Here is a 288,358-nt window from a genome sequence, read left to right as displayed (position 1 = left end):
TATAGGAGCGCCGTAAGGTTTGAATTCAAAATCAAGAATGACTGTGTATTTTAGTAAAGATAATAAAATATGAATTGTTGACAAAATGTGCACGTTTAAAGAGTGTTTAAAAATTGTTTTCCGGGAAGGCAAGGGTTTTACTTCCCCCTTGTAGGACCATTGTTTAATTACTTAATTACTTAAACGAAATTTAGCCAGTCAATAGAATAATGCATAAATGCATAAAACACAACAATAATCCAAGATATAAAACATATAAGATGTTGAATCTAAAAAAACATCAACAACCCCACCAGCATGCTTGGTGCATCCTACCCCAAAGGTGTAGCATAGCTGCCATGGGCCCAAATATAAGTAAGAAAAATGACTCTTTTAACTCTCTCAGCAGAAGAAAGATAATCGTGATCCTTTGTTAGTGATGGCTGAAGCACTAGATAGTGGACCCCTCAACATAAGGGCCATGGTCCATTAGCGCCTGTTTCACCAGTGATTTCCACTCCACTGTTTAGTTAGGTTAGCAGAACACCTCCATGCACATCCCTGCAAGCAAAATCCCATTTGGTTCTAATTGAGATCTATGCTCAATGTCCCAGTAGAGCAGCAACATAGAGCAAAATGCAGCTCAGAAAAAATGATATACTTGATATGTTTCCTAACACATCCAAGGTGGACTCTTGATAGCTGTGTGCCTGAGTTGCCACTGATAGTGCTACATTTGCTTCAGCAGTAAAAGAAGAACTTCAGTTGTAGGTTCCATTGGAGCCTTTTCTACACTTTTCCAGACCACAATATTCACATTAAGTAATAATGGTCAATTGAGGCTTCGCAAATATATTATTAATTAGGTTTACTAACTGTCAGATTCTGTTGAAAAGGCAACGGCCATGCATAGTAACTGTATAGATTAGGAAATTAGGTTTAACAGGCAGAATCACCATTCTAAGCACTGAATTTGGCACATTTGACCTTTACCAGGCCTCCCTCAACCAATAACTTTCTGCAGATTTGAGCTGCCGATATAGTCAAGGGGGAAACAGTTGGTATGATTATCATAACACAGCCCAGAATTCCAATACCTGTGCCAATTCATGTTTGCGCAGTGATTGGAATGTAACACCTGAAAAGTAATGAGGACCTAAGACTAATGCAGATACCTTTGTATTTCTAATAGAGGAAATAGGTTGATTATGAGTTGTACTGAGTAAAGGGAGGTATTTAACACACCCATTATTACCCCATGGTGAGGTATTCTCCAGGTTTGGTAATTACCTCTTATTCTGAGTTTTCAACTTCAGATTCACTATTTACAACACCGATTTTCAAACATTTTCTCCGTTTTCTAGGCCTTTTCTCCTCATACTTTTCAGCAAGTCTGACCTAAAGAAATCTGTCAATGCAAAACAGTGGGTGTGATAATATCAGTCAACTCATACTTCCAATTATTACACATCCTTCTGTTTGCACAGGGATTGTAATTTAGAACTGAATTTGTAATCTGTAAATAATATCTAGTCCTGATTACAAAGGAGTGATGGCAAATGCACTAATGATTACAACTAAAACTCTGACACAGAGGATTTCGAAACTTATTGGATGTGAAAATAATCATTTACTCAGAGTTTTGCTCTAAAGATTGGATATACCGTGGATGTTGATGCTGACCGTTCAAAATCCACATGGCCCACTATTTGTTGGTTACTTTTAATTTTAGTAAACTCCACCAGGATTGAGTCACCAAGAGTTAAATTTGGGGGGTGGGTGTTGGGCAGGGGGGGGGGGGCAGGGTGTTAGTCTAATCACACCAGGCAATTACTGGGTGCAGTAAACATTTCATCAATTCTAATTTCAGTCCTTGCACAAACAGATCTTTTTGTAATCCTTTCACCAAACTGGATCTTCCCTACCTTACCCCTCCCAGCTTCGAGTCGGAAATTCCACTCATCTGATGGAAGGATTCCTCCTACTTTCCACAAGCTATGGTAAACCTCAGTTTTCTTCTGTCTCATGCACAAACTTGTAGAGCGCTGTTTCCGTAGGAAACAGGAGCTGCCGCCCCGTTGGTCTTAAGAAAGGTTTTGAAAAAGGCACAGGACAGAAGACTCTGGCTAGAAATTAACGTACCTAACAAGTGGAATGAGGAAAGTTACCTCAAGGAGGGTCGGAAGACATACAAAGTAATTGAGACCACTGGCAAGTGTAACAGAAAAAAGTTCTAAAGCGAGACCAGAAGGAAAACGGGCCACCAGAGGAGAGCAGTCATGCAGTGGAGTGGGGCTGTATTAATCTGAAAGCATGAGAGTTCAGGAGTGGAGTGCGCAGTACCTCTGGGCACACAGCCTACCTCGCCACAAGTACCTCTCGTTTCAGATTTCAAACAATTCCATCTCACACCATAGTTATTTTGTACTTCCAATTACGTCATCTAAGAAGTCATTTTAGAAGTCCCTTATTGTTTAATTTGTTTAAGTTCTGTATAAGCTCTGTATTTTCCTTAATTATGGTAGGCTTGACCACTGAGAAAATAATTTGAGCTGTTTCTTTTTCTGTGGCTGGAGTGTCCTTGTGTTTTCGTTCATGGTAAACAGTTGCTCCCTCATGTCATCACCTTTTCTGATGAGTGGATCTGATTGTTTGCACACATTTGCCTTGCTCCCCCTCTCCCATTCTTACTAGTGAGAGTATGTTGTTCAATTTGAACGTTTCCTATAAAAGCAAAAATGACTTGCATGGGCAGCCATCAATGATGCATAGTCCCATTGCCTTCTCACGATTAAACTGACTGATTTTGCAGTTCTTTGATCAGCTTTTCTGAGTGGGTGGCATATTCATCCATCAATTCGATCCTTCCTTTGGACTGCTTTGTTAAATAAGTATTCTTCATGGTCTACATTGGTGCTTTAATGAGATTTCTCTGGCAGAGCTTTTTTCAGAATTTGGTGTTTCCATTTTCCCTTTTGAGAGCTTCATATTGACTTCTGTAGCTCTATCCCTGATAGATTTTTTTAGAAATATTATTTCTTCATCTTGTATTCTATTAGCGCAACAATAAGGTCACCACATTTCCTTATCACTCAGCTGTCTGAGTCCCACATTGTGCATTTGTGAAATAGCAAAATATTACTGTGGTTTTAGAAATACTGCCACATTATGAAGGAATTTGTTTTCCTGTAAAATCGCATTTGATTTTATTTTCCTGTATTTACCTTTGCTTTCTTTTCTTTTGTTTTCACATCTGGGTATACACTTGGCCACTTAGGGTGTTGCATCAAACACACAAAAGATGATGGGATGAATGCTTGGATTAAGCCTAACCACTGACAATCACTCAGGGAATCATTACAAGCCATCATTCTTTTGCCTACCATGCCACCTCAGATTAGACCCATCCTTTTGCAATTCGGTCTTGGTCCAGCTCCAAAAGGAACAGTCCATCCTGAACTGATATCTCATTTTGTGTTGGCGGATGCAATGACAATTTCATCATTAGATAGACTGAGGTATTTCCATTAAAATAATTGAACACCAGATAAGCCAGTTTCATCTCGATGTGCCGAGCTGGTGGCAGCCAATGGAGAGAACGACAACTAGACCTAATGCTTTCAAACCTTGTTCATCTTTAGGATAATTGGGTTGCCATGTTTGAATCAGCTGTACTCTGTCAATTTGTCCTTTGGGTAATCCTGTACATAGTACTGTCGTTAATTCATGAGCAAGTCAATTGATTTATGATGTTCATTGCCCAAATCAGACAATGTTTGCTTTAACTGTGGCAGACAAAAAAGACTGAGCTGCGCACTTTTCCCAGTTGCCATCCAATACTACACCCAAATTCCTTGCTGGTTTTGAAAAGGTAATGAGGTGACCAAAACGTGTAGGAGATTGAGCAGTAATACTTGTAACCTGCATCTTTTGGTTTAACCCCATGATGTAAACATCTGATTTTACCCCAATGTGTTTCAGTCCACTGCTTTTGATCCAGGAAGCTATGACCTCCAACGCTTGTTTAAGTGTGACAGAGTTCACCAGGGCCAATAATACACAACTAAATCAGTGAGTCATCTGTATAGAAGTGATATTCTAGTACTTTACCTCTGATGGCTGAAAACAGTCATTAATATGTTGAAGAGGACTGAGGTAAAAAGGAGCCTTGAAGCACCCAACAGTCCACCATTGCTTTTGATGTTAGAAAGAGTCAAGTTTGACTCTTCCTGTATGACCAAACACGAATGACTGAACGCAACTCATTTGTGTGACAGACACAGCAACCTCCCACCTCAGCAGTTTTCCCAACAGGCCAAAGTCCAGCAAGTCAAATGCCATCGAGAGATCCAGCAAAATGATCAGTGACATATTGGCCTCATCTGCTGTAGCCAGTACAACATCGAGCAGCACATCCAGAGGAATTTTTGAATTCGTAGGGAAACTGAACCCTGACTGATCAGCATAAGGATGTTGATAAGAATCTAAAAAAATCGAAGCTGAGTTGTCAATATAGTTTCTATAAGGTTTGATAACTAATGTAGGGCTACAGTAGGAAGATAGTTTTGAAGGACTTTTCGATACAATAATGCTTCTGTAATCAGTGGCGCAATATTGGCTTCTTTAGACTATGAGGGAATTCACCTATATGTGAGGACTGATTCTCTGTTCAAAATATGTAGCACTTCAAAACATCACAAAATATCTTATGACTTGCAGATACGTGATGTGGTTGTGTCTAATGTGTGACATGTTGCAAGTTGTGGAATGTGTCCATACGTGACATATCAAAGTTTTATAATGCATTGTTGTTTTGAATACCCAGGCACTCTTGCCAACAGGCCATTCCCTTATTGTTTTGTGGATGCTGCTGGTGTTCGATATATGTTAAAATTTGTGCTAATCCTCAGAAGCGTGTAAATAACTGTGTAAACAAAAGATCTTCCCAGGCTTCCTGGTCATCTGTACATTTGTGAAATTGATCATTTTCTTTTTAAAGAACATGTGCTCTCTTCCTTTGGTGGTACCAAAAAGGCGTGGTACATTCTAAAGGATAAATACAATTTGGAAAGTGTGCAGTGGCGTGGAAAAGCCTGTTTGTTGTTGCAATAAAGTGAAAGTGTACTGGAAAATATATTTGATACATCAGAAGAGCATTTACTCACCTCTGTAAGGATTCTTCAGAAACTTCATGTGAAATGACAGCTTCCCAATGAGTGTTATTGCTAGGATGCTGTAATTCAGACTGTCACTTCTTCCCCACTGAATCAGAAGATATACCTTATGGTCTCCATGTCAAACCTTTATGCTTGAACAATGTGGTCTGCTCTCATGAGATTGGTAGTAGTAAGTGTCTACGCACCGTTTCTTCCTCCTTCACAAAACATTGTTATTCTGTCCTTGAACTTCCTCTTGTGTCTTGTAATGAGAAGTAATCAGATGTTTTACATTTGGCCCTAATTTATCACTTTTTTGGTGTTGGTTCTATTTCTTCATACAGTATTGTTCAACTGCCTCTTAGTGCTGTGTTTTTAATTTTGAGTACAATTCTTGCTACAATAACATCACTGTGGCAGTATTAAATGTGATACTATCCAAAACACTAAGTTACTTGTCCATATTTTTACCTGTGATAAATACCTAAATGTAAGTATTTGGACATTTTGCTGGATTGCACTGTTCTCAAAGGTTTGGTACTGTCTTCAAGTTGGTGGTAAGTGTTGAGCATGAAGTGAGGAGAGAATTTGGTGAGATACCTTCGTGCCTTTGAAGGTTGGTATTCCAAGAAATAGAGTCTTAGACCTATTTTGTCAATAGCTGTAGTTTAAACTTTAGTGGTTCTTTTGATTTGTTGTTGTTTGTTTCATCTTTGATGTCTACAACCCACCTCCATTAATATGAAATACAAAAACATAAGCATGGATCAAATGCCATTGATAAGTATGGGTGGCTAAATACTGTACTTGATTCCACTCGTTTAGCCACCAGGATCGTCCCAATCAAGTTCCAATTTAGTGAAGGGTTGGAGGCTCACCTCTCTAAAGTACACTAAATCACAATGCATTAACCTTCTACAACCCAGCTTCCTCTTCTATTACTTGTTGACTTCATGCTTGTTTTTGACCATGTAGAGCTCTCTGCTGCCCCTTTTTGCCAGCTTCGCACTATGGAAACATTTTATATATACATACATAATTAGCACATGATTCACAAAGGGGCTTATGTGTAGTAAAGTTGCGAGTGTGGAGTCTCCTCACTAGGCAGAATGTCACACAGTGCACTCTGCAGTGCACCATGTGGAGAGTCTGCCTGAGTGCGGGTTTCTGCTGTGAGTGCAGAAACTCAGCACTTGTATCTTTATTACACTTAAGTCCCTTTGTGAATTGGTATCCTTAGTCTAGGTGTACCTACTTTCTGTGACTATGCAAAAGAATCATTGCCTAGCTTTCCTGGGTAATTGTATCAGATTTCTGCATTATCATAGTTTGTCTGGCGTACAGAAATCTACAACACACATATTCCATCTTCTCAGTGATTATAAACAAATCATTGCTGGATGACAGCATGAATTACTATTATTAGTCTTCATAGTTGTATCATCTGTTTATGTGCATGTGCAGATAAGATGAAGGATTTTCGGAAACATGATCAAAATTACATTTTTCAACTCCGGACCTCCCTTTCCTTGAAGCCAGTTGTTGCAATCTGGCACCATAGTCTAAGTGAGCATACAACACTACACTAAGGGTGAACCTCCTAGGAGAACAGCTGCTTGTAGCGGTTTAGGAACACTGAAGTAGGGGTGTAGCTATCAATATTGCAAGAGGAGTGGCACATGGGGCCTTGAAGGCACTCTACACCTCAGTTATGGATGTATTTCAGTTCCTAATGAGGGTACATGTAGTGCTTAATCTGAGCAGTGGTTACCGATAGGGCCCACCGGCTCACACTTTTGGGGATGACACTCATTTTTCCTTGTCAAACATTGGCCGAACACAAGAGAGTTAAAAACAAACACAGAGGAAAGAAGGAGGACGAGAAAGGTGGAACAAGCATTGCAGAGGAACCTGCAAGAGAGAGATAAAAGGATAGGGTGTTTCGGATAGTGTAGGCCCCAGGTGAATTCAAGACTGCACATTCAGCGCGCTGACATTTAATAGTACCGGCCGCGGGCTTCTGTCCACCAGCACTCATTCTTTTCTAAGTTAAGCACTGGATATGCAGGGTCTATTTTCCTTACTTCCTTACTTGCTTACATTAGGCCCTCTGGCATCCATTCTAGGAAACACGCCTGGAGTCAAAGAAAAAAGAAAGTTTTAAAAAATAAAGGCAGAAAGGGTTCATAATTTGAAAAGTTTGATCAAAGTCCAGACATGGGACAGGGTAGAATATGACAGTTTAGATTCTGGTCTGTGGAAGAATGAGATCGCTGTGGGAGGGTCACAACAGTTAAGAAATTGGACTGTTGAAGAAAGGAAGCGGTGCACTATTTTAATGGAGAAGTGGAATTTGTTGCTTGAATGTGATGAGTGAGTTCCAACAGGCGCCACTGGAGGGTGACTGGAGCCGGCCGTGGTGAGGGAACTGTGGGAGTTCTGTTTCTTTCATAGCTCTTGAGCACAGGCGCTGAAATACATCAGCCTGCTAATGACAGGGTCCTCGCGCCAAAAGTCACCAAACAAACCCACTGCGAGGCCAGTCTGCCGGAAACCCATCCATCTTAATGATTCTGATGAGGTTCAGAAACAGATTTTCCGTCGAAGGCTTTTGACAACATTTATTTTTCATTTTCAGTTTGACGTTATGTATAGATTACAAAGAACTTGGCAAGAGATCAATCGAAATGTACTGTGCTATGTCAGCAACACATTCAGGTGGCTGTTTCAGGCTGTGGATTCTTCATAGTTGGGACAGAAGTATGTAAGCAGAACTTTAGATATCAATTAACATTTGAAAGAATTCTCTCCCTCGTTCTTTGTTTGCCCGTGAAGGATTGGGTGTCAAAATATCAATGAAAAATATTGCGGTGGCCAAAACATTGAGGCATAAATACCTCAACATCTAGGACCAAAATATTGTGCATATAGGTGAGTATAGATTTATTGAGTTTAACTCTACACCTATGTACCTTGAAGATATATTTACTTACATATATTAAAGTTAATTGTTGTAAACTGGTACTTACCTATATATACTTATCTACGCAATATGTGTTCCGCACATTTATACCTCAGATATTATCCCCCCACAATATTTTTTAATGTCTATAATTATCCAAGGACTCTAATATTGATTTTTGGGCAATGTATTTTTAGATTTCACATAGACTCGAGTCATTTTGTTTACATAGAGAGGCCGTACAGCCCACCCATAGCTTACCATTGGTTAGCTACAGCGTCTCTCTCATTTGCTTCACATCCGTTGTCATGGCATATGTAGGACATGCCCTCTTCCTTGTCCCTTCCCTGGACCATGGACCACGTACTCGTGTCCTTCCAATTCCTCCTTTGTGGAGATATTTTTTTGGGTGGTCCTAGAACTCCACATAAGTGCTTGTATTTTCTGTCCACCCCCATATCCTTATTTCTTTTCCCTCCCACCTCCATGTTAAACAAAGTAAGCAATCAGATCATCTATGACAGCAAATAGGTCCATCATTGTAGCACAAAATACAAATATCCTTGTACTGTAAAGTGTGACTGTGATTTTTTGTGCCTTCCAAATAAAAGCACTGAAACATTATTTCTTGTCCCACAAATATCATTTACCTAGTAAAATATTTTTTGTGCTAAGTTCTACTTTCTCCAAAATACAGTGCTCACCAGTGCAGTTCCTCTGTGAAACACTGACAAAAGCTTTTACTCTATTCCTCCAGGTCATTGCACTCTCTGCCACTGCACTCTACACCACTCTATTCTGCACCTGCCACTACACTCTGTGTCAATCTACTCTATGCAACTGCACTTTATGCCACTGCAATCTACACCACTACCTCTCTGCACTCTACTCTCTAAGCCACTTTACTCTGTTCTGCTCTACACTACTGGACTCTGCTCCAGGCTATGTCACTGCACTATACACCACTCTATTCTGCATCACTTTACTCTACGCTACTGCACTCTATGCTACTCCACTTAATAACACTGCACTCTATGCCTATGCAGTCTACACCACTCTACTCTGCACCACTCTTATCTATGCCCCTTTACTATGCCACTTCACTCTGCACTCTTCTTTAATCTGAATCAGTCTGCTCTATGCTACTGCACGCTAGGCACTGCACTCTACACCGCACTCTACACCACTCTACTTTACTCTGTACCACTGCACCTTATGCCACTGTGCTCTACACCACTCTACTCGACTCAGCACCACTCCGCTCTATGCAACTGCTCTCTATGCCACTCTACTCTGCAGCAGTCTTATTTATGCCACTTCTCTCTAAATCACTCTATGCCACTGTCCCCCATGCCACTTCACTCTGGCATTCTTCTCTGGACCACTCTATGCTACTGCACTCTACACCACTGCACTCTACACCACTCAACTCTATGAAACTGCACTCTGTGCCACTGCAGTCTATGCCACTCTACTCTGCACCTCTCTACTCTAAGCCAGTACCCTCTAGACCATTGCAGTCCGTGCCATTCTACACTCAACCACTCAACTTCATGCCACTTCACTCTACTCCACTGTACTCTATGCCACTACACTATGCCACTACACTCTACTCTGCACCACTCTATACCGTGCACTCTACTCTGCGCCACTCCATTCTATGCCATTCCACTCTATACCACTCCACTCTATGCCACTGCACTCTACACCATTCTATTCCACACTGTGCCACTCCACTCTATGCCACTGCACTCTATACCAGTGCACTCCATGCCACTCTTCTCTACTGTGCACCACTCTACTGTTATGTCAATACACTGTGCAACTCTACTCTACACCACTCTATTCTACACTACTGCACTCAATGCCACTCTACACCATTTCACTGTACGCCAATCTACTCTGCACTACTCTACACTACTGATCTCCATTCTAAACCACTTCACTGCATGCCACTGCATTGTATGTCTGTCTACTCTACACAGCAGAACTCTACTCTATGCCACTATGCTATGACACTTCAGTCTACATTATGCTACTCTACTCTACACCCCTGTACTCTGTGCCACTCAATTTACGTACTGCACTGTATGTCACTCTACTGTACTCTGTACCAACACACTCTATGCCACAGCCCTATTCCTCTCTATTCTAGTCTGCACCATTCCTCTATAGGGCACTACACTCTACACCACTGTACTCTAGGCCACTCTACTCTGCAAAACTCTACTCTACACCACTGAACTCTACACTGCTGTTTGCCACTGCATTCTATGCTCCTGCATTCCGGGCCACTCTACTCTGACCCACTCTATGTCACTGCACTCGGCATCACTGCACTATACATCACTCTACTCTACACCACTCCACTCTATGCCACTGCACTCTACACCACTCTATTCTATTCTGCACCACTCTGCTTTATTCCACTGCACTCTATGGGCCAGATGTATGAAATTCTTATTTTGTGTTTCCTAAATAGTGACTCCTTAGAAATCGCTATTTAGGAAATGCAAAATGGAATGTACAAAAATAGAAATTCTCTAAAAGTGATTCCTACAGAGAAGGAATTACTATTAGGACCATATGTTTGAATGGTTTTGATTTGCCTAATTTGTGATCTCCTAACAGGAAATTTCAAATTTGAAAGTGCAATGTGAAGGGTGACTATGGTCCTAAGCAACCCCCCATTAATGCACCCCTAAAACAGGTGGTGCACATTCTATGCACACAGATGGCTTTGGGGCATGTGTGGACTACATGTAACTTTAAAAAATGAATTTTGGATGTTTTTGTAAAATTGCACCTGGTTACCATTGACATGGACTTAATGATAATGGCATTTCCTAATTGCCCATTTCACATTTAGGAAATTATTTGTACATATGCTTAGGAAATCGTAAACAGGAAATCCCTATTTGTGATTTCCTACTTGAGAATCTCAAAATACGATTTGTTCTGGGTAGAAATCGTATTTTGCAAATTCCTAAAGGCCTTTGTACATATGGAAAGGCCATTTAGCATTTCTTGACACACCAAAATTGTGATTCGGTCCGTTAAGAAATGCGAAATCCTTTCGTACATCTGGCCCAATGACACTTCACTTTACGCGACTCTACTCTGCCCCACTCTACTCTACAACACTGCACTCTATGCCACTCCACTCTATTGCATTGCTCCACTATATGCCACTGCACTCTCTGCATCTCTACTCTACTTTGCACCAGTCTGGTCCATTCCACTGCACTCTATGCCAGTCCACTCTACTCTATGCCACTCCACTACACTGCAAAACACTCTATGCCACTCCACTCTGTGCCACTCCAATCTTTGCCACTCTATCCTACTCCACCCCACACAATGCTACTCTTCTCTATACCACTTCACTCTACGCCACTTCACCTTATGCCACTCTACTCCATGCAACTCCACGCCACTCTACTCTACACTATTGTATACCACTCTACTCCACTCTACTCCATACCACTCTACTGCATGCCACTCTTTTCTTCTCTGCTCCACTCCCCTCTATGCCACTTCATGCCACTCAATCTACCCCACTTCACTCTAAATCACTCTGTTCTACTCAAGGCCAGTCTGCTCTACAGCACTGCACTCTACACCAGTCTACTCTATGCCACTAGATTCTATGTCAGTCCACTCCTCTCTACGTCAACGCCAATTTACTCTATGCAACACCACTCTACACCGCTCTGTTCCACTGCTGTATGCTACTGTATGCCACTCCACAACACTGCACTGTATGCCACTTCACTATGTGCCTCTTCACTCTATGCCACTTCACTGTATGTCACTACAAGCCACTCTACTCCACTTCACTCTGTACCACTGCACTCTACACCACTCTATTCCACGCCACTCTAACTTACTTCACACCACATTATGCCATGCCAATCAATTCCACTCTATTCCATTGCAATTCACTTCCCTCTGCTGTACAACATGGCTAAAAGACATTGACAAAGCTAATAGCTCTTGCACAGGTGAAACCTATTCGAATTGCCGATGCTTGTTTTTTTTTTGTACGCAAGGAGAACTTAAATTGAGGTGGCTTTTGTTAAGCTGTTGGTAATAAAACCCAACACTAACACATCCTTTCAATGCCTCTGATCCAAACTGACTAGAATTTTGCATTGGTTCTAGCTCTATTTATCCACTCTCTGTCCCAGTATTAGTTGATACTGGAAAATACTGGAAGTACTACCACTGTAGAGGAAACATTTATCATATTGCATGTATCTTTGACCCTATATGAAGAATCTCCATGGCATTTTACAACAGCTAAATATGTCCACATATGTTATGGCATATGATGTTGTGTGGTGATTGGTCAAGAAGGAAAGGAACTATATATGTCCAAATGGCACATTTTCCACTGAAATTCTAATAGGAAATGATTGATAAATGAGAATGCAAAAACTACTGCCTGAATTTAATAAGGTCATATAAGTGCCCCTGAACATGACCATTCCCTGCATATACTGTGAGCATGTACCAGGTGCACAGAGTACCAAAGCCTTACACTGTGGCTCTATGCATTGAGCATGGGATAAGATACTGAGGGCACAATACATGGTGGAAACATGGTTGTAGACTATATCCTGCACCCAGTGTCAATGGCTATGATCAGAGCATGCTCTGGGCCAAATTACGCAATGCAGGACTTAAATAAAATTTGGATGCCTCATGTGCCCAGTGTGCAATGGGCGTGGCCAAAATCCCTAATTAGAAGGTATGCAGTGGGGCAGTAGCTGCAGGATGTGCCTGACAGCAACTCCCTGTCCCCAATAGCCACTGGCAATGCCCCAAAGGTGTTTTTTAGTGTGCACTGGGAATGAAATACGTTGAGCAGGATTTGGCTGAAGATCACAATCCAAAACCTTTTGACCATAACTGATGGACCGGGCACAGGACAGGCATCCAGTACCCACTCTGTATTGCCAAAGATGGGTAAACATATTAAAGACTGCTGTACTATTGTCACAATGTAGATGTTGTTGCATATTATATAAAGGAAGAAGAACGACTGCTTACTTATTCTCGCTATTCATTAACATCTTCACAAGAGTAGAAGCAGTAGTAAAGCAACACATTGACTTAAATATTCATACCAATTATCCAAGCACTTACGCTGTACACACATGGAACATTTGCACATTGTACCATGGTACTACTTTTACTCCTAATAACAGGCTGCTCTATTGAGAAGTTATATCTTGCTTTATCACATTTTTTGGAACTGATTTTCTCAAGAAGGCACTTGCATTTAAGAAATGGTTCTTCATCTTAGAGGTGTTTCCTTTCCACAGTTCATCCATGGCAATTTATTCATTTCAAGGACAGATTAGCCTGGATACCTTTCTCCTCTGCACCCTTATATCAATAGTTTCATATACTAAGCATGTATGACCAGCTATTCAGTTATAGATTATTGTGTAGCAACTGATCAAAATGTTCATCTGGGCCTCTAGGTTCTGCATTCTACATTCTTTCAAGTTCCAGTTCTTGTTTGTCACTTTTCCAGAAAACTGTGGTACAAGCATTTTATTTCTTCAGGTCCTCAAGTTTCATTCTGGGGGAATTCTGTCCTGCTTCTCCAAAAGAGCATTACCAAGCTTTGAGACTTTGCCTATGTCCTGCAACTTCAGACCAACACTTGCAATCTGAATGATTCCACTTGAAACAAAGGTCCAACGTTTAGGAGTTGCGCCGAGTAGAACTTTTATTCATTTTGATTTCTGGAGCCTTTAGCAAATATCATACACAAATAAGCATGAGTGGGATCCGGACAATAGCACTATGCTATTACCCCAGTAAGTACACCACAAGAAATTGTATCCGGATTCCTTCTATCAGGGGATCAGGGAGTAAGAAAGTTAGAAACACATCTGCAGGTCTTGTAGTCCTCTTTTCTGGACTGGAACCTGGTATGGAAAAATGCAAGGTTACAAAGAAGTAAGCACAATACTCTAGTATGTATCTAGTCTCAATAATATTCACTCACCAGCAAAGAACATAGGAGCAGTTGCATATCCTTTTTTGTGTAGGATTGGGTTATTTGGTCCTGAAGAACTGCCTCGGATCTGGCTGGTCCATGGAGTGTGGCACCTTGAGCCCTTTAGATGGCACTCTGTTTTTAACCCTGCTAAAGGGACCACAACTTTAAATGGTCATTTTGGTACCCCTTAGACAGTTTTAATAGACCACTTTCCTTTTCACTTCCACATTCTCACCATCCTACACAGGAACACAATCTCACACACCGGATCACACCATCACTGCAGCACTACTAAAGATATCCCCACCAAAGTGCCCTCTTGCAGGGTCTATAAGGCATTGCATTGCTAACCGGATGAGGAGCTTTCCCGATGGTGAAGCATGTCACCCTCTTGGGTGTGTGAGGGCACAACCTTTCAAGTATAAGGACTCCCTCACAGGGCATATATAGCCTCATTTTCCTCTCACTTTCCTCTTTCATTTGAGGAACAGCACCTCCAATTGGTTTTTCAGAACACACAAAAGGCCAATTGCCAATTACACCTAGTCATGTGACCCAGGAACAGGCTGCAGGTAGCATGTGGTTAGGTACAAGGAAATGCCAATTTTCTAGAATTGGCATTTCCTGAATTGTGACTTACAATCTGACTCTACTGTTAAAGAGGGATTCAAATCACAATTGCCCAGACACAAACGTAACATTCCTACCTGCTCCTACACAAAAGTTAACACATATTAAATGTAGTAAGGGAACTGTAATTACAGATTTGAAACCCTCATTAATGGTAAAGTCAGATTTTATTTATAGAAACATTTTATAACGATCTTACAAGCATAACATTTGCTCTGTTCACCGGTGATTGGCTTACAAAATGATCCACTACAAAGATATATTCCCAATTTCAAGCAATTGCACCATCCACCCACCCACCCATACCAGAGCCACTCTGGCCCCTTTCTAACCTTCTAATCCATGATAGTCCCACCATTTTTTCCAAACTTTAGTATATTTGTGAGGGCAGCTCCTCACTTCATAGATTGTCTGTTCCAGATTGCCACACCAGTCCATGCCACTCAGGGGGCTGTGAAGGAGTTCCACTGCTGGGCTATGCTCTCTTGGCTATTACTGTTCCTAGGGTCACTAGTGTCTGTCCCCCCTTGGCCCACCCACATCTCCATATAACATGAAAGCAATCCCCAATGGGATCCCAGCACCAGTAACAGGCTGGGGAGTTGTGGTTGCCGGCCTCCCATAAGTGAAGGGGTGTCAAATATGCTTGGTGTCGGTATTTAAATTGTACCAGGCGAAGTCTAACGGATGTCGCCAGGACTCAGGCAGCCATATATGCGTTCCTCCAAACCACTTTATCCAAAGCCCCAATCAAGGCTTTCTATATTTCCCTCAAGGGGTTCAATGATATAGGTGAGTGCATTACCAATGACTAATAAATCTGGGACACCCCTCCCTTGCCCAGGGTGCCCATGAGTATCCTTCATGCTAGGGGGCTATATTCAGGAATATCTTCCATCTCTTCATGAAAAGTGGAGAGGGTGTGGCAAAGTTGTAAGTAGCAGAAAAATTGGGGGGTCGACATGTGGAATTCTGATTTAAGGTCTTGAAAGGACTTCATATGGCCTCTTCCCCAAATATCTTCTATTTTTGATATTCATATAGAATCCCAGCTTCTGAAATCCTCTAAGGTTGAAATCTGGACCAACCATCTGCCCTTCCACAGTGGAATCTCCAGTGTGAGTTTATGGCTGCACCCCCTCCAGTGGAGTGCAGCCCTCCATGCTCTAAACACCACCTGGGTCACTTCTAGAATATGGGATGGGAGAGGACCGCCGTAAAGAATACTCATCACTTTATCCAGCCCAAGCAGGCTCAGTTCTTTCCCAACAGGTGGTATCATCCCACCTCCCATTCAGCCAGTTATTAATGGGGAGAAGTTGTGTCACTCAGTAGTACAAGCGCATGTCCAACATTGCCAGCTTGCCATTGTATGCAGCTTGAGTGCATTTCCCGAAGGCCACCCTGGGAGCTCCGCCAGCCCAAATAGACTTATATCCCATGACTAACATTGTGGCAAATCCTGTTGACCCATAGCCCCAAATCCACCCCACAGATCTAAGGGATGTGAAGAAGTCTGGGTACTGTCTCAGCCGGGTGGGACATAAACAATAGGACATCATCCGTAGATAGTGCTATGCGGTCATCCAATGCCAGAACCCAGTAAAAACCCCACACCTGAGTGTCACACCTAATCCACGCCACCAAGGGTTCTATAACCAGTACAGATAAAAACGAGGAGAGGGGACATCCCTGTCTGGTACCCCTCCTTATGGGCAACTCGTGGGATAGCACATCATTAACACGTATCCGGACCCGTGGACCAGCATAAAGGACTTTGACCTGGTCTCAAAACCGGAGCCAAAATCCCACCTTAATAAGGGTTTCTTCAAGGAAGTACCAGTAATACTTTATTAAATGCATTTTTAAAATCAACAAAAGAAAAACTGCTAGGACACCCAGGGCTGTTACACAAGTTAGAGCCACATATACTCTATTAAGGCAGGTCTTGTACTGCGGTGGGGGATGAACTCACACTAGTCCTGGTTAACAAGACCGGGGATAACAATCAGCAGCCGCCTGGTCAGGAGCTTTGCATATAATTTTACTTTGGTGTTGATAAGGGAGATGGGTCAAAAGGATGCACATGCATGCTTTGGATGCCCGGACTTAGGCAAAACCACAATTGTGGCTTGGTCAATGTCAGGGGGAGAACGGCCTTTATCAATGGCCTCATTATATAATGTAAGTGAGAGTGGGATGATATCTGGGCGGAGCCTGCAATTGAAATTTACTGGGTACCCATTGGGTCCCAGTGTCTTTCCAGGGTTAAGGTCCGCCAGGGTGTCCCATATTTAAAGTGGTTCTATCTGAGGCAGAGAGACAGGACAAAGGAAGCTCCACCACTAGAGGGGACAGTGACTCACAATCATGCTGTGCCTTTATAGCGTATAGATACTCATAATAATGGGCAAAGAATGTATGATGGAACAACGAATGCTGGAACCACGCATGCCTTAACAACGTGGTCAGAAAGACGACTGCGTTGTTACGACAAATGCCTTTATCACACATGCCTTTACAACGATTTTTCATTGTAAAAGCTTGCCTAGTAAAGGCATGTGTGGGAACGGCATGCGTGGTTCTAGCATGCAGCCTCTCACCTGTCCAAAGGCCCAGAAGTACCCCACCCCTAAAACTAAAACTACTCTAACCCCCATCTCTAAAACAAAACTACCCCAGATACACCCACCCACCCTGAGGCCTAAACTCTTCCCCGACCTCACCCACCCACCCTAAAAACAACCAACCCCCCACCCTGCCCCTAAAAACAAAACTACCCTGATCCCCCGCCACCAAAAACCAAACTACCATGATCCCCCACCCCATCCCCCAAAACACTAACTGCCCGATTTCCCACCCCCAAAAACACTAACTACCCCGATCCTCTACTCTAAAAAACCAAACTACTACGATCCCACACCCCCAAAATTCAAACTATACCATTCCCCACCTCCAAAAACCAAACTACCCCAACCCCCACCCCGAAAAGCACTAACTACCCCATCCCCCCAAAAACACTAACTTCACCGACCCCCCACCCCAAAACCAAACTACCCAACACCCCACACCTAAAAACCTAACTACCCACATCCCCCACTCCCAAAAACAAAAGTACACAACCCCGCAAAACAAAACTTTATCAAGACCTTGATCGGGCGCATGCGAGTGGTGGGTTGGGGGCAAGTGAGCAATGTTCAGTGAGCCATGTCCAGGCCTCGTTTGGAGAGTCAAAGATGACTGTCTTGGAGTGGCAGATTACCCTCAGTATAGCAGGGAAGAGAAACATGTAGGGGACTTGTATAGCCCGTAGTTTAGCTTTAAACTGATCAAAGAACTTGCATTGTGCCTGGACCATGCAAGTGTAGTCTAGGAAATTAAGTATGACCCCTGTTTGGAATGACTAGTCTTTTGTAGATTGGGCACTCTTGATAATTGCATCACAGTCCTTATAATTTAAGAAATGTGCTATCAGCGGACTGATGGAGGCTCAAGAGGGTGTTTCTGGGTGAGGGAGCAGTGTGCCCATTTAATGACAAAACAGTTGGAGAGATTTGCTGATTCAACCAGGACCGGATTCATTGTTCAGCAAACCTTTTTTTGAGCTTGGCCCTCAGACCCCTCGGGAAGCCAACGATGCAGAGTTAATTATGGCATGCCCTATTTTCAGCATCCTCTGCGCGATTGTGAAAGATCTTTACATTTCAAGCTAGTCGAGTCACCTCTGAGGAGAGGTGCTTGACAGTGTCCTCCAGGGTGCAAATTCTCCCCTCTGCTTCTGAGACCCTTTCAACCATTTGCAGTAGTCCTTACGAAGCAGGGTCACATCCGCTCCGACCTCTCCTGTCATGGATTGCTTGTGCGATGATGTGTGATCTCCACTCACCAGGGACTCGGCCTGAGGGTCTCCCTCTGGGGTCCTTTTGGCTCCTCCCAGTGGTGCCTTGTACTTGTCCATTTGGGCCTGGCCTGGTGGGCCTTTTTCATGGCCCATGATGCTTCAGCCAGCAGAGAGTTATAAGCCTATGGTATTTAGGAATGCTTGATTTCAAAGCGGTGTCTTGGATGGGAGATGACTGCTGTTGGGGGTGCTTCAGGGTTCACACCTGGATAAGGGGGAGCAGACCCACTTGCACTAAAAATTTATTTCGGGCAGCACGAGCAGTCATTCCCAGCTCTGTCGTCCGGGGTTGCAGATTAATGGCTGGTGTGGCCCCCTGGTGTTTATTCAGTCTTCCACAATCTCAGTCCTCGTGTCAAATGTTCATCCCCTTCACCCATCCGTCCCTTATGTAGCTGTTAACGAAAGGGAGTGGGGCCAAGACTGGAAGTGTCACAAGAGGTAGATCCTCCCAGGCCAGGACTTGTCCCCTGCTTCCTGGTCAGCCCCCCCCCCACATCCTGGTAGGTGTGGATTTATCCCAGTCCCATCACCTTGGTCTTCTGCAGAGTACCACCATTGCTAGGCTTTGGATGGGATGACTCATCAACCTCAGTCCAGGCTTTAGGCCCTTAGAGTCTGGTCCCCCTTAAGAGTCTGTGTCATACTTGCAGGTGGATACTTTTATGAGAGGGTGCACTGGGGGGGGGGGGGGCAAATGTTTTGGTCTCTTTTCCCACCAGGACCCTCTAAACAGGGACTTTCATGTATAAGCTTTAGTGCCCCAGGGTAAATTAAGGTGAAGTCGCAGCCCAGCCGTAAGGGGTCGTGTGGAATCTATGCCACTGAAGATGTAGAGTTCTGAGGAGCGGGTATTTGGTACAGCAAAGTATGCCTGTGGTCCTCTGAGGAAGTCTGACGAGGCACAGCAAAGTTAGACGTTAAATACAGCTGTGCTCGGCGGCCCAGCCCCACTGTGGCATGCCTCGAGCTTTGTGTGGACCACAGAGTGATCTCAGCCCCAGCTCACAGCTTGGTAGTGAGGCATAGCCGATTTATGCAAGAATCACACAGCCACATCCTGTGGCTCAGCATGCCCATTGGGAGTGTCAGCAGTAGAGCCACCTTCACGCCCTCATTGTCCGCTCCTGCAACGTGGGCTGGGAAATACAGATCAGCCCCAGTCTGCCATGTTAAGGGTGTCGTGTCTCGGCTACTGCTGCCACATCAGTGTTCTGGACTTTTCAGAGTGCCTAGAGGGAGAGTGCCACCACCTCTACTGCTCATCGGGGGCAGCTGTGGCCTCCCCTTAAACCGCTTGAGCACACCAGCACCCCCAGAAAGTGGTTTAGGAGTGGGAGCTAAGAAAATTGTGCCCGTCATTGTGCCTGTCCAGGCCACGCCCCTGGTAAAGTTGGAATTTAAGTCTCAATTCTGAAAATGTCAAGTTTAGAAAGTTGGTGTTTTCTTGTCCCTAACCATTTGTTGCCTCCAGTCTGTACATGCTGCTTAAGTGAGTGGCAGCATAAGTGCTGCAGGTCCACTTGTAACATTTAATTTATAGGCCCTTAAGTACATGTAGTACCACTTTACTAAGGATGTATAAGTAAATTAAATGTGCCAATTGAGTATAAACCAATTTGACCATGTTGAAAGGAGATAGCAAAGCACTTTATCAATGGTTAGTAGTGGTAAGGTGCACAGACCCCTAAAAGCCCACAAAATGGGTTCAGAAAACAGGAGGGGGATGCAAGAAATGGGACGTGACCCTGCAGATATGGCCAGGTTCAACAGTTGTATTGTACCTGTCAAGAGACAACACACCTGAACTTGATCAGAATCTGCATGAAGGAATATAGTCCACCATCTCACCTGAAGACTATTTCCCACCACCCCGAAAAACAAAGAGAGTGGATAAATAGCCTTCACAAGAAAAGGGGGAATAGGCGGGAGAACGAAAGTATAGGTAGACAGCTCCGCTGGAGGAGTGACCAGCTTCTTCAGGGTTACGATATATTGTAATTATAATTGTAATTGTAATAGTATTTATATAGCGCTTACTACCCCCGACAAGGTGTCGAAGTGCTTTTCGGCAAGTGGCACGCTACTCCAGAACCCAGAAGAAATTAGTGGTGGATTAGCATAGGGAAATATGAGTACAGTTTTAGTATTATTATGAGTTAATTTGAGCCAAGGATATGTGAGTTTGTTAGTTGGATTGACTGGAGTAATGGAGGGGTAGAGGAGGGAAGAATCCAGAAGAGTTAATTGGGAGTTTATAGGAATAAGATTTAGGCTTGGGAAGAGTAATGGGGGGATGGAGGAGGTGAGAGACTGTGGAAAGGGTTAAGAAGATCATAGTAGCAGGCGGGGGGCATTTGGATGAGTTAAAGGTGAGATAAATGAAGGAGAATTTAGTAGGGTTGTTTGGGAGATCATTGAGGTAAACTGAGGTTTGGGTGAGTTAGATGTGGAGGAGGAGGGAAGAGCTTAGGCAGGGTTATTTAGGAGATGAAAGTAGTAAAATGGATTTGGGATGAGTCAAAGTGGGAATGGAGGATTGTTGATAGAGACATGACATATGGTGATGGGTAGACAAAGTAAAGCTTACAAGAGAGTACAAATATAATATTACATATATATATATATGTATATACACACACATATTTTAATCATCATTTTTATTTAATGTATTTATTCTTTATTATTATTATTATATTTTGTTAGATTTATTTATAAATTGAATTTTATTTATACATTTTATTTTATTTTAATGTATTTTTTCTCTATATTCCATTACACTCTGCCCTTGAGTCCAATGTCTTCAAACATCCCCTTGTAAGAAAAACACAAATAGTAGGTAAGACACTATTAATGTACACATCAGAACCCACGTGATCCCTTACTTCCCAATGTCTACAGTGTTTTACTCACCATTGCCCAAGGTGGGGAGGCAATAATCCACTAATACAATTTTAAATGTATAGGAATATCTTAATCCCCAATACCTCCTATTAACCACAATGAAAATGAGGATATCCTGAATCAGCACAATATGGTGATTTTCTCTGTATAAATATCAAGGCTAATTGTAGAAGTGGAGTGCACTCACCTGATGAGAGGTAGGAGATGGTATGACCAATAAATTAGGAAAAGGAAAGCTAATCCAGAGCTTTACCCTTAAATAGAGAAGTCAGAAGCGGCACCAGGAGCAGACTGAGGAGGCTGCAATTCTTCGTCAGGCTGTCAGGGGCCAGAGCTGCTGGAAACCAGAGTTGCAGTGAACGGGATCTGGTGTGGTGAGATCCTTGTCCCAGTCATTTTTCAGTAAGCCAAGCACAGAAAACATGTCGGCTGCGGGTTATAAAGGACGCGTCTCCAAAAGTTAATCATACTTTTGAGACTTCAAGATCTCATTCTTGGGAGATCTCAAGCCTCGCTGTAATAGGCATGTGGAAGGAGGTCTTTCATTTTGCTGTGCGATTCAGCCATCCCCCTGGAAGATGTGAAGACGCAGCCCTAACCATAATGTCCACAAAAGTCAAATGAGCCACCAAGAACATAAGAAGAGCATAGATACTATATGTGACTAATGGAAGTGGTGGGTGTGCCTAGAGAGACAAGTAAATATATGTGCATAAAGTTTAGAATGAGTGGGAAATGGATGCATGAGTGACTGGTTGGTTGCAAACAGGGATACTAACGGGTTGCAGAGACGCATGCAGCGCGAGCCACAACTGTACCAAAAGGAGGTCATCCTCTGAAAGCACCTCCCTTTGCCTTGTCTCAGGGTCCAGGGCCTAACAGGTCAAAGCTGTTCTCAGTCTAGGCCACGTAGACTTATTACCTATATCCACTGTTTGCTTTCACAGTGGTTTTGTAATACTGGGTTGTTAGTAAAGGAACATTTGATTATTCTACTTCTTTCACAAAGGTACTCCATCTGTGTTCCGCAACTCCTTGCCTGACCAAGGTTACCCAAAGCACTAGCCATATGTATATGTTTTACAAGAGCTTAATTTGCTTAGAGGGAGTCACTCGCAAAAACCAAATTAATCTTGATTGCCACATGCCTACAAGCTACATGAGCTCCCTCACACTGAGAACGACCACCGTTGGGAAGAAGTCACCCAGATCAAGGGCTAACTTCAAAACATTATTTGAATTTTTTTTTTTAACTGTGCCCCTGTAGGGTTATTCATATGATTGAAATTAATTACCAAGTTTTTAGGGATTCAGGAGTATGTCAGAAAATATTTAGCAGTCGGCTGTTACCTTGCAAACCCCAACACATAATATCAACACATGCACAATTTCCACCAGAAGAAACATTTTGCACATATAACGTTTCCTCTACCGGGAAAATATGTGTTTCTGATGGAGAAACACATTCCCTACACCTGCATTAAAGATGGGGATGTTCCTCTCCTTTCCTCTGCCTGCAAACACTCTTGCCTTTTTCATGACTAAAGAGCTTGGAATTGCCTTTAAAATAATTGTGACTGTGTTCACCAAGTTTTTTAAGTATACAAATTCATTTTCATAGTTTTTATACAGTGAACATCATGTGTTAAAATAATTTCAAATATCCATTTTCTTATAAATGAAGATATTTACATATTTCTTGTTTGAGCTAATACATAGAGTATCCATCACTTTTCTAGTATCTCAAAAACATAAAAATTAAACAAATCTGCCGAACTCTAAAATCATTAAAGGCATGGATCATTGTATCATTTGTGATCACAAAGTGAACACGCTACAGTACATACACGGGGGCAACTTGCTGGATTCTTGTGTGCTTCTGGTTGGGGTAAGACTACCATCCCCTGTGTTCTCCTTGGCCCGACATTGGAGGTGGGGCCACCTGCACACTGCATGCTGAATTAGGACATGAAAGCACTTTGAAACTCCCTTAGCACAGAATGCGCATGGGACACGCCCAAGCGCATGCCCGGGCAAGAGCGGGCCTGTCTGTGCCCGTCAGAGCCAAGAGGAGGCGGGACTGGGTCCATTCTCTTGGCTCTTCTTTATCAGAGTCTCTCGTCCACCACCCTCTACATCATGGGGAAAAGAAAACATCCATCAACCACAGTCAAGGCTAAGTCTCCTGGTAAGCCCCACACCTCGATAATGAATTTTATAAGTGGCGCAATTAGAGCAATTGACAAATAGATTACCAGTGTAGAAGAGAAAATAATACCTGCCAGCCTGATATGACTGTTACACACAACAGCCAGTCGCATGATATCCTTTCTAGATGTGATAATGCACCTTTTCTTGCTCCTGCAGTTACTGAATCCTGGGAATCTTTGTGAAATACATCTCTAAATTGGGGGAGTAACAAACAGTCTTAAACATGGCCCTTTACGAAGATATCAGAATGCTCAGAAGGGTAAATTGAATTAGCAGGGACACTAAAACATTATATGGAGATTGTGTAGTTTTGAGCTTTAAGTCACCTAGTTTTTTCAACATCATTTTACGTAGAACATCGGTTTCTCCACACCAAATTTCTGTTTTATCACTTGTTTATTTTTATCATCCCCTGCCTACTGTTAATCACTCAAGTTTGCCATCTATATTACCCCCTGCTCAAACACAGGAAATACATTTCTCCATTTAAGTTCACAATCATTTTGCTTCTTTAGCAACTTTAGATGGGGTAGATTGACTCAGTGGTGGGCCCATGGGGCCTCCCTTTCTGGCAATGGCCTGGCCCCTCTGATTGAGGGATATCAACATAGCCCAAAAGCCAGCTCCTGCATAACAGCACCTTCAACAAGTCTGGTCAACTGTCTCATCCCAGACCCAGGGGCTGTGGCCTCTTATGATCAATCTAGATACAGAGTTTTTTCTGGAATGGGGCAGGCCTACATGCTAAGGCTCAGGGGCGGCTGGGGAAATATGGAAGTGGTGGGGCATAAAAGTTGGTCCTGAGATTCAGTCCTTCAATGTTTGTTACACTTTATATTTTACTCGTTATTGATATTTCAATAGAAAACATACAAACGTCTGTATTCTCCATGTGTACACGTATTTTAACTTTGACGACTTTTCAGTTATTTATTTCCCTACACATATCTCACTAGATAGTTTAGTGTCATTGGTGACCCCTGATAACCCTCCTATTCTGGATGAGTTCCTCCTTCTAACTCACGTCTCCTTCCTTCCCTGTCTACTTAATGGAACAGCTTTATGTACAAGTGCATCAGCAGTGGAAGCTACAAACTTAGATTGTGGTCGCTGGTAAATCCGACATAGCAGTGCTTCATTTTTTCTACTTCGTTGCCGATCTGATTGCTCCTTTTAAATGCTGATGTGTCTGTGGGAGCCTCCAGCACTGTGCCTCTGTTCCAACCTCTGAAGGGTTCAAGAGTGTGAAAGGTGGAAGTGCTGCGCTTCCGTTGCAGCCTCTGAAGGTTTGAAGACTGTGAGGCGGCAGTGCCGTGCTTCTGTTGCAGCCTCTGTGAGAGCCAGCAGTGCCATGCCTTTGTTATGACCTCTGAAGGCTCTGAGTGCCAGCATTGTCCTGCCTCTGTTTCAACCACTGAAGGTTCTGTGTTAGCTAGCACTGCTGTGCCTGAGTCACCTGGATGTGCTGCAGCTTTGAGCTACCTGAAATATGAGGCCTTAAGAGAGGGAGTGGAATGCTGTCATATGGATGTGATATATTCAAAGTATGTTGGTGGAGGAGGAGATCCTGCTTCGTTGCTGCAGCAGAAATAACCCTTAGGCATACACACTTGCTTAGTCTGTAACCAAGTGGGTAACAACTATAACTCTTCCTGTCTTTGAGCCCTCATGCACAGCGTAGTAAAACTTCTCTCTCCTACTGACCATGGAAAAATAATCCCAAACTCCCCAGCCAATCCAAGCACTGCTCTTATACTGCATATAGTACAAAGCAACATAAGAGCAGTGCTAGGATTGGCTGGGTGTGCAAACACAACGATCCATTAAAGACCTTTGGGGCTGTGTCCTTTGCTCATACAGCACCATGGTAGCCGTCAATGTTGAAGCCTGAACTGCGCAGCTTGAACTGCACTGGCTGGCCAGAGTCAAAGGCGGCCAGTCTGACGTGAGCTGCTCTGTTCTAGCCTCAGCTTCTCTTCTCACCCTGTGAGAGCTCCATAGCCCCGCTCCACAAGGAAATAAAATGAATGGAGGTTGAATGGCGGTACGGCGCTAATTCAAATTATCGAAATGAGCCTGGAAAGTAGTGGCTCGCAGCAGTAGGGTGACCCCCTGTGAAACCCCCTGTGCACCCCTATGAAAGACCTGCCTCTGCTAAGGCTCCCACTCCAGAATTGGCAAATTTTGCAACCAATTTTCACATCCTATGTTTTCAGGAGACTTGGGCAGGTGAGACTGTCCATATCAACGGCTATAGAACTATCACCTGTAGGATGTGACTTCTAATGCTGGTAGAGCAAAGGGTGGTCTGTGTATTTATGTTTCTAATTACCTGTCATTTCCCAACATAACAACTCAGTCCACTATTACGTACTAGCACATTATTGTTATTGGAATCTCACCCAAATATAATATTGTATTGGTCAATTTTATAACAATGCATCTTTGGGTGATATACTGACTATTCCTGGTCAGTCGGGTAATGATCTTGAATCTACAAGTTGTTGTGATACGAAGGAGGCCACTTTACTTTGGGGACACAATTTTAATATCCACCTTTGCACTCTACCATCAAAAAAGGTGTATGCATATGACAGACATTCATTATACTGACCAATCCCATTTCACGCGTAACAGCTATGGTGACAAATTGAATGACTTGTGAGTCAAGTATGATATCTCCTTTTCCAACGAACTCATACCCCCCCAGTTCCCTTCAACTGTGCATTCAATGGAAGGGGTGATACTATTGTCATCAATTATATTTTATTATCTCACAAGCTTAATCCTTTGTTAGCAAGGTTCACCACAAATACCATCTCCTTGAGATCACTATCAACAGAGTATCAATGTTAATTTTAGCTGTTTGTTGAGCCATGCGAATATGGATAATGTGTGCATTGTTGAGAATGTTGAAATAGCATCATGTAATGGTATTTCATTTCGCTGGTCTCAGATGAATCTCACTAATTCACTGGAAAAGCTGGCCATCGGGCATAGGGAGGCCTTTGAGATTTGTTTGGATGATGCAACCAATGCCAACGCTGTTTTGAACACCTGTCTTTACTTCTAAGGGGATTAAAGAAAATCTGACTGGCTGCCGGCGCCCAGTTCTTTTTCTTTTTTTTCCAAGTAGTTTGTTTTGGGCACAGTCCATTGACCACATAAAATAATCACATGAGTTAAAAAGTCAGTTAAAAAAACAAGTAATATACAATAAAAATGCCACCTAATGTAAGGCAATTTATAAGACGACCACAGGAGCATGAAAACATCAGTTCATTGTAAATTTAATCATCAGATCTTCCAAAGCAAGATTTTGAAACATCATCATGTTAAAACAGTTCAAGGAGACACAAATAGCAATTTGATTTAGTAAATCATTACTGCTTTTTTCCTGATTAACCATACAGCATAGAGACATCGACTAACACCAAAGACAATAACCTACCCCAATCTGTGCACAATATCCTATTGGCCTCCTAAACATATCTCACCCCAATATTATTGCACAAGAGTTTGAGCCAAATTTGTCGCATCTTTTTGTATCTGGGCCAAAAAAATAAGATATGTTTAATATCCTTGTTAGCATAACTACAGAATTGGCATAATGCTGGTATGGGTGAATGGGATTTCCATTTGCAAACAAATGTGTTGACTAAGAGGGTTCCCAGCCTGATTTTGATAAAAAGTGTTCGTGCTATGGGTGGTTGGATGTCATCTAGATAAGGTTCTTTCACTGGGAATCACTTACTAGCTAAAAATGCTCCACCATAGTCCCTGACTTAGTATTGCGGTGATGTTCAAAGACACTCCTCTGCCAAAAAGCTGTAGTAACTCTATACTTGGCTTAGAATCTAATTGAGGTAGGATTTGTCCAGTAATCTCCCAGACCCAGGTCGGTGAGATGGTACTTTACAAACCTAAACCGTGGAAATAAGTGGGCTTTTCTCAAACTCAAGACTTGTTCCACAGCCAATCTATAATGATGTAACTCGTTTATTGACCACAACCTGACCCAGCATAAAAGAGGTCTTATCATTACCAGATCACCCTCCCTCTTGAGCCCTAAGTTAAAGAATAAGGGAATGATGAGGTACTCTGGGGCAAGGATAAAAGAGATCTTATAAAATTATTTTCTTTAATGGTCAAGCCACTAACATTTGAGGCCCCCTATACTTCTGCGCCATAAAGAGCTGCGGCCTGGACCTTTGGTCTTTATATCTCCACTGCTGGAGAGATGGATTTCGGAGTGGTTGCCTTGACTTTCTTAACAATTGCAGAGGCAGAGTGCACCAACACCTATTCTATTTTTTTGAATGGGAATTCCAAGTTATACATTTGTCGATTCTAATCCCTACGTAATGGTTTACCTTTCATAGTAAAGTTCCCTCTACTGGCTCTGCGCCATTTGAAGATGATGATTTTAGCTTTAGTGGTGTTAACCTCCAGTCCACAAGTTTCACAGAACTCAGTAAATTTATTTAGAAGGTTCTGAAATCCAGTTGGCGTTCGTGACAACAAAAGGGTGTCGTCGGAAAAGAGCAATACAAGAATGAGGGAGCCACCTAGTTTGGGGAGTCATTGACACACACACAGTGTTTTAACAATGTCATTTGTAGATAAGGAGATAAGTGTTGATGCCAGGATGCACCCTTGTCGCACTCCTTGCTGCACTAGGATGCGTTCTGTCAGATTTTCACTCATTCCCCTATCTAACTTGGGTGGTGGAATTATTATGGAATCTTAAGAGGACATCCAACAGATTTTGGTTGATGCCCATCTTGGCTAAAGTGGACCACAAGCGCCACCTACGGACTGAATCAAAGGCCGTACTTAGGGCCACAAAGGCCAAGTAAAGATGATCCCCAGCCTGTTGACCGTAACTTTGCCTGCAAGGGTGAAAGAATTGAGGCTTCATCTATCCAGTCATGTAGCCTTTCTAGTATCTGACGTTGAAAGATCTTTTGGAGGTGGTCAATTAAACTAATCAGATGATAGTTGTATGGGATGTTTCTGTCTCCATTGTGATGGACTGCTATGATTGCTGCATTTGTCCATGCTCCTGTTATCGCCCCTCCTTCTACTATTTCATTTGTAAGCTCATTTATATAGGAGCACTAGACAAGTGGTTCTGATTTGTAAGAATCCCAAGAAATACAGTCACACCCTGGGGCTTTACCTGTATGGCTCAAAGAGTTTCCTGGAGGGAAAAAGTGAGTGAGTTAGCCCCAGTAACAGTACTTAAATCTTGCACTGGAGTTCCTGGTCTAACCTCTCCCAACCCTGAAGCTGGTAGGGTGTGTAAATCATTGAAAAGTGTTCTACCAATTGATGAGGTGGAAATGTTAGCTTTAGGGGACTATGAGATCCGGGACAACCAAGAGCAAAAATATGCCAGAAGGTCTTAGAGTCTTTACAGTGAGAAGTCTCAGCAAGCGCTATCCAGTTATGATCCACCCATCGTTGTTTATAGGTAGAAATGAACTGTTAGCATTTGATTCAGGCAGCACGGGCCACCTCCTGGACCTCACTCTTAATGGCCTTAATAAATTGTACCTTGGCCTCTCGGCATTCCTTACTGTACCACTTCGGTGAGTGCAAGAATGAGATCTTCCTGTTGCAGTCCTTTGTACAGTACTGTTTTATTGAAGCAAATAGTGCAGCATGACGATCTATTAATGGTGGATTATCATCGGTGTTGTCAATAGACGGGTTCAAGAAGTTATTAAAGGCATTGTAAATACCAGTTAAAGTTTCCCTATTCAAACTTAAGTTTGTCCATTTAATCGACTTCCTATTGTTACCTAAGAATAAAGAGGTTTCTGACTTGTTTCCCCCAGCCACTAAGTTACCCAAAAAATACCCCTCATCGTGAGTTTCAGCCTGTTATGATGGCTGTCTGTCTGTCTAATGATCACAAAATCCTCAGCAAAATACCAAAGATCAAGATCTAAGAGAACATAATCGACGCTACTAATCTTGGATCCACAGGCAAAAGTGAGGGCATACTTTGAATGTGAAGGAAACGTCCAATTGCACACATGAATCCCATAATTCAATGTGAGGGACAGTAGCTGGATAGCTACAGTGGCCAGGACCGTAGGGGTTCTCTCTCTGACACTGGAATTCCTCTAGCTTCGTCCTCAATACCCTATACAGTCGCTAGGCTCTCTAGTGGTTTGAAAGTGATGTTAAAATTATCTGCTACTATAAAAAGATGATTTTCTGTTCTGTTACACAAATGATGGGCAAGCACCACTAATGTCGGAGATTCTCTATTACGCTGTACAGTGCGATTGTAGATGTTATAAATGTGCACCAAAGGGCCTTTTTTGCCTCTCAAAGATAATCCCAAAATGTCTTTACTGTTTACATCCTGTATTTTAATCTCTAAATCTGGTGTTTTCTTACCCCAGATTACTACTCTTCCAGACGGCGCCCTCCTTTAGAGGGAATTTCCTCAATATTAAAATTTGAATATCCCAGTGTAAATTACAGAGTCAAGGCCCAAGTTTCTTGTAGAACAATGATATCATGCTTATCAATAAATGTTCTCCAATCTGGGTCTGTGATTTTCCCCTTTAGACCCGCTATATTCCATGGCAATAGCAGGGTAGCAGCCTCAGGTTCATTAGAAACTGCTTCCAGCACATTGTCTTGTAATAAAGGCTGTGACTGTTCAGTGGTATTGATATCAGGATGGGCCCAAACATGATCAATAAGGGGACTGGGAGAGTAATCAAAGGGTTTCAAACTCAGGGAGGGATGTATTGGTTTACATCCAGCTAGTCCATAATATGCCTCACCTTTTCTACTGATCCCACTAATCCCATCATTCATCTCAGTATGGATCTTTCACAGACACCTACCAGGAGCTGACGCAAATCTGATGCAATGGCTCCCATAGCTTCAGTCTTGATTCTCAAGATCAGAGAGTCACTGAAACCGATTGAAGACTACAACAGTAAAGTGACTCATGTCTGCTCCCTAACATGGATCACACCCTCTTCTTACATTTGTTGGCAGATATGGAGGTATTAAGTGAGTGTAAAAAACCCTAATGGGACAATTACCACAATAAATAAGCCTCTTGGCAAGCCATGGGTCCCTACAGTTAATTACAACACAGTCCCCACTTTTGGTTTTAAATGAGGACCCAATCCACCCAACCTTTCTCACAAAAAGAATGCCCTTATATACATGCAGCCTAAAGTCTGTAAATTGAGACAACCAATAGCAGACTTTGTTCTTCAGCTCGTATGTTGTTTCGTCTTTGTTGGTATTCAGATGAGGAACATAGCTCAATATGGCCACATATGGACAAGAATCAGGTGTAAGCCTAATTTGTGTCTTGAAGGGCAGGTGATACTGATACGTGCTGCTGATACTTCTGTTTCACTAGGTTGGGTTGCGGCTTTCCACAGAGTGACCAGCTGTTGGTTTACCTTAGGCTGATCATTGTACCTTTCTCTGGTGGTCTCTTGGACTGGTGGGCTACAGGCAAGGATGGTTTGACTATAAATGCTCCAAGGCCCATCAGAGACTTACAGCCGCTCTCCACAAATCTCCAAGGTGCAATAGGAAGGTGCAGATATGTAGGTGTGATTATAATCTGGCTTTGAAAAGCAGGAAAAAAGTTCTAAAGGTTGAAACCTGGGAGGCTCTAATAGAGCTAGTGCAGTGAAAGATAGCCCAGCCTCTTTGCGTGTTATAAATAGCCCCTTTTTAAGAGACAACAGGGCTCTGAGATTGGAGGCCGCTCACCAAATCTGAGTGGGTGGCCCACTTTGGAAAAATGTATTCTATGCCCAGATCGATGTTGGTAGAGCCAGCAACCACTGAGTTAACTGCCTCCACAGAACTTCCTCACACCGCAGTCAGCCTTATGTTTTCTTTAGATGAGATCAATAGAGCCCTTACTGCCAGTAAAGGCAGAAAAGTTCCAGTCCCTGACACTATCCCTGTTGATCTTTTTAAGGCCACCATACCTTTCTGGAGCCGTGTTTTTACCTTGGTGTTAAGGGTGTGTTGCAGTTCTAAGTTCTTGAATACCTGGTCAGACTCACTAATTGTTCCCATTAACAAGAAAGGCAGTCACTCTAATCCAACTTTTTGTCACCCTATTTCTTTACATGACTTGCTGGTGAAAGTGGTAGGGTGAATCATACTGAATAGATTAGAGAAGTGGACAGAAAATAATGAGGTTCTCTCTGATCTCCAGTATGGTTTTCCTTCAGGTTTGGGGATGATTGAGCAATGGCTAAACCATAATCTGATAATTATGAAGTATACACTGGTTAAGAATGGTGATATATTTCTAGCTTTCGTGGACTTATCTAGTGCATTTGACTGCTTTATGCATGAGAAATGGTGGTCCATTATGGCAAACTTGGAGTAGATTCACCGATATTTTTATCAGGGTATTGTATGCAGGAACCAGGGCTAGAGTACAATATGGTCTTAGGGGCGAATGTACCCGCTTGTTTGGTATAGAGCCGGGGGTTAGACAGGGCTGTGTCCTTGCCCCATTTCTGTTTATTCTGTATATTAAAAGCTTGGGAAAAATGTTGTTGCAAAGCTACAGGGACCTTCCTCACACAGCTAAAGCCCGCCCTTCTTTACACAGATGATGTTGTTTTCATGGGTCGTACCACCCTGGGCCTACAATGGTTACTCACTTGTTTTGCTAATTACATGCAGGACCTCGGTCTAACAATCAAATTGGGTAAGACACTTATAATGAAATGTGGGTGGAGGACTGCGAGATGCCATGATCTTCTGGTTGATGACACAATGTTGAATTTTACCACCTCGTTCTCTTATCTGCGAATTTTATTTGAGGAAAGTGGTTCATGGAAACAGGATTTCAATTCTAAGAAGTTAAATTTCACAAAAGCCACCTCTGCATTGTCAGATTTTGCATCTAAACTTGGCAACAAACCTGTGAGTGAAATATTAACTATATATAAGGCCAAGTGCATATCGACTGCCCTGTACAAAGCAGGAATTTGGGGTTATAGTAATATCAATCCCCTCCAAAGTGGTAGAAATCACCTTTTTAAAAGCCTACTCTCAACACACCAATGTTGCTCATCCTTTGTTTGTCATTCTGAATTTGGGGTTCCCTTCATTGCTGACATAGCTCAAGCCCAGCCAATTCTATTGTGGCATAAGGTTTGGTTTTGCAACAACACTCTTCTAAATTGCAAGGCCATTAGTGATTACCTTGAAACGTGTGTACCCTCTCATATTTCATGGTTGAAGTGCATGAAACATATCTGCTTGGACTGGGGCATACTGAACATTTTGAACACCCCGATACATTACAGTGTATTAGCAGGACGGAATTAACAAGCATTGACAATGCCAATAGGTATCTTCAATCCGGCAATCCGAGAGTTATAGGCGTGGCAATGTGAACATATTTGTGTACAGCTCTGGGGCTGTTTTTATTGGTATACATAAATGCCATCATTGCCAACGCCTATAGTTCTCAGAATGCTGAGACTTATTGACTTTGCCAATGTTTTTTTTTATTTTATTTTTTATCTGCACTGCAGATCTGTGGATAAAAAAAAAATCATGTATCACTCAGAGTAAAAATACACATTTCCATAGAATCCATTATGCTACCAATGTGAATTCAGCATTGTAGGGAGTATGTACTCTTTTGTCGGCAACAAGAGGACATACACTGGTGCTTGTAGACAATTGACAATTTACTTACTATACTATTATTTTTATATAATGTTCTTGCTAAACAGTGGAAACACCATATTCCATTGCATGAAAGGACCCAAATCATACAGGAATTACTGTATTTATTTCAAATAACACATAGTATGAGTTCAATCGTCCCTGTGGACTGTGTAGGCAGGTCTTCGTAGATACTCTCAGAGTTTAGCCCTGCTGGGGATTCTGCATGAGAATGTTGGCATGGGGTCAATTGGAAGCCATTCAGGAGTTTTATGGCAGGTTAAATGTGTTCACTCTCTCCTGTGACAGACTCTGAGTTTGGCAGAACAAACAAGGGTGCAGTCGAATTCAGCGGGTTTCCATAAACAATGCTGCTGCATTACACAAAAGGCTGCACAACTGCACAGCTGCACAAAGCAGGAGCACTAAGTTGAGACAAGGTGTTCCACCCATACGGCTGTAGCATGAAACAACAACAACACTTTTGGCTCTGACGATCAGTGCTTTAAATGGAAAAAAATAAGTGCAGGTACTCACCAAAAAGAGTGGTGGACTGGGGTGGAGTTTGGGGTGGGCATAAGGGTGGTGCTAAGGGCGGGACAAGGGGCGGGCTAGGTTTTTGGACATTCTAAGCTTTGTATGCCAGAAACCTGCATGCACTGTAAGAATGAACAATGTATCTGTCCATGAGTTATTACACTAATGGCCATTTATATAATAATATTAATCTTTATTGTTTAGTTAATAAAAACCATAACAATCATCTCATAATACAACATGTTTAAAGATAAAACATCTCTAAAATTCCGTAAATTCCTTGGCCATGAAACCATGCGAGGATCTAAAATCAGTTTCCTAATTCTAAGATGCAAAAAAGTGCGTGATTAGTTATGCATCTCGGGTGGCAGGTTTACGTCTTTGGTGTGTGCAGTCAAGAATTTGATGAATTTGCATATTGATTGTGCATCTTTAGGATCAAACATTGACATCACCGCTGACCGACAGGAACGAGTCCCATTTCTCATAAAAAGCGGTTTTAATAGTTGTCTGCAGGCTTCTTTTAAGGCTGGACAAATACAAATCAGGTGAACCATATCTTCTTTTGGGCCTTTGTATAGCCTGCAGGAAGTCTCTCCTCTATTCTTCCACGATGGTTGATCCGCTCTAGCAGGAGATGCTCCCAAACGCAGAGTCAAGAAGTGGTGCTTGATGTGAAGTGCGAAGGTTTCGGCCAGGTATTATGATGGGGCCATGGTGGTATAAGTGTGCATTACTAGCCAGGTGTGTGAGCGTAGCACAAGTTTAGCTTTATCATCTAGAAAAGATTGGGTACTTATTTCCTTTTTTATCGCTCGACACAAAAGGGAATACAATATGTTGGAATCCCATAGGTACTTTGTTTTCGTCTCTTGCAAGGAGTTGTTCAGGTATCTGTTGTATTCTGAATTAGGATTGCCATTTACTGAACTCCATAGTGCTGCTACTAGCAGGCTGACAGTGTTTTTACTTATTTTGTACCAGATCTTTATTGTGTGGGCCTTCCTGTCGAGCTGCTGTTGTGTTAGACCAAATTCTAGCCTTATCTGTGCAGGGGAAGCAGAGCAAGGAAGATTGAAGACTTGCTTGTAGATTTTTATTTGCTGCCTTTCCAGAAGGCTTGCATCTTTCCCATATTGGGCTGCGCTTCCGTATGTAATTGCTGGAAGGAATTTAGCCGACATAACCGACATTAGTGGTTTATATGATGGGCCCTTTAATCTTTTAGCAAGAGTGCAGAAAGCGAATGCCAAGGCTTTGGACTTCTGTAGAATATACTGATTTTGCGGCACAAAATTGATCTTATTGTCTACTGTAAGACCAAGATATTTGTAGCTGCAGATCGTATCGAGAGTGAAACCGTTAAATTTTATTTTGTTTGCAGGATTCAAAGAGCAGCCTATTGACATTGTTTTTGTCTTTGAAGTGTTAACCTTTAGTTTGTTTGTCTTTGCAAATTCGCCCAAGGCAGTAACCAGTCGTTGCAACCCTATTTTTGTGTGGTTTAACAGAACAATGTCATCAGCATACGATAGATGTGTTATAGCCAGACTTCCCATTCTTGGAGAATGTGAGTTGGTTGCATCTAGTTTTGCAGAGAGATCTGCCATGAAGAGGTTAAAGAGGTGCGGGGCCAACACGCAGCCTTGTTTTAATCCTATATTTGTTGGTATTCTCCTGGAAACTTTTGAGCCGTCTGCTACCTTGATTCGTACCCAAGTTTTGTCATACAGCGATTCTATACACCTCAAAATGCGTTCTTGCAAACCCCAACTCCGTAGTTTGTTCCAGAGAATTGCTCTGTCCACACAATCAAAAGCACTTTTGAAATCCACAAAACATATGTGTACATTTTTCTTTAAGCACTTTGCTCGATTGGCTATATCTCCTAGCGCAAGAATGTTAGTCACTGTGCCGTAGCCCTTCCGGAAACCAGTTTGATTCATAGGGACCAAGTTATTTAAATTAGACCAGGTGAGCAGGTCTGCTAGGATTAACGAGGCAAAGTATTTGGCCTCACTGTCAATTAGAGCTATCAGCCTATAGCTAACTGGGTTTGCCCTGCTGCCTCCTTTGTATATAGGATTAATGATGGATCCTTTCCAACTATCAGGAATGGTACTGTTACGTTCAACTTCAGCATATAATATTGACAGAGTGGCTGACCAGTAATCGAGATCCGCCTTAAATATGGCTTGGGGAAGACCATTAGGGCCGGGAGCCCCATCCCTACGGCTCCTTCTGATCACCTGGGCTACTTTATTGGCACTGAATCTCATATCACTCTGAGGAAGGTCTGTAGGTTTTAGCGAAGCTTTCAGTTGCTGATTTTCTACAGGAGGAGTTGGCTTAAAAAAGATGTCTAACAGGTAATCCACCCATTTATCTTCTGAAATTGAAGTACAGTTTATTACTCTTGCTTTTCGGTCTATTTCATTCGCTGACATCCAGAATTCTCTAGTATTAGCCTTTCTTAAGTTGAAAAGTAATTTGATCCAGAAATCATCCTCCTTTTGGGTTCGTATTTGCCATAGCTGTTTCTTGTAATTTTTCCTAAGGGTTTTTATTTGGGCACATAAAGATTCTGTAGGAGGTTTATCTTTTGTGGATCTGAGTTTACGTCTCAGATCCTTTCTTAATTCTAAGATATTTGGTGGCATAGTTAGTGGCCTCCGGTTATGATTTGGTGCTTGACGCCTGGCCGAGCCAAGTGATGGTACTAACTGTAGAAAGCTGGCCCACACTTCCCCAGCTGAGAGATCTTGGCATGCTGTTGATTGAAGCAGGGTTTTTATATTTTTGCACAGCTGTGGTAAAGAGGACTCTGTCCAGAACAAGTGGTTTAGGTTGACAGAGGTTACTGTACCTAATTCATTTATGGCTGGAAGAAAACACAGAGCGTTCCATGCCAATTCTATGTGCTGAAGCGAATGGTCACTGTGAAGAGTAGGTATGATTTTGAATTTTTTAACATGTGCCAGAATGTCCATTTATATAGTACTTATATAAGAAGTGGTGATTATTAACCAAAGTAATCCTTCTTTAGCAATCTTAGAATAACAATGTATTGAGGAAAAAACAGCAACATTCCCAATGCATGCCTTGCTGTTTTCATGAATTTCCTTGATGCAGGTTCATGAATCATTAAGCTATATCCCAAGGATTTTAACGACATGTAACACAAGGATCTCTGCAGCAAAAACAATAACCAACTGAGCTACCTACGTAAAAAAAATCTGTGATCTGCATGTTTCATTCTGCGCATTATGGCAGACAGCATTATGGCAGACACGTTGATCCAGCCTTCCAGGGGGAGTTCTGATAGAGCCAGATCTGTTCTGGAGAGAGTCTCGCCCTGATGACCTTGACTAATTCTTAAACAGATTGTTTTAAATAGTGTTTTCCTTTAATATATTTTTAATGTAGGTGATGTTTGCATTTTACAGGCAAGTGTTTATGTTTAAGGTAACCTCCATAAAAAAGTTTATTGTATCTCAAAACAGTACCTCACACATGAGAAAAGGGAGAGTGTCACAGAGATTATTTATAGTAATAGTGAGCTGATGCTGTATTACAAACATAAATTCACGTCACTTTCCCAGAATACTAGATGTAAAGACATTTCGAATTTCGCTGAGTGTGTCTGTGCACTGACAGTGTCCTGGCCAAAGAGGGCACAAAAGAGCTGACAATGGATCATAAATTCAAAGCTGTTCCAAACAGGGGCCCCTAAATACGTTTGGCCAAGGGCCACGAAAACCTTAAGATGTCCCTGACTTAAACATCCATTTCATACTCTGAATCACCTTCAGTTTCACACAAGTTCCACATTTCATTCTCACAGGCATAACTGTGCTTGCAAACTCGCACACTTTTGACTTTTGATTTCCATCTCTCACATGCTTTCTGGTTTCTCCCATTGTGAAGCATTTTTGTTTTTCTCTTCTTCTGTCTTTCGCTTGCAGTAAATTCTTAAGGCAGAAAAATAAGTGGCGGCCCTCAAAAATAAGTGCTGGTGCCCCGCAACGGAGAAGAAACCACTGGCTTAAATTAAGCACTGCTCACATGTTGTCTTTTTAACATACACTGCCAAACAGTGGCAGCTCTCAAAAATGTTGTATATCCTGCACCAGAAGCAGTGCCCTGAAGGATTCAGTATTCACCATAAACAAATACCAAAACATGGTCATTGTTGATCTTTGTTCTATGCATAATGTGTGTGGACTCCCACAAAATATTTGACCAGGGGCTGGTAGTCCCAAGTGGCCTCCAATGTAACATTTTAAATCCATCCCTGATTTTTACAAAACATCTTTATTGCTGAGATTGTTTTAATATCTTGCGTAGAATGTAAAAAAGAACTACAAATCCCAGAATGCACAGGTTTGGCCTCTAAAATTCAAAAATGTATGAAAATGTCACATCTTCCATGTAACAATTGGTTTGGATCTGGTTTTCCATCTAAAGCAAGAGGTTGCCACTTGTAGAACGCTACAAAAAATCATTTATTTTGCCTCTAGTGTAGTTTTTCTTTGAGGTTAATCGGGAAAGATGGGGGAGGGGGCAGGGATTTTCTTTCACGCAAACGCCTTCACTTTAAAACGCTGATGGGTGAAAATGTGCAGGCATTTTAAACAACGGGCTTACTAAACAAGCTGTACTGCCCTGAACAATGCTTCCCACACCCCTGCCCATTAGGTTTCACAATCACCTTTTACCCTTACCTTTTAAGCTGAAGATAGCGCTCTGCAGCCACACCTCTCCCCTCCCTGGTAGCTTCCAATGCACCTCAGGTAGCTCACCGAGTCCTACAAGCAAGAGCCGCTGCTCCGGCGCTCTTACAGCAGCTCAGCCCTGGCCTCCACCCTTTGAGAGGCATTTGAAACTGAAACTGCTGACGAGGCAGGAATTCATGAGCAGCACCACTTGTGTCAATGCCAGGACCCCCGTGAGTACTGGTACTCTCCTTCTCAGAGGAAAAGTTCTGGTACTCAAGGGGAGAAAATAAAAAAGTGCTGGCACTGCGTACCGGTGAGTCCCGGCCCATTTAAAGCACTGCTGACGATGAATATTAAAAGTATTGGCAAAGCAGATAAGTCTCTGTAATGCGGATGGGGGGCAAATACAGCATTAGTGAAGGGGAGCTTGACACTTTTTACCCTGGACGGCCCCTCTGGGAGGCTGGGAGAAACCACAAGGAATGTAATGATCTTCGTCTTCCACGGTACACATAAGTCAGTGCCCGCATGGGCAGCCCTTGTTTGTCGTGTTCTTATCGCGTGCACTTGTACATGCTGTTTCGGAAGCATTTCTTTGTTTTAATTAATACATATTTTTAAAGTGATCCGGGCCTGTTCCGTAGGGAAACCAATAAATATGCTATTTATAAATGGAATCAAGAAATAGCTAAGACATGCCTTAGCTGATCCATCGCCTCTGCGCTGTGTGACATACTCCCACGGTGAAGCCACAAGACTGCTGTAACCCATTGCACCCACCCTTTCCGTTGCACCACCAAAAATGGATAGAGTGCCTGGAAAACCGGACGAGGTAATTAATTAAAAGAAAATAAACAATAAATGGAGCGGATTAAAACCCCAGTGCTCCTCACGAGGGCCGTTAAACAAAGAAAAAAGAAGTCCCTAACTTGGTGATAAAATGAGAGATAGTGGAGGGGAGGAGGGAACAGAGGAAGAAGCATGCCAAATGTATGCCATGCACAAAAGGTGATGAACAATTGGAAAGTGACGATGGAGCCAGCCAGTGGCAAGTCTATGCGTGGGTGGAAGCCCACAATGTAGATACAGCATGGCTCGGTTCAAGACAGCAAATGCGTCATCTAGAGCCGAGCATAAAAATGAGGTGCTTTTTGCTGTTGAGAAATCCAGACTGACTATGGAATCGGGAAAACCCAGCGTTATTAACAACTATTTGATTCTGGTCACTTATGATTTGCAACCTTATCTCAAATTTGTCAACAACAGCCATCACAAGTTTGTTCTGACTCGTTTCAGACTTGGCATTTTTCACTGCCTGGTAACATTTCCTACTATAAACGACTGGTCTGAAATTTTAACTAAATTCTCATGTGATAATTTATCAGATTATAGCACTTTGCACATGTAGTTCTTTTTGTACTTTTCCTAAAGACTTGAGGAAACATTTTATATTGCATACTTTACATGATTTAAAGTTTAAGCAATGTTGCCCGCATATTTGTTCTTGGACTCTTTACCCTCCCTATTGATTTGCTGTGCCGTATCTAGTTACTTGAGTTCTGTGATACGGCATAGGAAAAATCTGGCCATCTAGAACGGCTCTGTTGTGATGACTTTTTCTCATTGTAGTATTCACACTTTGATGACTTTTTACTGTATGCTTTGTTGGCAACCTCCAATCTTTTTAACCCATATGTTTATTTATTTTCTTAACTGTACTGTGCAATAATGTTCTATCCTTATATGCTTTTATGATTTTTAATTTTAAAATTGAACAAAGCTGATTCGGAGTCTGATTCAGTATATTTCCAAATGTTCCTCAATTCTTTATTAATAGTTTCCAGACGTTTTTACAGCAATACATGATGCACTACTTTCAAGCAGCAGCCACGTCAGAGAGAAATTACAATTAGTTCACTAGTTGTGAGTCCTTCTCTTCAGTCAGGTCTTATCTAAGTTAAACTACTGTGGTAAATAGTACAGGGATTGGAAGGTGATAGAAGACTCTTCCACCTTCTCACCAATGCCATACTTTCGTCAGTAGTCAGCAGCTGCATGTTTTTGAAATTTCCATAGACCTCTTGTAAAGGATATAAAAAAATATTCTGACAATATTAAGTTATTAAATAAATTTAGCTTACTGGGTCGGTTTATATAAAGTACCCGGTATTGTGTTTTATTTTTGTTCTGTGCTAATTTTAGGCTAAGGTCCTGATTAGTATCAAGAATGTCAGGATAACCAGTAGAGAAACAGCAAGACAATTTTAGCATTTGTGTGCTAGACAAACTCCCAAAAGGTGAGAAGTATCCCATATGATTAAAATAGATAATAAGGGGCATATTTATGAAAAGGGGCACTGTACCTAGTGCAGCGCCACTTTTCTTGCGAACCTTAGCACCCCCCCTAACGCCACCATGTGTGTCATATTTAATATACGGCAAACCATGGTAGTAATTAGGGTACTAGCATCAGAATCTTTGACGCCAGTTCTGTGCTTTGCAGGATTAGCGTAAAAAATGTTGACGCTAATCCTGCAAAGCACCCTGAGGCCCATTGTAACCAATGGGAGTCTCCTTTTAACACCTGCTCAGAGCAGGCATTAAATGTCCCCAAAAAAATAATGCAAAGAAATCTCTTTGATTTCTTTGCTCCATTTTTTCACCCCCCCCCACCTCCCTCTACAAACGGGGGAATGTCCCCCTTGCATACATTTTGCCTGGCGCAAGCATAATGTGGCGCACAGGGTTACAAGCATTGCACCACTTTGTAAATATAGCGTGTCGTTTTTGGCCATCTAACACCACATTACCTTAAAAAAATGACGCTAATGTTGTGTTTCACTGTCTCCTTTTCCACTGCTCCCTTAGCGCCTCTCATGTGCCTTACTTGCTGTATTCGTCGAAATCTGAAGCTCCCCCCACGCCCATCTTACTCGCCAAGCTGTGCCCCTGAGGAGAAGTGATTGAGGGAGAGTGCAACAAGAAAGTCGGAACAGGGAAGTTAAGGGAAGAAGAACGGGGAAGACAGCGAGCCGGACACGAAGGAGGGAGCAATGCAGAGTGAGTTAGGTATTTGGTGTTGAAGAAGCACACGATGAAAAGGGCTGGACAACACATGCACTCTCAAATAGTGCTTACCCAAAAAGAAAATAAATACTTCCCTTAAAGTGAGCAGTGGAAGGATACTAGTTTGCCAAGCAAAAGGATGGCAAATAGACTGTGCTGAAGGGGTAGGGACAAACACGAGAAAAGGAAAGGAATCCAAGTGAATAAGAGGCAAGCGAATAAGAGCGTTAATAAAGTCAGCCAATGGTACGCAATGTGCTAGTTGTTAGGCAGACCGAAAAATGACACAATCCGCTCATTTATGCCTCAAAAAGAGGGAGAGACAAATGTTAAGCCCAAGGAAACAGTTGTACGCAAGTTACCCCGTGACAGACAATGAGCATGATATATTCCACAAAATGATTTATGACTCTTTTATGAGCCTCGCTTTCGCAGCGAGCAGCGTCATTGTCTAAGCATCTGGTGGAGAGGCGCTCGAGTCGAGGTACGCTCTGTTAAGTGAGGTTCACTTCCCTTTTGGCAAGGGCACGAGATGGGCGGATGCCTTTCTGACGGCGTATATCAGCAGCAGCCTTTTCTCCTACCCCAGCCTCTGACAGGTGTTTCCTCCGAAGGCCTGTTTGCTTCCCCAAAACATTTCGGACACAGAGAAATGGAGTGCGGCGTCGACAGATCACGCTTTATTATGACAGCAAAGTGCAGGCTGATTGATGGGCTATTTTCTGCCTTGCAAGGACTGCTCGAGGACGGCCTCCACATGCCAAGGCAGCATTTTATCAAGGCGTCCATTTATCACCAGATAGCCCTCAAAGAACGTTTCCACCACTGCATCGGCTCCGTCATTCCAGAAGGGGTCGGCTTCACTCACATGACAGGAGGTAATTACTCATTAAGCAGGGGACATACAGATGAGACCGGAGCCATTTTACAATTTATTACAGAATGCTGTTACACAGACAGGGGTGTAGTTGTCAATGGTGCAGCGGGTGCAGTGGCACCGGGGCACACGTGTATAAGGGACCCGCCTCGCCTTGATAATTACTGTATTGTACACCCAATCAACAGTAAGAAGACAGATTTCCCTTGTGTGTACTAGGGCCCGTGGTACCATTCCTATACCACTGGACACAGACAATGACACCTCACTCGCTGGAAGGACCCTGGGATGCATTTAGTCACTTCATTTATTTTACTTGTTTTACGTAGTGATGCTTGAGGGTGAAAAGCTTTTCCAAATATTTGTGAGCATGATAAAACAGCGCCAGGAAAAGGGTACTAACAGTGAGTAAGGTACACATTGACATGGAATAAACCCGCCAGACATATATTTATTTTTTTCAAATCATAATCAGTAGTAAGCAATGGTAAACCCAGCAAATAACTATTACACAATTCAATATATTTATTTTATTGTATTTTTAACTTCTACATACTGGAAATTGAATACATAAACTTGGCAAACATTAATATATAAAAGTGATACAAACTCATTTATCATTAATACACCAATTAGTGGGAATACATTCAATGTATTGTGAATGATAACCTGTTCTATTCATAATCGAGTTCATTCATACACAAGACTCTATTAGCATCTAAATTGCTTTAAAAAAAACCTACTACGATACCCTCATTGGGGCAGTGTCATTGATTTGTTTACTGCCCTGATGTGCAAGGTATTAAATGTAGTTTTTCTTGTAGCTAGGAAATTGTCTTTGGAGATTAAGTGAATGTTATAGTCGCAAGTCGTGGGTTAACCCATTTTTTGTGTGAAATGCTAACTATGCCACAACTCGCTTTTTACCACTTTCACTGAGGAGAGAGAAAGTTCTGCAATACTGTAAAATTCGCAACATTTTTTGTTACTGATATTACTGATTTCACGTTTTGGTCAAATTTTTCGCACAATGGTCACCTTATGCTTCCACAGATGATGCTGCCTATAAAGATTTTCCCTTACATGCCTCAACGCCTAATGCTCATGCAATGGACTGATTATGCCAACATCTGTTACATTGTATTTTCTCCACGGACAGTTTAGGATGCACCGCACCTACTCAACATTGCATTAATCTTGTCTTAAAATCTCTGAAAGTTCAATGTCATGAGTCAGATGCCTGTCAAACTGACCTATTGTGGCTTCTCTCTGAAAGACATACGCACATTCATTTTAGATTCATTCAGCACAATTTCCTCGGTTCACTGTCTATAGGTTCTCTCCTTTTATTTACTAAGCCTTGCTTTAAGGAATCAATTTTTGGCCAGACTTTCACGGTTTATGCCCCCCAAAGCACCCGCCCCCAAATGGTCTTCTCCTGGCTTTGTCAGGTGGGCTGTCATGGAAGTTTTTTTACGGTTCAAAAAACTGTTACTTGATTAATGATCCTCTCGTGGCTTCCCTGATTCCTCTGATGCTCTGTTTGTTTTATGTCATTTAGTTCCCATTTCCTTATGGCAGTCTACAGGGCTTCAGCATTTGTCACGCTCAGAAAATCCTTTCATCACTCAATATCATGAAAGCTCCTGTGCGAGTGCTTTTCTTTGTTTTTAATTAACCTTTTCCGGTATTGTCATAATCACAGAACTGGGTTGCAAAAATTACAAATAAACGTCATAAAACACTGTAAAACATTTTGTGAATAAATAAGGCAAATCATTTGTTCATAGACCGCTGACGCCCAGGCCTAGGAGACGACACTGTCCCTTACAGCTCAGTTCTGGCCGGCAGTTTAGCTTCATTGACGTCATTCTCTGTCGTAACTCATGAACTAGGAACAGTGTCGCCATCATTGAGGATTTGATGGGAGTCTCTGGTTTGATTTGATGTCGTCTGAAAGTTTAAGTAGACAGCAGTCAGCCGCACAGCTGCTGTCCCCCTTTAGGGAGTACCTTTAAAGTCAGGGAGTTGCTGGCAGAGAGGCATTCCCAGCGAAGTTGCCTGTTTTCGTGCTGTGGTCCCATCATTTGGAAACTGCACAGGGCTTCTGGCCTATCAGAGCAACACACAGCAGAAACAAAAGGAGTGGACCGAAAAGCCAGCATGCAGTGCAGTTTGGCTGGAGGATGTATTTTACTCTTATTTAAAAAACGCCTGTGTAATCTAAACGGATTTTTTTTTACAGACCTTTAGAAGATAATATTTTTGCAAGTCTCTGTACGGTCACCTAAACCGTCCATCCTCCAAAGGTTGACAAATTGGGAAATAGTAATATAATAACATTTATAGTGCTGTATAAAACACAAGTTAATATTTAGGCACATTCTTAAGGACAGCATCTAAGTTAATATTTAGACACATTCTTAAGGACAGCATCTGTTGCATGTCTGGCACTGCAGCCAGAGGCCTGTTGCACTCAACAGCAAGACGGTGAAGAAGGGAGGCAGGCAGGTGTAGGACACCCAAGGCAGGTATCATTTGCCAAAGGTGAATGAACCGAGAGGTATGCCATCGAATAGGATGTGCTCGAATCAATGGGTAATCCAAGGTTATGACCACTAAACAGCACTTCCTATTAATGTCTCCCAGTACATTAGTTCATACAGGGCTTGATTATCCGTAAGGCTCCATTGCATCAGCACCAGCTGATGGAAAATGTAGGTGGGCAAAAACAAAAAAGTGATGTAAGGAATGATTCAATTAGCTTAATTCACGCTTGAAGTAGAGTAACTCCAGTGATCCAGCAATCACTTATTTTTCTTTCTCACACCACCACCTTAAGTACCATGAGTGTGCCCAGATATTGGTTCAGTGGGCACTGTGCTAGTGGAACCAAGCTGCACCCTACTGAAGAGGTTCAAATAAGCTGAAACTTCAGAATTTACTTGAGTTCCAGGTTCATATTAACCAGGCATAGTAGGCCAGGTTGGAATGTTCACATTTGTGCCGGGCCAAGGCTGATTTGCATATGGCTGGCTCCTGTCCTGGTGGCATTGGGGGCAAAAATAATAATGGCCTGGGATATGACCCTGTGTAATTACCAGTGACAGATTAATTCGTGCATTCATTGTATCACCTTTTTGTAATCCTCAGTATGACGACTTAAACATGACATGACATGTCCCACTGGAGCCAAGCTGCATCCTACTGACAAGGTCCAAATAGGTCAAAGCCAGCTGTGGGTTGCTTTTATTCCACTACAGAGAGGAACTGACCTCCCAAATTGATCTGGTTGGGCTGGACTCTTCTTATTGGAGCAGCAACCAAGCTTATTTGCAAATATTTCTTCTTGTCTGAGGTATGATGGTGGGAAAAAATTATAGCCTGGGACACAGCCCTGAGTAATTACCAGTGCCTGTGATTAATTTAAGCATTTCACCAATCTCTTTTTTGTATTCCTCATGGTGCAGGTGGGAGATGTAGTTACTATTATTTTGGGCGGTGCAAGCAATGGGTATCAGCATTCAACATGCATTTTCAAAGGGAGTTGCGTGCAAGCATATGCAGTAGACAAAAATGCCAGAAATATAAGGTATATCAAAAATGAAGGAGTGGCCCAGAAGTTATGGCACTGAGGTATACGATTTTGCAAAACGGCTGCGCACAGGAAGAATGCTGACACTAACAATTCAAGACTGTCAATGGTTCAAGCGGGGTGACCCTTTGGCGCATGTTCTATGCTGTGTTAGGCCTAGGCAGAATGCTTTTGGCACAAACATTCCAATGGACTAAGTGGGCTGGTGCCCTAATGTGCTTGTTTATGTGTGTGCTTTTTAAATATTAGGAATGTTTTGGGAGCATGAGGCTGCTGAGATAGCTACATCTATTTCCAGGCAAGACGTAAAAATAAATGTTTGCCTATGGCCGTGAAAATCCTTTCACCGTTATAGATTCTATAGTAACTTCAAAGTTCAGTCCAAGGGAAAAAACGAAACTGCTAAACTTGTCACATTTTACAGAATGCATCGTCTTAGCCAAGGTGTGAATTCGCGTTATATAGGACGACATAGTCACCAAATTAATTCGGGCTTCCCAGAAATCACAATTAAAATAGGGTGCTGTGACTATCAAAGAAACTCACGCTCAAAGGCAGATGCGTAAATTGAGTAACTTTTCCACACAGTGTCAAATCGGGCTATTGGAACAGCAACATGATGGCACCGAGCACCTGAAAAGCTGCAGCTATTTTTTTCAGCTCAGGCTCCATATTCAGTTTCACTACATCTTGCAACAGTTTGTTCCCTATGTTGTGTTAGATTGCCATTATTCTTTACATTTTATTACGTTTAAGACTGGTAAATCTGAGTTTCTGCTGCTATGATATTCAAAGTGTATGCGTACATACTTATGACTATGGCTTCCTGTCCAGAATGTAGCTATTATCTATGTCCCTACCTTGTGCCCACCAAGGCCAACAAACCCTATATGCAAAACGTGTACCCCTCTGGTTCTCTCACGTCTCGTCCCACCCTCCTACATCTTATAACTGTAGTTTTAAACTAAAGTGAACTAAGGTTTCTAGCAGACACTTCAGTCACTATCCTTAAGGACTATAAGAGACTGTTCTTAAGGAAGAAGCTTCTAACAGAGGTCAAATCAGTAACGTTAAGAACGAGATCTAAGGAGACAATCTAGAGGTGAAAAGTTTTCTTAACAGATTTTGTGCTAAATTGTTTTACTAGCTACTGCTCATAGAATATTTTCTTAAATTATTCCTGGGAGGCTTAGGACATTTTAGGTAAGGTGCTTGATAAACAAGCCTGTTACCAACTTTTTGCAGCCTTGCTATAGACAGCTCCAGCTGTCTTCTGAAGACAGCATTGTGTGCAATATTACAGAGAGAGACAGCCCTGGCTCATGATTAGATGGCTTCCTTGTCAATCTCAGTTCCTTGCTCTTTATTGATGATTTTCCCCCCTATTCTTTGTTTTCTTTTCCCGGAGCAAAGCTTGATTATACTGCTTTTGATTGGATATGACATATCCTTCCACTGATAAAGTCATGGAGCTACTTTTTATTTTTAGTAGTTTAGCATGAGCGTGTCTTATTCTTCAGAGGGTGCTGATGCTCTTTCCCTTGCTCTCCCCCAACATGTCCTTACTCCTGATATGCCGGATGATGGCCTTGGTGATACCTTGGATCTTGTCCTTAAACTTTGTCTCTCCATCCACCCTACCACCCAATGTTTCTCTGTGGGGTTAGGCACAGTAGGGCGGCATTGTTAATGCCATTGATGTAGTCCCTGTGCAATATATTGTGCCACTATCTCCATGACGGTAGCTGCTATTGACTCTGTCAATGCCACATGCTTTTAAACCTTCAAACTCTCCTGGAATTGACAAAGCCAATACTCACAATGAGCCCTGTTAAACATATAGAAAACAATGAAAATATTATTTTCTATATTTTCAAGATGACCGCCACATTGTCTGATTATACTCAAACAATTGTCCAATGGGACTCATTAAAACAAATGTGTCGTCTGCACTATAGTTTCACTGTATATTATGCACCCATGATTTATGATATTGGTAACTAGGATAAGAGCCTAATGATTTATTCAACTTTAGCATGAAACCTTGTATGATATGTTCATTTAAACCAGTTGAAGGAATAATGAGTGATTAGATAACCTAGGAGTAAAACATGAGGTGATCATTAGAATTAGTCCAATAGGACAATTGTTTAAGTATTCTAAGCCCCGTGGCATACAGGATTGTCCTTGTTTTGTTACATGCCACATAGTGTGAGGCAATGTGTGCTATGTGCTTTGCCATTACATCTGGTCACTCAATGAGGCTGTCATATTAAAAGTATATAAACATAATATTGTTTCTATTTTAACATGGCTTGCGGGCATTGGCAAATTCAGTCATGTTACATTGGCAAGGCAATACTGATTTGCCATGCCATGCCAATGCTTTTTCAATATGGCAGCTAATTTTATTTGACTGCTTTTCTTCTTTACTCTACGATCACCACTCCGAATAAGTGTATACCTAGGAGAGGTTTGCAGTCATGCAAACTGGGTAAAGGCCATGCAAACATTGAAATTTGCTACGTGTACTAGAATCCTCTTGCTTGCTACAAATGCTTTAGCCATTTCACAGATTGAGTAACATAGTTCAGAGTTTCCAAAAGCTCAACATTTGTGCATTAGTGTTACCAATGTATAAAAAGTGTTTACAGAAAAACCCAAAAATAATGCACCAGCTAAGATCTGGAAACTTACTCACCAAAGGCCTATCTGTAGACATCTTTTGTAATCTTATTTGTTGGAAAGAGATTAGCCAGATAATACCCTTCACTTTTAACCGTATCCCAAATAGTAATGAATGAGAATCTGAGGTGAAGGACCCTGGCAGTCACTTAGGGTTTTGCTGTGCTCAAAGAAACTCTGAAATGTATTTCCTTTCCTTCATCTTTCTTTCAGTGCTTTTCCTTCTTCCTTCCTTTCTTTCCTTTTTCTAGGCATTAGTTATTTCTTTCCATCCTTCTTTCCATCCTTCATCTGTTCATCAACTATCCATCTTTCTCTCATCCATCCTTCGGTCCCTTTTTCCTTTTCCCCTTTCCATCCATCCATCATGTTCTCCATCCATATATCCTCCTTTCTTGAAATCGATCCTTCTTTCTCTTTATCCAACCTTCCTTTCATGTAGTCATCATACATCCATCGATTCCTTATCCATCCATCGATTCCTGAACCGCTTCCTTACTTCCATGTTTGCTTGTTCAATCTCCCCCTATCCACAACTTTGTTACGCTGACCTCTTGCAGCGGTATTAGTTGGCTTTTCTTTAGTGACCAACATTCTCTGATCAAAGTCAAGATAAGTAAAAACAAAAATGTAGCTGTTTTATTATGTAAATGAGAGCTGCCAAGAAGCCAGCACTGCTGCTCAGACTGCTAAAGGAAGTGGGGCTATGATGCCCCTGCTTCCGGGTTATAATTCTTTGCACCTTAAAATGTATCTTTCTACTCTGAACTAATTACAAATGTGTCTTGAAACTCTATTGATAAATAGAAAGCTCTGCTTTCTCAATTCCAGTCGACACCTGTTACTATTAAAACATGGCATTGGAGTTGCGCCTGCAACTCTAAGTGGGTGCATGGTAAGGCGCAGGCAGCACATGTCAAAATAATTAAAGTATTTTAGCATGTTTAAATATAGTACTTCTTTCATTAGGTATGTCACCTGGAAGTTGTAGTGAAATACTTAGAAACAATTGAGTATATTTATAAGCAACTCGGTGGGGAGTACAGTCCAGTTCTGTAACTGAAACCACACTCAACTCAGCTCTTACAAATAGTATCTTTTATAGTCTTGGTCTTCATAGTACTTACAATTAAAAAAGGCAATCATTTTTCAATAAACATCGGACTGCTTGTTACAAAAATGCAGCTGTAACATATATAATATACGTATAAATCTTCTAACGTGCAGTGTCCTTCGATCTTACCCTCTGAACTCTATCAATATGTCCTCCCTACACGTCTACCAGGTTTTGAAGTTTTACGGTCTGTCTCCCACTCCCTGTCAACCTTGAAACACAAACATCTAGTGCCGGGTCTCCCTATCATGCCTGTCATGATTTACCCCTTCTCCTACCGTGGTATCAGAAAGTAGCTCAGACTCTCCCCTGTGTCTTTCTAAATTATCTGTTGTATGCGGAGTCCGACTTTAACTGCTTTACCCGGCACCTGGCCTCTTCCTTCATTCTCCTTCCTGTCCTTGCACTCCAGTCTGACATCGTATCCAGATTGAGGCCTGTATTTCTCTCGTACATTGTACACTTCTTCACGTTTCCCTTCTAAGTTGTGGGTTGACCAGAGTCAGCCTTATTTCATTTTCTTGAGGCCTACTACAAAGTACTGTCTTGATACCCACAATACCGAGGTCTACAGTGGGTGGAAGTGAGACTTGAAAACCCTGGGACTGGCATACCTCTGCAGTAACAAGATTAAAAAATGTCATATAGTTACATCCGATAAGGATTGCCATATAGTTTTGTTAATGGCAGCTTTACGTACTCATATTCTTAGGGAGGGCAACTTGTACTTGGCCTTTATAGATCTATCTTCAGCATTTGACTGCGTAATACACAGGAAGTTATGGGACATCTTAAGTAGCATTGCGGTAGAACCAATAATAATTCAGTTTATTCAGGACCTGTACACAGGGTGTAGAGCAAGAGTGAGGTATGGGATAAGAGGGGAATGTACTAGGCCTTTTGGCATACATAGAGGAGTATGCCAAGGCTGTGTACTAGCTCCACTCTTGTTCTCATTATATATAAACAACTTAGAACATGAACTGATAACTAAATGTAACAATCTCCCCCAAATAGGCAACCGCGCTGTCCCGGCGCTACTCTATGCAGACGATGCTGTACTTATGGCCAGGACTCCATTAGCCCTCCAAAAACTTCTAACCACTTGTATAATTTTCATGACAGATTTGGGACTTACCGTCAACCGCTCTAAAACCTTTATTATGCATTGCGGGAGGAAGCAGAGTAAGACCTATAATATCACTATACAAGAGGAGAAAGTTGATACAGCTCGAACATTCTCATATTTGGGTATAATGTTTGACAAACAGGGTTCCTGGGTACACTGCGTGAAAACGAAAAAAGTCCAGATTATCAAAACAACGGCGGCCCTGAATTGTTTTTCAAAAAGGCTAGGGGGGATTACCCCGCAGAATATGATAAAAATCTACAGAGCCAAGTGCATCCCGGCTGCCATGTTTGGATCAGGTATCTGGGGACATACTAACTGTAACCTGATCCAGACGGTGGAAAATGACTTTCTGAGATACTTGTTAATGGTACCAAATTGCACATCGTTGTATATTAGTCATGCGGAACTGGGGGTTTCCTTCCTAGTTGACTTAATAAAGATACAGCCATTATTATTGTGGCAGAAAGTTTGGACCTCTGAGCATACTGGATTAAATAAGGCAATTTTATCTGATTGTATGGCGTCAACATATTCCCTAAGAGTCCCCTGGCTGAGGTATATCATGACCTTTTTTGAAAACATGGGCAGTAAAGAATATTACACAAATCCAGAACTATTGGAAAAAAATTACCAGGAAGGAACTGAGGACCTTGACATTGAAACATCTAGAAGAACAGCGATGGGAAGTACTGTTATGTCTAACCAACTAATCTTGTCTACAGAGGGCATGCAGCCCTATTTGGTAAACGTGGTAAATCATGTGCATCGTTTTGTCCTTACAAGATTAAGGTTAGACACTTTCCATCGCCTAGTAACCTTTCCAAACATGAACGATTGGAGTACAACCTTAGGGGCATGTCCTTTTGACGCAAAGGCACCCCAAACCACGATACATGTGGTCCTCTTTTGTAAATAGGAAGCACCTTTTAATGGCTCTTTTAAGATCGATTAAATTGTGTCAGTGTCGTATTGCGTACATCAGCTTACAGTTTTTATCTTCTATTGAAATGTGTGGAATTTTGGAATTTTTTTTATGTTCTGTAATAATTGCACGAAAGTCTATGGGGGTACTGGTATCAATTTGACTAGGCCATGTAAACACGTGCGAAGGGATAAATTAACAACATATATTTTTGCTATTTATTCTTTTATTATTTTATTGTATTTATTGTGCTTTTATACATGGATGTGTTTTATTTGTTACTTTTATGACTTGTTTGAAAGTCGAATAAAGTTTTTTTTGTACTTGTACTTTGTACTCATATTCTCATAACTTGGTTCAGGGAATGCTATTGTAATTACAATGTGCCATATATTAAAAGTCTAAATCATAGTTGAACCTAAATTTTGGTAAATAAGTGCCAAAGATGGTTTCTATAAAATCTGTGCAGCTCTGCCTCGGTGAGACATCTATGTTTATGACTGTGCATGGGCCAGCCCCTACAACAGTTTATCTGTGGCTATGAGAAGGAACACGTTTCATGCTCTCAGGCAGCATGTTGCCGGATGCCACGCTGAGTATGTGATTAAGCGGCTGCCTTGCCCAGAACATACTGACATTTCCCACTTGTTGGGAACCAGAAGACTGTTCCATGCGCCACGTGGAGTTCCCAGTATTGAGGGAGGCAGAACTTACCAATGAACAAAAGATGTTATATTTTATCCTGTGCCAAACAAATGCCATGATTTACAGGAAAGTGTAGTACCAAGTCTTATGATGCATTTTCCAAGATGGTGGTCTTTCCATAGAATGTTATCTGAGGTTCCAAGAAGAAGCAATGTATTTTCCTGTGTTGCCAGTTCATTTTTGGGTTATATATGAAAAAAACACTTCCCAGTAGTTGATGCATTGCAACACATTTGTTCCATTATTATTTATCACCTTCATTGCCCCCTTGCTACTATTTTGTACCTGATTCTTTTTTTTTTCTAGCAGCTGGAATGTTTATCTGAACTAGTCTGCAAACTTTTGTGTGGCGTTTTCCTCTTCCCTGATCTCAGAAGGAACTGTGTGTCTTCCTAAAACATCACCATTAATCTTTATCTTCAGATAAGAGCTATATGACGGACTGGACATTTTTTTTTTACCCCTTCTGCTTGTATCCTTTTAAGGAGACATAGACACCGTTCAGATGTACTAGTCAGTGCAGGATGACACCCAGGCTACTGGGAAAAGTCAACCTTACCTTTGACAATATAAAAGAAAACTCATGAGACCTTCTCAGAGTTAGAATGAGCTTGGGTAGCATCTGAACTAGACCTGGTAGACTCCAATCCCCCACAGCGATACCAATTAGATATTCCCAGAGCAGGTAGGAAGTCAAAACGGCACATATCAGGATCTATTTGGAACGTTTAGGCAGTTGTTTGCTGGAGGATTCCTGGAAGGATGAAAAGAGGTGATTAATTACAGAAACTTCCAGTTCTGCTTTTATAAGAATGTGTGGGGGAGGAGAGAAATATGGTGCTCCTTGAAAGCATGAGGGACTGGCACAAAATATGATAGTACCAAGTTTACTCAACAAAACGGCTCTAGTTTGAGTTTCCATTTGATTCTGGTTTTCTCATAGTCATGGTGATCCCAGACACCCCTGGATTAAGTCCTAATCTGGATAGATTTTCCAATGCAGGGTACTGGAATGGATCAGCCCCAAAGACAACTGACAGAATATTCCAGCAGTAGCATCTTTAAAATTTCACAGAACAGTGCTTTCTGAAATTTTTATGTAGTGATGTTAAAAAGTGCTCCAAGCTAGTGAGGATCTGAGTGTGAACATTTTTAGGATACGTTTACATACTATCACCGTATCACCAATAACACTCCAATTACTACAACAAAAAAACTCCCACTCCATAGACTTCAGATCACAACTAAACAAGGCCTCAGCCCTTTCCTAGGAAAGAAATGGGATCTACTTTCCTTTATACTCAAGCAATGGAAGTGCTTCTCAATGCTCAGAGCAGCGTATTCCCTGTTGTTCTATAGAGATAACAGTCAAAGAAAGACATTTCTATGGAAGAACCATCTGGCTATTTGGGGCTGGACTATGGCTAGTCCTTTGCTGATTTGGTGGCTGAGCTTGTCTCCCACTGCTTATTGTGTTCTGATTTGTTAGTAGTTGTTCCTAGCCTTCTTGTAGCTTTCAATATAATAAAGAAAAGAATATCCAACAACTTTGAAGTCGGACATAAAACATTTTTTCCCTTTGCAGGACGGAGGTAAGGTGCTGAGAGCCCCCGAGAAAGGGACAATAGGGGGCAATATTTTCTGGTTTGTCCACCCTGAGAGTTTTGACACTACAAACAAACTTTCAGCATGACCTTGCAGAATGGGTATCTGGCCTCTATGAGGCAAGTCTGGCCTTGGCTCTCACTCTTGCCTGCATCAAGATTTTGAAGCACCAAAATTGTGACTAAGTCCAAATGTAGAGAAGGAGAGTGAGTGATGACAGTAAAGCGATCACAGAGATTAAACAATTTCAGCAGTTTTTTTTTTTTTCAGTTTGTCTTATTCTGAGTTATTGGCTCCAAAACCTATAGCTTCAGCGGGACCCTGAATTTGATGTATCTGGCCTTGTGAAGCCCTCCTCCACCACTGTATACCACCTTTGCCCTGCTGGACGACTTTCGGTCCCAGGAAAAAAGACTAAAGAGCTTATTTAGTTTTGGGCGGGTTGTACATCATACCAAAAGGAAAGTGGAGGCATGTACTCCACAGCTTATTAGACTACACCCTGCCAAATATAGAAATCTGCACTTGTCTGGCAAGGGATACAGCCTTAACAATGCGGGCTGAGCCATGTGTGCTGTTTCCCCACAAGCTAAACCAAGCTTGCCTCAACCACGCATTGGTGTGTTTTCTGCCTTAACCATGCATGTGTCTTAACAACACATGTGCTTGGTTAAGGCAGACAGTGTGGTCTTGCTGCTCCAGGAGCAGGAAAAGGAAGTAATGGGAGAGGTAAGTTGCGGGGGTGAGCGGAGGGAGAGTCGTGTTACTTTTTTAGGCAGATAGCAAGTTTTCAGGGCAGGGATTGGGTTTGGGGAGGTACTTTTGAGGGGTGGGGGCAGGTTTAGGGCTCAGGGCGGGGGAGGGAGGTTGCGTTTTTATTATTTTTTTTTTTTACAGGGGGAGTCTCATTACTTTTTTTAGGCAGGAAGCAGGGTTTTAGGGTCTGGGACTGAGTTTGGGGGGTACTTTTGAGGGGTAAGGGGCAGTATTAGGGCTCAGGGTGGGGAGGTTCGGGTCATCTTTTTTTACGGGGTGGCCTGCTTAGTTTTCTGGGTAAGGGGTAGGGTTTTGGGGTTCAGGGCAGGGGGATTAGGATTGTTGTCAGGGCTGGGGTAAGGTTTTATGGCTCAGGGCTTGGGAGGGTAAGGTTTTAGGGTTCAAGACTGGGGGAAGGGGCAGTTTGCTGAGCTGTGGGCAGTTTAGGGCTCATGGCGGGGGGCTGGAGTCACAGTAGTTTTAAGTAGGGGCAAGGTTTTAGGCATTAGGAGGGGGGTCGGGGTAGTTTCAGGGGTAGAGTGGGATCAATTTTTCGGCTGGGGGTTTGGGGCTCAGGGCAAAGGGGGAAGGGTTAGTTTTAACAGCTGGGTTGGGGTGTTAGGGCCAAGAGCTCAGGGGAAATTTACCTCACATCTTCCTTTGCAATACATCCTTTTACAACAGGATTAGTTGTAAAGGCATGCATCATAAAGACGTGGTCGTTCTTGTCTGGAATTGGTTCACTTAATTGTGTGAAACATCAACTCTTGATTTTCCTCTACTTAGAAATCAAGATTGTCACAAGTCCTAATTCTCGTATTTTTAATCTCTTTGTAAGTAGGGACTGATTTTGAAAATGTCACAGACTGATATACAAATAGAACCTTCTATTTATTTATTTATTTTTAAACGAGGACGCATTACTTCATTTTCTATTAAATGACGGGAACATTCTAAAGCTGTCTTATCTCAAGTTTTGTAAAATCGTTTTCTTTTTATAAAACCTTAACCAGGTCATATTGTAAACTGACTAATAATCATATTTTGATTTATTCTATCAGGCTGATTCACTGATGGAAATTTAGTATCAGGCAATTTAGGAACCGGAGTCAATCCGATTTATAGTAGTCTATGATAATGGTTAAATTCTGATTTTCAAACTTTGTTTTCGAATTTAATGTGTTTAATAAAACTAATTGGGTTTAAAAGTAAATGTTTACAGCTATGTGCCTAATGCTAATAAAAATTATTGGATTTACTTAATTGATTACTTTTAGTGATGACTGATTTTGACAAGGTATAATCGTGCTAAGAGTTACATTTTCTTCAACTAACCCAGGCCTGAAAGCACAGTCATGGAGGAAAGTGAGGAGACGATGTTGGATTCTTCTGGACTGTTCCATTTGTGTAAACCTCTTCCTTGGGAGAGAGCCCTGATGGTAGGTGTGAATACCCAGTATAACCTCAATTAAGGCAGGGAAGTAATTTTCATTCGAGTGCTTTGCCTCAAAATATATATAATTACAGTTTGCTTTACAGAAGCAAAACAGTCACTGGTAATTGTGGGATAGAGACCGATTATCAATAGCAAGGCATTTTATATGATTCACCTACTTGAATGTGTTTACCTTCCTTCATAAAATTATTAACCCCTTTGCTGCCAGACCTTTTTCCCTCCTGTGCAGAGCCTTTTTTCGGCTATTTGGGGCAGTTTGCGCTTAGGCCCTCATAACATTTTGTCCACATAAGCTACCCACACCAAATTTGCGTCCTTTTTTTCCAACATCCTAGGGATTCCAGAGGTATCCAGAGTTCTGGGTTCCCCTGAAGGGGATCAAGAAATTAGCCAAAATACAGCGACATTTTTGCTTTTTTAAAAACCAAAATGGGAAAAAAGGCTGCGGAAACTGGCATCAACAAAGGGTTTGCAGTGCTAAAATCACCATCTTCCCAGCTTTCAGGAACAGGCAGATTTGAATCAGAAAACCAAATATTTCAACACAATGTTGGCATTTTACTGGGACATAACCCATTTTTACTATTTTTTGTGCTTTTAGCCTCCTTCCGGTTAGTGACAGAAATGGGTGTGAAACCAATGCTGGATCCCGGAAAGCTAAGCTTTTCTGAAAAGTAGACAAAATTTGGAATTCAGTAAGGGGTCATTTGTATAGATCCTACAAGGTTTTCCTACAGAAAAAACAGCTAAAATAAAAAAATATTGAAATAGGCCAATCTGCCCCCAAGGGGGGCAGAAATAGGCTAAAATAAATTTGCTCCCTCCTCCCAGGGGAGCGACCCTTGCCTAAAGGTTGTTCCCCATGTGTAAAAAAATAAAATTAATAAATCCCTGGTACCTAGTGGTTTCTGCCAACCTTGGGGGCATATCGGCCTAATTAAAATAGGCCGATCTGCCCCCAAAGGGGGCAGAAATGACCTAAAATAAATTTGCCCCTCCCCCCAGGAGAGCAACCCTTGCCTAAGGGGTCACTCCCCTTGCGTGAAATTGGCAAAAAAAAATCCCTGGTGTCTGGTGGTTTCTGCCCCCCTTGGGGGCAGATTGGCCAAATTAAAATAGGCCGATCTGCCCCCAAGGGGGGCAGAAATGGCCTAAAATAAATTTGCTCCCGCCCCACAGAGGAGCGACCCTTGCCTAGAGGGTTGCTTCCCTTGCACGAAATTTCAGCAAACAAAAAAATCCCTGGTGTCTGGTGGTTTCTGCCCTCCTTGGGAGTAGATTGGCCTAAAAGAAAATTGCCCCCCAGGAGAGCGACCCTTGCCTAAGGGGTTGCTCCCATCTGTAAAAAATAAAAAGAAATCCCTGGTGCCTAGCGGTATCTGCCCCCCTTGGGAGCAGAGCAGCCAAATTAAAATAGGCCGATCTGCCCCCAAGGGGGCCGAAATGGCCTAAAATAAATCCCCTCCCCCCCAGGGGACCGACCCTTGCCTAAGGGGCCGCTCACCATATATATATATGTGTATATATATATATATATATATATATATATATATTTTTTATGTATAAACAATTTGCACCCAGGGGAGTGACCCTTGCCTAAGGGGTCGCTCCCCACATGAAAAAAAAACAAAAAAATGATCCCTGGTGTCTAGTGGGTTCTGCCACCCTGAGGGCAGATTGGTCTAAGTAAAATAGACTGATCTGCCCTATTAGGAGTGAGCCTTGCCCAAGGGGTCACTTCCCTTCATGTATAAGTAAAAAAAAAAACTCTCTGGTGTCTAGTGGGCATTTCTGCAGCCCGATCGCTTTACAATTTGGCTGCAGAAATGCTCAGAATTACATTAAATGGAAGGAAAAGTCTTTCCTTTCTTTTGATGTCTCTGGCTGCCCCCTTCTCCCGAGCGGAAGAGAAATGCTTTGCGTTTCTCTTCCGGATGGGAGGTGACCTCTGATGAAGTCAGCATGCGATTGCATGCTGACATCCTCAGACGTCACTGGGGGAGGTCGGGGGGCCGGGGGTGGAAGGGAACGCGATTCCCCTGCCATCCCTGCCCTAGAAGGGGACGTAATGGTTATGTCCTCGGCACAGGAGCACTGAAGCAAGTGAAGATATGGGCTTTGTAGATTTGAAAATACACAACAATTTCTGTTTTGAAACATGAGGCTTTTGTTGGTTTCATTTGTCTATAGTGGGAAAGTAGACAATACTGTTGAGCTCTCACTATCAGCACAGGTGGCAGGAGGTAGTGGAACTTTAAAGAAAAATTTGAAGTTGTCATAATATGCTCTTTTGCAATAACTATGTAACCAAGCCTCACCAAGAAAGATTTTTAATATATGGAGAAAGGTTCAAGCGATATGAAATGAGAGTTGTGACAGTAATTTGCAGATGGAAGACAAGTAGTGGGTTTGCATCCATTTTGGTCTCCACAATAAACCTCTTTATAATTGGGTTCTCCCAGTTTCTTCTACCCATTTCATTTAATGTAATCCTTATCTCGTTCCTTTACCTTTTTAAGCGCTATCATTATTTTTTCTATTTCATTCAGTGTCAAAGTTCATAAAATCCAATATGTCTCAAAAGAATCAGGATATGTTTAAAATCCTCAAAGAATACTTCAGTCATGGCTGACCAAATATTCAGTGCTTGATTTGTAGAAAAACGAGTGCCAGGCCCAAAGTATTTCTCAAGAGACCCCTACAGCTTGCACCACCCCAGCTTCTGCCACTTCTGCCAAATGCCAGTGACAGCAGCACCTACCTGCTAATTTTTAAAAAAGTTTATCAAATCTCCACTCAGGAATTCTGCTGAAACAAATGTGCACACAGCACCATCATGTGGTTGATAAATACTTGCCAGTGTTTAAAAAAAGGAAGTGCTGGTGCTGAACACCGCCAAATACAGGCACTGATTAAGCACTGCTATTACTGTTAGTTCCACCTATAGGACCTTTGTAGAGTGCTAGAGACTCACATGACACTCTCAAGTTGACTCTAGAGAACCTGGGAGATACAAAGGTAATGGGCAATCCTCATTACAAATATATGACTGTTAAGTTTCCGCTCCAGGGGCCGGATTCTAATTCACAGCTTGCGGGAATGCAGGAACTTCCTTTCCAGACTTTGATGCGCAGAAATTAGAAATGTCAAGGATACAGGCTTACTTTCTGAGAGTAATGGAGGTGTATGAACACAGAATCAGTTAAAGCTTAAATAACATACATTAATGAGATTCTCCATTGAGTCTTAGGGCCTCAATTAAATCTTGGCAGCGACGATCCCACTGTTGCTTTTCCATTTGAAAACCCACCTGCTGCCATGATGGTCTGCCCGCCCTATTTAGAGGTTATCTGGAGCATAGGCGAAAAACTGCCAGTGGTCCACCGTCACTGCCAAGAATCTGTACCCGCATCAACAGCACCATATGCTAAAGAGCTGGCAGCGGGATGCCAGTCCCTTTTACCGCTGAGCCAATCACGATGTGCTAAGCCTCCACACCTGAGTTGGCAGATTGGGAAGGATAAAATGACAAAATCCACCTTTTTTACACTTTTCATCTGTCCTGCCGCCATGAACCCGGTCATACTAATCCTGCCGTTGCTGCAGCTCCTGGGCCAAGATGAAAATCAACTCCATTAGCGCCTAAACAGAAGGAAAGCCCCTGGTATACCTGTCATTCCTGGAATTGTTGCTTCATAGTAACACTGGACTTGTGGAGGTGTAAATATCTCTGGCAAACAACATCATAATAATGTGCAATGCTTATGTGTGTAATGTTGTATCGAGAACATGTATCATAACACACCTCAAGATATAAGTATTACCCACAAATCTGGTACAAACTTCCTTCAAGGGAATGGACGCCTACAGAAAAAGTCACAGCAATCAGAAACAGGAATGTGTCCACACCGATGTGTGAAATAATTCCCCAATAAATGTGAATTCATTAACTGAAACAGTATACCCAATAGGAGCTAAACAATCCCATGATACTGTAGCAATTCCACTACAGCATGCTACAATTGGGTGTACACAGAATGCACTACCAATCTCAACTCTACACTGCAAATATGGCAGTGATGTATGGAGGTCAAATATGGCAGTGATGTATGAAGTGATGTCCCCTTGGTGTGTGCACTGTATCACAAACATTAAATGTCACTTAACTGTAAAGTGCCAGGTTCCCTGTGTAATGCATATGTGCACATCATTGACACATCATGTCAAAATAAACACACATGCATTTTCCAGTCACAATAACAGAAATACATTTAATTTTGATGAAAGCATCAAGTAAGAATATGAATGCTTACACCTAAATAAACATGTTCATCACAAATATACACAATTATTTTATCCAATAAAAAAAAAAAATCCACAAACTGTGCTGGCCACTGTCACAAATGAGAGTAATTGCATGCCACATAAGTTAGCAGAAATAACATTATAAGCAAACAATTAGTAGCATTCATTGGATAAGGCCAGAACAAAGGTATTCTCCAAATAACATTGTTTTGTATAAATGAGATAATTCTCTCATCAGTAAAATAAATAAACTTAATATAACACAAAAAGGAAGTAGGCATATAGTCCACAGTGTAGGTGCATGCCCACAACTTGTCTCCTAATGTCCCTGCCAAAATGAACCTTCTCTCTAAGGGGCATCCATGGGGCAGGGTCTGTCACCTCAATCATGTCACTTGGAGGTGGGGGTGGTCTTGGGTTTGGGAGGGGTTGGTTTGGTAAGGGTATGTTTGGGTTTTGTAGGGGTGGGTTTGGGCATGGGAGGGGTGGATTGGGTTGGGATTTAGAAGGGATGGGTTGGGATTTGGAAGGGGTGGATTGGGATGTGAAAGGGGTAGAAAGAGATTTGGGTGGGGTGGATTTACATTTTTGAGGTGGGTTAGGATGTGGAAGGGGTGGTTTGGGATGTGGAAGGGCTGTAGAAATGTTTGGGAGGGGTAGTTTGGGATGTGGAAGGGGTCAAGGCCAGGGCAAAAAGAAGGTCCTTCCTTGGAAAATGGGTAGGGTGGTGTACAGGGAGTTCGGTTTGGGAGGTAGAGGGAGTGTCTGTGTCTATTGTGCATGTCTGATGAAGGTGTGAGTGCCTGGCACATGTGTTGTATGTTTTGATGTGTGTTTCTTACTGGGTGTTTTTTGTGTGTGTGTTGGCATTTGGGCTCAGTAAGTGTTTGTGTGGAATTGTCTGTTGTGGAGGTGCTGTGTGTTGATGTGGTGATTGTGTGTGTTCTGCTGGTGTGTGTGGGTGTTGTTGTAGTGGTGGATGTGCTGACTATGGGTGTGCTGCTGGTGTGTGTAGGTGTAGGTGTAGTGGTGGGTATGCTGACAATGGGTGTACTGGTGGTGTGTGTTGGTGTAGTGGTGGGTGTGGTGAGTGCAGGTGTGCTGGTGGTGAGTGTGGATGTCTGTGCCATAGTGGGTTTGGTGTCTGCAGGTTTGCTGGTGGGGAGTGTGTGTGTTTGGATCGTGGTGGGTTTGCTGAGTGTGGGTATGCCTGTGGTGGCAGTGGTGGTGATGTGGTGTGTGGTATCTGCATGCGTGTGTCTGTGTCTTTGTTGTTTTACCATGTCAGTGTGAGTATGTGCTGCTTGTGGTTGTTGTAGTGGGGGCATGCAAATGTATGAGTGTACCAGGGCTAGGGCTGGGTGAGAGATTTTGGATTGGGGGTGGGGGTCACGGCACAAGGTTGGGGTGGGTGAGAGTCTGCACTTAAAGAGGAGGCCAAACCCTGGAAATACCACAGTAGTCCAGACAGGGTGCCCTGAATGCCATCCAGGTAACCCAGCATCTTGGTATTCTGGCCGACCAGCCTCTGGATGCCATTCAGTAATGCAGTCTGGCATTATCGTCCTTAAGAGATCAACAGCCTCCTGACTGAGTGCAGCCTGGGACACGTGGGCACAGGGGGGTGCCAGCAGAAAAGGTGATTCCAACTTCTTTTAGGGGGGTGGCTATTGCCAACTTGGGGGAGCAAGAGGGAGGGTGGTAAGAGAAATGTGGGTGCCGGATGACCATGCAAGTGTAACAGATATTCCAGGGTTTGCCACCACTAGGAACTGGTCTTCATTTGAGGCCTCTGAAGAAGATGTTGAGTCACTTGTGGCCTCATTTCCAGTCCTTTTACCCTCGTGCCACTGCTTCCCTCAGTGTCCATGGTGTCCACACCAGAGCAAAAGTGGCCAGCTTCTTCCCCACCAATGTTGCCGCTGCCACCTTTGCCTTGCCCAGATGATGCTGAAAAGACAGATACAACAGTTTGAGGGTATCTGTGGAAACACAATTGGACATGAACTTAGATCGCACAACTTTTGCTCAAAGCCTAGAAATTCCCCATGCTGACTCCTATATCATGTATGACATTGTCTCTTATCCACTACTAGTCCCCTCCACGCCAAAGGGCTTCAACAGCATAAGTGAATACATACACCTTGAGACAATTCTAACCCACTACATTACGGAGCTAAAATATATTCACATACCCAAAAGAGCAATGTGCTGGCCTTGAAATTGACTTCTCAGGATGGGATCCCACAATATCTATGTGATGTAACCTTCCATCTGCAAATGTTCCTTTAAGTATCACATTTCTCACCATCATTGGTTTCTCAAATGGACAGAGCTAATGACACCAAAATGTTTGTTTGGGGGACGTGTAACTCTCTCACCAATTTGGACACATTCCTGTCTGTTGCAACCAATACAGTTTGGTATTCAATTTCGCTTTGTTTCACACACACTGCCTTATGTGCACGTTTGTGAAGGACTAAGGCATCATGTCAACCTGCTACTGTCCACATGAAATGAATCAAAACTGTCTGTATAAACTGGTTTCACGCATGTCCCAGCTAAGGAATAATGCCACTGTACACATTTCCAGCCCTTTTGGAGCAGATGTTCATTATCATTGTGTCATAGCACCACCTTACCAATGTCAAGTCTTGTACATCAACTGCATATTAAGCGTGCAGTTTGCCATGCCACCACTAACAGGGCCTACATGACCTACTCAGTTTGGTGATGGAGCAGCCCCCCTTACCCAGACATTAAGTGGGGCATGTTTGGTCCAATTGTCCCTCATGACTTTTCAAAATTCAGATACCCCTTTGTTTGCATGTAGCCATATGTCTGCTCAAAACAGTACTTGGCTTGTGATGAGAAATCTAGTAGCAACCTTCAACACAAAGCAAGACACCAGACACAGCATCAGCCACTGTTTGATTAACTTACACCTCCAGAAATGCTCAAGAGCGTTGGATGTGTGACATCCGTCATGATGATGCCATACAAAAAATCTACAGAAAACAACTTACCTCCTTGATGCTGCTATTGGGCCCTCAACTGCCTATCAAACTCCGAGTAGGCCACCACAAGGATGCAGGCCATTGGGGGGTCGGAGTGTGACACACCTGTTTGGAACATTGGGAGGACTGTCTGAGCTGGCCTTCTGCAGACTTTTACATTAAGCATTGCATGTCTTCCCACCTCTTCCGACAATGCATGCTTTGCTGCTTATGGATTCCCAGAGTTCACACTTTCTTGGTTATGGCCTTCCATGTTTTGTGCTTTTGATAGGTGTGAACCTTTATGGATGATAGAAAAGAGCAAGAAGAGAAGTTTTGAATTATTTGCTTTGTCTGTAGTGCAGTGACACAATTTTGTAGCAATGCTCACATGCATTCACCAATCAGTAACTCCATCTTTTCCTAGAGCATTTAGGGATTCCTAGGAATTACTGATTTTCAATGTTCATTTAAGCACCCTCAACACTGTTTATCTCATGTTACCAATTCGGGCCCAAAACATCATCTAGGCCAGGGCTATGAAACAGTTCCAGTTGGGAGATCCACTCCTGATTACTCACAATCATTGTGAGCTACTACTGGCCAAACAACCTGTACAGTCCTTGCACTTAACACCATGCCACGCTACATTGTCTTCCTGCCTAAACTCCTTGAATTCAGAATCCATTGTTTGCATCTCATACAGCGACTAAGGGCATATAGAAGGGTAGCTATGTATCAGCGAGTGCAGGGATTTGGTGGATGTATGAACAAGTGTGTGTAGCCACAGGACATACTTGTGCGGATGATTGAGAGCCTGTGGCATTTGAAAATTAAGCACAGGAAATAAGGTTCCCTATAAGCAGCACCATGACATGTTTGAAACTACAAGGAACATCTTATTCCACAATTTGGGCTGTAATCCCACTTGACACGACAGCATCAGACAACTCCACTACTTTAAAACATTTTCTGCAACTTAACATCACTATCATTTTGATATCAGCTGAATGTTGTCACTAATACTACTGGTACACTGTCTACTGGTCACTGGTAGTAAGGGGTCTGCAGTTTGTCTGATGAAACTGGAATTGTAAGTTACATGGACAGATATTACAGCTTCTCCTTTCCAGTGACTTTGCATTTCCATGCACCGACATTACTAAACCTGGCAAACAACATTCTGTCCCCAGCAAAATCATTCAGTTCACTACACTTCAACCACAACACTTAACCTGTAAAGAAAAAAGGACAAGGTAGACTTTTGCCAAAAAAGTAACAAGTAAGTTAGTCAAACATTTCCCAATTAGGCATGCACATGATCCTCTGGGGTCCAGTAGAGCTGGCTGTGTAGGCACAGGACCTCCCTGGCAAGGAGCTTCAGCTCTTTCATGCTGAAGGCTTTGCCCAGCAGCCTAGCTCACATAGGTCAGTAACAGCAGCAAAAAATGAAGATGTCTTGTTGGCTGCAGTTTTAGAAGGCAAGTGAGCTTTTTTTCACTTGCGATTCGTGACAGAGATGGACACAGCCATTGGATTTTGTGCATAACCATCACACATGTTAGCCTATGGGAGGGACCGTCATGGAGGGTACCGCCTACTATATGGTCAACTTCTGCCGACAGCTGTCATGTAGCCAATGTCCTTATATAGATTATGATGGTGCACCACTTTCAATAAATTTAAGAAAGTCCAATTATTCAATATCATTTCATTGTTGTTTTCTCTTTATTCTTCTTTTCTCTCAAAGTTAAAACACGTTCATAACAACATCAGCCAACGCGTTTCATCCACAGAACAGGACTTCTTCAGGGCTGTAATACAATAAATATAATACCCTTACATTATGAGCCAACATAGGCATATAGATTCAAAAACAAACATACAACCGTTAATATTAACCTATCACATTTAACTAATAACTTAACATACAGACAAGAGATACCAACAATATACACAATCAAATTCAGAAATCAAATAAATATAAATAAAAGACATACTTTGATACAAATTTCACATACTTCTATCAAAAGAACATATATTCGCACTGTTACAACAACACAACTTACAAACTTAACGATGAGATAAACAAAAAAATGACTAATCAAACTTATAAGCACACACATGTATATACATTTTTTTTTTTATAATTTGAGAACCTCCGCAATATTTTCAACCAACTGTTTCCACAAATAAAGATATTCATTTTTAATAGTTTTCGACATATTTATATTCAATGTCATGTTATCCTTCCCATAGTCGGCCCGTGTCATTTCATTCACTCATAGTCACCAAAAAGACTATTTTATATAAATATATTAATGGTTGCACAAAAGATTTCTGCCGTTTTTGTATACTATAATCATAATTTATATTATCAAACCAAATTAAGAGACACCCATACCTTATCCTTTTTATTTTTTAATCCATTTCCATCCTTCATGTTTAAAACAGTGAGTATACAATGGGAAACATGTTGCGTACATTGAAAGTAGTACCTAATATAAAATAAAAATAACTGTATCACACCAACAATATCACCATCATAAATCACACATATTGTCAAGATCAAGCAAGTCAACATCACAAAACAAAACAAAATGATGGACGGAGTGTTGAAACTTTTCAAACACTCACCCCCAGTCACAGATCTGGGTTTAATCCATCGTTATTTTGCTCAGCACATCACCCCAGTTTGGACCCAGCCATATGCAAATCAGTCTTGACCCTGTTCCTCATGGGAACAGTCCAGCCCGAACTGCTAGGCCAGGTCCTCATTGGACAGGAAACAAGCATCCTGGGACTGGTTTCAGGGTATCACCCTTCATCAGCCAGGCTAGCTTGATTCCAGTGGTGCGGCGAGCAAGGGACCCACGTCTGGGCATACCCCTGCCACTTAGGGCGCACAAAGCAACATCACAAAACATAATAAAATGATGGACGGAGTGTTGAAACTTTTCAAACACTCACCCCCAGTCACAGATCTGGGTTTAATCCATCGTTATTTTGCTCGCCACTTCACCCCAGTTTTGACCCAGCCATATGCAAATCAGTCTTGACCCTGTCCCCCATGGGAACAGTCCAGCCCGAACTGCTAGGCCAGGTCCTCCCTGGACAGGAAACAAGCATCCTGGGACCGGTTTCAGGGTATCACCCTTCATCAGCCAGGCTAGCTTGATTCCAGTGGTGCAGCAAGCAAGGGACCCACGTCTGGGCATACCCCTGCCACTGGCGCACAAAGCAACATCACAAAACAAAATAAAATGATGGACGGAGTGTTGAAACTTTTCAAACACTCACCCCCAGTCACAGATATGGGTTTAATCCATCGTTAGTTTGCTTGCCACGTCACCCCAGTTTGGACCCAGCCATATGCAAATCAGTCTTGACCCTGTTCCCCATGGGAACAGTCCAGCCCGAACTGCTAGGCCAGGTCCTCCCTCGACAGGAAACAAGCATCCTGGGACCGGTTTCAGGGTATCACCCTTCATCAGCCAGTCTAGCTTGATTCCAGTGGCACAGCGAGCAAGGGACCCACGTCTGGGCATGCCCCTGCCACTTCGGGCACACAAAGCAACATCACAAAACAAAATAAAATGATGGACGGAGTGTTGAAACTTTTTCAAACACTCACCCCCAGTCACAGATCTGGGTTTAATCCATCGTTATTTTGCTCACCATGCCACCCCAGTTTGGACCCAGCCATATGCAAATCAGTCTTGACGCTGTTCCTCATGGGAATAGTCCAGCCCGAACTGCCAAGCCAGGTCCTCCCTGAACCAGAAACAAGCATCCTCGGACCAGTTTCAGGGTTTCACCATTCATCAGCCAGTCTAGCTTGAATCAAGTTTCACAGTGAGCAAGGGACCCACATCTGGGCATACCCTTCCCACTTATGGCAACTTTAGCAACACAAAAGGATGATGGACGGAGTGCTGAACAATGCAAACACTCACCCCCAGTCACAGATCTGGGTTTGATCCATTGTTCTTTTGCTCACCATGCCACCTCAGTTTGGACCCAGCCATATGCAAATCAGTCTTGACCCTGTTCCTCATGGGAACAGTCCAGCCCGAACTGCCAAACCAGGTCCTCCCTGGACCGGAAACAAGCATCCTGAGACCGGTTTCAGGGTTTCACCCTTCATCAGCCAGGCTAGCTTGAATCCAGTGGCACAGTGAGCAAGGGACCCACGTCTGGGCATACCCCTGCCACTTAGGGCAACTTTAGCAACACAAAAGGATGATTTGGCCACCATAAAGGGAGAATTTTATGCTTTGGGCGGACTACCACGTGTGGTTGGAGGAATAGATAGCATGCATATTTCCTTGGTGCCACCTCACACAAGTGAAAAAGTCTACTGCAATTGGAAGAACTTCCATTCCATCAATGTGCAAGTCGTCCGCTTATCGGATATATACATCTCAGTGTGTGTGTGCCCGCTTTTCCTGGGTAAACACCTGTCGTACTACAGAGCAGCAGTATATCCGTGCAGATGCCACAACTTGGACATGAGAGGGTCTAGCTTGTTGGTAAGTGCAATATGTCTTCAGGATCTTTCCCCTGAATCCTAGTTTAGGAAGGGACAATGACTTGATATGTTATTAATCTGTTGAAGTGTTGCTTCCATGTAGGAGACTCAGCATTACCTAACTGACCTTGGTTATAGGCTCCACTGAGGAATCCAATGCCAGTAGAAGGCCACTTCAATGAGGCCCATGGAAGAACACGGAGGCCAGTGGAGCAGGCTTTTGGGCTACTGAAGACCAGGTTTAGGTAGCTTGGATAAAACCAGTAGAGCCTTCCTCTACTCACCCGATAAGGTGTGCCAAATCACGGTTGCCTGCTGAATGCTCCACAACATTGCCTTGTGAGAGAACATCCCATTAATTTCAGAGGAGGGAGACAATGAAGATCCACCCTATGAGGATATTGAAATGCCCAATGAAGATGACAGTGGTGAAGAAAAAGGAGTTGACCTACGTCAGGATGTCATTGACCATTTCTTCACCTGAGTGTAAGTTTACCTTTAGAAGCCGTAACCTACAATGTCAGAACAACTTGTGACATAGGGAAGATATCAGTCTGCAATTCTAATTTTGTAGGAATTGTCAGTTCAGAAATGTCCAAGGCAAAGATGTTAGTGGATCAGTTTTACTACAATGACTACTCTGTTTGTTGCCATAGATTAACTTTGATTGTGTGTCCTCTTAACTTGTCATTTGAGACAAATTTATTATGTGAAAATATGATTTATCCTTTATTATCCTGTTTTAGGGGCCTTCTCCATGTCATCCTCATTTGGACATTTCAAAGTTGTGACATTTGCAGTGATATATTGCTGTTGGAAAGTACAAAGTGAACATGTGTTGATCCTGGGACAGACACTTGGGATGGACAGATTTTGTACAGAGACAACTTGCACTCTGATAGAATGGAATTTCAGGCGATTGTATCAGACCTATTTTCTGTCTGACTGTGCCATCAAGGCAATATGTGCCACTTAACTTGCTAAAACCTCATGTGTCTCTCAAAACCTAGCATGCTATTGTTCCTTCACATTAGCTAAATCTGCAATTTATGTTCAGTGTAGGTAGCTGTTGATGTGCCTCAGCATAGTTTAAACCATTTTTAATAGCACACCTCTGAATGGTGGGTCCGTAATTACACCAGATACTGCTACAGTGTCCTGTAATGGTCATGTGGCCTCAAATTTTGTTACCGCCATTATGTAGACTATTGGTTTTATTGATGTAGGGTCCCTATTGTGAGAGCAGGATGTATCGCTCCAACTGAGGTCATGCGTCATTGATAGTTTGCCTATTTAATTTGATCCCATGCAATATTCCCTTTCTTCTGTGGTGTCAAGGTGGTGGAGTGTTCACCCCTGAATGGCACAGACTATTGGGGCTATGCATGGTTTGTGAAACTCAGCTCTGATTTCTTAAAGGACCTGTTAGCTACATATGTAAGATCCCAATACACCATGAATTGTTTTTGTTTTGTTTGAATGAAATGGGTAACACATTACCTCTTTGTCAGTTCTAAGTTTCCTTAGCAAATACATTTTCAAAAGACTTGACAACATGATAGTGGAAGACAGAGATGACAAATGAAATGCCACAATAAATTCAACAAGAGTCTTGTAGTTTGTGTCCATGTCATTTATTTCCATGACACAAAGATGAATCAAAAATGAGCAAATGAACCAAAAAGTCTATCATGGTGGATGAAAGTATGGTAGCAGAGCCAAAAATCAGTTTGGAGTCCAATGTCCAAATACAACTGTCACCAGAAAAGGTAAATGTGCCCCTGAAATAGTCCACAGAGTGAATGGTAGAAACAAACTGGAGAAAATTACGATCTGCATCTCTTGGAGGTGGTGGTGGTGGTCTTGCCGTCCTCTCCTGGCGGTCCAGATGACCATCCCCTCGGGGAAGGGAGTAGGGGGCACAGGTGCAGGGACTGGTGTGGGTGCACCAGGCTCTTCTTGTGGCTGGGCCTCCCTGTCTGTGGAGAGGCTGGCAGTGGTGTACTTGTTAATAATGTCAAATCATAGAATGCACACCACGTTGCTGGTAAGTTTTAAGTTTCATAATTATCAACCCAATAGATAGTATGCAAACCTGGAATGCGCTCTGTCCGTGCACGTTTGACAACATGTATGATGGTTGGAGCCACATCTGGTCCCGAAACCAGGATACACTGCCCATGTATGAAGTCAATATGTACAATCAAAATCTTAATCCAGTTTCAGCTTTTATTCATCTGCTCCATGGTTCAACACACTTTTTCAACAAACAGTTCAACAGGTGCCAATCCAGTCTTACCTTTCCAGCGACTGGCAATCCACCATTCCCATGAATCAGCTTCTGTGTCCAAAGCAAATGCATTTCAGGCAAACTGCCCTTCCTCGGGGGTAACTACAATACAAAAGGTGGCATCAGAACCAACAGTACCCATGGCTTGATACAACCTACCATGATAATATTTATCATATCTGTATGCAATGTTTATGAAACAGAAAAACTCTTCATCCTGCTAAATAATGGCAAAAATATGATGACAGAATTATAAAAAATAAATAATAAAAACCTAAATGTGACTATGTGCCTACAATGCAAAACAGACACGAATGCATTAAATACCACCATTAAACACAGTAAATACCACAAATAGTGAAGCCAAAACATATAAAAAAACATAAACATTAAGGGGCATGTTTAAGAGCCCCTCGCGCCATTCCAATGCACGCATTGCACCACTTTGTAACCCTTTGCGCTATATTATGCCTGCACCAGGCATAATGTATGCAAAGGGGGCTTTCCCCCTTTTGGGGGGCCAAAAACAATGGCGCAAGGAAATCTCTTAGATTCCCTTGCCCCATTTTTTGCACTTTTAATGCCTGCTTAAAGCAGGTGTTAAAATGAGGCTTCCATTGGTTACAATGGGCCTCTGTGTGCTTTGCAGGATTAGCATCCGGATTTTTTACGGTAATCCTGCAAAACACCGGACTAGCGTCAACAATTCTATTTTAAATATGGCGCACACATGGTGGTGTTAGGGGGGTGCTGAAGGGTGCAAGAAAAGTGTTGCTCCACTGTGTGCAGTTCCATTTTTCTTAAATATGCCTCTTAGTGCTCTCCGTAGGAGCCAAACAATAGTGAACAACTTACTCACAAAGTCCACAAACTAAAAACGCAGAATTCATGCAAAGGCCTATGATACCACGTATTGTCCCTCTGTTAGACAACCTTCATTCATGTGAGCAGGTGTAACAACTGTTCTTAAATTGTGCCTAATTTTTAATGCATACCATGAGCTAGTGAAACTCACCTAGTACAATCAAATAAACAAACATAAAACAATGCTAATCCCTCTAAAAAAGTGCTAAACTATCCCATGAACATAAGGTAAAATTGTAATAATATAAATAATGCTTATAAATGTGGTAGCGGCATGCTTAACAATTCAAATTTTCATTGTGAGTGTGTATTTCCAAGATGAGCTCCCTCTGCAACTCCTTGATCTCCCGAGTCAGTTACAACCTGTCCCATCGAGTCTTGGGACTGTTGTACTGCTTCCAAGTCTTGGTCATTGGTGGTCTAGCTGACAAAAATACCAGTGGCCTCACTTTTCCGGCCCACTGATTCCCTCCCATGACCCCTACCCCACTACCCTGTGCCCTTGAGGGAGTGTGCTACATACCACTGGGTCCTGGCATAATTGGAGGCAGTGTTGGTGTTGCCTCAACAGAAGCCAGGACTGGGGTCACAGGATAGGTGTGTACCTCCTCGGTACACAGGAAGTGCAGATGTCCTCATGCTGAGATGGTATTGCAGCTAGGGTGGGAGGTGTAGGTGTTGGCCCAGTGCGACTCACTGGAGCTGTCTGGCCAGCTGTCTCCCGATCATCTGGGCTTGCAACAGTGGAGTCCTAACTGAAGGTTTGCTCCTGGTCTGGAGTGGCGGTGTCTTGGCTGGCATACAGTGGTACACTAGTCCCAGGGATTGGACCTGTGAAGGATGCAGAGATTGTGGCCCTCATTCTGAACCTGGCGGTTTGAAACCGCCAGGGTGGAGGGCAGAGGAAGCACCACCAACAGGCTGGCGGTGCTTCCCGGGCCATTCTGACCGCGGCGGTAAAGCTGCGGTCAGAAAAGGGGAACCGGCGGTTTCCCGCCGGTTTACCCCTGGCCCAGGGAATCCTCCATGGCGGCACTGCTTGCAGCACCGCCATGGGGATTCCGACCCCCTTCTCACCAGCCTGTTTCTGGCGGTTTACACTGCCAGAACCAGTCTGGCGGAAACGGGTGTCGTGGGGCCCCTGGGGGCCCCTGCACTGCCCATGCCACTGGCATGAGCAGTGCAGGGGCCCCTAACAGGGCCCCACAAAGATTTTCCGTGTCTGCTTTGCAGACACTGAAAATCGCGACGGGTGCCACTGCACCCGTCGCACCCCTGCAAATCCGCCGGCTCCATTCGGCTTTGCAGGCTTTCAGATCTTTTGGAGATCGCCCGCCGGCCCAGCGGGAAAGTTAGAATGACCGCCGCGGTCATTTGACCGCGGTGCGGTCTTTTGGCGATTTCCGCCCGGTGGCCGGCGCCCGCCGCCCGCCGGGGTCGGAATGACCCCCTATGTTATTAATATAGAGTTTGTGCATTTTATGTGTCTTTGTCTACAAATGGGTCAACTTAAAAGAGTATTAACAGAGTGAAAGACTAATTAGGCCTTTGCGTGATTTTCCTTATTTTACACATGCTGCCTGATTTACACAGATAACAACTCCACTGCTGATGTTGTAGAGATGTCCTGAAATGCAATAGTGTTCTTTCAGAAATGTATGCTAGATGTAGCAGACATTCAACCAAACACAGTGGTGAGCAGATTGGAGTACTGGACCATTTCAAGGCCTAGCAGGCTATACAACAAATATTGGAATCAATGTGGTTCAACTTTAAATTAAAACTGTCATTGCTCATCATATGGACAGTGAAAAGTAAATTGTGTGTAGTTACTACTTCTATTCAGCATGCCACAACACATTGTTGTAAATCTTGGATTCAAAAGACTATGAATTATGTGAGTATTTCCATCACTTCAATGTAGCTATGAGAAGGTGGCAACATGCTTGAGATACACACGAATTGACATTTTATAACATAGCATGACATGGTGACTGTCAATGCACAAGGTTCTGAGATGTGTTCACATATGGAAGTAAAAGAAGGTGGAACAGCTTTACATTACTCAGTTGTTTTGCAGATACAAAAGCAGGGCATCATGGTAGTTATAGTCATCTGTTGACACCATAGGCAATACTTGTTTATCTATTTCAATTACTACATTGGAGATGAACACACTTGTGCAACATGTGCACTCATATGGGTATGAGGTGAATAGATGAAACACCACTTACAAACAATATACCTTTCTGTGCAAATGGATAGAGTTTTGGACCTGTTTTTGGGAGAACTACAATATACATTGTTAGAAAGCAAGGGACTGAGCAAATGCAAGGGATGATCAATGGGGAACAACACATATTGCACTTAGTGAAAAAGAGAGATACAACCATGATGCTAGTGATTGATATGGAACAATATATTTTGTAGAGTCAAGTTTAGATATATCTGTTTTGCTAAGGGCGTTGAAGCATTCTAAATATCTTACTTAAGGGCAAGACTCCATTTGTGATTGTTGAGACATTGCTAAGTGAAACCTACCAGACTCCACTCCACCAGGAATTCCAGTCAAGTCTTCAGGATATAGGATCTGCAAGACCTTCTCCTCCCAGGGAAAGAGTTGTAACAGGGAGAACCACCAACAGTCCTCTGGTCCTTAAGGTGATGCTTGGAGGTCAGGGAATGCACCCTCCCCCACAGGTCATTCCACATCTTCTTAATCTCCTCCTGTCTAGGCAGATTGTTAGATACAGCATATACTCTGTCAACTATTCTGGACCACATTTTCCACTTCTGGGATATGGCTGTATTTTGTACTTGTGCTCCACACAAATGTGGCAGACAGCTCTCCTTTTGTGAAACTTGGATTTCTCCTCCCTGCCATAGTGAACAATTATGAAAAAACGAGTGCCCAGAAAGATAGGGATAATCCATAAAAATAATATTAACAAAAGACACAGAGGGTGAAAAACAGAGAAAAAACCTGGCTCCTGTGTGGCAATTCCTGCATCCAAATGGTCTACTGCAGTGTATTGGTTAAAGATCATGGTCTGGAATGGAGTGTGTTTTATAGTGTGTTTTGCAGGTGCTTACAAATGTCCAATTTTCAATTTGTGTGGGCTGCTGGCATCCAACCAATGACCACAGCCATAGCACTATACTGAACAGGTCCAGCGACAGACTCCCACCGTCATGGGCCCACTGCTAAAACACTATCAGCATGATTTTGTGATCTAAATATGCACTGCGGGATCCCACCATCAAGACGGTGACTAACGGCCTGCTTGTCAGCTTTGGAGTCAACCTCTTTGACTGCGGGATGCAGCTTGCGCAACAGAGTGGATTCCATCATGGCGGTCTTTGGCTCAGCAGCACTACATCTAAATACGGCGGGCATAAGACCATGACTTGCCGGTCTTTTCGGGTCCACAGCCAACATGGCTTGGAAGTGCAACCACCAAGATCTGCATCAGGCCCTTAGTTCACTAACAAAAAGCCATGACTTTTCTTCAAAATTATGTTGAATATTCAAGAAAAAAGTGCTAATTTACAGATGACTTGAACTCTGGCAAATGCAGATGTTGGGGCTCCTTAAATTCTCAGTCAGAGAGCTTTTGTTTAGATTTGGTGCACCTAGGTAGCCACCAAATCCAATGCCAGGCATTTATCTTTCCACTTGTTAAGAATCAGTGTTTGAACGTGTGCCAGTGAGGAATTAGTGTGAAAGACAGGATTGGTTATGTTCTTGAGGCTGGTGCAGACCATCCAGGGGACATACAGCAGAAAAAGCACACCCTGGTACCTGCCCTTTTATAATACCTGATTTATCTGGCTTTGTGGTAAATGTGGGTGCATCACATCCTCATTGAAACATTTAACTCATACTTAAATCCACATTTTCCAGATCAAAGTTGTTAAGTCATAGCTTTTTATATAATAAATGTTTTGGGGAATGTAGCTTGGGGGTATGTGTTTTTGTCTAACAGGGAAATGTTTTTAAGGATAGTTTGTGAAATACTAGACTATGGGGCATATTTATAATGCCCTAGCACCACCTTGTGACAGATTAATGTCATTATTTTTTATGTTAATGTGGCTGAGTGAGGCTGAAATCCCTGAGCCGTATTTACAGAGTGGCGCAATGCATGCACTGCACCACTCTGTAACACTTTGCACTACATTATGCCTGCGCCAGATGTTCTCCTGTTATGGGGGAGAATACATGATGCTAGGAAATCTATCAGATTTCCTTGTGCCATTTTTTACAACACTTTTAACGCCTGCTCAGAGCAGGCATTAAAAGGGGGCTTCCATTCTTTAGAATGGGCTTGTATGTACTCTGCAGGAGTAGTGCCAACAGTTTGGCACTACTCCTGCAGAGTATATCAATAGCGTGAAAAATAATGGCGCTAATGCCCCCTACCCTGCGCCATGGTGTGCTGTACTTTAAATACGGCTCACACATGGTGGCAGTAGGGGGGCACTAAGGGGCACAGGGAAAGTGGTGCTGCAGTCGGTGCAGTGCCACTTTCCATAAATCTGCGCCTATGTTTCTTGGCACGCTTCAGTAAAAAGAAGAGAACAATACTTCGGTATGGAGATAAGAATGTGAGATTTTAGAAAAAAACATCCAGTATTTTGCTAAAAATACATTCTGTATGTACAAGGGAGAGATTGCTGAAGCTGTTCTCTCTGAGGTGGTGCTGACAATGGGCAATGATTAGATGAGAATATTTAGATTTTGTTTACCTTATACGGATAGACTGTCCATATAAAAATAGAAATAGCCAGGGCTGGTGGAATTAGGAGATTCTATAGCTGCAGCATTTGCTTCATAATTATTAATTTACTGGACTTGTTCTATAACTTATCACACATTATGCATATTTCTACAAAAATGTTGTTCCTAGGTCAAATGGATGAAAAGAATACTGCCAATGAATGTGCTTAGTAATGCTGCACAATTTGCCATTTGTTGTTGAGAGAGATCAAATTTCACTAATATATCAGTGGCATAGAAGTTAGCATACGGTCACTAGTTAACCTTCATTCGAAACGCCTAATAGTAAAAAATTACTTGAAAATGTAAAATGTGCACATTTGAAATATGGTGGACAATGTGACCTACATTTGTATTTGGCAGCATATGTTAACATGAAAGATATTTTGCATTTATATTCTAGTAAGCTACTGACATGAATTAACATTAAAGGTATTTATTTAGATGAATATTAGAATTTGGAGTATTAAATGGACATGAATTAATCGTACTTATATTGATTTAAATTGAGTGTCTTAATGTGAAGTTACATGTGTGCAGAAAAATAAATGCATGTTTAAATTGTTTCTAATATTTTGTAAAAAATGTTTGCAATAAAATAATTTGCTTTACATAATTGATTCAAATTGTAAGGTGCACAATAGGTTTTGTGTGTTAAATTGCATTAGATTGTATGTAGGCTTTCCTAGCTTGGCTAGGGCTGAAGATTCTTTTTTCTGTAGCAGTAGAGGAAGAATATGTGTTTATTTTGTTTCCATCTGACCTGAAATGTTTCCTAGGTTGCTGATGCGATGTTGAATGTCCTATTGTGTTAAAGACTGAGAACATGTTTCAAAGTTTAGAATGTAACAATATATCTGTTCTAGCTGTCGAACAAGACAGGAAATCTTTCTAACTTCGTGTGAGAATTGTTCAGCTCATCCTGAGGGAAGATCCTGGTGTAAAAAATCAACTAGAGAATGTAATATTGTGGCAGAACTGTATGAATTCATTGAGATGCTCATGTAATTTCTCTGAGAAAATCCGGAATAGTTGCTAACTTGATGGTGTCAGCGGCTACCACTGGATGGTGATCCTTGAGCGTATGATGAGCCCATCTGGAGGACCAATCGGAATCCCCCGGACATTTCTAGCTAGGGAGAGACTTTTGGAAGTTTTACTCAGTCTGTGAGTCTGCTAAAGACTGATAAAGGCTGCTGCTGTCATCTCCACTTCCTGTCCCTCTGTAAGTCTTCTGTTGTATTTGATCTTCATATTATAAATTTCTTTTAATTCCAATTGCCCCACTTGCTTAAGCTGTTCAGTACTAATATGTCAAATCAATTCTGAACTGCTGAACTGTTCAATGCACAGCCTGTGTGCTGCACTGTCCTGATGCTGCTGTCTACTGATGCTGCACAGAGGTTGAACATTCTTCTTGATGATCCTTTCCTATCTTCTGTCCAATGAGGGGAGGTGTAAAGTAAGGCCCATATTTATACTTTTTTTGTTGTGCCACATTTGTGTCATTGTTTGATGCAAAAGCAGAGCAAATTTACAAAATATAATTAGATTTTGTAAGTTTGCGCCGCTTTTGCGTCAAAAAGTGATGCAAATGTGGTGCAAAAAAAGTATAAATATGGGCCTAAATGTGGTATCTTGTTTCCTTTTTAGCTTAGATAATTACACCAGAGTATGTTTATAGTGACCTACGTTAGTTAGATGAAATTTCCAAATTATTTTTGTCTGTCTTTGGTTTTTCTGCATATGTTAGCCCATTCCCACACATTTAAGTCCAAATTTGTATTAGAGTTGAGAACGGCCCAGCTCTGAAAATTAAATGTTATTAACTTAATTTGATGATTTTCTGATGTCACCATCATCTGCTTTGAAAATCTGACTTTAATGTGCATATTATAGTTTTGTTAATCAGTGTCATTCTTTTGTAGTGCTTCCCAGTATTAATGTTTGGTAAATTTAGGCCCTCTTTACAACTCTGGTGGTCGGTGATAAATCAGCAGTAACACCGCCAACAGGCCGGTGGTAAACAAAATGGAATCATGACCACCAGCCACTTTAACACACCGACAGCCATGGCGGTAGCAACAAACACTGCATCGGTAACTACCAACAGCCAGGCGGAAGACAATGTACCGCCCACAGCATTACAACATGCCTATCAGCCACCTTTTCCGGGCCGGTACCAACGCCATCAAAAGCACGGCGGAAACAGTACACCGAAGGGAAACGACTCACCTCTCGACACTCAAGGAAGAACCGCAATGCCATGGAGCCCGACCTCCACTTTTTTCCAATGCTGGTGTACCTTCTCATACACCAGGAACACAAACGCCGGTGAAGATGACCACGGTGAGTACTGCACCTAGCACACAAGGGAGGGGGGAGGAAAAAGAGAGTGACACACACATGCAACATGCAACACCCCCACCCACACCCCCACCCCCAACACCATACACACAAGCAGATGCAACAACATTACATATACACCCCGTAACCCTCAGGAATAACGCAAGGACAAAAGGAATGGATTAAAATGAGTGTAATAGTACAGTTTTAGAGAAATACATACTTAAATCAATAAACATTATGTACTATATATATAATATATACAAAAGGAGGGACAGTACCCACTCCAAAATGTCCGTGGCCCACAGGGCCATAACACATAGGCCAAGGCCACACCTGACTCCTGCCTCAATACGGAGAGAACACTGCAAGGGCATCAGGTCGAAAAAACACAGGCAACTCAGGGGGACGGGGAATGGGGGGGCACCTCAGCTGGAAGATGGTACAACGCAACTGGCCTGGAGGGGGCTACATGACCACTGCCTGGTCCTGGGGAGTGCAAAGCCACAGTCTCTCAAGTGGGTGGTTTGCCCACTGCCTGGTCCTGGGGAGTGCAAAGCCACAGTCTCCCAAGTGGGTGGTTTGCCCACTGCTTGGTCATGGGGAGTGCAAAGCCACAGTCCCACAAGTGGGTGGTTTGCCCATTGCTTGGTCCTGGGGAGTGCAAAGCCACAGTCTCTCTAGTGGGTGGTTTGCCCACTGCCTGGTCCTGGGGAGTGCAAAGCCACAGTCTCTCAATTGGGTGGTTTGCCCACTGCCTGGTCCTGGGGAGTGCAAAGCCACAGTCTCTCAAGTGGATGGCTTCTCCACTGGTTCTGGAGGTGGCTTTGTGCAAAGTGTGCTTCATCCTGCCAAGGAGGGGGTGAGTGGATGCCATCTTCCACTGGTTCTGGAGGGTGCTTTGTGCCCAGTGTGCTTCATCCTGGATGGGGCAAGGTCACAGTCTCTCACCTAGGTGCGCACTGCAGCCCATGTAGTCACTACTACACACTGTTCGCCGGCAGTGACTGTCAGTGGTGGTGGTAGACTCCAGGCCTTCACCTTCAGCCTCAGACGGCTGCCCACTGGGGCTGCTGCTGCTGGCAGTGGTGATGCTGGCGGTGGGGGAGGAGGCGTGCTGGCTGCGGTGCAGGTAGCGGTGGTGGTAGCCTCCAGGCCTTCACCAGCAGCCTCGGATGTCTGAAGTGCCAGGGCTGGTGTTGTGTGCCTCTTCCTGCCCTTGGCAGATGGTGCTTCTGCCAGCTGGTGTTTTTTTCTTGCCCTTGCTGGCTGGTGGTGCCTCCTTCCCCTTGCTGGCTGGTGGTGCCTCCTTCCCCCTGCCGGCTAGTGGTGCCTCCTTCCGCTTGCTGGCTGGTGTCCCCTTCCTGGCCTTACTAGGTGGTGGACCCTTCTTGGCCTTGGCAGGTGGTGCTGGCACACTGGCTGTGCTGATGGGTGCCTCCTTGGAGCCTCTCACACCTGCAGTAGCTACAGAAACCACAGTGGGGGTAGGGAAGAGGTCAATGGTGGTGAGGAAAAGCTTCTTAGGGACACTGGGGTGGGAAGAGGGTGAAGATTTGGGAGTGGAGGAAGAGGGAGTGATTGTAGGAGCTGTCAGTCTGCTGTGTTATGGTGCAGGTGCATGAGCTGGATGCTATTGTGATGTGGATGGCTATTGGGTGTCTGTGTGCTTGCGTTTGTGTACTTTGGGAGGAGGGGTCACAGACACAGTGGGAGATGACACAGGGGACGTGTGCATGGATGTGGGGGTTGTGACTGCCAGTGAAGACATGTACTGATAGGCGTGCTGGTGATAGAGGTAGTGGATGAGGATGTAGTGCATGCAGGTGTGAGTGGAGACGCTACTGGGAGGGAGGTGGATGACGAGGAGGAGGGGGACACAGTGGAGGCAGTGGATGTTGGTCTGTCTGCATGTGAATGGTGCTTGTGTGAGTGCCTGTGATATGAAGTGTGGTGCTTGTGTTTGCCTGAGCCACTTCTGTGTGTTGATTTGGGTGATTGCTGGTCTGAAGGTGTGCTTGGGATAGGATGGGGTTGAGGGAATTGGGACTGGGTAGAGAAAGTTGGAGGGGGGAGGCTGGAGACAGGGGCATTGGCTGCCATCAGGGAGTTGGCCAGAGCCTGGAATGCTCTCTGTTGGGCCGCCACGCCAGAGTGAATGCCCTAAAGGTATGCATTTGTTTGTTGCAAATGCCCTGCTACACCCTGGATGGCATTCAGTATGGATGACTGCCCAACAGAGAAGGATCTCAGGAGGTCAATAGCCTCCTTACTGAGGGCAGCAGGGCTGACTGGGGCAGGGCCTGAGGTGCCTAGGGCAAAGGAGATGCCCACCCTCCTGGGTGAGCAGGCACGGGAAACACGGTGAGGGGCTGCTGGGAGGGCGGTGCTGGTATGGGGGGTGGTGTCTGTACCTGTAGTTGGGGTGGGCACAGAGGTGTCCACCACCGCCAGGGAGCTTCCATTGGAGGAGGGGTCACTGTCGGTAATGTCCCCTCCTGTCTCTGTCGTGGTGCTCCCTTCACCCTCCGTCCCATTGGTGCCCTCACCGTCAGTGGATTCGGCCTCCAGGCCCATGTGGGATGCAGCTCCCTCTGTCACCGGCGCCTCTGCTCCTCTGCCAGATGATGCTAATGCACACAAGAACAGGGTGACAAAACAAAAAGAGGGGGAGGAGACAGAGGATACACTTGGTCAGTGCCAGCAACAACACTACCATTGGCGTACACAACTCACAGGGAACAGCCCTATGCACTAGGCCATGCACTCCCTGCTACAATGCTAGTCACTAGCCCATGGGATACAATACCTCACGCCATTAGCTGCACACCTGAAACCCACAGGACCCTGCCCAGTAGTAGGTGCCCACCAACATTATTGTGGTTGGAGTGCATCTGAGCTTGCCCATCATGGAACCTACCCTGCCATGTTCGCCCTGCCTAGGGGCACGCACAGCCCACATCCCCCACCCAGGTAACACCTTCACTCGTGCAAAGTCAAGAATCTGAATCTGTACTCACCCCCTGGTGGCTGCTGTGATGCCTTCAGGCGCCCATCCAACTCCGGATAGGCCACCCCCAGGATGCGGAACATCAGGGGGGTCAGGGTACAATGGGTACCCCTTCCTTGTTGGGAGGCCAGCCCCAGCTGGCCCTCCGCTGTCTTCTTTACACAGCTGCGCAGGTCCTCCCACCGTTTGCAGCAGTGGGTGCTCCGCCTGTCAAAGACCCCCAGGGTCCGCACTTCCTTGGCGATGGCACACCAAATACCCTTTTTCTGAAGGACGCTGACCTGCAGGGCAAATACATCAGAAAAGGTATTAGTCATACTATCCGGACTGTCATACTCATACCCTACCATATCCCTCCCATCCCCTTACGCACATACATTGTCCACCATACATGCAGCACTCTGCCCAGGACCCCTCAGCCCCCCCTACATGAGGCTTACACAGACAGCACTCCATACATTCATACCCCACGCATCATGCTCACAGTGTTCTCACCTGTTGGTCTAGAGGACCATATAGTAAAGGTTACTGGGGTAGGACCCTAACCACCAGTCTCTCCAACTCCTCCGAAGTGAAGGCAGGGGCCCTTTCCCCAGACACACAAGCCATGGTCACTTTCAGACACAGGTCACAGGAGCACTTGCAGTGTAGATCCTCTCCTGTTGAATGTCGGGTAGCAAGTCAGTGAACAGATAGAAAATGGCGGTCACGTCCACGGCAGTGCGTACCGTCACCGCCGGCGTACATCGCCATTGGCTCCTGGAACCTGTAGGCCCCAATCTTAACCAATGCGATGTTGCACGGTGGTCATCGACCGCCGACCGCAATAGCGCACAACTCCAGCGGAATTACCTCATTTCCACTTGTCCCTCCTCACAGGTCGGACAACCGCCATTCTAGGGGGGCACAGGCCATGGCACCTAACTGCGTCACAGCAGACATAGGCACATCAACTGACTTATCAGTGCACATACTGTTTCTGTAAAACAAAAACCCACAGGGTATCACCCCCTCTAGTGCAGGTCCTGTCAGTGCTCCATTTCCTGGTAAGTGGTTCCTTTTAAGCGACAGTGGGCATGGCATCAGGGATGTCACAGCCTATGTTCTCAAACGTGCTGACCAGAGTGTTGTCTGCCCTGATGAAACACATGTGCAGCTACATTGTACTCCCCCAGGTGGAGGATTTGGCCACAGTGAATGTGCAGATGGTGTGTTTGGCGGACCAGTACATCTCCCATGTCAATGCAAAGTATCCTGGCTCTGTGCATGATGCCTTTATCTTGAGGAATAGCAGCTTCCCATTTGTGATGTCTCAACTCCAGACGCACCTGGTGTGGCTAATAGGTGAGCCCATGGTCACCACCCAGTTGATGTAAATATATGGGTGTGGGTCTGGCCCTAAGGGTGAGTATGTGGCTAACAGGTGTCCCTCGATATTTGCAGGTGACTCTGGTTACCCCAAACTCTCATGGCTACTGACCCCAGTGAGGAATGCCAAGATAAGGGCAGAGGAACATTACAATGAGTCACATGGGCGAACAAGGAGTATCAGTGAGCGAACCTTTGGCCTCCTGAAGGCCAGATTCCAGTGCCTTCATCTGACAAGTGGATCCCCGTACTACTCACGCAAGAAGGTGTGCCAGATCATCATTGCATGTTGCATGTTGCACAACCTGGCCTTGAGAGGCCAGCTGCCTTTTCTGCAGGAGGATAAGCCTGGGGATGGTCGTGTGGCAGCGGTGGAGCCTGTGGACAGTGACGAAGAGGAGGCAGAGGAAAAAGATGTGGATTACAGAACTACACTAATTCAACAGTACTTCCAGTGACACACAGGTAAGGCACTGTAACTTCACCTTCCATTGCAGTTTTGTGTTTGACATTGAACATGGCAGCCTGAATTCCCTATTTTCATGGCCACTTACTGTACCCTTCGGCATCTCTATTTTCAGATCTCTGTGCCCTACTCTGGCTCCTGGTGTGTTTACTACTGCCCACTACAGGTCATACCTATGTAAATATAACTGTACATTTGAATTGAAATGTTTACAGCTTGGTAAACTAATATATTTTTCAATCAGTTGACAGACTCCATACTTGTATTAGTTCCAAGTGTGTTTATTTCTGTGATAATAAGTGTAGGGGGTATTGCAATGGGCTGGGTTGATGCTGGAGAAATGTTCAGGATAGAGTCCAGTCTATTGGTATCACAGGTACATTGTCCAAGGGGGCATAGGAAGTGGAGCAATGTCAGTTCAAGGTGGACAGGGTGACAGAGTGGGACAGAAAGGTGACAATCAGGTGAGTCCTATTTCCTGGCGGGGGTCTTGGCAATGTTCTCTGACTTCTGCCTGGATCGCAGAGACCTTTTGCGTGGTGGTTCTCCTTCTGCAGGGGGTGGGGTGTTGGTGGCCTGTTGTTCCTGTGGCGGGGCCTCCTGTCCACTAGCGTCAGCAGAGGTGGAGGGCTGTTCTTTGGTGTGGCTAGTGTTAGGGGCCCGTTGGTGTGCCACTGCCTCCCTCATGGTGTTGGCCATGTCTGCCAACACCCCTGCAATGGTGACCAGGGTGGTTTGGATGTCTCTCAAGTCCTCCCCGATACCCAGGTATTCTCCCTCCTGCAGCAGCTGGGTCTCTTGCAACTTGGCCAGAATCTGGCTCATGGTCTCCTCGGAATGGTTGTATGCTCCCAGGATGTTGGTGAGTGCATCGTGATGAGTCGGTTCCTTTGGCCTGTCCTCCTCCGTCACACAGCAGTCCTCCCAGCTTCCCAGTTGTCCTGTGCCTCTGTCCCCTTAACCGTGTGCCCACTATCACTGACCCCAGGTCCCTGTTCGTCCTGTGTTTGTGGGGTTGCCTGGGGTCCCTGTAGTGGTAGATACACTGCTGATTGATGTGTCCTAGGGACAGAGGGATGGGCCCGCTGGGTGGGTGCTGTGCTGGTGTTTCCTGAGGGGGGAGGCTCTGTGGTGGTTTGGGACTGTGTCTGGGTCACTGACTGTCCAGAGGTCCCTATTGGGCCAGGTTGGTCATCCTGATCCAGGCGTGCAGAGCTGCTGTCATCACAGCCTCTTCTGGGGTGGGACTGGATGTTGCTGGCACCTCCTCTCCAGTGACGTTGTGTGGGGGTCCTGTGGGTATGTAAATGTAGTGTTATTGTTTCTGTGTGTGCCATCTTGTGCATGGATTGGGTATATAAATGTAGTGTTGTTGTTTCTGTGTGTGCCATCTTGTGCATGGATATGTTTCCCTCTATGGTTGGTATTAGCAAGGCAGCTTTGGCTTGTGTGAGTTGTGATTTGGTTGGCTAAGTGATTGTCACTAGTGTGCATGCTGTGGTGATGGGTGTCCATGCAGGTCTGTGATGGGAGTCCATGCATTGGTGTAGCATGCAGGGCTTGGTACTGGGCTGGGTGGGTTGTGATGGTGGGGTATATGTGAGGTGATGGAGTGATGAGGGTGAGGGTAGGGGTAGGAGTTTGTGATGGCATGCAGGTAGGGGGGTGAAAGTAGTAAAGATTTGACTTACCAGTCCTGCTGCTATTTCTGCCAGTCCCTCAGAATGCATGATCGCCAAGACTTGCTCCTTCCATGTTGGTAGTTGTGCGGGAGGGGGTGGGGGTCCACCGCCAGTCCTCTGTACAGCTACCTGGTGTCTTGGAACCACGGAACACACCTTCCCCTGTAGGTCGTTCCACCTCTTCCTGATGTCATCCCTTGTTCTTGGGTGCTGTCCCATGGTGTTGACCCTGTCCACGACTCTCCACCATAGCTCCATCTTCCTTGCAATGGACGTCTGCTGCACCTGTGATCCGAATAGCTGTGGCTCTACCCGGATGATTTCCTCCACCATGACCCTTAGCTCCTCCTCAGAGAATCTGGGGTGTCATTGTGGTGCCCTAGGTGTAGTGTGAGTGGTGTTTGTGAGGGTGTGTGTGGTGATGTGTTGGGGTGTGTGCTGTGAGGTGCGTGGATGGTGTATGGGTGATGGTGTTTTGTGGCTCATATTCAGTGGGTGCTCCTGGCTTGTCTCTCTCTCTCAGTTGGCAATATTTTTTTCGTTGTAAGGGGTTGTGGGTATTGTGGATGGGTGTTTTATAGTGTTGTGGGTGTGTGGGTGTGGTGTGTGTATGTGTGTCAGGTGTGTGTAGTTTGAATTGTCCAATGTGGTGTAGTTTTGTTAGTGTATATGTATTTTGAGTGCGGCGGTCTGTACCGCCAATGGTTTCCCGCGGTTGATTGTCCGCCACGGTGATTCGTGGGTCATGATGCTGTGGGTGTAACGGTGTTGGTTTTGGTACCGTCAGTTTATCACTGACCTTTGGGCTGGCGGAGTTCTGTGTGTGTCTGTATAGTTGCGGATTTCTATGTGTGGGTCATAATACCCGTAGTGGTATACCGGCGCGATATGTTGGCGGCAGTCAGCATGGTGGTAAGCGGCACCTACCGCCATTGTCATAATGAGGGCCTTAATCTCTTTAGACGTTTTGGTCAACCTGTGGTTTTCATATATGTTTGTAACTTAGTTTTGCGCACCATTTATGTTACATTAACTTTGAGGTTGTAATGAGGCTTTGAAAGTTTATTCAGTTTGAAGTTTTGTTTTGGGTTAAATTGGTCATGATGTTGAAGTGTTATGTTTACTATGTTATTGATTTGTGATAAATCAACTTCTAGTAGGGAGATAATGTATTGTGTCTCACAAAAGCACTTGCGGTTTCTGAACCCGAGGTGGAAAGAAGACCTCCGCTTGTGTGTCAGCATTGTCATATTAATTTAGAAACCCTTCTACATAATTTAGTCCTCTATTGATGCATGATACCTTAAGCCCTCACAATAGTAATGCTCTGCAGAGTGTTTTGGGCTGTCGTAATGATGAATCTCATGCTTCACAGGGATCTGTGACGTATTTTCAGTTTTTCAATATTTCTATCCTGTGAAATCCTTTGAAATATGCGTTTTTATACCATTATAATTTGGGCAATAAAATCATCCATACATGTAATATACATTGTATGTGTAGATGCGAGGAGTGTGATGTGCTATTTTTTTTTTTTTTTTTTACCACAGTATTTATTGTTTTATAGATCATGAATAAAACCAAATTCCAGGATCCCAGCATTATACACATGAATGTATAAAAGAAAGGAACTAAATAAAGCAGTGTTGTCAAATGTCTCATGCTCTTGCTGTCTAAAATCCAGCGGTGGGTTTATTCCAGGCACATGCCTCATATTTTCATATGTATTTGGGGGCAGCCTCTGGATATGCAGATGTGCTCCTTCGCTCTAGGGCACCAGTTCATCCAATGTTTCTATTTCTGCAGCAGGGAGGCAAAAGGGGAACACCAATGTCGTGCTCTGTTGCAGCTGGCAAGCAAAAGTCTGAGTGCCACTAATGTTCTGACCTGTGGGCCCCTCATTTGGACCCATGAGTCCCATTCTGGGTGCCACCACAACGGTTCTACCCACCACCTCCAAAAGAATGTGTAAATAAGTATCTTTGTATAATGAGACATGGCCATACTGTGTGGTAGAAGGTACCTAGTTCAGTTGTGCACCTGACGCAATTGGGGTCTAGTCATGGATGCAAAATTCAAGTCCTATGCTAGCTGTTTATCCAGGGTTATCTGCATGCCTAAGTATTTGATGTGATCGAGGGCCCATCTTACGGTGTGGACCTAAGAGTGTTGGAGTGGTCTCCGGATACTGAGAATTAGGTAATCTTTGTCCATTGTATGGTTAGGCCAGAGGCCTCATCATAAATATGTACTATTTGCACGGGTTGGCCAGTGATTAAAAGGGGTTGCTGATATATACTAAAGGGTCATATGTATATAAGGATACCCTGTCATCCTGCCTGGAGGGCCACAGGAATTCGCAGAGTTGCGCATCATGGTGGATCCACTCTGGTAGGGGTTTGATTATTAAAGAAACTGGAGCAGTGACAGAGGGCGTCTTTGTCTGGTGCCTCACTTGATTTGGGCAGTGCTCAGATATCGTGCCTTTCGTCCTACCTTGTGCCCATGGCTCTGTGTATAGTAGAGTATGTATCAGCGGAAGACAGGGCCTAACTTCATCTTCTCTAGGAGGCAAAACATGAAAGGGCAATCTACAGAATCTAAGGCCTTTTCCAATTCTATGATACTAGAGCATGTGCCTCCTGGTTGTCCAGAGATGTGGTGAGGAGTATGTTCACTCACCTGAGACTGTGGTAGTATAACAGAAATGTTTGCTCAACAAAGGTCTCAGAGCAACACAGCTGCTCTATGCACTTCCTTAAAAAGTCCATGAGATGGATAGTCAGTTGAGTGAAATAACTTAAGAGCATCTCTTTGGGGAACCCTTTAGGCTGGGGGTCTCCCCCTGTGGTAGGCCTTCAAGGCCCCTCATATTTCTTCCTCTATGAGTGGTTCATCCAATTGTCAGACGTCCTTGAGGGGAATGGTTTTTATAAATTGGTCATCTACAATAGAGTTGTTGCGTTCCACAGTGGCGGAGACCCTTGCCACATAGAGAGTTTCAGAACAGCTTGCAAATTCCTGATGATGCTCAGGTGGTTCATGATGCTTGCCCCATCAACTGTTATCAGACAAAGAATAAATGATAAACCCTGGTCTCTTTTAGCTAGAACGTGTAAAACTTTGACAGACTTATTTCCTATCTCATATATTCAAAATTGGGAAGTGACTATGGTATGGGCCGTGGAGTCTAATAGTTTTTGTTTCAATGTGAGGCGTGTTATGTCCATGGAGTTTTTTAGGTGTACATCACAAGTGTTTCTCAGTCAAGCCTTCATGTATCTGATTTGCTCTTCGAAGTTCATCAACTCATGCATTTTATGCTGTTTGGTGCCAGTTTGATTGATATCACACACCTTCAGAGAGTGAAAGGTGAGGAGAGCGTACCCATGTTAAGTATAAAGTATTCTTCTAAGTGGCGTCTGATTTATGCTGCAAAATCTCTGACCTGGAGCCCGCAGGCAATCCGCCTCCAAGTCCCCCTTCTTTTGGGATCGGGGGTGCTACAGTTTGATCATCATGGGGGCACGATCAGTCAGCTCCCAGGGAAGTATTTGGACTTCTGCCAGGCAACTCACATTGGCTGAAAGAATGAACATTTTAGAGATCCTAAAAGTCATATGCTCCATCCCCAACCGAAGCCCTTTCTGCCAAGGCCTTCCACCCCTACCCCACCCACAGCCAGACAGTTTATGTGTAGTGTCTTGGTGTGTCTAGGGAGAGGTGAGAAGGTGTGACACCCTAGGATATGCTGGCTTCCATGCAAGGTGTCCACTGGGCTGCAGTGGGTTTACTGCATCCTTACCTTGTAGGGGCGTTGGGGCCTCACTCATGCCACACTACATCATGCATGGCCAGCCCTCTCCCCGCAGGCCACAAGCAGTCAATACCATCTGCTGGGGCTCAGTAAGCCCCCGGTGATGAGCCCTATGTTCGTATGGCGCACAAGGTAGATCTACAGATGCCCTAGGTCCTTCTGGCTCCCTTAGATCCTGTATTTCACTTGCTGCAGTATCAAAGCCAAACCAGATTACATCCAGCAGCTGTGGCAATCTCTCTAGTCAAGCAAAAAGCCACCATCTCAATCAGGGAGGCGAAGGAAGTGGGGGCAAGCAGCATAGCCCTATTGGTCTTGCATGGTGTCCCGAGGGCCATCAGGGGTTTGCTTGGGTCTAACTGCCTCATAGATCTCGAAGAACTGCCTCAAGCTGCCTTACTCCACCTGCAACCAGCCTTTTCTTCTGCAGGCTGAGGTCTGTCAATGTTGACACCATGGGGTGCTGCCAGCTCTGGTGGAGAACCTGCCATCTGCGTGCCTCACGAAGCAAGTCTGCGGATGCTTTTGAGTCCTCCCAGCCCTAGCAGAGCCTGCCTCTCAACCACTGCAGGGCTGGCACCAGACCGAGCTCTCAGCAGTCATCTTCACTGGGCGCTCTATTCACCCCACAAGGGCTCCTCTAGAGTGCTGAGTCCTCCTCAGCTTGCCAGCTCAGTTGGGGGAAGCCAGTGAAGTGAGGGGTCAGCAGCAGAGCCCCAAAGCATTGTACAGTCCTCTTATGCCCAACATGTCTGCCAGATTAGGTCAGGTTTTCACAGGCTGTGGTGGAGCTCCTCTAGATTGCAGTCACCACCCAAATGTGCTATTTATTACTCATGTTATCCAGTGTGGTATGAGCCATGTCCCACGCCACATGAAGACTCATATAAGTCATCATGACTTTTCCATCCTTAAACAATTGTAAAATTAATTATTTTACACTCTGAATATAAAGTTTATAACATGGCTTTTTTTTTAATTTGTTTAAAAAAAAAAAAAAAAAAAAACTGAATCCAGGATGTAAGGGGTTACATTTGTAAAGTGTGGTAAAATCACAATGAAGGGGTTCCTTGACTATTAGAAAAGCTGTTTCTCTGTGTAAAGCCATTACAATGTGTAAAATGTGAGGCAGGAAACTTTTTCTCATGTCATTTTACTGTACTGTGGTAAACGTTTACAAGTGTAAATTTGTGTTTTTTTGAAACATAGCCATTGTTGAAAGGTGGTTGTAAATGATCCTCGAAGTGGGGTTGTGACACACATAAAGACATTTAGACCCAGATGTACAAAGATCTTGCACTGGGTTTGTGGTGTTTTTTTTTTATGCAACCCGATGCAAGATCTTCTGCTGGGATTTACAAACCAACACAAATCACCACTTGCACTGCCTTGTGTTACTTTGCATTACTTTACATCAAGGGAGCAGAGGATGGTTGGTACATGGGTGTGACCATGCAACCACCCATGGGTTTTGATGCAGAACCCTGTCTACAAAACATTGTAGACAGGGATTTGTAACATAATCCTGTGCCTTTTTTAGGCGTGCTTAATTTAAATGTTTTCATTTCTCCTTGTTTTTATCTTTTTGCATGTGTGCTGTATTGTGCAGCACACTTAAAAAGAGGAAAATGCCTTAAAGCATAGGGCCCCTTCCAGCACAAAAACTATGCTTAGTATATTGCAGACATTATGGCTCAGGGTTGCCTGTGTTGGTGTATGGAAGCCACAAGTCTACCAGGGAAGGGAGAAAGCACATCTGTGCTACTTCTAAGTAGATATGGCGCAGTTGTGCTCTCTCTCATTCTCGAAAGGCAGCCCAGAAACTTTACTTGCACACTATTAAAAATACGTATATTAACACATTGTTGATTTGCTCTTCGTGAGCTCTGCTGCAGGGTGTTGCAGCCATTTATTGGCATGTAACAAATATTTTGACATGAATGCTGATAAAAATGTACGTTTAGCACACACTAATTTACCTTCGATCATGGTTGTTGGCACAAATGACCGGAGCTGAAAATGTTGTGCAAATAATTTAATTTTCGTTAAAATCCGGTTGCCCCCATCTCTCTGTTTCTGGGCACCATGAAAGGGTCAGTGTGGACTGTATTTCTAAATAAGATACGATCTTTTAAACATATGGGCCTGATTTACTAATGCATTTAACCGGTTCTAGACTATGTAAACTGGAGTAAGTGTGTCTTATTTAAGAAGACATTTTCCCTGACATAAAACAACATCAAGACAGTTTATCCTGGCTAAAATAACCTCATGACTATTGGGCCTGATTTCCATGTTTTTGGTAATTTAAGACTACCTTGAGCCAGGGTATTTTTTTTCCTTTAAATTTTGACCTCTTACCACACTTAAAACGGTCTTAAATCTGCTAAGGTCAAGCCCATTCCTTTAGTTTTGACACTACACTACTAGAGAAAATCCTCCAGCGCTCCTCTCGAGGCCTTTGTATATCAATTCTAGATTATGGAAATACCTTATGTCTCAGACTAATCGGGAGACATGTTTTACCTAGTTAGTGGTGCTTGTGAAGGCATTTCCAGATTACCTAGATTATGGAAATACATTATGGGCCTCACTATGACAATGGCGGTCCCCAGACCACCAGGCTCACAGTTGGACCACCCACAAAGCAGCAGTCTGACCGCAACATTACGACCGTGGCGAAAGCGCTATGGTCGGACTGCTGGCACTGCCACTGGCGGTGCCAGCGGTTCCAATCCACCAGAGCAGTGCAAATCACTGCTTTGCAGAAAGTGATTTGCGCTACTGGTGCTGGTGCACCCAACGCACAACAGCATTGCTGCCAGCCGTATTACGAGCCAGCATCAATGTTGTGAATTTCCCGCTGGGCCAGTGGGCTGGCTTAGCGGGAAACTCATAATAAGCCCAGTGCGAAGGAGACCTCACTGGTGGTCTGGGTGGCAGCTTTTTCCCCCCACCAAACACCTAATGAGGGCCTATGCCTCAGACTAATTGGGAAGTGTGTTTTACTTAGTGGCGTTGATGGAGGCACAAAAGGGACCACATTTTTGAATGAGTCACCTTAACCAAGATGAGCTGAGCTACACATGACCCACCTAACATAGTTTTTCCTGCCTTTTAGAGCCGCAAGGATCTCTCTTTGTTGAATCTTAAGAATCATATAATCGTTGGGGTGTTTGGAAATGGAACCTCCTCGCTAACTGGCCTGAGGAACTTTGTGATGCCCTTACGGGCCAGCAATTTCACCTATGAAGAGCTGAAATACATTGTGTTTGTTGGATCTGTTGACTACATGCAGCGGGAATGGCCATTCATCCACAACTTTCCCAAACTGGCAGTGCTTGACGTAAGTAACGAAAGGCCTACTGTCACAGAGCTCATTGAGTTCCATCTTTTGATCGAAACATGGTTTTCATTAATTTACATTCCACTTGGGGGCATCATGTAGCCAGCTAGCATATTTTTATGCATCTTAACACTGTTAGAGTATGATTGATATTTAATCTTGCTTTTTTGTGCAGGGTACTGTGCTGAGCCGTGCAGATTTGAGGGCAGCGAATATCCACCTTTGCTCCATGTGTGCTATCCTTTCCATGGACACTCGTATTGAGGACAATCATTGCCTGGAGGATGCAGAGTGTATCCTGGCTACACTGAACATTCAGTCCATGCAGGTCAAAGGTCAAATTTCACACAGAGGTGAGACTTACTCTTATGCCACCTTTATAATGCCTATACTTATAACTTACCTAGGCCATAACAACACATTCAGTAATCTAAAATGTGATTGCAATATTTCATAGGCCAATGTGATTGGAAAAGAGAGGATTGGAACTTTGGAAAGAGGTGGGTAAAAAATACCTAAAAGTACATGTATTGAATCATTAAATATGTGCACTTCAGTTCCACAGCTGGTATACATTAGGGATATAGTACTGAATGTATACATTTCTTTATTCTTTTTATTAATATATGTCATTTGTTGTTATATTATTTACTTTATCAATGTTTGAACCAGTGATTATGGTGCATAGGGGCAGATTTCTGGAAAGTGAGCGCCACTTTCACTGCGCCCCTTTCACCCCCCTACCGCCACCGTGTGTGTGCCATATTCAAAATAAGGCACACCATGGCACAGGGTAGGGGGCAATAGCATAATTTTTCATGACGCTATTGATGTATGCTGCAGGAGTAACACCAAAATATTGGTGCTACTCCTGCAGAATAAATAGGGCCCCATTCTAAAGAATGGAACCCCCCTTTTAACTCCTGCTCTTGAGCAGGCGTTAAAAGTGACATAAAAAATGGTGCAAGGAAATCTCATAGATTTCCTTACGCCATTTTTTGGGCTCCCCTAATGGGGGGAATGCCCCCTTTGCATACATTATGCGTGTCACAAGCCTAATGTAGCACAAAGGGTTACAGAGTGGTGCTATGCATGCATTGCGCCACCGTGTAAATAAGTCACAGGGATTTCGGCCTCATTGGGCAACATTAATGTAAAAAATAATGACGTTAACATGGCGCAAGGTGGCGCTAGGGCATTATAAATATGCCACAAAATCTTCATTGTTTTACTATCTGACATTAGTTTTTTCCTTATTCCCATCTCCTTCCAGTTTTTTTTTGATTGAATATTTTGTTCATGAACATAAAACACTCTTTTAGACTGATTTGTACGTTATTCAATATTTTTTTACTTTTGAAAAAATTTCAAGAAAGAATCGCGACCAAACAAAAAGTGGAAAGGGTTTCTATACCTGTTCTAAGTGCACAAGTCTTCTAGTAAGCATCCTTACTTTCATTTGAATTACATGAAATGGTTAACTATTAAAAAAAATAAAAAAATAACTGCAAGTGTATTACCCCACGTTCAGGCTGCTCTATGTTTTTTTTTCCTTTATTCTTGCTTTTCTGTCATATGCCTGAAAAAAATATAAAGTTATCATCACTTCAGTTTGCCAAACCAGACCAATTGTATTTTCCATTGCTTGTTTTAGAGCATATGTTCACTAATTACTTAAGGGATAATTTAGAGTTTTGCGGCGATGAAGTACCCTCAAAGCCAAACTCTCAGTCACCCACCCACTCAACATACGGATATACCCTGTCCAATGGCCTGTTAGAGTACAGGCCACCGGAGGTAAGCCATACAACCATCGGTCTCATTTAGAGTAGACAGCCAGATGGCTTTTTTTGCTATTGTCACGTACAGGTAAAACCAGAAAGTGAAGATTAAAAAGTTAAAAAAATGACTCCACACCATGAGAGATCACTCTTTGGTGTGAGGGCCATTTGTTTTACATTTTTCAAAAACGAACTCCCGCTTCCAGAATCTGTTTTTGAAAAATGTAAATCTGTGGAAACGTTTTATGGCTGGCCACCATGTTTGAAGGAGACATCTGTCAAACTTTTCCAACAATGACAGAAACTGCCATGACTGCAGTTCCTGTAGATGTGTAGAGATTTCAGAGGGGGGTGACAGACCTCTAAATGTGGCCAAAGAGGTGTCCTTCAGGGCAACAGAGTAAAAAGTACTTTGTGATCCTGACAGACAAACTGTCTGCCAAACTGTAGCTCAGACCCTTGTTCTTTTAACACTTTAATAGAGAAAGCACCTCTAAGGTATGTGAACCACTCAGGTTTTTTTACCTGATTTGAAAAAGACCTTTCTGTGCAATGAATTATATGACTTTCAAAAGATAAAAATACAAACAAAAAATACATGTGAAAGATGAATAACCAATGTAGATTCGCCTGACTACCTACAAGTTTTTCAGGTATAAAATAAATAAAAATGTGTGTCTCAGACCACTTTTGATGAGACAACTGTATATAAAAAAAAGTCCCATAATAAAAATTGCTTACTAAAATGTAGAATCTATAAATTTGTGTCACAAGCGTTGTAGCTTACATGTTATGTATGGAAAAAGAAGTACCTCTTTTTTAGTCATTTTATTAAATTCAAGTTGCCATTTAGTAAAAAAATCCCTTTTCCGCACCTTAAGGAGAGAATTTCTGCACCATTCTCTTTCCTGTTTGTGTCCTACTTACTTCCTGCCCCTGTCTTGTTCTTTTATCTCATGGGGATTCCACTGTCCCATTTTTTGCCCTTGCTCTAGACCCCTTAGTAATTCCCAAATAAAGACTGTTGCCACTCCCTCTTTTACCACTTATTTGTTTTCTTTATCGTAAGTGCGGTGGGAGGTGTGGGAAACTAAGATGTCCTGATTACTAAATTCTTGCCCCTTTTGCCTCTTACCCTTGTTTTTTTTTCTTTTTTTTAGTCTGGCGGGACAGCAAAACTGTCACCAGCTAGTTATGTGAGAGGGCCTTTGATTCCATCCACTTGTTGGGAGCCAGGAACATACGTGGCAGATGTTATGTGCTTTCCCCAAAACATGTGTGCACTCAACACAGCTGCAATTGTTTTATTTATCCAGCCGCCTGAGCTTGAACATTCATGGGTACACACATGACTGTGTAATGCTGTAAAAGTGTCTTAGCGAACTAAACTAGTTATTGTGTCTCACCTTCTCTGGCAGCAGCACAAGTGGGAGGTGGGCAGCCACAAAGAACATATACCATTCCATGTGATGTTGAATTTGTGTCTGTTTTATTCCAATTGGGTCGAAGTATGAATGCAAGAATGAGTCAGTGGATATATAAATGAAATGATGAGTGACAGAGTACGTGTCATGACCTATTTAGTGCCTAAACTCTTAAGTGACACAAGAGGAACTTTTGTTCATAAGCCTGACCTATTGGCATTGCCAGTGCTTGATTTTCTTAAAGTATATATGTCTGATCTCCGCCAGGAGGTGGAACAGTAGCACGTTGGAATAGATTTGAGATGAGCTTAGTTATAATCACTCTCTACATGAAAAATAAGAAAAATACCCCCCTTCCATACACTGAGAGAAAAAAGTGAGTGGGGAACCAGATGTTGTTTTTTTTTGTTTGCCCTCCTACCATGGCATTGCGAACAGGGCAATCTTTGTTGGCCAAAGGTGTTCCAAAGCACTTTAGCTGAAAAAAGCCTTATGATGCCCTGGGAAATTCACAGTTTCCCAAGTGAGACAGGACAGAACCACCGGTGCATCTTAAGTCTTAGCCTGCCTGTCAAACCACTAAATTAGGCCATTAGTCTTGAGAGGCAGTGAGCACCGTACATAAAAGTGGTATGAAGTATAATAGAATATTGGTGGTATAGTTTATGGTACGCTTCACTCTATAAATCCTAATATACAAGTCTTTAAATAATATATTTTTTTTAATTATCTTTATTGGCATTTTTAATAACACAACAATGTCTTGAAATCATATTTAATGGATTTTAGCACTTAGTAACAAAGGTGGATGGTAATAGAAGTGTTCTGCTTACTGCTTTTACTTGGGGCTTGAAGTAAGATGGTAGTGATGAAGGCCTATGCACTAGTTGTTGGCAATGATATGTGAATCTGGGCACTACCCTTGAGAGAGGTGGGAGGTTGGGGTTAAGAAGCCAGTTATGGGGAATTGTTCAGACTGACAAGCACTGGGTGGATGTATGATACTACAAGCTGAGTCCTGCCATGGGCTGAGCTCTTGAAAGGAAAGAAAGAGTGAAGCAACACAATGTCAAATGCAGTGGCCACTCCAAATAAGTTTCACAGTAATCAAACCATTTCAGTAGTTGCTGTAATCACTGGCTCTCTCTTGGGACTAACGGTGTGTCTCGCTTGGATGGGGGTTCCTTTCTGGGCCGTTCCTGTCTTGTAAAAGAAACTTGGAAAAGTCTTCAAGAGTATGAATATTCTCCTGTGGGATTTCAGCTGGATTTGAAGAAGAGTATGTACAGCAGCACACAATGTGTGGGTGAATCTGGGGGGTATATCTGGCCCATGCATGCTTTACATTTCTATCTGGTAGAATGAGGTAGGTTTCATGGCAGACAGAGGATTAAAACAGGAATGTTGCGTTTTCCCTGAATACATTCATCAAATTGTGCACATTCCTGTCTGGAGAGCTCCAGATGTTCCCTTCGTATCAGAGTGATTGCCACGCACTGGTTGGATGTATGATACTACAAGCTGAGTCCTGCCACGGGCTGAACTCTTGAAAGGAAAGAAAGAACGAAGCAACACAATGTGGAATGCAGTGGCCACTCCAAATAAGACTCACAGTAATCAAACCATTTCAGTAGTTGCTGTAATCACTGGCTCTCTCTTGGGACTAATGGTGTGTCTCGCTTAGATGGGGTTCCTGTCTCGTAAAAGAAACTTGAAAAAGTCCTCAAGGGTATGAATATTCTCCTGTGGGATTTCAGCTGGATTTGAAGAAGAGTATGTACAGCAGCACACAATCTGTGGGTGAATCTGGAGGGCATGTCTGCTCCATGCATACTTTACATTTCAGTCTTGTAGAATGAGGTAGGTTTCATGGCAGAGGAGGAATGTTGCGTTTTCCTGAATACATTCATCAAATTGTGCACATGCCTGTCTGGAGAGCTACAGATGTCCCCCCACTATCAGGGGGATTGGCATACTAGAGAGCCAGTACCCAAGGGAAACTGGCTTATCAGATCCAGGTGTACTGAGCATGTCATAGAAAGAATCCCTCTGGGTGTAGTGATAGCAATTATTTTAGTGATTTTATGAGGGCCAAGTGACATAAGAAAAAAATCAGGACTTAATGTCCAGTTCCATTGTGTTCTTACTCTATTTTTCTGATCTGTTTTGCTGGTTTTAGAACTCTGGGAACTTTACCACATCTGACCACTGCTAAAGTGCAAGTGCTCTCTGTCTAAATTGGATTGGTGATTGGTTTATCCAAGATTAGCATATCTGAAGCATATCTGATTTACTGGTAAGTCCCTAGTAAAGTGCTCTATATGTGCCCAGGGCCTGTAAATCAAACACTACTTGTGGGCCTGCAGCACTAATTGTGACACCCACATGAGTAGCCCTGTAAACCTGTTTCAGACCTGCCACTGCAGTGTCTGTGTGTGCAGGTTTGTACTGCCAGTTCGACTTGGCAAGTGTACCCTCTTGCCAGGCCCAAACCTTCCTTTTTACTACATGTAAGTCACGCCTAAGGTAAGCCCAAGACAGCCCCATGGGCAGGATGCAGTGTATTTAAAAGGTAGGACTTGTACTGGTATGTTTTGCATGTTCTGATAGTGAAATACTGCAAAATTTGGTTTTCACTTTTGTAAGGCCTATCTTTCCCATAAGGTAACATGAGGATTGCCTATTCACAGGCTGTCAAAACCAGTTGCAAGTGTGGGTTTTCACTGGGAGCAGATACAGATATGGAGTTTGGAAACTCTGACCTCACAATTTAAAAATATATCTTTTGGTAACGTTTGTTTTTAGATTGTAAGTTTGAAAATGCCACTTTTAGAAAGTAGGCATATTTTTTGTGCAACTATTTTGTGCCTCTGCCTGACTTCTGAATACACGTCTGGGTCAGACTGACCATTGGGCTGTTTGGGAATTCACTCTAGACAGTCACACAAAGGGAGCTAAAGTGTGTCCTGCATATCCTGATGGGTCTTCCTGGGCTAGGCTGGAGGGAGGAGCTGACACTTGCAACTGAATAGGGCTGTGCCTGCTCTGACACAAAGCAGTATCCAACCCCCTAGAGTGTGTCTGGGGACAGGACAGGGAGAAGCAGGGTCTTGTACACTACAAAGACTTTCCTTTGAAGTTTTTCCTACTTCAAAGGCAGAAAAGAGTATAAGTACTGGACTGCTGACCCCACAACTTCAGAACACTTGTGGATTGAGGATACTCAGCCAGGAAGAAGAGTTGGATGCTGTAGGAGGAACTGCCACTTTGCAGGTTGCTTTGCTGTGCTGGCCTGCTGCTTGCTGCTTCTGTCTTAGGAGTGAAAGGAGAGGACTTGACTTTCTACATCTTGTTTTCCAAGGTTCTCCAAGGGCTTGAACTGAACTTGTCTTGTGTTGTGAAGTCTCGGGGACATCATAGACTTCACCTGCCAGTGCCTGGGCTCCTCTGTTGAGAACCCTAACTTGTCAAGTGGTGCCAAATCTGGTCTCTGGGCCCTTGGAAGTGGAAGCTGGTAACTTGAGTGAAAATCCATGCACCGAGGCAGCTGCAGCAGAAAACGTATCGCAGAGCCTGCATCATGGCTGAACAATTGATGCAGTGCCTGGCTTACAGCTGCAAAGTTGACGCATTGCCTGCTTCAGCGCAAATCCATAATTGCCGTGCATCTGGATTTTCCATGCAGCATCCTTGGGTGTCATTTCTCTTCATTGGCGCTACTCCGCAGCCAGGAATGAACACATCACTAGTCCAGCGGGAAAATAATCAATGTATTCCCTGTCCAGCGTGAAAATAATTGACGCATCGCTTGCTTTTCCAATGCATCATCTCCTTTGCAGCCCATGTCATCTTTGTTTTTGATGCATCCAAGGTTCTGTGTGTTATAAGGATACAACCACTGATTTGTCAGGAATAGGACTCTTTTAACCTTTAAAACGTGTTAACTTTTTGACATTTTCGTCTTGGTTTACTAAGATAAATATTAGCTATTTTACTAAAGTGGTGTTGACTAGTTTTGTGATGTTTTCACTGTGTTACTGTGTGTACAAATACTTTACACATTGCCTCTGAGATAAGCCTGACTGCTTGTGCCAAGCTAACAAGGGGGTGAGCAGGGGTTATATGAGCTGTCTATCTCCCTTACCCTGACTAGAGTGTCTTAAAATATAACTGCAAATATTGGACTGTTTACAGAGGAGGGCTATCTCTTTAACCTTTTATTCCCATGTAAACATACCGTGCCCCATCCCATCTTTTGAGCACAAATGAAGACGCGTTTCCACTTAACCTCTATATTAGAAAAAAGTGGGTCACCCGTCTGTTTTTGTTGATTTCGGAAAGAATAGACATGGCTCTGAAACATGATTTTAAGATCTCTACCCACCCTTGCAAAAATTCTGAGACATTGTCAGTGTTTAAAAGCACCAAATGCCGAGAGCTGCATTTTGAGATTTAAAGTTTCAATCCTTACAGCTTCCTCCAAGACACATCATTCGGTTTCGGACCTGTTTCTATTTGACTAGTCCCTCAACTTAGAGTTATTCTTTAATTTGTGGTTCTAGCATAACCCATAGTACAGAACACGCTTTAGATCATCCCACCTTATACCTCTTGATCTATTTCCTTTTCCCTTTTTCGTTTAGATGTAATAATTCAGTTATGCCTGTGACGCTGTCGGCTAGTTTGTTATGACATGCATTTTACACCTGATCAATAGTCTTTTTGGCCAAAAATGTCAGCAGTGACATATGCGTGACTTGTACTATCTCGAGCCTTTTAATGCCATGAGCAGTAATGGGTGGGCTCTTCTATCCCACAGTCTTTGTCCTTAAACCGGAATAAAGTGACACAATAATCTAGATTGATAGAATAAGTGGGGCTTTTTTTTAAATTACTCTGAGCCAGAGAGAGCTTAGCATCATCTTGTGCCTTCTTATTGACAAACATTTCACTGGGCTTTGTAGCGTAGAAGCAGCATTTGTAACCCATTTTATTATTTCCATGAATGAATGCAAGCTGTGGTACAGGTCGTTCGCTGCTGTTCAAGACCCTTTCAGGGAGATGACACAGTCATCTACTTTCTCCTTTTCCTGGTCATAGACCAGCAGCAGCGGCTCCTCTGCAATGGCGGACGAGATTTGCCCCAATGGCTCAGAGCTAACGACTGAAAAATAAAGCGATTTTCACTACTGATTTAGTTTTCAGCTGCTGGCTCAGAGCTAGCGTGTGCAGGGAGGGGCGGGCCGTGGGAGGGTGGAGGAAGGGTGAAGTGAGGTTCTTAAGTACACATGCCAAACAAACATGCACACTTAGGTTTCTCCAACCCAGCTGTATTTGACAGCTGGGCTGGTGAAACAGAACAGACTCCCTGTGCGTGAGCAAGCAGTAAACCAGCCCACTCAGGCAGTTCCCCATGGTGCTCTCATGCCTAGTAATAGCATCAGAGCAGCACGGGGATTGCACAGGGAGTCACTGAAGCTTCTGGGACTAGGAAGAGGCGTGCAATGCGGCCGGCAGCACCAGGTAGGTTTGAATTTCTTTAATTATTAAACTCTTCTGGGACCTCCCCGCCTACATTCTCCCCCCGCACACTTCCCCCACACCTCTTCACCCACTCCACTATTCTTCAAGTGCGTTGGCCTCCACTATAGACCAGACAACCATAGTCCCCCATAGTTTGCTGATGAATTCCATGTACAGTGGTCTTTCATCTATCAGCACTTTGATTGGAATGTAAACAGTGAGACAGCCAATCAAATTCTGAAAATTGCTCTCCATGACTACCGATACAAGCTCTCAACTGCAAACTGTTATATCAACAGTTACATCAACAGTTATATCATCTGGTCCTCAAACTGTGAGCTCTACCTGGCCTGTTGTCCTTAGAATGGATCTTGTGATCTTGTGAAAGTTGTGAACAGTCTCCTCCCCATGTTACTGGTTATTAAGGCCTTTACTAATGCAACAGCCCTTCCAATGACTAACTCGCTGAGAATTGTAAAATGTTTTTACCATTTTTAGGGTTGAGCGCACAAATGTTCTAGCCTGCTGTAATCCCTCTGTGGGCTTCTAACCACGCCCACCACTTGTCCATCAGTTTCGTTGGTTTGTGCGCTTGCTTATTAAAAATTGCTTGATTTTATTTGTGAAAGGCATTCATACGTCATGCCTTTTCTGGTGTTTAGTCCTCCTCGAGCACACCAGTAAACTACTGAAAACTAATGAGGGTCCATGTTTTCAGCATGGTTTCTGGACTACTTTTTATTTTTATTTCCTATGCAGCGCGATCTCAGTGGGCAAGTTGAGCGCTTTGCGTGGCATCAACACTGTTACATGGATAATTGCACTTTTGCTTATAGGTTTGACTGCAAGCAAACTTCTGTGTCCTTTTGTGCGCTCCATCATGCTCACAGCGTGGCGCTTTAAATTGACTCGCTTATGTAAAACTATTACTTTTCATTTTATGTGGCCATAAAGTCTGGTTAGGACTTTACAATGCTAATAGGCTGTAAGTCAAGCAACTTGGGGACCCATTGCATTGCAAATGCCTGTTTAATTAAGTCACTATCCACTGGGCCTGATCCTCCGTCATTACTCAGTCCTATAGTTCTCCTGGTAGAATTCTGTGCTCAAATAAATAATTGTGAAAGCTCTTTGTTTTCTGTTTCCCTTTTGAAATAAAGCTGCTAATGACTGTTAGGTGTTGATCATGAGGGAATGTAGTGTTTTTTATACAAAAGAACAGATCATCACAAAAGCCAAGCTCCCTTAGATGGACTTTTCTCTGCTTTCCTGGCTTTGCAATGACTACTGTGACATGCCTCATAATGGCATGACATAAACATTCCGAGACCTGTTCACGTTCTCTTGGTAGATCTACCCTTAATACAAAATGTCACCCCTGAATATCTAACACCTTCTAAAGCTTGTTAAATTCACTTTACACATAAAGGGGAACAAATATTTGTTAGGCCACAAACTTAGGTCTGCCGTGAGAGAGTCACAGGAATTCCAGAAATAAGTTCAATAATGTATAAGTACAAATATATCAATGTAAATACAAATGCAAACAAAGGCAAGAAAACAGTTCATGTGTGTAAGAAACTGGGTTATTTGTTGAGGGGGTGGAAGCCCCATTAAGGCAGCAACTACAATCCTTGTCAGGATCAACCACAAATGTCACAAAATTAGCCTGTGTTTAACCCTCTGATAACTTGGCACAAAAGCTGGCAGGTTTAACTTAGAGGCAAAGTGTAAAGTATTTATAGAACAAACAAACAGTAATTAAGTGAAAACACATAAAAGAAATATGCCAAACCAAATTTGAAAAATATAATTAATTTTTCAAAATAAATTCATACCAAAACAAAATTCCAATCAGTAGAATTTTAGAAATTCCATTTTGAAGTTTTTAGTGAAAATAGCACCTCGAAGCACAAATTGCCACTTGTGGTCATCTGGCCATTTTAGAACATGGGAAAGTCACAAGTTCAGGCTGACCAAAATGAAATATGGGCCAGATAAAGGGACCAGATAAGTCCAGCTGAAAATTTACCTTTAAGTCTGGCTCAAGAGTTCTGTTCATGTTAGGGGAGGCAGCGAGGAGAAGGCTGGGCATCGGGATGATCACCAATGTAGTGCAAGAGCAGGTCAAGCATTGTGAATGGTTGTCACTATCGAGTGAAGAGTCAGTCAGGCACCACAGACGGTCATTGCTGTAGCCACACACTGGCTACTTCATGGGCTTTCGTTTCTATAGCAGAAAATGCAGGTCTCACATTGTCAGTCATGACTGTTGATGGGAATAGTGGGTCTTACTGGAGCTCAGTGTTGGTGGCCGTAATGGGCAGCAGAGTCTTGGCATGAATGGGCCTGTTTACGAGGAGACCAAACTTCAGGATTTCCACCTTTATACACCCTAATGCCAGCCAAGATCTAGGACATGTGAGCACCTCTTGGGAATCAGGGATTCGCTCCAGCGTAGACCAGCAGGGCTTTGGCAGGTCCATATGCTGGTCGAGGCAGAACCAGTTGTAGCAGGTCAGCTAAGCATTTGAATGGAAGCCTATGAAACATATGTATCCCTATATCGTCCACAGGCGGTAGACCAACTCTACATTAACTCAGAGTAACTCTGGATGGTCCAGGGTGAAGGCAAGCAGGTCCAATCTTCCTTCTCAGATAGCAAGGCAGTCTTCAGGCAGTAGGGCAGTCCTCTGGCAGTGGGACAGACCTTCTTCTGTAACTTCGTCAGGTCCAGGAGTGTTCTGGTGATTGGCTCTGGAGGTTCAATATTTATAGCAAGCTTTCTGTTCCGGGAATCCCTGTCCTACCCCCACATCTGGTTCTGAAAAGTTCTTTCTGAATCCTATGTCAAGGCTCTAAACTGTCGGGGGTGACAACTGACAGGGCAAGCCTTTTGTCAGGTTCATTTTGTGTGTGAAGGAGGCTATATCCAGATGATGGGCCCTAACCAGGGTGAAGCCATGCCTGGGTTCCTTGTGTACCTGCCTGCCTTCTGGGGCTGAAGCATTTCCTACAGGTGGAACAGGTGGCTTTCCCAAGTGGAGCTGAAGAGAGCAATGTGGCTAGATTGGCAGCACTGAAAGCCTCCATTCCAGCTAGGACCCAACTGACCCAAATCTGGAAGGTAGCAGGCGTATTGAGCAACACTCAGAACTGGAAGTGGTCCTCTGGGGTGGATAATGCAGACCTCTCCTTAGCCCCTCAGTTAAGGCAATCTGCCTGTACCCTCATCTCAGTCAAACGCGCTCAGGAACTTGGTACTTCTTAACCGGTTGATGAGTTCATCAGCTTGAGGGATGGGGCCATAGTAACTGATTGGAGCACTCTGTTGTCCGCACAGAACTGGAGTTCTGGTGTGGTTACCGGTGGGGTACCCTTGGGTACCAGAACCACTGGAAAGGACCAAAGGGCTGTTATACTTCATCCTTAATAATGGCTCTCGCTTCGTCAGACAGCCTGTGAATTTAGTTTTGTCAGGCATTCTGTCCCTGTTGTCAGTATTGTGGGTAAACATAGTGGTGAGTCTTGAGGTTAGTGACAATGATGAAGCAAACTGCTCCCAACAATTGCCAACAGTCCCTGTGTTGATCAGGGGTCAGGATAGAGGAGAGGACACCTCCTTCCACTGACCCACCCTGATCCTTGTGAGATAGCAGGTCAGAGAGAGGGTCACTGTTCCACCCCTTCATCTGTTACCAGGGGCATAATCACTTCTGAACTCTCAAAGTAAGCTTGAGGCAGTTCACATTCAGGACCCTTAAGTGGTTCCTGGGTGTGTTGAGGTCCACCCAGTAGGGGACCTCACCCTTCCTATCCTTGAACTAATAGGGCCCATCCCATTGGACCTTTATGTCCCAGGGCTCCATAACCCACACCTTTGGGGCTAGTTGGTTCCCCAGAGTGGCCTCCTGTTCACAGGGGTGCTTCATCACTTCTTGGCTGGCCTCCAGGTTATCACTACACACAGAAACAGTTCATCTGGGGCCTGAATGCCAACAGGTAGCTCACTACATCCTAAGAGTGTTTCTTTGGAGCATCTTCCTACCCCTCGTTGACAATACAGAGAGGTCAATGCTTAGGGTGACCAAATAGAAGTTCAAAAAGACTGAACCACACTCCCATACGAGGACCTGCCCTATAAGCAAAAAGAAGGCATGGCAAAAGGATGTCCCACTTATGCCTCATGGTTTCTGGTAGACACTTAATCATACCTTTCAGGGTCTTGTTGATTCTCTCAATACACCCATTTGTCTGTGAGTGATATGGTATGGAGTACTTGTAGGTGAACCCACACTTATCCCACATGGGCTTCATGTAGGCAGACATAAAGTTAGTACCTCGGTTTGACACAAACTCCTTCAGTAAGTCCACTTGAGTAAATATGCCCATCAGTGACCTGGCCACTGCAGGTGCAGTCAACACCCTTAGAGGAGTGGCCTCTGGGTACCATATGGCATGGTGCACCAATACCAAGATAATCCTGTTGCCTAGGGCAATTGTGGTGTCAAGAGGCCCAACAATGTCAGTACTCACCCTTTTAATTTGTGTTTCCACAATAGGGAGTGAAGGCAAGGGGAGGGGGAGGCTCTGCCTGGGATGCACCCCTGCCTCAGTTTCCAAACCAGTCAACTTGGGTAGGACTCCAGGGCAGCAATGTCCTCCCATGCAAGTTCGGGGTATCACCCTCAGGCTCTGCTTCCTTCCGTACCGTTGAGTCCTGGGTGGGCTTCCCACTGATCCTACCCTTTTTCTTTTTGGCAGGTACCTGGGTCATTTTGCCAGGGTCCAGGTCGTTTTGACTTCCCTCTCTCTCTTCCCTTTTCTCTGGAGTGGAACAGCAGGATGTCTTTACCTCATTACAATCTGAACACTGAGATAATTTTAGGTTCACTGAAACTGTTAGTGTTCAGGAAGGAGGGATTATAAGCAATTTAAGTGACATTCAGGACATGCAGAAGCATGCAAGAGCATGCAAGCCATACCTCTAGAGGGGAATCGAATGAGGCTGAACTGCCTCTTCCATGGCCCGCCAGCACCCATCACAACTGTCAACTCCGAATCTGCATATTACCATTGGAATGTACTCCTTTCACACTTGTGGTAGAGGGAATTCTCACCATTGAAGGAAGGAGTATATGAGGACTGTCAAAGTCTTATCAACAAAGCTGCCTACCTTTTGTATGAAACATGCAGATGGTCATCCAGAAATTCATAATAAAATCAGTATGGCCCGTTGGGTAAACTGGGTGTGTACATCTGTGAAAACTGTAAAGGGGACTGTGTTGTCCTAAATTTCAAGGGCCGAGTTTGTGCCTGTTTTCTTCTATTGTGCATAAGTATCTTGCCCTCAAAATATTCTACCATATGGACCAGCTCCTTGAGTTCCTTCTATTAACCCCCGAAGTTGGGTGTATGGAGTTGTTCAAGCCAAAAGCCCCGGCTTAAAACATTATCTATGGCCCGTTATTTATTTCAAATTGATTTGAAGCTCTGTCAAGCCTTTCAGAAAATGATTGACGCCGGAAGCCAATTATCCTGGACAGAGAATCTGGCGGGATGGAACTCAAAGATAAATCTCTTGCTTTCTCCCAGTCACCAGTTTTCCTGAATACTGCTTTAATCCAAGATATGCAAGACCAGGACCTGTGTTTTTTTGTCCTGGAATATTGTGGGGGTCCGGCAGAAGCTTCACAATGAAGACTGGTTGACTTTTATTCGAAATTTTAGTGTAATATGTTGCCAGAAGACATAGGCGTTTGATTCAGTCTTTATTGATGGCTTAAATCATATTTTCCCTTTGCAACCTTGTCTTCTGCAAGCAGAGGAAAGGGGGGGGTTTGCTATTTTTGTTTCATGCTCCATTCGAAATTTGGAGGTTGAAACACTAGCTTCTGACCCTTATTACCAAATTTTAAGTCTTAACTTGTCAAACTGTTTTAATGTGATTTTAATCCATTTTTATTTTAATTGTTTCTCTGCACAGTCTGTAGGGCTAATTCAGGATTTGGGGAAGTTATTATCAGAATTTGTGTTTTATAGGAACCAACATAGGTCAATCATATGGGCTGGTGACTCAAACATTGCCAAATGAATTCACAGTGGGAACCACATTTGCGGGTTCTCAATTGATATAGGGGTAGAAATAAGTCATTTTCTGCACTCTGCGTATGGTGAAGCTTTGAATACGATTGTTCTCTCTTGTGACCTGTTTTTCTCCTCAGATGTTCACATTAAGGCAATTGATAATCCATGACCTTTGTGGGTAGAGGCAAAGGCACTACGATTGATTTTGTGATTTTGTCATTAGATTTGGCTCAGAAGTTCGATGGCTGGGAAATTTGTACTCTCCCTGTTAGCAATCACAACCCTATTGCTTTAGATGTTTTCGTTTGCTTACACTCTGGTACACCAGTTATGTCAAAGCCCATAGTTTTTTATAGTGCAAACAAAGGGGTTTGCATCAAATGGGCTAACATTTACCCAAATAGGTTTCCGAACGGCCTGTACACTGAGGCCACTAAAGAAATTGCTTATTTTTTATTACCTAATGGTGAACCAAATAAGATCAGGGAAACCTTTGTTGCCATTTTTGAAATTGTATCAAGCTTGTTAGTTAAGAATAAGCCACCAAGGACCACTATACTCATGCTTCACCCTGATTGTACTGCAACATTAAAATTCCCTAAAAATGCTACTAATAAGATCCACCGTGACACTGAAGAAATCAGGAAAGCTAGGAAAAATAACAAAAAAGCTAGTGAACACAGGAAGCAGGAAATTAGAGCAAAGGTGTGGGAGGACCTGGAAAATGCTGCCCAAATGAAAGATAATAAATTATTTTGGGAAATAGTGAATCGGCCATTTTTTATGGAAAGTTAGGCTACTGGAGTAGAATTCCATATTCTCGAGTGGGACTGGGTTGAGCATTTTTTCCAAATCTTAAATCCAGCTGATCAAGGTAGAGCTTATGAAACAGGTAACTGGGCAGAATTTCCCAATATAAATGCACAGAGGGTAATAGAATGTATAGACCTAGAATCCATAACAAAGATCAGCTAGCAGGAACGAGCCCGGTCCCGATGGTGTGCTGACAGGTTTAATTAAGCATAATGTTGCCTTTAGGGACACACTAATCAGAAATGTTCTAAGATCAGCTGTTAGGGTAATTTTAATTGATTCCCGGTGGGAATCCATAATTGTGCCTATTTTTAAAAAAGGAGTTCGAAACCCCCTTGCTTGTTACCAGCCGATATCACTAGTAGATTCATCTGCCAAAAAATTGGAGCAAGTTATCCTGGGTAAATTAGAGGGTTGTGCGGAGGCTAATTCCTTTTTTTTACCAGCCCAAAAGAATTTCAGACCAGGTCTTGGGACCGTGGAGCTAGCTCTCAACCTAACTTTAGTTCTTGGAGAGTATGTCAAAGCCAGGGGAAGTGCCATACATATGGGTTTTATAGACCTCACCTGTGCTTTTGACTTGGTAGACAGGGACAGACTGTGGGAACTTATGGTACAGGCAGGAGCAGATCCCCCAGTGGTGGATTTAGTATGGCTGCCACATTGTGATACAAGCACAAAGGTGCGTTACACCCAGTCTTGGGATTGTACAAAGTCAATAAATTCACAAGCATGGTCAAACAGGGATGAATATTGGCCCCTTTTTTGTTCTTTTTTATAATAAGTCCCCGGACGACTTCTTAGTTTCTTGTAATAATGATGTTACGAAAATTGGCTCTCACGCAGCCCCTGTACTTCTTCATGTGGGCAATGTGGTCCTTTTAGCTTTAACAGCAAATTGTTTACAGAGCCATTTAAATGGTTTCAATGTTTTTATGTCTAAATCAAATCTTAAGGTGACCCATAATAAATAATTTATTAGGACATGTGGACCGAGGAACACCAGATCCAAACAGTTTTACATGGACAACACTCCAATAGGCAACGTATCTTACTGTAAATATTTTGCCATCTTATTGGATGCAAATGGTTCGTGGGACAGGCTAGTTATACAAAGACTGAAGAAGATGAAAGTAGCATGCAATGCAATTTTTAAGTTTGCTAAAAGGTTAGGCCATTAGCCTGTCAAGGAAATGATTAAGCTTTACAACAGCAAGTGTTTGTTAGTTGGTGGATGTAGAGCTGGAGTGTGGGGTTCTGCTGGCCTATGGAATTTACAGACAGATGAAAATAAGTTTTTGAACAGGCTTTTAGCCATTCCCAAAACTTTCCCAAGTCTTATTGCACATTCAGAATTGGGTTTAGGCTTTGTGGAAGATCAAGTTGACACAAGGCACATATCGCACACATACATAAATTTCAGTTTGGTGTCTGTATTCTTTGCCAAATTAATGCTGACACCACAATTATGTTACATTCACAATTGTCAAACGTCCATGTGCGCATGGCAAAGGCACCTGTACCTATGATGTTTTGCTTCCAGTTTTGTATATAAGCCAGTATATGTATGTGTGAGTGCAATTGGATTGGCAGATTAAGGTGGAGGGAGCTAGAGTGGGTGATGTGATTGTCAGATTGTGTGTCACTTGTGTATGGGTCTGATGTTGTGTATGTTTGGTTGCGTCCTGTGTGCAACATTCAGTTGAGTGTTATTGTTGTGTGATGGTCAGTGTCATGAATTGTGTAGTTGTGATTTTGTATGAGTGTGTTTGTGTAGATGAGTGTATAGTTGTGTTGGTTGTCATGGTTGTGTTGTGTGTGGGTGCAGTGCCAATAGTGTGTGTATGTATGGCAGTGTGTGTTTTCGACATGTACGTATTGTGCTGAAAAGCCAATGGATAATAGTGTGTATGTAGTGTGTTGTGTAGTATGTTGTGCAGGTGAGCACATATGGCCAAGGTACAGTGTGTGTGATGTGTGTGTGTGTGTGAGACTTACCTCTATTCCATAGCCACTGCCATTGTTAGATGTCCATTGGGTTCCGCAGCAGCGTCCCTCCGTCAGTAATGCGCCGCCAGAACACCTCCTGCTGAACTGTTACATCTAAATATATAATCGGTGGGAACCCTCCAGCCTGTCGGCTAGGAAGAGCTCTCCGTAATGGCGGTCTGTGTCTCAGCCGCAACACATCTAAATACTGTGGTTGGAACACCATCTACTTGATGGAGTACTTGGGTCCACTGCTGCTGTGGCTTGGCGGTAAAACAGTCACAATCTAAATCAGGCCGTAAGCGATTAGCCTAGAATCACAAGGTTTTGGGCTGAGGTTAGGATAAAACCTGATTCCACAGCTCCAAAGTCAGTAGTTATAAGTGCTAGGTCAAATCCTCTCCCTTGACTCCCTTGGTCATTATGGCTGATGGATAGAGGCCCGACACAGTAACAGGTCTAGGCACCTTGCAGATAATAGACGTGCCACAATTCAGCACCTTGACCTAATCACATATGCTTGTTAGCTTCACTTGCACTTCATGTGCACCCTCATCTTGAACTCGGACAGGTAAATCTTGCGAGGGCCAGTAACTAGCATTATTGTCTTTCTACGTGGTCAGTATTTGAACTATATCATCCACAAACTGTGGTTTATCCAAAATTCGATTGGACACTTGTCAGTGGATCTCAGACCTGTCTACCTCACACATTTGACCACATGGCCTCTTCTGGTTTGCCTATAGGTCAGACTGCGTTTTCTGCTTTCAGCATTCTCCTAAACCGAGGCCGACATGGAAGGCAGGCCTGGAAGCCAGTGCAATCCGGGCAGCATGATCTTAAAACAGCACTCTCCTTATTGATTAACTTCTAGATGTGAATTAATCCAACTGAGGATAATCGCTGGCTGAAGTAAATGTTTTTCAGTTTTTGAGCGCAAGGGCCGGATGGGGAAGACAGTAAGTTTTATAAGTCCCGCGGATAGATAAACAATTTTTATCACAGGCTAAGTAAAGATGAGATGCCGCTGTCCTGTGCTTGTTTCGCTAATGCGTTTTGTATTTATTGATGATAATGTTCTTTAATTTAAGGGCTCTTTTCTGTCTCTGGAAAACAGCGTAAATCTGGCAAATGGTGTTAATTGAATAGGCTTGAATTTATGAGGCAATGACGACAGTCGCCTCGTTCTCAGCAGAGGTGTCGCGCGCGCCAAGATGCAAGGTCATTTTTCAAGTGCTGCACAGCCCTTGCAAGATTTAAGGGTGGTGGAAGACCGTAGATAGGCCAGCAGTGTTTAAAGGAATATGAAGGGTCATGGATCCAGTCACAAGCACTGGTGCTGCGGTAGCTTAAACAAATACTTGAACCGCATGGCAGCTGTAGAAACCGTGCTTGAAGTGACTGCCCCAGATACAAGTCAAAATAACAACATGGTGGAGAGTGCAAGGTACGGCATCTGTTCTGTGCGCTGATAACGATAACTATGTTTTTTCAGTGAATATATATACCAAAATAATATACGTTTAGGCTTAAAGTCGCACATAAATTATACAGAAAAGCAAGAAAGGATCTGGGTAGTTCCTGAGTTTAGGGTGGAGAGCTGCTCCTGTATAGACCACCTTACAACATTCAAGATTCAGAGGCCCGTATTTATACTCCGTTTGCGCCGAATTAGCGTCGTTTTTTTCGACGCATATTCGGCGCAAAACTAACGCCATATTTATACTTTGGCGTTAGACGCGTCTAGCGCCAAAGTATGGGCAAATAGCGTCATTTTTTTGCGTGAACGCCTTCCTTGCGTTAATGAGATGCAAGGAAGGCGTTCCCGTCTAAAAAAATGACGTCGACGCAAATGCGTCGTATTTATACTCCCGGGCAAAAATCACGCCCGGGAGTTGGCGGGTCAAAAAACCACGCATTTGCGCCACTATTTAACGCCTGGGTCAGGGTAGGCGTTAAGGGGCCTGGGGGCTCAAAATGAGCCCACAGGTGCCCTCCCCTGCCCCCAGGGACCCCCATGCCACCCCTGCCCACCCCAGGAGGACACCCAAGGATGGAGGGACCCACCCCAGGGACATTCAGGTAAGTTTAGGTAAGTATAATTTTTTATATTTTTTAATTTTTTTTGGTGGCATAGGGGGGCCTTATTTGTGCCCCCCTACATGCCACTATGCCCAATGACCATGCCCAGGGGACATAAGTCCCCTGGGCATGGCCATTGGGCAAGGGGGCATGACTCCTGTCTTTACTAAGACAGGAGTCATTTAAATGGTGTCTGGGCGTCGAAAAAAATGGCGCAAATCGGGTTGAGGCGCTTTTTTTTGCCTCAACCTGACTTGCCCCATTTTAAGACGCCCTAACGCCATTTTCCCCCTACACCGGCGCTGCCTGGTGTACGTGGTTTTTTTCCACGCACACCAGGCAGCGCCGGTCTGCTTGCGCCGGCTAACGCCATTCAATAAATATGGCGCCCGCATGGCGCTTCAGAATGGCGTTAGACGGCGCTAAATTTTTTGACGCTAAACTGCGTTAGCGCAGTTTAGCGTCAAAAAGTATAAATACGGGCCAGAGTGTGGCTGGCATTGCAGGGTCTTATATGTAAGAGCTGCTGTCCACCTAAACTTGGGAAGACTCACTGAAAAAAATAACAAAGGTTTTCAGGGAAATTATAGTTAGATTCTGAATTTATTCATACAAAACCATATAAATTTACAGTTAAAGTATGAGTTCTTTCAAGTAACTTTAACTTGTGCCCTACGGTAACTATAACTAGCGCCCTCGCCATTCAGTTTTCTTCTAAATAGTTTTATTGTAACTGTTGCAGTGATAATATCAAGGATGCCGTACAAGATCTCATCAATGATATAAAACATGGAGCTGTGCATGGCAAACGAATGAATACATCAGTTTATGAATGGGTCTGTAGTTTCTCTTTCAAATTTTTTCCTAATTGTAAATATTTTGGGAATAATTTGCAAAAATTCTCGAAAATGTGTGAATTTTCGCAAACACCAAGCATGGTGCTGCAAAATTATTTTAAAACCAGAATTTGTCCCTCACACACCTGGCACCAGGGTACCTTCACCCTGACCCCTTATGCCACTTTCAAAGTAGGATTTCCACCCCTATGAGACTATGTCCCATGAAATAAAATGGCAGCTGCAACTTTGTAGTCAGGTTGCGGTCAGCCAATCACAGTGCTTCTTTTTGCATGCGGATTCACGAAAATGTGCTAATTTTTGTAAAATCTTTGCAAAGTCGCCGAGGCTAGAGATATCCAAATTTGGATTTCCCTAAATTTCTCAAAAAATACTATATGGATTTACACCAAATATGTGAAAGCAGAATCTGCGTGCCTTAAGCTACCTTTCTGCCAAATTTGGTGTAATTCTGTTCAGCACTTTGGGCTCTAGTTGTGTATAAATGTCCTATCGGAATTAACTTGGAAAATCAACTTTTTTGACACCCTTTTTCTCAGCCTCCGCTTGACAGATCACCCTAAAACTTTCCATGTGCAACAAGAATCACTGGGGCCCTTTTTTGTGGAAAATTTCATGAAGATACATCAAACAGTGCCAAATATACCAAAGATGTAAAGTCAAAAGGCACTTTTTTTCTATGGAAACGTGGTCCTAACTATAAGTATCTACCTAGTGGCAACTGTCACTAGGTATATATATATATATATATATATATATACAGATTCACAGGTTATAATATGGTGTTTATTACTAGTGTTATGTGTAGGGAGGGGCCATAACTCATGAGAAGCAAAGCCTCAAGTCATTAAGAATGGCAATACATAGCACATTATACTCTGCACATAAATGGTTTATTCTGTGGCACATTATTCGTGTGTATTTGTTATAGGAAATGTATTCAACCTAAAGCAGGGTGGAAGGGGTTAATTTGTGCAGCACTGTAAATGCACTCTCAAGAGATATTTTGACTATTAGGGGAGTTGCTGGTTATCTTATTAAGTCACATTTTCACTGCCATGCAACTGAAAATAAATGTCGCCAAATAAAACATGTTGGGCCTGATTCACAAAGGTAAACGTAGACTTTTGGTTTACACCTTTTTGGTATTCACAAAGGTAAGTCATCATTAGTATGTTTACATCTGCACTTGAGGCAGAATCTCGGCACCCGGAGTGTACTCTCCACACCTGGAGTGGAATCTAAGCACTCGGGCGGATCTCCACCCTAAGTTCGGAGATTCTGCCCGAGTGGGAATTTAAAGATACAAGATATTATGATTCATTTTCAATGAACTGATTTAATCGCTTTTGCTCTAGATATGGTCGGACATCTGTAGAAATAACTGCTGCACATGAACAAACCATCATGGCACAATCCATACACGCAGATGTGCAGAGAGTTACTTGATATTTAATACCATTGAAGAGGGTCTGGATGGGGCATCAAAACCCATGGCCACTCGCCCCTTTCAGCTCTGAAAGTGGAGATGAATCAGACTTTGTGCTGTTCCCATTGGATCTCTCCTTTCTAGTCTAAAATTTAACTCCACTTGCGTTACACCGCCTCCTTTTTTCACACCTTCTTTTAAATTATCACCTGTGTACCCTTGCTCTTTAAACCCCCTGATAATTGTGGAATTTATTTCCCCCATAAAGGCTTCTTTGGTGCTGTAGTTTCCATGGGCACAGAGTAATTCTCCTTAGGCAGGGGCATTAGAAATATGAAATTTTGCAGCTGTGGCATTTTCACACAAAATTATTAATTTTCCACATATTCCGTCATCTGCTGCAAAATCTGAAAATGCTGCAAAAAATTGTTTCTAGCCTGAACGGATCAAAAGTTACTAAAATGCAGCAGCACATGCTGTTATGCAGTGGAAGCCCTTATCAAAGGTTGGCTGTCATGTTTCTGTTGTGTATCTCTGTATTTGGGTGTCAAAATGTTATCAATGAGATAAAACCGTTGCACACACAGTGGTAACAAATGTGAAAAATGCCAAAATAATGAGGTAATGCTAACACAAATTGTGTTACATTGGGCCACATAAATTACCTTTTCTTGCCACTTAATTTGGTCAATTCTGACTCATAATTTAGTCTTCCTCTGCTGCATAATTCCAGTGCCTCTTCCATGATGGTATTGTGCACTTCAGAGGGCTTGGGTGTTAGCTCTGTGCATGTAGAAAGCTGTATACTGCTGTGGGATTTTCAAATAAACATGTCTCTAAATGCACATTTATTTATATATCATGCGTAACCAATATCACAGATCACAGAATCTATCACCTCCAGGTCCCTCCAGTCCTCGTCGGATTCATTACTAATGGAGATAATTACTGTCTCCACAACAGAAAAAAAGACCACAAGGAATGCTGGAAACTCCCGCCCCACCTCCTTCCACTAGGAAGAATTAAACACGTACTTACCCAGCATTCGTTCTGTTCTTTTTTCTATCCACAATAAAATGGAATGAGGAGTGGATGGGGCTGCTCTTGTGGGGCTGGAGGGGCATCCGTGCTGGTTTTCAGACACCCTCCGGCTTGGAAGAGATTGGCGGCTGACAGGGAGTCGCATGTTGGTGAAGGCCTGTGTGGCCAATGGTCGAGCCTGTTGTTCTGGGTTGAGGGTGCACTTCTGGCATGTCGGCATGTCTCTTAGGCTGCTGGTCAGTCTGGGGCAGTGCATCTGGATGATGTCTGCTGAGAGTTCGGGAGTGGTGGTTGGGCCCTGCTTCTGGGCCTGCCTGACTTCAATTGTGACGTCCTGTTCCTGTTCAGCACTAGGTGGACTGGGCCTGCGCTGGTGCTGCAGTGACTGCGTTCCTTCATCTTGGTAGTAAGAACACCTTTTTTAGTGCAACCCAGGGGTATGTACTGCATAGCAGCTGTTTCGTGCATTTCTGGCCATTTCTGACGCTGTGATTGCTTTTTGGGCAGTATTGTGAGGGGCTTTCTGTGCTGTGCCACGGGGAAGCATTCTCATAAGACAAAGCATTTGGTGGAGTCTTCTTCCTCCACTTCATCCTCAGCTTCCTCTCCTTCATCCCCCAGGACTAAAAGGCATAGTGAGTCTAAGGATGCATGTTTGTGCACACTCATTTGGGAGTCCTTGATGGAGATGGGGGGTTACTGACAGCCTAGGAGTGTTATTCCTGCTATGGCCTTGCAGTCTTCACTATCAGATGAGAAGGGGCCTGGTCCTGATGAGCAGAAGGTGAAGTATGTCTCCAGGGAAGTGTTGCCTGACCTCATAAGGCATGTTAAGGCCAACATAGGGATCCCTGAGAAGGAGGTGCCTGAGACATCATCTGGGTCCTTGATAGTCACTTTCAAAGCGCAGCCCAAGTGGATGTGCCCGTTTGCCCGTACATTCAGGAGGTTCTCGAGCAGGAGTGGAGGGATCCTGACAAATTTAGATACTGGTTAGAGAGAGAACCTGCAAAAATTGAGAAATCGCTGAGAAAGGCAATTTTGCTCAAGTTGAGATTTTCTCTACTCAAGGCGCCAACTCTCTCATTCATAAACAGTATTTGATGCTTGTAGGAAAGTACCATCTTGCCTGGCATGTTACCCCCATTTTTCACTGTATATATGTTGTTTTAGTTGTATGTGTCACTGGGACCCTGGTAACCCAGGGCCCCAGTGCTCATAAGTGTGCCTGAATGTGTTACCTGTGTAGTGACTAACTGTCTCACTGAGGCTCTGCTAACCAGAACCTCAGTGGTTATGCTCTCTCATTTCTTTCCAAATTGTCACTGACAGGCTAGTGACCATTTTTACCAATTCACATTGGCTTACTGGAACACCCTTATAATTCCCTAGTATATGGTACTGAGGTACCCAGGGTATTGGGGTTCCAGGAGATCCCTATGGGCTGCAGCATTTCTTTTGCCACCCATAGGGAGCTCTGACAATTCTTACACAGGCCTGCCACTGCAGCCTGAGTGAAATAACGTCCACGTTATTTCACAGCCATTTTACACTGCACTTAAGTAACTTATAAGTCACCTATATGTCTAACCTTTACCTGGTAAAGGTTAGGTGCAAAGTTACTTAGTGTGAGGGCACCCTGGCACTAGCCAAGGTGCCCCCACATTGTTCAGAGCCAATTCCCTGAACTTTGTGAGTGCGGGGACACCATTACACGCGTGCACTACATATAGGTCACTACCTATATGTAGCTTCACAATGGTAACTCTGAATATGGCCACGTAACATGTCTATGATCATGGAATTGCCCCCTCTATGCCATCCTGGCATAGTTGGCACAATCCCATGATCCCAGTGGTCTGTAGCACAGACCCTGGTACTGCCTAACTGCCCTTCCTGGGGTTTCACTGCAGCTGCTGCCAACCCCTCAGACAGGCAGCTGCCCTCCTGGGGTCCAGCCAGGCCTGGCACAGGATGGCAGGACAAAGAACTTCCTCTGAGAGAGGGTGTGACACCCTCTCCCTTTGGAAAATGGTGTGAAGGCAGGGGAGGAGTAGCCTCCCCCAGCCTCTGGAAATGCTTTGTTGGGCACAGATGTGCCCAATTCTGCATAAGCCAGTCTACACCGGTTCAGGGACCCCTTAGCCCCTGCTGTGGCGCGAAACTGGACAAAGGAAAGGGGAGTGACCACTCCCCTGACCTGCACCTCCCCTGGGAGGTGTCCAGAGCTCCTCCAGTGTGCTCCAGACCTCTGCCATCTTGGAAACAGAGGTGCTGCTGGCACACTGGACTGCTCTGAGTGGCCAGTGCCACCAGGTGACGTCAGAGACTCCTTGTGATAGGCTCCTTCAGGTGTTGCTAGCCTATCCTCTCTCCTAGGTAGCCGAACCCTCTTTTCTCGCTATTTAGGGTCTCTGCCTCTGGGGAAACTTTAGATAACGAATGCAAGAGCTCATCCGAGTTCCTCTGCATCTCTCTCTTCACCTTCTGATAAGGAATCGACTGCTGACCGCGCTGGAAGCCTGCAAACCTGCAACATAGTAGCAAAGACGACTACTGCAACTCTGTAACGCTGATCCTGCCGCCTTCTCAACTGTTTTCCTGCTTGTGCATGCTGTGGGGGTAGCCTGCCTCCTCTCTGCACCAGAAGCTCCGAAGAAATCTCCCGTGGGTCGACGGAATCTTCCCCCTGCAACCGCAGGCACCAAAAAGCTGCATTACCGGTCCCTTGGGTCTCCTCTCAGCACGACGAGCGAGGTCCCTCGAATCCAGCAACTCTGTCCAAGTGACCCCCACAGTCCAGTGACTCTTCAGTCCAAGTTTGGTGGAGGTAAGTCCTTGCCTCACCTCGCTGGGCTGCATTGCTGGGAACCACGACTTTTGCAGCTACTCCGGCCCCTGTGACCTTCCGGCGGAAATCCTTTGTGCACAGCCAAGCCTGGGTCCACGGCACTCTAACCTGCATTGCACGACTTTCTAAGTTGGTCTCCGGCGACGTGGGACTCCTTTGTGCAACTTCGGCAAGCACCGTTTCACGCATCCTTGTAGTGCCTGTTTCTGGCACTTCTCCGGGTGCTACCTGCTTCAGTGAGGGCTCTTTGTCTTGCTCGACGTCCCCTCTCTCTTCAGGTCCAATTTGCGACCTCCTGGTCCCTCCTGGGCCCCAGCAGTGTCCAAAAACGCCAAACGCACAATTTGCAACTAGCAAGGCTTGTTGGCGTCCTTTCGGCGGGAAAACACTTCTGCACGACTCTCCAAGGCGAGAGGGATCCGTCCACCAAAGGGGAAGTCTCTAGCCCTTTTCGTTCCTGCAGAAACCTCAGCTTCTTCTGTCCAGTAGAAGCTTCTTTGCACCCGCAGCTGGCATTTCCTGGGCATCTGCCCATCTCCGACTTGCTTGTGACTTTTGGACTTGGTCCCCTTTTTCCACAGGTACCCTAGATTGGAAATCCACAGTTGTTGCATTGCTGGTTTGTGTCTTTCCTGCATTATTCCTCTAACACGACTTCTTTGTACTTAGGGGAACTTTAGTGCACTTTGCACTCACTTTTCAGGGTCTTGGGGAGGGTTATTTTTCTAACTCTCACTATTTTCTAATAGTCCCAGCGACCCTCTACAAGGTCACATAGGTTTGGGGTCCATTCGTGGTTCACATTCCACTTTTGGAGTATATGGTTTGTGTTGCCCCTATCCCTATGTTTCCCCATTGCATCCTATTGTAACTATACATTGTTTGCACTGTTTTCTAAGACTATACTGCATATTTTTGCTATTGTGTATATATATCTTGTGTATATTTCCTATCCTCTCACTGAGGGTGCACTCTAAGATACTTTGGCATATTGTCATAAAAATAAAGTACCTTTATTTTTAGTATAACTGTGTATTGTGTTTTCTTATGATATTGTGCATATGACACTAAGTGGTACTGTAGTAGCTTCACACGTCTCCTAGTTCAGCCTAAGCTGCTCTGCTAAGCTACCATTATCTATCAGCCTAAGCTGCTAGACACCCTATACACTAATAAGGGATAACTGGGCCTGAGGGGACTCTCGAGTGTTTTACTTGTAGTCTCTGCTAATTCTGCTCCCTGGAAGTACAGATGTTCCAGGTGTTGGTAGGTCAGGGGATTGCATGACTGACAGAGATAACTGGACCTCCTAGTGATGCCCTCTCTGTGGGCTCTCCAGAACAGGGTACTCCTCTTATTCACAGGGCCCGTACAACGCATACTTCGCCTTTCTCTCCACAGTGGTATTCAGCTATACAGATTCCTAAGAATGCGAAGCGGGAAGTACAGTGGCAGTGCGGCTCGGCTCGTGAAATAACAGACATGTGAGCTCATATAATTAATATAATGCTAATGCTGAGCACCAAAAGACCTGTTATTTACTTTAAAAACAAAATTAACTCGGTCGCCAATTATGTGCCAGGCTCCCATTCTTCTCCATGGAAAAGTTTAGAATGTGCTGTAATGTTCCAATTACCATCTTGTCATGTCACCGAGAAGCAAGTTGGCAAACCTACATACTGAACTAAATAAACTCTGACATAATCTAAACATATAATGGTAATTAACTGTGACAACTTAATAAGCTATTGAGGTTTAAATATACAGTAGTAATCCACAATTAAGTCATCTTTTTGTAAGACCAGCCTGCCATGCTGTGGAGTTTCCGACAGCTGGAGTCCTTTGCGCTGTTCGCTTGAAGAAATATTGACATAAAATGGGGTTATCCTGGCTCTCATCTGACAGGTATTAACATTAACAGGCGCACCGCACTGAGAGGTATTTTTTAAAATAATTTAGCAGATTCGTTCCCCTCCCTCTACGGTTCCCGAAAAATCGAGGACACAGGTTATTACCGCGCCTCCTATTGTGAAGACATGTTGTTGCTGTGATCCAAAGGCACAATGCCGCCCTCTCTTACTCTGTTTCTTGTCTTTAATAGGGGCACTGTCTTCTCTCTCTCCCTCTCTATCTCTCTCGAACTTCCAGCGTTACTTTTCACTGTAAAAATTAACTTATTCTCGCGGCTTTAATAGTGTGGGGTCCCGCTGGATCTCGGGTCTGACATTAATTATAAACCGGCTTTGAAACGGATTCCTAGCAGGATCAAGTTCTTTACTGGCAAAACACGAATTGATTTCCAACAACTGTAAAAACCTTTAAGTTCTTGCATGCCAGGATGCAGTCCCTGTTGAAATTTCAAATGTTTTGCTTCATCTTGCTCTTCCTTAGAGTATTCGCTTTTTTCAACATATAGCATTTCTGTAGTTTTTCATGCAACGTGTGACTTGTACAGTGACCGCTGTGAACTCAGTCGCCCCAGGTTTCAGGGTAGGTTCAAGTTCTGGTGAGGTTTATGATGACTCATGACAGAAAGTTCAGACATGGAGAAAGCAGCCAGTTCTCATAGTGCCTGACCGTAGGTTATGGATGTGCAACGACTACATGCATGCACATCTAATCCTCAGCATTCCTGTTGAGTGCAGTAGTTACATATGTGTCATTTGTAATTATTCACAACAAAGCCATTATTGTAATTGAGCTATCTGATACTGATAACAGACGTTGGCAAACCCAACACATTGGGCTTGCTTTAGGTTTATGTCTTTATTCTAATGTGACATGTCGTGATGCACTAACAGGCATCTCTCAGAGACATCCAAATACTAGTCCGATGGAATGCTGGATTTTAGTTTACGTGTTTTAAGCCACGTCCATAATTGCATAGGTTATCGCTCTTGGAAGGGATATGGAGCCAGATGTACAAAGCCATTTTGCATTTCTTAACAGTCCGAATCAGTATTTCGGGCCATTAAGAAATGCAAAATTGCCTTTTCTGGTGACAGAGGTTTTAGGAAATCACAAATTGGGATTTCTGCTGAGGTAGAAATTGCAATTTGCTATCCCCAGAAAAGAAAATCGCAAATGGGGATTAACTGTTTGCGATTCCTATTCTGATGTACAAAGCATTTCCTAAATGTGATTTGGGCATTTAGGAAATGCAATTACTATCAACTTGAAGTCGATGGTAACAATGTGCAGTTTGAAAAAAGCAGAGCAAGATGCTTGAAAAAAAATTGCAAAAGAACACACACATGCCCCTCCGACATAGGTGTGCTCTACATGTGCACCAATATTTTGAGGGTGCACTAAGGGGGGCCTTTTACCCATTGCCAACCTTGGTTTTGCATTTCCAAAATAGTGATTTATGCAGAACCGTCCCTTTGTGTCAGGGGGACCAGATCCTCGGGGTTTGCACACGTTCCCAACATGTCCACCACAAGACAGCTCCAAAACTCCGATAGGAATATCACAGAGTCTAAGAGAGTCCAAGTGGGGAAAAGGGGATTAGGTAGGGAACAGCTAGGAAGGAGACCTGTAGGAAGCAAAAGGGTTAAACAACACAATATCAGAATATAATGACATAGACTTTCACTAGAATATGGTTCTAAGCATTGTCTTACTGTAAACATGGATAATCTAAGAAGTGACTTAAACTAGACCTCAAGAACTCTGGGTACCTGGAACAAATCAAGAATTTTTAATGCAATGTTTCAAATGAGCTTTCATAAAATGTCACATAATGTTTAGAAATACATGAGCCTTCTAAAATACTTTTTTCAGAATAAACACTGCTTTTTTAACATGAGGACCAAAAGTCAATCTGAAATAGTTCCTGGAAAACAATCGGAATTGTGCTAGGAACTTAATATGCACAAAGAACTTCACATTTTGAATTTAGCATCTTCACAGGAAAACCATAGACTCAGGATAAATGTGCGCACTTCAACAAACATTACATATCAAAGTTTTAGTTGCCATGAAATGATCGCGCACACCTTTGCCGATCTGAACACCAAGTTTTACATGCGGGAAATGAATCGCGCACACAGCCGATTCTAACAAGAAAGTGTAAATGCCATGAAATGATCGTGCAAGCCTTTGCTGATTCGAACATCAAGTTTCACATGCGGGAAATTAATCGCACACTCAGCCGATTCGAACAAGAATATGCAAATGCCTTGAAATGATTGCGCAAGTCTTTGCTGATCTGAACACCAAGACTTATATGCGGTAAATGAATCCCACACACTGCCGATTCTAACATGAATATGCAAATGCCATGAAATGATCGCGTAAGCCTTTGCCAATCTGAACACCAAGATTTACATGCAGTAAATGAATCGCGCACACTGCAGATTCTAACAAGAATATGCAAATGCCATGAAATGATCGTGCAAGCCTTTGCCGATCTGAAAATCAAGATTTACATCAGAGCAATGATTTGCGTACTCTGAAAGTTTCAAGAGTAGGCCCAAAAACTCAATAGTCTTTTTAGAACGGGATCGGGGGCCCAGCCCGACCTCCACCTTACCACCCTGCTCAAGGATCACCAAGATAATGCAGGGCAGGCCTGGAACGTCAAGGTAGGCCTCCGGAACAGGAGCTCAGAAAATTGCTACTGCTCTGCACCGGGACCTCTGAATAGTGAGCACATGGAGCTGGGCTGGCTCTATTATATAGAGTCTGGCCCAGCCCACAAACCAACGCAGTCATGCTGCAGAGAAAGCTTCTAGAAGGTCCAAGAAGGGACCACACCCTAACACACTTAGTCAGTCTGCAGCAATGCCTTACAAATGAACTGTTATTAGAAATATCATTAATAGTGCTTTTCAAGGTTAAAGTCTGCAATGCAAAAGCTTAACATACTGCATATAAACACAATGCATGAATTATGCTCTTGCATAAGGGCTAGGTTTTTTGCATTTTTGTCACCCATAGAGCGTGCACTGTCCTGATGTTGACAGTACCCCCCTCTCCCAAACGCGCTCTAGAGCCTGGTTTGCCTGGGTTAAGATGATGGAAATATCTCACTAGTCGTGGAGCTTGGGCATCAGATGTGGAGACCCATGAGTTACTTTCAGGACCGTAACCTTTCTAAGAAATCAGATACCACAGGTTACGACCTCTAAGTTTGGAATCCAACACCTGTTTAACTTCGTATTCCACTTCGCCCTGTACTAGAACTGGAGCTGGTTGGGAGTGTACCTTCTGGACTGCCTTTTTCAGGAGGGAAGTATGGAACACCGGATGAATACGCAGTGACCGGGGCAACTGCAGTTTATAGGTCACTGGATTAGTTTGCTGGAGGACAGTGTAAGGACCTATGAATTTGGGATTAAACATGTGCTTTTTCTTCAAATCTATATGTCTTGTAGAAAGCCAAACCTTTAACACCTGGTTGATACTGAGGTTCTTCACAGTGTTTCTTGTCGTAGTGCTTTTTGTATTTTTGTTTGGCTTTTTCTAAATGCTGTTGAATCAGTTTCTGGGTTTGGTGGAGGTGTTGAATCGTTTCTGACACAGCTGGTGTGAAAGACCTTTCCTGAGGAATCGTGATGGGCAATGTGTCAGGATGATAGCCAAACAAGCCAAAAAAGAGTGTAACACCAGTGGAGGTGTGAAACGAACTATTGTGGGAAACATCCTGAACAACTAGATCTAAACCACTACTTGCTTGAACCACTACTGCTAAACAACTAAAAAGTCTCTACAACTAAGTACTGAACAACTACTGTCTAAACAACAATTGTGGCAGAATAACAATTGCCTGAACAACTAATTTTAAGGTAAGGTTTTCTTTTTGGTTTTTATGGTTTATTAGTTGTTTAGAATATATATATTAGTTGTTCAGGCAATTGTTATTCAGTCACAATTGTTGTTTAGACAGTAGTTGTTCAGTGCTTAGTTGTAGAGACTTTTTAGTTGTTTAGCAGTAGTGGTTTAGGCTATAGTTGTTTAGGACCTAGTTGTTCTGTCACATATTCACTATTGTAGGCTAGCTCAGCTAACCAGAGCATTGATGTCCAGGAATGAAGTGCTTTCTCAGTGTAAGCACGCAGATATTGCTTCAATGTCTGATTCAGTCTCTCAGCTTGGCCATCTGTTTGAGGATGATGGCTGGTAGATAGTGTGGATGTGACTTGAAGCGTGTTACACCACGTTTTCCAGAAGTTGGAGGCAAATTGCGATCCTCGATCGGAGAGAATCATTTTCGCCAGCCCGTGATAAGGGACCACTCAATTCAGTAGGATGGTTGCCAGTTCACTGGAGGTGGGCAATTTCTTACAGGCAATGAAATGTCTATATTTCGTGAGACTATCTACCACCACAAGGATTACTGAGTGCTGTTGGACCACTGGTTGTCCTGTAATGAAGACTAAAGAGATGTGATCCCAAGTTAGACGTGGAGTTGGGAGCAGATGCAACAAACCTTTCGGTTTTGAATGACTTGTCTTGATGCAAGCACAGACTTCGCAGTTATTTACCATTGTTTTGATGTCTTTTGTCACAGTAGGCCACCAAAAGTAGCGTTGGATTAATTCAAGAGTTTTAGGAGTACCTGGGTGTCCTGCCGTAGGTATAACATGCAACCAATGAAATGCTAACTTGCGAAGCTTGGTAGTGGGCTCGAACAAACAAGCGTCATGGAAAGGTAGTCCTTGCTTGATTGATCTTTTGGGATCTGCTTGAGCCCATGCCTGCCATTTCTCAATGGTGAAGGAATTACGATGTCTTCAAAGAAGTCTTCAGTTTTTATGATGCATAGACTTTGTCTGGAGCAGTGATAGCTGTGGAAGGTTGGATTGTAGGCAACGTGGTAGACTCTTGGCGTCTGCTTTGCGATTGTCTTTTCCAGGACAAAAAGTTACAACAAAATCAAATTGGGCAAAAAACAGCATCCAGCGTAATTTCTGAGGAGTCAAAAGTCTAGCTAAACTCATGAACTGGAGATTGCTATGATCAGTACATACTGTGATAGTGTACTTGGCACCCAACAAATTATGTCTCCACTCTTTAAAGGCGTCACGGATCGCCAGAAGCTCTTGTTCAGAAATGACATAGTTCAGTTCGGCTTCGTTCAGCTTTTGAGACATGTAGGCTACAGGATGAAGTTGGCCAGTGTCTTTGTTTCGTTGTGACAAGACTGCACCAATTCCCACATCTGAGGCATCTACTTCAACTATGAATGGACGATCCACATCAGGGTGAGTCAAGACTGGGGCAGTTGAAAAAGCTTCTTTCAAAGTTGAAAAGGCTTGGTCAGCTTCTGGAGACCATACACATTTTTCTTTCTTTCTCAATAACTTGGTGATTGGCGCCATTGTTTGAGAGGAATGGTTTATAAACCTGCGATAAAAATTTGCAAACCCCAGGAAACATTGTACATCTCGAACAGTCTTTGGAGTGAGCCAATCAGATACAGCTTGTACTTTCTTTTCAGCCATGACCATAACTTGAGGAGTAAGGATAACCCCTAAAAACTCAACCGTGGTAACATGAAACTCACACTTGGTTAGTTTGCAATATAAAGATGCTTTCGGAGAGCTGTGAGAATTTTCTTGACATGTTGTACATGTTCGGTTTCATTGTCAGAGTAGATCAAAATGTCATAGATATAAACTATTGCAAATATGTCGAGATACTCTCTAAGAACGTCATTCAGGAAAAATTGAAATGCTGCTGGAGCATTGCACAGGCCAAAAGGCATGACGGTGTATTCAAAGAGACCATATCTTGTCTTGAATGCAGTTTTCCATTCGTCACCTTCTCTCATTCTGACTAAATGGTATGCACCTCATAGATCGAGCTTAGTGTAAATTTTGGCTTTTTTCACTTGTTCCAACAAGACAGGAATCAGGGGCAAGGGGTATTTGTTCTTGATTGTGACCTTGTTCAAACCCCTATAGTCAATACTGGCTCGAAGGTCCCCATTTGCCTTAGGTACAAAAAACAAAGGAGAGGCTGCAGGATACTTGGAAGGGCGGATAAATCCATTCTCTAAGAATTGATCTAGGTACTTTCGTAAGTGTTGATTTTCATGTTCTGACAAGGCGTATGCATGACAGCTAGGGAGTATCGCACCTGGAGTTAGATCAATTTGGCAGTCATAAGGTCTATGAGGAGGCAAGCTTTCTGCTTCTTTTTCATCGAATACATCTTCATAGGACAAATACTGATTGGGCAACTTTAATTCTTTCTCCGCTGCAGTGGCTATGTAAGAGTTGCAATTTTTGGCGACTTGAGACGTCTGGAGACATTTCTTATTACATAGGGCGGAAGAGAACACGACTTTCCGTTCTGCCCAGTTAATCTCAGGGTTGTGATGAGTTAACTATGGTAAGCCAAGGATAATTCTATACTAAGGAGCATGGATCACGTCAAAGATGAGCTTCTCTTCATGTTTGGGTCTTTGATTTCCCCATCACAGATCACCGACAAGGGGACAGTCTGAAGAGTTACTGGGCCTCCAGTCAAGAGTTTTCCATCTACTGCTTGTATTATCTCTGGAGTCTTCTTCTCGGTGCATGGGATCCCCCATGTGTGAACCAATTGGGCATCAACAAAGTTCCCGGTAGCCACAGAGTCTACGAGGGCCTTCTTGAAATAGATCTTTTTCTTTACTTGAACTTTTATGCCCAACTTGAGATGTCTCGACTGTGAAGGGTCCACGGTGACACCCAAGAGCAACCCTTCTTTACATCTTGGGTGATTTCGTTTTCCGGCTCGACCTGTGCATTGGCTGCAAGTTTCTGGATAGGACCTCTTTTGCTCTTTGGTTTGATTGCACAATCTTTGGCAAAATGACTCTTGCGCCTGCAATAAGGACATTGTCCATTCTTTCTACGTAGGTCCTTTTCATCTTTGGTCAAAGGTCTCCTGATTGTTCCGATTTTCATAGGTTCTGGAGTTCTCTCTTTCTGGGTTCTTGATTCTCTATGATCGTGAACATGCCAGGAATATTTCTCAGTCTTTTTGCATGTTCCCTTTCGTTCTGCTAGACGATGATCCAGTCTCAAAACTAGGTTTATTAGATCTCGACAATCTGTAGGCTGCGGGTCTATCTGGGCAAGAATGTCTTTTAGCTCGTCCTTGAGTCCTTTGTAAAAAAAGCCCACTTGCTTTTCTTCAGGCCAGGATGTCTCGGCTACCGGCCGATTAAAGTTAGCTAAGTAAGACACTAGATCCTGGTTACCTTGTCGCAAGTCTAATAGTTCACGATCTGCTGACAATGTCACAGTTCTTCGATCAAACACTCGTTCAAACTCACAAACAAAATTTCTCCAATTGTAAAGCAGGGGACTGTCTTTACGCACAAAAGGGATTGCCCAGGTGGCTGCGTCCCCAGTCAAGTAAGATAACAAGAAAGCCACCCTGGATTGGGCAGCAGGAAAAGTGTTTGGTTGGCAGGTAAAATGTAATTCCACTTGAACCAGGAAAGATTGCGCTTTCAGGGGATCGCCTGAAAAACGTTCTGGAGGAGCTAGAGGAATGGCTGAAGGAACGTTGAGGGAAATGTTCATAGGAGGATTACCTCCAGAAGCTTGAGAAGAAGGACAAGGGCAAGACACACCCAAAGGACTTTGTTCCTTCTTTTTTTACCCTTTCCTGCAACTGACTCACTCTCTCAGCTAAGCTGGCTGCTATATCCTTTGATGACACTACCTCTGCATGGAGCTGTGTGATAATCTTGAGTAGCTCGTCCAATGTGGCCATGCCACATTGGACAAAGGATAATAAATTCTTGGGCTCACTATTCTGTCAGGGAGACCAGATCCTTGGGGTCTGCGCACGTTCCCAACATGTCCACCACAAGACAGCTCCAAAACTCCAATAGGAATATCACAGAGTCTAAGAGAGTCCAAGTGGGGAAAAGGGGATTAGGTAGGGTATAGCTGGGAAGGAGACCTGTAGGAAGCAAAAGTTTAAACAACACAATATCAGAATTTAATCACATTGACTTTCACTAGAATATGGTTCTAAGCACTGTAACCATGGATAATCTAAGAAGTGACTTAAATTAGACCTCAAGAACTATGGGTACCTGGATCAAATCAAGAATGATTAATGCAATGTTTCATATGAGCTTTCATAAAATGTCACATAATGTTTAGAAATTCATGAACCTTCTAAAATACTGTTTTCATAATAAACACTGCTTTTTAACATGAGGACCAAAAGTCAATCTGAAATAGTTCCTGGGAAACAATTGGAATTGTACCAGGGACTTAATATGCACAAAGAACATCACATTTTGAATTTAGCATCTTCACAGGAAAACCATAGACTCAGGATAAATGTGTGCACTTCAACAAAGATTACATATTAAAGTTTTAGTTGCTGTGAAATGATCGCGCACACATTTGCAGATCTGAACACCAAGTTTACATGCTGGAAATGAATCACGCACACTATTGATTTTAACAAGAACATGTAAATGCCATGAAATGATCCCACAAGCCTTTGCCAATCTGAACACCAAGTTTTACATGCGGGAAATGAATCGCGCACACTGCCGATTCTAACAAGATTATGTAAATGCCATGAAGTGATCCCGCAAGCCTTTGCCGATCTGAACATCAAGTTTTACATGCGGGAAATGAATCGTGCACACTGCCGATTATAGCAAGAATGTGTAAATGCCATGAAATGATCGCGCAAGGCTTTGCCAATCTGAACATCAAGTTTTACATGCGGGAAATGAATCGCGCACACTGCCGATTCTAACAAGAATGTGTAAATGCCATGAAATGATCGCGCAAGCCTTTGCCAATCTGAAAGTCAAGTTTTACATGCGGGAAATGAATTGCGCACACTGACGATTCTAACAAGAATATGTAAATGCCATGAAATGATCGTGCAAGCCTTTGCCAATCCGAACATCAAGTTTCACTTGCAGGAAATGAATTGCACAAGAATATGCAAATGCCTTGAAATGATTGTGCAAGCCTTTTCCGATCTGAACACCAAGACTTATATGCGGTAAATGAATTGCGCACACTGCCGATTCTAACAAGAATATCCAAATGGCAGGAAATGATCGCGCAAGCCTTTTACATTCGGTAAATGAATCGCGCACACTGCCGATTCTAACAAGAATATGCAAATGCCATGAAATGATCGCGCAAGCCTTTGCCGATCTGAACACCAAGATTTACATGGAGTAAATGAATTGCACACACTGCTGATTCTAACGAGAATATGCAAATGCCATGAAATGATCGCGCAAGCCTTTGCCGATCTGAACATCAAGATTTACATCAGAGCAATGATTTGCGTACTCTGAAAGTTTCACGAGTAGGCCCAAAAACTCAGAAGTCTTTTTAGAACGGGCTCGGGGGCCCAGCCCGACCTCCGCCTTACCACCCTGCTCAAGGATCACCAAGGTAATGCGGGGCAGGCCTGGAACGTCAAGGTAGGCCTCCGGACCAGGAGCTCAGGAAATTGCTGCTGCTCTGCACCGGGACCTCTGAATAGTGAGCAAGTGGAGCTGGGCTGGCTCCCTCATATAGAGTCTGGCCCAGCCCACAAACCACACCCAGTCATGCTGCAGAGAAAGCTTCTAGAAGGTCCTAGAAGGGACCACACCCCAACACACTTAGTCAGTCTGCAGCAATGCCTTACAAATGAACAGTTATTAGAAACATCATTAATAGTGCTTTTCAAGGTTAAAGTCTGCAATGCAAAAGCTTAACATACTGCATATAAACACAATGCATGAATTATGCTCTTGCATAACGACTAGGTTTTTTGCATTTTTGTCGACCGTAGAGCGCACACTGTCCTGATGTTGACACATTGACACAAATGCAATGGGATTCCTTATTTGCAATTTCTTAATAACGATTCCTACTTTGTAGGAGAATCGCTATTAGAAAATCGGTATCTCTGTACATAGCATTTTTCATTTCCTTAATAGTGATTTCTATGAAGTCGCTATTTAGGAAATTCAAAATTGCATTTTAGTACATCTGGCCCCTAGTTACCCTTCTTTGGCCACACCCCTTTTAGAGTTCACCCAACACCTTTTTCACCCCACTTATAGCACTAGTTATTTTATCGTTCTAACTGTGAATGCTAGCCATATGTCTGCACTTCCTGGAAGTAGAGATATTTCTATGCTTCTCCATTGTGAATGAAATGAGAGGCATACAAGTGTGTCCAAATGTTTAGTATTTACCTTAAATTCTATAATATGTAGATAAAGTGTATTTTAGGTGCCTTTCCATATTTTAACTGTCAGGAAGAATGAAAATCTAGTTGTGCCCATGGAATGTGTGAAATGCATTTGCATGTTCAATAAGCAAATTAAGGCATTGATAGGGTGCGAAGTTTAGCAGAAGGAATACTAGGTCGAATCCGGTCTGAGATTTCTTATATTCCCATATAGAAGAGACTTGGCTTCACAGTCCAGGCAGGAATGTTCTTAACAGAGAAAAACCAAGGCTTCATATAGCTAGTGTTTGTCGGACGTTGTACAGTGGGTGAAAAATGATGGACTTGAATGTGGCCCCAGCAATCACCAGTGGTAGACTCTATTGAACATATAACCTAACATCTTGACATAGTTTGCAAAGTCTATAGGACATATTTGTATTGTTTAGCTAAACACTGATGTCATAACTAAGTTAGTGTGTCTTAGAAAACCAAGAAGAAGATAAACAAGGCAATAATTAAATAAACAATGAGATAAAAATAACTTGTCCAAGTCTAGCTGTTTGATTGCCATATTCACCATTACCTGTCTATGCTTGAAGGTTGCAAGGGTTCTGTTTCAAAACTGCCTTGTTTCCAATTATTTTCTTGAGATTTTCATTTTCTGCTAGTCCAATTTTAAGGATGACAGAAAAAATACTTTAATTAATATGAACATCTAGTAATTACTTTGTTTGCACTCCTTTCTTTTTTTAGGGAGTCTCTGCCATTTTGGAAGGCAACAAACCAAAATTCAAATCTGCTTTAATCCTTCCCTTAAAGGCTTAGTGCAGCCTGAACTGCAAAACATTGGTTACCAGCAGTGGCTGCCACGAATGTCAAGAGTGGGGGACGACAACTGGGAACGACAACGGGGGAAACAATTAAAAAAAGCACTTATATTTCACCGTTCTTGCCGTCGCCACCCCCTGCCGACGCGCCCCCTTGCTCCTGATGGTGTCCCACCATGCACTGCTCGCAAATGGACATACCTCAGCCAATTCTGGTGCCTCTCTCATGCTAAATCTAGCATGAAAATAGCCTCAGGATTGGTGTTGGACTCCTGCTCAGACATTGTCCTCGGGTCTGTGCATTTTCTCCAGCACTGCTTTTCAACACAGCCCGGTTGGAGAAACCTAAGTGTGCATTTGTGTTTGGACGGCCTAAGACGGCCAGCCAAACCCACATCCGCACTTAGGTGCACTCTACCCCCCTCCCCTCATCCTCCTCCTGTAGCCTAGCATGCCCCTCCCTGCACTGCTAGTTAGTAAACTATTGTTTATTTTTCATCTGCTGGCTCTTAGCCAGGAGGGCGAGGCTCCGTTGGCTACTCCTTTTGGTTGTTTTTTACTCACGTTCTCACTGCTTGGACCATTGTTATGATCTGGCAAGTGATCCGGTCGGAAGTCCCACAAGGAGAATTACAGAAACCATGGGTATTAGTAATTTCCAGGTGCAAGATTATTTCCAGATTGCGAGTCTTTTATTTGGAAACAATGCAAAACCACTGGAATTGAACGTTCCATACCTATTGCTGCAGTTGTTTCCAAAATAAGTGGCATATTTCCCAGTTCACCATTCACCAAGTTTTACCTTTTGAAATGTGATTTAGGAAATAGTAGAACTGTGTAAAAGCAAGTGTTGTTTGCACAACATTATGTTGTTTTGTGTAAGGTCTGGATGACTTCAGCCCTATGGCTTCGAAGCTCTGACATATGATCCTAGTCTTTTGCATAAAGCCATATATGTTAAATGCTGTTGCAATGCTATGCTTATTCTTTATTGTTGTGAAAAATGTCCATAGGAGCATACCAAAGACCAAGGTTGAGCAGGGCATAATGTATATGGTTAGTAGGATCTAATCAGGTGTCATTTAAATTAAAATAGAATTTCAAGATAATATGAAACAATGTGTCTGTTTATTAGCAAAGTTAAAAGAGGAGGGCCAGATGTATCATTCTTAACAATAGTGATTACCTAATTGTGATGTTTTGCGAATCGCACTTAAGTAATCGCTATTGGAATGGATGAAACTCCAGGAGTTTCATACTGTGATTCAGAAGGGCTCGCAAATGGACAAATCTCATTAATATTCATGAGGTAGGTCGCAATTTGCGAGCCATTGCGAATGGCTACAATCACAGGGATGGTGGCCCGCTGGGCTCAGCAGACCACCATGTCGGTGACTGCTTTTCAATAAAGCAATCCTTTTTTTTTTAATGCAACCTGTTTCCCTTAAAGGTAAATGGGATACGTTTCAAAATGTATAATGAAAAGTTTTCTTTTCATTTTTTAAAAGTAGGCAGTGGTCCATGGAACCACTGCTGCTCATAAAAAAGTTTTTGCATGCATTCACCAAGGGGAAGGGATCCATTGGGGACCCCTTCCCCTTTGCGAATGGGTTACCACCAATTTGAAATTGATGATAACTGCAATTGTTTTGTGACCGCATTCAGGGTCACAAAACAATCATACATACCTCATGCCGTTGACATCCCCCTTCCTAATACCGAATCGGTATGTAGTCGCGAATCCAATTTGCGATTCAGTAACAAGTTACTGAATTGCAAAGTGGAGTTTTTACATACCAAAATGCATTTTTGCGATCACGATCGCAAAAATGTTTGACACATCTGGCCTAAAGTGAGGGTGATAACACTGTGCTAGTGATAGCATATGGCTATTACTTGTAAAAAATAATTTCAGGATGCTCTGTTATCTTGTTAAATGTACTGATTCCTCTCTACAGCTGTTATTTTCCATTATATGGTCTCCCCCCAGCACCACTTTTGGAGAATTTACTTAAAATAATGTTTTTTTTTACCAGTGTCTCAAGCTGTATTTTGTTCTATTCATAAAATATTTTTGCTCCAAATATAGTCTACCTCTTGTGCACCTTCAGGCCCCAACACTGCTGACACTGGAGGGGGACACCCAACCCATAGTTCTGCCTCAGTCGAATTTGTCACACACTGAACGATGCCAAGTACCCAGCTCCCATTGAATCTGACTCCAACAAGACACTATGGCCCTCATTACGACCTCGGCGGTCTTGCTGTGCTGAAGACCGCCAGTATTATGACTGCAGGCAGCCCTCCGTCCTTTTTCGGACGGAGAGCCGCCAGCAGCCATACTGGTGGTCGGCGGGAAAGTGGAGGCATCTCCACCTCCCCCGCCCCATCTTCAGAACACCGTGCACCAAATCACGTCCCATGATTCGGTGTGGCGGTGTTCTGGTGATGGGGAGCTGGTGGTGGAGCAGCCCCCATGGATCCCGTCCCCTCCCAGAGGATCAACGGACAAGGTAATTTTATCGTCCGTTAGGGAAAGGGGGTGTTGTGTGTTGTGTGCGTGCATGGGGGTGTGCGTGTGAGTATGTAGAGGAGGTGTGTTGTGTGTATGGCAAATGTGTGTGGGTCGGTCTGTGTGCATGTCTGTTTGTATGTGTGCGGGTATGGGTTGTTGTAGTGTATGTGTGTAGGGGTGTGTGTCTGTGCATGTTGGGGGTAGGGGTGGGAGGGTGTGTGTCTGTGCATGTTGGGGTAGGGGTGGGAAGGGGGTGTGTGTCTGTGCATGTTTGGGGTAGGGGTGGGGAGGGGGGTCCTGACACATTTGAGGGGTGGCGGGGGTGGGGGGATGTGGGGGGAGGACTTCGGGTGGGGGAGGAGGGTAGGGGAGACCCCTATCGGTGCCAGGGAAGGAATTCCCTGGCACTGATAGTGCCTACCGCCATGGATTTCGTGGCGGTTCCAAACCACCCAAAATCCATGACGGTATGCAGGGTCCTGATACCGCTGGCGGTCTGGTGACGGCCGCTGGGCTGGAGACCTAAGTCTCCAGCCCAGCGGTCATCACAGCCCTGGCGGTCAGAGTGGAGAAGTGGCGGATGACCATGTCGGTAACCGCCATGGTCATAATTCAATTTCCTTTTCTGCCGGCCTGTTTACGGTTTTACCGCCACTTCTCCTCCGTCTGCCAGGGTCACAATGAGGGCCTATGTTTACCTTGTAGGCCGTCCTCTAGCACTTCAACAACTTTTATGTCTATGAGGTATTGTCTGATCTATGTCTGATCTATGTCTAAGTGGTATTGTCACTCATTTGCTGCCCTGGTCCTGCATTGATAGCATCTGGGGAGCTCTATATTGGTTGGTGAAGTAACTCTGGGAGAGCACTGTATTTTTCCTCGACTATCCTTGAGCAGAGTTTAGCGCATGATGAGCGCTTCGTGATGTTACTGCATTGGACTAACGACCTAGCGCCCGGTATGTGCTTTACAAACGCCGCAGGGGGGTCGCTTCACTTTCTCCACCCCCAGACCAAGCCCAGCAGCGCACGGTGGGTGAGGATTCATTCTGCTGGTGGTGTGAGACTCACCTGTGTTGGGCAAGCACTGCCTCAGGCCTTTCAGTTAGTGCAATGGGTGCTTTTAAATCCTAGGAGTGTTCCCCTCCTCCAGGCGCCCGAGGAGAAACGCAACGGACAGATTTCAGGGGAGGAAGGTGCTGTACCCATACACCACTCTCCCGCCGAGCACCTAACCTGCTGTGGGCGGTTTGAATTCCCCTTTATGGGGGTCCCTTCTGTCGGGAGAAGCATTGCTGGACCTAGAGCTGCCTGAGAGGAAGAGCTGACAACCAGGTGGAGCCACACTCAGAAGGCGCGAGGCTCATCCATTCCCCAAAAGGATTTCATCTGCCGTGGCTGCTGCCCTGAGCAAGTGGACAGGATTAGCATCATTAGCAGGCCTCTTGAGTGTGGATAATAGTTGTGGTTGCCTAGTGATTTTTATGCATTTTGATCTGGTCTACCTGTTGCATACTATACCTGAGGTCGTAATGTCTGACCTATGACACATAGGAATGTTTTTTTTTACGTGCACTCCTGATGATGTCTTGGCCTCTCTAATGATATATTTATCCCGACCAGGCCATTTTGGGTGTCTGACCTAGGCCATATAGGAATGTTTAATTTTATGTGCATTCATGAGTTTGTCCTGGCATCTCTGATATTATGTTTATTCTGACACATGCATTCTTGGTGATAATGACAACCTGTCAACTGTTTGTGTTGCATAATACCAGAAACCTATATGTTTACCTGACTATTGCTTATTTTTGCCGAGTTCTATTTACCTGTATGATGTTTTGACAACTGCTTATGTAGCAGGGTATTACTGATACATGTCATATTTGGTTTAACAATGTTTTAATCAATATAGTTTATTTTTATATAACTTGTTGTTGTTGTGTTTCCTTTGTGATGTGTTTATTGTGTCACGTGTGTTGTGTGTTGTGCAAACACTTTACACATGACCTCTGGGATAAGCCTAACTGCTCGTGCCAAACTACCAAGGGGGTAAGCAGGGGTTATCTGGGGTGTGTACCTTGCTAGCCCTGACTAGAATTATGGGTTTTGCTTGGCTGAGGTGCATACCCTAGCCAACCAAAACCCTATTTCTAACACCAGGAGAATGTGGTACCTGGAATTTCTGGGCCTGGGAATCTGTCCTCTGATCATGCTGCTGCTTCAGGAGGTTCTTATGTCACAGCAGCAGGGCAGACTCTTGCCGCGGTGCCTGTGCAGTCTACGCCACCATGCATGAAGATTGAGTGATGGCAGTTAACTATGTTCATGTCTGCCTCCCAATGTTATGAATGTCATCCTGGTGACCAGGCATCCTTCTACAAAATCTATCTATGCTGGATGCTGAGACAAGTTTGTAGCTTGATGTGTCACCCATAGCACAGTTCCATTGCAAGCCAAACTGTTGGTTGTATTACTGTTTGTTCTGTCTTTGTCCCAGTAAGTACTTGAAGTCAGCACTGTTAAAGGTTACTTGCTAGCCTGTTGAGCATTTTTGCATTTGCTGGACGAAGATTTCTTGTTTAAATCACCTGTTGTGATGCATTTTCAGAAATGGTTGTCTACATGTCTATATCTAAATCTTTTGTGATGCCACAGTGGGACCTTAACGTGGTCCTTACATATCCAATTGGTCTCCCTTTGAGTTGTTCCACAAGTGTCCCTTTTGTCTGCTGACCTTGAAGACGGCTTGTCTCATCACAACAAAATCAGCACATTCTTTGAGAGACTTCAAACTCTGTCTTTCCAGCTGCCACATACCACCATTTTTGGACAAGCTGATGCTGATAACCAGCAAAGCTTTTTTTGGCAAGAATTGTGTATTCTTTTCATGTTGGGAAATCCATCACTCTTATGACGTTCATTGTCCCTGCTTGCCTCCTGACAGAGGAAGAGGGATCCATTGTTGGACCTCAAAAGAGGACTAAATTTTTATATTAACCATATCAATGTTATTGGGAGGACATTCAGCTCTTTGTGGGATTTTCTGGAGCAAAGCAAAGGCAGTGAAGAAGATGTTCTTATCCAGGTGGATGGTCCTCTGCACCATTATCTGCTATGCAATAGCAAAGAAACAGGCTCCAGAAGGTTTGAGGGGCCATTCCACCAGGACCAATGCTGCTAACACCATGTTGGCATGTGGGTAACCTTTCCTGGATATCTATCTGGTGACAATGAGGACATTAGTGCACACGTTGACAAAGCACTACAGTCATGACAGAAAGACAGGAAGGGAAGGGTATTCTGGCAGATTTATTTTTATCTGAGTCATTCCTCAGGCCCACCACCATGGGAGGTGATGCTTTAGTATCTATTTTAAAGGTAAGGGATTTGCAGTTAGAAGTATCCTTCAGAAGAACAAGATACTTTCCTTTGGTAATGCTCTTTCCATTGGATATTCGATTAAACCACTGGTTCCTCGCCACATTCCAACCTCCCCTTTCTCTGGAATGGACTCTTTTTCAATTTAAAATGTCCCAAGTTGGAGATCTGAACGCTGGCAAAATTGTTTACCTTTTTGCTCCGTGTGTGAGGGAGTGGACAATGTCCAGAAAAAAACTGACATTAGTATGCTTGCATAGCACCAATATACAGCTCAGGTTGTCAATTCCGGCCAAAGCGGAAATAATACAGCCTCATTGACACCACTTCTCGTTGCACATGGATTATGCTGAAAATCTTCTGTATCCACTCTGGCACATGGGTATATTCTATAGGTGGGTAATCTGCAGTTAGAGTATCCAGCTGTAAGAACATTACCAAAAGTAGGTAACCTGATCACTTCTACCAAATAAATTCAAAAGACAACTTTATTGGTGATCAGTGGAAACGTACTAACCTTACATATGTCTTTGCCTCCCTTTTAATCTCTCTTCTCACAGTCCTTACAGTATTAAGGTAAGTTGATTTCTGATAGAATGACTGCCATCCATATTATTTATCATATAAAAAATGAGGTGCTGGACCCATGAATTTTTATAACTTTCAACTGCCTAACTGAAGCATGATTTGACATTGCAAGGCATAACCTTTCAAAGCCTGTCATATTTCATATTGCTCAGTCAGGAGGCACAGAATCGGTACCTGGTTAGTACTTCTGTCTCAACATAAATAAATAACCTCAAAGTTTTCAACATTGGCAATATTTCATGTTAAAAAGCCTCTGCCAGAATTTCTGTCCTTGTACACAGCCTATTTCAGCATTCTCAGCCCAGCACAGCAGAGTACTTCCTCACCAGCACTCTGCCTTTCAGGGCTGCTGAAAGACCAATCTCCAAGCTCTTCTTCAGTAATCAATTGCTTAGAACGCAAGGCAATAGCTTAAGTCTTTCTGAGCCTCGTCATCACCTGGAACCTTTCATAGACATTTAGCCAGTGCTCTCGCTGGTTGCAAACAGGCACTGTAAATATAAACAAAATACCTCTTGGCAAACCTCCTGCTTCCTATAGAAAACATTCTACTGGTTGGTAGTTGCCTAGTTGTTCTATTCTGGCATATACCAGCAGTATTGCTAGATGCCTTTGGTCCTCCAGTTTGGTCTGACTGGACTACAATCTATCTGCATTTGCTTATTGTTCGATTTAGCAAGGCAACCATGCTGGTATGATGATGGCCTCAGGAAAGCCATATGCGGTTCCTGGTGGATCATAACATTACAGCAAAAAGATTTACAGGAATAAGATTCACTGCTAGTTTCTTTAGGTAAATGGCAGTCGTGGCTCACGGGGTGCGGAAGGGGTGGTGCGTGGAGGGGGGAGAGAGGGGAATAAATATTTTTATTTAGTTTTTTTAAAATCACTTACCTGAACGCCATGCGCCACTCCTCTGTCTCCTCTGCCTCGTCGCTGCAGGAACAGGCTCCCAGCCTGCCCTGCGGCCAATCCTGACGCTGCTCAGATCAGCATCTGGATTGACTGGGAGTGCCCACCCAGGGCACTTGCAGGCAGACCAGGAGCCTGTGAATGCTCTCTCCAGCCCGGCAACTGTGTTGCTGGGCGGGAGAGAACCTACTGTGCATGTGTGTTTGGCTGTCCTGAGACAGCCGGCCAAATATACATGTGCAGTGAGAGGGAGGGCACAGCACTCCCCATCACTGCTCCTCACCCGTTGGCCCCGCACCCTTTACCCGAAAATGATAATAAACTCAGTTTATTATCATTTTCTGGTAAAGGTTTTGCAGCTGCTGCTGCTGGCAGAGGGGCAACAGTCCTATGTCATAATGGAGGAGCCACCCCTGGTAAATGGTGCTTCAGACAGTATTGCCATATGTATGACTTTGTGCTTGATCACTTAACTCGAGAAATATGACACATCTTTAGATGTATCAAGTAGTCTGATTCTAAAGGACTTTGGAGGTGGTTGACTGTCATAAAGCTGTAAGAGCACCAGATACCACCAGCTCCTCGCCCCCACGTCCTCTTCGACTGGAGCTTCCTGCTTATGTAGTAGGTAAAAGCATATCCTGGGGAGGGACTAAAATTCATTATTTCATTATTCGTAAACAGCAGCTGACCTGGTGATGGACTGTCCTTCATCAATTAAGGGCTGTTACAACGATAAGTAATTACGATTACTTGCAGTAGATGTACACATTTCACTTAGTAATTGTTGCAATGGAGAACAATCAACCGCTACTGACTAGATAATAGATTGCATTTAGCACCCAGCATGAGGTAATAATCACTCGGTTTTATGTCCCTTTTCTTCACGATTAATCTTTTGTGCTTTAACAGCCACTACGCCTTAAATATAGATCATTTTTCTAAGTTTACAGACGGTGACCTGGTAGCTGAGGTCACATTTTGAGAGTCATTTGTTTTGAACTTGCTGGGTGTTTTATTGGTACATGGGGTTTAATTTTTACTCCTTAAATTGATAATGTACATCTTCCAAAGTGCACTTCAAAATAATCCTTAGCTATACTAACTTACATGATTTTGTTTTTACATTTCAGTAAATTTATTTGTGACAAATCATGGTACTGAATTTATTATCGCTGGCATTAAATAAATAATGGCCCAGAATTGCAAACTCTTTGGGTCGGGTTTGCATTACTTCTTAGAAGCAAACCGGACACAAAATGTTCCCGTGGGATTTACAATCCAACGCAAATCGTGATTAGCATTGGATAGTCACCCAAAGTTGCACAAAGTTGTGCAATACGCAGCCTTGCGTTAGTTTGCTGCAAGAGGGCTTTTCGTTGGTGGTGTATGGATATTTTTGACGCAAATAGCGATCTAGAAGGAATTTTAGATAGGGGTTTACATCAGAATCCTATGCCTCCTCTAGGCAGGTGTAACAAGGAGAAATGTTTTCTTTTCTAGTTTTTCCCACCTTGCACGTGTGCCCCATTGTACAGCACACATACAAAGTGGAAAAAGTCTTAAAACAGTTTTGTACTGGAAAGGACCCCTTCAGACCTATGCTTCAGAAAAATCAGACACCCTTGCAAAATAGAGCACGTTTCTATTTTGGTGCATGGCTGGCATAAATGCGCTGGCGCGGGAAGCGTTAATATATTTGGCACTGTTCTGCTCTTTCCCTTTGAGGCAACGCAGCACGGCAACTTGATTTGCATTTTGCCTGACATTTTGATAAATCCGGACCAATGTTTGTAGAAGGGGGCATGGTGGGCGATCTTGGCAGAACATGCTGTCCGCCATATTGAGCCTATTGTGTACTGCTTGCAACAACGTTGTTAATGTTAACCCCTTTCTGTCTCTTGCTCTGATATTCTCGCATTCTCTTTTTTTATTTATCTCTCCCTTTTACTTTTGCAATTTAGTGGCTTCACATGCACACTGAAATATAAACTACAATGAAATTAAAGGGAGTCCTTGTAACAAGTACATTATGAATTGTCTTTATTGTGGAATACAAGGTCCATACATAAGGGATGACAAAATCATTTCAGCAGGTGTCCAGTAGATGTCTCTTTAGCCAAACTTTGATGATTGATTTAGGAGGTGTATATTGGGTCTTAACAAGGACATTGAGTAGAGATGTGACATATATAGCTGAATAGTATGTTATTGCAACACTTATGCAGCACTTACTACTTACTTAACTACTGCTCTAAAGTGCTTGTCTGCAAGACTATGCCTTTGGAGGGTGCATGGTTGGAAGAGTGTTGTCTGCAGCCTATTATTGTTCATACATGTTGCATAATTAATCCCTTATATTGTTCAATCCCCTTACCCTCACATGATACTTAATGTACGGCTCTTCTCAATCACCAGTACTATACCAACCCATAAACCAGCCATCACCCATTGAAAGGGCATAGAATAACTGAAGAAGATCTGCCATACTGGTGTTTAATGAAAGGCCTCTAATCTAGTCAACTACTGCAGGTACCAACTAGCAATATAATTTGCTTCTTTACATTTCACAATGAAAATCAGATGTGGGATTATAGTAACAACCTCCATGCCATCAGATCTCCCTACGATTTATTTTTCCAACCATGCCTGCTTAGAACCAAAAACATTTAATTGAAATATATCAGGTTGCACAGCCAGTGGAATAACCAGCTGAGTAGAATATGATCATAAGAAATACCATAAAGGCATGTTTTTGATTTTATGTGGGAAGTGTTTCCATGTCATGTGTGATGACAACCAAGGTACTGTTATCATGTTATGAGAAGCAGCTCTTAGCAGTGTAGTGGATGCCAGATGCAAGAGATAGCCGAAGAGTTTATGACTTTCTGTATGATGACAATTTTGAACAACTCTGCATGTCCCTTAATGGTATTTCTTATCAATCAATCAAGCAGAGGATTTATAAAGCGCACTACGTACACATGAGGGTTTCAAGGCGCTGGGGGGGGGGGGGGCTGTTGTTACTGGTCGAAGAGCCAGGTCTTGAGGAGTCTTCTGAAGGAGAGTAGGTCTTGAGTCTGTCGCAGGGTGATGGGGAGGGTGTTCCAGGTTTTGGCGGCGAGGTATGAGAAGGATCTGCCGCCAGAGGTCTTTCTTCAGATGCGGGGGACGACGGCGAGGGCGAGGTTAGTGGAGCGGAGCTGACGGATGGGGGGTGTAGAAGCCGAGTCTGTTGTTTAGGTAGGTTGGTCCGGTGTCGTGGAGCGATTTGTGAGAGTGGGTAAGAAGCTTAAAAGTGGTCCTTTTGTCCACCGGGAGACAGTAAAGGTTTCTCAGGTGGTGGGAGATGTGGCTGTGGCGGGGTACTTCGAGGATCAGCCGGGCGGAGGCGTTTTGGATGCGTTGGAGGCGTAGTAGGTCTTTTGCTGGGATGCCTGTGTAGAGTGCGTTGCCGTAGTCCAGCCTGCTGCTGACGAGGGCCTGTGTCACTGTTCTTCTTGTTTCTGTCGGGATCCACTTGTAGATTCTGCGGAGCACGCAGAGTGTGTTGTAGCAGGAGGAGGAGACTGCGTTGACCTGTTTAGACAAGGTGAGGGAGGAGTCGAGGATGAAGCCCAGGTTGCGAGCGTGGTCGGACGGTGTCGGTGGGGTTCCTAGTGCGGTGGGCCACCAGGAGTCGTCCCAGGCGGAAGGGGTGGATCCGAGGATGAGGACCTCCGACTTGTCTGAGTTCAGTTTCAGACGGCTGTTTCTCATCCATTTGGCGATGGATTTCATTCCCTCATGGAGGTTGGTTTTGGTGGTGCACGGGTCTTTGGTGAGTGAGAGGATGAGCTGGGTGTTGTCGGTGTAGGTGAGAATGTTAAGGTTGTGTTGTCGGGCCACTTGTGCGAGGGGGGCCATGTAGATGTTGAACAGCGTCGGGCTGAGGGATGAGCCTTGGGGACGCCGCAGATGATGTCGGTGGCTTCGGAGCGTAAGGGGGGGGAGGCGGACTCTCTGGGTTCTGCCGGAGAGGAATAAGACGATCCAGTCGAGGGCTTTTCCTTGAATTCCGGTTTCGTAGAGGCGTGATTTCAGGGTGCGGTGGCAGACTGTGTCGAAGGCGGCATATAGGTCCAGGAGGAGGAGGGCTGATGTTTCGCCGTTGTCCATTTGGGGCCAGATGTATCAAAAAACGAAATTGCATTTCTTAAATAGCAAATTTTAAGAAATCGCTATTTAAGAAATGCAAAATGGTAGGTATGAATTTTGCAATTCGGTAATAGCGATTTCTTAAAATTCGCAAATGCTATTACCGAATCGCAAATAGAGAATCCGACCCCATTTGCACCTATGGGCCTGTTGCGAATGTTTTTGCATTTCCTAAATTGCGAATTCCAGTTAGGAATTCGCAATTTAGGAAATGCAAATCCCAGGGTGCTGGGGGCTTAAGGCCCCCTCTGCTGCACCCCAAATATATTTTTACGGACATGTGGAGCACACACATGCCTTAGGGGCATGTGTGCGCTACATGTCAATTTAAAAAATGCATTTAAAATGCAGTTTTAAAATTTGCACATGGTTACCACCAAACTTTTGTTGGTGGTAATTGCATTTCCTAAATGCCTAATTCGCATTTAGGAAATGCTTGATACATGTGCTTAAGAAATCGCAAATAAGGATTCCTTATTTGCGATTTCCTATTTAGAGAATCGCAATTTGCGATTCTCTAAATGGGGTCGCAATTTTAAGGAATTGCTATTTTAGCGATTCCTTAAAATTGCAGTGCGAATGCCTTTCATACATTCTGAAAGGCATTTTTGCATTCGCAAACGGTCGAATTTTGCGATTCGCAGCGTTTGCGAATGCAAAATCGCTTGATACATCTGGCCCTTGGTGTCTGATGTCGTCTGTGGCGGCGAGAAGGGCGGTTTCGGTGCTGTGGTTTCATCTGAAGCCGGACTGGGAGGGGTCTAGGATGCGTTGTCTTCGAGTTGGCTGGTTAGTTGTGTGTTGACTATTTGTTCAATCACCTTTGCTGGGAAAGGGAGCAGGGAGATGGGTAGGAAGTTCTTCAGGTCGTTTGGGTCTGCTTTGGGCTTCTTGAGGAGGGCGCGGATTTCGGCGTGTTTCCATTTTTCAGGGAATGTCGCTGTTTCGAAGGAGATGTTGATGACCTTCCGTAGTTGGGGGGCGATGGTGGAGTTGGCTTTGTTGTATACGTGGTGGGAGCAGGGATCTGACGGAGATCCTGAGTGGATGGAGTTTATGATCTTGCATGTTTCTGTGTCGTTCACGTTCGTCCAGGAGGTCAGGTGGATTGCACATGTGGAGTGTTCGGGGTGGGGGCTGGCATGGGAGTGGCGTTGAAGCTGTCGTGGATGTCGGTGATCTTCCGGTGGAAGAAGGTGGACAGTGCGTTGCAGAGTTCTTGGAATGGAGGGATGTCGTTGACGTTGTTGCTGGGGTTGGAGAATTCTTTCATGATGCTGAAGAGCTCTTTGCTGTTGTGTACGTTGTTGTCCAGGCGGTCTTTGAAGTGGGATCGTTTGGCTTGTCTGATGAGTTGGTGGTGCATGCGGGTGGCGTCCTTGTGGGCTGTGAGGCTGTCAGGTGTGTCTTTGAGGATCCATTCCTTTTTTAGCTTCCAGCAGTCGCGTTTGGAGTTTAGGAGCTCGTCGGTGAACCAGGTGGCTTTTTTTCTGGCTTGGTTGTGAGAGGTTTTTTTTGAGTGGCGCAAGGGTGTTGGCGCATTCATTGATCCACAGGGTGAGGTTGTGGGCGGCGGTGTCTGGGTCGGTGGTGTCGGGGGTGGGTTCTCGGCGAGGGCATTGGTAAGCGGGTCTTCCCTAACTTTGCTCCAGCATCAGCGGGGTGGTTGTTGGGTGCGATGGTGCTCGGTATGTTTCTTGTAGGTGAAGTGGATGCAGTGGTGGTCAGTCCAGTGGAGTACGGTGATATGGTTGAAGGTGACGTGGGCGCTTGAGGAGAAGATAGGATCAAGTGTGTGGCCGGCGATGTGGGTTGATGTGTTGACGAGTTGTCTGAGGCCGTGGTTGGTGAGGTTGTCGATCGGAGTAGTGGAGTTGGTGTTGTTGTTGTTCTCCAGGTGGAAATTTAGGTCCCCGAGGAGGATGTAATCCGTTGAGGTGAGTGCGTGGGTGCTGGTGAGGTCGGCGAGGGATTCACTGAATGGTGCTCGTGGTCCAGGGGGTCTGTAGATGAGCGTTCCTCTGAGAGTGGTGTTGGGGTCGGTGTGGATGCGGAAGTGTAGGTGTTCGGCGGTCTTGAGGGAGTCGTCAGTGTCGGTGTCGACCTTGAGGGAGGATTTGTGGGCGATGGCTAAGCCTCCTCCGATTCCGTTGTTGCGGTCCCTACGGATGATCTTGTAACCCTCCGGGATGGCTATTGCGATGTCAGGCGCCGAGGAGTCATTCCACCAAGTTTCGGTCAGGAAGGCTACGTCTGGGGCGGTGGAGTCGAGCAGGTCCCAGAGATCGATGGCGTGCTTGCGTGCGGAGCGGGTGTTAAGGAGTATGCAGTGGAGGTGGTTAGTTTCGGTCTTTGTTGGTTTCATTGTTCTGTCCCAGGTGAATCTGCAGGTGCGGCAAGCAAAGGGTCCGTGGGTGTTCCTTGGTGAGGGCTGGGAGCATGCTGTGATGCAGCCAGGATTGAGGGCGTTGAGTTGGTCAGCCGTGTAGCGGTGTCTGGAGGTGCAGGGTTCTCGTGGACCGGGGGTGTGGCGCTGGGCGCGGTCCAGGTGCGGACAGGCACAGACGGGCTTGCCTTTGGCGCAGCCGCACCGCGGCTGCCATAAGTGGAGGGGAGGGTGGGAGTGGCAGCTGGGAGGTGGGAGGGCTTGTCCCATGGGAGGGCTGGGGGTGGGGCTGCAAGGGACGCAGTGGCGGGAAAGGGAAACAAGCCAAACGGTGAGAGAAGGAGGGGGAGGCGGAAGGGGCCGCAAGGGACTCAGCGGCGGGAAAGGGAAACAAGCAAAACGGTAAGAGAAGGAGGGGGGAGGTGGGAGGGGCCGCAAGGGACGCAGCGGCGGGAAAGGGAAACAAGCAAAACAGTGAGAGAAGGAGGGGGGAGGCGGCAGGGGCCGCAAGGGATTCAGCGGCGGGATAGTGAAACAAACAAAACGGTGGGAGAAGGAGGAGGGAGGCGGGAGGGGCTGCAAGGGATGCAGCGGCGGGGAAAAGCAAGGGGGGACGGGCAAGGAGGTGGCGCAGAAGGCGGAGCGGGGAGCGACCTACCTGCAAGCAGGGTCAAAGGTTGCGCCCAGCTAGCGCGCCGCGGCTGCCATTAGAGGAGGGGAGGGCGGGAGTGGCAGCTGGGAGGGCTTGTCCTATGGGAGGGCAGAGGGGTGGGGCCGCAAGGTATGCAGTGGCGGGAAAGGAAAACAAGCAAAATGGTGAGAGAAGGAGGCGGGAGGCGGGAGGCGGGAGGGGCCGCAAGGGACGCAGCGGCGGGAAAGGGAAACAAGCAAAACGGTGGGAGAAGGAAGGGGGAAGCGGGAGGGGCCGCAAGGGATGCAGCGGCAGGGAAAAGCAAGGGGGGACGGGCAAGGAGGTGGCGCGGAAGGCGGAGCGGGGAGCGACCTACCTGCAAGCAGGGTCAAAGGTATGATCATGTTGTAAAGATTTTGGACACACCCATGTTTTCAGCTGTCTTCGGGAGTGTATAGGTTCCTGAATTCTTCAAATCTTGGTTCATAACACATTCCAGAGCTTGGCAGCTTGTACTGTAAAAGCAGTGCCTCCTATGAGTCTCTTATGGTCAGGTGGTATGATGATTTGAGATTTATATATGGAGTGCAGTTTTCTGTTTTGTTTGTATTTCTTGAATTACACTGTATGTAGATGATCATTTTCCTTAGTAGGCCCTGTGGACAATGCAGAGTGTGTTGAATATTGCTATTTCAGTTACAGGAAGCAAGTGGAGTGATTGCAGGACTAGAGTCATGCATATTCTTGGGTGAAGGCAGAGAATGAGTTTTACAGCAGAATTTGGGATTAGTTGTAGTTTGCGTATGATGAAACTGGGTGCACCTGGGTATAGACTGTCTCCATAGTCAAGCTTTTAGAATACTAGTGTTAGGAAAACCTTTAGCTTTTGTTGGTACAGAAAGATGTTACATACTGTTTTCGTTCTGTAGAAGGCGCTCTTTGATACCTTGTTGACATGTGGTATCCAGATTGGGTCTGGGTCCATGTTTACCCATAGGTTTCTTAATGGTCTTAATGTTGTTGGCGAGGACTTGAGCTACTTAGACCATAAGGCTGTAGGATCTGCATGTCATGCCCTCTGCCTTCCACTGTTGAGCTTTAGGCCATTACTCATCATCCTTCTACTTCTGGCAGAAGGAAGCTGTCAAGTTTTGAGTTAGATATGCCTTTGGGCAATCGATTTTAAAATGATTTGTGTGTCACTTGTATAGTTGTAACAGGTTGGATTGAATCATATAATCCAGTCTGGTAAGAGAGTTGGTTTGATTTAAAATAATAAAGAAGATATGATGGATTTCTGTGGGATGTCTCACAGGGTTGGGTATGAGGAGTTGATGTGAAAGCTTGGAATAATTGGATACTTTTTCTGTCTTTGAGGTAAGAAGCAAACCAATTTAGAGCATGTTCACATATTCTGAAATGATGGAGTTTTTTTAGTAGAATGAGGTGGTGGATAAGTTAAAAATGCAGAAGATAGGTTCAGGAGCAATAGGGTAACCTCTCTGTTCTTGTCCAGTGTGAGTGTTACGTCATCCCGAAGGGATATGATGGCTGACCCTGTGTCTCTGCTTGACCTGAAACTGGATTATAGGTTTGACATCAAGTTATTTTCTTCCACAAATTTTGAAAGTTGAGTAAACACTGCTCTTTTAAATATGTTTCCTAGGAATGTCCTATTTGATATCAGTGTGTACTTTGCTGGACGGGCGGGTTGAAGTTTTTCTTTTTGAGGAGTGGTCTAATAAAGAAAGTTTTCATCTTCGTAGGAATAAAAACCAAGAGACATATTATGCATGTGTTGTACCACGTTTGCACCACACAAAGTGATACATGCATGCCGCAAGGCTCTAAGTCAAATTTATGAAGCCACGCAAAGCCACTGTGCATGGCTTTGAGTATCCTCATAAATCTGGGGTAGCGCAACGCAGTACAGGTCACTGCGTTGCACTACTCTGCCCTGGGTAAGCGATCCATGGGTGATGCAGTGGGTGTTTCCACGCAACACACATGGATTTTGACTCATCCCCAGATTTACAAGACCATGTATGCCTGGGGATGCGCCAAAGCCTTATGCCTCCACAGGCGAGGCTCAACAAGGAAAAGTATGTTTATTTCTTCTTGTTGTTTCTTCTTTCTTTGTGTGCTGCATTCTCTAGCACACATAGCGAAACAAAGCCTCCCAGGATTGTTTTTGTGGAGGAAGGTCCCCCCTTTTGCACAAAAACAATCCTGCATGCAACACAGACACCCCTACACCATGGTGCAAGGGTGCCTGCATTGGTGCTAGGCAGCCAAAAGAGCACCAGCGCAGGGGGATAGGACATGAATGTGCTGTATAGCTTAAATGCAGCACATTCCTGTCCTTTCCCTTTGATGCAAGGCAGTGCAGAAATGTGATTTGCTGTGCTCCCCTGTACCAAAAATCATAAATATGCCCCCTGGTTTCAGGGAATACAAGGGGTATTTTTAATATTATTAGAAGTTCATGATGGTCTCTTGTGATGTTATTGTTAAGGATATTTTTGTCTGTGAGTGTATTTTGAAAGTATTTAGTGGTGGAAAATTGCTTTGAGTTTTTATTTGGGGGTTGTCTCATGTGTTGGGGTATTGTTCTCCTTAAAGTAATTTAATATCATTTTGATTTAATTCTTGATATTTCCATTGAAGATTTTGTCACACAAGCCTTGTATTTGTGGTGTTTCTGTGTTTATTGTTTACCACTACTGATTGCGGAATTCCGCTAGAATCTTCTGGAGTTCCTTAGAAGGGCAGTCGGCTTCAATTCTACATGCGGAATAGCGTTGTCTTTTTGTGTTTACAATGGCTCTTAAATAGGCTGTTCTTGAAATTATTACTTTAAAAAACTTTTCTGATCAAATCTGGAAAGAAAATGTTTAAGGTTTTATATGACTCTTAGAAGTTTGTTGTCATTTTTTTGGGGTATCAAGTTTTAGATTAGAATCTAGAATGGTTGCCAAGCAATGTGCAGATGAGATCATCTTGTGTGCAATTCCCTTTCTGCTTACATTTGACTTTGGACAAAGAATGAGGTAATAGTCTTATGGATGTTTAGTTTTAGTGTTAGACAGATGTATTTCAATTTGCGGAGTGCAATGTTGTGTGGAAATCTGTGTTATTACACGAACACATAATTATTGCACAGATTCATATTTTCAATGGATTGCACAGTAATGATGGCAAATCAAATAATCCCATGCTCACATGAAGCTAACTGTGATAATGTGTTGCACCACAGAATACAGGCCATAAACAGTATTTTGTGTGACTTTTGTGCTCAAGGCACACAAGTGCAGGTGCTCTCACAGATAACCAACCAAGGGTCCATTGCTTGCTAGGTGTGTTTTTAGCAAATTGTTGCATAGATTAGGCATTGAAAAATCATGCCACAGTACCCATCTCATCCCCTTCCCATAGTCAGCAGTTGAACAGTATGCAGTGCAAGGATGGGGCCATGTGGCACACCTAATAGTTAAAGTGTAAGTTTAAAGAATGCTTTGCTCATTTTCACTTGTTGAAATCAGTTTGTCAGACAGCTTAAGGACCTGTTTACTGCAGTGCTTAATTTTTGCCTAATTTGTAAAAAAATAAAAAAAATAAAAGTTCCAGGGCCCTCGTCAGAAGGCCACTGCATCTTGCACCACCCCTGGCCCCTGCCAGCACTGCCAATGACAGTACCAACACAATTACTTACCATCACACTGCTACGAGTGTCACAATTCAGATTAGTCTAGGTCCCCAACAGCTAAAAGAATGTCTTATGAAGCAGGAACTAATTATTTGTAATGTACATGGGATTAATAAACAACTGTTGTTGTACTTATCTCTAAATTGAACACACAGCACCACCACGTGACAGAGCTGGTGTTGCTCTGATAAGTGCTGGTGTTGACAAGTAAGTGAAGGTGCCGAGATCGAGAAACCACTGGCTCAGATTAAGCTGTGTATAGGAGCAGTGAGCTCATCATGATCCATTGTGTCAAGCAATGATAAATCATGCAGCACTAGAAGGCATGAGTTTCCATTGTCAAGTGCAGAAGGGAGCCAGCAGCTATTATGGGGAGGCTTCTTCCTTTGGTACTAAGGGCCAGATGTAGCAAAGGTTTTTGCCCATTCTATGTCTATGGGAAAAAGTGTTCGTACATATGGCCCTAAGCCTGGTACTAAACCCAGGTCAAAAATTAGCTAAACGTTGGTGTTCATTTAGTTGGTTAGCTAATCATGTCTCAAGCAGTTTTGCCATGTATGGGGTACTGGTGATATGGCTGATTAGGTCTGTTTAGTAAGGGGAAGTTCAGCTTGCTCAATGATGGGCCACATGTGGGCATTTTTTCTGCAGGTCAGGCACACTACCACTCTTAAGAGATGCATTGAGCAAGTTTAGCCGGAGTGGTATAAAGCATCCTTGTGCTTTTTGATGATGGAAGGAGAGTTGGGGCAGCAGAATTTTGCAAAGGTCTGGCCTGATGTATGTATGAATACTTTGTAGAGCGATGTTGAGAAGGTGCTTCGTTTGACTGAGATGTTTCCTGCAGGGCAATGCTGGAAGATTGTCTGTGGCAGATGAAAGATGGTCCGTTTCCTTCATGAGCGCCAAAGTTTTATTGGAAAACTTATTGTTCAATGCCCCTCAATGGGACTGACTTTCCTGATCTGTGAGCTGGAGGGCTTTAGTTTTAGGAGGTAAAGTACTCTGTAAAGTGTTTACAGATCTATTTAGCCTGCTTTTACAAAAATGTATACGTGGCTGTGCACAGGAGCTTTTGGTATGTGTGTCACGAGGATTTATATTATTTAAGGGTGGGTGCTTTCTGGTGGATACTTTCTCCACTTTCGGTCAGTTGATCTTAGTGTTTGTCTACATTTTGGTGAGAAAACCAGTAGGAGGATTTTTCTTGCTCTTTATAATTTAGTAAGTGGATAGTCAGTTGTGTCCACTATGTGAGCTAGGTTGAAGTTATATTCTTGAAGATTTAAAGCAGGCTCTTAGTTAGAAATCTTGGAGACACCAATGGAAAAAACATGTCATTGAATACTTGAGGGTCAGTATTTGGGTGAATTTCAGGGTCTTTTTTAGGGGGATCAGTCAGTGAAGCAAAGGAAAGGAAAAAGGGGCTGTATAAGTTATCAGATTAATCCACCGGAAGAGGGATCAAGGTTTATACCATTTTTTCTTGCCAATTGTAAAATCATTAATGGAAGTTTTCACACATGATTGAGAATTTAAGTGTTGGATTAGATTATTTTTTACGAGAAGTGACAGGAGATCTTGACCTTGCTTTTCTGCCAACAAAAAACGAAGGGCCAGATGTAGGAAACGTTTTGCATGGCACAAACTGCGAAATTCGCAGTTTGCGCCATGCAAAACGCGCATTGCGCTACACATTCCCATTTTGCGAGTCAGTACCGACTCGCTAAATGGGAATGCGACTTGCAAATAGGAAGGGGTTTTCCCCTTCCTATTTGCGATTCGCATCGCTTTGCAGAATTGCTTTGTGACCGCGAATGCGGTCGCAAAGCAATTCGCAGTTAGCACCCATGTGAAATGGGTGCTAACCCATTCGCAAAAGGGCTCTAAAAATATGGACCACTGCCTACTCTGAAAAAATGAAACCAAATGGTTTCATTTTCACTAGTGTATTGCAACTCGTTTTCCTTTAAGGAAAACGGGCTGCCATACCAAAAAAAGAAAACTGCTTTATTGAAAAAGCAGTCACAGACATGGTGGTCTGCTGTCTCCAGCAGGCCACCATCCCTGTGAGTGCAGGGAATCGCAAGGGGGTCGCAAATTGCGACCCACCTCATTAATACTAATGAGGTGGGTCTTTGTGACCCCCTTGCGATTCGTAGATGGTGTCAGGGACACCATCCTGCATATGGGATTGTGACTCGCAATCACAATTTGCGAGTCGCAATCCAATTTCTACCTACATCTGGCCCGAAATCACTGATAAAACGGCTGTCATTAGAGGAAAGGCCTTAGCCAATAGTACATTTGAGTTTATTATCAATGAAGGTGTTAGTTTTACGTGGAGTACAATAGATGATGCTTTGCCTGCTCTTCGAGCCCTTACTTTGGGGATGTCAACGAGCAGGCATTCAAATGAGGAGATTGTTTCAGTTTCAATGATATTGCTCTTGAGGGGCTCCATATAAATAACTGCTGCTTCTCTTGTCGTCTATGATCGGTATTACATGCAATGATGTCCCCAATTAGTAGTAGTGTTTCAACTGTTGCTTATCACGCAAAATTGAGCTAGTTCTTAAGAGATGTGTTTGCTCGCTGCTATTTGCCAGGGTGAAAGGTGTTTGCAAATTCATGAACAATTGGGTTCACTTTGAAAATGTACACCTTCATATATATTTTGCAAAAAGGTTTCTCTTTCAATATTAAATTGGTTTCTCTATGCAGAAGAAAGGTGTATGGAATGTGCTTGGAAGTTAGTGACCAGGAGAAATCTCTTGTGGCTCAAACATTGCTTTGCAACGTTTTTATTAATTAACCATTTCTTTCTATCTTTTTTGTCCTCAATGATAGATAAGAGGGAGACAAATGAGGCCAGATCCTCTCAGCAACAGTCACGGAGGATTCCAGTCATTACCGAGCTGAGTAAGATGTGCTTATAAAAGCAAATTTATATTGCTAACTGTTTGCTGTATTAATTGTGTCATGAGTAATTTACTCAGAGGGTTTAATGATATGAAATGCATTCATCCGCATGGATTGAGAGGGTATTGCCCACTATAGTCCATGACAATGAGCTTGTGTGTTTGTGTTTTCATTGACTAGCACATATGGGTGAAGTCGCTTTTCCTGCTAATAGCTTTGTTCACAATATAGAACATAAGGAACAAAGGGCCAGATGTACGAAGTCTGTTTGCATTTCTTAATGGTCTGAATCACTATTTCAGTCCATTAAGAAATGCAAACTGGGCTTTTCTCATGTACAAAGGGCCACATGTAGCAAGCTTTTTGCACATCGCAAAATTGTTCCCTTCCTAATTGCGAGTCGCAGTGCAATGTAGGATTGGTTTGTGACCGCGAACGCGGTCGCAAACCAATCGTATTTTGCACCCTTTTCAAATGGGTGGTAACCCATTTGCAAAAAGGAAGGGGTACCCATGGGACCCCTTCGCCATTGGGAATGGCACTGATAACATTTTTTCAGAGCAGGCAGTGGTCATACGGACCACTGCCTGCTCTGAAAAAATGAAATGAAAACGTTTCATTATTCGTTTTTGTAATGCATCTCGTTTTCCTTTAAGGAAAACGGGCTGCATTACAAACAAAAAAAAAAAACTGCTTTATTAAAAAGCAGTCACAGACATGGTGGTCTGCTGTCCGCAGCAGGCCACCATCCCTGTGCGGGCCGCCATTCGCAAGGGGGTCGCAAATTGCAGCCCAGCTCATGATTATTCATGAGGTGGGCATTTGCGAACCCCTGCGAATTGCAGATGGTGTCAGGGACACCATCCTACATTCGGATTTGCGACTCGCAAATGGTGAGTCACTCTGACTCGCAATTTGCGGGTCCCAAATCCAAAATTTCATACATGTTGCCCAAAGCCCTTTAAGGAATCGTAAATTGCGATTTCTACCCTGTGGAAATCACAATTTTCAATTCCCAGAATAGGAAATAGCACATAGGGATTTCTTAATTGCGATTCTTATTCTGATGTACCATACATTTCCTAAATGCGACTTGGGCATTTAGGAGATGAAATTACCATCGACTTCAAGTCGATGGTAAACAGGTGCAATTCAAAAAAGCACCCCAAAGTGTTTTTATTTTAATTGCAATAGAGCAGACACATGCCGCTTAGGCATGTGTGTGCTCTACAGGTGCACCCCTATTTTTGGGGTGCACCAAGGGGGGGGACTTTTGCCCATTCCATCCTTGGTTTTGCATTTCCTAAATAGCAATTTCCTAATTAGAAATCACTATTTAGGAAATGCAAAACCAGCCCATTGACTCAAATGCAATGGGGTTTCTTGATAACAATTTCCTAATAGTAATTCCTACTTTTTAGGAATCACTATTAGTTAATCAGTATCTTAGTGCATTGCATTTTGCAATTCTTAAATAGCGATTTCTATGAAGTCGCTATTTAAGAAATGCGAAATTGAATTTTCGTACATCTGGCTCAAAAATGTTGGGTATCAACATACATTAACAGGATGGCCTCTAGCAGCACCATTCCTTACCCATTTGGACTGTAAAGTCTCCCTGAGAATCCCTATTCTGTGCTTCAATCCTCTGCCCTCAGCAGGTCAACATATTACTGAAATGTTGTTTTCTATGTCATTCAATTAAAATTTGAGTGATAAACAATGCACATTATACCATAAATCATAGAACTAAAGAATTAAGTAAAGGGTGCACCAAATAAAAAGTCACAAGTGAGGTAAGTATGGTATAAAGCACAAGCCAATTCACAGGAGATTGATCGGTCCTTCTGATGAGAGGAACCTTTAATCTTGTGAGTCAGAAATGGATTTCATTACTTTTTCGGAGAGTATATTCAATATCGTTATGAACCTTAAATCCGGCCTTTTTTAATATATAAATTTCAGTACATAATTAAGTAACGTGCTCTTTATAGGTGGTCATCACAGTTAGCACAACCCCAGCAGAAGGAGTTAAATTTGTGTAATGAAAGTAGCATCACAAAAACATTGTAGTGGGCAGTCTAGGGATCTACCACACAATTGGGTGTTTACTTTGGTGTTAGCCTGGGATGGGATCAAATCAGAAGTGGGCAAATGACAGTAGGACTGTTGCATAAGGGGCTACACACTCAGGCCCATATTTATGGTCTTTGTGGCACAGGACAGCACAGCAAGTGACCTTGCTGCACTGCCCTACATCACAGGGGAAGGGCGGGAACGTGCAGTATTTATCCAATATGGCGCATCCCTGTTGTTTCCCCCTGCGCTGGAGCCCTTTAGGCTGTATAAAACTGATGCAGGCACCCTTGCACCACAGTGTAATAGGGCCTGTGTTGCATGCAGTATTCTGGTGCCCCTTACTGCACAAAAGCAATGCTGATAGGCTTGTTCCTCTTTCTATGTGTGCTGTAGAATTCAGGAAATATGGAAAGAGGAAAAAAATGGGGAGAAATAAACATGATTCCTAGTTAAAACTGTCCTGGGGTGGCATATCTTTTTGGAGCATTCCCAAGTTTACAAGTCCTTGTAAATCTGGGAATGCATCAAAATCATTGGATGTTTGATGGGAACACCCCCGCAACATCCATGGAAATGCCTCTCTAGCGCAGAGTATAGTAACACAGTGATTTGTGCTGCGTTACATTACTTGAGATTTATTCAAGCCACGCAAGGCCATGCAAGGTGGCCTTGTGTGGCTTCATAAATCCCACATAACGTTTGTGTCTCTCTTGCAACAAGTTGCGCTGTGCAGGAGTGACACAAACAAGGCCATAAATATGGCCTTCATTCTATAAGTTCCAGCTGCAGTTTCTTTTCAACAGGCTTTTGGATGTGGCTGGATAGGTACTCTATCCGGTCCTAGGTTGCGTGTGTTCCAGTTCAGGAAACTCTTGGCCTGGCATTTTGGGCTGGACTGCACCCACGAGGAGCAGGGTCAAGACTAATTTGCATGTGGTTGGGTCCAAATTGAGGTGGCTTGGTGGGCAAACAAAAACCTATAGATTGGAATGTGGCCAGTGGCTGAGACCAATTCAAGCATTCCATCCATTACCTTCTTGTTTTTGGATAGGTAGTCTGGCATATAGGGAAGAGGGAATAATGCAACCATTCTCAGGGAAGAAATGCTGTAAGAAAAAAATCAAGTTGGTAAATAAAAGGGTCATTTATTGATGGGCTTCATCTTTAAATGCAGAAAAAGATATCGAAGTCCAATTTTGTGTTAGAACGCATAGGAAAAGGAAATAGGATGTATACAACCAAGTGTCATCAGACCTTGAGGAATGATGGTATGTATTAAGAAAAGTTGCTATATTATTTCTTTTTTGCGAGTGGTTTAATACCATCCCTAAGTGGGCAGAGGTACCAAGTTCAAAGTAATGCAATGCTTTAGTGAGTGTTGATGTTAAAAAAATGAAATGTATTTTTCTCGTAGAACATGGCCCAAATGTGCACTTCTTGAATATGTGCGGTGATGATCATCAGTGCCCCAAGAGGAAACTTTACCGAACACGGCTGTTTGCTTCAGGATCAGTCTTTTCTGATACTCTCATTGATTCCCTACTGTCGACCGTAAGTACAATCATGTCAACAACTGACTGATTTATTCTTTGAATGGCTCATTATAAAAATGAATTTTCCTCATCTCATCATTTACTGTAATTCTGTCAGTATAAAGAAGACGTGAAAAGTGTTAATAAGAAACTGAGTAACTGATGAGATAAACATACCGCCTGTTCCAGATTCAGTTGTAGTGGTTTGCAAAATTTATATTTTGACTGTACAAAATCTATTTACAATTATTTGGACCATGTGACAGTTGGAATGAGGCTTCCGGTGCCTGTGTCTTACTGTCACTGTGTTTTCATGTTCCCATGTCCCTCTCTTCCTGAATGCTCTGTTGGCACTTTATCGTGGTCTTAGGCCCCCATCTCCCTGTATTTGTGTGCCCCAGTTGCCTTGTCCCCTCGTCTCCATGTCCTCCATCGCCTTTACCCGTTGTATTCTAGTCTTTTTGTTTTCTTGTTCTGGTGTTTCCTTGTATCCGGCGTGTCCATGTCCCTGTTTGTGTCATTTGTTTTTTGTTCTGTTACTGTGCATTTATGTAGCACATCTGAACTCATAGTGTGATGAATTTCCTAGTAAGTGTGCTGGGTTTCTGCAGACTGTTGTTAGTATGTGCCCCCCGAAGCTCTACTAGTGCCCTTGTTTCTACTTCAAAGTTTTTATATTAGAAAATTATGTTTTATTCAAAATTTGTGATGAAAAAATCATAAAATGTGCATGCAGTTAGTTAATACATAAATGAAACAATGGAATTTGGTTGTATGTTGTGCAATTATTGTTTCCAAAGCCACATATCACAAAAACACTTTTGAGAATGATGAATCCTGTGTTATAAGACCTTCATATTCACTTGGATCCTATCCCTCTTGTATCTTTCATGAAAAAAATCATACTACATCGGACTATAAATAATAAATCAAACGTTCAAGTGTAAATATCAGTGATTCTGGTTCCTTCGTCAGGGCAAGGTTAATCTTTACTACCTGTGTACTCTACACTGTAAGATGGTATACATATATATATATATCTATATATATCTATATCTATATATATATATATATATATATATAGATATAGATATATATATATATAGTCGAAACATGTTGTCAGTGCATAAAACTACCTTTGTGGAGTTCTTATCTGGATATTCACCACTTCTCTCATTGTATAGGGGATCCACACTCATGGCTTCCACTGACTATATATGTAACCGGGTGCTTGTGGAACTCAAGTATGTCATAATTATTTAAAAAAAGGGCAAACACAAGTTTGAGAAACCACGCTCTCTCAGGAGAATTGGTACTACTTGAGCTTATTTATCAATCCCCATGATGTGTTTCAGCCACAAGGGCCCTTGTTCACATGTGAAGGGCCTTATGAGGCCCTGGTGACCCCATACCTATGGGTATTATGAAAATTAAAAGGGGGGATGCACACCCCACCTCACTGATCCTTGTTCGGTCCTGGGGACCCTATCCCTTTGGGCCATTTCTGAAAATTAAGGAGATGGAGGCTGTGCAGCTTTCCTCCCCAACCTGCTATCAACCCCAAGACCCCATCCCCTCTGACTCACATCTTTTAAAGGTGGGTGCTCTAGTGCCCACCCAGAGCACCAACCAAATACTTGTTGGGGGCATGCAGTGGGAACCGGCATTGCTCCCTCCCTGAAGGAGCAGTTACTGATGCTGCTCCCTCATGGCAGGAGCAATATTTTGATCTGTTTCCCTGCCTGCATCAGTGTTGGGGACAGCGGAGGAAGCCACAGAGCCCCACAACTCCACCCAGTTCCCTTCATAGTCGGAAGCTGGCTATTTATGCTGTTCCCTACAGGTGGGAGCAATTTGTGTTATGTTTCCCTGCCATCAACATTGCAGACAGGGAAACAGAGCAAAAGTCTGCTCCCAGCCAGAGGGAGCATTTTTAAAGCTTCCACCAGCTGGGAGCAGTCTTTCTATTTGTTCCCATTTGGCGGAGATTTAAAAATGCTCCCGCCGAAGGGAGCAAACACATATTTCCATGCCTGTGGTAGTGCAGGCAGTGAAACTACTGTGTCTCGATGGTAGAATCCCTAGGACACAGTAATTGAGCTGCCCCTGGGGGTGGGACTCTGTGGCCAATAAATGCTCACAGATGTTGGCCACATGGTACCCCCTTTTTACTTAAGTGATGGCCCTTGGGGATGGGGTGTCTAGAGCCTTTTTTAGCATTAGGGAAGGGAGCCTCCTCTTTAAAAATACATTGGGCCCCAGTGGATGAGGTCCCTGGGGCCACAAACGTCTCAGGAAGGGTGGCTGCACACCCCCTTCCTCTTAAATATAACTAGCCTTAAGGGATGGAGTCCCAGGGACCATAAATGGGCTCGGAGGGCAACTTATGCCCCCTGGTGGTTGCCATTTTGGATTGGTTTTTCTGAGGCCCAAAGGATTCCCATGGAATCGCAGCAAGATCTGCTGATTTTTATTTTTTATTTTGGCACCAGGGGAGTCCCTTTATGTCCACCCCAGGTGCCTAGGGGAGGCAGGGTATCTCTTCCTTGCCCTCTTATATAATTTTTTTAAAAACTTTAGGACAGGTGACTTATTCCCTGAGTCCTATGATGGCTGCCAAACGCATTTTTCCCATTTTGCTGGTAGCCAGCCAGAGCAATCACCCCAGTGAGAGTTTTACTCCTGCGGCAGCCAGATGGTCCAAGGGAAAAAAGGTTCCTAAGCCAATCAAACTGCTCTATTTTTCAATTGGCACTCCCACAAGACTCTCGAGAGACTCTCGCCAGCCCAACCGTCCAGATTCACAAATATTTTTGAACCTTAATTTCTCAACTACTGAACATATTTAGACCCAATCACAAAAAGCACACAAACCAATATCTAGCTTCCTGCCAAATTTAGTGTAACTCCGTTCAGCAATTTTTGCGATAGAGCTTCTTAAAGAAGTCAATGGAAAATTCATGGGGATTTTGTCTTTTGGGACTTCTTTTTTCTCTCCCCTGTCTTGACAGATAACTCTATAACTTTCCATGCATAAACCAGGCAAAAAAGAGCACTTTTCTGGATGTCTGTGAAGGTTAGTCAAACAGTGCCAAAGTTCTAACAATTCAAAAATGCATTTCCTATGGAAATGCTGACTTAACTAAAGGTTTAAGTAGCATTATAGTTAGGTGAATTTTTCAGTGACAACATTAACATTTTGAACCAAAAAAGTAAAGTAATTAAGCAGTTATTGTTAGTAGCATGAAATTAAAACTTTAGGTTATAGCTAGAACTTTAGAATTTCAAATGTTTGTGTAGTTTAAGTTTTTTTTGAATAATTACATTTTCCTAACTATACATTTTATTTTTTTCATTGAATTTGTATGTTTTTTTTAAATATTGTCTTTTTAAAGTATATGATGTTGTCTATTTGACTTTGAATTGAAGTGAAGGGAGGCACAGTACAGTGCAGTGACGTGGAGTGCAGTAGCATAGAGTAGAGTGGTGCAGAGTAGAGGATGGTGGCATAGAGTGCAGTAGTGTAGAGTGAAGTGGCGTACAGTTCTGCACAATAGACTAGAATGGTGTACAGTGCGCTATGATAGAGTGCAGCACAGTAAAGTGTCAGAGAGTGGAGTGGAGTAGAGTGGTTTGTAGAGCAGAGTGGCATAGAATAGAGTAGTGTAGAGTTAAGTGGGGTAGAGTGAAATGGGGTAGAATAGACTGGCATACAGTGCAGCAGCATAGAGTACTGTGGTGTACAGTGCAGTTGCATAGAGTGAATTGGCATAGTATAGAGTGGTGTACAGTGCTGTGGTGTAGAGTGCAGACTGTCATTACATAGAGTGGTATAAAATAGAATGGTATAGAGTGCAGTGGATTAGAGCGCAATGGTATATAGTGCAGTAGCGTGGAGTGCAGTGGCATACACAAGAGTGGTAGAGAGGCACATAGTTCAGTCATTTACAATGCAGTGGCATATAGTGCAGTGGCATAGACTGCAATGATGCATTGTGGAGTAGAGTGGCATGGAATGCAATGGTGCAAAGTACAGTGCATTGGTGTACAGTGCAGTGACATACCTTAGAATGGTGCAGAGCAGTGTACAGTGGCACGGAGTGCAGTGGCATAGAGTGGTAGAGAGGAGAGCACAGTGGCGTAGAGTGTAGTTGAGTTGTGTGGCATATACTGCAGTGGTGTGAACTACAGTGTTACATAGTATACTAGAGTGGCATACAGTGCAGTAGTGCATAGTAGGGTAGAGTGACAGAGTGCAATAACATACAGTAGAGTGATGTAGAGAGGAGCAGAGTGGCGTAGATTGCAGTGGCATAGACTTGAGTGGTGCAAAATAGATTGGCAGTAAAGGCAGTGCCATACAGTAGCGAGAATAAAGTGTGGTAGAGTGGAGTAGTTTAGAGTAGGGAGGGGTGCAGTTCTGTGGGGTAGAATACAGTGGCATACAATATTGTGTGAAGTAGAGTGGGGTAGAGTGGCACTGTGTGGAGTGGCGTGGTATATAGTAGAGTGCAGTAGAGTAGAATGGCATAGAGTAGTGCAGAGTGGCATAGAGAAGGGTGCACTGGCATACAGTAGAGTGGACTGCGTAGAGAGCAGTGGCATAGAGTGCAGTGGCATACAGCAGAGTGGTGCAGAATAGTGATAGAGTGCAGTTGTGTGCAGAACAGTGGCGTAGAGTGGTGTACAATAGAGTAGAGTGGCACAGAGTCCAGTGGTGTAAAGTTAATTTGCACAGAGTACAGTAGATTGGGGAAAAAAACACTGGAGTACAGTGTAGTGGAATAGAGTGGTGCAGATTAGAGTGGCATAGAGTGCAGCGACATAGAGTAGAGTAGTGTACAATAAGTTGGTATATAGTGCAGTGTCATTGAGCAGAGTGGTGTAAGTAGAGCAGTGTGTTGTGGATTGCAGTGGTGTACAGTATAATGCAGAGACGTAGAGTACAGTGACATACATTTCAGTGGCACAGAGTAGACTGGTAGAGAGAAAAGTGGGGCGGAGTACAATGGCATAGAATGCAGTGGCTTAGAGTGCAGTGGCATAGACCATGTGATGCTGAGTACAGTAAAGTGGCATAGACTGTAGTGACACAGAGAGTAGGGATTGTAGTAGAGTGGTGCAAAGTAGAGTGACAAAGAGGAAAGTAGCGCAGAGTAGATTAGAGTGGTGTGAGGTGCCGTGTGGAAGAGTACAGTGAAGCAGAAAAGAGCAGAGTCGTATGATGCAGTGGTGTACAGTGGAGTGGCTCAGGGCCAGATATATGAAGCCTGTTTGCATTTCTTAATGGTCCGATTCGGTATTTCAGACCGTTAAGAAATGCAGACTGGGCTTTTCTAATGTACAAAGCCCTTTAAGGAATCGCAAATTGCGATTTCTACCCTATAGAAATCACAATTTGTGATTCCCAGAATAGGAAATGCAATTAGGGATTTCCAATTTGCATTTCCTATTTTGATGTACCATGTAGTTCCAAAATTCAGTTTGGACATTTTGAAGATGCAATTAGCACCGACTTGAAGTCAGTGGTGACCAGGTGCAATTTTAAAAAACACCTCAAGGTGTTTTTTTTATTTTTATTTGCAATAGAGCACACACATCTCTTAGGAATATGTGTGCTCTACAAGTGCACCCATATTTTTGTGGTGCACCAAGAGTGGCCTTTTTCCATTGCAATCCCTGGTTTTGCCTTTCCTAAATAGATATTTCTAAATAGAAAATCGCTATTTAGGAAATGCAAAACTGGCCCGTTGACTCAAATGCAAAGGGATTTCTTAATACCAATTTCTCCATAGCGATTCCTACTTTGTACAAAGCATTTCTTAAATAGTGATTTCAAAAAAGTCGCTAGTTAAGAAATGCTAAATTGCATTTTCGGGCTTCTGGCCCTTAAAGTGCAATGACATAGAGTGGAGTCATGTAAAGTGCAGTTGTGTGGACTGCAGTGTCATAGAGGTCAATGTTGAAGAGTAGAGTGGCGTAGAGTGCAATTACAATATAGAGACGAGTGGCATAGAGTTCAGTGGCATACAGCACAGGGGTGCACAGGAGAGTAGAGTGGTTAAGAGTGCCATGGAGTAGAGTGATGCAGAGTTGAGTGCAGTGGTGTAGAGTGCAGTGGCATAGAATGCAGAGGCGTAGAGAGCAGTTGCATAGATATATTGGGGGTCATTTTGACCTCAGCGGTCTTTTTCCAAGACTGCCGAGGGACCGCCGTGCGGAAGACCGCCAGTGTTGGCGGTTTGCCGCTCAGCCTATTATGACTGTTGGCAGCTCTCTGTCCTTTTTTCGGATGGAGAGCCGCCAACAGCCGTACTGGCGGGAGGCGGGGAAGTGGAGGTTGCTCCACCTCCACCGCCACGCCAACAGAACACCGCCCAGCGAATCACATCCTGTGATTCGCCGTGGCGGTGTTCTGTTGGCGGTGTGGTGTCGGTGGAGCTGCCCCCATGGATCCCGTCCCCCCCCAGATGATCGACGGAACAGGTAAGTTGATCGTCCGTTAGGGGAGGGGGGTGGGGGGGTGTTGTGTGGGTGCATGGGGGTGTGAATCTGTGTATGTAGAGGGGGTGTGTGAGTGCGTGTATGCTTGCGGGGGTGTCGCGTGTTTTGGGAATGAGTGCGTGTATGTCTGTGGGTATGTCTGTATGGATGTGTGCGTGTATGTTTGTATGTGGGTGTGCGTGTCTGACTGTGTGTGTGGATGTAGGCATGTATGTCGGTGTGTGTGCGTGTAAGTGTGTATGTGGTGCCTGCGTGCGTGTGGGTATGGGTGATGTGATGTTGGGGGTAGGGGTGGGGAGGGGGCCCTGCCACCTTTGGGGGGTGGCAGGGGTGGTGGGGGGTGTAGGGGAGGGAGTCGGTGTGGGTTGGGGGAGACCCCTTTCAGTGCCAGGGAAGGAATTCCCTGGCACTGATAGTGCTTACCGCCATGGATTTTATGGCAATTCACATCGCAGGAAATCCACAGCGGTAAGCCGGGTCAAAATACCGCCGGCGGTATAGTGACGGCGGCCTGGCTGGAGACCCAGGTCTCCAGCCCGGCGGTCGTCTCCGCCGTGGCGGGCGGAACGGAGAAGCGGTGGATGACCATGGCGGGAACCGCCATGGTCATAATACTACAAAGAAAGACCGCCAGCCTGTTGGCGGTCTAACCGCCGCTTCTCCGCCCTCCGCCAGGGTCATAATGACCCCCTTAGTGTGTTATATGATGCACCCTTCTACTTACGTCCCTTTATTTCTTTAACATTTCAAAAGTGACATAATAATTTCAGGAGAGTACTGCGGTACTTTAAAAACGTTTTTCAAAAGTACATAAGGTAATATAAATAATTATACCCACCTGTACAGACTATGGTAAAGTGCCTCACGTCTTAGTGTAAAACTTTTTATTAAGTTGTATCTCACTTTTGTCACTCTGTGGTCTAAGCAATATGACTGCCTTGTTGTTTTTAAGGGCTTTCATTAGCCAATAATATAGGGGGTCATTCCGACCCTGGCAGTCCATGACCGCCAGGGCCGGGGACCGCGGAAGCACCGCCAACAGGCTGGCGGTGCTTCCTGGGCCATTCTGACCGCGGCGGTAAAGCCGCGGTCAGAAAAGGGCAACCGGCGGTTTCCCGCCGGTTTACCCCTGGCCCAAGGAATCCTCCATGGCGGCGCTGCTTGCAGTACCGCCATGGGGATTCCGACCCCCTTCCCGCCATCCTGGTCCTGGCGGTAAAATCCGCCAGGAACAGGATGGCGGGAACGGGTGTTGTGGGGCCCCTGGGGGCCCCTGCACTGCCCATGCCACTGGCATGGGCAGAGCAGGGGGCCCCTCACAGGGCCCCATAACGATTTTCAGTGTCTACAAAGCAGACACTGAAAATCGCAACGGGTGCCACTGCACCCGTCGCACCCCCACAACTCCGCCGGCTCCATTCGGAGCCGGCTTCATTGTTGAACGGGGTTTCCCGCTGTGCTGGCGGGCGGCCTTCTGGCAGTCGCCTGTAGGCCCAGCGGGAAAGCCAGAATGGCCCGCCGCGGTCAGAATGACCGCCATAGTGTCTTGTCATGTTTGTCATCACTATTTACCGCAGCATGATGCAAAATATTGCTAAGTTTAAAATTCTTATTACTAAAAACTACTGAACTGATTTTAATTAAATACCAAAAACGATCCTTTCCAGAACATACTCCAGAACATAATCTATATTCCTGGCAAATTTCATGAACATTTCTCAGCTGTTTGCCGCTATGTCTGTATACCACCAATGTAGTTATACACGTCAGAGTTTACATAGGAGGAGCAATTTCTTTCTTCAAAAATGTTGACACCATTTGATGAATTTGCAAGAGAAATTTAAAAAAGAAATCATTTACCTTGGTTCCTCCATGGACAGTTTCATGCTAGTCTGTCAAGCAGAGACACAGAAAAAAGGGAGTCTTAAAACATTGATTTCTCATGGAAATTTTGCTCGCTTATACAGAAAGATTAGCTGGACAGAATTACACCAAATTTGATAGAACTATAGAACTTTACTGAGAAATGGTGCTTTTGTAACTTGCTGTAAATGTGTTCTGACATTTTCGAGAAATTAGTGTTTAAAGAAATGCATGGGTTGACATGAAGGGGTTCAAAAGTTAGATATATTTGAATGGTTGGACCTGCATTTGTCCCACAATACCAACAATTAAAAAAAAAAGAGTGTACCAATGGGCTGAAGGCATTGTTTCTCCTGACGGCCATCGCAATACCAAGGGACCAGTCATAGGACCAGTCTTCTCACACCCCCTAATGTAAATGACTGGTGGCAACACTGAAGGAAATTTTGCAGCCACCATTACAGCACTTGTGAACTAAGGATAACTCACCCTGACTACCAGGCAGTTGCGGGGGTTCCCAAAGGGAGCCCATAGGTAGTGAATATAAAAACAAAATTGAAGCTGATACTGCAGTGCTCCAGCAGAATCCTGTGAAGTACAGCAATTCTCCAGAGGAAACCAATGTGTAAGCTTTCCAGAAAAGGTATTATGGTGGGTGGATGCCAATTGGTTGTCCAGAGGGGTTGGGCATACTGTTGTAAATCTCCTACTGCACAAAGTCAACGGACAGCAGAGAGGTAAGCACCTGCAGGGGTTGATGTTCGGCACAGGGTCTGGCAAAAAGCAGACACTCTAGCCAGCCATCCGCTGTGCACAGCCTTTGGTCATGCACAGCAGCAGTTTAGGAGCCCACAAGGGTACTTTTTGTTTTTAACAATTTGGGTGTTCAACTAAAAACAACAGGGCATCTAAATTTGGATTAAAAATTGCTGCACTTTGGTCTCTCACTCCTGCATTTTGTTTGCCAACAGAAATCATTTTCCAGGACTTCAAGCAATATAAATTAATATGTGGTTGAGGAGGGTTAATATCTCTTGTTTAGCTGGCAGCATCTACAGGAGGACGTCTCATGACAGGCTGGAAAGTCTAGATGGGAATGGAAGATGTAGAAGTTCCCTCATCTTCCATACATCTTCTCTTTACTGCATTAAAATGAGAAGTGTGACAGGTATTAAGATGTTTTATCATGGAGACATTTCAAAAGAATACTTCTTCCCAGAAACTAGAGAAAACTCTCTGTGGCAAAGGTTGCAGGTCACCACCTATGCTGAGACTTTCTTTTCGCCTGGAGTGATGTGAAGACAGACCCATAAAGTGGATAGAAAGAAGGTCCTTGGCCCCTCTTTTTCTTTCTGGACATCTACAGCTCATATCTGCTCTTCTTTGAGTGCCATTTTAGATACTGTACATAATGAACCCCCCCAGAAATTAGAAAAATACTAAAAAAGTGTCAGGAGAGTTGAAGGATGTGTATAGACAAAAGTCCAACTCCCTAATGATGGTCATAGGATGAGAACTTCCTCAAAATGCATCAGTACAATCATTGTAACCAATCAGATGAGTTTTTACTGTAAGTCACGGATACTGTGGGACGATTATTAGTTACAGCTATACCGCAACAGAAGATAAACACAGAACATTTACTAAAAAAAGAAATCTTGATTACTTGTGCCTGTGAAGAAAACCCTAGGTTCAAGCTTAAAATAAAATTCATGCGTCATTGTAAAAAAAACTTTTTTCACACCTTCCACGTCCCTTGGGAATTCTGTAGGGCCCAGAAAAGGAAGTAAAGGTCTTACAGGTATGACACACACTCCTTCAAGGCTCTGTGGATATTGTGCGAGTATGAATGAGACATCAGAAAAATAAATAAACACAACTTTCTGATTGGCCACTCAGGGACCAATGCCAAAAAAACTAAGCACACATGCTACAGAAATAAATAGGAAGAAACTTCCTGAATAGAATTTGCCATTTTTGTTTGACAGAGGGACCTGGAAAAAATTGAAACCCCGAAGCATCATGGTGTCTAGCAAAAATGAGGAGCAAGAGCCCTCAACCAATGCACGCAGTAGACCTAAATTAGCATGACCATCCTAGGATGAGAATGTAAATGTAATGCCGGCAACGTCCACAATTCCACTGTACACTAGGCCTGGGATAAGGTCAATTATGTGGAAGTTTTTTACCTTTCCACCCGGGCAAAAACTAAATCAACATCTAGAACATTAAAGACACATTGTCCAATCAAGAGCTTCGTCAGGGTCATCCTAGGCCCTACTCCACAGGTACGTCTGGTATGGGAAGCACCTAATATTAATGCACCTCAACAACATTGCCATAAACAGAGTTAGCGAAATAATATTCATAAGGTAAAGAAGAAGTTGAAAGAGCACCTGCTGATATCTGCAAATGCCAACAGGAGGAAGGAAAAAAGCAATATGCAGCATTTCACCGCATTCTGCAACAAATGTCAGCTGGTGGTCTTTTCAAGTGAGACCAACAGAAGAGTTTTCACAAAAGTGATGGAGATGCACTTGAAAGACCATCATGTATTAAAAAACATGAGTAAAGAAAGTTCCCAAAAAATCAATCAGAAAATTAAAAGAAATATTGGTTAAAATATCCCCAAAAATCATACACAAATTTGCAACAAAATTTGTTTTACAAATGATAGCACAAAAACAAATACCCAAATGCAAAGATCTGCATAAATCTACCTCTTCACACAGATAATAGCTGTGTACATAAGGGGTAGGGTTGATCGCTTCTAAAATATTAGACACAGTTAGAGACTGGAGGCCTGGCCCTGATCGCTCACTGCACACAGATATAGGTTGTGCCTCATTGTAGCTTCCCGTCCCACAACTCTTGTACATGTACCAAAATTAAAATGTGATTAAACAAATAACAATTCACTACTGTGCTCAGGTAAGGAAATAAGACCTAGGCTTACTTTTAAATAAAAAAAAACAGAAAGTGAGTTTATAGCTAGGTGGCAAAGTCACGCAAGAACTACCTTTTAAATACCAAAAGACACTGCAATTTTCCAGTAATAACTTGTGCCACAGCCATGCACTGCTGATGATCTCACATATTGCATCACAAATGGCATGTTGAGTCAAATGACATAATTAATGATATCACTGTCGACATCACTCATTAATTGTGACAGCATGCAATAGCCTTTGGGGTATGGTAGTAATTCAACAACCTACATATGTGCCCAGAATTGGAAAAGCAAATAATTGATAATGAGCATAACCTAAATAAATCTATAGGACAGGTTGCATATCTGTCACATCACTCACATTAGAGAGATTTCATCATCTTTTTACTAGTATTGCCTCAGCAAAGAGACAAAGTGAATCAATAGAGTTTAAAGAAAGCAATCTCTTTTTAAACCTTAAACTCCTCCGAAAAAAGTGTTAACTATATTTACTGCTTAATTTACTGTGAGGTCATAAATTTGCTACTTTTATCTCATGCGTGGGAGAGAAAAGCACATTCCCTCATCAAGTTACTGTTTGAGAAACATAAATTACATGAGCAACACCTGCTCTCATCCCACAACAGCCTTGAAATCATTGAATGACTTACAGAAGTTTCACAATTGCTTCTGCTGAGAAAAGCCTCGTTGTCGTTGTTCAAGCATTTGAAATCAAAGGGCAACTCCCACACCTCATGGAGGTAGCTATCCCCTAACTGCTCAAACCTGCCAATAGGAAAGTGTTTCAAACACAAATTGAAGTGAAATGTCAATATTGGCAGGGAGATCACTCCACGTCTTAACTACACTGATGATGGTGTTTCGGCTATAGTAAAATGCAATTTTTCTAATTTCTCAATATTAAGCATGATGTAACTAATTTCCTTCTTAGCCATTATCTGTTGTTTATGTATGAGGTTAAATGCGACAAGTAACTCCTTAGAGTTAACGTGCTACCAGCGCACGCAACCACTTTTCAGAACTTGTAAAGTCCAACTCAGCTGCATAATGGACCTATGCTAACTTTGTCCATGTTGTAAAATTGACATTTTGTTTTGAATAAAGTCAATAGCAGAAGACACAATGGAGTTCATTATGACCCTGGCAGTCCTCCCACCCCCATGCCGGCGGTGGGGTCAGTCCGCTGACAGCATGATGGTGTAGGACCGCCAAATTATGACCACTGCAGTGAACTGGCTGCATCGCAGCCAGTTTACCAGCTGTACCGCCTGGGGTGTGGGACTGCCTGGACAAAGGTTGACCACCTTCGGCCTGGTGGTCCACCTAACACCACCTGCAGTATAATGAGTATCCTTACCGGCAGGAATTCCTTGGCGGCAGCCCCGCCACAAAATCCCTGGCAGTAAGGATACTGGGAACAGGAATACTAATTCCTGTCACCACTTCAGGACTCCCCAACCCCACTCCATGTAGGAGCCCCCCAACCCAATTAGGAGCCCTCTATCCCCCAAGCAGCGACGCCCCCTCCCCGATCCCCATACTGACCGCCTGCCCCAATTCACAAACGCACAGACCACACTTACATAAATACAAGCACACATCCACACTCACTCATTCACACACACATGCACAGATGGCCACAACACTCCCACCCCCGCATACATGCATTCACACAAGCACACAGACACTTGCACACACACACACACAAACACACACAAACCCCCCCACCCACCTCCACTCACACACACACCACCCCCCTCTCCTGTCGGATGATCACCTTATCTGGTGGTCACGGTGGTAATCCGGGAGGGAATGAGGTCTGTGGCGCATGCTCTGCCACCAGCTGCCCACCAACACACCACCGCTGCGCTGTTTACAATGTTGCAATATGGCAGCGGTAATGTGGCGGTGGCGACGGAGCAAGCTCCACTAGACCGCCGACCGCCAGTATGGCTGCTGGTGGCTTACCCGCCAAATAGTGACAGAGAGCAGCCAGCAGCCACAATATGGAAGTTTGAAGACCGCCAACAATGGCAGTCACATGGTGGGTGTGACTTTGGCACTCTACTAAAAAGACAGCCGAAGTCATAATGAGGACGAATGTTGTTTAATGTGCGAATTCAAGTAGACATTGTGATCACACAATTATCAACAACGGCTAATGCTTTCTCTAAACTTAAAGCTTTCTCTAAACTTTTCTTATCTATTTGCCTTAAATGTGCAGCAGCTTCCATTTGTGAAAGCTTCATAATTTCATTATATAATGCTTATAAGAATCTTTTAGAGCATGGTTTTCTGGGACCTCACAAGACATCTTGTAAGTCATTGTCTTTAGAAAGAAGAGAAAGGTGTTCTTTTAGCTGTTAGTGTGGACTGTAGCCCTTGTTGACATAATTTACCCACACTGTATGTGGTGACAATACCTGAGTGCTCAGTGATGACGTAACAAGGGTCTAAAACCCTCTGTAGAGTTGATAAAATGTGCGTGACAACCATTTGTGTCCACTGGCCACAATAACCACCCGTTGGGCCCTGGAAGTGATGAATTAAAGGTACAGTCCTCTACCCAACCATAGAGCTGTAGTTTTATGACGTTCATAATAGTTTGCCAATTTTCAAGCTGAGCCATAGAGGAAATACTGGGGACGTTTATTTCTTTCACTTTTGCGAACCCAAAGCAAGTTTTTTGCTGGGCAATGCCATTTAGAAAAATCATTTGCAATTGAATTAAGTAAGCTCTGAACACAGACTCCATGCCTTGGATTTGCCAATCTTTCGTTCCCCAAAATCAACTTTTTTCAGTAATCACAGCCTTGTATGGCCAATTGGAGACAAAGGAATCCGGATATATTAATTTAGGGTTGGTTAGCAGTATTTTCCTTGTTTTTGAATTTGGCAACTGGCAATAACAAGGCTTTGCATTTTTTTTAGCATCATTACCAGAAAAATAAGCACATTTCTTTACATATGTTTTGGAGGTCACCATTGGTAGAGTTGGACAATGCTCCCATTGTGTGTAATTAAAAATGACTCTTGGAGTACTAGCTTGATGTAAATAATGGCGCCCATAATGATGGTAAAATAACATTTTCTCATAATTTGAGGTATTCATAAATACAGCTTCACTTTCAAATGCAGTATAATATTCAAGCTCAGAAAGCCTAGAATCAGCTGTTTTTACATCCCAGTCATCAAAAAAAAGCACTGGGGGCCAGATGTAGGAAAATGCCAATTTGCGACTTGCAAATTGCAAGTCCCTGCGACTCGCAATTTGCAACTCGCAAATTGGTATGCAGAACGGTGTCTCTATGGGGTCGCAATGACCCACCTCGTTAATATTAACGAGGTGGGTCGCAAATTGCGGCCCCATAGCGAGTCTAGGCACTCGCAAACATGGAGGCCTGCTGTCGTCAGCAGACCTTCATGTTCGTGACTGCTTTATCAATAAAGCAGGTTTTTTTTTTTAAGTGTAGCCCGTTTTCTTTAAATGAAAACGAGCTGCACTTAAAAAAAAAAACGAAACCTTTAGTTTCGGTATTTTTTCAGGGCAGGTAGTTGTCCGTTGGACCACTACCTGCCCTGAAAAAATTGTTTTGGGTCCATTCGCAAAGGGGAAGGGGTCCCATGGGGACCCCTTCCAATTTGCAAGTGGGTTACCATCCACTTGAAGTGGATGGTAACTGCAATACCATTTGCGACCGCATATGCGGTCGCAAATGGTATTGCATGCCACTCCGAATCGCAAATAGGTAGGGAACACCCCTTCCTATTTGCGATTCTGAAATGCATATTGCGAGTCGGTCCCGACTCGCAATATGCATTTCTGCATAGGGAAATGCGATTAGCGAGTCGCAAACGTCAATTTTTGCCGTTTGCGACTCGCTAATCGTTTCCTGCATCTGGCCCTGGGTGTAATAATGTCATTCAAAGACTTTTTGAAAACATATGGAATTTGAATATTTTCTGAAGAATCAAATACATCAAAGGATACTCTATCCCAAACAATCCCATCAGAAACTAGAACAACAGTAATGTTCACATGGACCAGTCTCTTTGCATTTTGTGTGAGGACAAGTAAGGATTTAGGGCCAGATGTAGGAAAATGCCAATTTGCGACTTGCAAATTGCGAGTCCCTGCGACTCGCAATTTGCAACTCGCAAATTGGTATGCAGAACGGTGTCTCAGACACCGTCTGCGAGTCGCTATGGGGTCGTAATGACCCACCTCATTAATATTAATGAGGTGGGTCGCAAATTGCGGCCCCATAGCGAGTCTAGGCACTCGCAAACATGGAGGCCTTCTGTCGTCAGCAGACCTCCATGTTCGTGAGTGCTTTATCAATAAAGCAGTTTTTTTTTAAAGTGTAGCCCGTTTTCCTTAAAGGAAAACGAGCTGCACTTAAAAAAAAACCGAAACCTTTAGTTTCGGTATTTTTTCAGGGCAGGTAGTGGTCCCTTAGACCACTATCTGCCCTGAAAAAATTGTTTTGGGTCCATTCGCAAAGATTTGCGAGTGGGTTACCATCCACTTGAAGTGGATGGTAACTGCGATACCATTTGCGACCGCATATGCAGTCGCAAATGGTATTGCATGCCACTCCGAATCGCAAATAGGAAGGGAACACCCCTTCCTATTTGCGATTCTGAAATGCATATTGCGAGTCGGTCCCGACTCGCAATATGCATTTCTGCATAGGGAAATGCGATTAGCGAGTCGCAAACGGCAATTTTTGCCGTTTGCGACTCGCTAATCGTTTACTGCATCTGGCCCTTAGAATCTCATCCACTAGCTCAAACAGCAGAGCAATCAGAAAGATACTGGCCATGTATAAGCAGAAAGAAGACGATAAAAAAACCAATCCACAGAAATAAGGTAAGAAGCATCAATATGATCCACAGATAGTACCATGGGTGAATCAAATCCTTTTGTTTAAGCCAGTTAAAAAGCTTACATATTTTATACACTGGTTCAGTAGCTGGTGCTGAAGAATCTGAACAAGAATAATCAGTGTCAGCAATGTCACCACAAGCAGTTTGTACAAAGCCTGGAGCCACTGCTGGTGAAAGAGATCTGGTAGTTATATCCAAAGGTGGTTCATCAAAAACCATTGCATGCATTTGGGTTGCTTTTGAAAATTGCAGAATAATATTCTTGTTTATGCAATGGTGACAGGAATCAACAAAAGTTCATTCTCTTCAGGGTTGTTTAAGGCAAGGGAACTACCCAGGAAATCTTGTGGTCTACTGTGCAGAATCAGCCACATGATGCATTTGATGTGGTCAATGGAGACAAAAGGTTGTCTTTGGAGACAGGCAGTGGCGGTAGGATGACAGTTGTGGTACCGTGTATACCAAGAACCGGCACCTGTGCCCGGTAACATGGGCAAAACTCCTTCTTCACAGGTATCTTTTCTTGAACTATATTGGTAACTTTTGAAATCCAGCCTGTGGATGTGGCTGTTGAATGCTCAATGAGGAACTGCTATAATTACTGCAAGAGAGTGACACATTCATTTATGTCAAAAGGTGTTTCTGCCACCACAGCTCCAGGACCACCAAGGTCTGAAACGTACATAGGGATGCCAAACAGGACTTCATAAGGGGTACAACCTCCCAAAGACCTTCTAGGCGAGTTATTTAATGCTCTCTGGAATCCAGTCATGTGATGGAGCTAACTACCACCTAAGCCTACTACCCTAGCTGTTAAGGATTGCTTTAAGTCCCAGTTTTTCACTCCACTATCAAATGCCCCTTGGAGTGGTAGTGTGAAGAATTATGCACCCTAACACCCATCGTTCCAATAGTATCCCTGTATTCCCATGAGGAAAAAGCAGGGCCCTGGTCCAAATGGAATGCTGCAACTGGACATGTCCTGATAAAGACTTGCAAACTAGCAGTTTGAGTGCCAGCCAATTGTTGAGGCCACACCAGTAGAAATCAAGAGCAAAAATCTACAGTAAGTGGTATAAATTTGTATGCATCATCTGAATTTAAGGGACTACAATGGGCCAGGTACGTACACTACAAAGGTTTACTTGATATTAAGAGGGGTGTCTGTGGTGGGCGTTTGATGGCGGGACCTTTATTTGTTGGGAAATGTCACTACTAAGGACATGCTACTTGGTCTGCTTATATAGACCAGGCCACCAATAGTATTTTTATAGTAAGAAGATGGTAGCCACACCACCAGCATGGACAAAAACAACACTCTCATGTGCTGCTGTAATCAGATCAAGCCTATGATGTTGGTTGGGTATCACAAGATCACCCACCCCTGTTATTGTAACAAAGGCAATATTTCGGGCCCTTAAATGGTATGAATATTTGGTAGGGTCTGCTTTTGATAAGGTCTTGCCATCAGCTGAAGCATTCATGCAGTAGAAGGCTGCCGTTGAATGGGGTGGCGCAGCAGGACAGGTCATGACGGGACGGGGTAAAAAAAATTAATGAAAACAAAAATGCTTATGTTGGAGAGGAGACACGTTTGTTTCCCTTCTGTCCTTTTCTGCTTCCCAGCTGCACAGGCTCCTAGTCAACCACAACACTGCTGTCACCAGCAACAGAAGTGTCGTGATTGGTTTGGGCAGCTTGCTTCACACCTCAGACTGGGAATGGGAGCCTAGGCATGTTCTCCACTCAGCTGTGCAATACAGCCAGATAAAGAACATGCAAAGTGCACATGTCGGTTTGGCCAGCCTAACACGGCCGGCCAATCAGACATACGCTCTTATTGTGGTGCATTCACTGCAGCCAAGATGCCATCATCCACTCTTGTATGAGAATGAGTCATCACAACAACAGAAGCAACAACAACTGCAGATTTGGCTGCTTCATCAACTTGTATTCCAAAACGTTGATGACCCAATGTATATATGACATGATCCCGTGGCAGTTTGTCTTTGAGACCTGTCGCCTTCCTCCACAAGAATTTGTGTTTTATGGTGTTTACTTTTGAATCCCTGAACCCATGAAGGCACCAGTAGTGTGTTTGTTAGAGGACACAATAATACAAATTGCACATGGTAAGTGTTGGAATTTTAGGATCAGTATGTTCCAGTGCCAAAATCAAAGCTTCGACCTCCACAAGTTGCACTGTACAATCCCCCAGGGACTGTGTTTAGGTCTGTTGAGGGTGGAATTCTCCATTCCTCATTACTCCACAAAAAACGGCTGTGAAAGCCCCAGAGTACTGATGTTTGGTGTCTACAGCTGGTTAACCTGAATCATCAGTATAAATGATGATTCTGTAGTGATCAAGAGGCATGCCATTGGTGAGTTGGGGTATTCAAGTTCAAATTGGAGAAATTCTTGGGTCTATAGTTTTGTGTCATAAAAATAATCAACATCAGTGCGAGTCAAGGAGGTCGCCCACTGTATCCAATGTGGACGTAAGGCTCTTGTGTTAGGAATGCTGGCTTTAGTAATAGCCTCAAGGGCTGGCATCGGGGTCACAACATTGACGTGTGTTCCCTGGCTAGTGGTCTCTCCTTGATGACCTTGATCTGAACTGTAGTCAAGTTTTTTTCTGTTGGTGGTGCTAGGGAAACTATTTTTCCAACCCTCCTCCGAGTGATGCAAAGAAAACACAAACACCAGGCAAGACTCCGGAACAGATGGCCTTTTTGTTGAGGTACCAAAGTTTATTGGCAGGCCAAGGCAGAAGGCAGACGCATATTCCAGTGTTACGTCTTACAAACTAGCACCTTCTGACCTGAATCATATAAGTCAGGCAGTTATATATGTGCTGTCATAGCAAAACCCCAAAAAGGACATAGTCCAAGCATGGGCAAGCATACACAAAATAGAAATGCTGCATATACACACACTTGAAGACCACAGAGTAAAATTATACATAGTGCACTGTGAGCAAAAATAAGAGACAAGCTTGAAGACCACAGAGTAAAACTATACATAGTGCACTGTGAGCAAAAATAAGTGAACAGACAACAGGTGGACGGATTACAGAAAGAAGGGAGCTGTTGACCGTGCTTGTAGGTTGGCCTGACTTGATGAACTTAATGTGTAAGACAGAGCTAAACTTAACATGGCTTGGAGAGGTTTGTTTGCACATTACACACGTGCACTACATATAGGTCAATACCTAAATGTAGCTTCACAATGGTAACTCTGAATATGGCCATGTAACATGTCTAAGATCATTGACTTGTCCCCCCATGCCAAATCTGGTATTGGGGTGCCAATCCCATGCATCCCCAGGGCTCCAGCATGGACCCCGGGTACTGCCAAACTAGCTCTCTGGGGTTTTCACTGCAGCTACCACTGCTGCCAACCCACAGACAGGCTTCTTCCCTACTGAGGTCTGGGCAGCCCAGTCCCAGGAAGGCATAACAAAGGATTTCCTCTGAGAGAGGGTATTACACCCTCTCCCTTTGGAAATAGGTGTTAAGGGCCTGAGAGGAGTAGCCTCTCCTGGCCTCTGGGAATGCTTTGAAGGGCACAAATGGTGCCCTCCTTACATTAACCAGTCTACACTGGTTCAAGGATCCATCAGCTCTGGTGTGAAACAGGACAAAGGAAAGGGGAGTGACCACTCCCCTGTCCATCACCACCCCAGGGGTGGTGCCCAGAGCTCCTCTAGTGTGTCCCAGACCTCTGCCATCTTGAAAGCAGAGGTGTGAGGGCACAATGGAGGCCTCTGAGTGGCCAGTGCCAGCAGGTGACGTCAAAGACCCCTCCTGATAGGTGCTTACCTGGTTAGGTGGCCAATCCTCCTCTGAGGGCTATTTAGGGTCTGTCCTGTGGGTTTCTCTTCAGATAACGAATGCAAGAGCTCACCAGAGTTCCTCTGCATCTCCCTCTTCGACGTCTGCCAAGGATCGACCGCTGACTGCTCCAGGACCCCTGCAAAACTGCAACAAAGTAGCAAGACGATTACCAGCAACATTGTAGCGCCTAATCCTGCTGGCTTTCTCGACTGTTTCCTGGTGGTGCATGTTCTGAGGGCGTTCTGCCTTCACCCTGCACTGGTGGCTAACGCAAGGCACCAAACGTCTGCAATACTGGTTCTCTGGGTCCCCTATCATCTTGACGAGCATGGTCCCTGGAACACAGGAGCTGGATCCAAGTGACCCCGACAGTCCAGTGGTCCTCCTGTCCAAATTTGGTGGAGGTAAGTCCTTGCCTTCCCACGCCAGACAGTAATCCTGTGTACTGCGTGATCTGCAGCTGCTAGGGCTTCTGTGCACTTTTGCAAGGAACTCTTTGTGCACAGCATAGCCCAGGTCCCCAGCACTCCATCCTGCATTGCTCAACTCACTGAGTTGACCACTGGCTTCGTGGGACCCTCCTTTGTAGTATTGAGATGACTGCTGTGCTCAGATTTCTTGAACCCCTGTTCAAGTTCTTCTGCTGGTGCTGCCTGCTTCTGCATGGGCTCTCTGTATTGCTGAGCGCCCCCTCTGTCTCCTCCAAGGGACGACCTCCTGGTCCTTCCTGGGCAGCACCCATTTTCTTCAACCGTGTCCTTTGCAGCTAGCAAGGCTTGTTTGCGGTCTTCCTACATGGAAACAACTCTGCATTTTCCAGCACACCATGGAACATCTTCTGTGCAAAGGAGAAGTTCCTGGCATCTTCCTTTGTTGCAGAATCTTCAGCTTCTCCCACCCATAGGAAGCCATTTTGCACCTTCATCTGGGATTTAGTGGGCTCCTGCCCCCCCAGGACACTTTCGTAACTCTTAACTTGGTCCCCTTCCTTTGCAGGTCCTCAGGTCCAGGAATCTGTCTTCAGTGCTTTGCAGTCAATTTTTCATCACGACTTTAGTGTGTTTCTGGGGAAGTAGGGTAACTTTACTTCTACTTTTCAGGGTCTTGGGTTGGGGTATCTTGGACACCCTTAGTGTTTTCTTACACTCCCAGCGACCCTTTACACACTGCACAAGGCCTAGGGTCCCTAAGTGGTTTGCATTCCACTTTCTTAGTATATGGTTTGTGTTGCCCCTAGGCCTATTGCATCCTATTGTATTCTATAGTGTTTGCACTACTTTTCTAACTGTTTACCTACCTGATTTTGATTTGTGTGTATATTTTGTGTATTTTACTTACTTCCTAAGGGAGTATATCCTCTGAGATATTTTTGGCACATTGTCACTAAAATAAAGTACCTTTATTTTTAGTAACTGAGCATTGTGATTCTTAGGATATAAAGCTATATGATATAAGTGGTATAGTAGGAGCTTTGCATGTCTCCTAGTTCAGCCTAAGCTGCTCTGCTATAGCTACCTCTATCGGCCTAAGCTGCCAGAACACTACTAATCTACTAATAAGGGATAACTGGACCTGACATAAGGTGTAAGTACCATCAGGTACTCACTATAAGTGAGGCCAGCCTCCTAAAGCTACTTTCTCATGTACTGCAATGAGGCGATGGTCAGCTGTTTATCTAAATACAGGTAGCACACACAAAATGAAGTTACTAAAAAATATTATTTGTGCTATGCGATGCATTTTTCTTTTTTTTTCAAAAGTTATAGATATTGATATGAAGTCTTTCTGCTACTCAGTTCTAAGCTACTTTCTCTAATTGTCAGTAAGGCAATGGTGTGCAACGTGCTGTCCTCTGCTTCTCCTGCTGGTCTGCAGTTGTCTTATTCAGGGGCGGTTTCACAGACCTGCCCTGAGGTGTCCTTTTCAGTCTGTTTATCTGCAGGTGTGATCATCACCTTTCTTTGAAACTATGTCATGTTCTTCACTCAACTCAGTTGGTGTCACCTGACACTTGATGAGTGGCCCTCAGCATGGCTCTTAGGAATGGTCTGGTTTGTCTTCCCCTTTTTTGGTATGTTGCACTGCTCCACTGGTTGCAGGTACTCATTCGTTACCAGTACCTATGTCTCGGTTGTTGTTGGTGCGGCTCTGCACCTTGTGCCATGAATCCACTCAGGACGCCCCTGCATCTTCACCTCCGTCCACGTCACCAGGAACACGAGGTGTGGTGGAGTCCACCTAGAACTAAGAGAAACATCTTTTATTTTTCTCACCATGACCATGTCTCCAGCTTTAAAAAGACATGTGGGCTCTGAGGATGGATGGGGCAAAGATTTCTTCACCTGGAGATGGAGATGCCTCAAAACTGTTGACAACTTTATAGCATAGTCAGAAATGTTTTGATCAGTCCACAGCAGTGCCGCTTGAGATGCTGAGAGGGGCAACCTCAACCCCACAGACATAGGCCACCCAATCAGTACTTCATGTGGGGACAAAAAGGTTGTTCCAGAGGATGTTGCCCTTATGGCATGCAGCAATAAGGGCAGTGCATCAGGCAATTTCAGGCCTGTTGCATCAGTTGTCTTTGCTAATCTATTTTTTATTGTGGAGTTCATCCTCTCCACCTGTCCAGAACTTTGGGGGTGGTAAGGGACATGCAGTTTCCACTCTATTCCCAAACATTCACATATCGTTTGCATAACTGCAGCCACAAATTCACCCCCTCTGTCACTATTTATGCACTGGGGGAGCCCAAATCGGGCTATGATATCTTTCATCAAGCATCACACAACAGTTTCAGTATCATTCTACCTTGTGGGAAACACCTCCACCCATTTTGAAAATTGATCCACATACACCAGCAAATATTTGAACCATTCACTGGGGGCATATAGGCAAAGTCTATTTGGATGTTGATAAAGGGCCCCTGTGGTACTTGTAAGTGATCATGTGTAGCAGGGGACCGGCCTTTAGTATGTTGGGCACAGACATGACATTGAGAGCCGAATTGTGCAGTGAAGGCTGTTATCCCTGGTGCAAACCATTTGCATCTAATTAGCTCATTCATCCCCCCCTTGTGCCATTTGAGTGGGTCCATGAGCTAGCCTTGTAAGAGGAAGGAACATACTGTGTAGAGCCACAGGTCTCCCATCCTGGTGGACCCATGTTGGAAAATGGGTTATTGGTAGGGCAGGTAGGTACCTACACCTAGCAACAAACCACTAACCTTCACATAGGTACAGTTAGGTCTCAGTAAATTAATCCCAGCTCTACCCTTGGTAGCTTGGCATCGAGCGTCAAGGCTTAACTTAGGAGACAAAGTGTAAAGCATTCAAATATCACAAAACAGTAATTAAATAAAACACAGGAAACAGTTTAAAAATCCAAAACCAATTTATAAAAATAGCTTATATTTTTATCTTTAAAATGACACAAAAACGATTAAAATCGGTTCAGGGGAACCGGAGATATGAATTTTTAAAGTATTATTATTTTCTAGCGCTTAGAAACAAAAAGCGCCAATCGGGTCATCTGGTTGCACCAGGACCGGGTCAAAGTCAAACTTTCAGGCCGACCGCTATGGAGCCCTGCTCGGCTACAAGTCGCGGGAGGCCTCGGTTAAAAAGTTACCTTCTGACTTAGTCTCTTTTTTGATGTTTTTCTTCCCCGGGACGAACCTGCCAGTTGAATCCGACCTCCTGGAGCCCTTGTCCGGATACGCGAAGTCGGTTTCCTCGGTGGTGATTTTTACCTTCGGACTTAGTCGTTTTTTCGAGATGAAAATCCTTCGACCGGGGTAAACCTGGATCTTGATCCGACGTCCATGGAGCCCTTCTCGGATACGATGGCTGGGAGGTCCCGGTCAACTTTTTACGTTCGGACTTAGTCTCTTTTTTGGATGTTTTTCTTTACCGGGACGAACCACGAAGTCAGGCCGGGTCGCGGTTGAGGCAAGCCGGCTAGAATTTCCGCGTCGGGTCGGTCACTTTATGGAGCTTTTTTTCAAAAATTCTCCAATCTTTTCCAAACTTCTGGGGCTTCACCCAGATGTTCTTTTAAGGTTCTTTTGGGGTCCACAGCTCACCCCAAGGGTCCAGAAGTTCTGTGATGGTCCTTGGGGGGTGCGGACTTCAACTCCCAGAATGCACCTGGCGCAAACTCCTTTTTGGCCACTGGACAGTGGTCAGCTGGTCGCTTTCTTCAGGAGTTGGTGCAGGGGACTCTGGTTTAGCAATTTTTCACCTGTAGCAAACAGGGAGTCCCTCCTTGAACCAGTTGAAGCCAGGCAAAGTCCTTCTTGTGGTGAAGCCCAAGTGTGCAGCTGGTGCAGTCCTTCTGAGTGCAGGGTCCAGGTGCAGGCCAGGGGTCCAGCAGGGCAGTCCTTCTTCTTCTTTAGTTCCTTTCTTGTTGAATTCTGGAGGGGATCTGAGGCGTGGGTGCAGGTCTGCCAGTTTTATCCTTGCTCCTGGGTGAAAAGCAGGGGGGCCCTGGTTCTCCAATCAGGGACAGGGTCGTCCCCCTGTGATGACCAATTCCTGGGAAGTGTGGCAAAAATCCATCCCAGAAGGCAACAGTCTCTAAAAATCCAACATGGATGAATCTGATTTTTGGAGGTTACATCTGGCTGAGCCCACCCACTGGTGTGGCTAAAAATCATAAACACACCCCTCTCCTGCCCTCTCCTAATCTAATCAAGGGGGCACCTAATTGTCTGGGGTTGCAGGATGTGGGGGTGTTGCTGGGTGCTGCAAATGTCCTTCTCTGCCTTTGAAGACCAGTTTGGCAGCCCTCCCCCTTCCTGCCTCACCATCTGCTGAGGGGAGATTCTCTCCCCAAGCACATTCCTTTGTGTGAAGTCAGGCCACTTCACACCTCATCAAGGTAGCCTGGCAGAAGCTGCTGCAGGCTGGCCAATCAGAGCACAGCAGCAAAAACAATGCAGAGCTGAAATTGGCAACTTTTTAGGTAAAGTCTAAACTTTTTACCTGCACTAGTTATATTAAATCCAACAACTGGAAGTTGTGGGATTTATTACAACAATCAATTTGATACCAAATTCTTGGTATGTAACATTTAAGGAGACTTTAAAATTTAAAATAAAGTCTGCCCATTCTAGCCTATGAAGGCCATTTACTTCAATGAGGGAAAAACGAATTTGGCTGTTTTTACCTCACCAGGGCTTATAAATCTATTTTTATAAAATCCCTGCTTATAGTTACATGGCACCCAGCCCTAGGGGCACATAGGGCACACCTTAGGGGTGACTTATATGTAAAAATAAGGTAGTTTAAGACTTTGGAAGTACCTTTAATTCCAAAGTCGAATTTGCATATAACTTTAATTTAAAAGCAGCCAGCAAGGCAGGCTTGCTTTTAAAATGACACTGGGCACCTCAGCAATGCACCTAGGTGTGCACCACCTATGCTGTGGTCCCTAAACCTACATGCCCTACCATATACTAGGGACTTATAGGTAGGTTAACTTAGCCAATTATAATTAGCCTAATTTGCATATCCATTTTACACAGAGCACAGGCCCTGGGACTGGTTAGAGGTACCCAGGGCACCATCAGAGTCAGGAAAACACCAGCATAAAGTGGAAAATGGGGGCAAAAAGTTATGGGGCCTCTGCAATCAGCCCTAGTTTCTCACAACCCATAATCCCTCATCATTTTGCTCACCCCAAGCATCAATCCACACTATTTCCTCGGCTGGTGTTGCAGGCCATTGTTCTTCCTTCACATCAGCCAGCAACAATTGTGTCTGAATAAGCTGAATTTTTTGAATGGTTTTTGCCATTAGGGGCACTATCTGTACTAGCTGTAACATGCTCTCTTTTGCTGCTGTGTCAGCCATGGCATTTCCTCTGGTTATCTTGGTATTAGCTCCTGTATGGGCCTCGCATTTTATGACTACTGTGCTGTTGGGTAGTAGTATTGCTTTTAACAAGTTCTTTACTAAAAGGCCATTTCAAATGGGTCGACCTTCTGCTGTTGAGCCTACCAGGAATAGGACTGCCGCTGTCAAGTGCCCACAGGTAGGCCTCCTTTCGTTTCCTTACTAGAGCACCTCTGTAGTAGGTAATCCCCTTTTACTAGAATACTTAATATAGATATTTAGGGATCCTAGGCCCTGACGAATTCCCCCTGACCTCCTTTGGCTCTCCGTAGCAGGCAGAAACATGTTGGCCATGCATCAACAATTAGGTGACCCTTCGAGTCATTATCCTCAGTAGGGGTCCCATCACTTTTTTATCCATACCAGCAGTCACCACGATTAAAAGTGTACCACTACACATGTGACTGATTAGGTATTTTTATATCTTCCCCAGCACAACTGGATTCCTTGTTTATCCATATAACTCTAATTTCAGCACTCCCCCCTAGTTCTTTTAACTGGGAGGTTGAGTCCGTCCAGGTGGCATTGTCCTACCTGGATGAGGCTAGGTGGTCATATGATGAAGCAAGACACTATTATGTGTGTGAGACCAACTAGACCGTAAAGGAAACTTGCCTTTCTTCATCACAGTTACTCCTGAAACACCACCAAATCTCAAAATTTGGGATTCTTGGACTAAGGGTAACTTCTTTGCCACTGGCCCCCCACCACACCTCATAATTTTTGTGTGTATAGTTCTATAATAAAGGGGAGACAGTATGAGGTACTGGCTCTTTCTCTGAGCCAAATCTCTCCCACTCTCTCGTTTGTGTTATAGAGCTCTGAAATTGTGACATTGAGGTTTTGTGTCCACTCTCTTGGAGGTGGTTTGGCAGAGCTACAGTGTCTTTTTCACAATCCTCAAGTGATGGAGATGCCCCAAGGAGAACATTAGCATACTGCAAGATTACACTACTGCCTTCCAGATGTCAGCTGCCCAGGTCTCTCTTTACTGCCTGTGCATAGACCGTGGGACCTCTGTGAAGCCTTGGGCCAGTCTTGTGAAAGTGTTCTGGGTATCTTTTATTGTGAAGGCAAAGAGGTACTCGCTCTCTGGATGGACTCTAATACTAAAAAATGCACTTGAGAGCTCTATAACTGAAAAGTACTCTGCTTCTGCAGGTATTGAAGATAATATAGTATTGGTGTCAGGCACAACAGGTGCTAAGGGAACCACAATGTAGTTTATCTGGCGTAAATCCTGTAGGAATCTATATTGCTCAGTGTTGCCCTTGGGCAATGGAATTATTGGACTATTATAGGGGCTATTAGTCTTTTTAATGATACCTAGTGGTAAAAGAGACTCAATCACGGGTTTTATTCCCTCCTCTGCCTGAGGTGACAGTCCATATTGATGCACATGAGGTAGTTCTTCATTTTCCTTAAGCGTCACTTTATGGGGTGGGCATGTTTTTAACAATCCTGTCCCATTTTTGTGTTTTGCCCAAACCTCTGAGTTCACTTGTTCTAGGACCTTGTTTTTTGTCAGCTATAAAGCCATATTCCCTTCAAGCTTGTCAAAAACTGCAGCCCTGTCGTTTCTGAGCTTACACAACGTCCAACACCATCCTTCTCCATTTCCTGATACAGACACAACTCCCAAAGCAAATGCGAAATCCTTAGTTCTTGGTAAGTCCTGGAGATATTTGACCATGGGGCCCAGATACATAGGATAAAATCCTGGTCCTGCAGCAATAGACGTGTGGTTCTGAAGCTGGTACTTTAAATAACCTCTCACCCTACTGGTCCTAGCTCAATGCTTACAGCACCCCTTTATTTTCCTACATGTGTCTTCGTGCAACTCAATTGTCCAGTACTAAATTTTTGTCTGTCATGTGGGGGTACCATTCAGGCACTGGGCCTGTAAAAAATGCTGCAGTACAGTGCCTGGGCCCAGGTACTAAGCCAACTGCACTAACTTAGTCACTAAGTTACTCTCAGTGCCAGGGCTGTATTTAAAAAGTTCTTGAAACATGTCATTGTAGAAATCTCCCTGTAACTGAATCCATTTGTAGCATGTTGGAGAGAGAGAGACAAGACAGGGTTGGGACATAACATATAATCCTCACTTAATTTGCAAGCAGTAAGCACTCTATTAGCAAATTTTGATCTGTCCTCAGGCACTGGTAAATCACATTTTGTGAAAAATATAATGTTGATTGCAATTTACAGAGGAGGTCTCTTCCCAGCAAATAGATGGGTGCATCCGGAGCCAGGAGAAACTGATGGGTGGTTGTGAAATCATCAACTGAAACTGGTAGAGGTTATGATAACTCTTCATGCATCAGCATTCCATTTACCGCTACAGTAGTCACTGTTTCTCCACTACTAGGACCCAACTTGTTTCTTACTGTGGAGATAGTTGCACCGCTGTCTGTTAGGTAATCAATTTTCTTACCTCCTTGGGAATATGGGATTCTCCTCAGGCGTGTCAGATACCTTCATCATAAACCACTGGGCTCACCAGTTTTCTGTTGTTTGGGTAATCTCTCACTCCGAGTGGTCTTATGCCAATCCATGTTGTTCCTGAAAAGGTTTCCTCAGGGAGTGCTGTTTTTGCTTGAAGTCTATAGATATGAGGGGTGCTGATGGCTGGACCTCAACCCTGTCAAACTTGTCATACCTGTAGTTTCTATCTTTTTGCTCATTTCGGTCATTTCTGTCATTTCTATCTCTTCTACCTCTATAACTTTGTCAATTTCAGCCCCAGTGCCCATACCTCAGGCAAACATAGCACTGATCACTACTCTTTTCTCTGGTATCCCTGTCCTTCATCCTGTCTATGCTGTGCCCCCCGATAGTACATTCCCTCTGGCTCCTCCTCTTATTGTACTTTCTGCAACATCATTCCTTTGTCAGTTTTAGCTGAGTCCTTCTTTACTTTAAAAATACTATCCCTTTCCATAGTTGCCAAAAGCGTGCACAACTCTTGATATCTTTTAGTAGACCAGTCAGCGTGGCATAGTTTACAACTATGGGCCACAGATGGTAACAATCCATTCATAAGTGTCTGAGTAGCCAATACGTTATATGCCTCTGTCGTGCGTGGTAAACCCTGCACTATTATCCCATGCTTCATTAAACCTTAGAATGTAATCAGCCACAGATACGCCTGACTTCTGCAACGTGGCTGCTACTTGAGAAAAATCACCATGTTTCACTGCTAAGCCATTGAATCCCTTACAGACTCTAACAAATTCATCAATCTGTTTTCAGTGACATCCATATTATTAGTCAGTATTGTCCAGTTCCTTTCCTGTGGAATTTGGAACACACTCTTTACCAAAGACCATCTGGTACCATATCCTAGTTTTAGTAACATTTCTACATCTCTGCAATGCACATTTTATGGAGCCATTCATAATATTTCACACTGGCTGTGAATGGATATCGGGCATCCTTGGCCATCTGAATTGCTTTCAAGGGGGTCCATGGTTTTAACATTAATGTCCCTCCTAACACTATTTTTAATGCAGTCATTTTAGGATTTAATAGTGTTTCATCAGTATATGAATTCTCACCCTTTCCTTTTAGCGCCCATGTGCATGACTGTGTAAGTATTAGCCTTTCTTTGCTATCTATCTTATCCTGAAGATTATTAATGGAACGTTGTATTTTGTCCCTTTCTGTGTTCACCTTTTCCTGAAACTTATCTGCCTCCCTCCTTAGGAGAGCTAACTGCTCGCATTCGTCCTCATTGTTTTTCTCTTGTGCACTCAGCCCTAAATCCTCCCTTAGACCAAAAATGGAAGTTTGGGCAAGGGTTTCAAAAGCAAGCTGTATCTCCCCACCCCACAAAGGGCAGGTGTCTATTCAGGACAGGTGCTGAGGCTCCTTCTTCTCAGGGACTAGTTGGCTTGTCAGATAGCGTAGTTAAATCACCTTCCAGGGATATATGGAAATAAGGCACATGTGGCAAGCCTGGTTTTAGACCCAGAGCCTACTTGTGTGTGTTATTTCTTTCACAGTGTATGTTGGGGCCTGAAAATGATGGGTAATTTGAAGTTCTTTGAGGAGGTAGAACAGGCCCTGCAGAATGGATGCCTTGTTCCAATGTTAGGGGATTGCTCTCATTGTTATCCCTACCTGTGCTCCAGGAATTGAATTCACTGGTCACATCCAATCTCTGTCTTTTCCTTTCTTCCTCTGTTAACAATCGTATCTCTTCCTCAGTTATAGTATTATTGGTTATTTGCTCATTGTTTGCTCCTTCACCTAATTTGACAAAAAGGTCTTGAGGCTTTGAGGTGATAAACAGTTTCTTCAACATATTTATGTCAATATACACTTGGTGGTGAGTGCAAATACACAGCAGAGCAGCAGCCCTTCTGGAAGCATTGCTTAAACTCTGTCTGTTTACTTCAGCTGTCGTCAAACCACAGTGGTTACGTAGTAACAACAAAATGCTGCTCTGTTTGCACGTAGTAACTTAACTCTAATAAACATTGGATGTATGTTGCGGGCCAAACCTTTGCTAGTTCTTCTTGCTTTTTGTTACTCTGGACTCTGTGGAGACATTTTCCTGGCCTTCTTTTTTTAAAGCAGAGCTTTCTTTTTAGCAATTATAAGCCACAGCTGCAAGCAATATGGTCTCTGTTAAGAGTTGAATATCCTCTATCTCAAGAGAGCCAAATCTAGGCCACCTTCTGTTATTCTCCTTCCAAGTCCAAACTAGCACACAGAACGGTGTCACATATTCCAAAAAAATTTATATCTTCTAGAACGTGAGCTGCAGGGCCTTCTGGTGGTAATTTAAAACATCTCTCTCCTGTCAGCTGTTTAAAAAACCTTTTAGTCTTTTTCAGCATTCTAGGACTTACTACCCTTACATTTCCTGTAGACTTGCCGCTGCCCATTGTGCCCTTCCCTCCCAATTTTACACCCTGAAAGAAATACAGAAGGGTTGTATCCTGCAAAAAAATAGTTAAGCACGAAAAAATGTTATGCAGTGGTGGATAGAGAGCGATAGAGAAACCAAGAACTGTTGACAACTTAGAAACACAACATAAAACAGTTTTTCTTCTCTAATGCAGTATTGCTTTATGTTACATGTAATTCACAGAAACATTGCAATGAAACATGGTGGCGTGTTTATACTTAATTAACACATAATTCAAATACAGTTATTGATAAATGACAGACTATTTGTTTATGCACATTTCAAAATCATTTCCGTGTTCCAGTGCCAGCTGATCAAATGCTTCCCAAGTTACACTTTGGGTGGGTTTTTATTTGTTTATTTATTTACTCTCTGGGGTTCCTTTAAAGCGATAGATATATATCTATATATATACACACACACACATAGATATATAAAATATATTTAAAAATGTATATATATATATATATATATATATATATATATATATATATATATATATTCTTCTCTTTCCTCTCTGGTTCAGGCTCTCCTGTGTGGTCTTACTATTCGCCATACGAATTTGCGACTATCATTTAATGGAATGATATGGATAACTTAGTTACTCCTCAATCCCCGGTTTAATTTCCTGCTATATTTTTATTTTCCTCAATCCCCAGTTTTACAAATAAGCTATATTGTAAGCATTGAAAGGCCATAACAACAAGGCATTTAATTAACCTACTGTGGTGGCATCTCACGCATCCCACTTCTGACACCATGTGTTAGGGAAACTATTAGTCCAACCCTCCCCAGAGTGACGCAAAGAAAACACAAACACCAGGCAAGGCTCCGGAACAGATGAAATGTTTGTTGGGATACCAAAGTTTATTGGCAGGCCAAGGCAGAAGGCAGACGCACATCCCATGTTACGTCTTACAAGCTAGCATCTTCTGCCCTGCATCATATAAGTCAGGCGGTTATGTATGTTAATAAGTGCTGTCACAGCAAAATCTCAAAAAGGGACATAGTCCAAGCATGGGCAAACATACGCAAAATACAAATGCTGCATATACATAAACATGAAGACCAAAGAGTAAAATTATACATAGTGCACTGTGAGCAAAAATAAGTGAACAGACAATAGGTGGATTGATTACAGAAAGAATGGAGCTGTTGAGCTTGCTTGTAGGTTTGCCTGACTGGATTAACTTAGGGGCATATTTATACTTGTTTGCACCAACTTTTCATCATTTTATTTTACTAAAATTCGGTGCAAACTAACTCCAAATTTATACTTTGGTGCTAGACCCTTCTAGCGCCAGCGTTATGGAGTTAAATTATTTTTTGGACGTGGAAACCTACTTTGCGTCGAGATGCAAAGTAGGCGTTACAATGCAAAAAATTACTCTATGGCCTCAGCGCCATATTTATCCCCCATGCTAAAATCATGCACGGGGGCAGGAGGGGTCAAATAATGATGGAAAGCTTGCTTTGCACCATTATTTAACGCCTGGGTAAGGGCAGGCATTAGGGGACCTGTGGGCCTATTTCCATAGTAGAACACCATGGAATTAGCCCACAGGTGCTCTCCCCAGCCCCCATGGACACCCCCACCTACACCAGAGGGAGAGCGGAGGATGGGGGACCCCATCCCAAGTAAGTATAGGTAAATACAGGTAAGTTTTCTTACTTTTTAAAGTGCCATTGGGGGCCCTGAAATGGGCCCTCCCACATGGCACTGGGTGCAATGGCCATGCCCAGGGGACCCTGGTGCCCTGTGCTGACCATTGGGGTGGTGGGCATGACTCCTGTTTTTTCTAAGACAGGAGGCATGTGGTATGGATTGTTTTGCTTCAGAAAATGATGCTAGGCTGGTTAGAGTAATTTTTTACTCTAACCTGCCTAACGTCATTTTTAGGTGCAAAAACCCCCTTCTTCCATACCGCCAGCCCCACCCGGCTAACGTCATGTTTTTTTACACTAGCCTAACCTTTGCACCGGCTTGCACCATTCCATAAATATGGTGCCTGGCTGGTGCTCAGAAATGGTGCAAGCCGGTGCTAAACGTTTTGGTGCAAAACTGCGTTAGTGCAGTTTTGCATCAAAAAGTATAACTCCGGGTCCTTAATGTGTAAGACAGAGCTAAACTTAACATGGTTTGGAGAGGTTTGTTTGCACAGCTGGCGTAGGTGTCAGAGAGGTCAGCAGGGAAGTCTTGGGGCAGTGCTAAAATAGTAATGTGGACGAGTGGCACTATTCTGTGAATGATTAAATAGCTTAGTGGGATCAAGATACTGGCGGAGAGAGTTGGAACTAAAGTATGATATCTATAGGTACATACATATGGATATATATATATACATATATTTTTTTTTTTACTTCCTCAAAAGGTGAAAAGTGCAGTTCCGCATTGGAGTATAGGTGTGACTTGTACGGTGAAGGTACTGTGTCATCTTCATAGAATGTGACATATGTGAATCCAGTGGCACCCGAAATGACCCAGATTACTACATTTATTTTGCTTACATGTGGATGTAGATATTTTGCTTCAAGCATGTCACTCTGTAATGATCTGAGAATTTGCCTATTTTGTGGTGTCCAGTGTTTGCTTGAGAAATCAGGACAAATTAAGTCATAAAGTGGTTTGATGCATTGTGCATAGCTTGGTATGTACGTTTTGCTAAAATTGAAGAAACCTAGCAATGAATGCTGTTTCTTGATGTTGTTTGGTGGTTGTAGTTAAGCACACTTCTCTAGGAACTGTGTGCCAGACTTCCTCCCATTTCAAAGCTCATATCTCAGGAACTGTACATGGAGAAAAGCAATTTTAGTTTTCTTAAAATTAAATTTATAGCCATGGTCAGCATATCCCAAAACAATGGCATCTACCCTGGCTAAGTCTGTGTTGAGGTCATAATCAGTTATTTAAATATCATCTACATCGGACAACGCCCCAGAATCAATATCATGCAATGTTGATGTCACATGGACTGGGAACTATCCTGGACTGTTCTTCTACCCTTGGAGATGGCAACATAAATGGTGCTGGTAGCCTAACTCTGGAAAGGTGCTTTGATTCTGGCTTTCAGGCACTAGATTTTGGCAAAAAAAAAGTTGGAAATATCCAAGGCTGTTTGTATTTTTGTGCACTATATTGTTTATAAGTGTTGTGCTATGTGAATTTTGAATGGCAAATGTGGGTGTGTGACTGTTTAAATGTCTGAAATCTAAGACTATTCTATATGAATGGTCTGGCTTAGCAACAGGGAACAAAGGGTCATTCATAGGTAAAACACCTGGTTCAATTACTCCCTGGCACTCAAGTTGTGAGAGACTTTCCCTCACTGGTGCTTTGGCCTCATTTTGGATTGGATACTGAGGTTGTATTTGTGGATTGACTGTATTGGTATGACATGATAGGGAGAATCTCTAACCCAACCCACATGGTTGTGGTACAGTGGAGGAGCCGCATGTGCTGCTTAGGCTTCTTTTACTGGAGTGGGAAGAAGAACTGGGAAAGAATGAAAAATGACATCTTCCTCTTGTGGGAGCGTTCAAAAAAACTCTGGTGGCCAATATTTTTCTTCCAGAAGAATGTCAAAGTTTAGTGTTAATCTTTCCCAGAAGATTATGGTGGTCATTCCAACCTTGGTGGTAAAAGGCGCTTACCACCGTGCAGAAGACAGCCAGAACACCGCCGCGGTAAACCGCCACGTTCATTCTGACCCACAACAGGCAAACCGCCAAAATACAGGCATCCACAAAAGTCCGCCACACCAAAGGTCAGCGAGAAACTGGCGATGACCAAACCTCCACCGTCACGCCAACAGAAATACGCCCATGCCATCACGACCCACGAATCCCCGTGGCGGTCTTTCAACCACGGTATTCCATTGGCGGTACACACCGCCGCGCTCAAAATACACACACATACAAAACACTGCCACATTGGACAATTACAAATACAAACACCTGAAACACATACACACACCACTCCCACACACACAATACAATATAAAACACACACCCACATCACCCACAAACCTCCACGCCAACAGAATCGTGAACACGCACAGAGAAAAGACATCCGAGCACCCAGACGCGCATTTTACTGTCACCCAGCAATATTAGCACGCACTTCACACAACACAACAATACACATCACCACACTTAGCACCACACAATCCACCCCACACATCACCCACACCACCCCATGGCACCTCAAAGACACCCCAGGTTTTCTGACGCTGAACTCAGGGTCATGGTGGAGGAAATTGTACGGGTAGAGCCACAGCTCTTCGGGACACAGGTGCAGCACACCACCATTGCCAGGAAGATGGAGCTATGGAGCAGAATAGTCGACAGGTCAACGCTGACGGACAGCACCCAAGAAATAGGGACAACATCAGGAAGCGGTGGAACGACCAACTACGGGGGAAGGTGCGTTCAATGGTATCCAGGCACAACATTGCGGTGCAGCGGACTGGCAGCGGACCCCCACCTCCTCCCCCAGAATTTACGACATGGGAGGAGCAAGTCTTGGCGATCCTGCATCCTGAAGGCCTTGCAGGAGTTTCTGGAGGAATGGACTCTGGTAAGTCAATATTTCACTACTTCATCCCCCCCACCCCACCTGCATGCCAACTCATACCCCCACCCTCACCCCCATCACACCTACTCCCTGCAAATGTCTCACCATCACAACCCACCCATCCCAACACAAAACCCTGCATGCGACCACAAACCATGAACACCCATCACCAAAGCATGCCCACTGCACATACCCATCCCCCCCAAACCATCGTCACTGAAGCCCCCACACAGGAATGCTAGCACTGGGGTACACGGGCACCCACCCATTGCACGCTATGGCACACACAGATGCAATAACCATACTTTTATACCCCTGCAGGACCCGAACGCCACGTCACCGCGCAGGAGGGTCCACAAATGTCCACTCCACCCCCAGAAGAGGCCCACAGTGAGGACAGCAACTCTGTCGACCTGGATCTAGATGACCAGCCCGGCACATCGGGGACCTCGGGACAGTCGGTTCCCTCACCCAGTCACAGGCCTCCACAGACCTTCCCCCCTCTGGAAACACCAGCACAGCACCCACCCAGCGGGCCCATACCTCTGTCCCCAGGACACGTCAATCAGTGGTGTGTCCACCACTACAGGGCACCCAGGCTAACCCACCACCCCAACAACAACAGGGACCTGGGGGCAGTGGTAGTGGGCACACAGTCCAGGGGACGGAGGCACAGGGAAACAGGGGAACTGGGAGGGCTGCTGCGCGACGGGGGCGGACAGGCCAAGGGAACCCACTCTCCACGAGGCCCTCTCCTCCATCATGGGAGCATACCACCACTCCCAGGAGACGATGGCAACGGTACTGGCTAGGTTTCAGGAGATCCAGCTCCTGCAGGAGCAACAGTATATGGGGTTCAGGGAGGAACTATGAAACATCAGTTCCGCCCTGGCCACCATCGTAGGGGCTCTGAATCAGGTAGTCACCACATTGCGGGACACTGTGGCACCACAAAGGGCCCCTCACACTAGCATGGACCAAGAACTGCCTACCACCTCTGCCGGCGATAGTGGACAGGAGGCCCCGCCACAGGACCAACAGGCCACCACCACCCCACCCCCTGCAGAAGGAGAACCACCCCGCAAGCGGGCCCTGAGATCCAGGAAGAAGACAGAGTAAAATGCCAAGACCCTCGCCAGCAAAGGATACCTCCCTGATTGTCATCCCACTGTCCCACTGTCCCACATTGTCACCCTGTCCACCCTTAAACTGCCCCTGCTCCACTTTCCAAAGGCATTTGGACAATGCACCTGTGATACTAATACTCTGGAATCTGCCATGGACATTCCTCCACCATCACCCCTCACCAATTTGCAACCACCCACCAATATAGAGCACTGTAATAAACACAGTTATTGCACAAAACAATCAGGAGTCTGGCTGTGATTTGGAAAAAATGTATTAGACATGACCGTGCCAAAATGCTGATTTACATTGTGATGACAACATACCAATGTCACACAGCTGTAGTCCATGGGGAAACAAAGCAGATGTCACGCAGTGGGGCCCACAGCTCTGAAATCGGAAGGGAAAGTCACAACTCAGTTACCATACACTGGAGGAAATGGTCAGACAGTAGAGAGGGAGTAGTCTTTAAGTAAATGTAATATGCCGGTGGGGATTCTTACCTGTGTGTCATTGAAAATACTGCTGTATTACTGTGTTCCTGTTCTCTATGTCGTCCTCTTCGGCTTCCTCGTCTTCACTCTCCACAGGCTCCACAGCTGCTACAACACCACCAACTGGACCATCCTCCTGCAGAAAAGGCACCTGGCGTCGCAAAGCCAGATTGTGAAGCAGGCCACGATGATCTGGCACACCTTCTTTGGTGAGTACAATAGGGAACCACCTGTCATATGGAGGCACCTGAACCTGGCCTTCAGGAGGCCGAAGGTTCGCTCGATCACCCTCCTAGTCCGCCCATGGGCCTCATTGTACCGTTCCTCTGCCCTTGTCCTGGGATTCCTCACTGGGGTCAGTAGCCATGACAGGTTGGGATAACCAGAGTCCCCTAATAGCCACACCCGGTGCCTCTGGAGTTGACCCATCACGTAAGGGATGCTGCTATTCCGCAGGATGTAGGCGTCATGCACTGAGCGAGGGAACTTGGCATTCACATGGGAGATGTACTGGTCAGCCAAACACACCATCTGTACATTCATGGAATGATAACTCTTCCTGTTCCTGTACACCTGTTCACTCCTGCTGGGGGGGACCAAAGCAACATGTGTCCCATCAGTGGCACCTATGATGTTGGGGATATGTCCAAGGGCATAGAAATCACCCTTCACTGTAGCCAAATCCCCCACCTCAGGGAAAACGATGTAGCTGCGCATGTGTTTCAGCAGGGCACCCAACACTCTGGACAACACCTTGGAAAACATAGGCTGGGACATCCCTGATGATATGGCCACTGTTGATTGAAATGACCCACTTGCTAAGAAATGGAGTACTGACAGAACCTGCACTAGAGGGGGGATCCCTGTGGGTTGGCGGATTGGTGACATCAGGTCTGCCTCCAGCTGGGCACACAGTTCATGAATAGTGGCTCGGTCAAGCCTGTATGTCAGTATGACATGTCTTTCCTCCATTGTCGACAGGTCCACCAGCGGTCTGTACACGGGAAGATTTCTCCATCTCCTCGCATGTCCCAGCGGACGGTGCCTATGAAGGACAACAGCGAGCACAGAGTCAATCAACCCACAGGTATGTTCCCACAGCTTGCACATAACACGATTCCCAATGCATTGAATGGCATGTATGAGTGTCGATGCAAGGTCTAGGTATGTGTGACGCAGTAGAAAGTAAGCCATGTGGGCCCTTGAAATGGCGGCTGCCTGACCTGTGAAGTGCGACAATGGGATGTGAGATCAATGCGCTGGCGTGGCACACCGTGGCGGTAGGCGGTCGAAGACCGCGGCGCAAAGCAGCATTGGTTAACATTGAACCCTATGGGTTTCAGGAGCCAATGACTATGTGCGCCGGCGGTCGCGGTACACACCGCCGCGGTACACACCGCTGCGGGCGTGACCGCCATTTTCTATCTGCTTAATCACTCGATACCTGATCTTCCACAGGAGAGGACCTACACTGCAAGTGCTGCTGTGACCTCGGTCTGGAAGAGACAATGGCTCATGCGACTGGGGAAAGGGCCCCTGCCTTCACTGCTCAGGAATTGGAGAAACTTGTGGATGGGGTCCTCCCCCAGTATGCGCTACTCTACGGTCCTCCAGACCAACAGGTAAGTACACTGGGACCATGCTTTGTGGGCAATGCCTGTGTTGAGTGGGGTGGATGAAAGATGGTGGGGAGGGGAGCGATTGAGGCATGCATCAAACGACAGATGAGAGCATGTGCCACATGGCAAGGGTGGGGATGGGGGGCCACTCACATCGAGCATGCAGAAGGTGATGAATATTTTTCTCTCCCTGTACATGTCACATAGGTCAGCGCCCACCAGAAAATTGATATTTGGCGTGCCATCACCAAGGACGTCCGGACCCTGGGGGTCCACCAGAGACGGGGAACCCACTGCCGGAAGAGACGGGAGGACATCCGACGCTGGAGCAGGAAGACGGCGGAGGCTCAGCTGGGGATGGCCTCCCAACGTGGGAGGGGTGCCAGTCGGACTTTGACCCCCCTGATGTCCCGGATCCTGGCGGTGGCCTACCCTGATTTGGATGGGCACATGAGGACATCACAGCAGACACAAGGGGGTGAGTACTCTCTAATCCTGGTGACTTTGCGTGCAGTGGAGGTGTCTGGGTGGGGGAGGAGGGCTGTGGGTATCCCTAGGCCAGGGCGATTTCTGTAGGCTAGGCCCCTCCGTAAGGCATGGCCCTGTGCCCCCGCCCCCCACCTCTGTAGGGTGCCAAGTACAGCTATTCATTGCCCTGTGTCATCTATGTGTGCAGATGTCACCCATAGGCTTGTAGGCCATGTCCCACGGATTGCGTAGTCGACCACAAGTGCGCGGCGTAGTGCAGGGGGCTTCTGTGTCTGTCCTCTCCGCCAATGGTAGCGGTAATCCATGCACTCGACATGTCTTTCTTTCTCCCCCCCCCCTTTTTTGTGGTCTTCCTGTTCATGTGTGCATTAGCATCATCAGGCGGAGGAGAAGGGGCATCGGAGCACGAGGGAGCTGCATCTCACATGGCCATGTCGGGCGATGCAATGGATTCGGAATTCACCAGTGAGACGGAGGGCGAGGGGAGCTCCACAGCGGGGACTCGTGCTGATGTCAGTGACAGCGACTCGTCCTCTGAAGGGAGCTCCCTTGTGGTGGCGGCAACATCTGTGCCCCCCGCAACAACAGGTACAGCCGCCACCCAGCGCACCAGCACCGCCCTCCCAGCAGCCCCTCAGCGTTTGCCCCGTGCCCGCTCACCCAGGAAGGTGGGCATCTCCTTCGCCCCAGGCACCTCAGGCCCTGCCCCTGTCACCCCTGCTGCCCTCAGTGAGGAGGTCATTGACCTCCTGAGGAAGCTCACTGTTGGGCAGTCTACCATTTTGAAAGCCATCCAGGGTGTAGAAAGGGAGGTGCACCAGAGTAATGCATACCTGGAGGGCATTCATTCTGGTCAGGCGGTCCTTCAGCGATCGTTCAACACTCTGGCCTCAGCACTGATGGCAGCCATTGTTCCTGTCTCTAGCCTCCCCCCTCCAACTTCCTCCACCCATACCCAATCCCCTGTACCTCTGCCTATCCCAGACACACCATCAGACCAGCATGCACACACCTCAACACCCAAGGGAAGCTCAGCCAGACATAAGCACCACACATCACACAGGCATTCAGACAAGCAACATCCACATACAGACATACCAACACCCACTGCCTCCACTGTGTCCCCCTCCTCCTCGTCTCCCTCCTCCCTCCCTGTCACGTCTCCACTCACACCTGCATGCACAACATCTTCAGCCACTACGTCCATCACCAGCACACCCACCAGAACCCCCTGCACACGTGCAGTCACCACCCCCACTACCATTCACACGTCCCCTGTGTCCTCTCCCAGTGTGTCTGTCACCCCCTCTTCCAAGCTACACAAACGCAGGCAGCCACCCACCCAACAGCCATCCACCTCACAACAGCCTCCAGCCCAAGCACCTGCACCCAAAGACACCAGACTGAAAACTCCTACAACCACAACCTCTTCCTCCACTCCCATACCCACTACACCTACCCGTCCCTCTGTTCCTAAAATGCTTTTACTTTCCAAACTTGACCTCTTTCCTACAACTCCCCCACCCCGTCCATCTCATAGGACTCCAGTAAGCACCTCAGCCACCACAAAAGCAGTCTGCCATGGACTGTGGAGTCCCCCACCCTCAAGGGCATCCAGTACAGTACGGAGCCAAGGCACGGCCAGCCCAACCCCGGTAAAACATCCGGAGATTGGCAGTGGCCGGCGCGAGAGGCCGAAGACACCAGGGACCAAGATCCCTACCATGGCTCCGGGAGGAAGTGTGGTGCCAGCTGGCACACCGCCAAAGGTGGGGAAGGGCCACAGGCGAACAGGGAAGGCTGGGAAGGGCAGCACGCCCGACAAGACCGCCAGCAGCCCAGCTGGCCAGGAGGGCCCGCCAGCCCCATCCCAGGTGGGCAGGAGGACACCAACAGGCCCGGTACTGCAGCCCAGGAGGGCCCCGCAAGCCCCATCCCAGGTGGGCAGGAGGATACCAACAGGCCCGGTACTGCAGCCCAGGAGGGCCCCGCCAGCCACACGACAGATGGGCAGGAAGACACCGCCAGCCACAGGTCAGATGGCGATTGACCTCCACGCCATGGCTGGATCCGCTGAGCTGGGCACTCATCCGAAGCACCGCTGCACTGGGCACCGCCGTCTCAAGCACCGCTGCACTGGGCCCTTCATCTCAAGCACCGCTGCACTGGGCCCTTCATCTCAAGCACCGCTGAACTGGGCACCGCTGTCTCAAGCACCGCTGAATTGGGCACCGCCGTCTCAAGCACCGCTGAACTGGCCACTGCCGTCTCATGCACCCCTGCACTGGGCACCGCCGTCTCAAGCACCGCTGAACTGGGCACTGCCGTCTCATGCACCGCTGCACTGGGCACCGCTGTCTCAAGCACCGCTGAACTGGACACTGCCGTCTCAAGCACCGCTGAACTGGGCCCTTCATCTCAAGCACCGCTGCACTGGGCCCTTCATCTCAAGCACCGCTGCACTGGGCCCTTCATCTCAAGCACCGCTGCACTGGGCCCTTCATGTCAAGCACCGCTGCACTGGGCCCTTCATCTCAAGCATCACTGCACTGGGCACCGCCATCTCAAGCACCGCTGAACTAGGCACCGCCGTCTCAAGCACCGCTGCACTGGGCACCGCCGTCTCAAGCACCGCTGAACTGGGCACCGCCGTCTCAAGCACCGCTGAACTGGGCCCTTCATCTCAAGCACCGCTGCACTGGGCCCTTCATCTCAAGCACCGCTGCACTGGGCACCGCCGTCTCAAGCACCGCTGAACTGGGCACCGCCGTCTCAAGCACTGCTGCACTGGGCACCGCCGTCTTAAGCACCGCTGAGCTGGGCCCTTCATCTCAAGCACCGCTGAACTTGGCCCTTCATCTCAAGCACCGCTGAACTAGGCACCGCCGTCTCAAGCACCGCTGCACTGGGCACCGCCGTCTCAAGCACCGCTGAACTGGGCACCGCCGTCTCAAGCACCGCTGAACTGGGCCCTTCATCTCAAGCACCGCTGCACTGGGCCCTTCATCTCAAGCACCGCTGCACTGGGCACCGCCGTCTCAAGCACCGCTGAACTGGGCACCGCCGTCTCAAGCACTGCTGCACTGGGCACCGCCGTCTCAAGCACCGCTGAACTGGGCCCTTCATCTCAAGCACCGCTGAACTTGGCCCTTCATCTCAAGCACCGCTGCACTGGGCACCGCCGTCTCAAGCACTGCTGAACTGGGCACCGCCGTCTCAAGCACCGCTGAACTGGGCCCTTCATCTCAAGCTTCGCTGAACTGGACACCGCCGTCTCAAGCACCGCTGAACTGGGCACCGCCGTCTCAAGCACCGCTGCACTGGGCCCTTCATCTCAAGCACCGCTGCACTGGGCCCTTCATCTCAAGCACCGCTGAACTGGGCACCGCCGTCTCAAGCACCGCTGCACTGGGCCCTTCATCTCAAGCATGGCTGAACTGGGCCCTTCATCTCAAGCACCGCTGAACTGGGCACCGCCGTCTCAAGCACCGCTGGCCCATTGGCGGAAGGGGCAGGCCCGCATCTGTGTCGGGCAGGGCTGCACGAAGCACTCTGGGCACCAGTCCCCCTCCAGAACCAGTGGAGACTGTTATCCACTTGTGAGACTGTGGCTTTACACTCCCCAGGATGAAGCAGTGGGCAACCCACCCACTGTATAGACTTGAGAGACTGTGGCTTTGCACTCCCCAGGATTGAACAGTGGGCAAGCCACCCACTGTATAGACTTGAGAGACTGTGGCTTTGCACTCCCCAGGATGGCACAGTGGGCAAGCCACCCACTGTATAGATTTGAGAGACTGTGGCTTTGCACTCCCCAGGATTGAACAGTGGGCAAGCCACCCACTGTATAGACTTGAGAGACTGTGGCTTTGCACTCCCCAGGATGGCACAGTTGGCAAGCCACCCACTGTATAGACTTGAGAGACTGTGGCTTTGCACTCCCCAGGATTGAACAGTGGCCATGGAGGCCCCTCGTGGATCTGGCGTCGTGGACTCATCTGGCTGAGGTGCCCCCCCTTCCCTTCCCCCTGAGGTGCCTGTAGTTTTCCTATCTGATGCCCCTGCAGTGTTCTCTCCGTTGGAGTCAGGTATCCTGTGTGGGCTTTGCCCATGTGATTTGGGCCCAGTGGTCCACGGACAATGCCTTCTACAATGATCGGACTTGTACATTTATGTATATAAAGGTTTTAGATGTGTGATATATTTTTAAGCCAGTGATACAATATATTCCAATGTTTCGAATCATTTCCTTTTGTCTTTGCATTCTTCCAGGGGGGCTGGGGGGGTAACTGTGATGTATTGCTATGCATTGATGTGTGTGTTGTAGTGGGTGAGGGTGGGGGTGGGGGTGTCGCTTATGTGTGTCCCCGTAATTTTTTCCCTCCCCTGTGTCGTAGGTGCAGTACTCACCGTTGTCTTCTGCGCCGGCGTTCGTGCTCCTGGTAGAGGAGCAGGAAGACAGTCGCTGGCAGGATGTGGAGTTCGGGTTCCATGCTGTCAAGATTCCTCTTGGGGTGTATGGAGGTGAGCGTTTTCCGTTCGAAATGGCTGTTTCAGGCCGTGTTTTTATCGGCGGGGCTACCGCCCCGGAAAAGGTGGCGGATTGGTGGGTTGTGATAGGGTGGGCGGTACATTGACTCCCGCCTGTCTGTTGGCGGTGACCGCTGCGCTGTTTGTTTGTCCCGCCGTAGCGGGCAGTGTGTTGAAGTGGCAGTTTCTGTTGGCGGTTTCCGCCAGGGTCGGAATTCCATTTTTTTTACCGCCAGAATGTTGGCGGTTTAGCCGCCGCTTTAACACCGACCGCCAGGGTTGGAATGACCCCCTATATATCTATTGTGCACTTACTGTCCCCCTCAATTTGAATATTTAATTTGTAGACCCTGTTGGATGGGGAGACACACCTGTATGGTGTTTTAGACTTCTAAGTAGTTATTAGTTGCTGTCACCTCCAGAAGCTCTTGAAGATTCTGTTAAACTATCATGACCTCTGTTGTGCACCATTGCATAGTCACTGCCCACGTCTTGATCATCAGTAATGTTCTCAATATATGTGGCATACTTATCTGAAAGGGATGCAACTGTCTTCTTTTTAACTTGAGGTTTCTGTTGAGGAACATTTTCTTCCATTTTTATCGTGACGACTGAGGAGAGCTGTGAGTCCTTTTTCAGTTTCACATACTCATTTTATTGCTCTGACTGCCCAACTCTCTCATTCCACTTATCGGTTGAGTCCTGAAAGGTATGAGAAGGGCGTGTGTCAGTATACTGATAGATTCAGGAGGTTTTAAACGGTCACAATTTCTAAGATTGTAGAGTTTCTCTGAGGTCTCCAGATGTTGAGATTTGTTTTGTTTTATCTTAATTATGTCACTGTCTATCCCAGCGTTTTTTAGAACCCTCTTCTACTTACTTAGTATTATCCCTACCAGAATTACCTTGAAGCTGCCCCCTACTTGGTCTGGCCCCCAGAGTATCCCCACTAATACTAGTATAAGTCTCAGTGATAATCTTTGGCAACTCACGTTCCTGATCTATTTGAGGAACATACCAGAGCCACTATCATACTGCCAAAGCTGCTGTTCCTCCTTTAATATTACTTAAAATATTTAATGAGACTGTAGCAAAGTTGGGCAATAGTTTCATCACCAAATCCAGGGCAGGGGCTGCCAGTATTCATTTTGTATTTGTTTTAACACTTCCAGATCATTCAGAAGTGTCAGTGTATGATGCGTGGTAGAATAAATTGCAGCAATTACTGTGCCAATCTATAGAGGGAACTACTCCAAATTGCAAGCATATTATGAGAATTCTATTTTTACCTTGGGTTTCCACATGGGGAAGAACTGCTCCCAGCTGATTTACTTTTTGTTCTTTCCAAAACAGAATTTCATTATGTTTGGTGGGAACCTTACCCATTATCGACTGTACAGTTGCTGGATTTAGGTCCATGATTACTTAGGGGACCTAACGTATATTTTGAATAATGTGTCAAAGGGCACCTTGAAACCAATTATGGTGTTCTTGATAGGATAATGACATTTATAAATATGCATAAGCTCTGTATTTTGTAGGTGGGTTTGCTATAGTATATTTTGAAAAATGTTTGAGTTTGCATCTGCTGCAGTAAAGGTGACCCATGAATAGAACATTTCTGTTCTGTATGCATCATGTGCCTCTACCACAAATGTAACATCTCCACCCTCATTCAGAAGCCCATGAGCTAATAAATGCTGTGTGAGATGTGGTCTCATGTTCACTGGGATTAACTATGGGTGTGGTTGTGCCATATTTAAAGCTGTAAATTCAAAGAACGAAACACAAAATGGGGATTCCTTTTAAGGTTCAAGCTTGAACAACCTACAGACTAAGATAGGCACTACCTATTTAGCTGAGGAGGATTCTCCCCTAATACCTTGGCTGTCTCTTTATAAAGGTAATAATTAGGGTACCTTTAGCGTGTGAGAGAGAGTTACTAAGGAGACACGCTAAAATGTATGCCTGACCAATATTGTTAGTGCCATGTCGTGTGGTTCCTATTATGATAATAAGACTGTGTATTTTAAGGGTGGCAGCACCACCACGTGACGGTGACTAAGTCAGTCCCACACTGTAGGGAAGCTGTCAGCCTGATTCCCGTCTAGAAAGGAAAGGTGATTTGTGGCAACCTAAACACGAAACTCTGATTCCTCAGGGAAGGCGTGGTGAACAGATCATACTCCTTTCATTCAGTTACAAATAGGCTCACACAGGCCAAGGCAAAATAAGGGTTGCAAGTTGGATTTCAATACATTATTGAGGCAATTGCATCCTATCATAAAAAGGGATGGGCTGCAATAATAAGGCTAATTAGATTAGGGTAAAGCAAATAAACAACCCCACCATCTTTGCATGGTCCTAAAAGGCTCAAAAATTCCTATCTACACCCTATGCCTCAAATATGAGACCACATCGTTGAAAACCCTTCTACCTATCCTAATATAAGAGAAGGACTGCGACCCCGTACCCTAGAAGGCTGGAAAGGGTCTGTCTGTTGTCTGGGTGGCAATCATCTCAGTTCGCTGAAGAGTCAGTACCAGAATTAGCGAAGCTGTCAATGGAATGGTGTACATCGCAGGACGGTTGTGACTGGAATTCCCTCTGCCCCCTCAGGACTATGTGGTGTTTATATAATAAATCTTGTAGTGTTCTAAATACAGGCCTGACATGATAATATGTCTAAGAAGTAGGACTGGCTCCTGAGCTCCTGGAGCGGCAATACAACTTAGAATATCATGTATCGAAAATGACAGCCTTGCACAGGGCATAAAGTGAAATTCATGCAAAGGTCTGATAAAATGTGCAGCTCAGAAAGAAGCAGCTCATTTAAATATTAAATATAAAAGCTGAAAGCTGACTGTGCTAAAAAATATGAAAATTGATAAAACAGGTCTACCAGTAAAAGGTACAGGCTACAGGCCTAATGCTAAAATAAGGGTGTAAAACCCAGGCACTAATGAGAAACCACAACAGTTATAAGTGCCACAATAACAATTATATTGTACACACTAATGGATTTAAAAGAATGGCATTGACATCAATGCCATTGGAAGAACATTAATGCATGTTTACAAATAGATTTAGAGAGCTCATGTTTTCTGTCTTGAGTTTTTTTCATTTCCAGACTTCAATGATGGGTTTTGGATTTTTGTAGTCTTAATGGTTGGCCAATCTGAAGCAACTATCTGGCATAGTGAATAGAGCTGTGCTGAGGTGTTGGGGTACATACAACTATGTTTGAGCTGACTGGTAAATTGGTGTAGGGTACGGTGAGGAAAAAAAAGGTGTAAAGGTGGAAGAGAGGGGAGACCATCATCTTTAGGCAAAGTGGTGTTTATTGAACAGCAAGGGGACCGGTGTTAGAATCAATGAAACATTATTACTTCAATGAGTTTAATACCTTAACTCGACCTCTCAGTTCAATTAATCTTAATTTCCCAATTTTCAGTTATTAAAAAAAGGTTTAAAACTGTAGGGCCAGTCGCTGAAGTGGGCGAGGGTGGATGGGAAGGTAAGAATTGAAAAGTGTGTATTTCTTTTTGCCTGAAAGTCTGTTCTTCTTTATGAACAATAGTATCCCACATTTTATAAATCTAGGATTATACTGAGAGATGGATGTTTGTCTGATGTATAACACCAGTTGGTACTGTGAATGACTTGATTGTTTCTTTTTGTTTTTAGACTTACCATAACCCTCATGTACTGGCATTAATTCAGACACTAGTGACCGGGGGAACAACACCAGAACTCGAAGAGCAGCTTGCAGATAATAATACGTTAATAAAACACTCAAGCAGTGCAATGTCTGTAGCAGAGAGAAACAGGTGTAAGCTGTCCCTGTTACCAGTGACGAAAACACTGCTGGATAATCACTTGGTGAGTCATCTAGTTTCTCAGTGCCGACAAATAAAACTTTGCTTCCCTCTTCCATCTTTTCCCTCTTGCTGTCTCCAAATTGAATGAATAAATAATTACTTAAGGATTGGTGAGCAATAAGCATTACTATGTGTGAGATTTCTAGGGTGTTTTTACCCACTTGGTATTTTCTATCCTAGCTATACAGAATAAACACTAGTCAATGCAATATGCCTCCTGGTGTTATCCAACATAATTTCTGTGGTTACCTGGAATGTTTGTGTTTGTCAATCCAAAGGTTGACAGTTTTGTGTTTGTGCAATCCATATATCATCACTTGTTGGTTCATTGTTAACTACTCTCAATAAAAATACCACCGGAGCCATTTCTGTTGAAAACCATGCAAGATTCTAGAGGAATCAGCTCTTCTTTCCCAAGAGTGTCGAGTGTCCCTATGCCTCTGGCAGACTATATTGAGTAGTTTGACTTGCTTGCAATTACACATAACACATACCCATTTTATCACCTTCATATAGGATCTAGAAAGATTAAGCGACACATTTAAGTAGCTGGCCTGCATTCCATTCTGCATGAGAGACATTCATATATTCCAGATTCTCCAGGACAAGAGTGTCAATACAATTAAACACCACAACCAAATATTGTAGTGTCCCATTGACAATATAAAAGCCTTCAGTCACTAGCACATAAAGATAACCAACTGGGGCTTATGATCCACACTACAGTAGCTGCCCTGATACCTCAATTAGTGAAAATCTCTAAATGTGTCTGTGACCTGTTGGTCACATGTTTGTATTCAAACAGCATATACACAAACTTCTAGCCTACCTAAGTCAGTCAATCTAGTACCATTAAATTGGTTACAGTACCACCTGTTGAGTCCAGTGCGGCTAAACTGAGGCAATAGCACAGCAACTAAACAGGAATGAGAGGAATTATATTTGATGGGATTCAGTTTAACCTCCCACTGTCTACCAAAAGTAGAGAAAGTCCCTGTCATAACAGACTTTGGCCCTCATTACAACCCTGGCGGTCAGTGATAAAGCGGCGGTAATACCACCAAGATATCGGCGGTAAGAAAAATGGAATTATGACCACAGTGGAAACCGCCAACCTGTACAGCCACTTTAACACTCTGACTGCCACGGTGGTAGCAACAAACACCGCGGCGGTAACCGCCAACAGCCATGCGGAAGACAATGTACCGCCCACTGTATTATGACACACCAATCCGCCACCTTTTCTGGGGTGGTACCAACGCCATCAAAAGCATGGCAGAAACAGTACACAGAAGGGAAACAACTCACCTCTCGCCACTCAAGGAAGAACCACGATGCCATGGAGCCCAAACTGCACATATTTCCAATGCTGGTCTACTTCCTCCTACACCAGGAACACGAACGGCGGTGAAGATGACCACGGTGAGTACCACACCTAGCACACAAGGGAGGGGGGGGGGAAAGAGTGACAGACACAACCAACACCCCCACCCTCAACACCATACACACAAACAGATGCGACAACATCACATATACACCCCGTAACCCTCAGGAATAACGCAAGGACAAAAGGAATTGATTAAAGTGAGTATAATATTAAAAATTAAGATAAATATTTCCTTAAAGCACTAAACAGTATGTACAATATATACAAATGGAGGGACAATGCCCACTCCAAAATGTCCATGGCCCACAGGGACATAACACATAGGCCAAGGCCACACTTGACTCCTGCCTCAATACGGAGAGAACACTGCAGGGGCATCAGGTCGAAAACACACAGGCACCTCAGGGGGACAGGGAATGGGGGGGCACCTCAGCCGGAAGATGGTACAATGCCACTGCTCCTGGAGGGGGCTACATGCCCTCTGTGATGTCCTGCGGAGTGCAAGGCCACAGTCTTGCAAGTGGGTGGTTTACCCACTGCTTGGTCCTGGGGAGTGCAAGGCCACAGCCTCTCAAGTGGGTGGTTTGCCCACTGCTTGGTCCTAGGGAGTACAAGGCCACAGTTCCTCAAGTGGGAGGTTTGCCCTCTGCGATGTCCTGGGGAGTGTAAGGCCACAGTCTCTCAAGTGGGTGGTTTGTCCACTTCTTGGTCCTGGGGAGTTCAAGGCCACAGTCCCTAAAGTGGGTGCTTTGCCCACTGTTTGGTCCTGGGGAGTGCAAAGCTACAGTCTCTCAAGTGGGTGGTTGCCCACTGCTTGGTCCTGGGGAGTGCAGAGCCACAGTCTTTCTAGTGGATGGCTTCTCCACTTGTTCTGGAGGGGGCTTTGTGCCCAGTGTGCTTCATCCTGGCAAGGAGGGACTGAGTGGATGCCTTCTTCCACTGGTTCTGGAGGGGGCTTGTGCCCAGTGTGCTTCATCCTGGCAAGGAGGGGTGAGTGGATGCCTTCTTCCACTGGTTCTGGAGGGGGCATTGTGCCCAGTGTGCTTCCTCCTGGCAAGAAAGGGGTGAGTGGATGCCTTCTTCCACTGGTTCTGGATGGGGCTTTGTGCCCAGTGATGCTGTTCCTGGATGGTGCAAGGTCACAGTCTCTCACCTGGGTGTCATACCTACAGGTGTTGCAGAAGCCAGGACGCACTACAGCCCATGTAGTCACGACTACACACTGCTCGCCAGCGATGACGGCTGCTCAGTGGATGGCAGTTCCGGGGATGGCGGCGGTATTGTCAGTGGAGGGGGGAAGGCTCCAGCCCTTCCCCTGCAGCCTCGGCGGCTGCCCACTGGGGCTGCTGCTGCTGCTGGCAGTGGTGCTGCTGGCGGTGCAGGTGGCGGTGCAAGTGGCGGTGCTGGCAGCGGTGCAGGTGGCGGTGTTGTCAGTGGTGGGGGGAGGCTCCAGCCCTTCCTCTGCAGCCTCGGACGGCTGAAGTGACATGGCTGGTGTTGTTTGCCCAGATGCTGCTCAAGCCCCAGGCACCAGATCCATCCTGCCTGCGGTGTCAGTTGCTTTTACATTGCCCTTGGCAGCTGTTGTCCCATTTCTGCCCTTGGCAGATGGTGGTGCCTCCTTGCTTCTGCCAGCCGGTGTTCCCTTCCTGCCCTTGCTGGCTGGTGTTCCCTGCTCTCTATTGGGCCGCCACGCCAGAGTGAATGCCCTCCAGGTATGCATTTGGTTGTTGCAAATGCTCTGCTAGACCCTGTATGGCATTCAGTATGGCTGACTTCCCAACAGAGAAGGATCTCAGGAGGTCAATAGCCTCCTCACTGAGGGCAGCAGGGCTGATTGGGGCACGGCCTGAGGTGCCTAGGGCGAAGGAGTTGCCCTCCCTCCTGGGTGAGGGGGCACGGGAAAATCGCTGAGGGGCTGCTGGGAGGGCAGTGCTGGTACGGGGGTGGCGGTTGTACCTGTATTTGGGGTGGGCACAGAGGTGTCTACCACCGCCAGGGAGCTTCCATCGGAGGAGTTGTCGTTGTCAGTACTGTCCCCTCCTGTCTCCGTCATGGTGCTCCCCTCACCCTCCGTCCCATTGGTGCCCTCACCGTCAGTGGATTTGGCCTCCAGACCCATGTGGGAAGCAGCTCCCTCTATTGCCGGTGCCTCTGCTCCTCCGCCAGATGATGCTAATGCACACAAGGACAGGGTGACAAAACAAAAAGGGGGGGAGAGACAGAGGATACACTTGGTCAATGCCGGCAACAACACTACCGTTGGCGTACACAACTCACAGGGAACAGCCCTATGCACTAGGCCATGCACTACCAGTTACAATGCTAGTCACCAGGCCATGGGATACAATGCCTTAATGCCATTAGCTGCACACCTGAAACCCACAGGACCCTGCCCAGTAGTAGATGCCCACTAGCATTATTAGGGTTGGAGTGCTTCTGAGCTTGCCCATCATGGAACCTACCCTGCCATGTTCTCCCTGGCCTGGGGGCACCCACAGATCCCCATCCCCCACCCAGGTAACACCTTAACGTGCGCAAATTTATGATTCTGAATCTGTACTCACCCCCTTGTGGCTGCTGTGATGCCTTCAAGCACCCATCCAACTCCGGATAGGCCACTGCCAGGGGGGTCAGGGTATGACGGGCATCCCTTCCTCATTTAAAGGCCAGCCCCCGTTTGTGACAGTGGGTGCTCTGCCTGTCAAAGACCCCCAGGGTCCGCACCTCCTTGGCGTTGCATGCCAACTACCCTTTTTCTGATGGGCACTGACCTGCAGAAAAAGATACATAAGAAAAGGATTACTCATACCGTCCAGCCTGTTATACTTATGGCCCACCATATCCCTCCCATCCCCTTATGCACAGACATTGCCCACCGAACATGCAGCACTCTGCCCAGGACCCCATCAGCCCCCCCTACACAAGGCTTACACACACAGCACTCCATACATTCATGCCCCACGCATCGTGCTCACAGTGTACTCACCTGTTAGTCTGGAGGACCATGAAGTAAATGTTACTGGGGTAGGACCCCATCCACCAGTCTCTCCAACTCCTCTGAAGTGAAGGTAGGAGCCCCTTCCCCAGACACTCGAGCCATGGTCGCTTCCAGACACAGGTCACAGCAGCACTTGCAGCGTAGGTCCTCTCCTGTTGAAGGTCAGATAGCAAATGAGTGAACAGATAGAAAATGGCGGTCACGTCCGTGGCGGTGCGTACCGTCACCGCTGGCGTACATCACCATTGGCTCCTGGAACCCGTACGCCCCAATGATAACCAATGATGTGTTGTATGGCGGTCGTCAACCGCCTCCCGCAAAGGCACACAGCGTCAGCAGAATTACCTAATTTCCACTTGTCCATCCTTACAGGTCAGGCAGCCACCATTTCAGGGGGGCACAGGCCGTGGCACCTCACTGCGTTACAGCAGACATAGGCACATCAACGGACCTACACATTCACATTGAGCTTCTGTACAAAAAGCAAGCCATATTCATCTGAGTATATGTTTGAATATGACCATCTGCTCACTGTTTTTCACCCTAGAGTTCAAGGGCTGAGGATGAATAGGAGATGGAGACATACCCCCGTGTACAGACCCCTGGTGGACCTGGCGACAATGGAGGACAGGCACATTATCCTAACCTACAGACTTGATAGGGCCACAATCCAAGACCTGTGTGCCCAATTGGAGCCAGACCTCATTTCAGCTATCCGCCACCCCACAGGTAACCCCCTCTAGTGCAGGTCCTGTCAGTGCCCCATTACTTGGCAAGTGGTTCCCTCCAAGTGACAGTGGCCATGGCATCAGGGATGTCACAGCCTATGTTCTCAAACATGCTGACCAGAGTGTTGTCTGCCCTGATGAAAGACATGCGCAGCTACATCATATTCCCCAGGTGGAGGATTTGGCCACAGTGAAGGCTGACTTCTAAGCAACGGGACATATCTCCAACTTCATTGGTGCTATTGATGGTACACATATTGCCTTTGTCCCACCCCGGAGAAATGAACAGGTGTTCATAAATCGAAAGAGCTTTCACTCTCTGAATGTGTGGATAGTGTGCCTGGTGGACCAGTACATCTCCCACGTCAATGCAAAGTATCCTGGGTCTGTGCATGATGCCTTTATCCTGAGGAATAGCAGCATCCCATATGTGATGTCTCAACTCCAGAGGCACAGGGTGTGGCTAATAGGTGAGCCCATGGTCCCCACCCAGTGTCTGTTGGTATATGGGTGTGGGGTTGACCCTAAGAGTGAGTGTCTGGCTAACAGCTATCGATATTTACAGGTGACTCTGGTTACCCCAACCTCTCATGGCTACTGACCCCAGTGGAGCACTGAGTGCGCCTTTGGCCTCCTGAAGGCCAGATTCCGGTGCCTCCATCTGACAGGTGGATCCCTGTGCTACTCACCCAAGAAGGTGTTCCAGATCATCATTGCATGTTGCATGTTGCACAACCTGGCCTTGAGACCCCATGTGCCTTTTCTGCAGGAGGATGAGGCTGGAGATGGGCGTGTGGCAGCGGTGGAGCCTGTGGACAGTGATGAAGAGGAGGCAGAGGAAGAGGATGTGGACAACAGAAGTACTATAATTCAACAGTACTTCCAGGGACACACAGGTAAAACACTGTAACTTCACCTTCCATTGCAGTTTTGTGTTGGGCATTGTACATGGCAGCCTGATTTTCCAAAATCTATGGCCACTTACTGTACCCTTTGGCATCTCTATTTTCAGATATCTCTGCCCCACCCTGGCTCCTGGTGTGTTTACTGCTGCCCACTACAGGTCATACCTATATATATATAACTTTACATTTGAATTGCAATGTTTACAGCTTGTTAAACTAATACATTTTTTCAATCAATTGACAGACTCTATGTATTAGTTCCAAGTGTGTTTATTTCTGTGATAATAAGTGTAGGGGCTATTGCAATGAGCTGGGTTGATGGTGGAGGAATGTCCAGGATAGAGTCCAGTCTATTGGTATCATAGATGCATTGTCCCAGGGGGCATAGGGAGTGGGGCAATGGCAGTTCAAGGTGAACAGGGTGACATAGTCGGACCCAAGGGTGACATTCAGGGGAGTCTTATTTCCTGGCAGGAGTCTTGGCATTGGTCTCTGGCTTCTGTCTGGATTGCAGGGACCTTTTGCATGGTGGTTCTTCTTCTGCAGGGGGAGGGGTGCTGGTGGCCTATTGTTCCTGTGGCGGGGCCTCCTGCCCACTAGCGTTGGCAGAGGTGGAGGACTGTTTATTGGTGTGGCTAGTGTCAGGGGCCCATTGGTGTGCCACTGCCTCTCTCATGTTGTTGACCATGTCTGCCGGCACCCCTGCAAGGATGTCCAGAGTGGTGTGGATCTCCTTCAGGTCCTCCCTGATCCCCAGGTACTGTCTCTCCTGCAGCCGCTGGGTCTCCTGCAACTTGGCCAGTATCTGGCCCATGGTCTCCCGGGAATGGTGGTATGCTCACAGGATGTTGGTGAGTGCCTTGTGGAGATTCGGTTCCCTTGTCCTGTCCTCCCCGTCGCACTGCAGTCCTCCCAGCTTCCCTGTTGTCCTGTGCCTCTGTCCCCCTGACCCCAGCTCCCTGATCGTCCTGTGTTTGTGGGGTTGCCTGGGGTCCGTGTAGTGGTGGATACATGGCTGATTGATGTGTCCTGGGGACAGAGGTATGGGCCCACTGAGTGGGTGCTGTGGTGGTGTTTCCTGAGGGGGAGACTCTGTGGTGGTTTGGGACTGTGGCTGGGTCACTGACTGTCCAGAGGTCCCTGATGGGCCAGGTTGGTCATCCTGATCCAGGCGTGCAGAGGTGCTGTCATCACTGTGGGCCTCTTCTGTGGGGGGACTGGATGTTGCTGGCACCTCCTTTCCGGAGACATTGTGTGGGGGTCCTGTGGAGATGTAAATGTAGTGTAATTGTTTCTACGTGTGACATCTTGTGCATGGGTATGTTTCCCTCTATGGCTATTACCAAGGCAGCTTTGGCTTGTGTGAGTTGTGATTTGGTTGGCTAAGTGATTGTCACTAGTGTGCCTGCTGTGGTGAAGGGTATCCATGCAGGTCTGAGTGGGGGTCCATGCATTGGTGTTTCATGCAGGGATAGGTATTGGGATAGGTGGGTTGTGATGGTAGGGTATATGTGAGGTGGTGGAGTGATGGGGTGAGGGTAGGGGTAGGGGTTTGTGATGGCATGCAAGTGGGGGGGGGGGGGGGTGAGAGTAGTAAAGATTTGACTTACCAGAGTCCAGTCCTCCTGCTACTCCTGCCAGGCCCTCAGGATGCATGATCGCCAAGACTTGCTCCTCCCATGTTGTTAGTTGTGGGGGAGGAGGTGGAGGTCCACCGCCAGTCCTCTGTACAGCTATCTGGTGTCTTGTTATCACAGGACGCACCTTCCCCCGTAGGTCGTTCCACCTCTTCCTGATGCCATCCATTGTTCTTGGGTGCTGTCCCACGGAGTTGACCCTGTCCACGACTCTCCACCATAGCTCCATCTTCCTAGCAATGGACATTTGCTGCACCTGTGATACGAATAGCTGTAGCTCTACCCGGATGATTTCCTCCACCATTACCCTTACAACAACAGCAGTATTTTCTATTATAGGGCATTTAGGTTTGAAACTCGATTGTTTGCTTGGGATAATTTCATTATAATATGCCCAGTAGTACAAATATTCTAAGAAATTTTGTGCAAAAATGTTGCCATTTGTATCAAAGAAATCTTGTTACCTTGTTGTTTTACTTTGATTCTTATGATAATATTTACACTGGAACGCTCGAGAAAATACTAGAACTGCTCCAGCTAATCAAAAGACCAGCCAGTAGAGTAAAATACATAGAGCACCCACTGCATGCCTCCTAGCCGCTGCCTCCAGAATCCGAATAAATCTTAGCGAGAGGTTTAGATGTCTCATCTTAATTATGGTCCGGACGTCACAGTGTGACATTCATATCATTTGGTAAGCTTTATCTGGTGCTGATTTTTAGCCTCTCTTACCTATATTTGAGGTACATAGATTTGTGAAATGTATAGTGTACTAACAAACAATTCAATTACATTTCATCATCATGACCAAGCAGAATCCGTGGTTAATAACGTCAGTTGTCGTGAAATGAAAGCATGGGCAAAGGAGCGTGATATAGACTCATGCATCACAGCGGGAAGCCCCAACTCTCGAGTGGCTTTGAATGGACCACATAAGGGAAATCAGACAGCCACAGTCACCTTTTAAGGGTATATTCAGGGTCATCATTTTGCATTAAATCAGACAGTGACAGTGACCTTTTAGGGGTATATTCAGGGTCATCATTTTGCATTAAATCAGACAGTGACAGTGACCTTTTAGGGGTATATTCAGGGTCATTATTTTGAATTTAGTCGCTACTGTAAAGAGTGCACAGCCAGTGGCTTTGATAAGCGTATATTGATCGTTTTGAATGCATTAGGTGTAAAGATAAGAAGGAGTGTATGGAATGCTCTGGTTAGTCTAACACAGCTTTGAATTCTCAGTTGAACTGTTAACTGCAGAGATGTCACTGAGTTTATGGCTGCCCTACTTTGTGAGTGAGCTCAGCTCAACATATAGACAGACTGAATTAATGTGGAAATGAATAGTATGCCAGTGTAGTTGAGAGGATGGAATGATATTTAACCTTTTAGTAAAGTTGTTAAGTTACATGTTACTTATCTCTATAGAATAGTAGATGGGATTATTTGTGGATGTGGCCTTTGGGATTGTAAATTACATTCTAGTTCTGAAAATCAGGACCCCACATTAGTGAGGATTTAGTTAATGCTAGTCCTACTCAGTCTTTTATACACAATCAAAGAAGTTTTCGCCTTATTCGAGGTTGTAAAGAATTCTTGTGACTTTTGGTGTGATTAGTAGGCACCTTACTTACAAACTGGAAATTAAACTAGTTGAGATTTGGAGACAGCCTTCTAGTTTAAGTCTTCCTTGTACATATACATTTCAATTACCCTGAAAAATATTTCTAGCATGGAAAGATTCAGACATGTGCTAAAAAAAGGATACATGCAAGTAATAAACATTAATTGTGAAGCTACTGTGGAAAAACCCTGAGATAAAATCATGATCAGTAAAATGTAGTTCTTTTCTAAGTCTAAAATTACCTTAGAGATGGTTTAGCATGCAACATTTAAAAAAGGTAAAGTGACGTTCTTGTTAAGTGTTGAAATAAGATAAAAACTACTGTTTAAAAAAATAGAATACCTCTGAAATACGCAAGTTCTAGCTTACTCTGCTAACTATCCTTCACCCGCCGACACTACTTATGACCTCAGATATTACATCACTGATGTTAAATGACATAATTAATTATATCACTGATGACATCATGCAATTTACGCAACACCTTCAACTTATTTTAATTCACGCACCTCCATACACAGTGTGTTTGTTGAACTCGGTAGCCACACTTACGGATGCTGGGCCGGCTCCTTTTCCTTGATGTGGAATATTCAAAATTTGGAGGGGAGGTCTTATTTTGATGTTAAGGGCGGTGTCGGCACCACACAAGGTGTACCCAAGAGAAAGAGAAAACTGCTGGTTCTAGCTGAGAATGTGGCATTGAAAAGGAGGAAGTCTCCATCTCTACAAATCCAGATTGTTTAGAGAAATGATCATGAAGCACAAGGAAGCGCCGTGGGAAGCTGGGAGAAAGGTCGGTGCTGGTTGAGTGCCGCCACAGATGCCTTGGTGGAGGCATCAAGGGGGGGGTTAACTGTCGCTCTGCTCTCATACTGTGCGGCACATCACACATGTGAATTTCTGATTATACGTGCTATAAACAGCATTTTCTCCTGTGGGGAAACAAAACAATGTTTTGTTTACTATAATCAAGACATAATTGGAAAACCAAGCAATCCACTTGTAATTGGGGTAGTGATTGATTAAAGACTGCTGGTCCAGTAAAATGAATCAATTATAAATACAGCAGATAAAAGATCTAAAAGGGACCTAATAGCAAAGAAAATGGGGATATCATTTGGGTATGCGACATAAAGAAAAAATGCTATTGCAATTAATCAAGGAACTGGAATATGCACACACTTCAAAAATAAATAAATGGTTGAAAATAACAACTCTGAAAAACACATTGACTTTAAACGAGTCCCATGAAGGTGGATTATTTTGGTGTTACCGTTCCTTAACAGTCTGGATGAGGATCTTCTCAAACAGTGGCAAATAGATACTACTGAATGATCAGGGGCCATTACCAGCACTGTCTGCCTTCAGAGAGACTATGAGTCTCAGTTTTCCTTGGGCTGAGGAGGTGAGGGTCCTGAAACCGCTGCCACCTGCTGTCCATCAAGAGCTCTATAGTGCATTTGTTGCTCATACAGAGTGGAATCAGGAGGCATTACCACTGCCAGCACTGTCTGCCTGCAGAGGGACCACAGGCCCAGTTTTCTTTGGGCTGAGGAGGAGGGCCCTGACACTGTTGCCACCTGCTGTCCATCAAGTCCAATATAGCATGTTTCTGGCTCCTGCAGTGCGGGATCAGGAGCCATTACCAGTGCCAGCAGTGTCTGCCTGCAGAGGAACTACGAGTCCCAGTTTTCTTAGAGCTGAGGCGTGGGACCCTGAAATCGCTTGCACCTGCGGTCCATCAAGTGATATTTAGTGTGTTTTTTGCTCCTGCAGCGAGGGACACACACTCGCCACGCGTGGGCAAAGCCCAAACCAGAGCCCGTCAGCACCCACCCCCTTGGCCCTATAGCAGTTTATCAGCTGAGTGACCTTTCATGATAGGACTGTCATTATTACCACTTTGCATCAGATTAAGGTACTGTTGCTGGTCCACCCTTGTTAGCCTGCTATTTTTTTCTGCTCTGCTTTTGGAACATTTGTTCCAGTGGGGGCTGACTATAGCTGTTGCAGTGAGGATCCTTGTGTACCAATGGTAAGAGTGATCGTGCAGACTCTTCTTGAGGAAAGATGGTTTCAGGGTAGCAATGTGGTATTTTCTTTCCTATTGCCCTGAAGAAGGTACCTGTTCCACCAATATCTTCAACCTGTTTGGCTACTAGGGAAACACAGGGCCAGGTGACTTGGCAATGTAATTCTTCTAATAAACAGAGGTATATGTAATGTTCCAAAATGTACAAGGTGGAGACTAACTCTTCCAGAAACCCACTAGTGATAAGTCAAGAAATGGAGACTCATATTGAAGTTATTGTCCACCAGTGGTGAATCTCCTGCTGGCATCATGTCTGTATGTGTTGATCCTTACCAGAGTCCCTCGTCTTCACACAGAACAGAGGGAGATGTATGAAGAGCTGTTAAATAAAACACTAGATTGGCTTGCACACCATAGGGACTTTGCCCTATCTATGGCAGTTAATATACTGTTAAGCCATATTGTGGGTTGGATTGGGCCTTGTGAGGTGAATCGATGTGGTGACTGTGTCATAGTGAATTTTAAGTTTTGTCTACTGCCATAGAGCCTGTTATTTAGATACCTGTGCAACCCAATACCTAGGAGGAACACTGAATTGTTGCCTTTAGGTTATTTTACAAGCCTGGTGCTCAATCACAGTGAGCTCTGAGCAGGCAGCCATCAATAGCTTGTAACCTCTCAGCTCCTGCTCATGCCAACTTTAGGCACAATAAGGACATTTTTACACTTCAAACCTCTAATCGATATGATACTATGACAGATGTAGATTGACTTGTAAATGACACTCAGTCTGTATCTCATACTGACAGCATAGTGGGGACAGGTGTTATAGACTTTATTTTTGTGTGCCACAAGGGGAGGCTGCGGAATAACTCATTCACTAGGGTTGGTACATGTTAAAAATTGTCTCTCTATTTGGCAGAGGTATGCACCCTGTCCAAGTAGGAACTGCAGTCCCAGTCAGGACAAGTCAGATATTCACTCTAAATTAACCTGTGCTCACCCTCTGGTAGGTTGGCACAGAGGCAGTCAGGCTTAACTTAGGAGGCAATATGTTAAGTATTTGTGCAACATGTAAATACAGTAACACAGTGAAAGACACCACAAAAAGACTCCACACCAGTTTAGAAAAATATAGAACATTTATCTTAGTAAAATGAGACAAAAACGACAAAAAACAGTAAATAGATCTAACGGTATCAGGTTTAAAGTTAGCATGACTTGTCATGACATAGGCATATTCATAATGGGAAGAATCACATGTATCTTTTACAAAGTAATGCTGGTTGAAAATTCACTGTTATGGCAGATATTGTGCTTTTATCCTGAGGTCTACGGTTGCGCTAGGGCTCAATAAGGAATCAATCATTCAGAATTGCTTCCACAGCTTGCTAGTTCAGTCAGCCTGAAGCTTTGCTAGATTATGTAAAGTGGCTACCTCAGTCTTGTGGGCGCAAGCATTTCACAGCACCTCTCGGGTAGGAGAGTAGAGTTTTTGTGGCAGTCTCTCCTCGCTGAGGACCATGCAGGATTTGGTTCTCCTCCTGTCGGCTTTGCAGGAAGTGTTGAGTTGCTAGATGTCATTCAGGCGATACAGCACACACCAGCAGTGCGCCACAAAGGTGCTGGTGTCGATTGGAAAGGCACTACTGCACACAGTGACCACACGGCAAAGACAGACACGGCTGCCATTTCACAGCACCACGAAGGCAGATGTGCATGATGAACCGAAAGCAGCGGTGCACATGTTGATCTCTCGGTAAGGGCAGTCACGTTGACCGGGTCAGTGCATCATGAAGGCAGATGCACCTGACGAAACCAAAGCAGCTGTGCACATGCTTATATCATGGAAAAGATAGGCACGGTAGCCTGACTGTTGCAAAAATAAGTCTTTTATGGCCCTGAGACTTCAGGGAACATGGTGGAAGCCATCAAGCCCATGGAGAACCTTGGTTCTATGATGAAGAGATAGTCTTAGTCCTTCTCACTCGAGGCAAGAAGGCAGCAGGCCAACACAGCAAATCAAGTAGCAAATTGGCAATCCCTCTCATAGCACAGCATGCACTAAGGAGTAGGCCAACACAGCAATGCAGTTGCAGAGTGGCAGTCCCTCCTGGCAGAGCAGCAGTCTTTCTTCCTGGCAGAATGTCTTTGTCTCCAGTAGAATTCTCCATTGGTGAGTTTTGGGGTCCAGTTCTTATTTCCAAGTGCGCCTTTGAAGTGAGAGAAACTTCAAAGAGGACTTTGAAGATAACAGGGTCACTGTCCTTCCTTCCCTGGTGCCAGACACTCTACAGGGGGGTATGCAGCCCTTTGTGTAAGAAGAGGCAGAGCCCTACTCAGGTGTGTCAGCTCCTCCCACCCATATCAGCCAGATGATGGGCCACTAGGATGCAAATTTAACACTCAAGCTCCCTTTGTGTGCGATTTTCTAGGGGGAATGCAGAAAGCCCAGATGCCATCTACCCCAGACGTGTATTTAGAGATAGGCAGAGGCACAGAATGGTTAAAGTAAGAAAATGCCAACTTTCTAAAACTGGCATTTTCAGATTTACAATTTCAAATCTGGCTGCACCAAAAGGTATGATTTTAAATTGTGAGGCCAGGGACACCAAACTCCACATTTCTATCTTTTCCCAATTGAAAGTTATACTTAAAGGATGCTTCTGGGTAAACCAAAAGTTAACCTATGAGAGAACTAGGCCTTGCAACAGTGAAAAACAATTTAGCAGTTTTTCACTACACGGACATGTCAACCTTAAAAGTACATGTCCACATTTTTAAATACGCTGCACCCTGCCATTAGGGCTAACCACGGCCTAACTTTGGGGTGACCTATATGCAATAAAAAAAGGAGGGGTTGGGCCTGGCAAGAGGGTGCACTTGCCAGGTTAAATTGGCAGTTTAAAACTGTGCACACAGGCTCTGCAGTGGCAGGCCTGAGACAGGTTTGAGTGGCTACTGTAGCGGGTGGCATACCCAATACTGCAGGCCCACAAGTGGCATTTAATTTACATACCTGGGGACATATAATGCACTTGGACTTACAAGTAAATTAAATATGCCAATTGTGGATAAACTAATGTTTCCATGTTTAGAGTATAGAACATCTGCACTTTAGCACTGACCAGCGGTGGTAAAGTGCTCAGAATACTAAAAGCCAGCAAAAGTCAGAAAAACAGGAGGTCATAGGGCAAAAAAGTTAAGGGAAACCACACCAAAAATGCCTGGTCTAGAAGCACACAACAACAATTCATTACCAACCGGCATCAGTCTAGGCACGGGGTATCCCTGGCACTGTTCCCTTGGCATCTACTGGCATTAATGGTCATACCTTACTACCGCCAGGGATGGCCCAGCAGATTCAAAATAAACCAGGTAGTCAAATAGAACCAGAGGTAGGCAGTGCCCTTATAGAAAGAATATATCTCCCAGTGTGTCTAGGGATGGTAAAACCCATTACCACATCTCCGTAGTAGTGGAGAGTTCTGGGTTAATCACCTTGGATGATGGTAACCCTACCTCAGCAATACAAGCTTCAACAACCAAGCTGGCATGTGGGAATGTGGCTGGTCTAGCATCAAAGTATATATTCCAGAGTGGTGTCAATTCATAGATCAATTTGATCTTTTTCTCTTCCAGGAGACTTGGTCATTAAAGCCTCTTCTTCATTCAGGCTTTGTGAACATTAGCCACGAAGCTGCATCCACTGGGATGGGTATGCCATTTGGGGGAGTCACCTTCACTTGTGCATTTAAGGAGATCAAGTTGGGTTCCCCAGATATTCTGTGTACTAGTTGACTACTCGTCGGAATGAAGTTTATAATATGCATAATGTCTATAGTAGACCTGCAGGGAGTACAACTGAGTCCCAGGTTATAGATCTACTCAATGTTCATTTAGGTGCAGTGCCTGCCTCAGTGAGGAAAATAGTAGGGGGTAATTTCAACTGACAATTTGAACTATTGAATGCAGATTGTGTGGCCGTATCAGCAGAGGATAGTATATGGTCAATACAGGGGCTTCTAATCCTTCTAATTAAGAAAAGGACAGCACTGGCAGTGCAATTAAAAGCACTCACACTTTTGTACACAAAACAAATCTCATTGATTATATATTGCTGAACCTGAGGCAATAGCCCTACTTCATCAACATGAATATAATACTGCGACACAGAAGTGACCATAATGACCTTGTTTTAGTCCTTGGGATATCAATCCAGTCCATATCCAAAAATTGCACTAAACCTTTTGCCAGAAGGCTTAGATTGACGAACAATAAGCATAGAGTCAAATGGAGTACCATAAATCTCTACAGGCTCAGAGCCAACAGTATTGAGGGTCTAATGTTGATGGATATGAGATGGGAACAACTTGAGTTTCTGGGAGGGGCATGTACAGTACACAATCAACTGTTCCATAAGTGATTTCTTTTTTATTGAGACCAAGCAGACAGCAAAAAAGATAAGCCCCCACTCCGAGACGATAAACAATTTTAAGGCGCTATGATAGCCCTGGCTAATGCAATAAAGAAGCAAGACAGACTGCAGGAGGGCCTACAGAAAAACTATAATTGAGGTAAAAAGAAATTGGGATCAAGGGAAATGGGAGAGTCTATTAGCTGATGCTAGGAGGATAGACCATCCAATCCTTCTGGAGCATACTGTCTACCGAAAGCAAAGATGGCTTTTGCCCTATTAAGAATAGCCCCCACTCCGAGATGATAAACAATTTTAAGGCGCTATGATAGCCCTGGCTAATGCAATAAAGAAGCAAGACAGACTGCAGATCCAAGTCTCCAGGAGGGCCTACAGAAAAACTATAATTGAGGTAAAAAGAAATTGGGATCAAGGGAAATGGGAGAGTCTATTAGCTGATACTAGGAGGATAGACCATCCAATCCTTCTGGAGCATACTGTCTACCGAAAGCAAAGATGGCTTTTGCCCTATTAAGAATAGCATCCAAGCAAGCAATTGTTTTTTTTTTAGTCCTCATTCCCTGCTGGGAGAACTAGGGGATCTCTGATCTCTGTAGTGATCAGGAAGGGTTATTGACTGCTTGGCAACTCTGTGAAGGCAGGGCAATCCAGCCCCCTAATTCTACATTGGTGCTGCATGGGCTTATTGACCCAGGTGATCAGAGTGAGACCCAGGATATATCTCCTCTCAGAGTAATAGGCCATTAAGAAAAGTATCCCTGGTAAAGCTCCAGGGCTGGATAAGATCCCTGGGGACTTGTTTTTGTATGAAGCAGACATTTGGAGTCCCTACTTTGCAGTGATATTTAATGCTATAAAGAAAGAGATTCCCATTCCACCAACCTGGGCAGGGGCTGAAATCATTCCCATCTTTAAAAAGGGTTATCAAGATCTACCAACAAACTACAGACCCATAAGCCTCAATGATAGCCCTAAAAATTGTTTAGTGGGTTAATCATAGACAGACTCTAGGAATGGCTGACTACAAATGAAATATTGAATACTTTGCAAGCAGGCTTCTGTGAATGCACAAGCACTACTGATCAGGTGTTCAGGTTCCAGTTATTGTTTTGAATTTTTTTTTACATTAGCTGGTGGGTATCTTTATGTTGTTTTTATGGACTTGTGTTCAATCTTTGATCTGGTACCAAGATCCTCTCTCTGGCAGGTACTGTTTGAAATGAGAGTTCCCAAGTACCTGCTGGATGTTATGATTAGACTCCACGAAATCTATGTTGTGCATGTCAGATGTTGCCAAGTTGGCGATCTGACTGATCCAATCCCGATCAAAAGAGGTGAAAGGCAGGGTTGTTTACTCGCACTCACCTTGTTCACATTATATATCGATGATTTAGTCTCATTTCTGGATCAATGTGACAATGATGGCCCCTGCCTGGCAAACATGAGGGTTCCTACCCTCATGTTTGCTGATGACACCCTACTTCTCTCCAAAAGACTAATGAGCATGCAAAGACTACTGGATCACTTTGAATGCTTTTGCAGGCAGGGGAGATTCGAGATCAATGTAGGGAAAACCAAGTACACAGTCCTGAATGCTTGCCATACCACCAGACCCAAACCTACGTTAATGGAGACCCCTCTGGAGCATGTATGCAACTTTGATTTCTTGGGGATACTTACAGACCAGTTAGACTGGCATACCTTTTTGACCCAGCAGAGGGTTAAATTGGATCAAATAGCCAGGGGAAATGTGAAAGTGTCTCAAGGGTCACAGTTTCATCCTATCTCTTTGCAATCCAGATCTATAATCACCAGGCCCTAGTTTCAGCTTTATATTGTGCAGATTATGGGGACATAGTGATGCAACTACACTTTTAGCAGCAGAAAATCAATTTATGCATCAGTTGACAGGGTTGCCTATCAGCACCTCCCTACTCCCCATAGAATGGATCTAGGTCTTAGATCCATCTCTTGTAAGATAGGACTGAGACCCATCCTCTATTGGAAAAGAACATGAGCCACACTTCAGTTGTGCTCCTTCCGCCAGGGTTTGGAGGATATAGAGCACACTCTCGGCTCATGCAACATATCCTGGTTGAGATATGTGAAAGCAACTCTTGCAAAGAATTGGTGTGAGAGTCTTTGGGCCAATCCAGGGGGGGCTGGTGTAATTTTCAAACCACTTATTAAGTCTAACTATGAACAATACAAAGGTGAACTTACATACACCCATACAAAGCTTGGCTCTTTAACTGAAACCTTCCTCATAGTGAAGGATTCCTTTTGGAGAGCAATTTCTGGATGAGTTAGAATCTGCACCAACTAAGAAGCTGTTCTTGCAGTTTTGTAATGGGACATTGCTCTTCCACTATTATACTGCTAAACGGGTTTATAGCTCAAGGGTGGAGAATTGTGAGTGTCCATCTTGCTGCAATTCCAGAGAAATGCTTGAGCAAGCCATTTGTTATATATATATATGTATATATATATATATATATATATATATATATATATATATATATATATATATATATATATATATATATATTGTGCTCCAATCTGGGTGTCAGAGAACGCAAGGAGACCCTATGAATTATGAAATCTGACACTAGCCAATTGATGGCTTTTGCACTCTCTCAGTTTGTGTTCTTAATTTGGAGTATTAGACAGAAACTGAATATCTCACCGGAGACCTAAGGTAGCACCATTGTATGTAGTGCATAAAACTCACTATTTCTATTTTATACTTTATACTTTGGCCTGGGCTAATTAATTAATATTACTGTTATAAATTATGTATGATTTTATATCAGTTTAAAGATGTGTATACTTTATGTGTTTGAGATTGTCTAACATAATCTGATGTGTTTTTATTTTGACAATGTGATTTTATTTAATTGTGCTTTTATGGCATTCATGACAAAATAAAGTATTTGGAAAGAGTGTTCCCACAAACTAATGAAAACTCTCATCAAACATGGTGAAAGGAAATTGACAAGAGGTCTAGAAATGATAAAGGAAATTGAAGAAAAACTGGAAAAGAGCAAAAATATGGGGGAAGTGACATACGCTTTAAACATTATGGAAAAGAGATTAGAAAAACATGAATCAGATATACAAACAAGAAAGGCAAAGAAATTTAGTAGATATAGAGTAGAGTAAATTATGGGCCCTTGGACAAATGATACATTTCCAAAAAGATTTGACTCACTGTGTAGTAGACACATGATAGATAAAACAATGGAGAAAAATCTGATTCCTTCTGAGGAAGAAAGCTAAGAGGTTATTTCTGGAGATAAAGGTACTTTCTCTTCTTCTTCTTTTTTAAATCGGAGATTGGATTTTTCTCAGGAATTGAGACTGTTTCAAATGAGCACAAGACCACAAAGAAAGGGTTGGCCAAACAACATGATTCAAAGCTCTCAAAAAACAGGAGATCCCAGAGAAGAAACAAAAAGAAAAAGGGAAAACGGGAAAACGTAATACATGAAACAATGAAAGATGATAACCTTGTAATCGACTGAAAATAAATCTAAGAAAGGACATATAAAGCTTTCAAATAAAAGGTTACATTTTGTCCTGATATTAAGAATGACAAAGCCAATGCAAGAATTGACCTATATACATTTTCAGGAAATAAAAGCTAAAGAAATATTCTGTACAAAGAAACAGCAAACTTATAACTGAATGCCACCAAGAGATGTCCACTGTTTCTTTTGTTTTATTATTATTTATTTATTTTATTTTTTTGGACACACAGCGGTATAAGATTTCATCACAAAAAAGACATCATGATCAATACATAAATCTCAAATATCCATTATTAACATTTTTTATACACAGAGTAGAAAAATATTCATGTGAAAAAAGAAGGAAAATTCATTAGTAGCCTGATTTTTTTATCAGTCCACTCTCAGGGCCCTGAAGCCATGAGCACAATGGTGCCCACATTTTGGAACCTTTTTTCCTAGCTGCGACACCCTTTATACTATATAAACAGTATTCCAGATGATATGCAGATAAGAGCTGCGTAATCCATTGATTCCAAGACGGAGGATCAGATTCCCGCCAATCAGACGCAACACATCCACGTAATACAGACATTGGCAAGAACAAAAAATATCTTGTTTGGTTCTTACAGACAGACTCATCAACCCCAGCAACACCAGTTGAGGTGTTAAATTAATATTCTGTTTCAAAACTTCTTAAAAAATTCCGATATTTCATTAATAAGCCTTGACAATTTCCCACAATTAATAAACATATGGCAAAGATCTGCCTCCAAACTTCCACATCGCGGACAGGTGTTGCCCACTCTTTTTCCCCAGCTACCAATCTTGGCCGGTGTATAATATAAGTTATACAAAACCATGTAATGCTGGGCTTGTGGCCCGGCCGACAATAAGACATTCTGAGCCATGTCCATGGATTCAAAAACTGTAGACTCTTTAGCGCCTACCCGCAATTCCCATTTCTTAACAAGCAGTACCACATCATCCTGTTCTAGATCTAGGAGAAGCGGGTACAAGTTCATAATAGTACAGCCTCTGGGTTTACCCACAGCCTCCATCAGCTTGATCCTACCCCCACATGGGTTGTGTTTAAAGGTAGTTAATAAAAATTCCTAATCCGTAAAAATTTAAAAAAGTCTCTGCTGTCTAAGACAAACTCTGCATTTAAATCCTGAAATGTCTTTATATGACCTCCCTCGAAAAAAATGTCCCCCACTTTCTGAATCCTGTGAATAGCCCATCCTATACAATACCTATCATCGAAGATCTCTGGAAACATAGGTGTGTTCCAGAGCGGTGTGTAGTAGCAAACCCGCCCCATCCCTATCTTGCGCTTGACCTGCGCCCATACCTTAAACGCAGATCTGATCATTTTGAATTTAACCTTCTTGTAGTAGCTAGGTTCTAAAATTCGTAGGAAGACTTCCTCTGCCTCCTTAGCCAAAATTAGTGTATAGATTGAGGGAAGAGTATCTTGCATTGTTCTATCCATGAAATATAATAATGTCTGTGCGTATTGTAATACAGCCGCCAGATAATATAATTTGAAATCAGGGAGCGCCCATCCCCCTCTCTCCCTTGGAAGCGTTAAAAAGCGACAAGCCTGGCGTGCTTTTGTGTAAGACCATATAAAAATGACTAGTCAGCCATTCCATTTGTTTAAACCATTCCTGCCCAATTTCTAATAGTATAGATCTAAAAAAGTATAGCACTTTAGGTAGAAAGGTCATTTTAATCACATTACAGCGTCCCATCAACGAGAGATGCAAATTATTGATACTGTACAGGTCCTTCTTGGCCTTTGCTAAAACCGGGGCCAGGTTTATTTCTACTATCTCATCAAGGTTAGCCGTCAGCTTGACTCCTAGATATTGGACCTGAGTCTTTTTGCGGTCATCCTCAAAAACTGTCCAGCCATTAACTAATATTTGACATTTAGTTTTATTCAGTAAGTAACCGGACACCATTCCAAACCGTGCAGCCTCATATTCTATTTCCGGTAAAGCGTTTGTGGGGTCAGTTGTAACGACTGCGATATCATCTGCATAGGCAGTATTTTTGCGCTGCCCCCTATCAATTCCACTGGGCTAATCTGCTTATTGTTAAGCAGTTTCCTTATCAAAGGGTCAATATATAGGGCAAACAGCAAAGGTGAACATGGACAGCCCTGCTGTGTGCCTCTCTTAATAATGATGGGAGCTGATTTTAACCCTGCTATTTGCATAGTGGCAGTAGGGTTGTGATAAAGCTGCTGAATGGCCTTAGTAAACCCAGGGCCAATATTGTTTTTACGCAGAATTGTCCATAGGAAAGGCTAATGGACCCGGTCAAATGCTTTTTCCGCGTCGAGCAGCATAACTGCCATTGGAAGCTTAGCCACAGTCCTGGCATCCAACAGCGTGATGACACGTCTAATATGATCGGCTGTGCCTTTTCCAGGGATAAACCTGTGCTGCCACAGAGATACAAGATTAGAAATCACTGAGCTTAATCGACTAGCCAGTATCTTGGCATAAATTTTGGCGTCACTTTTAATTAAAGAAATCAGGTGATATGAGCCCGGTAAATGCGGCTCCTTGTCTTTTTAAAAAAAAACTATTATCTTGGCCTCTTCCCATAAAGTCAGTTGAGGGGACCCTGACTGTATTTCAAGAAGTAAACTGAGTAGTTCCTTCCGTAATTCTAAAAAAAAACGTTTTATAGAACTCAAGTGAAATCTGATCTACCCCGGTTGCTTTACCGCTTGCCAGAGCACTGATTGCTATGCCAATTTCCTTGGCTTTCAGAGGGGCTTCCAGCTCACTCTTATCTCCCTCCTGCAGCTGTCCCAATGGAATATTCGCCATATTTAAGAGCATGTCCTCCTCCCGGAGTTGCCCTTCTTGTGAATATATTTTTGATAAAACTGTCTAAATACTTCTAGAATTTCAGGGCCACTGCTAACTAATTGCCCTTCTTCATTCTCAAGTGTTCTAATGCTGCCATGCCAGCTGCTTACCAACTTTCTCACTAAATTCATAGCATTCCTGCTGATGTGCCAGAAATTTAGCAGCTGCCATTTCCATATAGATCTTTACGTCCTCTGGTTTTGTGGCAGTTAATTTGTGTGAAATATCTGAAGTCTCTCCCTTCCTCCGCATCTCCTCCCCCAGTCGTTGCTCAGTTGCAGTCAGCTTTATCTGTATTAGCTTTAATTGTTCAGTGCGCAGTCTCTCTTTTCTCACTGCGTACCTCAGCGTTTCTCCTCTAACGGCAGTTTATCCCATACTGTATGGCAAGGGGCAAATCCCCGATTTATCTTGAAAAACTCTGGGATCCAGACTTTTATTTGTTGTACATGCACTGGGTCTACTAGTAGTGCTCTATCGAAAGACCAAGACTTAACTTGTGACCCTTCATTCCCTAGATCCACCACCAAAACCAACGGATTATGATCCAGTATAATCCTGGGATATCTCTCAATCCCTAATCCCTTTCGCAGAGTTGCTGAAACAAAAAAATAATCTAGCCTGACTGATTTATTATGTGGAAAAGAGAAAAAAGTATGGCCTGGTTCTAGTTGCCTGCACTTCTGCCAAACATCAATCAGCCCATAATTTAACACTAATGTCTGGAGTGCCCAAAAAACTTTGTTTTTTTTACCCTGGTATGTCGTTTGCTCTTGAATGGGGGTTTCATTATCCAAATGTATATTAAAGTCCCCACATATTAGAACCGGGGTTGCCCAAGATACAAGTACTGTGTTAACTAAGTCCAAAATTTCCAGATTTAATCCGTAAATTGAGCAAATTGTAAACTTGGACCCTCTAGCAAAACATTCCAGCAGAACCACCGACCCGATTTATCCGTAAACTGTTTTACAGCCACTAGGAACATAATTCGTGTAAGTATGGCCCCCCCTCTGGTAGTAATGTCCTGGTTTGTATGTGCCACTAGTTTCCATCCAGGAAATTCCATCAAATGCTTCTGAGTGCCTGCATTAGGTGTCTCCTGCATGCAAATAATACTGGCCTTAAAGGCCTTAAAGGCCTTAAAGGCTTCCCTTATCTGCTGGCGTTTTCTACCATCGTTGAGCCCACAGACATTCACTGTAGCTGTACGCATTTTATATTCCTGACCCATATTTTACCCAACCCATCTTCTCTCATACCCTGCTTGGGCCAGCACATGATCTTTTCAGATTCTGCGTTAAAGAAACCCCTCACATTGTTACCATCCTTCCCACTGTATGTCCCTTTACACCCTCTCCCCCTTCCCTGATCAGTCCCAACCCCCTCCTCTAGGCCTGTAAGATGGAAGTCGTCCACCGCACCAGCCCAGCCCGCTAATAAAACTAACAGAATCAAAGTTCTTCTCCACCACCACAGTTCCCACCTATGCCTAACAACAATCATAGTAGAAAAAAAGGGACAAAAGAAAAAAAAGCACATAACACAAAAAAGCAGCAAAATTGAGCATGGGGGCCTCCCTTTAGACAAAAGAAACATAATTCCATAGTAAACTTTCAACCCTCCCTTCTCCTAATCACCCAGACCCATAGATCAATTTAATTTCCACCACTGTTGCTGCTTCTTAATTGCTGCAAATATTCCCCTGCTTTTATTTCAGATACAAAAGTACGCATTGTTGATTTGTAGATGATTTTTAACTGAGCAGGGCTTAGAAGATACGCTTCCACCCCTGCCTCCTGAAAAGGTGCAATCAACTGCCTTAACCGCCACCGTCTCTCTACCGTGGCATGTGCAAAGTCTGGTCTTGAAAAAAAAAGATAATCCCTCTACATTTGTCTTTAGATTGGGTCGGGTTTTTTCAAACACTATCTGTCGCAGCAAGAAATTGCCAAAGTATATAATAATGGTCCTTGGATAGTTCTGTCCTCCAATAATATCATATATATATATATTTTTAAACAGTGGAAATCGATGTGCTCTCTGAATCTCTGTCTCCTAATTCCATTCAAGAAGATCTGGGAAAGCTTTCTTAAACAGCGACACTATGTAGGCCCTGGTGTCTTGCCCCTCCAGGCCCTCTGCTATGCCCAAAATCCGAAGATTGTTCCGCCACTGGCAATTCTCTGCATCCTCTAGTTTTGACTGGATATCCAAGATCTGCTGTCCCTGTGTGGCCGTTTGTGTGACTGTAGCCTTAACCTCTGTCTCCAGCGCCTCAGTACGAGTCTCCATTGAAGTAATACAGGTACTTATATCCTGACAGGACTTTACCACTCTTTTAATAAAAGACTGCAGTTGTCTGTTTGCAATTTTGGCCTTCCTGCTCTCCTTCTGAGCTTGTTTATGGTTATGTACCATAGAATGGTAAATAAGCACCAGCGAGGGGGCTCTGGCCTGTTTTGAGAGCTCCATTATAGATCCTGTTGGGATATCATTAAAACTGTCAATCTTTGAAAATACCTGCTTGGTGGCCGTATAGTCCCACTGAAGTTCACCTACACCTTCTTGATCATTTGGCTGCACCCCCCTAGGCATTATCACTGGCTTACCCCCAGTGCTAAGCCGTTCAATTGATTCCCTTCTGCAAGTCAGTTTGTTGGACCCCCAAATACTGGCCGGGGAGCTGCATTCTGAATCTATATCTGTTAATGGGATCTCTTCATCCGAGTCCTTTGACTGGTCAGATAGGGAAAAAAACCTCTCTGCAGTGTCCGCTTGTCCACAATCACCTTTAATCCCCATTAGCTTATCCTCCTTCCCCCTATAACTGGAGCTCGATGCTTTAAATTCAAATATTGGGGGAGTTTTTTGCCCATCCTCGATCTCTTGTAGTGTCTCATTTTGAGTTAAGCTGCAGGTCCCTGCACCACTACTGGTCTCTCTCAGTTCAGTAATCCCGTCCCTCAGCAACCAGGAGTTTGTCGTATCAACATCGCACGAGGGCCCCCCCTCCCTGCCACCATTTTTTAGGGTCGTGCCTGTCTCATCCAGACTGTCCGTCCCTCTGGCCACCTTTCCTGTAGAAAGTGTCTGGTCGCCGTTGTCCTCCAAGGGGCCAGCTCGATCATCGCATAGTTCTTTTTGGGGGGGTCCATTTTATCTTCCCTATTTGTTTAAACATTGCAGGGACCTGTGCAGCATTCCCCAATGATTTTTCCATCGCCGGCGCTCCTGGCTGTGCTCCTTTTCCTTGAGCGCCTGTTCGATCTTTCAAAGGGGGTGTGGGATGTTTCTTCTCTTTCCTCACCGCGGTGGTATCCAGTCTTTATGGTTTTAGGTGCCGTTAAGAGCCAGCCACACAGAGCCGTGCCTCCGGAGTGGGCACAGCAACCCGCCAGCAAGAAGCAGGGCAGCGACCGCCCCAGCACGGCTCAGGGAGCCGCAAGCCGAGACAATCGGTACACGGCGCCCCCTGCCACACACCTTGCCGCGCACCGCCTTTCCAACAATCACGCCGCACACTGCCCGGAAAACACAGCCACCGCTCCGAAACTGCCTGCAATCATCCCGCGGGGTGTGCGCGGCCGAGCAGCGGGAGCCGCCGTGGCAGCCATAAGCAAGCGGGACGGGCTGGAATGCTGGCCCAAATCAGCCAGATCTACCGGCTGCCATCTTGTATCCCTAGAAATGCCTTTTTGGTGCAGAGATGTCCACTATTTCAATTACATTTGGAACACGTTAAAGCATTATGGAGTCTTGAAAGTGATTCATATCATGATGATATGACAACTGCAATTGACAAACTAAAAGATACAGAGTACTGTGGAATGATGGTCATTTCAATTAGTGAAACAACAGCTAGCAAATGTGAACTTAAATCCATCTTTTGCCCACAATTTCCATCTGCCAATAATCTGTACCTAAATGAGATTATGATAGATAGTCTGAATAAGCATGCAGAGAAGTCGCAGAAAAATTAGATACAAATTAAAAGAAATTATATGACTAAAGAGGGATGGTCAGCGCTTAAAGATCTACAAGAAGATTGTAATTACATTTTCAAAGCCTCAGATAAAGGAAAAAACATTGTACTATAGGATCACCAAAAATACATTTAGGAAGTAATGAGACAGTTATAAGTACAACAGCATTAGATAAAACTAGAGAAGAACCCTAACGCCCTATATACCACAGAATTCAATTTTAGACTAATTAAGTAGAGAGAGGTGGGTCTAGGAGATGAAGAGAAATATAGTTGTTTGAAGGTTGATCATTCCATCACACCTGCTATTTACTTTGTCCCCAAAACCATAAAAATATTGAAAATATTGGTCTCTCCTGGAAAACACATCTAGATTCATTGATATTTTCCTTATCTGATCACAGTACCATTGTATTTGTGAGATTCCACAGACTTTCTAAATAAAATGAATGAAATCCCCTGGCAATCGAATTATTGGGTAGCCACAGTTGAAGTAGTAAAATCTAACTTCCATCGAGCTCAATAATGGCAAAAAAACATGTGAGTAAGTCTAATGGAACATTCTAGAATGTTGTTGGGGATGCTTAAATTCTGTCTAACACATACTGATTTTTTTATTTAATGGCAATTACTACCTTCACACCAAGTAACAGCAATGGGTACTTCTTTTTCCCCCCACTTATGCAAACTTGAAAATGGGATGATGAGAGGCAAAAACAGTTTGGGCAGAACAAAATTTCGACTGGATCAAGTGAAACTTTGGGTCTACCATATCAACGATCTTATCATAATATGGAAAGGTCATAAATATGACCTGGAGAATTTTATCAAACCCTTCAACACTAATGATCAGAACTTACAATTCATTAATTAAATCATTGCACAGCAACTACATTACTTAGATATCGAAATACAGATCAAAGACAACAAAATGTGTTCAGGAATTGATAGGAAGATCACCAGCTGTAACAGCATTTTACATTCTAATAGCAGGCACCCAACGGTGTTAAAATGGAGTGTGCCGTATGGTAAATTCTTAAGAGCCTAACGTTAACTGTTCTGAATCTGAAGATTTTGAAGCTCAGGCACAAGAAATGTTCATAATTTCAAACAAAGAGGGTACCCAATAACAGTTTTAAATGATGCATTGGAAAGCGTGTGTCAGAAGAATACAGCTTATCTATTGGTACCCAAGAGGAAAGCATTTCAGAAAGTAAAAATGGGAAAATAAGAGATATTACAGATTATAAAACATCCCAAAAGGAAATGAAGAATTTTCTGAGAGATAACTGGAAATCTAATGACTTACTTAACCCCTATTAATCAGAACAGCCACAAGTGACATACAGCAAAGTAGCTTCCTTAGGAGATCTACCACTACATAGCTTCATGTCAAGTATTAAAAGGAATACACCAAACTGGCCAATACATAGTTAAGGGAATCAGGGGAGGTGATTTGGAACTCATTCTAAGAAGTGAGTCAAGACTGATTATCCTGATAGGAACAAAAATCCCTTGAGGACTGTATACAGATGCAGAACCTTATGTGCACCTATAAAAGGATTTTGTGGAATATAATTTTGAAAAACATATAGGAACCTTGTTTCCCCTTTTTTTGTTTATGGGCACATGTACTTTACCACAAGATGTTTATATTCACTATTTCAAAAGAGGACATCTTGGTGAGTTAGGATGCAAATTTGAGAATTATGGGGGTCATTCTGACCCCGGCGGTCAAGGACCGCCGGGGCCAGGGTCGGCGAGAGCACCGCCAACAGGCTGGCGGATCTCCGCAGGGCATTCTGACCGCGGCGGTTTGGCCGCGGTCAGAAAGGGAAAACCGGCGGTCTCCCGCCGGTTTTCCGCTGCCCTGCTGAATCCTCCATGGCGGCGCAGCTTGCTGCGCCGCCATGGGGATTCCGACACCCCATACCGCCATCCTGTTCCTGGCGGTTCGCCCGCCAGGAACAGGATGGCGTTATGGGGTGTCGAGGGGCCCCCGTAAGAGGGCCCCACTTTGAATTTCAGTGTCTGCTGAGCAGACACTGAAATTCGCGACGGGTGCTACTGCACCCGTCGCACACCTTCCACTCCGCCGGCTCCATTCGGAGCCGGCTTCATCGTGGAAGGTTGTTTCCCACTGGGCTGGCGGGCGGCCTTTTGGCGGTCGCCCGCCAGCCCAGTGGGAAACCCAGAATGACCGCCGCGGTCTTTTGACCGCGGTACGGTCTTCTGGCGGTCCCAGCCAGGCCGGCGGCTACTGCCGCCGGCCGGGGTCAGAATGACCCCCTATATCTGAATCGTAGAACGCCATTGTGAAAGCTGCCAGAAAAAATGATTGTTAGCTGCCATGCATTCAGTATTTCATAAGAAAGAGTCGTTATTTGCAATTACACTTATAGAAACTGTTGATTTCAATTTTGAATAATATATCTTTCATATCAATATTTGTTGCAAGTAGCACTTTACTTTTGTCCCGTATAGGGTTGATGTTTACATTGGGAGGTATTTGCACTTAACCTTGCACTTTTAGAATTGTTGGTCCCAATTTCGAGCAGATAAGATGTACAACAATATTGATTGCATGTAGCACATAGTACTTTATGCCTGTCCCTCACAGGGAAGAGAAAGAGAGAGGGGGGTAGATAGATAGATAGATAGATAGATAGATAGATAGATAGATAGATAGATAGATAGATAGATAGATAGATAGATAGATAGAATTCAGTACAACTCAGAGCAAAATAGCTCGAAATTTGTTCAAATAATGTGTATCTTAGTAATATATTGAAACAGGTTTACCTACAAGTATATTTTTCACTTTTACAACCTTATCATGAGGAAAATAAATGTACAATCTCTCATTTATCCATGTTATAAATTTACATTATCACACAGATAGATAAGAGAGCCAAGATGCATGATGATTCCAAATGTAAAACTGTTCAATTGGTGTACCAAATACAGACCACTTTAAATTCCAGAAAGATCTAAAAAAATATTCTTTCACATAATTCTTAAATTCTATAGATTTACATCAGAAATCAGTGCAATGTATTAATCATTAAGAAATACAATAACATCGGAAATGTACTCTGCGTTTATTCTTACCAAGAAGCTGTTAGCTCCCCTTTCCTTCTTTTGTGTTTTTTTCCTTCATTTATTGTCATCCAGAAGTGAGAAGGTGAAAAGCATGCAATGCCTTAACAATCACTACTAAATATATAATAAATAAATGAGTTAGTTAATGGCTGCTTTAATTATTCTTTTTTGCCAGAATCTGACATTTGGAGATGTTTTTTCTAAAGCCTTAGTCTCATTTGGAATTTTATGCTTCGGCGTATATCGCTTATTTGAAGAACCTAACCCACTCTCAAACAGGTAAGCTCACATTTTCCTTTCAGTTGACTGTTTTCATAAAGAACTAGTCCATCTGTATTATACTTAATTTAACAGTGTTGGATTTTTGTTAATGATTTTGAAATTGCCTTCAAGTGCAAAATGAGTAAAAACCTTCCCTTTCAACTTACTGCATGCACAATCAGATTTGCACTTGACTCAATGGATGGTATCAATTTTATTTATTTATTTTCAGACTGGGACATGATTATTTTTTAAATCAGTTCTCAACTCGCATAGTTTGGAAACATTTTTTAGACCAGCACTCTAAATAGTTTCCCCAATCCTTATTGTTGTTCCCTCTAGCTCTTTACTAACATCTTTAGCGTTTCTAACCATTGTACTACAGGCTGAACTTTATCTGATTTCTAATCTCATATCAATTAAAGTGTATCGCACAGAAGGAGAAAGAATACTAACTTGAGTTTATTCTAATTTAGAATTGATCACTTCATGTCATACAAAAATAGTTGAGTTTCATGGGATTATTTCTGTCTGTGCCCACCAGTCTTCCATAACTAAACAAATTAACTAGGAGAGAACTAGACACCTGTTTCATCCTCCTTGAAGTCCCTACTTTGCATTTTGGGATCACTTTGGTGATATTTTTAGAAAGCAGTAGCCTTTGGCAAAGTAAAGACACCTTTTCTTGCCCAATACTAAGTGATTTTGGCCCTCATTGTGGCATTGGCGGCAAATTCTGAATACTGCCACCAGATTCCGACACACACGCAAAACCGTCAGAAAACTGCCACAACCACAAATCCTCCATACCCACTGAACGTGATAAACTGTCAGAACTACCACCCCTACCATTATGCCACCAATACTATGCCCTCCAAATAATGACCCACGAATCACCACAGCAGAGATTCAACAATGGTAAACTGCTGCGGCGGATAAGGCCACCCAAATACAAAAGAAGACAACATTGGCCAGAACAAAAAACCCACACCTCACATACCCACCAATAGCACAATAAAACACACTCCCACATCACACACAATCCTTTGCTAACGTGACAAGACGGATACACTTTGCAACACTAACACAAAAGAGAACTGCACACACATATCACAACTACCTAGTCATCCCACATGCACCACAAACCCCACCAAATCACACATCACCCTCTGCCCAACACAATACCCATTTCCCCTCAATTGCACCCCTTTTTCACCGATGAGGAGTTGCAGGTCATGGTTGAGGTAATAATCAGGGTAGATCCACAGTTGTTTGGAGCACAGGTCCATCAGATATCCATTGCCAGGAAGATGGAGCTATGGTGGAGGATCGTAGACAGGGTGAACGCCATGGGACTACATTCATGCACATGGGAGCAATGCACCAGCTCGCCATCTAGAGGACTAGCAGTGGACCCCCACCTCCTCCCCCACAGCTGACAGCATGGGAGGAGCAAGTCTTGGCAATCCTGAGGGACTTACTGGAGTAGCCGGAGGACTGGACACTGATGAGTCAACATTTACTACCTATCACCCCCATACCCCAATGCCACCACCACCCCTCACCCTGATACCCATCACCCCACTCCATCCCACAGTGCATCACCACAATTAACAAACCTAAATGGCAAGCCCTCCATGCCATACCCGCTGCATGGACATCCCTTCCAGCCCTGAATGTACACCCGCCACCAATGCATGTACAGCATGGAGAACTAACAATCCCACAATCCATCACCATACACAAACAAAGGTGACAAGGCAACAGCAATAGTATAGTGGAAACTAGTGATGCAGAATATGTCACAGACATGTAGCATAATACACCACTTACATCCCCAGAGGTGCCCCAGCCAAACTCACCGGCGAGGAAGTGCCACGGCAAACCAGTCCCCCACCAGAAAATGCCCCCAGTGATGACAGCAACTCTGGAGCTGTGGGCCTGGATGAACTCCCTGGCCCATCAGGGACTGGTGGTCAGTTGCCTACCCCGGCCCACACCCAGTCCACTACAGAGCCTCCCCCCTCAGAATCCAACATCACTGCAGCCACCCAAAATCCCCAGACCTCTTTCCCCAGGAGATATCAATCATTAGTGTGCCCACCTCCACAGGCAACCCATTCCACACCTCACAGGCAGGACAATGAGGGTCCTGGGGTCAGTGGGAGTGGGCACACCGCTCAGGGGAAACAGGCACAGAGGACCAGGGATGGTCGGAGAACAGCTGTGCGCAAGGGGGTGGACAGGCCCAGGGAACCAACTGCCCAGGAGGCACTCACTAATGTCCTGGGGTCTTACCAAAAATCCCAGGACAAGATGGGTCAGGTGATAAACATCCAACCAGCGGCTGCAGGGGGAACACCACCAGGAGATCAAGAAAGAATTACAGGCCCTGAACACCACCATGGTCTCCATTGCAGGGGTGCTGGGTGATCTGACCAACATCATGAGGGACTACACAGCACACCAGCGGGCCCCTTCCACTAGCCAGTTTACTGACCAGCCCTTCACGTCTGCTGTAGCTAGTGCACAGAAAGCCCTACCACAGGACCCACAGGCCACCATCACCCCTCCCCCTGCAGAAGGTAAACCATCCCACAAATAGTCCCTGCGACCCAGATAGACACCAGAGACAGTTGCCAAGACCACATCCAGGAAATGCGACCCTCTGAATGTCACCGTTGTGTTCCTCTGTGTCACCTTGTACACCTTGAACTGCTATTGCTCCCCTTCCTATGGCCCCTTGGACACTGGACGTGTGCTACAAACAGACTGGCCCACTACACTGGACTATTCCCAACCATCACCCCACTCTAAGAACTAAGGCAATATGGGCCTCGTCAGTGGCCCCAATTACATGTGGTATGTGTCTCATCGCATAGAGTTCAGCCTTCACAGTGGGTAAATCCTCTGCCTGGGGGAATGCAATGTAGCTGCATATGTGTATGAGCAAGGATGCCAAACCCCTTGCAAGCACAATAGAGAACATTGGCTGTGACATTCCCGAATCCAAGCCCACTGTCACCTGAAAAGAGCCAGTTGCCAGAAAATGGAGCATGAGATTGTGTGCACAAGAGGGGGTATTACTGTTGTGCAACGGACAGCTGGTAGCAAATCAGGCTCCAATTGTGCACACAGCTCTGTGATTGTGGCCCTGTCCAGATGATAGGTGAGTATGATGTGCCTGTCCTACAGTGTAGCCAAGACCACAAGGGGTCTGTACACAGGTACTTACCTCCTCTTCCTATTCCTCTGCAGTGGTTGGTACTTAAAGGACCCAAAAGTAAGAAGGGAGTGACAACAGGAACCATTAACATACTACAGCAGTGTACACAGAGCATGCTTGTATTGTAGTGTGGTTAGGTATATGTATCCTTTGCGCGTTTGCTTCAGGCGTTAGGCCTTTGTGCACCCTGCCCTGGGTGTATTTTTATTCCTTTGCTTGCAGCATTGAGCCCCTGTGCACTTTGCTCTGAATGCATTTTATTCAGCTTCGTACTGTTATTTTTCAAATAGCCAGTTCTACGGTCTTGTTTTATTTTCCAGTATCATACTGTTTAGCCTATTTCTGTGCTGGAGTTCTCAACAACACATTCTTGTTCACTCTGAGCTCCAGTCAAGGATACAGTCTGGTACATTGCCGATAGAAGTGGTAGGAGTTTAGTCTTTGAATACATTCTTGCGTAGGGACATTTTGTGATCACACTGACATGTTAGTTATAAAAACACTTCCTTGTCCTAATACACGAGGGAGATTCCGACCAGGGAACCACAACTAGGCGCTGACTGCCCTGTTGCAGATGCTGAACCATATCGCAGGCCTTTGCTCAGGTATGAGGGTTGATGTCTTCCCAGGGAATCTGAAAGGCAAAGTTAATAGCTTAACATGCTGTGCTCGAAATATAACTTACTGAGAGAGAATAGAATCTATTAACACCATGATAGCGTTGTTTTTATGTTTCACTCTCATAGTGACTATTTCAATCCTACTGTGTTGTATGGTTCTGATTATTGCGGCTCATGCCTTAATATCTAAAATACAGTCGTTTTATTAAAACCAATCTATAAAACTTAAACTGCCTTTGTCATTTGTATATGAGATCATACTGTAAATGAGACAGCTGGTTGGGACCTGAGTGACCACGACTTCCCTGAGAAGTTCTATAGATGTCATGCGCTCGGCTGCCTAATCATCCCTTCCCCTTGGGAGAGATGAGGCACTGCTAGTTAGCCGGAGCAAAACCGGATTAAAGGTGACAGAGGTCCTTCCAAGTGGGTAAGACTCAGTCCCCCACACCAGGAACAACCCTGCTACCTAGAAATCCAGTAGTCTCATTTAGGATAATGAGAGCCCACGCAACATGGCGCCTCCAACGATTGGTCTGGCTCTAATTTTCGGGTCCGGCTGACTCTCTCGGTCTCATATATATTTTGACTCCTCGGTTCCGTTAACGGAGACGTCCGTGGCACTGAGGATTTCCGCCACCACAATTTAGGTGCATCCTATTTTTTTGTGGTTGGTTGTTCAAGCTTGAACTTTGAAAGGAAAACCCCAATATTGGTGTGCCTTCTCTGACCCAGTGCTGTTTTTATAATGGCGAATCCCCAAGTAGTAAATGTCGCACTTAATATGCGACAACCGCTCACAGGACATCTGATAGCACATGGTCTGACGAACCAGGGGGGTCCGGTCACTTTTGTGGTGGACGCCCATGCAGCCTATAGAATAGAGGTTTTTTATTCTTGGGTCGTATTTCCAGCAGTTGATGGGGGTACAAACACTTTTCATGAATACACTATTGCGAACGTCCCTGGACAATACAGGTCGTATGCATATTTAGAGATACCTTTATCTTATCAAGAACACCATAATTGGCTTGATGGCGCCCTCCCACACACAGTAGCACGGGTTAGGTTAGGTCCGCTGAGTAATGATGGTCCTACCTGGCCTTCATTGGCTACATATACACCTTATCCGGCGGTTGCTAACTTGGCGGTGGCTGAAGTTCGTCGTTTATATATAGATTTAGCGACTACATATAGAAGATTAGTTCAGTTTGTAATGCAGACACTGAATACGAACGCAGCGCGTGCTGCTCTGGCGCAACCACATGCAGTGGTTCCGGGTATCAATCCGGCCACTGTACACTCAGTTATGGGTAAAGTACCGGCAAAATGCGAGGAAACTCCGTTTTGGCTGGCGCAAAAAATTAATACACTGGAAGCAGTATTTCCCCATACGGGACCTCAGGATAAACATAGAATATTGACGATGTGTTTGGCGTCTGGAATGGTTCCTACTGTGGACCATTGTAATAAATGAGGCATGGTGTTTGCCGCGCTCTACACTACAGCACACGGTACACCCACATTAGCTAATCTACCGGAAGTGCTAAAACAAATTCAAGATGAATATGGGGCTGCCCCAGCCTTAGATTTAGGGATGCAGCTGATGGGCAATTTTGCCGCAGTTTCTTCTATTATATTGAGTAATCTCAAAGGGGAGGCTGTGGCACTAGCGGTGCGTATGCGTCTTCGAGACATCCCGCAGCTTAATCAAGAGCGGGAGCTGCCAAGGATAATAGCGGAAACATATTCAAGTATCGGTCGTGATAGCCTAGGGGCTTGACCGCAAAAAGCTCTGTTGCAGGGTAAAAATAGTAAGGAGTCTGCTAAAATACAGCAACCTGAGGGTACTAAGAAGCGCTGGGAGAAAAAACAGCAAACACCTAAAAAAGAAAGGGGAGAATCTCCGCGGCCGGAGACCCCGCAGACTAGGTATAATCTCAGGAATAGGGATAATTTGAAAACGGCTGATAGATATCAATATTCTGATACACGCCAATCTCGTTCCTTTCAGGACTCATCGGAAAAGAGAAATGAGAGAGGTGGGCTGTCAGTGCGGAGAACAGAGTACGTGAAACCGAGACAGGAATCACAACGCTCAACGGAGGTTTCTATCAAGAAAGAAGAGAAACCATCCCAACAAAAACAGCAATTTAAAAAGAAGAAAGTGGCGGCAGTCTCAGTCAGACATGCCACACAAGAAGAGGGTTCTCTTGAAGAACAAGACATGGGCGTTAGCACTGTTAGACAGCGCGGCAGAGGTCACAATAGTTCGCCGGAATCTTCTAGAGCATCTGGAGGTGAAAGCAACTGATGACTTCATACAAGTCGAAACAGCAGATATGCGTGCCTCTGATCCCGATAGAGTTTATACAGTAACTTTGCAATTAGAAGGGGACATTGAGCGCACTATAAACACCATCTTTTGGGATTGTGTAGTCAAATTATATGACATTCTGCTGGCCGAACAGGATTGGCCCCCAGACTTTGTTCGCGACTGTCCAGTTGGGGAGGAGGTTATTACACCCTCATTCTCACCACTTGTTCCGGGAGAACTTGCAGAGTCCTATAGTATCAAATGGGCTCTGGCACAAGCGCCCGCCTTATACAGAAATCATGTGGGGTGGGATAGGGATCCACCTTATCATGTAATTCCAATAAAGGGCGAACCTCAGCCGCAACCGCAGTATCCTATAAAATTTGAGGCAAGGGCATCGGTAAGGAAAATACTCACAGAGTTGGAGTACCAGGGAGTTATTGCACCCTGTGTCTCGCCGCTGAATAATCCCTTATTTCCTGTAGCTAAACCGGACCATTCTTATAGGATAGTGGTGGATTACAGACATTTAAATGGACATACACGCACATATGCAATACAAAATTCACACAGCGCAGCGCTCATGAATAATATTGTGCATAAGAAATACAAAACGACTTTAGATATCTCAAATGGATTCTTCTGCCAAAATATAGCACCCGAAAGTAGGAATTTTACAAGCTTCAGTGCGTTTGGCTCTCAGCAAAATTTTTGTTGTTTGCCTCAGGGGTATAAGAATAGCCCAGGACTGTTCTCGGCTTGGGTGACTGAAATTTTGCACGAGTTGGACCCTGCGGCTTTGCCATATGTTGATATATAACTGACAGATGATGAGTTGCTACAACATTTAAGACGGGTAGCCCGCATTGTTGTGGGTTTTGCCGATATTGGCTACAAATTTAATTTCAAAAAATCAAAAATTGCCTTCCTCAGTGTCATTTTCCTGGGATATGAGCTGTCCAATGAGGGCAAGAGCTTAGCGCCACACTTTTTGGAAAAATGTGCACAGTTGCAACCTCCTAATACGATTCGAAAACTGCAGTCATTATTGGGATTTCTAAATTTTGGCAGAACTTACATTCCTGATTATGCTACACGTATAAAACCATTATACGAATTGATTCGTCCCAATTTTTCGAGTAGATTTTGGACGATTGAGCATACACAGATTCTTCGAGATTTACAAACTGAGCTCTTAGCAGTAAAGCATTTACACACACGGGACAATAAGTCACATCTGGTCATCAGGGTGATCCCTGGGGCCGTTGGGTTTACATATGTCACCTTCAATGAGGGTGAAACAGTCCTGATAGCATACAAGTCTCACTTGTTTTCTGCTGCCGAACAACGCTTTGCACAGACTGAGAAAATTCTCACTGCTGTATAGATGGCTGTGATTAAAGAACGACCTCTTGCCCAGGGCCAACGCATCATTGTTGGTTCACCGATTTCGGCCTTAGAGGCTGTTACAAAAGCAAGTGTTCCTAATTCGAAAGCTTTACACCCGCGATGGATCCAATGGGCAACGTCTTTGACAGCCACTGATGTAGATTACATATTTGACCCTAAACTGCAGACTCAAGAATTTCTTCAATATGAAATGGAGTACCCAGTTCCCGCTGGCACATTGCCTATTGATCAGTATCAGGTGGTAATGTACACCGATGGCTCTGCGCAACCAGCGATTGTGACTAAACAACAGTATTCTGCTGCATGTGCGGTGGTGAGCGGACATATGGAGGGGGAAAAGTTCTGCCCCCAACATACTTATACTCAAACATTGGGAGACTGTACAGCACAGTTGGCTGAGCTGAAAGCTCTGTTGTAAGCATTGGAACATGTGGATCCAGCGGTATTAACTTTACTTGTTTGTGATTCCTATTACTGTGTACAGTCTTTCAATGAATATTTACATTACTGGAGGTTGAATGGGTACAGAGATTCCAAGGCTAACACCATAAAACACAAATTACTGTGGGGGAAGGTTGCGGAACTGAAGGAAACGCTTCCTAAAGTTCAAGTTGTGCATACACTTGGACACCAGCGTGTTGGAATACACGTTGCTGGGAAAACTTTGGCTGATGAAGCAGCGAAGTCGGCAGTGGCAGTTGCCATTGTGGCTGCAGTAACTCGTTTGAGTTCCAGACCAGACACAGAGATTTTGGCTGCCATTAAGGCTACGGCTGATGGCACGCCATATCCTAAAGGATTCCCTTCTAAATATGATTATTGCATGGGTGGTATGCTAAACGCTGTAGTTAAAATCCCAGGCGTTGGTGTAAGTGAGATGCCCAATAAAATTGAGCGACCTTGATTAATTACTGCAGCACATGAGGGGGCGGCATCTGCACATGCGGCCATGGCTGCCACGATTTCACTCTTACAGGCTCGTTATTGGTGGCCTGGTCTCTATAAAGAGGCAAAGCAGTATGTCCTTTGTTGTGACATCTGTTAACAAATTAATGTTTCCACGGTTAGACGCCCGCAGCAGACGCCCCTTCTGATTTCCAATAAACCATTACAGTGTGTGTACTTGGATCATTGTGGTCCGCTGACACCAGATAGTGCATACAAATATATATTGGTAGCTGTAGATTCGTGCTCCAGATTTGTGTGGGTCTGGCCACAGCGCTCGGCTGACGCTCGGACTGTTATTAAAGATTTGCGTATCTTTGTCGATACATATGCAGTTGCGGCTTTTCATTCGGACCAGGGCCCTGCTTTTTCCTCTAAGGCATTCAGGGACACCATAACTTCATTGGGGGTCCAGCTCCAGTTCTCGTCTCCTTTTCATCCAGAGGGAAATTCTGTTGTGGAGCATTTAAATCGCGATTTAAAGCAATCCTTAACGGCCAGAGTTATAGGTAAGGGTCGTAGTTGGTTAGCCCACCTGTATGGAGTACAGAAAGCACTGAATAACTTGCCTAGAAGGTCCCTGGGGGGTCGTACTTCATATGAGTGCCTGTTTGGAAAACGAATGTTTGTTCCTGATCTAGATGGTCCTGGTGTGGAGGTGGCAGAAACGCCCTTTGACATAAATGATTGTGTCACTGTTTTGCAGGATTTACAACAATTTCGTGACGATAACTCTTCTGCCAGTGCTGCCTCCACAGGAATTACGGATGAACCAGTAATGCCTACTGGTTGGATTCCCAGAGTTGGGGATCTTGTGCGTGAAAAGGTCACGGTGAAGAAAGAATTTGGCCCTTTGTATCAAGCGCCAGTCCCTGTATTAGGGATTCACGGCACAAGGACTGTGATTTTGCCACTGTTACAAGGGGCCAAAGGTAATCGCTTTGTCTCTATCGACAATGTCAAGTTACAACATGTGGCCGATTCTGCACAGCAGACCAAGAGGAACGCCCAGTAGTTCACGAATCCCTCTCACTACTGGGGAAGATGTTCCGCTGCAGGTGATTTGCACTGACACTATTTCCTCTCCGAGCTTGGGGAGGGTGGACGATGATCTTGCGATTGTTCCACTGACGGCGAATAATTTGGATTCTTTTGATCATATTGCTGTGCCTTCTGATGATACTGAAGGTGTTGTCTACAGCGTCCCGCGGAGAGAAACACGATCTGCTCCTTTGTTTACGGTGCACCATTTGCGAGAACTGCCTCCGGCTGCTTTAATAACAATGAAGACACTATGTCGGACTCTTTGTCCTCTTCAACACCAGCCCTGGGTCCACGTAAGCTGCTGTATCGGCTCACAAGCATATATTTTGTTGTTCCTTGGAACTATCTGTGGCTTTTCATGACTGTGATAACTTTTTTCCTATGGTTGGAGTTTGTTGTTACCTTTTTTCTGGTGATACATGGTCATTTTCTTCCTGAACGATCTGATGTTGAGCACGTGGAGAAGGTGTTGAAACCACATTTTTCATCACACATGGTTCGAAGAAACTTGTCCTTTGTAAACATTTCTGCCGTACCGATTCCGGATGGGATTGTGTGGGATAGAGTAAGGTTTGATATATATGGTCCCACTGAGACAATTCAAATAGCGTATGTTCTAAAGTTATCGATGAATGATATAGTAATACCAGGCATTGTATCTGATGATTGGGATGTGAAGACAGTTGATTCTATGTTGACAGAATTGCAGTATTATACTGTCTTTGAAAATGAAGATGCTTACCAGTTTAGAGATAATTATGGTGACATGTTTTGTTACAATTATTATGGACACCACTTTATTCATAAAGCCAGTAGTCCTAAATCAATTTTTGAGTATATGCAATGGGAACATTGCCCGACTCCTCCACAGGGGAGTTCTAACACTTATTCTGATAAATTTGCGTATTTTTCTGGGCATCATCAACAAAATGCCAAGTCATATTATTTTAGGGTAACTCCGCATGTTAATAAGCAAATGTTATTGACTGATACTAAATTATTGTATTCAAATTTGTTTGTGTCCAAGTTATCAATTGAAGGGTATGAATATTGGTCCAAAACAATTGATTTAAAAAGTGTTTGGGGAACAAAAAATTGGCAAATGCGGGGTAGGGACACATTGTTTAGGGCATGTATTATTCCTGTCCAAATGATTTTTTTAAACGACACTGTACAACAGACTAACTGTTTAGGTTTAGCGACGATTAAGGAGTTAAATATGCCTGGCATACCTGTCCCTTCCAAATTGAAAGATTGGCAACATTATATCAATGCCACGTTTAGTGAGCTTACAGACTGTGTCCAGAACGGTACGCTTAATACTTCATTGACACGTCCTGGCGGGTGGTTATTGTGGCCCATAGACACTAATGGGTGTCATCAATGTTTTGTCACCGCTTCGGGGGGTTTCAGGACTAGTAGGGCAGACCCTCGCTACATATCACCAGAACATGCTGATATCATTACTACATATAGCGTGGGGAAGCTTTGTCAACAATGGTTAAGGTCATCCACGCTAGATGCAGTTAAGACACATCTCACTTTACTGTCTAACAATACTGACTTGCAAGATTTTTTGTCAGGCCCAAGAATGCCCCGGAGAAAAAGGTTTTTGTATGAAGTGTACAATGAGATATGGAAGCTTTCACAACAGGAGGCAGTGGCCCGGTTGAGGCAGATAGATCAGGAGAATTTGAAACAGGCATTGTCTGTTGTGGATAATGGAATGCATACCCTGTCCGACCGTGTATATACGATTGAAAATATTGTTTCCTCTGCTATAGACATTATTAGATCAGATGTGTCTTCCTTATATCATGGGCAGAGTCAGACGCGGTCCATTATGCAGTTGGGTTGGACTATACAGACATTGAAGGCGGGTCGCGTTCCATGGCAACACATCGGAGCCAGGGAGATATTTTTTTCCTTTAATTTGACACGTCAGCAGCAGCTGATGGCTAAAAAGGAGGTGACATATGTCATGCTGAATATTGAAAAGTTGGAAAAGTTGCCTTTTACTGTGGCTGAGATTCCGTCGGCTGAATGGTTAATATACGGGGTTATAAATTTGCCTATTTCTACTCTGCAATTCACTTCTTGTTTGAGGCGTATTCCGGTGGGCAGATATGAGAAATTGGGAGACAGTTACATACATGAGGTGTGGGAGCTTCCCTTTTTGTACCGATGTCTTAATGGGATGAGAGAGGTTTTTCTTAGCGGTAGCGAATGTGAAACTTGTCAGCCATTCGATGGTTTGTAAGCAGCTGTCCTTGCATGGGGCGTGTGATGCCTCGGTTGCGAACTTAGCTTGCTATCTAAAGGGAGTTCCAGTACCCGTGATTAAAAACACGTTCCAGGTGCTTTCAAACGGCAGCTACGTCCTTCTTAACAGTGAAGCCTGTTGTGGCATGCGTGCCGGAATAGTTTACGTAGTCGTTGTCACCAAGGCCGTTACGTGCTGCGGGAATGTGTTGTTTCCCCCCACTCAATTTAGGGAGGTAGCAGACATCTGGCCTCACATTGCTACTTCAAAGATGAATTTCGACAAGTTGAGTTGACTAAAAGCTCTATTGTTTCAAAAGCATGTGCCCCTCAGATCTGCACGCGAGACCTACGCACTTCAGGTGGCAAGGTCATCGGCGGAAATACAGTCCCTTTTAAATACTAACTTTCCGAGCCACTTTGGTGAACTCATGGGACGTATATTTAATGTGTCCAGCACTGCTGGAATTGCCCATTTTTTCAAAGCCGTTGGTGTTGGGTTTACTCATGCCTTCTCTTCTATATTCGGTTTAATACCTTTGGCTATTCATTCTATTTTCGGAAGCATCTTTGGGGGATTTCCGATCACTTTGGCTTTTTTGGCTGGTGTTTTGCTGTTGTTCTTCCGCAATGGCTGTCCCGCTGCGACAAGATCCAATCTGGGCGCTCCCGTCAGCGCAGCTGTGTCGTGAGCGCATGATGCAGCATTTTGGAGCAACACTCCTAGAACAATTGGAGTGTGACTGGTCTCTGTCATTCCGGCCAGTTCTGGATTGTGTGCAACCCGTGTTTCGGTGCCTCTGGTGCTCGTTTGAACATGCATTGACTCTCTGACTCTCACTGCAGCGCCCCCCAGTGGTTGATGCTACTCTGTTGATCTTCCCGATTAGGGCTCATTCCCAGACATGTGCACTGCGGTTGCGTTTGCTTCGTAAGGCAGTTTACGAGATTCCCTTCCTGGAGGAAGATGGTATTGTCTCGTTCATAGGCCCTGCACGGGGTGCAGCCTTGGATTGTTCTGGGGCTTTGGAACACACCTGCTCCGTGATACTATTTGGCATGGATTTTCCGGTGTTGACGTCTGCCGAAGTGGAGGATATCCTGCTTTCCGTGGCTTCCCTTTGACATTGGGTTTTTGTCTAAATTGACATTATATTTTTTTGATTCGGCTTTGCCGTCACATGCTTCAAATTTAAATACGGTTCTGTGCTTTGCTGTCCTCTGGACTTGTCGAAATATGTATTATGTATGTTATCTATCCGGGGCATATTATTAGTGTTTGATTAGAACCACTTACTACCGACAAGGGGAGGGTGTAGTGTGGTTAGGTATATGTATCCTTTGCGCGTTTGCTTCAGGTGTTAGGCCTTTGTGCACTTTGCCCTGGGTGTATTTTTTATTCCTTTGCTTGCAGCATTGAGCCCCTGTGCACTTTGCTCTGAATGCATTTTATTCAGGTTCGTACTGTTATTTTTCAAATAGCCAGTTCTACGGTCTTGTTTTATTTTCCAGTATCATACTGTTTAGCCTATTTCTGTGCTGGAGTTCTCAATAACACATTCTTGTTCACTCTGGGCTCCAGTCAGGGATACAGTCTGGTACATTGCCGATAGAAGTGGTAGGAGTTTAGTCTTTGAATACATTCTTGCGTAGGGACATTTATTTTGTGATCACACTGACATGTTAGTTATAAAAACACTTCCTTGTCCTAATGCACGCAAGCGGGAGATTCCGACCAGGGAACCACAACTAGACGCTGACTGCCCTGTTGCAGATGCTGAACCAGATCGCAGGCCTTTGCTCAGGTATGAGGGTTGATGTCTTCCCAGGGAATCTGAAAGGCAAAGTTAATAGCTTAACATGCTGTGCTCGAAATATAACTTACTGAGAGAGAATAGAATCTATTAACACCATGATAGCATTGTTTTTATGTTTCACTCTCATAGTGACTATTTCAATCCTACTGTGTTGTATGGTTCTGGTTATTGCGGCTCATGCCTTAATATCTAAAATACAGTTGTTATATTAAAACCAATCTATAAAACTTAAACTGCCTTTGTCATTTGTAAATGAGATCATACTGTAAATGAGAGAGCTGGTTGGGACCTGAGTGACCACGACTTCCCTGAGAAGTTCTATAGATGTAATGCGCTCGGCTGCCCAATCATCCCTTCCCCTTGGGAGAGATGAGGCACTGCTAGTTAGCCGGAGCAAAACCGGATTAAAGGTGACAGAGGTCCTTCCAAGTGGGTAAGACTCAGTCCCCCACACCAGGAACAACCCTGCTACCTAGAAATCCAGTAGTCTCATTTAGGATAATGAGAGCCCATGCGACAGTATGTTAGGCACTACAATTGTATAGGTGATTACATTTGACCACAATGACACACTTATTAATCTGTACATGTGTACTAACATTAGAAAATGGCTACCGCTTGTCCTGTATGCAGGGAAAGGTGGAAGTGACCTCACTCTGCCGGCGTTCACGTCATGGTGGGAGGCGGTCTGCGCTGCTGTGCAATTCCTCATTGGCTAACATGGCCTTCTATGGAATATGAGAAACAATGATGATCAAATCAGGCGGTGACGGTGTTCACCCACGCGGACATGACCGCCATTTTATTTCCACCACTTCACTCGATTCTTGACTTTCCACAGGATGACATCTCCACTGCTTGTGCTGCTATGACCTGTATCTGGAACCTGCCATAGCAGGTGCAACAACGGAAAGGGCCCCAGCCTTTAGGTCGGAAGAGTTGGAGAGGCTTGTGGATGGGGTCCTACTCTGTATGAGCAGTTGTATGGGCCACCAGACCAACAGGTGAGTACATCATGGGTATGTTGCATACGACATGGCTGCATGTAGATGTATGAGTGTGCTAGCAGAGTGTCATTTTGGTGGTATGGCTGGTGGCAGTGGTAATGCAGGGGTACATGTCATGTGTGTGTCTGATGATGGGCTAATGGAGTTTGTAGGCCATATGTGTGACAGGCTGGATTGTCTGGTTCATGGTGTCCCACTGTTGTGACAATCATCTCTGGTGCCTAGAATGGGATTTGGGTGTAGGGTACTAGTCAGTGGATGCCCCAATATGCCAGTTTAGACATTGCTGTGTGGTCCAGCTTAGGTAAATAGGGTGAAATGCATGTTTTTGATAGCTAGGTAGCTGGCTTTCCATGGCAGACAGGGCTTAGTTGGTCTAAGTGGGTGTGTAGCTGGCAGGGTTTGGCTTCTACCTGCTGTGGTACTTAGCCAATGGAATGCCAGTGTGGTCAATACTACCCATTCTCAGTCTCAGTGTGTGACAGTGATGTGTATGCCATTTGTGCTGTTGGTGCTGTGATTGACCCTGTGCTCCCTTTCTTTCTCCCCCCTCTCTATCCTTTTGCCATCCTGTCCATGTGTGTATTAGCATCATCTGGTGAGGAAGCAGGGGCACCGGTGAGTGAGAGAGCTGCAGCCCACGGGACCCAGGAGGAGGCAGAATCCACTGACGCCAAGGTGACAAGTGGGACGCAGGGTGAGGGGAGCACCAAGGCGGAAACAGGAGCTGATACCACTGACTCTGATTCCTCCTCTGATGGCGCTCCCTGGTGGTGGCGGATCCCTCTGGAACCACCACAGCTACAGGTTCTACCGCCACCCCCGTACCAGCACTGCCCTCCCAGTAACCCCCCACAAGTTGCCCGTGCCCACTCACCTAGGAGGGTGGGCATCTCTTTCGCTCCAGGCACCTCAGGCCTTTCCTGAGTCAGCCCTGCTGCCCTCAGTGAGGAGGCTAGTGACCTCCTGTGATCCATCTCTGTAAGGCAGTCAACCATAGTGAATGCCATCCAGGGACTGGCATCCCAGATGCAGCAATGCAATGCCTTCCTGGAGGGCATTCACTGTCGCTTGGAGGCCCTACAGAGATCGTTTCAGACTCTGGCCTCTTCACTGACGGCAGCCAGTGTCCCTGTTTCTTCCGTCCCCCCTCCAACTACCACTTGCCAGTCCCAGTCTCCTAACCCATCCCACGCACACATTCAGACAAGCATGCACACAAAACATCACACACGACTCGCACAAACACAGGCAGCACACTTCAGTCCACAAGTACTCACACAGTCAACAGACAGAGGCACACACAACATCATCCACTGCCTTCACTGTCTCCCCCTCCCCTCCTCTCTCACAGTCACATCAGCACTCACGCCTGCACACACTCCATCAACAGTCCCTGAACATGCCACCTACACAGCCTTGCCCACAGACACCACAACAGCATACCCGCAGACATGCACCCCACACAGCACATGCGCAGTCACCACTACCACCATCACCATGTCATGCAGCACACCCACCTCACTTGCAGACACCACCACAACATCCATCCACACATTCCGTTTGTCCTCCCCATCCTGTCTGAGCCACCCTCCAAAGACTCACAAACGGTCACACTCAGTTCCCTAACAGCCTTCACCTCACACACACACACACACCGTCCATGCACCTGCACCCAAGTCCAGCACACCTCCTTTTCCTACAACCACTCCCTTTACCTCCACTCCCACCCCTCCTCCCACATCCCACCCCCATTGGCCCTAAGAAGCTTTTCCTTTCCCACCTTGACCTTTTCCCTCCCCCCATCCTGCCCGTAAGAGGAAGATCCAACCCCCCAGCCTAGTACCTCAAGCACCCAGTCTGACACTGTACCACCCCCAAAGTCTGTAGCTGCCACTAAGGGGCACATGACAGTCCTCCACCCCCAAAACGGGGGGCTAAAGTGCCTCCTCCTCCCAAACAGACAACCAAGACCATGAAGCGACCTCCAAAACCTAGGGCCAAGGACACCCCTCCCAAGACCAAGGCAAAGGAGGCCCCTCCCAAAACCAAGGCCAAGGAGGCCCCTACAAAAACTAAGCCCAAGAAGCCCCTTCAAAAACTAAGCCCAAGGAGGCCCCTACAAAATCAAAGCCCAAAGAGGCCCCTACAAAAACAAATCTCAAGGAGGCCCCTACAAACTCTAAGCCCAAGGAGGCCCCTACAAAAACTATGCCCAAGGACCCCCTTCCAGAACCAGTGGGCAAGGTGCCCCCTCCATCATCAGAGGGCAAGGATCCCCCCTCTATCACCAGAGGGCAAGGAGCCCCCCTCAGGAACCAGTGGGCATGGAGCCCCCTCAGTAACCAGTGGGCAAGGACCCCCTCTCAATGAGAAGCACCCACCACACCCACCCAGCCCCGTTAGGTGCCTGCCTATTTCCAACAGGCTGCCCCTGAACAGTGGAGTCCCGATGTTGTCAGGAGTCAGGTTCAGGCTTGGACTTTGCCCTGTGGGCATTAGAGACTTTGAATTGGCCTTTGGGCCGGCATGTACATATGCAGTTGTGTGTATTTTTTTATTTTGAATTTTCATCCAACATGATTACAGTGGTTGGAACAGAGGTATGTGTCCTGGCTTTCTTTGCTGCTGGGTCCTGTTACAGTCGATTTACTCTACAGCTGATTCTTGGTGTGTAGTGTGTGTGTATGGTGTATGTTGTGCGTGTGTGTGTCACTCTCCCCTCCCTCTCTCCCTCCTTTATGTGCTAGGTGGCTGTACTCACCGTCATTGTCTTTATCAGCATTGGTCCTCCTGGATGGCCATGGCGTGGTACAGCATCGGGAAAACCTGCAGTTCTGATTCCATGGCGGCCGCAGAGTCCTCTATGTCCCAGGAGGTGAGTGTCAACTTTTAAATGATGTGTTTCCGCCAGGCTTTTGATGTCGTTACGAACTCCCTGTAAATCCTGGCGTTGTGCTATGTCATAATATGGTGAGTGGATTCATGTCTTCCGCCTGCCTATACGTGGCTACCGCTGTGTTCAGTGGTCATACCGAGCTTGCGGTTGGTATGGTACATTGGCTGTCTATGGGAGGGATCACCGCCACGGTCATTATTTGGTGGTCATTACCGCCGGCCTCGTGACGGTACCATTGCCGGCGTGTCGGTAACCTAGCCGCCAGGGTCATAATGACCACCTTTGTGTATAATTGATATTTACTTCCCAACTCCACCTAGCCGTACACCTATGATTTATAAAACGGCAGTAGTCTCAAAACATCAGTAGTCTCAATGGCTAGGTGAGGATTGATCTTTTTAGTGTAGGTTTATATGGCTAACGCATTGGAGTTAAACTGAGAAATCCAGTCAAAATGTCCAATTCACAAATTGACTCACAAGCATACATGACTTAAAGAAACATATCTCTGACTCCACATATATGTCTTTAAAACATGGCCATCTTGCACACGTCCAGGAAACAACAACTATTAAATGTATACAATATTTCCAATGGCAAACAAATTTTCTGACAAGGGGACCTTGGACACGCCATCATCTAGGCTTTCTGACAAAAACGACATTATGTCATGTTGTTTTGTAGTGTTGAGTGCAGGGTAGCCATAAAGAGTATACGGTCTGGGAGTTTGTCAGACTTGTTGATTTTGCACAAAGTATCGGGTTAGCATAAAAAATGAAGCCGCAAGGGAGAGCGTGCGTCAGAAAAAGCAGCGATATGTCGATTCCTTCCTCACAAGGGAGGCTGTGCCTCATTCTCTGGTCAGGTCGGTGATGCGTTGTTATTTCTCCCTCGGTTGACTTTGACTCCCAGGGACAATGCTTGAAAAATCCTGTTGCATGGTATTAGAAAACCTCGCTGCATGGGGTTTGCATCGTTATCCGCAGCCATAAGCGGATGTTGCGCATCATTTCCCCACCCGCAAAGCATTGATGTCCCAGCCGCGATGCAGATGGAGCATTGATTTTAGCTGCGAGCCCAACAGCACGTTGTTTATCAGCCGTGCTGCAGATGGTGCATTGAAAAATTCTCTGCACAGCATTCTGTGGGTAGATGTTCGCCTCTTGTCTGCTAACTTCACCTTTCAAGGGCCTAGGGACTGGATAGCACATCCCCTGGCAGGGCAGGAGTCTCAGCAGAGAGTCCAGATGTTAGAGGAAGTCTTTGATGGCCCTGAGACTTCAAAACAGGATGCAAGCTCAACTCAAGCCCTTGGAGATTCTTCACAAGCAGGAATATACCACAAAGTCCAGTCTTTGCCCCCTTTCACAGGCAGAAGCAGCAACTGCAGGATAGCCCAACAAAGCGCAGACACAGGCAGGGGAAGAACTCCTCCTCAGCTCTTTTCCATGGCAGATGTTCCTCTTGGTTCCAGAAGTGATTTTGAAGAAATCTAAAGCCTGGGGTTTTGGGTCCAGTACGTATACCCCTTTCTGCCTTTGAAGTAGGGAAACTTTAAAGGAAAGTCTCTGTTGTTCACAAGATCCTGCCTTGCCCAAGCCAGGTCCCAGACACACACCAGGGGGTTGGAGACTGCATTGTGAGAGGGCAGGCACAGCCCATTCAGGTGTAAGTGACCACTCCTCTCTCCACTCTAGCACAGATGGCTCATCAGGATATGCAGGCTACACCCCAGCTCCCTTTGTCTCACTGTCTGGAGAGAATTCACAAACAGCCCAACTGTCAAACTGGTCCAGACAGGGAATCCACAAACAGGTAGAGTCACAGAATGGTTTAAGCAAGAAAATTCCTACTTTCTAGTAGTGGCATGTTCAAACTAACAATCTAAAAACCACCTTCACTAAAAGATATATTTTAAAATTGTGAGTTCAGAGACCCCAAATTCTACATTTCTATCTGCTCTCAAAGGGAATCTGCACTTTAATAATATTTAAAGGCAGACCCCATGTTAACCTATGAGAGAGACAGGCCTTGCAACAGTGAAAACAGAATTTAGCAGTGTTCCACTGTTAGGACATGTAACACACATCAGTACATGTCCCACCTTTAGCATACTGTGCACCCTGCCCATGGGGCTACCTAGGGCCTACCTTTGGGTTGCCTTACATGTATAAAAAAGGAAGGTTTAGGTCTGGCAAGTGGGTGCCCTTACTTGCCAGGTCGAACTGACAGTGCAATACTGCGCACACAGACACTGCAGTGGCAGGTCTGAGTCATGCTTACAGGACTATTAATGTGGGTGGCACAACCAGTACTGCAGGCCCACTAGTAGAATTTGATTTACAGGCCCAAGGCACCTCTAGTGCACTTTACTAGGGACGTACTAGTAAATCAAATATGTCAATCATGGATAAACCAATCAACAATACAATTTACACAGAGAGCATATGCACTTTAGCACTGATTAGCAGTGGAAAAGTGGCCAGAGTCCTAAGGCTAACAGAAACAGGTCGGAAAAATTGGAGGAAAGAGGCAAAAAGTTTAGGGATGACCCTGAAGAAAGGGCTATTTCCAACAGCAATGAAAGTGTCCATAGCACTTGGTCTCATTGGGGCTAATAAGGAAACAATGTCCAATGCTTAAAAAGCTGCTAATGCCTTCATAGGAATCAATCTTTGAATTATACTTTTGCCTACCTATGGAGTAGTGTGCAATAACCTTAGGGGAAAGTACTGAGCCTTATCTTTTACTTTAACTGGAATCCAAAGACGACAGGAGACTCTGTGAAAGACGCTCATGAAGTAAGACACTAGAAGTGCTGCAGAGGCCAGGATCAGGGGATCATCAGGAAGGCTTGCAACACTAGAACGCTGGAAGTTCAGGTCAACTCAGGAGGTGAGTGCAGGGATGAAGCTTGCACAGGACTGCAATAAGGCCAAAAGCTGATGCAGATTCAGAAAGGTTATTTATGCTGGAACAAAAAGAGTGTTCCAGAAAGCACGTGTCCCACGTGGAAGCGTGGAATATTCCAGTTTACCTGTGGAAAATCACTTATTACATAGAACGTATTTAAGGCTTTGCAGGTGGCAGGTGCAAATGGTAATTGGAAACAATTAACAAATATAATGGAATCCCAAGTACATGATGGTAAAGTTCAGTGGTTCAAAATGGAAAAGACACGTGCTAATCTGCTGGTGCAACAGACTAAACTTTCTTAGCAAACAATAGGATTCAGGCTTTCTGGGAGGAGACTCATGGAAGACTCCAGACAGGAAGGCGCCCCTAGGGAAGGATGACTTGGAGTGCTCGGGGCAAGAAGGCACCACAAGGGAAAGCTGACATGAGCCTGATGAGTAAAAACCACGGCACACAGTGCACAAGATGGAGTTGTGACAGCAGTGCAGCTGCCTTAAATACCCATTGTTATCAGTTATTTCAAATATACATAGTGTAATTTTTTACAATTGCATTTTGTAAGGTTGCGTCGCTTTTGTGTCAAGAAATTACACTAATGCGGTGCAAAAAAAGTATAAAACAGGGCCTTGGTGTGCTCCCTGCACTTGCTACTATGAAGACATTGCACATATGTAGTTATTCAGTTTCTTATATTTGATTAGCAATGTATATTGATGTTGCTCAGCCACATGTTTTAAGAAAATAACTAGCGTTCATGTTGGTATATACATCCTAAACCCTTAAAGGTCCCTTCCCTTTAGCTGACATCAATCATCTTGTTTAGCTAACCCTTTTAATAGATCTAATTATTACAGCATTTACAGCTTGAATTGGAAAAAATATATTTCGCAAATATGTTAAAGCAGTCTGCATTTATTTCTAGACAGTTGTCAGGATTTCCTGGCTGTTGAGCTCAGAATTAGACAGTTGTCATGTGGGGGCACAAACAATATTAGGGCCTCATTTCAAGGCCTTAGCGCCACTGGGGCGTCACTTTTAGTGACTCCGTTGGCTCTGTACCATTTTCCATATTTACAAGGTGGTGTTAAGCCATTTTGTGTGGCTTGATGCCGCCTTGTAAATATGTGCCCCTCCAACGCAGTTTTTTGCAGCAGAGGGGCATGCAATGGGTTTTGCTGTGGGCGTTCCACTGCAACACCCATTGCATTTTGATGCTACCCTAGATTCACAAAGATTCGTAAACCTGAGGCAGGCCCAAAAACTAATGCCACCACAGAGGTGCCGTTAGCATGGCACAACGAGAAGAAATTCTTTTATTTCTCCTCGTTTTTGCTTTTCTGCAGCACACATAGGAAGAGCAAAATGCCTTTAATGATTCTCTTCCTGCACATAAACAATTATTAAATAGTGATGATTTGATACTCCAATGTGTGCTGCATTGTGCAGCACACATAAAACTAGCAAATCGCAGTTATTGATTGTTTATGTGCAAGAAGGGACACCTTCCTGCACATAAACAATCGTTCCCTGCAACACAGACACCCTTGCAATTTGATGTAAGGGTGCCTGCATTGGCGCTAGGCAGCTAATTTGAGCACCAGTGCTAGGGAAAACACAGTTGTGTGCCACATTCTTTTAATTACGATGCATCCCTGTGTTTCTGAAGTGGCACGGTAGTGCCAGTTTTGGTGCAGCGCCGCACTGCTCCACTTTTAAGTAAATGAGGTCCTTCGTTTCTTGTTTACTACTGAGTTTACCAAGTTTTTGTTACTTTTTAAGTTTGTATTTAAATCTATGTTGAATATTAATGAAAACCATATAAACATATTTAAAAATACAGAATGCCAGATACTTCGGAAGAATCTTGATGCTCTCTACCAAGACTTGACTTTAGAACGAGCAATAGCCTTATGTACGGAGACAATACTATTATAGTCAATCTAACCCTGGTTGGTTTACACCTAAACCTGAAAACAACTTAATCATGAAAATATGAAGTTATGGGTGGTAAAGGAACGAAAGCGGGTGGGTTTATTGGTGGTAAGAAAATTTACCATTGATATCATTATAATCACCCGGTTTCATCATTTCCTCGAGCATAACATGCGATAGACTATTTTCAGTAATTATTTTTAGGGTGTCCTCCACAACATTTGGCCTAACAAAATTATTCTGAAGTCTACTTAGCCCAGGTGTGAGTTGAGTGCTTAAAGGTGTGCTAACCAACAGGGATCATAGAATTTGGTGCTATATTAAAATGAGGCGTTTTGAACTATCACTATGATTTAAAGCACGGTGGAAAATGTTTGCCTTACAGCACGGGATTCCATAAACTGGGATAAGGCTTGATTTTGGTCTGACAGGACTTTTTTACTGTCTGGTAGCACTTTATGGTCTATCTGTCTGCATTATTACGCTCCCGTTAAAATAATGTATGTAATCTCATATGATCACAGTTTAACATGTCATCTAGCAGCAATTCTAACATCCTTAATCTCTTTTTTCATTACTGTAGAGTCAACAATCAGTTTGCTTTACCTCTTTGCTTAATTTGTAAAAAAAATTAAGAGCCAGGGCCCAAGGCATTACTCACTGGTTCACAGCAGCTGGAATAACGCACATCACTTTAAGTTGCAGGTTTACGTTCAGTTTTATAGCATATATGAAATAAATTAATGCTTAACTAATGAACATTGCTTAAAGGTATATCCACAGCATTGCCATGTGGTTGGTTCCCATAAATATGTGCCGGTGTTAACCACCGTAAAACAGGGGCACAAATTAAGGTCTGCTTTACCTTGTCCAGGTGTTTCGTTTTAACTTCCCATTCAAAAAAGGAGTCTAAATGAGGCTATGCAACTATGTTCTTATGGGGAGAATTTGCTGTATTAAGAGGCAAGAATACTGCAAACAATGTGATTAAAGGACTGTAAACTAAAGAGATATGTCTTGGGTACATTTGCATCTGAAGAATAGGCAGCATTTTCTTCATTTTAGATTTTTACTGTTTCAAATGTTTGAATTCAGAAACTGGTGGCAAAGATTTCCTGAATCTCACAGCACAGTAAATCTTAAAGCCATTGTTTTTGGAGAATAACAAAGGCGGTTGTACACTGTATAAACGTCAGGGATAACCTTCTGTGCTTCTTCATGTTTAAAATCACCCATGCCCTAAACAATGCTGTTAGCACCTTGAAAACATTATTGAATATTCAGCCACTTTGACTTCTTAAATTTGTTGTGTTTATTGGTGTCGCAACAGTTGATTAACATCTATCTTATTTTTGTACATATAATGGTTCAGAGAGCCCACAGAAATTATTTTGTATTTTCCTTTGGTCTCTACAGGTATGTGATAACAAAGCCTCCCAACGAATTTACAATATTTCCCACCGACCTCCTTTTTGCAGCGGTTCCTTTCAAGGGGGAACTTTGCAGAGTTGATACATCAGTGCCCGCATCAGCGCCAGCAGTGGTACCCGGGGCAAACCCCAAACTGAAATAAATGATGCTCTTACTTGCCGACAGGGTGCTGTCATCACAAAGGGGGAGGAAACATCTGCAAACGACCAGCTGTCCAAGACAACATAGAGCAAGGACGAACACGAACATCTGCTGCCTTCGAAATGTTTGTACAAAGTTGAGTAAAATCTTTTGTTGAAATGTAAACTCAAAAAAACTATCAATAAAGTTGCTTGAAAAGGACAAGTAATTGACGCTTGATGTATGCAACTGAAAAAATGAAGGTATGCACAGATTGTCCCTAGCACGCACCTCACCTGATTTTCTAAACCTTTGCTTGGAAGAAACCCAATAAAAGATATCCAGAGTTGTTGAGGCGATGAATAATAGTTGATTTTATGTTATTTAAGTTTCGTAAGGCGGTACTAAACGCACTGTGTTGGAGTCAGAGGCCCATATTTATACTTTTTGACGCCAAACTGCGCTAACGCAGTTTTGCGTCAAAAAAATTAGCGCCGGCTAACGCCATTCTGAAGCGCCATGCGGGTGCCGTATTTATTGAATGACGTTAGCCGGCGTTAGCCGCCGGCGCCGTCTGGTGTGCGTTAAAAAAAACGACGTACACCAGGCAGCGCCGGCGTAGGGGGATATGGGGCTTGGGTGCCAAGAAATGGGGCAAGTCAGGTTGAGGCAATTTTTTCGCCTCAACCCGATTTGCGCCATTTTGTTTTCACTCCCAACCCCCATAGAAATGACTCCTGTCTTAGCAAAGACAGGAGTCATGCCCCCTTGCCCAATGGCCATGCCCAGGGGACTTCTGTCCCCTGGGCATGGTCATTGGGCATAGTGGCATGTAGGGGGGCACAAATCAGGCCCCCCTATGCCAAAAAAATAAAAATAAATAACTTACCTGAACTTACCTTAATGTCCCTGGGATGGGTCCCTCCAGCCTTGGGTGTCCTCCTGGGGTGGGCAAGGGTGACAGGGGGTGTCCCTGGGGGCATGGGAGGGCACCTCTGGGCTCCTTCAGAGCCCACAGGTCCCTTAACGCCTGCCTTTTGCAGGCGCTAAAAACGGCGCAAAAGCGGCCGTACGTCATTTTTTTTGACCCGCCCACTGCCGGGCCTAAATTTTGCCCGGGAGTATAAATCCGACGCACATGCCTCGGAGTCGATTTTTTAGACGGGAACGCCTACCTTGCATATAATTAACGCAAAGTAGGTGTCCACGCAAAAAAATGACGCTAACTCCATGGACTTTGGCGCTAGATGCGTCTAACGCCAAAGTATAAATATGGAGTTAGTTTTGCGTCGGAATTGCGTAAAAAAAAACGACGCAATTCCGGCGCAAACGGAGTATAAATATGCCCCAGAGTGCCTTGAGATAGGCGTACATGAGAGAGTCAGCGAACAGCCAGACCCCGGTGGTGAAGAACGGCCGGTCAGGGATGGAGAGTGCCTGGAGAAAGCGCTCTATAAAAATAATACCCCCAACTTATTGACAAAGACTTGAATGGCTTTGATGGAACCTTGTTCCTAAGACAGAACGCATTCAAAGGCAAGGTGTCATTGTTTTTATGGATCAGCACCAGACACACGCGCGTGATGAGCTTGGTGGCAGGAGATGGGCACGTAGTACACAGGTCTCTAAGAAATCAGGCACAGCAAGGGCTGTCATCAAAAGACACTACGGAGATGAAATAGTGAGGTTACTAATTTAGAAAAGACTCAACAGTGACGTCATGTGAAATCAAGTAATTCTAGCAGGCGGAATGAAGTTCTAGGACTTTTTTTTCCTGTAGAACTGATGTTAACATGCGCTAAGCACTCGTCCACAGTGAAAACCCTGCTACCTAATCTATTTTGTTAAGGTATTGGTACCTATCCTCTCCAATCCCCTAAAAACGTTTAGGGCCGTATTTATACTTTTTAGCGCACAACTGCACCAACGCAGTTGTGCGTCAAAACATTTAACGCCGGCTAACGCCATTCCAAAGCGCCATGCGGGCGCCTTATTTATGGAATGACGTTAGCCGGCAGAGCTGCCTGGTGTGCGTAAAAAAAAATGACTTACACCAGGCAGCGCCAGCGTAGGGGAAAATGGAGCTTGGGCATCAAAAAATGGGGCAAGTCAGGCTGAGGCAAAATTTTCGCCTCAACCCGATTTGCGCCATTTTTTTTTACTCCCAACCCCCATTTAAATGACTCCTGTCTTAGCAAAGACAGGAGTCATGCCCCCTTGCCCAATGGCCATGCCCAGGGGACTTATGTCCCCTGGGCATGGTCATTGGGCATAGTGGCATGTAGGGGGGCACAAATCAGGCCCCCCTATGCCACCCAAAAAAAAAAAAAATACTTACCTGAACTTACCTTAAGTTCCCTGGGCCTTCCGAGCCCACAGGTCCCTTAACGCCTGCCCTGACCAGGCGTTAAAAAATGACGCTAAAGCGGCTGGACGTCATTTTTTTTGACCCGCCCACTCCCGGGCGTCATTTTTGCCCAGGAGTGTAAATACGGCGCACATGCCTCGGAGTCATTTTTTAGAAGGGAACGCCTACCTTGCATATCATTAACGCAAGGAAGGTGTCCACGCTAAAAAATGACGCAAACTCCAAGATCTTTGGCGCTAGACGAGTCTAACGCCAAAGTATAAATATGGAGTTAGATTTGCGTCAGATTTGCGAGAAAAAAAAACGACGCAAATCCGGCGCAAACAGAGTATAAATATGCCCCTTAGTTTGCTTCGTTTCATGCAGAGCCTGCCTTCCCCAATAATGATTTTTGTTTTCAGGGAAGAGCTTATTTGTGGGAGGGATGATAATAACTGGCTGCAAACCATATGCAAGGCTATGATGGGCTTAAATGCCCCGACTCTCTGTTGTGCTGTGTATCCTGATTTCATTTCATACAGGACAGGGGATGCCCAATGAGTTACTGCTATTCATTTTTAAGACGAAGCCTACCTGACAGGGCAGTTGTCTGGTTTGCTAACAACATCATGGTGACATTCAGAAAGCTTCTGTTAGCGCGCCTAGTCCTTAATAAGTAAACTTATAAGGCGACGCATATAGGTCGATGAACCTTGGGAATCGCATGGAGTATCCTAGCTACGGTGTAAGCAATGTTCATCAATAATCAATATACAAATCAATAACCATTAAGCAAGACATTAATTAGCAGTTAATAACATCACACCATGACATGAAGTCATGAATAACCACAACTCAATATACATTTTATCAATTTTATTTCCCTATTAGTTACAATACTAGGTTAATTCAAACTTTATTCAAAACAAATCCGTATTAATTCCTTAGAAGGCACCAAAAACTTAGTCTAATCCAAACTTGCATCGGAGTACACCCTAAAGCAGTAGCATAGGTCAATTACTGAATCAGGGATGAATAAGTCAACATGAATAGCAAAGTTTAGCAATCAGTTCATCAATCAATTGTCTCTGCATTTATCAATGTCATAAGATAGGGACCTCACCTAACCCAGATTAGCATCTGCACGTGGGACTTCATGCGAAAACAATTTAGAACATGAATTTGGAAACACATCTGAGTAAAAGAAAGCTATTAAACAGCGCAGTTGGTACCTAGAAAGAAAAGGCACAAAAGGTAATTCAATCACATTGTCATAGATACCTATCTACGATAACAAAGTCAGTCTTAGTCTTCAGGGCACCAATCGATCAGCATCTCATCAGGCTCTCATGAGCATGAGCCCAAAGACATAATCACGAATCTCTTTGATTTCGTAGTGTCTCTCCAAACATCTGCATCTAACATCTGAACTCTCCTCTTCTGTCATGTCATTATACTAAAGTCACCCAGACTATCCCCAAATTCCTAATTGGTCAATTAAGCTCATGATTTTGCATTATCCAATAGTCCTTATTATCCTAATCCATGAAGTCTAACATTACACAGTTCTCAAGATGTCGATTGGTTCGCTGTACGATGTCCTCATCGTCCGGCTTGTCAGGTATCGTAAATGTTGCATCTTCTTCTACAGTCAGTATCTCCATTGTTCAAGTCCTGGGAAAGTACATCCAGAATGCTTTACACTGACTTGGATACAAACTTTTCTCCGTCATCTCCTGTTCGTGGTTCACACATAGGATTTTTGCTGAGCAGATTTTATTAAACAATAAGCGGTTCACGGTCAGTCCAGCACACTAGTTTTTTTCTACATTGCACGTTAATACTTGACTTCTGCACAAGGCCTGGTAAACTAGGCCACAGCTTCGGCTAAGTTAGCTCTACAATATAATGTAAAAAATATGTTATATATCTCAATATGACATACTATTACATTATTCAATACTTTTTTCTATATTTCATACATGTTATTCATTTTATTAGGACATTTGTGAATCTTGGTGATCGCTCTCCGAGGGCACATTTTCAAACATGTACTTTTCTTCTACATTAATTGCTCAAACTACTTAAACATTCATTTCTAATTAGTATACCTGCGTTATCACTTCCATGGGAATGTGCTTTGTGGTTTGTAACTCACATTTTCGTGCTTTCTATTTGCTGGCTTTATTTGTTTTAGGCTGTCCAGCTTGAGTTTGTCCCTTACTGTATCCTTCAACTAGTGTTCGATTTCTGTAAAAAAGGCCTTTACACCTTGTTCTTATCTTGCATATTTGCTGTGCAGAGACAGAGGTCAGAAGTCAGGCTCTGTCCGCGGAGGGAGCTTGGTGTTTTCTATTCTTTCTCTAATTTCATAGTGAGGGGATGTATGTGACAATCATGGTGGCTACTAGTAGTAATTCTGGTATTTCTGAAGTACAGTGAAAACAAATATTTTAATGCAATCAAAACAAATCAATATACTAGGTGATGACATTTCCACATAGGATCGTTTTGTGCACTGTATACGTTTATCAGTAAAACTGTTTGCCTATTCAAACAAAACGGTCATTTCAATAAAAAATGTGTTATCTGTAATGACAGTGCGCCTCCACACCACACCAACCATAGTCAATTTACACTACTTAATTCTACTCTTCACAATTCTACGCCACTACACTGTACTCTGCTCCACTCCACACTATGTCACTCCACTCTATGGTGGTCATTACGACACTGGCGGTCAGAGACCGCCAGGGGTAATGTGGCGTCCGTACCGCCAATAGGCTGGCGGTACGGAGGCCCTTATTACGACCGTGGCGGTAGCACCACGGTCGCACCACCGGGGCCGGCGGTTTACCGCCGTTTTAGCCCCAGCTGTGATAATCCGCCAGGGCAGCGCTGCAAGCAGCGCTGCCCTGGGGATTATGACCCCCCTACCGCCAGACTGTTTCTGGCGGTTTTCACCGCCAGAAAGAGGCTGGTGGTAAGGGGTGTCCTAGGACCCTGGGGGCCCCTGCTCTGCCCATGCCACTGGCATGGGCAGTGCAGGGGCCCCCTAACAGGGCCCCGGCCAGCTTTTCACTGTTTGCATAGCAGACAGTGAAAAGCGCGATGGGTGCAACTGCACCCGTCGCACGGCCGCAACACCGCCGGCTCCATTAGGAGCCGGCTCCTATGTTGCGGCCTCATTCCCGCCGGCCCAGCGGGAATGTCATAATGGGGGCCGCATGAGTGCGGCCGCACGGCGGTTACCGCCTGGCGGGCGGCGGTAGCCGCCCGCTAAGGTCGTAATGACCCCCTATGTCTCTCTATTCTACTCTGCATCACTCTACTCTGTGTCAGTGCACTGTCTTGTACTAGGCACCACTGCACTCTACACCAACCCATTCTATGCCACTTCACTCTACTCTCTGCACCACTCCACTCTACATCACTCCACTCTAGGCACTCTAATTTCCAACACCATACTCTATGCCACTGCATTCTATGGCAATGCACTCTACTCTGTACCACTCCAAACCAGTGCATTCAATGCCAATCCACTCTGCACCACTCTAATCTAATCTGCACCATTGAACTCTGTGGCACTCTTCGCCACTTCATTCTGTGCCACCACACTTTACCCACTTCACTTTACTCTGAAACAATCTACTCTGTGCCACTCAGCTCTATGCCACTCCACTCTGCGCCAGTGGAGTCTACACTGAACCATTTCACCCTGTACCATTCTACTCTACTCTGCCCCACTGTACTCTATTCAAAACCAATGTACGCTACACCACTGCACTCTACTCCAATCTACTCTGCACCACTACACTCTGCCACTAGGCTGTACTTTGCAACACTCTATGGCACTGTACTCTATGCCACTCCACTCCACACCATTGTGCTTTACGCCACTGCTCCCTATGCCACCCTAAGTGACACCACACTAGCATACACCACTGCACTCTACGCCACTCTACTATACAGTAATCCACTCTATGCCACTGGCTCTAAGACGATCCACTCTAAGCCACTCTAATCTACTTTGCACCACTGCACTCTTCAGCACTCTACTCTATGCCAATGCTTTCTATGCCACTTCACTGTGCTCTGAAACAATCTACTCTATGTCACTGCACTCTATCCACCCAGCGCTATTCCACTCTACACCACTACTCTCTATCCTACCGCGATCTACCCTGTGCCACTCCACTCTTCACTACTCTACTCTATGCCACTGCATTCTACACCACTGCACACTATACTAATGCACTCTACACCAATTTACTCAAAACCAATACACTCTGCCACTGCACTGTGTGCCACTATACTTTTCCCTGCAACACTATATTCTATGCTAAAGCCCTCATCGCCATTGCACGCTATGCTATTGAGCTCTATGCCAGTCTATTTTACTTTGCAACACTGTACTCTATGCCACTTTACTCTGCACCACTACTCTATACCACTGCACTCTACACCTCTGCACTCTTCCACTGAACTCTCTGCCAGGCTACTCTGTGCCACTGCACCACTCTATGCCAATTCACTCTGAGCAAATGCACTCTACACTACTATAATCTACTATGCCCCACTGCACTCTAAGCCACTTCACTCTACACCTCTCTACTCTGCACGCGCTCTACTCTATATCAATGTACTCTACTCTACTAGGCACCACTGCACTCCTAACCACTGTACTCTACATCACTCCAGTCTAGGCCACTCTAGTCTACTCTGCAGCAATCCACTCTATGCCAATGCACCTTATGCCATTACTTTATACCACTCCCCTCTATCCTGCAACACTCCACTCTATGCCACTACACTCTACTGCAAAACAATGTACTCTACACAACTGCAATCTATGGCACTTCACTCCACTCTGCGCCACTTTACTTTACTCTGCACCATTCTACTCTATGCAACTGCTCTCTTTGCCACTCTACTCTAAACCACTGTACTCGGTGACAATGTACTCTACACCACTTTACTCAAAACTAATGCACTCTACACCAGCTTCCCTGCACCACTGAACACTTGCTACTATACTCTAATCTGCAACACTCTACACCACTGCACTCTATGCCACTGCATGCTGCACTACTCTATTCTACTCAGCACCACTGTACTGTACACCACTGCTCTCTGCAGCATTCTAATCTGCAAAATTCTACCTACTGCACACTATGCCAATGCACTGCACACCAGTGCACTCTGAGAGTACTCTACAAGACTACACTCTCCGCCACTGAACTCTACACTACCCTACACCACTTTACTCTATGCCACTCTACTCTGCACCTTTCAGCCCTTTGCGACTCTACTGCACTCTATGCCACTCTAATCTACTCAGCACCACTGCACTCTATGCCACTGCACTCTAAGCCACTCTACTCTATCCTGCACCACTTCACTGTACACCACTGCACTCTATGCCACTCTATTCCACTTTGTGCCACTCCACACTTCACCACTCCACTGCATGTTACTGCAATCTACTCTGCACCACTCCACTCTATGCCACCCTACCCTAAAATACTGCACTCTACATCAATGCAGTACACACCACTTTACTCAAAACCAATGCACTCTACACTACTGCACTCTACACCAGTCTACTTTGCACCACAGTACTTAAGGCGAGTGCACTCTAAACCACTTTACTCCACTCTACAAAGCTCCACTCTATGACGCTCTACTCCATTAAACTCTACAACTCTAATCCACTTTATGCCACTCCATGCCACCTTATTCCACTCCATTTTATGACACACTTCTCTACTCTAATCTACTCCACTTTATGCCACTCTATGCTGCTCCACTCTGACACTCAGTGCCACTCCACTCTGCGACACTCTACTCCACTCAACAACACTCTAATCCACTCTACTCCACTTTGTGTCATTCCACTTTACTACACTTCTCCACTGCATACTTGTCCGCTCTACAGCAATCTAGTCCACTCTATGCCACTTTACTCTACAACACTTTACTCCACTTTATGCAACACCCTCTATGCCACTCCACTCTGCTCTACACCACTCCACAACACTCTGTCACTCTACTCTACAACACTCTACTCCACTCTGACACTCTACTCCACTCAATGCCCTCCCACTCTATGTCATTCTACTCCCTCCACAACACTCTATTCTAGTTCCCTCCACACTACTCCACTCCACTTTACACCACTCCAGAAACACTATGCCATTCCGTAACACTCCACTGTGTTATACAACATGACTAAACATATTGGCAAAGCCAACAGCTCTTGCTTAGGTGAGACCTATTGGTTTTGCCAATGCCTGTTATATAATAGGTAGTGCCCCCTGTATGCTGCATCTCTCCTCACTTTTTTCACCTGCATCTGGCATGGTGTGTAGTCCTGCAATATGATGCAGGTGGGGAAACCTCCAAGAGAGAAGAGTAAGTGGCATAAATTCCACTTACCAAAAAATGAAGCATTGGAGGCATATTTGCGACCAACCATGCTATGAAGCAACATTCACTCAATCATTTTCCTCATGCAAATATTTGGAGTTATGCCGGTTTTGGTGCAGTGTGCAGCAACTCCACTGAATATCTGTGAAACATGAAGTGTAAGCATGAATATTTAAACTGGAATTGCCATTGACCTTGACCGGTCTTCTTTGATCCCCTAATACTGCAAAACTCCGAACTAGCGACAAAAATTTTGATACTAGTTCCCCTAACTACCACCAATGTGCACTGTATTCTAGATATGGTGCACACATGGCGGTGTTAGGGGGGCGCTAAGGGGTGCAAAAAAAGTGAAGCTGCACTGGGTGCAGCGCCACGTTTCTTAAATCAGGCCCTTTGTTTTACAAAGATGATGTAATCCCATCAATGCTAATGAAGGAGATTGCTAGTAAAGTACTGACACTTTAATTTAACGTCATCAACACATTTGTAGACACTGTGGTTTCTAAATAATACTTTGTAGAATATTGATGACCTTGCAAACTACAGTCCAGATTTATTAACCTTTTGTGCAACACAATGCAACAGGGTAAGGTAACACAAATTGTCCCTTGCATGGCTTTGTAAATCTTGACTAGTATTTAGCATCATAGCTGCAGCAAAAATGTGCCACAACAAGGACACAAAAGGGGTTATTACAGCTTTGGAGGAGGTGTTAATTCGTCCCAAAAGTGACGGTAAAGTGACGGATATACCACCAGCCGTATTACGAGTTCATATTACAACTTTGGAGGAGGTGTTAAATGCGTCCTAAAAGTGACGGTAAAGTGACGGAAATACCACCAGCCGTATTACGAGTCCATTATATCCTATGGAACTCGTAATACGGCTGGTGGTATATCCGTCACTTTACCGTCACTTTTGGGACGAATTAACACCTCCTCCAAAGCTGTAATAACCCCCAAAATGTTCGGAAATCTGGGACAACCTTCTTATCACTCACCTGTTTAATCTAGGTATGATTATTGACAAAGCCATCATAAATGAGATCCATGGGAGAATCAAGAACAACATTATGCAAGATTACCAGTCTGGGGTCAGACCACAATACTGTACAGAGCTGGTTACCATTCAAGTAGTCAGTGACACCCTCTAGATCACCACAATGGCAAACTTTAGGGGTCATTCTGACCCAGGCGGGCGGCGGGAGCCGCCCGCCTGGAGGGAACCGCCGAATGACCGCACCGCGGTCAAAAGACCGCGGCGGCCATTCTGGCTTTCCCGCTGGGCCGGCGGGCGACCGCCAGAAGGCCGCCCGCCGGCCCAGCGGGAAACCCCCTGCAACAATGAAGCCGGCTCCGAATGGAGCCGGCGGAGTTGTAGGGGTGCGACGGGTGCAGTGGCACCCGTCGCGATTTTCAGTGGCTGCAGAGCAGACACTGAAAATCCTAATGGGGCCCTGTTAGGGGGCCCCTGCACTGCCAGTGGCATGGGCAGTGCAGGGGCCCCCAGGGGCCCCACGACACCCGTTCCCGCCATCCTGTTCCTGGCGGTAAACACAATATGCCAGTGATTCCCACCATTATACTAGGTCTGATTCAACTTTATTCAATTATGTATCATAATCATGTCATCATAAAAGAGCAAGCATGAAAATACATTAAAGTGCAATAAGATAACATGAAACCAACTTTAAGAACATGATCATTCAATATTGCTGCACACACTGTGATTCAGCCATCTTCCACATAGGTCGGACGTGCACAAAAGTAAAGTCATAGCAACTAAAGTGCTCCAATGGAATATATGTACAAAAAATGAGCATTTAGACATGAAAGAGTGCTTGAAATCAATGAACTTGAGCCAGCGTAAGGCATTTTTTAAGAACACTCCCACAGAGTAACACACAAAGGGGGTCATTCTGGAGGGAACCGCCAGAAGACCGTCCCGCGGTCAGAAGACCGCAGCGGTCATTCTGGGTTTCCCACTGGGCTGGCGGGCGACCGCCAAAAGGCCCCCCGCCAGCCCAGTGGGAAACACCCTTCCACGAGGAAGCCGGCTCCGAATGGAGCCGGCGGAGTGGAAGGTGTGCGACGGGTGCAGTGGCACCCGTCGCGAATTTCAGTGTCTGCAAAGCAGACACTGAAATTCAAAGTGGGGCCCTCTTACGGGGGCCCCTGCAGTGCCCATGCCATTGGCATGGGCACTGCAGGGGCCCCCAGGGGCCCCAAGACACCCCATACCGCCATCCTGTTCCTGGCGGGCGGAACCGCCAGGAACAGGATGGCGGTGAGGGGGTCGGAATCCCCATGGCGGCGCAGCAAGCTGCGCCGCCATGGCGGATTCCCATGGGCAGCGGAAAGTCGGCGGTACACCGCTGGCTTTCCGCTTCTGCCCGCGGCTGTACCGCCGCGGTCAGAATGCCCGGCGGAGCACCGCCAGCCTGTTGGCGGTGCTACCGCCGACCCCGGCCCCGGCGGTTTTTACCACCGGGGTCAGAATGACCCCCAAAATAGTCAGGGAGCATGCAGAGAAAATAAAGTGCAGGCTTATGCTGATAAAAACAATGAGCTTCAAGAATGGTACTAGCTATTTACATATGAATAATTGATCAAATTAAAATAAAAATAAAAAATGTTCCGTCGTTTGTTGGGAGGAGTTGTCACATGGGCCAAGTAAAATGGACTTAAAATCAAATTGACCTTTTAGTATTTGATGGAGTAGCTGGTTATCTCTTTTATTATTTATATGTACTGTGTTGCTTTAATGGTTGTGGAATTCTGCTGGATCTATGATGACATTAGCCACTGGGCTGGTTCTGGAATGCACAGGCTGTGGTCAGTTGCCTAGTCATCTCAGGGCCTTTTCGATGGTTGTTGCAATTGTGGGTCCTTTCTAATAAAGGATGTTCTACATAACGTCTTGGCCTTCGTAGTTCTTTTGGATGTCCATGGAACCTCATGTTGCCAAGACAGAGAATCCCACAATTTGGTACAGGGAGTTGGGTTATATGTGAGGAAGTCTGATTTGTTTTGTTCTACTCTGCTGACATTTGCCGAAGAAAAAAAACTTTGTGTGGTTCACGTCAAAGAACTTTTGGAAATTTGGGGAAAATAATGACAACTAGTCAAGGAGCTGTCCAACTACCACCTTTTCCCCAGATGCGGGAAAGCCAGAGGTAAAGTGGAGTGAAAGTTTGTGCATATTTTGAAAACTATTTAACACTTATTGATGCTAGTAGACAGGAATGTTATCATTGTGGTTCTACAAAGCACATTGAAAAAAATCTGACTGCAATTGGAAAATGTGCAGCAAATACCTCAAGATTGAACATTTCCAAGAGGTGTGTAAAGGTGCATCCAATTTAGGCAATGACTCTAGCAAAGTTAAGATAAGTAATGTATATACTTGTGGCGAGCCTGACGAGACACAATAAATGGTTGATAGGTTTTGTAATGTATTATTGGCCATTGATGCATCTGATGTCTCCAGCTCATGCACACAGAAACACATCAAGGGTCCCCTATGTGAAGCCATCATTGATGGTAAGAAATTAACTGTGATGGCTGTCTCTGGGGCACCTCTCATAATTGTAGCTGATCAAACATTTTGCAAGCTATAGCCAAAATCTTTCATGTTGGAGCCTTCTGATATCAACCCAAAGGCCTTTGGTAAACAGGATATTAACCTTTTTGGTTTTCTTTTGGTCATCTTTGGAGTATTTGGGAAGGTCTACTGTTACAAAGGTCTATGTATCAGTTAACGGAAGAGACATTGTGAATTGGAAGATTTGGCCAAGTTGGGAATCATTTTTCGTGCTGGTATACCATTTGTTTGGGGGATATGCCTCTGTTATCAGTTAATGTGGAGAAGGAAATTATGAAACATATGATCACCAAATTTCCCCATGTGTTTAAGGATGCAGTTGACACTGTTCAAGGGTTTGAACAATCCAGTAAACCTAAGAGAAATGCTTCACTAGTCATGCACAAGGTTAGACCTGTACCACGTAGTGTTATACAGGAATTGAAGAATTTGCTGGATCAATTAAACTCTGAGGGAATAATTTTTCTTTGAGCATTTTTCTTTGAGCAGTACCCCTGAGCACCATCAGGTGGTGTTGGTCGAGTCTGTGTGCGTCATGGTCACCTGGATGACACTGCGGTCCTATATAGGTGCCACCCTGGCACACTGAAGTCAGTTCTTTTCTTTCCGTGCCAGCCTACGCACAGATCCGAGAGAAGAGCAACTCCTAGTTATTTTTTTGGCTAACTTAAAAACTTTTGTTGCATTCTTTTTGACGAGTTATGGATGCGTCAAGAGATGTCCTAGAAGACCAATTTTAAACCCTGCGACTCTTGTCACCGAATGATGTCAGTGATGGATCTGCATATCGTCTGCCTTTGGTGTCTGGAGCTCGACCATGACCCAAAGTCATGCTCCAAGTGTCAGGCCATGCATCTGAAGGCTTTGAGGGAGCGGACCCTAAAGCTCATGGCGGCCCAGGGCTCGACTCTGTGTTGCTCCCCGTCTCTTTCGAGAGAAAGGTCATGAGACCGCTCGCGGAGTCATCACCAATCCTCCTCGTCCCATTCGAAGTCCTCGGGGCGCTCGGTCACAAGAAGAAGAAGTTGAAGAAAGCCAAATGTTCTTCAATCTTGCCCCGTCACTCGGATGACGCAACGAGGGAAGAGCGTCAACGCTCTAGGCCTCTGTCTTTGGAGCCTGCGTCTAGGTCAGCTCCGTGCCTCCCCGACTTTCCGGGTGCCGGTGCCAGCCCAGCCCAGTTGAAAGAGTTCCATGAGGCCATGCGCCTCATCTGTGGTCAGACCGACTGGTCCTCGGAGCCTTCGGACCCAGGAGAGTCTGTGAGGGCTCCCTCAGGTTCTGAGCCAGCAGCTTTGGCCTTGTTTCTGGGGAGCACCTCCAGATCCACTCTTGGAACCGTACTGATGCAGGTCATGCCAATGTGACATTCCCTGGAGTCGGGAGAGAGGTTGACGCTCCCAATGTCGGTTGGGCCTGAAATTGACACTGATCCTATACCTATCCCCGACGACTCAGAGCTGGACCAACATTGCTCGACACAGATTCTGTTTTCCATGGGCTGTACTGGGCCAAGGGCAGAACCTGACCCTTCTTTCTAAAGGGTATGAATACAGGGACAGTGTAGAGGGGTTGCTGAACCCTTTAGAATACCAGCATGACCCTGACATGGACTGGGTTCAGGATTTGGGCGACACTAGCCGACTAGATACACCTCCTGATGCCAGGATGCTTCCTCCCCCAACCCTGGCTATGGAAGAGGGAGCTTCATACTTCATGGTGGTGAGAAGGGCTGCTGAGGTTTTGGACCTCATGCTTCCTTCTGTGGAGGTCAGGACCAACCTCCTGACTGAGGTGCTTCAGGCTGGGACTTCCACTTCATAATCCCTCCAACCCTTTAATGAAGCCCTTACAGATGTCTCACTAAGTACCTGGTCCAAACCCAGCACAGGGGCTCCTGTGAATAGGATGATTATCCACTGCCATCACCCTGCGCCGATGGACCCAAAATTCCTGGCCCAATATCCTAGGACTTAGAGCCTTGTATTCCAGGCTTCCTCTTCTTTTGGTGCATTCTCTTCCACTCCCAGGATAGGGAATCAAAAAGACTAGCAATTTAGTCCATGAACACCAAACATGTCTCTTCAGCCGATACTTCCAAACTCTCTGGAATAAGATCATGCAGGTGCTGCCTTGAATCCCGAAGGAGGCCCAGGCGGTTCTCTCCCAAGCTGTTACTGACGGGAGAGAGCCAGCAATGTTCATGATTCATTGTGGACTGGACATGACTGACTCACTAGGTAGATTGATTGCTTCGACAGTGGCCTTAAAGCGCAACGCCTGGTTGAGGACATCTAGCTTTTCAGGGGATGTCCAGCAATCTCTAATGGACATGCCCTATGATGGCACCCATTCCTTCGGAGACAAAGCGGACTCAGCGCTCCAGCGACTTAAAGATTCCTGGGCTACAGCTTCGTCCCTTGGCCTCATAGCTGCTCCTCGCCCGCACAGTCTGCTTTTCGCCCCTTTCATGGCTATGGAAGGGGCACCCAGGGGCATCCATTTCCACCCAGCCACAGACCCACACATGCTTTACAGTCTTTGTGCAGCTGCAGACACATAGGCCCTCATTCCTACTCTGGTGGGCAAAAGACCGCTGATGGCATTCAGACCTTCCCGCTGGGCCGGCGGGCGCTAACTATGTTAGGAGGGCTGCAACACAGGAGCCGGCTCCGAATGCACCCATCGCGCTTTTCACTGTCTGCTAGGCAGACAGTGAAAAGCTGGCTGGGGCCCTGTTAGGGGGCCACTGCACTGCCCATGCCAGTGGCATGGGCAGTGCAGGGGCCACCAGGGGCCCCAGGACACCCGTTCCCGCCAGCCTCTTCCTGGCGGTGACAACCGCCAGAAACAGGCTGGCGGGAAGGGGGTCAGAATCCCCATGGCAGCGCTGCTTGCAGCGCTGCCATGGCGGATTCGCCCAACCGGGGCTAAATCGGCGGGAAACCGCCGGCCCCGGTTTTCTGACCGCGGCTTTACCGCTGCGGTCAGAATGGGCAAGGAAGCACTGCCAGCCTGTTGGCGGTGCTTCCGTCATTCGTGGCCCTGGCGGTCGTAGACTTCCAGGGTTAGAATGACCCCCATAATCCCATTTGCTTTTGGACCAGGAAGGCAGCAGTCCACCCAGTCCACCCTTGCCCCCTACACCAGCTCCAAGCCTTCATATTCCATTGGAATATTCTTAACCAGTGGCAGCAGGATCTGTCATCACCTACCCCACTGGGAATCCATCAATATGGACAGGTGGGTGTTGCAAATTGTCCAAAGGGGCTACTCCCTCCCATTCGAGACTTTCCCTCCGGCCATGCCACCATCATACGATCATCTGTTGGAGGATCATTTGGCACTTCTCTGTGAGGACGTCACGGCTCTCTTAGCCAAGGGAGCTCTAGAGAGGGTCCCTGTGCCAGAAGTAGGTTGTGGTTGTTATTCTCCCTAATTTCTGGTGCCCAAAAAGGACAAGGGCCTTTGCCCTATCTTAGATCTCTCATCCCTCAATCTGTTCCTCAACAGGGAGAAGTTCAAAATGCTTACTCTAGCTCAGGTCCTGTCTGCCCTTGACCCTGGAGACTGTATGGTAGTGTTGGACTTGCAGGACGCCTATATCCACATTCCCACAGACATTACTTGTGATTCGTGGTAGGTCACAAGCACTTTCAGTTCACTGTGCTCCCCTTCGGCCTTACCAGCACCCCTCGGGTGTTCATGAAGTGATGGTAGTGGTTGCAGCTCATCTGCACAGGTTAAGGGTTTCAGTCTTCCCCTACCTCGACGACTGGCTGCTGAAGGTGAACACGCCGCAGACTGTCGTCTCCCACCTCCAGACTATGGGGAACCTCCTGCATTCCCTGAGTTTCACAATAAACATGCTGAAGTCTCACCTGACTCCCTCTCAGATACTCCCTTTCATCAGAGCTATCTGGACACAGTTCAGTTTCGGGCTTATCCTCCTGAAAAGCTAGTCCAGGATATTCAGTCTATGAATCCGATGTTTCAGCCTCTATCCTGGATTTCAGTGAGAATGACTCTGAGGCTGCTGGGCCTCATGGCCTTCTGCATCTGGATGGTCCAACATGTTAGATGGCACATGCGTGCTCTGCAGTGGGACCTGTAGTTCCAGTGGGCCCAGCGTCAGGGAAACCTCTCCGACATGGTCCAGATCTTGGAAGGGACTGCTCTAGATCAGAATTGGTGGCTGTCGAATCCAGACTGGGTCAGAGATCTCCCTCACTTCCCCAACCAGATCTCACAGTAGTGACAGATGCATCACTCCTGGGATGGGGCGGCCACATGGGAGAGGTGGAGATCAGAGGCCTGCCTGAGGTCTCTAGTGGAGTCAGTCTCCACATCAACCTTTTAGAGCTCCAGGCGATCCAACTTGCATTGAAAGCATTCCTTCCCTCTCTCAAAGGGAAAGTGGTGCAGGTGTTCACTGACAACACCACCACCATGTGGTACTGCAACAAGCAGGGCAGAGTGGGGTCCTGGAACCTCTGTCAAAAGGCTCTTCACCTCTGGACATGGCTGGAACATCAGGGCATTTCACTGGTGGTTCAACATCTGGCAGGATCTCTGAACGCCAGAGCAGACAAACTCAGCCGTCGATGCACAGTCGATAAAGATTGCCGTCTCCATCCGGAGGTGGCGCAAGGTCTTTTTCAACAGTGGGGAGAGCCTTGGTTAGATCTGTTTACCTCTGCAGAAAACATGTCAAGTCAGCTGTTTAACGCGTTGGAATTTTCAAGGTGGCACTCGCTTGCCGATGCTTTTCATCTGGAGTGAAGCTCAGGCCTCGTTTACACCTTCCCATCAATACCATTTCTGCCTGAGTTCTGAATAGGTCAGGCATGACCGGGCCCAAGTAATTCTACTGTCTCTGGACTGGGCACAAAGAGTGTGGTATCCCAAGCTATTGGGCATGGCCATCGATCCTCCGATCAGACTGCCTCTTCGGGAGGATCTTCTGTCACAGGAGCAGGGGCTCTTTTTCACACAAACCTGTCCAGTATTCACCTCCCTGCGTGGAGATTGAGCAGCAGCAGTTGACAGCTTTTGACATTCTGCCCAATTCTGTGATGTTATCTTTGGGAGCCAGGCATCCCTCCACCAAAAGTTATACACCTGTCTTTCGAACAAATTTGTGGCATGGTGTACCAACAAATCTGTTGATCCCCTTTGAGCACCTCTCTTGGAGATTCTCCCCTTCATTCTCTCTCTTGCCCAGCGGGGCTCTGTTCAGGCCACCCTCAAGGGTTATTTGTTTGCCATCTCTGCGTTTTTAAGGCTGCCAGACCAACTTTCTCTGTTCTTCCATTGTTGGGAGGTTTCTTAAAGGGCTCACCCACATGTTCCCTCCTATCCCATTCATAATGCCCCAGTAGGATTTGAACTTGGTCCTCACATAGCTCATGTGTGCTCCTTTTGAGCCGCTCCACAACTGCCTTCCTGATAGCCATCACCGCCGCTTGCAGAGTGAGTGAGCTCCAGGTTTGTCCATCCAGACAAAGTGGTGCTTCGTACCAGGGCTTCCTGCCTTCTCAAAATGGTGACACCTTTTCATGTAGGCCAATCAATCACCTTGCTTACTTTTTACGCACCCCCAAACCCCTCACATGAGGAGGCGAGACTCCACGGCCTGGATCCAAAAAGAGCATTGGAGTTCTACCTTAATCGTACCAAAGATTTCCAGGTGGCTGATCAACTCTTTGTGGGTTATATGGGTGCGATGAAAGGTAGGGTGGTGCAAAAGAGGACCATCTTGTGTTGGGTACTCCTCTGCATCCATATGCACTTCTCTTTGGCAAAAAAGCAACCCCCTGAGGGTTTGCGAGCTCATTCCACCTGAGCAACTCCTGCTACCACAACGTTAGGATGTGAGTTCCAGTCCTAGATATCTGCCAGGCAGCAACGTGGGCATCCCTGCATACGTTCACTAAACATTTCTACCTGGATAGTCAGGTTTTCAGAGATGGCTACTTTGGCCATTTGGTCCTGCAGGACTTTTTGGTGTGATCTTAGTTTGCAGCCCACCTCCAGGGATGGTATTGCTTGGGTATCTATTCCAAGGTAAGGAATCTGCAACTCGAAGTCTCTAGCAGATAAACAGGTTACTTACCTATGGTAACAATATATCTGGTAGAGACATCTTGTAGTTGCAGATTCCTTACTGATCCACCCATCTTCCCTGCTCTTGGAACTGATTTCTAGAGACAGGCACTTCCCTTTAAGGGTCCTAGTTTTGGCACACCATTCTCAGTGTTCTTCATGGTTCTGCGCTACTGCCGTGGAAAGTCATGAAAAGAAACTGAAGTCAGCATACAGCTTATATATGACTGTGATGTCATCACGGCAACCACAATGCCAGCGACGCACACGGAGTCGACCGAAGCCACCTGGCGATGCGCAGGGGTACTGCTCGAAGAAAACTCTCTGGATCCAGTCTGGCTCCTGGGGGAAATTCTAATGTAAGGAATCTGAAACTAGAGTATATCTCTACCAGATATATATTGTATCGAAGGTAAGTAACTTGTTCATTTATGCTTACCATTCAGACTTGCTTCTGCAGTGAGTGTATTTCAGAAAATGATGGCAGCTTTATTTGGAGATATGCCCCATGTGCAGGCTTTCCAAGATGATATCTTTGTCTTTCCAGATACCAAAGGAGAACCATGTTATGTGCTGGAAAAGGTGTTGCATGTGGGATGACTGTAAAACCCAACAAATGTAAACTGTTAATACAAAAGGTGGAGTATTTAGGTCATACAATCTCTGAACATAGCATAAGACCTACATTTTGGAACTTGGAAGCCATAAAATGCTTCTCCACCTTTAGATAGAGATGCTCTTCATTCTTTTCTGGGGCTCCGTGAATACTACGCTCTGTTTGCACCTGGTTATGCCTTGGCTGTGCAACCTTTGAGATCACTTTTCAAAAAAGGCAACAAGTTTGATTGGAATTTTCAAGTGAATAGGGCTTTTGAGGAAATTAAGAGTTTGGTACTCAATGCCCCATCTTTAAAATCATTTGTTACCACAGGTAAATCCTTCATCACTGAGGACCTAAATGGTCTGGGAGCTGTTTTTTGAGAATGGGTCAATGGACAGAACAATACTGTTGCATTTGCTTCTAGAATGCTTACAGATGCTGAAAACAACCACAGCTCCATAGAAAGTGAGGCTTTAACGTGTGTCTGGGTGGTGCAAAAATGTAAGACATACATTTGGGGTAACTCTTTTGGTATGTACACAGATCATAAGCCTTCAGTATATCTATTAAGTGGAAATGGTCTGGGTGAAGTGTCTGCTCATCTTGTTCTCCTGTTGTCAAAATTACAAGAATATGATTTGGCAGTTAAGTATATTAAAGGGGGGGCGTGATCTGGCCATGAGCATTGATGGCCACCTGAGAACAGGACTCCGCAAGGCGGAGGGCCTTGGACCGGGAGTGGAGGCGCTGCAGGGGCGGGGTGCCTCTCCAGTCCACCGCCGATGATAGGATGTGAGATGCCACTGTGGGGGGGCCGCCCGAACACGTAACGCACCCGCAAACCCTTCCATGCATGGACTGCTCAGCTGCGGCCTATGACCCCGGCCGGAGCCACGGTCTCCTGCGTTAATTCAGCCTGGCATGAAAGGAGGAGGGAGTGTGTTGGCGCCGAGCGGCTCCGGGAGGGGACTTGGGGTTGAGTCGCCCCCAACACCCGGGAGCCTGCTCCGCACCTCTCCTTATCCTACCCTCCCTTCTCAGGAGGGCTCTCCTCAGAGGATGGGGGCACCTGGGTCCAAGCCATATCAGCGCTGCCGGAGACAGAGGAAGGCAGCAGCTCCGAACGCCTGCACCTAGGGAGGGGCCGCGCACCGGGGGGAGAGCACGTTCAGACGGGCCTGTGCCTGGGCCTGTGTGGCAACCCAGCCTGGCATGCGGAGGAGGAAGGGACGACTCCGGCGACCCCGGAAGGGGTGCGCATCACCACAGGGCCCCAACAAGGGGTCACCCCCCAACACCAGTGACCTTGTTCCCCACATTTCTCTGCCCCCTCTCCCCCTTTTTTCTTTCTCTTTTGGAAGCACTCACGCATGAGGCCTTGCCAGGTGGACTCAATGAAGCCGGAACGCAGGGCACCAAGACGGAGGTGCGTGCCGGGTGCCTGCCTCTTGGGAGGCAAGGAGCCCTGGCCTAGGCCGATTATCTGGCGACCTTTGATGGTGCGGAGACGAGAGAGTGAGAGCACTGGTGCGAGGTGGCACAATAGCAGCGGCGCAGCAGTGGTGGTGAGCGACTTCAGCCCACTAGTCCCTCGCCATCCTCTCCACTGTGCGTACAGCCCAAGAGAAGCGTGACCCACCAGGCCTGCCAGGAACCCATAAGGGCCACCATCCTGCGTCATCGCGACCGGACAGCGTGGGTCGACCACCCTCTCTCCCACTGAGCACAACGGACGTGGGGCACACAGTTTACAGGCCACTGAACCTGTCAGGAGCTGTTCCATCATCCATATCGTGGGATCCGTGGACCTAATGGCGCAGGGTGTCAAAACCTTTGCTTGAGGATCGGTGACCTCCCGCACAGGACCTCCCTCTCTCGTTGGACCCATACCTACGAGTAAAGACCCTTACTTCTCTCTAGGCACTGCCTATACCGCGGATCACACCCGGCCTCCACTAGACGCCAGAACTACTGCTATGAGGGACGAGAATCCTCCCCCTCCACCACATCGTTCGCTCACCCCCACGCAGTGGCTATAACCCACACCAACACTAAGTGGGAGACTCCTGAGCCTCCAAACCACTGCGCCATATCCATACCACAGAGCCAGCGATGCCAGGCTGCAGGTCGTCGAGTAAGAACTCAGGCAAGCCATTGAGACAATTACTTTTCTCCGAAACCCTATTACACTCAAGGACGCTGCCCCCAGCCCCAGAGGTGCATCCGACCACTCAGCACCACAACATGGCAGAGCAAACAAAGGAGACAACCATGGACCATATCCTTCAAGAGATCTCGGCTGTGGGTCGCAGACTGCAAGGGATGGACAATGCTATGGCCTCACTGACGGCAGAAACAAAATCCATATGCCTGGATATCGCAGGCTTTCAGTTCTGAGTGACGGGGCTAGAACAGCGCGTGGCGGTGGTGGAAACACATATCACCTCCTCCCAGGACAGGGACCAGGAACTTCTGTATCTCTGCAGCAAGATGATAGTCTTAGAGGGTAGGAGCCCCAGAGACAATGTCCAGTTTCTTGGATTTCCTGAAAACATTGAAGGTACAGATATCCACTCCTTGTTGCAGGAGACCATGCCCAAGCTCACTGGCCTGACTTTCGACCCCCCCCCCGGAGTTTTAAAGAGCACATAGACTAGGCCCCAAGTGACGAGACGCTGCCAGTCGCCCCCGCCCAGTCATAGCCTGCATCCTGCGACACATGCAGACCCGCCAACTCCTACAAATAGCCCTCATGCATGGACCAGTCGGATGGACGGGCAGCAGATTCGGTATATAGCAGACTTCCTGACCGGGAGACTAGTGAGCGTAGGAAGGCGTTCCTGGCCCTCCAACTCGGGCTGCGTCAGCTGGAGGTGAAATACGGCCTGTTCGAACCGGCGAGAATGTGGATCACAAAAAAACGGTGTGTCCAAAGACTTCTACGATCCTGAAGACCTGCACTTTTTGCTGGAGGGCCTCCAGACCATGGACATTACCAATCCGACCCAGCCTCAGGACCTTTCTGTGGTGGCTCAGAGCGCGTTGTCCCAGAGCCCTGCCCCCGCAGGGACAGACCGGCTTACTGCAGACTTTCACCCCAGGGGGAGAGACCTAGAGAGACTAATGAAGAACCACAATGACAGAGGACTACACGTGGTGGCGATGTACATGCAAGTAACAGACAGAGACAAGTCTCGTTCCCACCTGAAGCCTACCACAGCACCCACCTGAAATCAAAGCCACCCACTTTACCACAAGAGTCAAGCTGCTGGTGACCCTGGGCTTGGACCAATCGACTCCCCACCACATCAAAGGATAGATGAGTACCTGCCCACATATATGTGTTGCATTTGTTGTTTTACTGTTGTAATGTAAAGTACTCCTACAGGTTTGAAGGGGAAGATAGATAGACCACTATGTTGTTCAGTACCCGTCAAGACTTTCGGAGTCATGTACCTAACTTGCCTTCTGGTTTTTGAAGCCCTATTTGTTCACACTCAGAAGATTGTTGTTTGATGTCTTAAAGCACCAATGCTATAATGTTAAAGTGGTCACGAATCACCCCTGTTTTCTCCCTACCCTCCATCCGCTCCCCTCCCTCTCCTGCGGCTGCACGACCCTTCTCCCCAGTTTGCCCCGATTGCACTGATCGAACCGATTGCATCCCTCCCTCTCCTCACGCTGCCTGTCCGGCCTCCGTGGGCCCACAGTATCTCCCCCACGCTGCTTGCACCCACTGCAGGTAATAATGTCTTGCGTCTGTTGCCTGGGAGTCACCGTACGGTGAGGTGAGGGGACCCCAGCAGGCGGGTTGATGGACGCCCCTCCCCCACCCCGTTGTCCCACCGCCGCCGCATCCCCATGGCTGCACACCACCATTGCTACACTGACCAACTGTCATCAACACACGCGCAGCAGCAATGATACTAATACTGCCACTGCTCACGCCCCACCCTCCTCAGACCCCCACCCCACTCCTGGGCAACCCGCTGCATTTGTCACGGCACACTCCACTGTGCCGGTCCTCCCGCGGCGCTGGGCTGCATCGATGGATCTGGTGTGTCTTGCGCTTCCCCTCCCAGCCGGGGACCCGCTGGCCAAGTGCCAGGGCTCCATTTTCATTGGTTCAGGCATAGACCCGCAAACTACAGTTCAGGACTTGTGGGGCCTTCTGCTCTGCCCCCTCCCCTTTCCCCGATTTAAGGCTTGTACTGCCAATCTTATACCTTTTGGGTTTGCTTCTACTATTCTTCTTCCCCTCCCGCCTTTTGTTCTTCTCTGTCTTTCCCCCTTCTCTCTTCTCCTTTCTCTCCCCCTACTTCATTTCTCCCTCCCCCCTGGTGTCTTTCTATCTCTCTTTTCTCTTTAAACCCCACCTACCCACATCAGCCCTCCTCTTCGGAAGCTGGGACTCATTGGGTGCCCCATCCCTTACCCCCCACCACTACCCACCTACCGTGCCCAGCCCTTAACGGTTATCTCCAATATCGACATTTACCCTCCCCAACACATTCACTTCATCCCCCAACCCTACCCACCCTCGCCCCCACTTCTTGTTCCCCCTCATGGCTAGCCCTTCCTCATCATATCCTGGAATGTCAATGGCCTAACTCACTTCATTAAACGGAAGAAAATACTCTCATACTTCAGCTCTAAATGGACCGATATAGCCCTTCTTCAAGAGAAGCCCTGTTAGGGCCTAATCCGACAAACTGCACCGGGACTGGGTGGGTACAGTGTTATTTAGTTGCAGCCTCACCTCCCAGGAACTAGGAGGTGGCGCCCCATGAAAATGCGGCATTGCAATACTGATACGAAAGAGTATACCTCTCACTGTCATCAAATCATGGGTTGACCCGAGAGGCGGTACGTGTTCGCCAAATTAAAGCTAGGGGACTCTTTAATATGTGTGGACTCCATCTATTCACCAATCGGTTCAAAATGTCATTTTTTTCTGTGCATCAATCGCCTTCTGACTGAAATTGGGGCCACTCGCTACGTAATTGGGGGAGACTGAAACCTGACTAGAGACGCAGTATTAGACAGGACTTAACCTCTGGACATAACTAACAACAGTGACAGGGCCCTACAGTCTGATAAAATGCAGGACAATGATCTGGTGGACCCCTGGAGGCTGACACACCCAGCTGACAGAGAATATACTTTTTTGTCTCCAGCGTACACCACCCGGACTATTTTCTCATCTCACACAGCATGTGGCGCATGCCCAGGAAGCCCGCATACTGGAAGGGGGCCTGTCGGACCACTCCCAAATCCACTTAGCTGTCCAGCTGGGCCTGGTGTCCTTGTGTCGCAAACCATGGTGATTTGCTGTCCAATGTTATCGCTCCCCACGCGGGAAGGCACAACTGTGAGCTCATACATCCACCTATGTCCAGGATAACCTCAGCTTTGTGGAATCCAAGAGGGTCATGTGGGCAGCAGCCAAGGCGACCATACGTGGACAAATGATGCGTGATGCAGCACTGGCAAACAAGGAAAGTAAAGCACAACAATTTACTCTGGAAACTGACATCAGGCGCCTAACGCAACAATATACGGACCAGCCCTCCCTCCCCTCCCGTAGACGAATGGAGTGCCCCCGCGTGGCTTGAATGAGCTATACACTTCCCAGGCTGAATACGCGCTGCAACACTTGCAAGGACGACACTATGAACAGGGGAAGAAGGCTGGTTGCCTGTTAGCAGCACACCTGTGCCAGAGTACGGCGACCCTATCCATACCGGCCATCAATACCTGCACAGGAGAGACACTCACGTACCCCCAGGAGATAGTCAATGAATTTGCAAACTTCTACCAGCACCTCTACACCACAGAATCAATGTCCACCCTCACCCAGATAGAGGCCTTTTTCATCAACATTGCTTTACCCTCGCTCTCTGATGAGGGCCACAACCTTTTGGAAGGGGACATTACCCGGCTGGAAATTATGCAGGTCATCTCTGATCTCCCCTACCATAAATCGCCTGGAGAATATGGATTCTCTGCGGAATTCTATAAATGGGCGGGGGAGGAGATGCTGGATGTCCCCCACAGACCGCTGAATGAGGTTTGGCAGACAGGCTATCTGGACGTGATTTCCAACAGTGCCTCGATTGCGGTCATATCATAACCAGGATGGGATCCCCTGCTCTGCAGTAGCTACTGGCCTATATCCCTCCTGAATGGCAAAATTAAGATACTGGCCAGCGTTCTAGCAAATCGCCTGCGTAAAGTCATACAATCTTTAATACATCACACCCAAGTAGGATTTGTGCTGGGCCGAACCTCCAGAAATCACCTCCGTACCCTCTGCCATACCCTATGGGAGGCTAGGAATGCACTGGACGCTGAGAAGGTGTTTGATCGCATAGAATGGCAGGTACCTATTTGCGACCCTGACGAAATTTGGCTTGTGGGACCAGTTTATCTCCAAAGTTCGTCTGCCCTTTGACCACCCTACGGCACGGGTTAACTGCGGGGGATTCCATTCAGACCCCTTTCCCATATGCAATGGGACCCAGCAAGGATGTCCCCTATCGCCCCTCTTGTTCCTGCTGGCAATAAATCAGCTAGCAGCCGCTATACGTTACTCCCCCTCGATAGCGGGTCTCCCTCTGCCGGAACTTCTAAAGTCTACTTATACACTGACGACGTCCTCCTAACTTTAATCGACCTAAAGCGTTCCCTGCCAGCCCTGTTGGAGGTCATTGACGGATTTGCACCCCTCTCCGGCTACCGGGTGAACTGGGACAAAAGCGAGGCCCTCCCCCTCTCACAGGAGACGACGAAATCCGCACAACTGGGCTTTCTATTTCGATGGACTCCGAAACGCCTCAAATATCTAGGAGTACTAGTCAACCGAGGCCTAGAGCATATGGTGGCAGACAACCTAGATCCCCTCATTATGTGTTTGAGGCTCGACTTCAAGAAATGGACTCATCTAGGCCTCTCCATGTGGGGCAAGATACAGGCTGTTAAAAAATGTCACGGTACCACGCTTCACTTATGTTTTGGGCCTGCTATCCCTTCAAGTACCTCTCTCAACATTGAGACCAATTGATGCAGCAATTAGAGCTTTCGTGTGGGGCTCTGCACGCCCACGACTGGCATCAGCCAAACTGATGGCGTGCCGATCTCATGGGGGGATGGGGCTCCCCTCGGTGGAGCATTCCGCTCTAGCCCTACACCTGTCGCCATTGGCTGCCGCACTGCCAGGTTCAACGGGGCCCTCTCAATGGGTATCTGTGGATAAGATGCTACCTTCCCATAGTGGAGGCCTCGGTGGGCTCTACTGTAAAAATCCCTGATCCCCTAGTGAAGCGAACCAGATCTTGAAAGCAACAGGTACGGCATGGCAGAGGGCCCACAGCCTGCTCGTGGTACACCACATCCTACACGACCAGGGCCCCATATGGAACAACGACAGACGGTGGATAGGTGGAGCGGTTCTCAACTGGCCTCAGTGGAGAACCGGGGCTGACATTGCCCATTTGGCCCAGTTCCTAGAGGACGACAAGCTCAAATCCTTCGCCAAGCTGCAGGAGGAGTTCAACCTCCATCCACGGCAGGAATGGAAATACCTGCAACTCAAAGACTGTCTACAACAGCACACTAGCATTGCCCGATGGGGACTACAGACTTCGCCTGTGGTGACCTATCTGAAGACGTGGGGGAAACACAAAGATATAATGGCAGGCCTATAGGAGGTCATTACATGTCACCTATAGTCGCAACCTATCCTGCAAAAACTACCTCTACAATGGCAAACCCACCTGCAGTGGACCTTTGACTCTGAAGACTGGATAGACATCATGGAAGCGCTGGACAGGGGCACACGCGAAGCTCGATTAAAATTCCGTCTCTTCAAGATAATCCATGACTGGTACTGGACCCCAGTGAAGTTGCACAGGGCTGGACTTCTTCCACATGCGAACTGCTGGCACTGTACGGAGACACAATGCGATCTGCTTCATATCTTAAGTGGTTGTCCGTCGGTCCAGCCTTTATGGGACGCTGTGAAACGCAACCTGGCTAACTCAATATCGTTCTGACCCCGCCATGCTCCTCTCTTATCATAATGCACGACATGGACTCTCTTCCAGCCCTGTCATGACCACAACAAAGACTGTTACATACGGCACTAGCAACCACAAAAATATATATCCTCCGACACTGGAGATCGTTAGCCCCCCCAACCCCGGAGGAATGGATAGTGGCAATGATTTGCATAGCCGCACACAAGCAAGTCATCTATAATCTACAGGACCAGACTGCCCTATTTAATGAGATATGGGCCCCCTTCCTTGTGGAAGCTCTGCCACATCTTGCGCACCGCTAGCTTCTCTTATTAAACATTCCCCCCCCACCATGTTCTGGCTGTCTCCTTGGAATACACCTCATCATCTTCCACCCCCCCATGTACACCTCTTTCGTATATCTATGCTACCACCCAGCATCTCTTGCATCCATCCCTCGATGCACCTCCCCTCCCCCCTCCTCTCCCAGATGGTGGAGTTAATTATGACTGGCACTCTGGAGACCCCGTCACCAGCCACGTAGCACCCCCACACCGCCCCCCATTATGTTTCCTTCTGTTTCTCTGACACCAGAACCTCTTCTCTCCGTTTCTACCTTTTCTACTCCCTCTTTCCTTTCCCTCTTCCATGACCCCTCTCCTGGCAAGAAGGGCTGACTTGCTTAGTATCGCGAAGACCTTAGCACATACATCTCCAGTAGTGATGTAGAGCTAATGCACTACTTCATTACCTATCAGATTATCTCACAATATCGTACATGGTAAGTGGACAGTTCGTCCTGAGCGCATCCCCCCCACATCACTCACATTAACTGCTCCGCGACTTACCGCCCTCTCCTCACCCAGGTCTATTACCGGATGTAGGCGGGTGTCGTCCACCTCGCCTACCGACGCTCGGACATGGCGCCGACCGCGCACCTCCTCCGTCCCCGTCCAGCGTCGCCAAGGAGACGCGTGGGGGTGGAGCACCCTATCGGCACCGGACTTCAGGGTTGCCGCACCTGAGAGACGCGAGGACGCCAAAATAAAGGGAGACGCGGAGAGGCGCGCGCCGATGAAGAGGGAGACACGAAGGAAGCAACAGAACAGGGAGAGAAGACGACCGACACGAGTGACGAGGAGCAGGAGCCCAGCCCACGCGGAGGAGCCGAGGAAGAACCGCGAGGAGGAGAGAAGCCCTGCCACGACCCAGGAGGGTCGTGGCTGAACAAGGTACGGGCCCTATTAAAGGGGCACCGACAATAGAGGGATAAGGGGGCGGGGGAGGACAAAGAGGGAACAGGGCAGGTTGTTTTGGGTGCCGGAGACCGGGGAACTACAGATCACCTTCCCACCCTATTACCAGCCTAAAATAGCCACTTCAGTAGCCTGCTCCCTCCTTGGTTGCATAAACCCAGCTAACACACTACCTCCTGTAAGTCTTTCCCTCACAGCCCCTTTATACGAATAGATTATAGAGATAGCAAACTACCTTCCTACTTACCTAGACATATCCTCTTCTTTTTCCGAGAGTCCACGGGAACCAAGAAGAAGCTGTCTGGAGAACGCCACCTAAAAAGGAAAAAGAAAGACCATTAAAGACTCATAAAGAGCCACCCGAACTGTCGCCAATTCTCCAAAGAGAATTTGTGAAGAAGTGTAGCCATTATTATTATTTCAATCTCCTTACCAAAATAAATAAATGGTACTTACACCCTTATGGGGCCCTAAAAATCCGAGTCTGAGTCCTCTGTACCACTGACCTCCCCTCACACCGGATTTTCACACACCCCCCCTCCCTCTTTGAAGCGCCGCCTCACCGGTACACTCCAACACGGATTTCCCAGATGTCCTTTGCTGACGATAACCAAACCCAGCTCCCTATTCCCCTCTGCAAACAATACCTTTAACCATGGGTCTCTGTGAAGCACAATTACAACACTGAATGATAGCTCCTGCCTACACACTGACCATGGGTGCGTTGAAGAGACTCCAGACACCCCGACCTTAAGCGCAAGGGGAAACCACACACAGGGCCCTCATAGACACACGGGGTGAGCGCATTCCAGAACACAGCTCAACATGGTACAACATGTTATCTTCGGTTGCATAATACCCCGCGGCCTACACCTCTGCCCCCGTGCCGTTACCCCTCCCCTACTCTTCATTCTCTTATCGCCACTGCCTTCTTATAATTGTTTGTAATTGCTGATGAGCGTATTTACCCTACCCTGTTACCCATGAGACACAGTTTGTACGGCTTCCGCAATGTACTGGGATCGTAATCCCTCATTCTTCAGCACTGTATCAATCTGTGTTATCACCAATAAAAAATTACAACACAAAAAAAAAAGTATGTTAAAGGGGATGGTAATGTTTGTGCTGACTGCTTGTTTCACTTACCATTGTCTCTGAGAACTCTGATGATCATGACACTCAGGGCCAGATTAATACTTTTTGATGCAAAACTGCGCTAACGCAATTTTGAGTCAAAACGTTTAGTGCTGGCTAGCGCCATTTTTTTAATGCTACCCGGGTGGCATATTTATACTATGACGCTGGGTGGCGCTCAGAATAGGTTAGACGTTAGTAAGACAAAAGGATGATGGACGGAGTGTTGAAACTTTTCACCATGCCACCCCAGTTTGGACCCAGCCATATGCAAATCAGTCTTGACCCTGTACCCAATGGGAACAGTCCACCCCGAACTGCCAAGCCAGGTCCTCCCTGGAGCGGAAGCAAGCATCCTAGGACCGGTTTCAGGGTATCACCCTTCATCAGCTAGGCTAGCTTGAATCCATTGGCACAGTGAGCAAGGGACCCACGTCTGGGCATACACTTCCCACTTAGGGCAACCTTAGTAAGACAAAAGGATGATGGAGGGAGTGTTGAAACTTTTCAAACACTCAACCCCAGTCACAGATCTGGGTTTAATTTGTCGTTCTTTTGCTCACCATGCCACCCCAGTTTGGACCCAGCCATATGCAAATCAGTCTTGACCCTGTTCCTAATGGGAACAGTCCAGACTGAACTGCCAAGCCAGGTCCTCCCTGGACCGGAAGCTAGCATTCTAGGACTGGTTTCAGGGTATCACCCTTCATCAGCTAGGCTAGCTTGAATCTGGTGGCACAGTGAGCAAGGGACCCATGTCTGGGTATACCCTTCCCACTTAGGGCAACTTTAGTAAGACAAAAGGATGATGGACGGAGTGTTGAAACTTTTCAAACACTCACCCCCAGTCACAGATCTGGGTATAATCCATCGTTCTTTTGCTCACCATGCCACCCCAGTTTGAACCCAGCCATATGCAAATCAGTCTTGACCCTGTTCTCAATGGGAACAGTCCAGCCTGAACTGCCAAGCCAGGTCCTCCCTGGACCGGAAGCAAGCATCCTAGGACCGGTTTCAGGGTCTCACCCTTCATCAGCTAGGCTAGCTTGAATCCAGTGGCACAGTAAGCAAGGGACCCACGTCTGGGCATACCCAGATCTGTGACTGGGGGTGAATGTTTGATTTGCTCTGCATTCCGTCCATCTTCTGTTGTTTTTGCATTTGTCGCCCCAAGTGGGAAGGGTATGCCCACACGTGGGTCCCTTGCTTGCTATGCCACCACATTCAAGCTAGCCTGGCTGATGAAGGGTGATACCCTGAAACCAGTCCCAGGATGCTTGTTTCTGGTCAAGGGAGGACTCAATAACCATCAGGCACTGTCACATACATAATGATGTACACAGCAGTAATCTCATACCCATGCTGGCCATACTTGGGTTTACCCCTGTGCCTGTGTCGCATTAGTTGCAATGCCACCATGCCACATCTCAGGTATCATAGTGCAAAGACAACTGCATTGAGGGGGAGAACATATGTGTGTAGGAAGGCGAACACACCCGCACAGTCACAAGAGGAAATGGAACTCTGCCAGGCCCATCAGTACAATGCAATGTGGCACACATACACAAACATCAAGATGAGGAACTACCAATGGTAAGAAGTGCATTTTCTCCTGGCAATGCCATGCATGGGGTGATGCTAGGTCTCAGCACTGCATAGGTGTATGTGAAAAATGAAAGACTGGGCAGGGCCATATTGTCATG

The 288,358-nt window shown here is 45.0% G+C and overlaps 2 protein-coding genes across 2 annotated transcripts; both read left to right on the top strand.

Moving 5' to 3' along the window:
• Positions 1–70,152: 70,152 nt before the first annotated feature.
• Positions 70,153–152,547, top strand: LOC138265111 (calcium-activated potassium channel subunit alpha-1-like). The gene is made up of 4 exons (XM_069212654.1): positions 70,153–70,230; positions 92,206–92,430; positions 92,606–92,783; positions 152,459–152,547. The coding sequence occupies exons 1-4, from the start codon at positions 70,153–70,155 to the stop codon at positions 152,545–152,547; spliced, it is 570 nt and encodes a 189-aa protein (XP_069068755.1).
• Positions 152,548–156,029: 3,482 nt separating this feature from the next.
• LOC138266632 (calcium-activated potassium channel subunit alpha-1-like) lies at positions 156,030–257,384 on the top strand. Its single transcript, XM_069215452.1, has 4 exons — positions 156,030–156,160; positions 203,517–203,711; positions 233,128–233,231; positions 257,025–257,384. The coding sequence occupies exons 1-4, from the start codon at positions 156,053–156,055 to the stop codon at positions 257,179–257,181; spliced, it is 564 nt and encodes a 187-aa protein (XP_069071553.1). The 5' UTR covers positions 156,030–156,052; the 3' UTR covers positions 257,182–257,384.
• The last annotated feature ends 30,974 nt before the right edge of the window (positions 257,385–288,358 follow it).

Source organism: Pleurodeles waltl, chromosome 11 (assembly GCF_031143425.1).
Source record: "Pleurodeles waltl isolate 20211129_DDA chromosome 11, aPleWal1.hap1.20221129, whole genome shotgun sequence".
Lineage (NCBI taxonomy): Eukaryota > Metazoa > Chordata > Amphibia > Caudata > Salamandridae > Pleurodeles > Pleurodeles waltl.
Note: the sequence above shows the minus strand (reverse complement) of the source record. Positions and strands in the feature narration are given on the sequence as shown.

Excerpts from the sequence above, each read along its gene's own strand:
- LOC138265111 (XM_069212654.1), top strand. The coding sequence starts at position 70,153 with ATGGTGGATGAAAGTATGGTAGCAGAGCCAAAAATCAGTTTGGAGTCC. Across the intron at positions 92,431-92,605 it reads CCAAACTGGCAGTGCTTGAC|GGTACTGTGCTGAGCCGTGC; the intron begins GTAAGTAACGAA and ends TTTTTTGTGCAG. Across the intron at positions 92,784-152,458 it reads AGGTCAAATTTCACACAGAG|ATAAGAGGGAGACAAATGAG; the intron begins GTGAGACTTACT and ends CCTCAATGATAG.
- LOC138266632 (XM_069215452.1), top strand. The coding sequence starts at position 156,053 with ATGTGCGGTGATGATCATCAGTGCCCCAAGAGGAAACTTTACCGAACA. Across the intron at positions 156,161-203,516 it reads TTGATTCCCTACTGTCGACC|ACTTACCATAACCCTCATGT; the intron begins GTAAGTACAATC and ends TTTTGTTTTTAG. Across the intron at positions 233,232-257,024 it reads CCTAACCCACTCTCAAACAG|GTATGTGATAACAAAGCCTC; the intron begins GTAAGCTCACAT and ends TGGTCTCTACAG.